The sequence below is a fragment of the Panthera onca genome, chromosome D3, assembly GCF_046562875.1.
Source record: "Panthera onca isolate mPanOnc1 chromosome D3, mPanOnc1 haplotype 2, whole genome shotgun sequence".
Classification (NCBI taxonomy): Eukaryota; Metazoa; Chordata; class Mammalia; order Carnivora; family Felidae; genus Panthera; species Panthera onca.
The window spans coordinates 37818815-38107172 of NC_138350.1; the positions used below are offsets into that span (position 1 = coordinate 37818815).

General features: G+C 42.6%; 2 protein-coding genes and 1 long non-coding RNA gene across 36 annotated transcripts; 1 reads left to right on the forward strand and 2 right to left on the reverse strand.

Annotated features, from left to right (window-relative positions):
* The first annotated feature begins 556 nt into the window (after positions 1-556).
* EPB41L3 (erythrocyte membrane protein band 4.1 like 3) lies at positions 557-232878 on the forward strand. 34 transcript variants are annotated; one of them, XM_060613308.3, is made up of 26 exons: positions 557-742; positions 140290-140468; positions 144890-145087; positions 181016-181120; positions 182302-182344; positions 190197-190272; positions 192599-192817; positions 193153-193240; positions 198311-198463; positions 202292-202389; positions 203266-203441; positions 206796-207016; positions 210421-210984; positions 215880-215933; positions 218906-218971; positions 219468-219659; positions 224223-224297; positions 224669-224758; positions 225708-226442; positions 226957-227079; positions 227704-228087; positions 228901-229032; positions 229532-229630; positions 230061-230141; positions 230412-230528; positions 231743-232878. In XM_060613308.3, exons 3-25 carry the CDS (start codon positions 145034-145036, stop codon positions 230520-230522), a joined length of 3939 nt encoding a protein of 1312 aa, XP_060469291.3. In that variant the 5' UTR covers positions 557-742; positions 140290-140468; positions 144890-145033; the 3' UTR covers positions 230523-230528; positions 231743-232878. The 34 variants fall into 34 exon arrangements, with proteins under 34 accessions (XP_060469291.3, XP_078291524.2, XP_060469284.3 ...); XM_078435398.2 differs by lacking the exon at positions 557-742 and adding an exon at positions 749-861; XM_060613301.3 differs by lacking the exon at positions 557-742 and adding an exon at positions 22572-22656 and having other exon boundaries at positions 140257-140468.
* Positions 73825-87739, reverse strand: LOC132665790 (uncharacterized). Its single transcript, XR_013551278.2, has 2 exons — positions 87637-87739; positions 73825-75142 (listed from the first exon to the last, which is right to left on the reverse strand). It is a non-coding gene; the product is annotated as an uncharacterized LOC132665790 (long non-coding RNA).
* A 12574-nt stretch (positions 232879-245452) lies between the features above and the next one.
* On the reverse strand, positions 245453-249005 carry LOC145712959 (translationally-controlled tumor protein-like). Its single transcript, XM_081790581.1, has 3 exons — positions 248971-249005; positions 248382-248465; positions 245453-245726 (listed from the first exon to the last, which is right to left on the reverse strand). Exons 1-3 carry the CDS (start codon positions 249003-249005, stop codon positions 245453-245455), a joined length of 393 nt encoding a protein of 130 aa, XP_081646707.1.
* Between the last annotated feature and the right edge of the window lie 39353 nt (positions 249006-288358).

Sequence of the window (288358 nt, forward strand, 5' to 3'; positions counted from 1 at the left end):
GATAGGTGGCTTTCTGGATGCTGGAACCCTAGGTTCCTCCAGGGCAGTCGCGCAAATTGGGTGAGAAAAGACAGGATCCCAGGACTTAAGTTCACATTTTGGCTACTTCGAGTGAACTTTAAGCAAACAACGCCCAAACCGCTTTCTAGCTCACATCGCAGCACACAGATTGCGCTGTGACGTTAACTCTTTTCAGAGATTGCATACCAGCAAAAACAAAAAACAAACAAACAAAAAACCCCCACAAGTATCCAGGTCCCCCTAACGCACACGGAGGGCATTTCTCATATCCTCTCTCTTTCCTCCAGTCCCCAACCTACAGAAAATTGGGTGTGTGCGTGTTCATGTGCGTGACGGATTCTTCCCCTGCTTGCAAAGCCGAAGCCTAACCTTCCAGACCTCGCGGCTTCTAAAGCCCAGGGAGGCCTAGAAGGAGACCCGCTCTCAGCGAACCGGCCGCACGGAGGCGGGGAGCGGGGCGGGGCCGAGCGCCGGGACCGCCCAGGCGCGGGGCACAGCCAACCAACGCGCGGGGAGGGCCGGCCGGCGCGGGCTGAGCGGCGCGGGCTGTCACAGGCGCCCGACGCGCGCTGCAGGTGGCAACTTGGAGGTGCCGCCGCCACCGCTGCAGGAGCAGCCCGGGTCTGGCGGCCCCTTCCAGCCTCCGACAGCCCTTTCCCGCCGCCGAGCCCGACACTGGACCCGGGAGAATCCGGAGGAAAAAGCCGCTGCGCAGGGACCTGTAAGCAGCCCTACCTCTCTTCTGCCCTTGCGCTACTTTTTTTCTTCGAGGAAGGTTGTGCCTGGGGGCTGCGAACAGGCTCCAGGAGAGGCTGGAGAGGAAGGCTTCGGGTGACTCAGGTGAGCGCTTCTTCTTTCCGGTGCCCCATCCCTGTTCGCAGCCGGGCGCTGGCCGGGACATCGGCTCGCCCAGTGGGCAGGAGCCGGGGCGCGGGCGCCTGCCCTTGGCTCGAGGTCGATGAGGGAGAAAGCGAGGAAGGGGCGAGGCTGGTCCGGCCGGGGGCTGTCTGCCCGGGCCCGCCCAGAATCGGCAGGGACTCTCGGGCGGGCACCCCAAGGCGGGTGGACAGGCAGAGAGATGCTCTGAGATGGCCAGAGGGCTTGCACCCTGGTTCAAGCTGGCGGGGATCGCCCCCGTGCGCGCCGTTCGGGAGCCGCAGCGGAGCCGGGCGCGGCGCCTTTGCGAAGCCCTGGAGAGAGCGCGTTGGGCCGGGCGAGCGCAGGAATCTTCAATCCCCGCGAGCCAGAGGCGCTGGAGGACGTCATCCCTCTCGGCCCCGGCAACTCCTCCTCCGCCCCTTTCGCCTCCACCCCTCCGCGCCGGCGGTTCAGCCTATTCGGAGATTCCGTGCCTTTGCCAACGCGCGAAGTGGCTGCTGCTGTCACTACCCTCCCTGCCCTCGCTGGAATTGGAACGCCCCGGGGTCCGGCTCTCCGGCCTTGGCCGCCTAGTTGTGCTCCAGAGACGAGTGGGGCTGGTCAGTTCTCCGCGCGGAGGGCGGAGGTGAGCGCGGACTCGCTTTCCAGTGCTCCCGCTAGCCATCCCGCCCCCCCCCCCCACTCCCCTGCAGCTTGAAGCGCTAGCTCAGGAAGCAGAATCTCAGAAGCAAGACCTTTCTTGCTCTGGGAAATTGGGGGGTGCCGGTGGTGAAGGTGGAGGGGAGCTCCTAGGATGGTGCAAGCTTGGAGGAGAGGCGAGAGCCTCTGCCTCCATCTGGGCGTTTCAGCCCCTGCCTTAAAGTGGCCAGGGGCTCCGACCTCCGCGTCCCGGCTCACGGGGTGAGGGTGCTGGTGGCAGTGTGTGTGTGTGTGTGTGTGTGTGTGCGCGCGCGCGCGCCAGGGTGAGCGTGTGCGATCCTCCGCGAGGCAGAGGCACAGGAGCCCGCTCCCCCTCCTCAGAGGAGCCGAGCCGCAGGGCCCTTCAGCCCCTCACCGCAAGTGGCGCGCAACTGCATCCCAGCAACTCAGCGCTGCTGCCTCCTTTCCTCCCGCTCCAGTTCCCAGGCCTCTCCACCTGGGCGCGTCCCAGGGTGGAAAACATCTGGCCAGAGGTTGCGGGTAGAGGATCGAGGCGTCCTCCCAGGCCAATGAAGCGGTTTCTCAAAACCCAGGGGAGCGCCCCGCGCAGGGCATTTCATTTTCCCGCGGCGGGGCTGTAAGGACCTCGCGTGGAGGCTGGTGGAGGCTGGCAGAGGCAGGCGCGCGCTCGAGGGAGGGCGTCGTGTCACTTGGGAAGCCGAAGTTGGGGCCGCTGAGCAGCCGAACGCCCCTGGGCGCATCTTGCTCCGAGGCCAGGGAGCTAGGCCCGCGCGGGCAGGCTGGAGGCGTGCTGCTCCGGAGGTGGGGTGGCCGGGGACCCGCTGCCGGAGGGCGCCACTGGGTCGCGTTGCCGGGGAGAAGGGGGCGGGGGGTGGGCGGGTCTGGGCAGGCCGGCGAGGGCTCGTCGGGGCTGCGGCAGTGTCGGCGGCACCGGAGTTGCGCTGAAAGTTGAGGACGGGGGTCTTCACTGTGTGGTTAACAGCCCTCGCGGCCACTGCGGATTCAGGAGCAGCAGCCGCGCGGCGTGTTGGGCCTCCCCTTTGGCCCGCGGGCCACGGCTTTCGCTTTTCTTTCTGTCTCTGAGCCGGGAAAGCCTGGGTGCAGGTGGCGAAATCCTCTCGGGAACGGGAGGCGGCGTCCAATAAACGCGGAAAGGGGAAACGCCGGGATCCGGCGCGTAGTGCAGTCTCTGTAGGACGGCGGTGAGCGCCAAAATCCCGGGGCAAGGCAAGGCTGACCCAGTCGAGAGGTCTCCGGAGGGGCCCCAGCGTTAGCGCCCCCTTCACCCCCACCCCCAGGCTCGGCGACAACTCCTGTGTAATTCCTTCCGAAGTGCATTGGATTAAGACTAGGCCGATAGAGAGAGCTGGAATCCACGAAATGAATGAAAATAGAAATGACTGTTAAGTCCCAAATCTAATTCCGGTTTAAACCTAAATTCCATTTGATTAGAAACAGACTCTAATCTGGTACAGCAGGGTCTAGGTGGAGGCCCCTATATTGCATTTCTCCGAATGACAGTTACTAAGGGGCCCAGCAAGGTTTGCTCTTCCCACGTTGCAATTGTGTTGCCTTTGGAGGTGGGAGTGGATGTGGGGTGAGGGTGAAGGTGTACACATCTCTACCCTTAATTTATAGCCAGGAGGGGTTCGAGTTCAGGTTGGTTTTGAAATGACCTTGCAGGCCTCCTTCTTCCCCTTCCTTTTTCTGCCATAGGCATTTCCCAGCTGGATCATTCACAGTAGAGACTTGAGTCACCTCAGGGGTTAAAGATCCTCTCTCCTAACGTTAGTTTCCGAAGAGGACTTTTAAACAGGCTTCTTTTAAAGGGAAGTAACCCAAAGAAAACATTCTCTGTGCTGAGGAGCAGAGGTACAAAATAAAATTATATAACTAGACTGTGACCTCTCAATCCCAATAATGGAGATAACCCTTCACTAGAATGTAAATGATTGAAGGCAGGGCTCCGTGTTTCTTATCCTTTTATCCCTAGGGTCTGAGATATATAGTAGGTGCGGTGTTCAATTAACATTTATACACCCGCGCTTGTGATTAAAAACTTTAGCCTGAAGACATTTAATAATTTCTATGATCCATCATTATTACAATCAGAATATTAAACTAATTGTAATAGTCACTTTGAGGACTAGTATGTATTATTTAGTTGTATATATTTGTAAACTTTAAACTTATTTTTACATATATTGTTAAATTTGGGGTTGGTGCCACCCCTTTAAATAAGAATGCTCTGGGTGCCTGGATGGCCTTGTCAGTTAAGCATCTTGATTTTGGCTCAGGTCATGATCTCATGATTCATGGGTTCCAGCCCCGAATTGGGCTCTGTGCTAACAGGGTGGAGCCTGCTTGGAATTCTCTCTCTCCCTCTCTCTCTTCCCCTTCCTCACTCGTGCACTCTCTCTCTGTCTCTCTCCCTCTCTCTCTCTCTCTGTCACACACACACACACACACACACACACACACACACACGAATGCCCTTAAGATATTAGGGATTTTATAAATGACAGAATGACAGCGGCATGGCTGAAGTCCCTCTATAATAGTCTGGTTGAATACTTCTAGAAACGGGGATCTCACTACTTTCACAAGTATTCTATTTTAGATATATTCATTATTCAAAGGCTAGGATGACAAAGGTAAGCATGACACGGCATCTGCCTCCATATTCTAGTTGGTGAGCTAAAAAGGAGTCATAATTTTGTTGCTATTGTATAGGCAGGTGAGAAAGGTAATAGGTCTTAGCAAAGTGAGCCCCAGCTTAGCGCAGCAACAGCAAAGGAAACTTCACTCAGGAGGGGTCTTGTGGTTTGGATTTGAAGAAGTTCACCCCTAGGACCGTATGTAAACAGACTAAAAAGAAGTTCCCTGAAGGTCAGCCTGCCTTGTTATTGATTCTTTCCTGCTCTCTCTTTTGACCTGTAACACTCCACGTCCTCTCTCCTCTGTGCCCACCATTTTATTCAAGAAGTCTCCATGTCTGTTTCTTCTCTTCTGGAGGCCGGGGCAGTTGACTGTGAACGGTTCATTAAAAAGACCCAGGGAGCCGAATGAGTCACAGTCCACTCCGAGCAGCCACTTCCTCCTCTAGAAGGAGAATAATAATTTTCACCTGCCACCCTGTGAGAATCCCTTTATGACTTCAGAGTTATCCGAGGTACAGGGAAGGAAAGTGTGAGACGTAGCACAGGGAACATAGAATTTTCTGATTCAGAGCAAGTTAACCAAGAATCACGAGACACACAACTGATTAGAAAATATAACTTTCAGTGTAGAGCTGGGGGCTAGAGATTTGAAAGCCGCTTTAGCATGACCTCTGTAGTACAGATGGAGAAATACAGAGAGCTGTTAGAAAGTTTAGGATTTGTCATTTCGCCAGGGCGAAAAAGAAATCAAAGGTAGCTACCAAGTTGCTGGGGAGAAGAAAATTATTTATATTTGGTTGAGTAGCATGTGAAACTTTCGATTGGGAGCAGCTGATGCCGTAATGACATGTCCCATTAAAAAAAAGCAGCTCTGAGGGATGTCTAGCATGTGTTCTGAAGTTCATGTGTTCTGGGAGGGGGCCCCTGGCTGGCTCAGCTGGTGGAGTGTCCGACTCTTGATCTCAGGGTCATGAGTTCAAGTCCCACGTTAGGTACAGAGATTAATAAAATCTTCAAAGAAAAAATAAGATCTTAAGAAAAAGAAAGAAAGAATGGACAGCAAACGTTGAGGAGCTGTGGGTTACATAGCCCAAAGTTTATCCAGGGGGTCGTACCCTGGTGGGAATGTGGACAGAGCTCAAGGCACAGGGGCCGAAAGTATAGTATCTTGGAATCCTCTATAATGAGCAAGTTTGAGCAGCTAACTAGGTTAAGAACAGTGATGGGATGGGGAGTGGCTCTGGATATAATTGGGGCTGATCAGGAGAGAGCAGGAAAATAGATATTAGTGGGCAAAGGAGTGCGTGCTAGTCCTTACATTGGGAGCCCTGAAATAAAAGGAGGAAGAGGCAATCATTTCTTAGTGTGGACGTGGAACTTGCAAACAAAGATGTGAATCAGAACTCGGCTCCCTTACTGCTGACTCCGGCACATGATGTAAAGTCTCTGAGCTGCAGCGTCCCCACCAGTAAAATGGAGTTAGGAATGCAACCTGGGGAGGGGTCCGGAACAGGTAAAACCCATGGCACCCATCTTGCATTATAGGTTAGCTGCCCTGGCAACCAGCTTCTGGTTTTCTAGAAGCAGGAGTGGAGGTTGGGTGGGCGGGGTATTTGCAGATTTTAAGTCTTCAGCCTCCATTAGAAACCTATGCATTTCTTGCATTTCCACCTGCCACGTGGATATCTTTACCCAGCTGTTCCATGGTCACCTCAATCTGACTATGTCTAAAACTCATTTGTCAGTTTTATGCTTTCCTTCTTTATCCCGGGGCAACGGTGAATCACCAGGGGGAAGCTAGTTTATGGTTTCCTCTTCGCACATGGCTCCCCCACAGACACACACCTCAGAAATGTCAGTGGCCATGTTGTGGTGGCTCCTGGACTTCTAACCCTTCAGATTTGCCACCTGTTCTGCCCCAGGCCCTTGTCACTTCCTGCTTGGATTTTTGTGCTAATAAGCTTAGCCCTGTCTCCTCCCTCCTCCCCTAACTTCTGCTTGCACTTCAATCCTTTCACAGTAGCATTTTATCTACATCACTCCCCAGCGCCAAACCTCAAGTCCCTCCTGTTTTCCTAAAATCCTTAGATCTGTATTCAGAACACTGTGTTCTGTCTCCTAGCTCTCCAACGTTATATCCCACTGGTCCCAACAGGAAACCTCGCACCTGTCACCACTTCTGATGCATCTTTTTAGCTGTGTGTGTGTGTGTGTGTGTGTGTGTGTGTGTGTGTGTGTGCGCGCGCGCGTGTATGTTTTATCACCCAATTCCTTCAACCGAAATGCGTCTCCTCACCCTAGATCTTGAAATCCTACCGATTTTTGAAGGCTCAGCCCAAACACTACCTTCCTCAGGAAGTTTTTCTTGGTCGCGCTCTGAAGGTCCCTCTCCCTGATCTTTTCTTCTGTAGCTCTTTGCTTTTTCTTCTCACATGGCACATCCCTTGTATTTATTCTCCAGTGTGCTCCTGTTGATTGAGAGCTCATTCATCTCTGAATTCACCACCAAGGGGTGCCCAGAGTGGGGACTCAAGGACTTTTCATTGTGTGAACAATCATACGGAGCCTGAGAAGGGGCGACACAGGAGAAAGATGTTCTAAACCCAAGGCAAAGGCAGTATGAGGAGGAAGCAGCCAATGCTTGATCAGGTCTTTATAGGCAAAGCGGAGAAGAGACAGACACCTGGAACCTTCACAAACCACCCTTTACCTCATTTGTGTTTCATTACGCAAATAGTTTAAGCTTTGGTAGCCGGAAGGATCCATATAATTTTTAATATCCTTCATAGTAGAGAGGCGAAAAAGCAGACTTGAATGTGGAGAGCCAAGCCGGTAGTAACCGGGCTGAAAGAAAAATGAGGCATGCTTGCTTGGCAAGATGCCTGCGAACTGCTGGAGCATCTGGAAATATGTGAGAGAGTTCTTGGTTTGGGGCTTATGACTTCATCTGCTCTAGAATCTCTTTTACAGAGCCTTTTGTCCGATTCCTAGCACGGCTCCCTGATTCACAAGATAGAATCATGGCGCGTTAATTAGCATGGGTAGTCGTTCCAATGTTTCTGATCCAGAAGAACGAAAAGACAGCCCTGCCTCTGGTGTATACGACATGTTTGAGGACAGGTGGAGAAACAAATTATCGTAAAAGGCTTGCCAGCTTCCAGATTCCGGGAATGGAAATGCTTCCAAACAGTCTTAAATATACCACCTTCACACTTGAGAGTATAAACCCGTCCTCATCAAATAGTTAGAAAGTGCCCATTGCTCAGGAAATGAGTCAGTAGAACAAAACAGGTCATGATCAGGTACTGAGGTTTTGAATAGTTGGGAATTACACACTTTGTCGTAATGTAAGAATTATATACTCAGATCTCTTCTGGAATATGAGGAAGTGGATGAGCTGTGTTATGTAGATTTTGACACATCGTGTTCATAAAGCTTACAGACATATGTTTCAAACTGGAAAATACGTTGGTCAGCCACTATATGAAAACATTTGGCCCATACATGTGATTTCTATCCGGACACTCTTCCAAACTTACTTCCTCTGACAGCTTGTTCAGCCTTTCTCTGCTGCAGCTTTCTCACTGGTAAGTGGAAATATTGGAGGATTAGTATCTCTACTTTCCACCGGGGATGAAAAAGAACTTAATGTGATAAAGTGAGATATAATATTTTAATTACTAGCCTGATAGTTTTTTAAAAATCGGCCAATCTCCCCAACTCTGTCACCTCTTCCATATAAAAGCAGATCGTGGAAAATTCACAAGAACAAGTTCAAATGCAAGCAAATATTTAACCAGAGACTCATATTCACCTTTACCTAGAGAACTTATTTTTTCCCCAATAGCCACAAAGCTCTGCAGAGCTGAATCATCAAACCAGGAGTCCCTGTAGCCAAAGACCATTTGGATAAGCTAGTGGTCTGATTTAAAACAGATTAAGATACAGGGTGCTGGGTGGCTCAGTCGGTTAAGCGTCCAACTTTGGCTCAGCTCATGATCTCACAGTTAGTGTGTTCGAGCCCTGAGTCGGGCTCTGTGCTGACAGCTCAGAGCCTGGAGCCTGCTTGGGATTGTGTGTCTCCCTCTCTCTCTGTTCCTCCCCTGATCTCTCTCTCTCTCTCTCTCAAAAATAAATAGAGATTTTAAAAAGTGTTTAAACAGATTAAGATACATTTGCATTCCACCTAAAATCATTGTGTCTTTGAATGCTGGGTGCCCTTTTTCATTTGCATTATAAATAAGAAAATATCAACACAATGTGAGAATGTTTAAAGAGATGTAGGGGTGGCTGGGTGGTTTAGTTGGTTAAGCTTTTGACTCTTGGTTTCCACTCAGGTGACGATCTCATGGTTTGTGAGATCGAGCCCCGCAACTGGCTCTCCCCTGACAGTTCAGAGCTTGCTGAGGTTTCTCTCTCTCTCTGCCCCAACCTCCCCCCGCCAAATAAATAAACAGACATTAAAAAAATTAAAAAGACGTAGCTACAAACCCTAAAAAATAGAATAAACATGGCGATCTGATACACAATGAGCAAATAGCCTGATATTATATTCAGAACCCATCCCAATGCGTAAGGAGTCGAAGTGAAGTATCTTTTTGAGTAAAGAGGAAGATGTTCATATGTGGGTGGATGCTGGGGTGGGAACAAAGAAAAGATGCCACCTTTTGCCTCTTTCTTTCTCTGTATCTCAGTGTTTTGCTTCCATGCCAATTTCACAAATTCCCTTTTATCATGGTCTTAACGATGACTTTTCGCATAGATCCTTAAGAATTGTTTAAATATGGTCGATTTTGGAGAATGTTCTCCCTTCCTTCACCTACGTTTACACTTCTGTGAGCTAAGCTTCTGTCCCCCAGACACGCACACACACACCTCAGTGTCTGTGTTGTTTTAGTCTGGATTCTCTTGGAAACAGACCTTGAGATAAAGATTTGGGTGCAGGAGTGAGACAGTCAAGCTGCCGTAATTACCCAACCGCTCCAGTACAAGTGGGTTCTAGCAGAGTGTCTGGGGACAGACAAATCACCTAAGTTTTCTGAGTCTTTGTTTCTTCTTCTGCGGAACTGGTTCAGTAATGCTCCCCTAGCAGAATTGTTATAAGAAATGGAAATAACAGTTATAAAATGTCTGGCACATGGTAAGTGCTCCAACAAATACACCCATTCGTTTGTGTCATATGATGCACGTTTTGTAACAGTTAATTCAAATGTGACAATTTATATTTTTTTTTTTTTAATTTTTTTCAACTTTTTTATTTATTTTTGGGACAGAGAGAGGCAGAGCATGAACGGGGGAGGGGCAGAGAGAGAGGGAGACACAGAATCGGAAACAGGCTCCAGGCTCCGAGCCGTCAGCCCAGAGCCTGACGCGGGGCTCGAACTCACGGACCACGAGATCGTGACCTGGCTGAAGTCGGACGCTCAACCGACTGCGCCACCCAGGCGCCCCGGCAATTTATATTTAAACAATCAACTTTTACTCTCAATATTTGTGTTTCAAGCTTTTGGTCCTGACGATGTTTGTTTATTTTTTAGTCATTTAAAAAAAAATAACCTTTAGGGGCGCCTGGGTGACTCAGTCAGTTAAGCCTCCGACTTCAGCTCAGGTCATGATCTCACGGTTCGTGGGTTCGAGCCCCATGTCGGGCTCTGGGCTGACCACTCAGAGCCTGGAGCCTGCTTCGGATTCTGTGTCTCCCTCTCTCTCTGCCCCTCCCCACTCACGCTCTGCCTCTCTCTGTCTCTCAAAAAATGTATACACATTAAAAAATAACCTTTAATCCTGAGTATATTTAAATGTAATCTCTTTGCCACTTTTCAAGTTTTTTTTTTTTTTTTAAATAGTAACCAAAGCAAAACGCAATTAGGAAGATAAACCTGATAATCCTACTGCAAAATGTTTCTGCATTTCAAAATCAAATAGAAATTATTATTTTTAGTCTACCCCCTCTGTATCTGCATCATGCGTGTTGGAAAAATAATGAGCATCAGGGACATTTATCTCTGCCTACACTAAAATAATATGTGGCAGATTTATTTAGGCTCCTTGATCTTGAAGGCATCTACACTGATGGTTTAATTACCAAGATAATTAGGTAAAACTGCTGTACCTCATTTTTTTTTTCAAGTGGACAGAGCTGATCTGTTTTTTTGTTTTGTTTTGTTTTGTTTTTGTTTTGAAAGAGCTCTCTAATTGATAGTGGATGTAAGAGTAACCCATGTTTCCAAGGCCAAACAGCTTAATAAACTGTGGCACAACCGTACTTCTTGGACTTTGTCACCACCTTGCAACAACGGTAATTCTAACCATAGTCCCCTTTCTCCCGACTGGCCTTTAGGAAGCCTGGAGGATCCCCTGCTTGCAAAACCAAGCCTTCTCTGTGCTGGGCGCCCCCCACCATTTTTATTTGTTCTTGTTCTGGCCACCATGCTGACATTTCACCTCAAAGATCCCCAAGGCACCACGGATGCTCCTAAACTCGCTGTGGCCCGAACCTAACACAGAGCCACCAGGACTGCCGGCATGTGATGCGTTCCTCGGCCCGCCTCGAGTCTGGACCGGGTGCAGGTCGTGGGTCACTGCTCAGGGCGCTGTTACCCCTGTGGCCCCGTGAGGTCCACTAGTCACCCCTTGCCTTGACGACACCACCACATAGCAATGCCATTCAGTGGACTCTGTGATCGCACAGACGCGGCTCTTACCCCTGGGATTCAGGCGCAAGCATCTGGGTTCTAGAATGGAGGACAGAGCAAGACATACTCTGTATCGCACTCCGAGTCTGTTACAACTTCTGTGTTTTCCTATACAATGCTTGGTACATGGTAAATCTGAGCAAGTATACCCAACTTGTAAGCTTATGAAATTGTGGAATTTATCAGATAGGCTTCCTGGGGAAACAAGGCAGGATTTTATGCCAAAGCGTAATATGAGGGGGTTAGATATAGAAAGATTACCACGACTGTGAGTGGGGAAGTCTAATGGCACAAGAGGACAGGAAGTTAGAGGGGCAGCTGGAAGGTTTTGCATTTCCTGTCGCGTCCACACTGGCCTCGGGCCGAGATTTGCCCCTTGGTTATTTTCTCCCTTGACCTGGGTCCTTTCTCAGGAGGCTCTTTGCTTTTTCTCTTATGGTTAGATATTGGAAACACATAAGATCTTATTTTTTTTTTCAACGTTTTTTATTTATTTTTGGGACAGAGAGAGACAGAGCATGAACGGGGGAGGGGCAGAGAGAGAGGGAGACACAGAATCGGAAACAGGCTCCAGGCTCCGAGCCATCAGCCCAGAGCCCGACGTGGGGCTCGAACTCACAGACCGCGAGATCGTGACCTGGCTGAAGTCGGACGCTTAACCGACTGCACCACCCAGGCGCCCCAAGATCTTATTTTTTAAAAGGCGGGATGACTTAGATACTTTTCTGCCACAAAATTTATGAATTCCGGGGAATATTATCATGTTGCAACATCGTCTGCATTGTATTTATAAGGGATGAGTAATTTGTGCTATTCTTAGCCATTTGAAAAGCATATGAAAGATGAAAATTAATTAGGTAATGCACCAATGAGTAATGCTGTACATGTGACCCGGTTGTCAGACCTTTTCCCTGAGTAAAAAACTATCATGATGTTTTGTTTTATGTCCTGTACTTTTAGCACACGAATACACTCTTGCATTTCAGCTGACTTCATGTCCTATTTTGCCTTAAGTGTAGCTTTGCTCTCCCTATGATACGGTTAGGAGATAACTAAATGTGTTTCAGGAAAAATAAACATTGGTGTAATTTTCCAGATTGTGGGTTCATCGTCACTTAATTTCCCTGGATGACAGTTTACTCATCTTTATGATGGAGTTACAGCTGCTTCAGCTTTCAAATCTACGATCCTAAAGCGTCATGATAGGTTAAAAACCTTTTGTTTTTTAAACCTGATAACACAGCACAAGTACCGTGACAGTTTTTACGGGTCAGTGTTACCGAGACAGTTTGACACAAGGAAATGGAAATAGCACTTTGCTATATAAAAGTCCTAAAGAATTCTTTAACAAGAATGGCATTATTGTTATCAGCCCAAGTAATCTCACTTTAAGTCTCTGGATAATTGGTAATGTTAGCCTGATGACAGTTAATCTACTGTTTTTCTGAACCAGCTCAGCATTTCCCCTGCTTGACCGTGTTACCCGGAATCTCATTTTATTTCCCTCTTCTTCTAACTCTCCTCACAAATTTAAAGATGTTCTGGGTAGGTTTTTGTCCCGCTATGCCAGAGAATCCCAGGGCTGGGAACACGAGGCCAAGGAGTGTGAGGTGGGCTGGAGGGAGGCTGTAATTTGGGGGGTCAAGAGCGGGCTGCGGGAAGCATCGATGGCCAAGGAATGAGAACAGGATCACTCCCTCCTTCCGGTTTTCTCCTCTGAACATTAGTTAGCCTCTGCCATTTGCTTGGCCACATTTTTCAGATAACTGGCTGTCAGCAGACAGAGCATGTGCAGAAAAGATAGAGCTCCCTGGGGGAGCCGCTCCAGGGGCGGGGGATCAACTCCAGGCATAGGAGGGGCTAGGCAGGTGGTTTTTAACTAAAGGAGTGAGCGAATGAATGAATAAATAAATTACTCTAAGTACAATCTTTCCAAAGCCTAGCAAGATGCTTTCTCCGTGTAGTTTCCATTGAAATCTACTGATAGGATAAATACAAGCTAACGTGTAGCCCATCTTTCAAAATGCTTTCTCCTGACTCCGTGGAAAGGCAGTGTCGGTTACATCTGACTAGCTGTTAGTCTAGTGGAAGATGAAAGTCCACCAGGCAGGGCTGGAAAGTAGCAAGTGGCCTTTACTGTGAGCTGCTCATATGATACTCTCTGGAACAGCTGGGCTGAACCCCCAGTGACTTTCCATGGGAATGCAGTTAACTTCCTACTTGGAAATGAGTTCATTTGAGAGAAAGTGCCTGACCCATCAAGTTATTCCTCCGACCGGAAGTATAATTTCAGCAAGATTGAGGAAAAAGAGTTGAGAATTGAAAAACACATGCCAGAGGGAAAAAGCATCATTTCCTCACGCTACACCTCACGGTGCTGGACGTGGAGGAGAGTGAATGCTGCGTATCCAATTGTGTTGCGTTCACAGAAAATTAACCCGAGTCAACCCCCGAACATCATCCTAGCGCTTCCCACCCCCCCCCCAAAACCCAAACTCTCTTAATAGCCAAGAGCCAGATTTTGTGACATAGGAGGTGTTCAATAAATGCAAATCGCTACAGTGCCTCAGCATTGTGAACTAGGACGAAAATTAAAGCACAGCGGTTCATGGATTTTCGGAAACAGTTGAGGTGTCAGAGTTAATCAGAGTAATATTTTAAAGACCTCTATTAAACCTTTCCCTGTAAGTTCAGCAAGCATTGGCTATCCCCTTGACACCAAATAGAGTGCGGTGAGCATGTGCATTCTACCAGGACTGAAAACACTGAGTTCTGTTCCAAATGCATTTCTTTTTTGATGGTTGGATGGTTTTGTTGTTGTAGAGACAGGCGGAATTGCGCCTGTGTGGGGTTGCTGGCTTGAGATTTATGGTGTAGTTCTTACCCACTTTTTATTGACTCGTCTCTGTTCACAAATAGACCTACTGAATTCAGGAATTTGTTTTTAGGCATTGACCTACTAAAGTATCAGTTTGCACATGATGTGAAAGCCAGCATCAAAGATGTGAGCAGGACAAGGTCAATGACCTCGGGATGTTTTGAAGCCTTTTATTGTCAATTGCCTTCACGTGGAGGTTTCAGGAGTATCTTATGCCCTTTAGACACAGGTTGAGTAATGCTGCTGACATAGTCTTCCTCTTTTTTGAGCCAGTGGCTTCTTTTCAATTTCTTACATTTCCCCCATAAGGAATGCCTGCCTATCTCCTACTTGCGGAGGTTTGGGTACTCCTTTTCTGAGTGATTTTTCAAAGCGGAAGACAAGCAGTGATCAAAGTGTAGTTTAATGGATGTTGTGCGTTTTGTTTTTAAGAGCACAGAAATGCTTCTTTTCTTTAGCCTCTGGCTTCTTTGGCCCTCGGGGTGAAGAGATTGGAGTGATAAAAGGCAGAGACCTACTTTCTGAATATAGGCATTCCCCATTTTACAGATGAGTCATTTTTCCAAAAGTGTGTTTGTCAGTAGTTGTTCAGAATTTTTGAGTTCTTTACCCTGAGAGAAAATGTTAAAAGTTATGGTTAGGTTTCCAGGCTAGCCCAGACGACCACATTCAATCTATATTATAAAAAAATTTTGAAGTTCAAGCCCTGCGCTGGGCTCTGTGCTGACAGCTCAGAGCCTGGAGCCTGCTTTGGATTCTGTGTCTCCCTCTCTCTCTGCCCCTCCCCTGCTCGTGCCCTGCCCCTCTCTGTCTCTTGAAATATAAAAACGTTAATTTTTTTTTTTTTTTTTTGGAAATATTAGCATCAGTTGTGAGAGTTTGGGTCAGGAAGCCACATGGAGAACCTCAGGTGAAAATCTTTGGCTGAGTATGAAGTGTTTTGTGATTCCCTTCCCGAACCCCTTATTTATCTCCTAGTGCTCATCTCTCTGGGCTCTAGTGTCCACATCCCGAGTCACACTCTTTAGGCTCTTCTTTCCAAAATGTATTTCTTGCTTCAAATGTAGTACCTTCTCTCTTTCTCAAACGAAACTATCATTTTCTTAGTTCTGCTGAGCTAATAGGAAAGCAATCTGATTGGATTAATCATTTTGTGCAAACGATTGATAATACCATAACCTTTCCATGGTGTTTGCATTAAGAAGCAGAAAGTCGGGGCACCCGGGTGGCTCAGTGGGTTAAGTGTACGACATTGATTTCAGCTCAGGTCGTGATCTCATGGTTCATGAGTGTGAGCCCCACGTCGGGCTCTGCTGGCAAAGATGCGAGGATTCTCTCTCTTCCTCTCTCTCTGTCCCCCCGCCCCCCGACTCATCCTTTCTCTCTCTCTCTCTCTCAAAATAAGTAAATATACTTAAAAAAAAAAAAAAGCAAAAGTCTTGTAACTCAAATCAAATACAGGTTGTTGTATTTATTCCAGTTTGGTATTCATTTATCATTTTTAGAAGTATTTTTTATAACTGATGCAGGCCATGGGGATAAACAAGAATAAAATATGATATTTATCATCTCATAGGGAGATGAGTATTTATATACCACCAAGCATGGTATAAAGTGTGATAGTGATGAGTTTCAAAAGACAATTTTATGAAAATATCAAATCTTATACATTGGGGGGAGTGGGTAATCTGACGCAACAATACGGGAAAACAATTATGCATTATGTTATAAAGATATATACACTGCCAACGTAGCATTTCTGCATATCATCTTATTAATTTAATATTGAGTGAATAAGATATTGACTATCTCAAGAAACCATTGAAAAATTGTCCCACATACACAGTATAAAATGTTTCAAAATATCCATATTAGCAAGAAATTGGAAACGACACAAATGTCTATGCACAGGAGACTGGATAAGTAAATTATGGCATAGTCACAAAATGAGATATTATACGGCCACAAAAGCGAATGAACTACAGGTGTCAACCAACCACGTGGAAGAATCTTTAACACAGTTGATGAAAAAAAAAGTTGCAGAAGGTTGAATGATATAATACCATTTTTCTAAGGCTCAAGTTTTCCATGGAAAACTGAACAGCATCCTTTAGGAAAACCTATGTGGGGGGGCGGGGGGCAGGAGGATTGAATTGTAGATGCAATGATATTGATAATATTCTTCTTATTTAAGATAGGTGCTAGGCTCACAGATGTGCATTTTATTATTATGCCTCATAGCTTACACTAGGTATGAAATTATTGCACAATAAAACATTTTATGTGCATTTTTAAGTGGCCACCCCGGTTATGGGGAAACACCAAAGAGGAGCGGTTAATTCTGACAGGGAGAGCAGGAAGGTTTCCCAGGAGAGGTGATGTTCACCTTGGACTTGAAGGGAAAGTAAGGCTTTGGGGGTCAGGCAAATGTTGAGCGGTGGAAAGTGATGAGAGAGAGGGAGGAGGAGACACATACACAGAGGACTTGAGGCAGAGCCGCATCGGCGGGCTGCACGGGAGCTGTAGGTATAAAAACTGACGTGAGGAGAGGATGGGGTGAGGAAAGGGATCTGTCATAGTATTTCTATGCAAGGCAACCAAGTGACCACGATGCCTATAACCCTCCTCAAAGACCTATAAGCTTACCCATGCCTGGAAGGAAAAAAGAAGCCACATATAGATCAGAGGATAGGGAAGGGTAGTGTGGGGAAGGCGAGAAACCCAGGTAAAGAAAACCAGAGGGACCCCCTCAAAGGAACGGGTGAGACGCTGGAGGAGAACTGGAGGTCAGAGAACCAGGACATCCCAGGCAGAAATGGATTTTGCCCCATGGAGGAAGGGATTCCGTAGCACAGAAAAGGGGTTGTCTTTGGCAAAAATGGAGTAAGGAGAAGCCTTCAGAAGAGGAGGGTAAATGAAATCTCAGCAAGATTCTAGACAAACGTTAATGTTAAAGAAGTTACAGGATCTACACCTATTCAGTTACCACATCCAGTGTCAGATATCCACGGATACAGGATTGTATTTTTAATATATTCATTACCAGCATCCGTCTTCACAATATATACACATTTGCTCTCTTTCTATTTTTTTGTCTGTTAAAAAACATCTATGTGTATACATATGCATCATAGCTATCTGGGATGCCAGCTGAGAAAATAAGAAAAAAGGGAAAGAGCCAGAGAAAAAAAGAGCTGCCCTTTGCTGAGCGCCTACTATGTGCCGAGCATTCTGCTCTAAGAGCTGGTGGTGTCTTCATTCCTGGCCTTTGCCACACCTCTGCGGTGTGTGATGTTAAGAGAGAGCAAAATCAAGGCTTACGCAGGCCGAGTGACTCACCCAAACCAAAGTCGATTCAAAAAAGACAGACTGTGTCTGTGAAATCACAGGTTCCCTCCTTCTTTACAACCCCTCCAAAAAAAGAAAAAAAAATGGAAACAAAAAAAAGAGGCACCTTTAAATATTTTTTGCAACTAGATACCCTGCAAAGTTGAATCCCATGCATGTTGTGCTTAGATGGCTAGCAATTTTAAAGATCTGCCCCCCGGTCTTGGTGCTTTACTGCCCCACTCTTCAAAAAAAAAAAAAAAAGTTTATTTATTTCTTTTGAGAGAGAGAAAAAGCATGGGTGGGGGAGGGGCAGAGAGAGAGAGAGAGAAAATGCCAAGCATGCCTGCACTGTCAGTGCCCAGAGCTTCATGCCAGGTTCGAACTCACAAACCATGAGATCATGACCTGAGCCAAAGTCAGACGCTCAACCCACTGAGCCAGTCAGGCACCCTTCTGTTGCCCTAGTCTCGATGGAGGTTCCAACGCCTTATCTGTTGCTCCCTTTAAGGTACAGGCTGTCTCCTTAGTCATGCTGTTCTAACAGACGTCCCTGGAGAATGTACTTTGATAACATTTTTTGCTGTAACAAGCCTTGTCTCCTGGCTACGTTCCATAGTCCCTCTTCATACACATTCCCTTGCCTTGACATGGCTTAGATCTGTCTTTTCTCACTGACTTCACTAATATACAATTATTTTCTTGTTATTGAAAATCAGAATCATGCTTTTAGTTGCTATTTATTCCTGGAAACTGCATGTTAAGATAATTATTTTTATCCTGCCGACACTCAAGTTACAACTCATAAATTTTATAGTCATGGCGCATGGCTAATGACTCCATAGCTTCCTGCCTGTAGCTTCTCAGTGAAGAGAGAAGGGAGGTTATTTCCTAAGAGTGGAGGGAATGCAGAAGGGACTTGACATGGATACAGTTCGCAACAGCTTCGGAGGGGAGAGGGGTAAAAGAGCCCAGGAGGCTGAGCAGAGATGGTTCCAAGTCGAACAAGAGGGCCTCCCCATGTGAGGAAGGGCCATTTCCTTCCACCCCAGGGCACATGGCCAGAATGGGAGTTCTGCCCCAGAGTCTGGCTCCACTGGAATGTGGGCTACCTACTGATTATTGGGAGATAAAAGTAAGCCCATCTATAAACATTTCCCGCTTCCAGATTAACCATACAGTTGGTTTTAAGTGGTGAGCATGGTGAAAACACTGCATCTGACCGTGTAGGGGAAGTTATTCTTTTAGAAAGCAGCCCCAGGCCGCCTGGGTGGCTCAGTGGGTTAAGCATCTGACTCTTGATTTCGGCTCAGGTCATGATCTCACTGTTCATGGGTTCAAGCCCTCCGTCGGGCTCCACACTAATAGCGTGTGGGGTCGGCTTGGGAACCTCTCTCTCTGCCCCTCCCCTGCTTGTACTCTCTCTCTCTCTCTGTCTCTCAAAATAAAGAAATAAACTTAAAGAAAGAAAAGACGTTAGAAAGCAACCTGGAGATTGATTATAGGGTGATGGAACTTTCTTTAAAAAAAATTTTTTTTTAACGTTTATTTACTTTTGAGAGAAAGAGAGAGAGAGAGAGACAGAGCACGAGTCAGAAAGGAGCAGAGAGAGAGGGAGCCACAGAATTGGAAGCAGGCTCCAGGCTCTGAGCTGTCAGCACAGAGCCCGACGTGGGGCCCGAACTCACGGGCAGTGAGATCCTGACCTGAGCCGACGCCCAACCTGCCGGACCGGACACCCAACCTACCAAGCCACCCAAGCGGCCCTAGGGTGATGTAGCTTTCTGATGGAGCTTTATGAATTCATTTTTTATAGCGAATCGTTATAGGGTGGAAAAGTAAATTGAACCATGAGTAACTCTGTACAACTATCACATACAGAGAAAGGGACATTAATTGCCACCTCCTACATGTATGGAATAGCCTGACATTGCTCTGACGTGAAGACTAGAATCCGTCACGTGGCCACTGGAGTATGTTCCTGCTTCTTGATCTGCTCCTGTATCCTTCTTCAGCCTGCCTTATATTATTCACCCTCCTGCTGTCTGCTCTAGACACAGCGGTTCTCAAATATTTCCATCTCAGGACCTCTGTACATCCTTTAAAGTAATTGACAAATGCAATGAACTTCTATTTATACGTGTTGTATCTATAGGCATGTATTGCATTAGAAATGAAAACTGAGGGGCACCTGGCTGGCTCAGTCAGAAGAGAATGCTACTCTTGATCTTAGGGTTGCGAGTTTGAGCCCCGTGTTAGGTGCAGAGATTACTGAACATGGATGAATGAATGAATAAATGGACTTTAAAAATAATAATGTGTGTAAGAAATGACAGCGAAGACATTTTTAAATACTTTTAATTCACTTAAAAATAACAATAAAAGTCCATTCCATGTTAACATAAATATTTTCATGACCGTTAACTATATTTTCCAAAACAAAAATAATTTAGGGTTAAGAGTGCCACGGCAATCTCTTTAATGTCTGGCTTAAGAAGAGAACGGATTCTTATGTTTGTTCCGGTATGAGAAACTGAGGGTGTGATATACATCATGTAGCTTCTGGAAACTTCCACTGTTCATTCCTGAGAGATTGAGAGTGAAAAGACCAATAATATCTTGGTATGAGTAGGAAAAAGGTTTTGATCTCATAAGCCTCCTAGAAAAGTCTCAGGGACCTCCCAGGGATCCCGGACTATAAGAACCATGACTCTAGACTCATGGGCCTTCGTTTGGTTGGAAATAAGTCAATAGGGTGACTGCCAGATAATGGAAAATAAGGTTGAAAAGTTAAGTTGAGACTGAAGCCTATACTGTCTTATATGGACATTCCTCACCTTCTGGGAAAGAACTGAGCCTTCCTGCCAAGAGGCAGACCACAAGTAGGGACATCCCAAAGCCTCCCCGCCCCCCACTCCCACCACTGCCAAATTTCCACAGATTTGTATTTCCCAAAGGTCTTTTTCAATCATCATTTTGTTTGATCTGTACCATAACTATGAGAAAATCATCACAACTGTGATTTCCACTCAAGGAGAAAGGTGTTTAGTGGCTTTCTCAAGATCATCCAGTTCCTTCAAAGACCGTACCGTACTTCGACTCCCTAAGGACTTCCCTATGCAAGTTGTCTTCCCTCATTGCAAGGTCAACCCATGTTCACAGAGGGCCAGTGACAGAAATCATGGGCAGAAAGTGATGCAAAACAGATATTTAAGCTTACTTCTGTTATAGTGACTCAGGGATGCACCATTATATTCTCTTTTCTGATTCTTTAGCAAACAAAAATGGTTTATGTATGCAAGAGGATCCGTTAGACCCTTTGGTCAGTACTATTAAAGTGCGCATGTCTACAACGAGAAGAAAATTCACCATTCATTACCAGGACCAGTGAGAGGAGATTAAACACACACTATCCATGAGCCAATTACTAAACTTTTAAAATATATTAAGAATGCTAGGAAGACCTTGCATGGACTCTTTTCAAAGTGTCTTAGACTTGCATAGGAAGGGAGGGGGCTATGTGCTGACGGGCTGGCTCATCTCTGTTCTTCGCAGGCCTATCTGTCATGATTTCTGCTATAACTCCGAGAAGACCACAGCCCTTTACGTGACAACTGTCATCCTATCATCTGCTGAGAGGAAGACCAAATTTCTTGAATTCATGCTAGGCCGCCTTTGTTCTATTACAGATTACAGTCTTTTTAACACTCTACACTGAGTGTTGACTTACACGCTTGTCTTCCTTCTTTCCTTTGGAGACTGGATCTAGGAAGAGCAGCCAAGTAGTTCCAAAGTACCATTCTAACACTGGCTTTTTTGTTTTGAATTGTAGTAAATTACGTATCACCTAAAATTGACCCTCTTAACCATTAAAATTTTTTTTTAATGTTTATTTTTGGGAGATAGTATGAGCAGGCGGTGGGGGGGGGCAGAGAAAGAGGGAGACCCAGAATCCGAAGCAGGCTCTAGGCCCTGAGCTCTCAGCACAGAGCCCTACGTGGTGAGGCTTGAACATCACGGACCGCGAGATCATGACCTGAGCTGATGTTGGCCGCTTAACCGACCAAACTTCCCAGGTGCTCCTGCCACCTTAACCATTTTTAAGTGTGCAATTCAGTAGTATTACACACATTCACATTGGCGTACAACCAACCTGCAAAACACTCTTTGTCTTCTCATTGAACAACAACTCTCAACTTCTCCATCACCCCCCGCCCCCCGTGCCTAGTACTTTCTTTCTGCCTCTACGAACTTCACTCCTCTAAGTACCTCGTGTAAGTGGAATCATGCAGTATTTGTCTTCTTCTGTCTGGCCTGTTTTATTTAGCATGATGTCCTCAGGGTTCTTCCAGGTTGTGACACGTGTTGGAATTTCCTTCTTTAAAGGTGAACAGCATTCCGTCACATGCGGTATATCGCGTCTTGTGTCTCCGTTCGTGCGCCAGTGCACATCTGGGTTGCTTCCACTCTTTGGCTATTGCGTACAGTATTTCTGTGAATGTGGGTGTACAAATAACGCTCTGAGTCCTTGCTTTCAATTCTTTTGAGTTAACGGTAGCTGGTGATGGAATGGATTAGTAGTGGAAGGCCCCAGCATACCCCAGGATCACAGAATTCCTCTAGCATGACCTTGGCCCGGCCTGGTTTTCCAAAGTGACTGCTCATGTGGAAAGCCTGTGACACATGAGCTGTTTTCAATGAAGACTCAGCATCGGGGGGCTCCATCTACTTGAAAATACGTTTTATGTGATTTAATACCGTAAATTTTCTTCCCTAATAAAGCAACCATCGTGGCTTGTAGGGTTGAAAAACAATGTGGACTAGAAGTTTTTATGCCACGTACAAATTTTTTCTGCGCCTTTATAAAAGGAAATAAATAACTTATTTCCTTGGTCCTTTCTTTGAAAAATCCAAATTCTATTCTCTGACTCCGACCTGTAGCACATCTGAAACGGGTTATAATTGATATTCCTTGAGAATATAGAATTAGAATGATTTTAGTCAAGGGCTTGTTGGGATGTGTAAATAATTTTACTGGGTTTTCTGATGGTGATTTTGAGTCTGCTGAGTCTTTGCCTTGCAGCCATCCTCCCCTCCCCCTCCTAGTTCAGGCTTGCTTTCATTATTTTTATGTCCCTATATGTTCATACAGCTCTTTTCATAGTCTCCTTCTGGAAACATCTATTACATATTCAAAAGTGGCTTGCATGTGTTTTCTCTTATTTGCAACTGCTAAATGAAAATGTTAATGAGAGATCCCTTTGGCTCTCTCATGAATTATCTACCTTGTTTTTCTACAGCAACTTTCCCCTTAATCCGCAGTATCTTGGCAGTGGGCAGTTTTCAGGAAAGGAGAGAACTCTAATTATCATGCTTAGTATGGGGGTAAGTTGCCGCCAGCTTTTGAATTATTCCTAATTTTTCTTCTCTTTTCTGCCCACCCTTCCTGTCTCGCTGCCTCTCGGAACGTGGAACGTGGATCTGCCCATCGTCTGGAAAAATGTCCTCTCTGCGCAATGGGACGTTGATTATGTGGGTGAGTCCCTGAAATTAATGTTTAAGTTGTTGGTTTTTCCCTTTGTGTGTGGAAGAAGAAAACTGCCAAATGAGATTGTTCGATGGGAAAATACCTCCAGCATCTCAGCGCCCATGTACGTGCACCCCATGTGCCTTCAGTTAGAGTTAATCTGCCTGCGGTAAAGATGGAGAAATCTTGATGTGTCTTATTAGGAGTACCCAAATTCAAATGAAACAAGGATGAATCATATTCAGTGACAAGAGTTGGTATTTAAAATTTTGCTCTTGGTATTCTGTTTGGGGAGGTTAATACAATCTTGAATAATAGTTTTTTATAACAAAGCAATTCAAAAATATCTCGTATAGTTTGAAATGGACTTTTCTAAGGCTCTTGTTCAGTCGTCTCTGTCAATCACACACCTCAAATATTCATTGGTACCAATTATGGCAGATACAAATGTATTTATTTTTGTGGTGCTGGCATCGTTTCCGATATAAATGCATTGGAAAACAACACAGTGGAAATTTTCATTGTCGATGTACTTACGTTAAATGAGTCATGAATCTTGACGTGAAAACTTGCCACTTCAGTTGGTCCTTAAGTAGATGGACAAAGTCAAAGTCGCCAAACTTAAATATCAAACTCTAATTTCGTTGTTCCAAAGCTGGGTGATAAGGATATATAACAGGCACTCAGCCATTCTGCGCGCAGGACCACGACTGGGGGAGAGGGTGTAAGTCTGTTGGTGGATTTCTTGCTATGGAATGGAGACTAGAAAGCAGTCAGATTTTAAATACAAAAAATAAACTTTTAAGTACATTTTTTTTTCTAGTTTTGAAGCCTGTGGGAAGCGGGATTCCGAGAAAAGTCTTTGATTAGCAAGATATTATAGAAGCGGCTGGTCTCATAGCTCCTATACCTTTCTTAAAGTGCTCGGCATGGCCGATTCCTGGGGAAAAAAAAGAAATCAGTTGAGGTATACCTCTGTAGGAAAATCATTGTCTTGCTTATCAATTCCACTTTAATCCTGAGTCTCCCACTAAGCAAATTTCAAACTGCCATGTCACTGTCTTAGCCAGTTGAGGTAACAGGATTTCACTTGCTGGGAGCGAACACGTTTGTTGTTGCAATCTGTTATTTCTGAAATTTCTAAAATTATATTGAGTGTGAGCATGAAATTTGGCATCAAGGTTTGTAAGATTTTCTATTCTGGTGTAAGCAATTTGTGAATCTTTCTCTTAGATGATTTAGTTGTCCATAAATAGCCTTAGGAATATGTGTCATTTGAGTTTAATCTGTGAGCTGTGAGTAGTTAATTTGACACAGTTAGCACCTAATCAGCTGTTTTGCCTGTTGGGTTATGTTATAACTCTTTGCTCCGTATTAAAATTTCCTTCTGGAATTCACATTGCTTGTTTTCCTCTTTGTATCTCTCCAGGTCTTTTCATCTCCCTCCTTCTCAGAAACAATAACCAGCTAGACAATCATCCTTAAAATCTCATTTTCTCTTCCAGTAATGATCAGTAGCCAGAACTTACTTATTCTAAATTGATCATGAGCTAAATCTTGTGAATTCTTTTGTCTGAGACCTTGAATGCCTTCTGAAGATAATGCTTTATTTGTGAGAGGCTCAGAAAATCTTCAGAAATCTCTGATCCTAAAAGTAGCAAAGTGTAAGCAAGGCTGTTTTCCTATTATTTTTCAACTGCCTCTGTAACCGTCCTTGCGTGTTCTCCCCACCAGCATCTCCCTCTCCTTTTCCTAAGGCCTTCTTCTACCGAGGGACTCTTTTGTTTTTGTTTTTGTTTTCGTTTTTTTTTCTTCAATATATGAAATTTGTTGTCAAATTGGTTTCCATACAACACCCAGTGCTCCTCCCAAAAGGTGCCCTCCTCAATACCCATCACCCACCCTCCCCTCCCTCCCACCCCCCGTCAACCTTCAGTCTGTTCTCAGTTTTTAAGAGTCTCTTATGCTTTGGCTCTCTTCTACTCTAACCTCTTTTTTTTCCTTCCCCTCCCCCATGGGTTTCTGTTAAGTTTCTCAGGATCCACATAAGAGTGAACACATATGGTATCTGTCCTTCTCCGAGGGACTCTTTTGAATTGGGGGTCGTTTGGGGTTTTTAATCTGTTTTTGGTGTACTTACTGGCAGGAAGATAGGCTAACTCTGCAGCCTAAAGAATTATTGGTTTGGCCAATTAGGGACCATTTTCTAAAACAAAACAAAACAAAAACAAAAACAAAACACACACACGAAGAAACAGGTGGTAGATTTGCACCCTGACCGTGATGTGCACGATCACCTGTCATTACCACCTTCACATTCAGCGGCACATCCTCACTTCCTCTCCCCCAGGCGCTGGGTTATGGATTTTACGTGAGTCCCGTTTCATTTCATAGCAACTTTATGATACAGGAACACTCTATCACCTAATTCTATGGGTTGCGCAAGCTGAGGTACTACATAACCTGCCCAGTGCCACGAGGGTCATTGATTCATAAAGTGTTTTCCCTAGACATGTTATCTTTTAACCAGTTTAATATACTGTTTGATTCTTCTGTGCCCCCAAAGATGGAATTTTGGTGCATCTCAGGCAATAATATGTCATGTACAACTAAATGTGTCTTTCATCTGGCAGTTCTATAAAGCTCGTTCGTGAGTCAAAAGTGACAATCCTGTGGTGGCAGGGCCTTGGGGCAAGAGCGATTATAGTAAAAGACATCTTAGGGTGATTTGCCTTGTGTAAGTGATTTCTGTTTCTAGAGAAGTTGATGTTTTTCCATCTGACAGTATGATCGTATTTTAATAGAACTAAGTAGTTTTGGTGGAAAATCAGAGGCTAACTTTTTTTCGAGTGCACATAAACCTCGTACCTACAAATTCCATTTGGATTTCCAATTCTTGTTTTTGAGGGTGATCGAACTCCTTAATCTAACTATGAGTACATCTTTTTTTTTTATTTTTTAAAAAAAAAAAAATTTTAACGTTTATTTATTTTTGAGACAGAGAGAGAGCATGAACGGGGGAGGGTCAGAGAGAGGGAGACACAGAATCTGAAACAGGCTCCAGGCTCTGAGCTGTCAGCACAGAGCCCGACGCGGGGCTCGAACTCACGGACCGCGAGATCATGACCTGAGCCGAAGTCGGCGGCTTAACCGACTGAGCCACCCAGGCGCCCCATGAGTACATCTTTAATAGCTGATTTTCTGCTTTATTAGGCGGGGTAATAAGGCCTTCTCAAAATCAGAGAGACATGAAAAGCAAAAAGTTATCTTGGTCAGCTAGCTCACCTTGCTTGAATCTTTCAAGGTACTCCATTGACAGTGTGGGGGTTAATGGAGCCAAACTATGGAAGGGTTTGGCCGGAATGCTCATACTTCTGTTGCTGAAGGTGTGCTAAAGGTGTGCATCCGCTATCTTGCTTGAGTTTTACAACAGCTCGCTCAGCCCTTCTTTGCACCTTTATTCTATCTTCCATCTGGCTTCAGAGAGACCTATCCAAACTGTAAACCTAATCGTGTTTCACCTTTGCTTTAACCACCCCACTGGTTCCATATTGCTTCTTGTGGTGCCTCTCCGTAGGATTACAGGGCCTGCTGGCTGTTGGTCACTTGTGTGGGTGACACAGGTCAGGCGTTACTCATAAATCAAGTATTAATGTTTAAAAGGCATGTATGTTCTAAAGCATTGTTTTAATGCTTATTTATTTATTTTGAGAGAGAAAGAGAGAGAGAGTGCATGGGACTGCACGAGCAGGGTAGGTTTGGGGTGGGGGGAGGGGGGGAGAATCCTAAGCAGGTTCTGTGTGGTCTGTGTGGAGCCCCAACACAGGCCTCAATCCCACCAACCACAAGATAATGACCTGAACCAAAATCAAGAGTCTGACACTCAACTGACTGAGCCTCCCAGATGCCCCTAAAAGGTATATATTTTTTTTAAAGGAAAATAGACTGGATTCAAGTTTACCTCTATGGAAAGATTGTTTATACTTGCTCTTATTCTGTATTATTTTTTTGTGGGGGAGAGAGAGAGAGAGAGAGAGAGAGAGAGAGAGGATGCCATGGCTGGCCAGGTACTAGGGGTTGTGTAAAATCATCAGCCTTGCTTATCGGTCCCATCACTCAATTGTACCCAGTGTCCAGGTAATCATTCTGTTTATCAAGAGTTTCAGTAGCACCTGTGAGTTGTGATTTTGTAGTTATGAACTTTGTCTATGTAATTTTGCTCATAGATGATTTGTAGGTAAGAAGGAAGGCAAGGGCAGATGACCAAAGCTCCAACAATTGCATTGGATGTAATGATGTTGTGAACATTCTCACCCCAAGAAACAATGGTTTATGATTACCAAATAAGCAGCAAAATGATGATAAATGTAAAACTTGCAATGGGATGTCATATAAATAAAAGGTTCATTTGTTTCAATAATAATAAATAACATTTATTCTCCAATAGCCCATATTTATTTGCCTTTTTAATATTAGCCATATAATGGAGGTCTGAAAAAAAAGTCTTTTTGCAAAATAAAGCAAGATATTTTGAAACATTTTATGCGTTGAACGTTTTTCTTATAAAATGACTGATTTTGCATATAACAGATAATGTCGTCACTTATGTGTTGACACCCGTGTTATTGGCACTGTGCTTAGTCACCCAAAGTGTCTCTTTGCTTTAGTAGAGGGCAAGAGTTGGAAAAATCTAGAAGTACAGGTTGTATGGAAATGTCCTCTGTCTTGTGTTTCAGTCTGAAAAGGGGAAGTCACAACAAAAGTTCATTAGGATTACTGGCAAGGTTTTCCCTGATCTGATTACGGCTGCATTTTGCCATTTCACTCGTGAGCCCCCCCTGGTCTCCCACTGCTATGTCTTTAGTATCCCAGAACCCTCATATGTCTGTGAGTTTTCTCGTATCTTCTTTCTGACTCCAACTCCTTGCCTCATCTTTCTCTAGCACATCTTGCTTCTCTTTTACATACAGCTCTTACAGGAAGTCTATCTTGATAACCTCCTCCCCGCTTCTCTGGGGTCTAAGAACCCTTTGGCCTCGTGTAGCAGCCTGCATGTGCCTCTGACACATCTTTGCGCGTTGGGCGGGAGTGAGGGACTTACCTGCAAATCTCCCCCCATGTTTTCTAAAATGAGAAAGAACTGGACTGCATTCTCTCAATATTTCTTTATGCCTAACACCTAAAATTTGGTAGGCTGTCACGGGTTGTGTCTCCTGAGAAGTAGGCTATGAAATGGCCATTGGTTGGCCAGTGCGTTTCTTAGGAAGTACTCCTGTGATCAACACCAAGCAAGAAAGCAGGGCGGGGCAGAGGGAGGAGTTGAGTTTACTTATGTTCCCCACAAAGGCATTACCCACCCCCCATGGGAGCTCTGGAGTTAGGGTGACCTTCGAGTTGTTTCTAGCTAGAGCAAGAGTGCCCCGGCATTTTTACTCGCGCATAGACTGGACATTTGGGGTATTGGCTGCTCTTGACAGGAGGTGTGACTGGAGCAAGGCAATTGTCTTCAGTCGAGACGGCCCACAAAGAGGACTGACAGCTGAGGGCTGCCCTCTGGCAGCACTTCCGGCGGCTGGAGGATTATAAACTCTTCCTTCCTGTCAGGGGATCTGGACCATACGTTATACCATAAGGTCCACCATAATGCAAAAAAAAAAAAAAAAGTCCTAATATTAGGTCCTAATAATAGGACACCGTACCTATTTTTGTGATATTAACTGAAGAACAGAATACCTATGAATTAGAGGAACTGGGAGAGCGAAGGAAATGAAACAGTGGACGACTCCTATCAGCTCTATTGATAGAAATGGTTTTAATCACATGGATTTCTTTCTGGATGGTAGTTAATAACAATGTATCATCATTAGTTCATTAATTATGACAATACTGTAATAATAAGAGATGGTATGAAGGTTGGAAACTGATCTGGTCTACTTGTGGAATCCTGTACCATCTTGGCAATTTACGAAACTTCTGGAGCTATTTCAAAAGAAAAATCTATGAAACCCCACTTTATATTTTTAATACATGTTATTTTTGAATTATTTTAAAATTATTTTAATACAAATTATTTTTAAAAATTTTTAATGTTTTTATTTATTTCTGAGACAGAGAGAGACAGAGCATAAGCAGGGGAGGGGCAGAGAGGGCGCGAGACACAGAATCCGAAGCAGGCTCCAGGCTCTGAGCTGCCAGCACAGAGCCCAACGCGGAGCTCGAACTTACAGACTGTGAGATCATGACCTGAGCCATAGTCGGACACTCAACTGACTGAGCCACCCAGGCGCCCCTATACAAATTATTTTTAAATTGTAGTATTATTTTTAAATACTAGATATTACTGTTAATTTCCCCACCACCTAGTTCTATTTCTGTTTTCAAGCTAGGATTTATGACCCGGAGAGGTAAATAACTCAGGATAATACGTAAGTTCCAATAACACCTACTCTATATATCTCATATAAAATTAATGCACATGCATATTTATCTATTACATATTATGTTTTTTGAGAGTATTTTTTGGTTGTTATCACTTTATTGATCTGGCTATGACCTGGGTTCACTCTCTAAAAAGTTTGTCACCATAGATGTAGGTCAAGATTAAGATTTTAGTGAGTCTATTATTTCACCCCATGGGTAAACATATTCAGAAGGTTGGTTTGTAAAAAAAAAATAATAATGATAAAAAGATGAATAATTCAAAACAATGGATTTCTTTCTGAATAAGGAGATACGATTTTCAAAGACCCCTTACGCTTTAAGCCTTCCAACTGTAAAAGCAGCAAATGCATTGTTTATGACGATTCCAAGTATTTAAACATCTGCTACTCTTTCCGTAAACATTTATTGACTGTCCCAAAGGCACATAGCACTGTAGTAGTTGGTGTGGGACCAGAATAAAAGAAGTCAGATATCAAGGAGATTTCAGACCATCGGTGGATGAGGACATTGAGACAAATTGATCAGAATACAGAGTAGAAGGAAACTTCGGAACGTGATGTCATATGAGCTAAACCTTGAAACCTCCGGAGACCTGAGTCTGATTCTTCCAGGAAACGTTAGCTTTTACTTTTCTGCCCGAAATAATATCTCATTCAACTTTTATCGCTCCCCGACTGCTGACCTCTATGTAGTGGAAGGAGGAACACTCTTACCAGAACCTACGGTGGCCACCGAAATGACTCATGGCTGTTCCTTCTCCATTTCACTCCCAGACTCCAAATAAAAAGACCCTCATGCCTCTCAGGTTTGGTTCCTGGAGGGGAACAAGGTCCCCAAACATGGAGCTGTATTTCAATTCCAAGATCGGGCCTGCAGTCTCACAGGTCTGCCTTCTGACATTATCTTGTAATCACTTCCCCAAGTCCACTGTGGCCCTTGTCCCCTGGGTGACTGGGAGCCCTGTGCAGGTCGGAGATGTGTCTCAGCTCATTTCCACTGTATCTGGAAGAAAGGGCCTTTGTTCACTCTCTTTTCCCTTAAGGAGGCCTCCTTCCTTTTCGTGGCTTCTGTGCATATGCAGTTCCTTTGTTTTCTCTACCTTATCTTTAATTGCCAGGATGATGAAGGTGCTGATGAATAAGACATTATATGTCTCTCTCCCATAGGTTTACTAAAAAGGGGAAAAAAGGAGACGCGTACGGAATTCCAATAGCAAAGTTCTAAATAATGCTTATGAGGCAGTGCTGATGATAAGGAAGTGGTTAAACATTACTTTGCTCAGGAAGAAATTGTTCTCAGGACCAATACTGAGTGTCAGCAAAATGAAAAACAATTGATTCATCAATTTCTTCCCTCCTTGGCATATAGAGAATGAGATTATTAGCTAGACAAAGTTATTCCTACATCTATTTTAGTCTGTAGCTTTCTTAATCATCCATTTTCCCTGTCAGTCCTGAAGTCCTATTTTTAAACATTTTAAAACATCACTTACCCATTCTGTTCTTCTAACCCTTCTGAAGATATTATTCTGGAGCTAAAGAGGGGAGGGCAGAAGGACTATAAATCTGTCAGGTCCGTACTGAACCTTCCCGCTAGTTTTGACATCACCTCTCTTGCATCATGCCGGGAGTAGATATGAGGCATCTGGCTCCCCTTTACCTTTTAGAGAACAATTTGAATACAAGCTTTACTCTGGAAGTCTCCATTCCCATATTATTGATGCTGGCTACAAGGCTGGCAGGAAAGATGGAGAGACAGTGCAGTGTTGGGGGGAAAACATGTAAGCGTGCGTTTTCTAGTCTCTGGGATAGGTGCCAGCCCCCACCACACCACCTCCCACCCACCTTCCTCCCCATTTGAGAAACGAATTGGAAGACTCCATTATATTGTAGCAGAAGGACAAACTGCTTTGCCATCAACATGACAACTTGGAATGAAAATATATTTAGTGACTAATTTTCTGTGGAGACCTCTGTCATTTTTAAAGGTATTGAATAAAGCTCTCTTTCAAATATAGTTTGTTCCAGGGGCGCCTGGGTGGCTCAGTCTGTTAAGCGTCCAACTTGGGCTCAGGTGACGATCTCACGGTTTGTGAGTTCGAGCCCCGCGTGGGGCTCTGCGCTGACAGCTCAGAGCCTGGAGCCCATCTCCCCCTCTCTCTGACTCTCCTCCACTCACGTTCTGTGTCTCTTTCCTTCAAAAATTAATAAACATTAAAAAATAAAAATGAAATAACCATAGTTTGTCCAATTCATCTCATCTTTATTTTAGCCAAATGGCTTGGGAACCCAAAGCTCACTTTCTTTTCTTTATTAAAAAAAAGCACCCCTGTCATCAAAGAAGATGATCCACTCCTAAGTGCTATTCTCTATTCCTACTAGTTTTGTTTCTATAAATCATTTCCGGTAGCAGAACAATAATTTGAATTTAGTAAAAAGCTCCCAAAGGGGGAAAAATCAGCTTGCCAATGGGAAATATGAGGCAAACATCAAAGAATACTTGTTTTTCGAAGTGTTCTGGTTAAACAGGTATAAATCCCACTATGTTAGGACTGGATTCTTGCCATAACGTTAACTGCCTCCGTGTCTATCTGACCCTGATTCAACCAGTTTCTTGGACTTTCTGGAGAAGAATTTATGTGCGGTCAATGATTTGTACTTGTTCAAAGGTTACTCTGCCACATTATTCAGCTGTCAGCAGAACTATGTCTTGCCTGCTCCAAGATTTTGTATAAATCTGAAGAGAAAAAAAAAAAAGAGTCCACAAAATTTATTGTCCAGGAAACTGACAGCTCCCCGTTGGCTATGTCAGCACAAGGGTTTGGGAATTGGGCAAGGGTTCTCCTTGCTGCTGATCTCAACTTTGCATTTCAAGCACGTTGGGTTGGAAGGCCAGCCCTGAGACAGCACAGAGGGAGCCAACCTAGCAACGGTGGACAGAGATAGCTGTAGGGAGATAGTGATGCTTTTATCCTGCAGCAATGAGCGATCACTAAGTTTGGCCGGTTATCTCACAAGGCTTATCTCCTCCAGCGAGAGTCCACTGTGAGGCCCCAGAGTCCTGTTAGAGACTATTTTTAACTGCAAGTCCTAGGAACCCATAATTAAACATTGGTTGGTTCAGTTCAGAAGCCCCTCCCTCCGCAGACACCCTGAGATATCTGATTAGGGCTTTCTGGATTTCTGCATCATGGAACACTGGAAGTATTTTGGATGTTCAGCCTTTTGCTTCGGGTCTGGCGTTTTCAAGTCTCTCGTTTGCTTTTAATGACAATGTATCTCTAATTGGAATGTCGTGAAGCGTCTGAGTACCATGCCGGCTCTAGACACAGGAGAACGTTAACCTTGTTAAAAATATCTTTACGAGCATCCAGAAAAGATTTGATGCCCCCATGCCCTGGATAGATACCTCCCTTCCAAATGAAATTTAATGGTTTCATTGAATTCAGAACCTTATGGCTGTTGACTCTGTGGCAGCTGCTTTGCAACTAACTAGTGCCTCTCTGTAGCAAATGTTAGCGGTCCTATCAGTGTCAAGGTCTTAATTATTAGAAAGCAAAATTCTTTTCTGGTGGTGCTGTAAGTTCTGAGGATACGTTTAATTTTTTTTTAATTTTTTAAGTTTTATGTAAGTAATCTCTATACCCAACATGGGGCTCAAACTCATGACCCAGAGTCACATGTTCTTCCGACTGAGTCGACCAGACACCCCAAATTTTGAGGAAACATTTTAAAAATGAAAGAATAAAAATGCTTTTTTGGTTTGGCTTCAGTTGTTAATTTTTTTCTTTCCTTTTTAAAAAAATCACTCCAAATCTTGGACAAGGGGCTCCACCTAGTGTAAGTTCAAGGATAAAAAAAAAAAAAAAAAAAAAAAAAACAAACCGAAAAACCAGTATAGACATAAAGAAAGGGCAAAACTTCCTCCTTTTAAAAAGAATATAGCCCTTTATGATAAGTATGCAAAACACAAGAGTGATATATTTCATAAAAAGCTTTTGGGGTTCAGATGCTTCCTGTAACTTAGCGAGATAGAAACATTCTTTCTCATTGCCTCATTTTCTGCAAATTCTTACTTTTATACTTATTTTTAAAAGGCAAAATTACATTATATATGTGTGTAAATGCAGTTTTAAATTATAAACATTTGCTTGGCCTACGGTAAATGGATTCAGATTCAACCGTCTTGTGGTGTAACAAAACAAGAATCTTAAATGAAAGTTTGGGATGTCTTCACGGTCAGTAAACTCAAGAGTTACTGCCCGAAATCACATTTTTTGGTTGTTTTCTTGTCTTTTTGTTTTGCTAAACAGGAGCTTGAATTTTCGGTTGACATTTTTATTTAATACTTTTCAGAACATCATCTACTTACATTTTTTTTTTTTAAATGTTTATATTGCTTCCAACTTGAAGGTTCGGATTTTCCACTCAGCAACCACTAAGTGGAGTTGTACTACTGTTGATAATGTAATCTTTTTATAACATTGAAAATAGCACCATAGTGTGGTATTCAGTGTCTTTTTTTTTTTTTCTCATAGAGGGGTATTTCCAGTTTTTATATCTATTGCCAGTGAGTTCCAAGAACAGAAAATATATGTATCTCTAAAGGAGTAAACCCTAGACTGAAGGGACACATACAGGAAAATGACCAAACTTAATGATGACATCAATAGCCAAGAAATGGAGAGAGTTGAGAAATTCACCTGAGAAAAATGTCCTCTCAAGCATTTGGACTTTTGGATACGCAGTCTTTGCCCTGGAACTGACCCATCATTTTCTAACTGGAGTAGTATTTCTTGTATGCCTACTGGATGACAGATGTTGTATGCATATGATACATTTACTCCTCCTAACACCCTGTGAATTAAGGACTGAGACAAGGAAACTGAGGCTCAGGGGAGCCTGGGTGGCCTAGTCGGTGGAGCATCCGACTTCTTCGGCTCAGGTCATGATCTCGCGGTTTGTGAGTTCAAGCCCCGCGTCGGGCTCTGTGCTGACAGCTCGGAGCCTGGAGCCTGCTTCTTGTTCTGTGTCTCCTTTGCCCCTCCCCTGCTCGTGCTCTGCCTCTCTCTCTCTCTCTCTCTCAAAAATAAATAAACATAAAAAAAAAAAAAAGGAAACTGAGGCTCAGAGAAATCCAATAGCTTCTCAAAAGTGTGTCTGGATTTGAACTAAATATGTCTCTCCATTGTATGTGCTTTTTGCTCTGCACCATATTACTCACGGACACAAGACTTACAAAGTCCTTCGTGATACCACCTCTTTATGTTTCCAATTAATCACTATCTTTTTAAGTTTATTTGTTTATTTTCGAGAGAAAGAGTGCAAAAGGGGGAGGGTGAGAGAGAGAGAGAGAGAGACAGACAGACAGAGAGACAGAGAATCCCAAGTAGGCTCCACACTGCCCACGCAGAGCTGGATATGGGTTCGAACTCACGACCCATGACATCGTGACCTGAGCCGAAAGCAAGAGGCCGACGTTTAACTGAGCCACCCAGGCGCCGCCGATTAATCATTATTTGTGTTCAAGACTCCATCTGTGTTAGACTCCAAGGGAGTTAATACTATTCATGTCCTCAGGAAGCGTTCAGTTTAACCGAAGAGACTGAGTATGAGTGTGTTTCCGAGGATTACATATTCGCTTGTACATTTAGCTAAGTGCCAGATGTATGGTATTAATAATGGGTGCAATAGGAGTTCTGATTTCTAAAAGCAGGGGTGTTTCTTTTCCACCTACCCATCCCCAGCAATGAGAACTTTTCTTCTGGAATGGAGGTGATACGATGAATGAAAGTTGTATTACCTGAGAACAGTGTTCTCAAACTTTTTGAAATCGATACCCCTTTGTGCTCTTAAAAATCATTGAGGATCTGCAAAAAGCTTTTGTTGAGATAAGCTATACTGTTGGTATTTACTATTTGAGAAATCAAAACCAGTAACATGTAAACATATGTGTTAATCCATTTAAAAATAACATTAGTAGTGGTGCCTGGGTGGCTCAGTCAGTTGGGCGTCTGACTTGGGGTCAGGTCATGATCTCGCGGTTTGTGGGTTCGAGCCCCGCGTCGGGCTCTGTGCTGACAGCTCAGAGCCTGGAGCCTGTTTCGCATCCTGTGCCTCCCTCTCAGTCTGCCCCTCCCCTGTTCATGCTATGTCTCTCTCTCTCAAAAATGAATAAACATTAAAAAAAATTTTTAATAACAACATTAGTCAACACGTTATATATTAACATAAGGGACGTATTTTTTAATGAAAAAAAAAAAACCCATATTTTCCAAAAGAAAAAAAATTTAGTGAGAAGCATACCATTGCTTTACATTTTTTTTTCAAACCTCCTTAATGTCTGATGGAATTGAAGACATTCTCATCTGTGTCTGCTTTCAGTTTGTGGCCATATGTTGTTTTGGTTGGAAGATAGTCAGAAAATCCAGCTCTATGCCAAAATATTGTTGGAAGCAGAGGGAGCCTTTCAGTAGCCTTTCCAGATAATTCTTTGACCTTGCTGACCCATGAAAGGGGGTTGAGGAATCTCAAGGGGTTCCTGGACCTCACTGTGAGAACTGCTGGACGAAGTCGTCTGAGACCTACTTTCAGATCTCAGCTCTTTCATATCCCACGTGTGAAGCCCTGGGGAGAACTGTTGCGAAAATTAGAAAGAATGCACGTACAGGATCTGGCGCACAGAAGGCCCTCAAAGAAATGTTTACGATGCCGATATGATATCGGTGGTAAGGTGCTGCTGTTCCGCTGGTCTGGGGTGGTGTTCAGGCCAAGTCAGAAAATGAAGCCCCACATCCAGTTGGGGGGTGTCTACGAGCAAAACCATGTACAAGTGACAGGGAAGGACTCATCTCCTTCCTAGGTATATGGCTTTAGTCTGTCCGATCTTCAAATGAGGCTGATAGGTAGCAGCTGCACGGCCTTCCTCTATTTTGAGTACACTACATTAGACAGCCAATTATGGTGGTGATTGTTGGAAGAAATGTAATGGGGTTTCTATGGGGTTCGGTATTATGTATTTCTATTTAATATGAAATGTGTCGTTTAATGCATAATTAATAACGGCAATGTTTCATTAAAGAAACGGTAGAAACTTATGTCCACGATATTGAAAGAGTAAAAAAACACACACACACACATTCTGGGATGTCTTTATAAATGCTTTTAAGTCGTTTAATGCAATGTGATGTTGGATAAAGCCCATGTCATCTATGACATGCATTGCGCTCACTTTTCCCATAACACTTTGGAAACCATTCGGTCACTCTGACATGTGACGTGAAAGGGCTGTCGTCAGGATGAAGTAGGAAAATGGCGGCCATTTCTAAGGGAGGGTCCTGAACCAAGTCATATTACAGGGGGATGGTTTTTTGTGCTCCGAGTCAGAAAGGGGGTTCTGAGACAAGTCCAGAATATAGGTCGGAGATCTGAGAAGCAGGGAAGACCAACACGTGAAAACCCGATGGGGCTTGGGGAGGGTCTGATGCCATTGGAGGGAAGGTCAGAAACAAATATGAGCCTGAAGCTAGAGACCGGAATAGTCTGGGATGGGGCAAGGCAAGAGTTTGAAAAGTTTTGGTTGAAACCAAATCTTGTAGAGTGTGCTTTTACCTAGGGTCTTGCTTAGTTGTGGAGCTAGCTGGGAGAGAGATTTCAAAATGCTGGAAAATATACTCTGTAAAGAGAACTTTTAAAAACTTACCAAAATATTTATGAAAGAATATGACATTATTAGAACACCACGGACATGACCCCCTGACAGGAATCTTGTTATTGCATTGTCAGAAGGATGACATAATGTTTTTGCTTCAAAAGAACATTTTAGGCACAACAATAAAACGGCCATAAGAGATTCATCATTTAGACGAAGGGAAAAAGGTCCTCTTTCTCAACTCTTGTCTTGGGATGAACAGAGAGATTCCTTTCTCTTCATATCCTCAGTGGTTTCGGGTAAAACGTATTGCTAAGTAGTTTGAATGTCTCTAACTGAGATACATTTTTGAGTCTGTTGTGGTCACCTACAAGGTTCGGAGACTCAAATGTGACTCCCTTTTGAGGACCCTGCTGATCATAGAGTGTGGTTAGAACCCAGGGCTCTGACTTAGCTATGTTGCTTTGGGTAGGCCACACCCAGCTGCTGAAGGTCTCAGTCTACTCACTTATCACATGAGGAAATAATATTAGAGCGGTGATTCTCAAAGTGTGGTCCGTGGATCAGCACCATCAACGTCACCTAGAATCGCTTCGGAATATGTTCCTAGGCCCCATCCCGGACCTACTGAAGCCTAAGCTGTAGGAGCGGGACCCAGCAGTCGGGGTCCTGACATGCTGTCCTCATGATTCTGTGCATTCCGCAGTCTGAGAGCCACTGGACGAGGTGATCTCTGATCACCCTCTCGTTCAAATGCTACCATATTCTAAGAGTCCTGTGGCTCAGTCTCCCCTTCAGGCACGTTGTTGTCTGGAGCAAAGAGAATCGTTCTTTTTTCAATACCCAGAGGATGGAGGCTGACTTAGGTGGCTCATTTCATTGTTCAATCATTGCAGGAAGCTCTCATACCTTATTGTTTATACAAAAACATATTCAGGGCAGTGGTGTTTTTCTTTTCTTTTCTTTTCTTTTTTAAGTTTTTATTTATTTTTGGGACAGAGAGAGACAGAGCATGAACGGGGGAGGGTCAGAGAGAGAAGGAGACACAGAATCTGAAACAGGCTCCAGGCTCCGAGCTGTCAGCACAGAGCCCGACGCGGGGCTCGAACTCACAGACCGCGAGATCATGACCTGAGCCGAAGTCGGCCGCTCAACCGACTGAGCCACCCAGGCGCCCCAGTGATGTTTTTCAAATTGAGTTTTGGATTACAGTTACCTTGAAGACTTAAAAAGAGCTGTAAAGATTCTCAAGGCTCTGTGTGGTAGCGGGTCGGGGGGACATACTTTATATATAATTTCAAGAGGTTCATAGATTCTGTAATGGTCCTTACGGGCTTGGTTAAGAAGAAGTAAGAAATTTGTTGGCGAATTGTTCAAATGAGCACATTTCCAGGGGTTCTAAAGCATCCTAAACATTTTCTCCAGTTTCCATTTGTTCAGACACTCAGTGTTGGGGCAAGTGCTGTTTTAGGCTCCTACTTCCTACGAGCGTTCACACAGTTATCTGCGAAAGTGGACCGAACAAGTACCAAACGAGCCAGAGGATTGCTTCTGCCAGAGAATATTTGGGGGAAAATTCTCAAAAGAGATGGCACCTGAGTTGGTCTTTGGGGATGAGCTAGAGGAGCATTTGAAGCTAAGAGGATGGTTGTGAGGAAAGGCCAGAGATGAAGAACTGTTCCGGAGGCCCAAGTGATGGAGGAGCTCCCCATGAGGAAGCTGTGTCTCCCTTCCAGAGCCACATAGAAGTCTTTAAAAGAAGGGGGGCCCAGGTGGCTCAGTGGGTTGAGCATCTGACTCTTGATTTGGCTCACGTCTTGATCCTGGGGTCATGGGATTGAGCCCAGCATCAGGCTCCACGCTCAGTGTGGAACCTGCTTAAGATTCTCTCTCCTCCTCCTCCTCCTCCTCCTCCTCCTCCTCCTCCTCCTCCTCTCCCCCACTTGTACTCTCCCTCTCTCTCTTAAAATAAAATAAATCTTAAAAAAAAGAATTTTGAAGGAGGTGAAGTGGGTCCCTTTCTTCCCACACATACAGAGCTCTCAGGTGTATGCTCTAACTCCAAGGATTCTCTTGGAAACAAAAAATTTCTGCCAACTAAGGGTATTGGATCTTAAACAATCAGGTCGTTCTTACAGAGAAGGTTATAATCTTATGCCCGCAAGATGTTTCCTAGTGTTCAAGCTAGTCCTTTTCTTCAACTGTAAAGAAGCCAAAAATGGGTCATTTTGGAGAGCTAGTAATGAGGCTGCTTGCTCTCAATGTGCCTAGCGTGAATTGATTAATTCCATACACTTAATAGGCGATCGTAAGACATTGCCTGTTAGTGTTTTAACAAGATTTTAATTAATTCTTATAGAAGAGATAATTTTCTACTTATTTTCTAGACCTTTCCAATTATAATTACAATAGTTCTGTCTTCACCTCATGTAGCCCAACATTTGGTCTTGGTTGTTTAATTTCAGAAGAAAGAAGGCGGTCTAAAGGCATTTTCTGATTCAGTAGAATCTTTTTTTTTTTTTTTTTTTTTTTTTTTTTGGTATTTAGGATGTCACTACTGATAGAGGCTGCCTCTGTTCACCAGGAGGGGAATCAGCAATTCACAGGCTGGCTTTCGAGGCTACCTCCTGGCAAGTTGGGTAAAGGAAAATGAAGCTACTGCCTAGTCTGAAGGTGAAAGATACAGAGTCCGCGGTCAGCATTTAGGATGTCATCATTAGAAGTTAAATAGCCCGTGTTAAAGTCATCTGTGAACTGAACTTTTACGAAAAACACAAATTATATCGTTTTGTACGTTTTGTGACAGTGTAAGGCCCCGAGACAAAGCCTTTTCCTCTCTGCTTGATAGTGATACTAGACCGGACAGAATGCACGCGGACGGTCCAACACCCTCACTCTGGGCGCATTGCAAGTAAGCAAAAGGTCTCCCCTGGTAAAGAGTTAGCACCGACTGGGAGAAGTGGGCACCAGATGTTGAGGGTGTAGTGGGGGTCAATGATGCATTGGAGCCATATCTATACAACGCTGAAACGTCGAACGGTATTGCTCCCCGACCCCCCCCCCTCACGAAGTCAGTACCCCTGGAGAATGGGCCCAGGTGTTGGTGTTTGAACGCTCCCAGGTGATTCTCGAGTGCAGTTAGCATCGAGGCGCCTTGGCCTTCATGACACCTGCGTGGTCGTGACATTTGGCAGCGATGTGATTGAGGAGAAGATGCCAACGGGTACAGCTAGAAAAATATACATACACTGTATCTTCCCAGAGACGTGGCTTTTCAGGCCCCCCGAGTTCCCCGTGGCGATTTACAGCTGTGGTTGATGAAGCCTGTGTGGAACGAGGGTCTCCCGGGGACGGGTAGCATCGCTGGCCACTCTGAGCTCTTGCCTCCCCATCCCTCTGGTGCCCCCCCTCTGCCTCTGTTCTGAGGAACCTGGTTACCTGTTTGCCACTTACAGGGTGCAAAGTAGCCTTTGTGACACCCACCCCCGGACATCCTGGAATATATAGTGCAAGATTGAGGGAAGGACTTCTGGAGGCATCCAGCCAGGACCCCCAACCGGCTAAGGACCATTTCCACAAAGGCCAGTTAGTGGTTAATCTAACTTCTATGCTAAGGATCGGGATCATTTTTCTAATTAGTTTTGCTGCGGCATGACTTTTGAGGTAATAGTTGATGAGCTCCTTGTTTCCTATTTTTCCGAAGATGAGAGACACTAAGAAAGTTCACCGTTGTCTAAAGCATTTGTGTTTAAGTCTAGAGCATGCTTAGCTCGGTATTCTTCCATAGGAAAGAAATCTGGAGCGCCCTCCAGACAGCAGGTGGCTCAGTGGTGACTTGGCAATTATTTCATTTTTCTGGGAACGGTGTGGCTGTAAAGGCTTACATCACACATCTATTTTGTGATGTTCTCCCTTTCCTGCAAACCATATATTGAAATACTTGGAGAGCTTTTGCTTGATTTCACTCTTCTTTCCCTCCTGACGTTTCTTTTTTTTTTTTTTTTACCCTATACTCAGGGGTCAGAATAAAGGTGACATTCCCACACATGTTCTACGAAAGAACGACGCACCCAAAATTTTGGCAGTCATTGCCATGCCATTGGAAATTTTATTTTCCTAATATTTTCCTGCCTTTCCTCCCTCCCAGGAAATGATATTTTCCCTTCCTAAGTCTGAAAAGTAAGGCATCAGAGTGTATAGATTCCATGAATATTTATGAAACAGTAAAGGAGAGAGAACATGATGGATGGACAGTGTTTTCACGTTTGATTTTTTGTTTACTGATTCCAGGCTTGGGATTCTGTGTGTGTGTGTGTGTGTGTGTGTGTGTGTGTGTGTCTGTCTGTCTTTAAAGCTTTATTTATTTATTTATTTATTTATTTATTTTAAATTGTCATACAACCAATTTGAATTTTGGTTTGTATCCGTTTCGTATGTTTACTCATGTAACCAACACCACAATCAGGAGATGGAACACTCCACCACCATAAAAAAAACTCCCTTGTGCTGCCCCTTGGAAATCACTTTCTTCCCCCACACATCACCCTGACAACCTCTGATCTTTTCCCCATCACTGTATTTTTTGTGTTTTCTAGAATGTCATATAAATGGAGTCATTTACATGACATCATACGTAACCATGCGGGAGTGGCTTCTTTCACTCAGCCTAATGCCTTTGAAATCCTTGCAAGTTGTTGCCTGCATTCATTATTTGTTCCCGTTTATTGCTGAGTGAATATTATTTCGTTGTATGGATACAACTCATACAATTTCACTGTACGGACAAACCACACTGTGTTTATCCATTTTCCCCTTAAAGGACATTTAAATTGTTTCTAGCTCTTGGTGATTATGAATAGAGCTGCTATAAACGTTTGTGTACAACTTTGTGTGTGTGTGTGAACATAAATTTTTCATCCCTGAGGGCAAACACCCAGGAGTATAAGATTGCTGGGTCATTTGGTAAGAACTTCATAAGGAACTGTCCGACTTCCCAGAGTGGCTCTCCCATTTTGCATCCCCACCAGCAATGCATGAGGCCGTCAGGTGCTCCGCATCCTTGTCAGCCTTGGTATGGTGGGTACTTTGGATTTAGCCATTCTAATAGACATGGGGTGGCCCAGCTGTGGATTTTATGGGAGAGGGGAGGAGCGGGCCCTTGGTACTCCCTGAGCTCTGCATCACTCTGCAGAATCAGAAGTGCACTGGTCTTGGGGAATTGCTCTGCTGGTCACTCCATCAGGGATGCCCGCCCTGGTCTCCTCCTGGCCAAGCTTTGTAAGCCCAGGAAGAATGGGAAAGGAAAAGGGAGGGACAGTGGGAGAGGCAACTTCAAAGGAATGGAGCAGTTGGTGTTAGCCCTCTTCCTTCTCTGTTCTTTGGTGCCTTCTTTCTGCCATGTCCCCACCCCCTTTCCCCCTGCCGTGGAAAATAAATGGGTGTTGCAAGTTGCTCCTTTTAATTCAAATTGATGCCTACCCTGAGGAAGACAAAACACATTTTACCTCAGTGAACAGCGACGGAAGAAAAAAAATTCTAGCAAAAATAAGTTGAAATAATCAAAGGATCTCTGTGTTTTCATCTTGCTCACGGTGCCACCAGCTGTGAATCTGATTAATGTCCTTGAAGCATCAGAGAGTGACTGTCCTGGCAGGAATCCTCATTTAGAACAGCAGCAGCCCCTCAAAAGCCCCCAAACCAAACAAAATGTGTATAGAATTGAGGAGAGATATACCTATTTTGGGAAACTTTTTTTTCCCCAAAGCATTGGAAGAAAACATTGGCAAAATTTAGGACTTGGGAAATCGGAAATTAAAACACAGAGAAACTGGGGAATATACAAACTATAGAAAGGTTTTTGTTCTCGTTCTTCAAATACAGTTCCTTTTTATAACGACTTTGGATGAGACTACGCAGAGCTAAGGAATCATCTAAACATAATTAAATGTGCCTAATGGAGCTCCGTGTCTTGGTATCTTTTACGGCCACATGATCCAAAAAGATATATTACATTACTTGCTATATAGCTATATTTTATACCATCAAGTCATGATCACCTTGAATAAAAGATAAAATAACAATATTATTATAAACCAAACACCGTCCTTACTAACCTTTTACAAGAGACTCAAGTATGTTTACAGTAAGTTTTTTTATGGGTGGGGTAGGCTGGGAGGGTCTGACAGGGAAGGAAGTCTGATGTGGATTGCTGAAGATTTTAATGGTTTCCCAGAATCATTAGCATTTATAAGAGTACAGTGTGTAATGAGTTGACACCATAAAATCAGCTTTGAATTCTCCTCAATGGATATAGGGATATATTCTTTTTATGTCTTTACCTATAGTAAATCCCTAGTATCACCTGTCTACTCATTTAATTATTTATGGGAACATAGTGTGTCTACATCCCTCTAAGTGCAATATAGGACAAGTATTTAAATACCCATCTCTCGGGGCGCCTGGGTGGCTCAGTCGGTTGGGCGGCCGACTTCGGCTCAGGTCATGATCTCGCGGTCCGTGAGTTCGAGCCCTGCGTCGGACTCTGTGCTGACAGCTCGGAGCCTGGAGCCTGTTTCGGATTCTGTGTCTCCCTCTCTCTGACCCTCCCCCATTCACACTCTGTCTCTCTCTGTCTCAAAAATAAATAAACGTTTAAAAAAAAGATTTAAATACCCATCTCTCAAATTAAATACACTTTCTCGTCTACAGAGTTAGAAACTTTTTATTGAACAAAGAAGCCATAAATACTTGGGTGCCTAGAAGCACATCTTGTAATGACTTTCCTACCCTTCATTTTCTTCAAAAAATAAAGTCAACAGATTTGTTGATGAATTCCACTTTGCAAGTTTCAAGATTTTATTCAGCTATCCATTCTTTTCCAACCCATCACAAAGCCTATGGAAATAGGAACCTATTGCTTTAATTCTAGTGCAGAGGTAATACTTTGCTGTAGGAAGCTGAGTATCAGTAACAGCCTCCTGACATTTGCTCACCCCTGAAACCTGTGTGACCTTGGCCAATGTGCTTAACTTGGAAATGTTCATGACACATGAACATGAGACGAGTACTTAAATCTCAGGGATGTGAGAAAGTAGTAGGCATTTAACAAATACTTATAGAATAAGTGAGTGGTTCTACTATCTTACTTCAACTGTTTGGACTCAAAACTGCTTTACAGATAATGTGTATAGTTACAGAGTATGTGTGTAGTTTGTGTATTTCAAATGTATAATTATTTGATCATAGCAACATATCATTCTTAACTTACTTATAACTGGGAAAAGGCCATTCCCACACTATTGAAGTCTTGTTAAAAACATACATACAATTCGCACATACAGCTTTTTGTCCTTTTGAGGTGCATCTTAGGGTACTGATTCTAAAGTTGGAGTTATTAGGTCCCAGGTCGTGGTCAGTGTTTGACCCTTGTTGACTGTGGTTGTTCTCCAAGTTCATTGCACTCGTTTGCAGGAATCTGTATGAATCCTTGTAACTCCTGCCAACATTAGATTTATTATTTTCATTTGTGTTTCTTAGTTCTGTAGGTATGAGATGGTACTTTGTATTTATTTAAACACGTGTTCCGTTCATTCTCTGTAAAGCTGAATATTATTTCAACGTGTGTTATGTTAGTGCTCCTTTGTGCGAACTGCATTTTACTCTTGTCAGGTTGAGGATGGGAATTACCTTATGGTATTTCTTAGGGGCAGGTATTTCTTTTTTAAATTTTTTTTTTAACATTTTATTTATTTTTGAGACGGAGAGAGACAGAGCATGAACGGGGGAGGGGCAGAGAGAGAGGGAGACACAGAATCGGAAGCAGGCTCCAGGCTCCGAGCCATCAGCCCAGAGCCCGACGCGGGGCTCGAACTCACGGACCGTGAGATCGTGACCTGAGCTGAAGTCGGCCGCCCAACCGACTGAGCCACCCAGGCGCCCCAGGGGCAGGTATTTCTAACAGGCTTGCATTCATAATATGGGAGGAATTACTGTGAGAATTGTAGCTATTTTTATTTTCATCTTTGTTGGCTGCTTTTACATCATATGGAGATTTCTATGGATGTCATGTGAGGAAACAGACGCAGAAAGGGAAAAAAGGAAGACTGTGGCTGTCTGGGTCTGCTTCACCAGTGCCCCTTCTCCAGGATAGTCTTTTTCCAATTATAAGGCCCACAGTCACGTAATTAATTTCTACCCTTCCCTGCTTCTTCCTGATTATCGCTGTTTCCTCAAAGTTGCATGAAATTATTCTCCTTGCTAATTAATTTCTGACAGGGATAGTGACTTACGTGGGTTAAATTTCATTTCCAAGATACATATCGAAACCTATTTTAATGAACTTTTAAGTGTTCTAAGCCAAAATATGTAATTCATTCATGTTTACTTGAGGATAGTTTGATGAGTTAAGGTCTTACTTCTGCTTCTCGTGCAGGTAAAGGACAAAATAATTGTGAGGGTTCTGAACAAATGAAGAAATGATGTCCAAAATGACCTGTGACACCAAAAGTTCGAATATCGGCTCTGTTTTTATAATGTGTCCTATAAATGTGTCCTGTTGTCAGGCTTCATGGAGCACATTGAACACACTGAATAGCCAAGCTGCCAAATAATTATCTTTGGAAATAAGTTAAATTACCATACACAGAACCCTATTTATCTTAAAGAGTGCCATGGCACCACACGCAGAAAAACATAATGCAATAAAATTCACTGATATTTTTAAAATATTTAGACTACTTGCCTGTACCATATGATCCCTCAATCTTTTAGCTTCTCTGTCTAGTGTGGCTTGGCCAAATAAATGAATCTTTTTTTTAAAAAAGGGCATATGCTAAAATACAGAATGTTGCTCTAACTGAATTATTGAGTGGAAGGAACAAATTTTGGTGTCCGTTAGCTTGATTTGTGGGCATATCAACCAGGAGCATCACAGGGAAGCAGGAGGCACAGCCAGCTGTGAGTTTTAGAGACTGTTAAGCAAGGAATTTTACAGAAACCAACAAGGGACGTTGAGTCACCAGGACCAGAATAGTGGGAAGCCATTACCACCCCTCGGCTGAAATGGTAAGGAGAGGAAAGTGTGAACAGAGCCCACTGGGAGCTGAAATTGTAAGAGGGAGACCATCTAACGAGAATTGTACTGGGGACAGACTCAGCCACTGGCAGCCACTGAAATAGAGAGGAAGCCTGGGGAAAATACCCCCATCTCTCTTTCCTCCCCTGCTTCCCTCCCGATGGCAAAAGCCAACCCAAGTAAGTGGGTCAGGCGGCCTGAATGATGCGGTTCATAGGGGTAGACCCCTCCTGACCAACTCCCTAGTACCGAGCAGAGCAAAAACCAAATGGAAAGTGGATCTGGGTCCTTAACAGAGAAGAGTTAGCATGGTAGAATTTTGAGGTCCCCTTTGAGGAAATCTATGGATGAACACAGTCAGAAGAGAGTGTACAGCAGAATCATTTATAATTTAAATAAATCTATGTGTGCAATCCCTTGTTTCAAGGATCTTGGTTCGAGATCTTTCTGTGTGGTTTGAGTAGCGGGGACAAGTAGTAGAGATACTTTCACCACAACTAACTGGCAGAGTCTACTCTCCGTAAATGACAGTTGCAGACTCCAATCGGGAGAAATTGCCAGCACCGGAAAAGAATAAAAGCTAAAATGTAACCGCTGCATCTAGCATATGTATTTATTTTCCTCGTTCAAATTTCCGTTCGTGAGTCTTCTTTCTTGAAAAGTTACACACAATTCCTGAAGGCATGAAAGGATCATTCTATTAATTTGGGGAAATCTCACCCTTCCCCACACAAGGCAACCATTGACTGGTACAGTAAGTCACACGGGCCTGGAGTCCAATTTTCTGAGTCATCGTCTCATGCTGGACTTAGTGTTACATTCATTTTTTTTTTTTTTTTTTTTTCATTCAAGTCAGCCTTGTCTTTGAAGCTGTATACCTTTTGTGTGGATTTGCTACAGATTTTCGCTTGACAGATTTCGAAGCAAATTGAAAGACTTTGATATTTCGGGGGTGTCTCACCATTGATGCTTGCAGGATATTTTCAGATGTTTGTCGATTTGGGTGGTGAGATTTTCCTCTTTGTGTTAGGAAGAAGCATAAAAGATTACTCGGGGAAGGCAGCTAACATTTATTGAACATCTATTACGTGCCACCATCTTTCTACTTTTTGTTCTTCATTTTATTTCACCAAGAGGTTTGGAATACTGTTTTATTAGCAGGCAACAATCTTTACAGTAGCTATTAATTCCACGTAACAGATGGGGAAAAGAAGATCAAGAGAGCTGAAGTAATTTTGTAAAACTATGAAGTGAACCAAATATTTAAGTTAGACTTTGATGTCTCCCTGGTGAAAAATTGGCTTATCTGCTAGTCTTAAATTCAATACCACTGACAACAAAGTATGCCTTACACCACATATTCAGTGCCTTCCGATCACGCCTGTATCAAATGCAGTGACATTGTCCTGTGGCAGAGCCACTAGAGGAACTTTGGGTTTGCCACACGTAGGCCCTAGCTGATCCTTAGTGACTGAATCTAGGTAATAAAGGCCCCAGAGCTTCACCACTTTCCGTCGTACTGTCATTTCCGGTTGCCTTATGGAGAGAAAGCCAATGTAGGAAAGGTCAGAAACATGTTAGGTAAGCATTTAAGAATTATGGTCCAGGACCCCATACTTTAAAATGGTTCATCTGAAATTTTCCAAGGCATTTATCGCTAACAACAAATAACACAGCTCTTTGAATTCTCAGTTGCTGTATGATCACCCCACCAATTTAAATGTTTTTTTGTTTATTTCGAGAGACAGGGAGAGAGCAGAGCCCTGCGCGGGGCTTGATCTCACAACCCTGCGATCATGACCTGAGATGAAATCAAGAGACAGTGGCTTAACCAACTGGACCACCCAGGCACCCCTACCCCACCCATTGAATAACACCTTTTCAGGGGAGAAAACACGATCACATCGAATATATGAATCAGTTTCACATCCTGATTTCAGAAATGTTGAAATGTTCAGAGAAAAGCACAGTTAGAAATGAAGGAAATAAGGAGCTACTTGGGACATAATTTTCTTAAAGTAAACTTTTTCTCCTATGGTCGGCTGTATCCAGATGATATTCTGAAAACAAGGAGGAAGGAAAATGCGTGTTGATTCTGAATTGTGCCATTCTGGATGACCCATTTAGATAGGGATTCGGGAAAGTGGGTCAGGACGGAGCAGTGCCCCTCCCCTCTAGGTGGCTCCTGAGTTAGTCGACTCAGGATAAAACTGTAACTCTGCCAAGAGTCTCAAAACTTCTCCAGGCTTCACTGATTCAGTGGGCAGTCGAAAGCCTGTCTGGTGAGGCTGGTGGAAGCCGGGCAGAGCTAATGTGTGCCGGCCACCTTGCTCAGCGTCAGGGGCGTGGTCGGAACTGTTGCTATGTGTTTGCCACGATGCTTCTGTCATCTGTTGGTGTCAGCCATCCTGCCTGGAGTGAAACAATAAACTAAAACACAGTCAGAAAGCATTACTCCCCTGAGCCTTCTCTCTGGCTGTATCTCAGGAATTGAGAAGCCTTTCAGGTTCTCCCCTCTCTGTTCACCAGCTTATGTCTGGAGTATGTCAGGTGCGGCTCATTGTCATGGCGTTCTTCGTTACCTTATGGTGTCTGCACCTTCCTCTCTGCTGCTCTCTCTCCCAGCCAGGGTGTCTGCAGGGGCTCCCCATTCCTGGGAGATGCCAGCAACTTCCCCAGCAAAGTCTTCACTGGCCCTGCTAAAATCCCAGCGTCAGTGCTGCTCAAGCTCATGTCCCTCGGAGATCCCTGGGAAATGCTTTTAGTTTGCACTTACACTTTCTTAACAGCTCCTGCAATGCCATGGGACATTTAAGTTTTTATGAGGTTAAAATATTTAAAGTGAAAATCTCCATCCAGGTCCTACTTCCCGCTCAGTTGCAGACTATTTGTGTCCAATCGATAAGTTGCTTACCTGTCTGGCACTCAGTTTCCTCTTTCCCAAAATGAGGGCTGGAAGAGCTCGTGTCTTTGGTCCTCTCCAGCACTAATACTCTGTTAGAACCGTGTTGGCCATTGTGAAAAAAAAATACCAAGTTGCACTTGTTGTGTTTAGAAAATGTTAGTTTTAGAATATATTCAAGCAAATACTGGGTAGCATCTAAAAAGTAAGCATCTGTTTAGCGTTGGGAGAAATTAAGTGGTGGGTTCCAGATGTGTTTCAGTTCTCTGTGGAAATATGTGCTTAAATCATAGCTCTCACAGCTGCCTGGAGGCAGCTGCCAAGACTTCCGTCCTCCCCACCTGTTTCCCTCTACCTGCCTTCGACTCTTTGTGGGATGAGGATCTGTGAAGCTCTGGCTCCGTTGGCTTCTCTGTCTCTTCTGTGTTTAACACTTTTTCTAGCCTGGTTTCGTATTACAGCCTCCCACTGCCTTCCCTCTCTGATGTCTGAGCAAAATGTAATGACTCTGGAGCCCCACTGCCTTGGGATTCAATTTGAGAGCCAACCCGGTGGCCCTTGGATTTGAAATCCCTGGGGGGGTTCGGGGGGGGGGGGGTTTCCACGGAGACACCAGAAAGCAAATTTTTCTAGTTTGATATAAAACCCAGCATTCTGAATCTTTATTCTCCTTTTCTTTTCCTTTTCTCCCTTTTGCGTAAAAGGTACAGGTGAAGCCGCAGTGTCTTAGTCTTTTCAAAAGTTAAATTTTTGTGCTTGGAAGACCTGAGTGGAGTTTGATGGAAGGTGGAGGAACTCAGTCAGGGAAAGTGGGTGCAAGTGGGGGAGAGGGAGCCTTGTTCGCTTTTCCCCTGGTAACAAGTATCCCCGGGTCTCACATATATGAGAGGTTCAGAGTTTATAGAGGGTGGGTTTTTTTTTTTTTTATTTCTGTATCCCACTTTCAACTCCTATACCCATTTCACTTACTTACATCAACAGAAAACACTGAAAGTTGGGACCCATTTACCGTTTCATAATTCTCCAGGGTCCCAAGCCTCTTAAAATGCAATTTGTGCTTGTAACTGAACTTAAAATCACTGAAGAACTTCATATCTAGACACTAGACAACCCCAGAATTCAGATATCAGAAACCAAACAAGGGAAACTGGATTCTTTGTAAGTAATAATAGCGAGTGTTATTTTTTTATGATGACAGTTGCTATCATTTGTTAAGCACTGGTAACTTTCCAGACTCCATCCTCTGAGATGTCAATCTAAGTAAAACTAGATTTATGTTCCATTGGGTTGTACCACACCAGGAAGGCTTGATGGATTTTCCCCAATTTTGAGGCACGGATTACAAATATTGATTAGTTCGCTCCCACTTGGTTTTCTCTGAGGTCAGTCATAGATATGGGCCTTTCCCTCCGGAGGAGCAGAGTGAGGTCCGACCCGAGACTCCTGTGCCCACTAACATGGAGGGAGAGACCATGCTGGGAAGCATATGCTGAAAATGTGAACGACGGCTACACCTAGGAGCCCCTGGATGAAAGTCACGAGACCAGGTGCCCCAAGGGAAATACATCTATGTTGAGTCAAGTCGCTTCTCACGTGGATGACTGTGTGTGATATGTGCTGGAGGGAGAAGGAACAGGGAGTCTTTAACATCAGTTCATCTTGCGAGCAGTGCAAGGAAGGCTAGGCAACATTGTGTGTGTGTGTGCACACATGTGTGTGCATGAGTGTGTGTCTACACATACGTGTGCATGAGTGTGTATATATTATGTGTGCACATACATATGTGCATCTGTACCTGTGTGTTGGAGTACGTATGTCTGTATAGAGCATGTATGTGTGTTTGACTGTGTGTCTATACTTACGTGTAAGGAATGTGTCTATACGTGTATGTTACATGTGTGTATACACGTATCTATGTACATGTGGGTCTATCCATATGAGTATGTATGTGTATTAAGCATACTTATTCATGTACGAGTGTTTGTGTTTATATATATGTGGTGTCTATACATATACATATGTGTGTATACACGTATCTATGTACATGTGGGTCTATCCATATGAGTATGTATGTGTATTAAGCATACTTATTCATGTACGAGTGTTTGTGTTTATATATATGTGGTGTCTATACATATACATATGTGTGTATACCTTAGCTGTTAGGAGCTGAGGCGACTGAACCGTCAGAGCTGGGTTCATTACTCTTGCATCATAGTTGCATGACCTTGGGGACATTTCTTATTTTTTTTTAGCTGAGATATAATGGCTGTATATATATATGAGGGAGTTTCTTAACCTCTTTTTCTTTCAATCACTTCATCACTATATTGGGAATAATAATTCATGCCTCGTAGACCATAGTGAGGGTCATAATAAACAATGTTGGCCAAACTGTGGCTTATAAGCAACAGAAAGGATTAGTCGCTATAATCATCACCTTTGCCGTCATCCCCAATCCTCATATCCCGAGGAAACTGAGGCTGGGCAAATGAAGCATTTCCCTCCGGTGACCCCGGCAGTACGAGTAGGTCCGGGATTCCAGCCGAGGAGAGTCTGTATATTGCCCAGAAGTATCTGGAAGACTGGTAATATCTTTCCTGCCTTTCTGTCCTGTCTGTTTCTATCCTGATCAGTTCTTGTTATGATCCGTAGACAAGGTCACTCCATCACTGTGGGCGAATGGGAGGAACTCACTCTATTTTTGTGCTTCTAGTTGAGAAAGAAAGAGTGGCCCCTTGGGGTGCCTGGGTGGCTCTCTCTCTGCCCCTCCCCTGCTCACCCTCTCTCTGTCTCTCTCTCAAAAATAAACATTAAAAAAAAATTAAAGAGTGGCCCCTTCCTGGTGGCAGCACAGGCTCTGGAGTCTGACAGACCTGAATTTGAGCCTTTCATAGATTCGCTGTATGATCTGGGCCTAGTGTTTGTTTATTTGTTGTTGTTTTTCTTGGTTCTTCGGGTGCTTCGGGAAGTCAGATATACAAAGCTGGACTACCAATAATCCTTAGCTAATGAGACATTCTCATCAGTGTTCCTTCTTTATTTATTTGGTTATTAGTCAGACACTTTAAATAATGCATTGAGTCCCCACGTGACCACCTCCCAAACCAAATCTAGGATTTTGGTAATCACTTGGGTCTTCCCTCATTTCATCCTGTCTCCACCTACATTGACCTCATCCTGAGTCTCGTGTTTGTTGTTCCTTTATCTTCCTTTATATGCTATCTTATTCCGCTCATTAGTATTCTGAAAAGGAAACTTTTGATGATAATTATTTTTCCTAAAAGGACCTAATGTTGCATGTACTCCTTTGAGACTTTTTACTGAGAAGATTCATCTCTGCTGTGATATGCTGCACTACATTTGTTCTGTTCTATCTAACATTCTAATGCGTAAAATATACTTTATGCGTATCCTCTCTTGTCGATGGGCATGTGGGTATTTTTTAGGATTTTACTGTTGCGGAAAGAGCTGTTTTGGCATTATTGAGCGTAACTCTTCATGTCCACGTGCAAGAATCTCTCTTGGGGTAGGAGCAGAACTACTGGACGAGTGTTCAATATTAGGAGATGGTTCCCAATTGTTCTCCAAAGTTGGTTGCACGCATTTTAACTCTCACCGGAATGTGGATTCACCGTCTTTCAACGCTTAGAGTTGTTTGATTTTTCATTTTTCCTAGTTGAATGGGCATGAAATGGTCATGTCCGTGGGGTTTTCATTTGCATTGCTCTGACCACTAATGATGCCGAACGCCAGTTCTCACGCCGATTGGCACACGCGTTGTCCGGCCATGGAATGTGTCTTCATGTCTTTCGGTCGGTTTTCCGTGAGGTCGCTTGTGATTTTCTTATGGGTTTTTAGGAGATGTCAGGCAAATTACTTGATCGTTTTGGGGACATTCCTGCATCTGTAAAAGTGGGGATGATAATACAGCGTTCATGGGGTCAGTGTGTTAATGGGGTTCTGTAAATATGGCACATGACGTGATAGATGATCCCAAAAATGTTAGTTCTCATTCCCTTCTCGGTCTCCCTTGCTCTGAAGCTTCCGTTTGGCTTTGTCAGACTTTGCCCGGTTTGCTCAGTGGAGAATCTTTGCTTATTGGTGTGGCCAGCGTGGTCCTGCTCATGCTGTACTCGAGGGAATAAAGCAAGTTAGATGAACTCAGAAAGTGGAAGGGAAGTGCTTCAGTGGGGCCCTCGGCAAAATGAAGGGGAACACGTCAGGATAATCATCACGTTCCTCTCAACAGCTCTGTCTGTAGGTGTTTGAAGTGTGTATTCGTAGGGCAATTGGGAAAACGAAGGATTTTAAAAATATCCACGTGCATCACTGAACTGAAAACTCTCACCAAGCAAAAGATCCTATGACGATGCTTGGGAGCCAGTGGTCAAGGAGCCCTATGCCGCTTTCTGCCTGCCTGCTGCTGGGAGCTGCTTCCATAGCACTTTCGAGACTGCTGCACAGTCATGCGGAGAAACCACGCTGGGAACCGGGGAAAATACCGGGAGAGGAATCTGAAGGGCAGCGTAAAATGCCGTGCAGTTACTGCTTCCTGTTCCCGGCTCGTCTTTCTGAGTGTTGAATTCAAGGAGAGTGCCTGGCTGTGATAGTAAAACAATTGCTTGTACCCCCGCCCTGGATCTTGGCGTGCCTCACGGGGAATATTCCTGGAGGCACAGAAGCCCGAATGTCAGCGCCCCGGTAACTTCGGAATTTGCTGCAATGCCATCTTTCATCTGTCTCTATCTGTGTTCAAAGTCCCTCCTAGGATTTGGAGGTAAAGTTTTTGTATTCCTAACATGAAGTATACTTAGGAGAAGTGACCGCTTTTAGTGGTTATAGCTCTGAATTTGATAAATATTTAAGCAATACCACGTGTAAATTCAACCAGGGAGACGTGGAAATTATTCTTTGTGCAGGAGGCTTCTTAAAATGTTTGCTCATTCAAGGCTATGCTAATGGTTCTCTGGGTTGTTTTTTTGTTTTGTTTTGTTTTGTTTTGTTTTGTTTTTTCCGGCTTGAATGCTCTGCTTTTCAGGGTTTAGTAGGAAAATCTGGAATTGAGAAGAGGTGGACGTTAGCTACAATGTCATCTCACCTTTCCCTGTGTCCTTGGTACACGCCAGTCTGACCGATTCATCTGAAATGCTTTGCTTTTTAAGGCCTCACACTTAAGAGTTTGGGAACACCGTTTAGCTTGATGACAACTTCAATTTAGGAAGTGGTTAAGGGAAAAGTTTGAATGCTCTCCAAAGACAAGAATGCCCTGTACTTATGCTTAGCCTTTGCAGTTCACAAATGATCACGTCTTTTCCTTTGTGCCAAAAATTACACAGAAGAATAATGAAATAGAATTTAAATTTCTTGGGGCGCCTGGGTGGCTCAGTAGGTTGAGTGTCCGACTCCGGCTCAGGTCACGATCTCACGGTCCGTGGGTTCGAGCCCCGTGTCGGGCTCTGTGCTGACAGCTCAGAGCCTGTAGCCTGTTTTGGATTCTGCATCTCCCTCTCTCTCTGACCCTCCCCTTTTCATGCTCTCTCTCTGTCTCAAAAATAAATAAATGTTAAAAAAATTAAAAATAAGAATTTAAATTTCTTTTGTAAGTAATTATCAAAACAACTTCAATAAAACATGAACAGGGAGCAGGGAGGATACCTCGGAAGGATGGAACCACTCATTTGACTAACCTAGGAACACATTTCAGGCTTCAGTTCTTTTTCAAGTTTTTTTTTTTTTTTTCGTGTTTTTATTTTTGAGAGAGACAGAGACAGAGACAGAGCATGAGTGGGGGAAGGGCAGAGAGAGAGGGAGACACAGAATCTGAAGCACGCCTCAGGCTCTGAGCTGTCAGCACAGAGCCTGATGCGGGGCTTGAACTCATGAATTAGGAGACCATGACCTGAGCTGAAGTCAGACACTTAACCGACTGAGCCACCCAGGCGCCCCGGACTTGAGATTCTTTTGTATGGTCCCCTCCGTGGCTTTTGTAAGCCGTTTGTTGATCACTGGGAAATAAATTTCAATAATTGGTATTAGAAGTGAGTAATGAGCAAGGGGTATATGCAAACATACCAGTTAATGCGGAGAGATTTTTCAGGGGGCTCTTGTTGAAGCCTTCTGATCTTGATGGTTTTCACAAAGGGAGTCCTTAATGTTTACGAAAGAGCTGTTTCTTATCTGTCGACTGCCTCAGCCTGAGGGACATGGGGCCCTGGCTGAACAGAAATCCGCCCCTTTCCTGCCAGCTACTGGCTTGCTAATTTCTCTTAATTCTTTTCTTTTCTGATAGTAACGTTCAAAAACAATACTATTACCCAGGAGATTATGGCCTGATATTTTGAGTATCATTCCTATTTTTGTAGTATGTTATATTTTCCTTTAAATGTCTAATTCTGAATTGTTACTCACATTTTTGCCGGTGCATCCAGAAATTTTTGCAGAACTGCACAAAAATGGCTTTGCATAGTGGACGGTACAGAGAAAATAGGCCTGCCTTCGCAGTGCAGTTTTGTTTTACAATACACTCTGATCGAATGTACCTTTAGCTGCAAATCAATAAGAAATCATTTATACAGAGAGCCAAAATCTTGCACCTGGATATTATATGTATCTGTAGTTTTATTCATATTGTATGTGTAAGGATATTAAGACCTAGAGAGGTTGTGAATTACTCCCAATTAAATAGGAAATAGTAGGACAAACTGAGAGAACTAAGAACGGAAACCAGGTGCCTTCACACCTGAGAACTTGCCTTACACACTTCCATCTCTCCTGCGCCGATGATGGTCTACCTGAAGTACAGGGTCCACCTTGGAATCTGGCGGAAGCTTCTGGAGAAGTAACGTCACGGCAGGTTCTGAAGGGCTCAGAAGAGGCTAGACGTGATGTAGCAGGCCATACGAGTTGTGTCGAGAGTCCTAGGTGCGGTGGTTTGCTAAGAGGACGCACAGGATTCAACCTACCATGGTACTCACAGCAAAGGTTTCTTGCACTGAAATGATACAAGGCCAAATCAGCAAAGGGAAAAGGCACAGGGGGCAAAGGCCAATGTAGGACCCGCGACACAACTCATATGGCTACGGAGGGAACTGCAAGCTTCCAAGAGTCCTTTCCCAGGACAGTCACCTAGGATGTGCTTCCTTCCTCCGGCAACAAACTGTGACAACACATAGAAAATACTGTCCACCCAGGAAGCTTATTATAGACTCAGTGCCCAGGATTTTTCCTGGGGGCTGGTCACATAGATAGCCTCTGCCTCGCACCTATCAAAATTCCAGACTTCCAGAGAAAAGCATGTGTTTGGCATAAACCGCATTGTTTTGTACTACTAGTTTGGGCACAGTGAGCCACCCTGATTAGTTGGGGAGTAAGTTTCCAGACTCCAGACGAGGGTCAACCTTGCAAGGAGGCCTTTCTAAGGACAGCATCTCAGGCTTGCTATGGTAACTCTGTCGCACAGGGTCTAGGGTGGTTTACTGAACAGCTACAGTAACATTGAAAACAATTATTTCAAAGATTTTATCAGATCCCATCAGAGAGAGCTGACAGGAAGAATAAACAGATTGGAAGTAAGTAATGAAGGAATAAGAAGATACTTTCAAGTCTGGGAGATGAAATACATGGAAAGGGTGTGTGTGTGTGTGTGTGTGTGTGTGTGTGTGTGCACGTGTGCACACATATGCATTTCCCCTGGCAGAAGAGGATTATTTAGGAGTGGCTGGATGGGAGAGGGAAACAGTCTACATTCTGGATATATTAACTTTGAGATGACAGGAATCAAATTAGAATTTTTTTTATTTTTACCACAAATGAAATACATTCAAGATATTGGTAGATTACTTTAAAAAAAAAAACTGATTCTAATATGAAGTTGATGTCCATGGTACGTTCCCATGTCATGTTTACAGACACATCCCACCATTAAAGAATTTGGGACTCCTGGGTGGCTCTGTTGGTTAAACATCCGACTTTGGGTCGGGTCATGATCTCATGGTTCGTGGGTTCAAGCCCTGCATCAGGCTTTGTGCTGGCAGCTCAGAGCCTGGAGCCTGCTTCAGATTCTGTACCTCCCTCTGTCTCGGCCCCTACCCTGCTTGTGCTCTGTCTCTTTGTCTGTCTCTCTCTCAAAGATAAATAAACATTAAAAAAAAATTGGTAATAAGAGGGAATTTTGACCTTGTATTACCTGTGAGGAACGCACTGTTAACAGACGTAATTTTAACATGAAAATACTATTTTTTTAAATTTTTTTTAACGTTTATTTATTTTTTTGAGACAGAGAGAGACAGAGCATGAACAGAGGAGGGTCAGAGAGAGGGAGACACAGAATCTGAAACAGGCTCCAGGCTCTGAGCTGTCAGCACAGAGCCCGACGTGGGGCTTGAACTCACTGACCGCGAGATCATGACCTGAGCCGAAGTCGGCCGCTTAACCGACTGAGCCACCCAGGCGCTCCAACATGAAAATACTATTAATGTTATTAAAAGTATGTATGTTAGGCATTTTTTTCTAAGGACCTGAATTAGCTTCCACTTACTACTCATTGAAATTAAGTAATTCTTTACCTGAGCTGTCTAACCTGACCTTGCTATAAAACAAAACAAAACAAAACACCACACAAGTAGCTAATTTTTCCTTATTTGTTTATGAGGACTATGTGAATAATAAGAATTATAATAAGAATTCCCTAGAGGGTTGTGTTTTTTTTTCCCCCTTGGAGAAAGGTCCTGATGGGTGTAGATTTAGCACAAGAACATAGGAACTGACACCCTGAAGGGTAATGTGAAATACTGTGGAACCTGCTAATTTGCACCAAACTGGTGAAACAGTGTGTGTGTACAGGCTTCTGAACATTCTAACATAAAATCTCTTTCTCGCTGATTCACCATACAATCTGGGCAAGTTTCAGCCCCGTAGGAGTATCCACGCCATACCCCATAGTGCCTTCCGAGACTCCCATCGTTATATTTCCTTCCTCTAGTTCTTCAATTAAGTATTCAAATCCTGTTTTTTTGCTCTTGATCAGAACTGGCACAGTTTTCTTTAGCCACGACAACTTCTCTACATACCTCTTATGTGTGTGTGTTTTAAATGAAGCTTGTCTCTTATTTGTGGGGGTGGACAAGCTCGTAACAGGTTTGGGGTAATTTTTAAAATTGCATATGCGTGTGGGACAAATCAGGATGTGATGGTTGTACAGCATAGGAACATAACCACTTCATAAATATGTATTGTGGAGATGACATTCTTATGTTATACAAATTGGATGCGTCAGGACTTTAAATGTCACCTTTGGATTTAATGCACCAAGTTCCTGACTGGCATTTTCTTGACTTTCCTCGGAAGGGACCCTGTAGCCACAGAAACTTCTTTTCGGTTCCTTGCTGCCAAAGAGGGAGGTTTCTCTCCCTCCCTCTTCTGTGCCCTCCCGGCTCCCACCTGCTCCTGTTCCCCTGAACTCACGCCTTCTCTCTGGATGTCAGGACTCACAACAAGCGGGGGGATGGCACGGGAGAAACCCTTCATTCTGCTTGGAGTCACAAAATGGAAGACCAAAGACATAGTAAGAGGATTGTCTTCTCTCTCTTCCATTGACTACCTTATTTGTGGTTAGTTTTTAAAAGTCGCACACTGCATTGCTCTAAAGGACACTTGAGGTAGGCATCCCCGTCTTTAAAATAGGATAAACGAGGGGCGCCTGGTGGCTCAGTCGGGTAAGCGTCCAACTCTTGATTTCTACCCAGGTCATGATCTCACGGTTCGTGAATTCGAGCCCTGTGTTGGGCTCTGCACTGATATCATGGAGTCTGCTTGGGATTCTTTCTCTCTCTCCCTCTCTCGCTGCCCCTCCCCTGCCCCTCTCTCTCTCAAAATAACCAAATAACTATTTTAAAAAAAAAAAAAAATAGAATAAACAGTTGGAGAAGTCAGAGTTAAAAGACAATATAAGAGAGGAAAATAAAGGCAGGGCAAGATGTGTGTGACAGATGCCTGCCTCCGTGCCTGGTGCAGTGGAGACAGGTGGGTTGCAGATTCGATTCTCAGGTCCTGAGCGGTGAAAGTGAAGAGGGAAACATGGTCAGTTACAGATCTGAAACATCTGTAAGATACAACCCAAGGTTTTCTTTTTTTTTTTTTTTTTTTAACATTTATTTATTTTTGAGACAGAGAGAGACAGAGCATGAACGGGGGAGGTGCAGAGAGAGAGGGAGACACAGAATCGGAAGCAGGCTCCAGGCTCCGAGCCATCAGCCCAGAGCCCGACATGGGGCTCGAACTCAGGGACCGCGAGATCGTGACCTGAGCCGAAGTCGGACGCTCAACCGACTGAGCCACCCAGGCGCCCCATAACCCAAGGTTTTCTAATGCTAAAACCTAAGCGGACCTTCTTCCGCGGGTACTCTCACAGGGTGACGGAAAGGACAAGGACTTCACCAACACCCTTTTAACAGAGATAGGGAGGCTCCCATGGCTATGACAATGATGCCACAAGCAGGGATAGAAATCTTCCTCCAGAAATAATTCTGGATCCACTTCAGACCAACATGGATTGTGATTCTGATTCAGGTTGTCTCACCTTTATAGCAGTAATTTGGAAAAAATTAAAAATTCAGGCTAGGAGTCATGGAACAACCACATTGCCTAGAAAGGAAATGTCATTAAAGCATATGTTAGGCCCACTGGAAAAGAAATCTTAAAATGCATCATGCTGAAATGTAATCAACTATCCGAGAGCTACGAATCCTTAGGGGCCTAGCATTTGGTACACAACGGACTGAAAAAAAATACACCCCAGAGATGATGCTTAAATTTTGATCACATTCTTTCTCATTTCAGAATAGACCAACGAACCTATAGAACATTTTGCATTCCATTCTCTAAAGAACAATTTTTTTGAGAGAGAGAGAGAGAACAAGCAGGGGAGAGGAGCAGGGGGAGAAAGAGAGAGAATCTTAATCAGGCTCCACACTCAGTGCAGAGCCTGATGTGGGGCTCAATCTCATGACCCTGGGATCACATCCTGAGCCGATCAGATACTCAGAGCCATCGAGGCGCTCCCAAAGAGTATTTTTTACTAGGCGGGCTAATGGGGTTGAAATGGCATATTATTTAACGTTAACTAGTGGTTCAAACTGAGTAAATGTAGAGCCTATTTATATTTCTCTTTTTTAATTTTTTTAATGTTTATTTATTTTTTGAGTGAGAGAGAGAGAGACAGAGAGAGACACAGCATTAGCAGGGAAGGGGCAGAGAGAGAGGGAGACATAGAATCCGGAGCAGGCTCCAGGCTCCAAGCTGTCAGTACAGAACCTGACACGAGGCTTGAACTCATGAACTGCAAGATCGCTACCTGCGCCAAAGTCGGACACTTAACCGACTGAGCCATCCACACACCCCGAGCCAATGTATATTTCTGATACCTCTTGGAATGCTTCCAAACGTGTCCGCAACCACTTTGCACACAGTACATGACTTCAGAAAGCCAGAAGTTTTTCACTTTAACCTTTGAAGTGTGCTAGGGTAATACAGAAGCCCATTACAGAGCAATGTGCATATTAAAATTCTGCCTGGGACTGGGCTTATATTCAGAAAGAAAAGTCTCTAAAAGACTTGGCATTTGATAAGAAACGAAATACAGACTACTCAATACAATGAAACCTATTGAATTTCAAGGGTTACAAAGCTAGATGGAAAAGGCTGATAAGGCTCGCTTTCCATAATGACTTTAGTCTGCTCTTTAACCTCTGACATCTTTTGCCACATCACTGTTGCCAGGCAACGGCACAGCAATAAAACCTGTGTGAGTAAAGAAAGTTCCCGACATAAGAATGAATTGTATTCTAGAAGCCGGTAAGCCACTTATTTAGAATTTTAAATATATTGTTTTCACGTTGAACATATCATACATGGTGGTTGAGTACCCAAAGCAGCCACTGGAAGCCTATCTAACTCCCAATGCTCTTGACGTATTGAAAGGCGGCACCTTTCCTATCCAGAATGAATCATTTTTTGATTCTCTTTCTCCAAAATGCCAAATTCCAGGAAATGAGAAAATGCCACTGAACAGCTAAAATAGATGTTACAAAGCCCTTGTATTAGAGCATATTCTTAGAGGAACATTTCGATGAATCTGTAGCCATGTACAAGAATGTCATGTATTCTTACTTCCAATATAATTTTAACAGATCTTTCTCTTTGATTTGAAGAGTGAAAAAGGATGGTATAAGGCAGAACAGAGACAAAATTAAGAAGCGATTGCTGGGGCGCCTGGGTGGCTCATTCAGTTGGGCGTTCGACTTCGGCTCAGGTCATGATCTCGTGGTTCGTGGGTTCGAGTCCCGCGTCGGGCTCTGTGCTGACAGCTCGGAGCCTGGAGCCTGCTTCAGATTCTGTCTCCATTGCTCTCTGCCCCTCCCTGTTCACTCTCTGTCTCTCTCTCTCCACTATAAATAAACATTAAAAAAAAAAAAAAAAAGAACCAATTGCCGACAACCTGAATGCAGAGGAAGATACAGAAAATCTTAGACAACTCAAAGCATAGCTTTCGACTGCCTTGCACAAGAAGGTGGCAAGCTTCATCTACCACCAGACATCTTGCACTGTTATACCTCCTTGTAAGAATTATAATAACCATCCCACAACCAACAAAATAATGCTCCTTTTAAAGAGGAATCTGTGCATTTTAGAAAGTTTGAATCATAAATAGCTAACGTTTGGAAGAAAGCACCACAGACTACAAGTTTTGAAGGGGTATGTCTTTAGCTCTTAAACAAAGCTCATTTAGAGTAACAAAAACCTGAGATTTCTGTACATCCGACTTTACTATAGAAATGCAGCAATATAATTAGACATCTGATTTATGAGATGTTGCCATGGGGAAACATATTGTGAATTCCAACTAGGGACACCAGATAAACATCCCCCATTCAGAGGCACTGCAATTTAGCTATAGAAAACTATCTGCTGTTGGGAAATACACAGAAAAGAGAAGAAATGTTCTCACCTTTCTGTAAGGGAAATACATGTCTCTAGGTTAGTCACCGGGGTGTTGTGAACTATGTAGAAAACACATTTGCCCCTGAAGACTCCAGGAGCCTGCTATCCCCGTCATCTCTCAGCTGGGCTGCTCATTCACAATGGGAATATCCCCAATCTGAGGACTAATTTATATATTACACCTCAGCGACGTTTTAATCTAATTGTTCAGGAGCCCTGCTGATTCTTAATTGTTGTTTTGGTCATGCACACAGCAGTGACAGTAATTCCGAATTAAAAGGTGAGTGATTGGTATTAAGCGTTGGGTTAACTTCCCAGAGTAAGCGCCGATACCTGCTAAACATATCTGGAGGCAGCCCACTACCTCTTTAAGATGCAACCATGTAACTAAAAATGTTCGGCTTACCAAAATGGAGCCCGCTGTTACTGTTCTGTTTCATTCTTGCTTCTTCTAGTGGACTGCTATAGCTGGAGGACTAATTTTGAGTTATTCCCATTCCAGATTACTGAAAATTGTTCCAAAATGCCGTGCAGCCTTGTTGAAAGGCAATGTTGCCCAATCAAATCTACAGATTATAATCAAGATACATTTTGTAAAACCGCATTTATGGAAATGTTCCCTTAGGAGATTCCATAGCCCGCGCTGAATTTAATCTTTACACAGTTCCTCCCGTTTTGATAACTGCACGTCTTGATTTCCTTTCCCGATTTTTCAGTTTGAGTTTCTTATAGAATTCCTTAAGTTCAAAGCATGTTGGGGCTACGCCAGGGCTCTTGGAAGTACCTGATAAGAAGTGGGCAGTGCACAACATTTTCAGTAACAACTTCTTAATTTGGAAATTCAGGGGTCTGAAAGTGTGGACACGGAGAGTAGAATGTTTACCATGCTTCCTCCATTGTGGAGCCAGGGAGTGGTTTGAATACGCGCGCGCGCACGGCCAGAGGATGCCTTGGGGGAAATTAACTGCAACTAAGTCAGCCCCTCCTGTTGTCAGTATCACCCAAGGATGTTTTGCCTTTAATCAAGGCTTGGGTGTGGGGGCAGCTCCAGTTGTGGCGATACCTCTGGGAAATCTGCATCCATATTTCACATTTAGTGTTTCAGAAACATTCTTTGATACCTCAACAAAGCCTTTCTTTTCTCATACCTGATTTTTTTTTTCTTTTTAACGATTCGGAGGAATTGATAGAAGCCATAGTGGAGACAGAAGGGAAGCTCCTGGATGTGGATTGGGATGGTGCTCCACTGAGGACCGGTGGCCTTCACACTTTTTGCTTCGTACCACTTAAAAAAGTGAAAAACTATGTATCTCTCGCACATTTTCAAGCTCGCATCTAAAATCGTTATCTTAAACTTAAATGGCTTCAGATAAAATTTCAGATCTCATGCACATATTGGGCTTTTTATAATCCAATAAATACATCACTTCTTCATAGATACCTTTCAAATATCACAGCAACTGGCTATCCATCATCATCTATTTCACAAGCACAGGAACAGACTTTTCTTTTACAGACATTTTGCATCATTTCTTTTCCTCCTTAAACTTTTATTTCCATTCTACTTCCTGCACAGAGTACTATCCTAATGTAATATTTTTACGCTTGGAAGTATCTTATTGATTACCTATCAAAATTCCCTGCAATAAAATGGGTGTACAAATTGAAATTTGAGCTTCATTTTTCATTTTATGTGGCCATGATGTTCTAAGTCTTAGAACTATTTTCTGGATTAAGTGATGATTATAATTATTAACAGTAGACACTTTAGGGCGAACAACACACATATATTACAAACTATGGTAAATATTACACATAAAAAGTAATCTGTTATTGGAAATTAATCTTAGTAAAACGAAGAGAGCATTTTTTCCATTAGTTCGTGCATTTGTGGGTAAATATTATGGGTCGCTAAAGTGAGCCATGGCTCAGCGTCCTCTTCTTTCCTTCCCCCTCCCTTCTTTCCTGCCTTCCTCCTTGCCTCCTTCCAACCCATGTTTGTTTCTTTCTTTCTCTCTCTCTTTCTTTTCTTGTCTTTCTTTCTTTCTTTCTTTCTTTCTTTCTTTCTTTCTTTCCTTTCTTCTTAGATAAGTACAAACAAAAGTATTGAGGCACAAAGGTAGATGCAAAAAGGGGCAACTGGGTGGCTCAGTCGGTTAAGTGTCCAACTTCGGCTCAGGACATGATCTCGCAGTCTGTGGGGTTGAGCCCTGCGTCAGGTTCTGTGCTGACAGCTCAGAGCCTGGAGCCTGCTTTGGATTCTGTGTCTCCCTCTGTTTCTCTCTGCCCCTTCCCTACTCATGCTCTGTCTCTCTCTGTCTCTCAAAAATAAAAAAATTTGAAAAAAAGGTGGATGCACAGGGAAGAAAAACCATATTACAGCAAATATCCCCTAATTCTTGGAGCTAATCTATTAGCTACTTCATTTTGTCCTTCAGTTTGGTTGAAAGGAAAAAAATAGAGTTTACTTGAGCTGGGAAATATGTGGGAATCAGTTACCGAAGCGATTCCAGTCCCAGAAGAAATTTTTATCCATCTTCTAGCTCTTCGTTTCTTGCCTTGCAAATGTTTGCTGTCCTGGGACAATGCATTGTGGAGATTGGGCCTGGGGATTGGTTTGCCTTTTGCGTTGCCTAGTGGGAGGAAGGGCGTGCTAAATGGGACGGAAGAAAGGAGAACCTCAGTTGACTGTTGCTTTCTCAGGCAGATCAGTTTTAGGATCTAGAAATTGAGAATCTGGAAACCGAGTCCCTTAACACTAGACAAGTGCCAGCATATTCCTTAAAAAAAAAAAAAAAAAAAAAAAAAAAAAAAAAAAAGTTGTGTGCTCCCAGAGGTAGCCATATTCCAGTCTGAACACCATTGTGGCAGATAATGAATATTTTGCTACGTGATGGTTGGTTTGAGGGAAAAGTTCGGATTCTCATTTTAGCTGCCCTGTAGATGTTACCATTATTGGGGAAAAAAAGAAAAGCCCTATGTCTGTGTCCCACCCCACATTGTCTGATGTCTCCCCTCTTCCCTTACGACACAAGCCCTGATAGAGGCTGTGGGTGGCTACAGGGGACGGGGCACCACTGGTGGCAGGAAATTCAGTAGGCGTGGAGCAGCTAAGGAAAGACGGGAGAATTTTTATTTCCTTGGGGACTTAGGTGAAGCACAGAGGTGATAAAGGTGAGCTAGCTCCACTTCCCGACCCATCGCTCCCAAGCTTATTTGTAACTAAGCTCATCTTCCGGTCCTTCCTTCTCGTTTCCGAGAGTGGGAGGTCCTTCCTGTGCCACTTGTGCTCACGACCCCACCTCTTCCAGTGCTTCGCCCAGAGACCCACCATCTGTTCCACATTCCCTCCTCCCCTCTTTCCCCTTTAGGTATGATTACACTCAAAACTAGATCCATTGCAGACCCTTTCATAGTGAGTTAATTCAGTCAAAATTTGGACGTTGCGTGCAAACTGGGTCAAGAAACGGGACATCAAGTCCTGCTGGGTTTTTCTCTGCCTCTTTCTAAATCCATCTCACTTTTTCCCACCCCTACTATTCGTGCCCTACTGACAACTTAATGTCCTGGTAATAATAATCATAACTGATTTGTTAGTATCAGTCATTATTTCTTGTTTAAAGGATAGCAGAAGTCTTCTACCTGGTGTCTTTCTAATCCATCCTGTGTCTTTCTAATCCTTTCTCCTGAATGCTGTCAGAACAATAGCCCTAAAATACAAATCTAACTGTGTTGCCCCCCTCGCTACAAACCATCGCCCACAGGTTAAAATTCAAGGAGTTACCTTGATATACATAGTCACCAATCAATGAGACCTTATCTACCTCTGTTCAATTTTTTCCCTTCTTCTGTTTTCACAGTGCTTCCCATTCCCTTGGCTATTTCAAGGATCCTGTGCCTTTTATGATTTAGCCGTTTCTTGTGCCTGGAATGCCCTTTCCCCACCCTCCTCTCCTCCTTCCTTGCTGTCGAAACTCCTGTTCATCCAGAAAGCCTCCACTCAGGCTGTGTAAGGTGCTCTTGCAATAGTACCTTGGCCCACCTCCAGCAGAACGCTCCCTGCATTCAGTGAAATGATTTGTTCACATCTGTTCTCCCATCAGACAAGTAGCATGTCAATTTTTTCCCTCCAAAGCAAGAGATCAGCTCTCTTTTATCTATTTCTGCTCTTCTAACGTAGTCCTAAGTCACACAGTGAGTGTTCAACAAACATCTGAACAAAACTGGGTAGGAACAGGGCCAGGACGGTTTCAGGGGGTCTCTGAGAGAATCCAAATTGGTGGTATCCAGACCAGAGCTTTGGCGACTTCTGTGGCTGAGGGGTGTGGATGGGAGATTCTCAGGGGCTTTACGGAGGGAGAAGATGTGTGCCAGTGGCCGGTCATGGGTGTTCATCCGATGTTGTTGCCATCATCTCCAGCAGTATGGCTAACACCGATTGGATTTATACAATGTGCTGGGGATGCTACTCTCCTTATATGGTGATTTCATTTAGTCATTATTTCTAGCTCCATGAGATAGGTATCCGGCCTTGTCCCTTACTTATTGATGAAGAAACTGAGCTTTAGAGAAATTGAGTAACTTGCCCAAGGTCACACAGCTCATAGTTGGTTGCATGAGAAGTGGAACCAGGTCATATGATTAATTCTTATCTTATCTAAGGTAGTTATGATTCCCATTTTAGTTACCGAACCCCAAGTTTGGCTGTCCATCACTTGAAAGGTCGATACTCAAGAGACGAGTGTTGACTGGAAAGGAATATAAGCTTTATTCAGGAGGCTGGTCACCTAGGGGGAAGGAGGACTCTTGTCTAAAAGCCAACTCCGTGGTTTCTGACTAGACAAGAGGACTTTAATAGGTCAGGGGGTCGTTGATCAGTAAGGGTATGTAGTGACCTACAACATCTCCAGATTCTGTGTAGATTTTGTGGTGCCTGTTTACAGCTTTCAGTGCTTGAGGGTTTTGCAAGAAGTCAAATTCCTGTTCTAATTCCTGCAGGGGCTTTCTATTCTCCTCCTAGAAAGGAATGTAAGATTTCTAGATATGCAAGGAGGGTTAGGAACTCAGTGAACTTAAGAACACCTATTAAAGATCACCATGCTAGTTAGGAAGATCAAGGTGGCCTCATTTTCATTGTTTAATTCCTGTTCATCCCTCAAGATACAACTCCGTTTAGATGCAGAGGAAGCAGTGAAGCAGTTTTTCAATCATTTATTTCAGTTTTAACTTTTTATTTTGAAATAACTTCCAACTTAACAGAGGAGTTGTAAAAGTAATAGAGTATAGCCCTCACCCAGCTACCCCTAGTTTTAACAACTTACAGAGACATAGGACAATGATCAAAACCAAGAAGTTGACATTGGCACAATACTATAAACTACAGACTTTGTTTATATTTAGCAATTTTTCCACTAATGTTGTTTTTCTGTTCCAAGATCTATTCCGGAATCGCTTGCATGTTAGTTGACTTCCTGGAATCTCCTTAGTGTCTTCTAATCTTGTTTATCATGGTGCCGACCCTCTGAAAGAGTAAGGCATCTAGGTATTATGCAGAATGTTCCTCGATTTGGATTTGTCTCATGTTTCTCTATGATTGGATTGAGGTGATGCGTGTTGGGGAGGAATCCACATAGGCGATGTGCCCTCTCTGTGTCCATCACGACAGCTAATGACTTGGTAGTGATGATATTAACTACCTTGGTTAATATCAAGGTATATTAACTACCTTGGTTAATATCAAAGTTAAGGTAGCAGAGAAGGGTTGCTAGAGGGTTCTCTAGAGGGTTCTCTGCTAGAGGGTTGACATTTTTTTGTTGTTGTAATTAAGAAATATTTGGGGGGAGATATTTTGAAACTGTGCAACTTAAACTTTCACTGACTAACTTGAACATTCTCCAGTGACTCTTGGCTGAAGCAATTATTCCTGCGGTTTCCTAATACTGATTTTTCCGTTTCCTTCATCCATCCTACAATCATTAGTTGGAATCCTTCTGTAAGGAACAGTTGTTCCTTTTCCTCCTTGTATTTATTTATTCAGTCATGTATTTATAGAATATGGTCTCATGGATATTTACTTTATTCTTTGGGTTATAATCCAATATTATCCTTATTGAATTTTTTGCTCAAATCGTTCCATCCCTGGCCATTAGGAGCTCTTTCAGATTGGCTCCTGTGTTCTTTCTATATGCCCTTCTGCCCTGTTTAGCACTTCTTTACGTTATGGTACCACAGGATGCACCGGGCTTACCAAATGGAGCAAAGTTTAAAAATTAATTACAACTGTATTTGAAAAATAGTATTTCTCATTGGACATTCCATTCGGTGTGTCACTGGGCTTTTAGAAGTTTGGCACTTCTCATGAAGGATTTGCCTTGTATGGCCATAAGAAAACCACAGAAGATAGTAAGCTCTTTGTTTTCCTTTTCCCCCAATGTAAAGTCTTGAAAATTACTATGTAAAGTATGGAATGTAACATTCAAGTCACATAACAACGCCTGCCATTTAATTTCCTTTCAATAAATGTGCAAATGTTCCTTTTCCTGATCAATGTACCCGAACAAATGTAGATTTTTGGAATGGTGCAGCGGGGCATCCTGCAGTGTTCTCTAGAACTTTTAGGATCTGTGTGCTTAATTCCCCTATTTAGATGAATTTGTACTTTACCTGAGGCTTTGCCTTAGTTCAGCAACTGGCTGTCTCTTCCTACAAAGTGAATTAAATTTGAAAAAGTTAAAATTACAAAGTTGCTCTTAGCAGGTAGATTGTGCTGCCGAAATTGTCTAGTCTTTCTAAATGTTTCTCTGGGGGAGCTTTTTCTGAGAAATTAATTTTAAGGTAGGGATGAGAATTCTTCACTCTCAAAGCTCCAGAAATCTAGATTGGTGTGGATTGGGACGTTCTCCACCTGTCACTCATCATCGTTGCTATGCCATTAATCAAGGGAACCCATCTAATTTTAAATTTAGCTTTAATCAGCTCTTGTGCTATTTCCATTTTTATATCACCCATTTATACAAACACCTTAGATTACTTTCAGCATCTCTGTAAATCAGAATTCCAGAAAAACCTAGTCCAGCACACAGATTCTGGGAGGATTTATAGGGAAAGGAGCATTTGGGGGAAGCTCAGTGGAGTTACATCTGTTTTTACACTGGGATGGAATCATAGTGTTTCAGCCAAAGATCACAATAAGATGAAAAGAAAAATCAATAAAAAGTTAGGCTAAATAACATATTCATGCTGTAGAACACATGAAGGCAAAATTTTATTTTATTTTTCTTTTTATTTTTTAGTTTTTGTAAGTAGGCTTCACGCCCGGCATGGAGCCTAACACAGGGCTTGAACACACAACCCTGAGATCAAGACTGGAGCTGCAATCAAGAGTTGGGTGCTTAACCAACTGAGCCACCCCCACACCCTGCCAAATTTTAAATATGATAACCATTGTCATGATAGAGATGCCATATAATGAATTTTCTCTGGTCTTAATAGAAAAATATGTCAATTATGTAGGCGAAAAACATTTTATTCAGATCGCATATAAAGAATCTGAGATAGTAATTAACTGTTAGGGATTCTGTTTAGTCTTCCCAGACTTTCCTAGTGAGGTAACCAAGTAAATGTTGCATGATTCGCATGAACCGCAAGAGGGTTTCAAATGAAACCCAGTAACTGTGAATTTATGAACATTTACATCCATGAGTTCATTTGCAGATTGATTATTTGGAACTCAGCAGACATTTTCCCACAGAAAGACTATCTTAGTTGGTTGTCTTCCCAGGTAATTGGACAAAAGCCTCTTTCGTCCACGATACATTTAACGTCTGGATGAACTGTAGTATGTTAATTATACCAAATTGCCATTTTTTGTATTGCCGCTATGAAGCTTTGCCGTTAGGGTCCTACCTCTGGTGACTGTTGAGTAAGCTAGGAGTTCACAGAAAGCCCCAATGTAACATTCTCTCTCGTTCTCATTGTAAGGTGGGGGAAAAGCAGGGCTCTGATGGCAAAAGTAGAGGCTTCCTATAGTTAGGGTACATAATCCAGAATACCCATCACTCCGTCTCTCTCATTTTGTATAAAATCGGCATTCTAAATTAGGAAACCAGGGAAAATTTCCCTCTGCATTACTTTGTAAATAGGGGGGTTAATACGTCCAGATCTAATGATATGAGAACATTCCATGGTAGAAAACACTATCTATCATCTACTCTATTGATCTGCAGCTTTAGACCGACTGTGGCTGCCTCCACTTCATAAAAATGAAACTGTAGTAGGCAAATATTTTGAAGACCACAAAGTTCTCTGCAGGGAAAAGAAAGTGTTTATTCATCTTCCTAAGGAGTATATGCCAAATTATTGTTTTTTTGAAGGATTCTACAGAAATGGTCCTGGAAACGTTCCACTTTAGCAACTATCATTTAATGAATTTCAGACACTATGTAATGTTGGCAGGGAAAATCCTCCTAAAGCTCAAAAAACTCATACCTGATGTAGGGTAATTGAATTAAAGCACTATTGTGAAAGACTAAGTACACTTATAGAATATGAATGTCTGTCCTGCTGTACCCTCTCCCAGATGATGATGCTTAGAAAATTAATGTATTTTTACATAAATATGAGTAATAATAGCCTACATTTATTATGTGCCGGGCACAACCGGAAGAGCTTAACGTGTTTGATTCTCATGCAACCCCACGAAAAGGGTGATGTGGTCATCCCCACTTTGCAACTAAGATACGGAAGCCCTGAAGAATAACTTACTCCAGAGCCAGCAGATTCCAGAGCCAGGTTTAAACTCAGCTCTTAAACACATCGGCTGTGCAGTTTCTATATAATTAAATATAATACATAATTATTCTATTTACTACCAGCTTAAAGTTTCCATATAAGCATAATGGTATCTGGATACGGATGTCGTTATTCGTTGCTCATTTCGAGGTTTTTATTAGGCTCATTTCTGCTTCCTCTTGGACAGGGTCTCATAATGGTTCCCCTAGGCATTGGGGATTTCTGTACATTTGCAAAGCCCTCTTCCCAGTGGTTTGGGCCCTAGGCTCCATTAATCTTGCATACTTGTTTGCGGTGTTTTTGTATCAATTAAAGGAAGCATGAACATTACATGATAAATTAAAAAAAAAAAAACAAATATATCAGAGTGCATTCATTCAAAGGATTGGTGACTTCTTGGAAAGGAGAGATATTCAAGTAAATACCTCTATGCAGGTCAGTACAGTTCTATTGTTTACCTGGTTATGACCATGAACAGTTACCTAACCTCTCATCTGTAAGATGGGTATAATAGACTTAAGGGTATTTTGTTTTTGTTTTTGTTTTTTGAATCTGGAGTGATAGAATGTGTGTAAAAGGGCTTAAGAGTGCCTGGCAGATAGTAAGCACCTAATAAATGATAGTTATTTTTGCAGGTGAAGATGACTGTGTTGTTCAAGATCTTTTTGGAACTACTCTTTGAACCTCCTTCCAAGTTGGCACGTTAAACTATTCCAAGAATTCTGTTGAGTGTGCTTACGGTTAAAACTCAGGGTTTTGGTTTCGTTTGGTTTGGGTCCGACGTCCGATGACCCTGACTCTAGCTGACCTCCCCATTCATTAGCTTGGTGCGAAATCATTTTGTCTCCCTCAAAAAAAAAAAAAAAAAAAAAAAAAAGCAAAAACAAACAAAAACAAAACAACAATAATCCATTTCACCAACATGAGTACTCGCAGTTTTTGAAGCGATTGCCCCATAATGAGGCATATGCTCTTAAAAGAACTTCTCAGATAAGTGCCTTAAAAATGCTTCTCACCATGGCTGCAAGACTGGAAAGAGAAAACAAGAGAGTAGGACCCGCACACGTGTTACTGTGTAAGTTCTTTATTTGGACCCATGAGTCTGTTCCCTGCGAGCAGGTGTGGTTTCCTGCACTTACCCCTTTTCCATCGGGCAGTGTGACCAAGTCAGCAGCCCCAGCGGATTAGCTATTAAGGGCTCTCGGCTGCTTCTTTCCCAGCTCATCTGTGAAGTGGAGTTACAGGTTCAACACCTGCTTCTCCCCACCACCCTGAGTGAGGGTTGAGGGCCATCCTCCTTCACTTTGTCAAGTGGGCTGGTTCTCCAAGGGCCCCGCTGCTCTGCTTCTGCATCCTGAAGTCCCCTGAGGTGCCACGAAGGGAGGCGGGGACCCCAGGGCCCTCTGGGCCTCGGGGGGGGGGGGTGCTGAGGAGGGTGGCCAACAGGTATTATTGTGAGCCGCCCTCATAACTGCAATACCATTGTATGACACTTCCGTTTACTAAGTGCTTTTTAAATCAATTAGTTCATTTAATCCTCTCAATAGTCCTTGAAGCGGGTTTAGTCATTCAGTTTAGAAATGAGAAAGGAGATACACGGAGATGAAACCACACGCTCCAAGCCGAGGTTAGGACGCTGGCGCGCGGGAGAGCCCGCAGGCTGACTCCAGGCCCCGTGCTCAGTCCCCCACGTGGGGCCACGGGCGGACGCAGAGACTCAGGGTCTGCCCGGCTTTCCCTCAGCCCATCCCTGAGGTCTGATGTATAAACGTCTCATTTTCCTGCCCTTCAGGTTAACAGGATTAATCGCTGACATCCAGAGAGCCAATGGGATTCAGTAGTGAAGTCCAGAGGCCGACGCTCTCCTCTGAGGGAGAGTTGGGTCACCCTCCCTCCTAGACTGGCAACATTTCAGGTGTCAAATGTTCCTACTTCAGCCACGCTGCTAGGTGTGTTTCTCCATGGCAAGGTTTTTGTTTCTCCTCAGTCCCTGTTTGGAAATGATACAGATGAATATTTGAGTGCCCCCTATGAACCTTACTGAAGTGCCCAAGATCTGAAAAGCCCTGTTGATTTGGGGTCTATGCTTCTCTTTTTCCTTTGTGTCACGCAGAAGTAGAGGGCCCCTCGCAACCACCTGCACAGGCAGCCACCTAAGTATATGGATTGAGGTGTTTCCAATAATGACAGTCCACTGGTGTTGATTTCTCATAGACGGTCGCTGACTGTCTCCTACGTGCCAGGAGGTGTGCTAGTTGGGGACATCCTGGTAAGCGGAAGCAATGCCGTCCTCAATCTCATGAAGGGAGACAGTGGTTCCTTCGGAAATCACACACATACACGCACACACATACACAAGCACAATGCATTGTTGCAGTGGAGGCAATGCTGGAAAACAGAGGGACTGGTGCTATCAGAGCCCCTAATGGGGATAGGTGACCTAGTTAGGGAATGGAAAAGGGGAATGGAAAAGTGGCCAGTCGGCTCAGAGCAGAGTTAGGGGTATGGTTCAGGAGCCTGGAGAGGGCTCAAGGCATTGAAGCTGCATTCATGGGTGTTGTCCTCACCCTGGAACAGTGGGATGGGAATGTTCAAAGCAGGGGGCCACAGCATCGGCCTTACATCTCTGAGAGTTTAAGCATGCTGGGGTGGGTGGGGGGAGGCTGGATTAGAAATCTGACAAGAGATTATTATAGAACGGAGGGCAAAGATGGGGCGACGTGGGCAGATCCAGGAGATGAAGGTAAAATGCAAAGGAGTTGGTAATAGATCTGATAAAGGGGTTGAAAGAGAGCAGGTGCCAGGAAGAGACCAGGGTTTCCAACTTTCGTGACTGAAGATTGGTGGTGTCATTCACTAAGCTCTCTACTACCTGGTGCTAGGAGTTTTTTCAGGTTTTTTTTTAAAGGGTTAATGTGTCATGCTGTGCATTCTGGAAAATACAAATATGAGTAAGAGATACTCGCTGCCCCCCCCCCCCCCCAGAGCTTGCAGTATAGCACTGGGGGGCAGGGAGAGTGGTTGAGATACTCTGTCTCCTAAAATTTATTTAAATTATGGCTGTTTCATAAAGTTGGCAATGGTCACACACACAGATCTTCCTTCCAGGGGGGTGGAGGCCTTAGAACTTGGGTGCCCTGGTAGACGAAGAGCCTGGGAATGAGGAGACATTCTTGGCAGAGGAAGGAATGGCCTGATGACCTTGGAAAGGCACCGTGAATCACTGAATAAAACCTTAATGCAGACCAAATGGAAAAACACAGTACAGGCTTCAAGCTTGAAATTACAGAATTGAGAACTCATCTTTCATGGGCATGCCAAGTACAATCAAAAGAAGTGAGCCATTTATTGGGCACAAGTGGGATGAGAGTGATTTGTGAAGACAGAGGGTACGTTGCAACTTCTTTTCCTCCAGCAGCCTTTTAAAAGTATTCACTGCCCGATCGTTGCTAAATCTTTATAAGTATCACCATGGCAACCATTGATATGAAAAATAATATTAGCCTGGACACTTCCGCTTCGGTTGATCTGACATTTTCCGCCACTGATGGTCAATTTCATTGTTTGTGCAGATGAGTAAGGAGGATCCTGCTTGGATCCTGTCAGATTTTCTTTTGTCCTGGGAAGATGAACGCTGGTTAAATCCACCCGGATGTTAAGTAATGACCCAGCGCCATTTTGGGGAGGTGTGGCTTTCCCATCTTTTCATCTCTGGGGACGTGGTGGGAGGTGCAGCCGACTGCTGTCATCTGTGTTGGTTCAGGGATGAGGATGGAGAGTGCTTTAGGGTGGTTGGGAGATTTTGCCGAAATCACTTCCACCAGTGGGCGTGGAGGAGGGACGCTGCGTAGAACGATGCACACACTTCTATCATAGGCCCACTGTTCTTTCTTGTATTTAGTTTCTTCCTTCTGAAGCTCTTCCTTCTAGTGTCTAAAACCAATCTGGGGCACCTGACTCCTCAATTCTATATTTTCTATTCCTCTAATCACTCTTCTCCCCAGAGTCTCACATTTTATAATCCCTACTGCTTTCTTCATTCCTTCATCCAACAAATGCACGTTGAATGCCTTCCCTACACCAGGCACTGTTCTAGGTAGCTGGGACACCAGTGAAAAGGGGCCCAGAACCCGTCTTTGTGGGACTTAAGCTGAATGGTGGGAGACAGGCAATAAATATAATAAGGAAATGGTGAGTATGTTCGGTGATAAGGGGAACCAAGTGGATAAGGGGTAGGAGTGCTGGGGTAGCCCAGGCCAAGATTTAATAAGCTTATCGGGGTAGGCCCTTTCGAGAAAGTGATACATGAGCAGGCACGAAGGAGGTGAGGATGTTAGCACAGGACGGAGAGAAGCCTGCTCATCTGAAGAGCTGCAAGGCCAGGGTGAGTGAGACAGGCAGTGTGGATGGGAGATGTGCTCAGACGGTAGTGTGAGATAGCATGCGGTGGGATGATGCAGGTCCGGGGGCCTTTGGGGCCTTTGTACGTACGTGTATGACTGACACGATCCGGTTTGTTCTACTGGGATCACAACACCTCTTTGGAGAATGACTAGAAAGGACCCAGGTGCAGAAGAGAGAAATGCGGCGAGGCTGTTGCAAGAACCAGGCGAGGGACAATGGTGGCTTGCGTCACAGTGCTAGTGGTGGGGGTGAAGAGAAGTGGTTAGATTATGGATAAATTTTGAAGGTAGGGCCACTAGGATTTACCGAGGGATCGGAGAATTCCCCTTTGGTCTTTTTCTCAAGCTGTAAGGAGTAGGACAATGCTCTTGCTTAGTAAAATCGATACAAATCTATATAGGAATTCCACTCATGCTGCCACTTTTTAAATTTAATATTTCCCTTCCTGTAGAGGAAATCCCAACTGAACATATATGGAATTCTGTAAGAACAATTTAGCATCATGGTTAAGAGCACAGTTTGCAGAATAAAATTGACTGGTCCCAGATGTGTGACTAAGGGCAAGTTAGTTAGCTGCTCAGTGGCCTCAGTTTTATCCTTCCTAAAATATGGACCATAAGAGCTCCTGCCTCATAAAACAGTGAGGAATGAAGAGAAAATACACATATGAAGTGCTTAAAATCATGTGGCGTATACTGTATTAAAGAAAAGTTAATAGTAATGGTTATTATTTTATTAGCATTTGCCTTATGTTCTTTCAGTAGCTTCTTAAACTATAAACGACCTGAGTATTTTTTTCTATATTAGCGTTCTTAGAGACCTTTCAGAGAACTTTTCTGTTCTCTAAAATGTCCCTGGTAGTAGAGAGTCATTCCTTAACTCAGTGCTTCTCTGCATTCACAGTGAATGCAATGTTTCTCATTGAAGTGCATTATTGTACTGTAAACTTCCCATTCTTGAAAGTCAAAAAGCACAGTTGAGTATTGGCGATTTCATGAAATCTAACTAAATATGTATGTATGTGTGTGTATTTGGTTCTCTAGTTAGAGACCTTACAGGTCCAGCTAAGGAGTCAGATCACCCAAGACCATCCTGGTCCTACTGGCCAGTGTGTAACCCTGGACACGTTGAACCTGCTTCTGCCTCATTTCCCCATTCTCTAAAATAGGGGGGATCAGAGAATCTAACTCCCAAGGTTCTTGTGATGGTGAAAGGTAGTCTCATAGAACAAGAGCTTGTAAAACAGCTCTCGCACATACACACAAAAAATGATCAAAACATTTTGACTCTTAGTACAAATAATGATCCCTGGGCTGGGTGCCATGATGTACTATCCAGTGCCTGCCTGAACCCTCCTGGGGAAAATGGCTAGCTCCCATTCATAAAACATTAGGATTATATTTATTTAGACATGATTTCCTATAGACCCCTGTAATTTTTTTTCAAATATTTTTCATGAGTTTCATCAAAAAGTACATGCTGGAAACGTCTATTAATTTATCACTTAAGATAATCATGAGTGCTCATGTGTATTTTCTCTGTCTCACACAAGAACTTGGAATAAAACCATGAATGATAATTTTTTTCTTTGGAGTGTTTGAAGAGCTGTTGAAATCTTCATCATGATATTTAGTGTGTTAGGCGTTCTTTATGCCTGTTGTTAAATATGCCATCACTTTACTGACACATTACAATGAAGTGGGCAGCCAGCTATAGTAATGGGTTTCCCCTGAAAAGTGTGAGTACCAACAAATCTGATGGTAGGCATGACCAGGAAACCAAATGTGTTCAAAAAACCAGCTAGTTTTATAGAGGATAATGGGGACATGCATGTGTAAGCCAATGGTTTTTATCAAGTACTTCAGGTAGTCTTTCAAAGGACATAAATAGGTAGCCAATATCTGCTAATTAATTATTAATAATCTATATTAATTCTATTAACATTTACTTTTATGGCACCTTTCTTTTGAAGAATTATGAATATTCAATTTTGTGATTTTTACTCCTGTTCTTCCACTCTGACTACACATAAAATTCATTTGGAAAAGGTTAAAAAAAATACTGATACCTGGGTGGTACTTTCTAAAGGTTCTGATCTAATTGGTTTAGGGTGGATCTCAGGCATCAGTATTTTAAAATTATACTTTTAATTTAAGCTTTTTATTATAAACTATGTCAAATGTACACAAAGTAAAGAGAATTGTAATAATAAGCCCATATGTATCTATCACCCAGGCATGATAGTGAACTTCGGTTGCTATCTTTTTTGGGTGCCTATGTGGCTCAGTTAGTTGAGCATGGAACTCTTGAATTTCAGCTTAGGTCATGATCCCAGGGTCGTGGGCTCAGGCCCCATGTCAGACTCTGCACTGAGTGTGGACAGTACTTGGGATTTCTCTCTCTCTCTCTCTCTCTCAGAAGATAAAGAAAGGAATACATGAAGCTTAGTTGCTGTTTTTTAAGTGTTCCTGTAAGTGATTCTTCTAATGTACAGGCCTGGTTGAGAACTATCACATGATTCTGTTTTTTTAATGTTTATTTATTTTGAGGGGGGATAGGGGCAGAGAGAGAGAGGGAGAGAGAGAATCCCAAGCAGGCTCTGCACTGTCAGTGCAGAACGCATGGCTCCATCTCCCAACCCCTGAGACCACGAACCGAGCTGACATCAAGAGTCGGTCACTTAAGTGACTGAGCCACCCAGGCGCCACCCCCCCCATCACATTCTTCTAATAAAATAGAAAATGGAAGGAATAATTTCAATGCATATTGATAACAAGAAAAGCTGAAATTTGCCCCAGGCCACATCATGATTTTAATGTATCATCTAGTACTCTGTTCATTGAGCCCTAATGGTGTTCATGGGCATATATGTAATATGGTAGGTGTATGCCTGATTTTGTTAAACAGTGGAATAATTTGGGAATGGGCATTGAAACACCTGGAAAAAATTCAGGAAAAGGCTTGAAATATAATGGTTTCCTAGGTAGAATTTTTATACCTTGACTCAGTATCATCCTCGGCCACCTAAGGTCACTCTGCAAAACCTGGCTCAGAGATAAGAAGGGTCTGATGAGTAAGGGTAGGACAAGTAGATTAAATTTATTAAGCAGAGAAAACATGTGGGAGGGGAATGGACGGTGATACTGTCATCAGATTCGCAGAGAAAAAGCCCTAAGCCAGTGGCAAATGAATCTCAACCTATAGCAAAGAAGTTTTGTCGGAAATGCCGTAACATGTAAATATATATCAATCTGTGTGTTTTAATGAAGTCAACGTTTGAGGTTCTACCTCAACAGTGAGGCATTGTGGACAATTCCTGGTTTCTGAGTGGCAAACACTTGGAAAACAATTTGATCTCAGAGTTGGACATAACTTTATTTTATTTTATTTTATTTTATTTTTTTTTAATTTTTTTTCAACGTTTTTTATTTATTTTTGGGACAGAGAGAGAGCATGAACGGGGGAGGGGCAGAGAGAGAGGGAGACACAGAATCGGAAACAGGCTCCAGGCTCCGAGCCATCAGCCCAGAGCCTGACGCGGGGCTCGAACTCACAGACCGCGAGATCGTGACCTGGCTGAAGTCGGACGCTTAACCGACTGCGCCACCCAGGCGCCCCCATAACTTTAAATATGACATTGCCAAAGTGCCCACCTGACGGAGGACTCTATTCTGGGGCAATACTGACATTATGGTATCTCTTTGAACATCCTAGGCGGAGAGCCTACTGCTCATAGGATAGCCTGATGCACATTTCAATAGCAACCCTCTTTTATTGAGCTGAAATCTCCTCATTCTTTAACATCTCTTTTCACGAAAGAAAATATTTCTGCTGCCCCCAATGCTGTCTAGTTACCTAAATATAGGTAGATGTAGTGCTAGAATACAATTTTTCATGCTTCTAAGTCTCATCGACTATAAAATTAAAAGAACCTTACGAAGCCAAATGAAAAATGTAAGACCCTTACAGTAAACCATTAATTTAATGGGATTAATGATACTGTTTTTCTGAAGCAAAATTCTTCAGGTTGTACTTAAGGGTAGAAAGATATAGCCTCTGGTCAATTTCTTTATTTATTGTTCATTAGTTTCCACTCATCAGTGCAGGGGGTGTCTGTTTGCATATGTATGTTAAACCAGAATGTATTCATAATTGAAAGTCTCCCTTTGCAGGGTTTGAGATCGTCAAGTCTCACACTTAACCAAAACTGCCAGCAATTAGTTCTCCATTTCCTGTTTTAATGAGACATCCCTTGGCAACTTTGTAAAGATGTTTTGTGCACTTGGAAATTAAGGTCAGAGTTGTAGTTTTACTGCAATCTTCAATAAATGGGCATCTAATCCAATTATTGCTGGAATTGGGTACAGAACAATCTTTCATTGTTATTTATTACTATACTTACTGCTAATGAACTGCTGTTGCAAATTGATGCATACGACAGGATCCAAGCAATAACTCTTGCAAAGTGCGTGCTGACTTGCAGTGTAGACTCCCTTTAGTTCTGCTCACCTCTATGCCTGACTGAGGCTAACCTCCCACCGCTTGTCTCTGTTCCAACTTCTAGGAAACATCTGGCCTAACACTACACTAACTTTGTCACCTGCGGGATTATTGTTGTGTGCTGGTCTCCTGGGTCCTGGGACCTTGTTAAAAGTGTCTGCTCTCTGGACTCCAGAGGTTCTTTTTTTTTTTTTTACTTTTATTTTTGAGAGAGAGAAAGAGACAGAGCACGAGGTGGGGAGGGGCTAGAGAGAGAGGAAGGAGACGGGAGACACAGATCCAAAGCAGGCTCCAGGCTCTGAGCTGTCAGCACAGAGCCCGACGCAGGGCTCGAACTCACGCACCCCAAGATCATGATCTGAGCCAAAGTTGGATGCTTAACTGATTAAGCCACTCAGGCACCTCCAAAGATTCCGCTTTGCTTAGTCTAAGGCTGGACCCAAGAATGGGTGGTATTAACAAGCACTCTGAGTGATTCTAATGTAATTAGTGTGAATACTTTTATGACTCTCCAAGATTATTGTTGACATGGAAAGTATAAAATTTCAGCTCTTTCCAAACAACCTGGATTCAGAAACTCTGGCATCCTTCTCAGATTTGCCATCAGCTGCAAATAAGCCCACCTTGCATGTTCCAAGTTCACCTTGAACAGGAAAGAGTCAATAGCAGAAACTTTTTAAAAAATGGCTTTGACCTATTAAACACCAGATTTATTTCAAGGGACACAGATATTCTAGATGATATTTTCCTTGATTCCCAGAATATTCTAGATGCTGTGGACTAGAGTGGAATCACATTTTCAGGTTGTACCCATGCAGTTAAAGTATGTAAGTACAATGAGGTAATTGGAAAAGGGGGAAAAAAAGTGCTGGAAAGCAGGAATCAAATTAAAAAGCACAGCTGACATTTTTCTTGGTGTAGTTCTAGCTGTGTACCTCTTAATTTATAAAGTTAATTATGGCATGTTTGCCTGAAGAGGGTAACATAAACCTGGAGACAAAGTTAAGTTAATAAACCAGACATATGAATGTGTCTTATTACCCGGTTTTTTTTCTTCTTCAGCTAATTCTTGTTGATTGCTGTTAGGAAAAAAATATAATAGCTGGTTAGGATTATTTACAACTTTATAGGAGACTGAGAGGCTTGCTGGCATTTATTTTACGTCCTTTGGGGCAAAGTGATTGAAATGTTAAGTGTCTTAGTATAACCCAATATCGATCATGTTTGATATATCACAGTAGTCTCAGATGGTGATAGTTTGGGAGTTGAATTTAGCAATTTTATAGGTTACCAACTTCCATTCTTTATATTTTGCCATTATATATAAACTGGCCAAATATAGTCTTAATGAATTTTTATTTTTACTTAAGGGGAGAAGAGAATTGAGCATTTAAACTTTATAAAGAACCAAGGATTAGAATAACCTTAAATTTTTAAAAAATTATTCTATTTAAAAGTGCTGAGATTTCTAAAATGTACTTGAAATGGAAAAAGTAAAAAAAAAAAAAACTTAGTAAGTTTTTGTATATTTTAATACAGTGGAATTTACACAATATGGATTGGCCCTACCTTTATGACTAATATTTTTACAAGAGGATAACATAAAGACAGAAAGGAGGCAAATACGAAATTCTGATGAATAGGAGTGATTTTTTAAAGTGATGTGTAGGCATGTCTAAACTTGCTTCTTCGCATGTGTACATATTTTTGTACATTTTATGCTGCATTTATAATTATTGGTGGTTTTTTTACTTCATTTTGCATCTGTGCTCTGCATGTATACAGACCCCAGAAATGATGTATACAAACCCTGAATGAAGACAGCATCTGGAAGCTTTAACGAGCTATAAACTTGACACTATTCTGAAACCCCAGAAATTCCTAAACAAATTTTTATTTCATTAGAATAAGCTTGTTGCTTTTGAATGAGGCATTAATCCCCATACTTCCCTCATTTGTTGTCCCTGGTAAGGCTGTGGCTGAAGACTTTGTATCCTGATTTCAAGGACTTGATATGCAATTCAGGCGCCTGACATTATCCTGAGCATACAACACGCCTTAACTAGTTACTGCAAATGTGGCTAACATTTTACTAAAGCATTCTAGCTTGAAAAACAGTCAACTTGAAGTGCTGGAGAATACGGAAATTTTAAAAAGTATCACAGTGCTTTATGTGATGGTAGTCTGAGGTTGTCAAAGAAGGCAGATGAGTGTTGTATGTCTATTAGAGTGGCCACATTCGTAGGGTTTGGTGGGTCTTTGATACTCTTCTAAGCCTCATGCTGGAGGGCAAAGTTCTGATGTATTCACTGGACAGATTCTTTGCCATTTCTTTCTGGGGTCTTGTTGATGAGGCTGACCGTAGGGCCGTGATACAATCTGCAAATTCTGCCCTTGCCGTGGCTATCGGGTTGGAGTTCTCTTTGCTCAACAGATAGCAGAGCAGAATACCGATACCAATGAGTCAGTATGCTGATGACACCCGTGGTTGGGTAGAGGTTTGGGGACATCCTGTTTCTATGGTTTGGGGTGAAGTTTCACACACATCTTTTACCAGAAGTTAGCTATACCCCTCTTCTCTGTACCATGGCTAGATATCTAGATGGCTTGTTGGCCTTCAGTAATATATTCCGTGTGGAGTAGAATAATTTATTCTACTAGATGGATGTGGCAGGGTAAGCCTTAGTATGGTGCTTGAGACCAGAACAGGCATCCTGAGACGTGGGCTGGAGTCGTTTGCCCACGTTTCTTGGATTATTTCGGTGGATAGAGTAAACTGGGAATCTGACGGACTGGGTTTGCAGGACAAATCTCTACTAACTCTAGAACTGTGTGAAAGGTATTCCCTCAACCTAAGAGCTGCATTTCTGTAACTTACTGGAAAAGCACCAGAAGGGGTTTCATACTGGTAAGAATAAGGGCTTCTCTAGGGTTACAGGTGGCTTCATTTTTGGTAGTAAGAGGGATGCAGGGAGAAGTTAGTCTTTACGAAAGAAAGCAAATCCAACTGTAATGGGATCATCACCCTGCTTTCTACTTAATTTTGTTACTTTCCTTCTCTTTTCCATGTAGAAAAGCGCATAATTAAGTTTCCCGATAAGAGTTAAAAAAGGTTTTTCGTGATTGCTTTTGCTCAGCAGGTATTGGCAAGTGATCGTGTCTTTTTATTTTATAGACCCCTAGTATTTTTGAAGCATAAGGAACGTTGGAGACAGGCTCTTATATCATACATAAGGAAACTCAGCCCTCAAATATAGTGACAGTTGAGCCCATTGGTCAACATCCATTTATTTAGCAAAAATGTTCAGGGCTTGGCTTGCAATGTGCTCAGTGAGGCACTGTGGGGAGACAGAGAGGACTATGAGGGGCTCCTGCATATTAGTAAGGTAGAAGTAAACATTTATTACAGAGATAGGAGCATGTTCCCGGTAGAGCTGAATGTTGTACATGAGTTTTTGTTTGGTATTTTTCGATCTGTGCTAGGAAAAACAAAAAAGACAAGCTGAGAGCCAAAGATTTGCATAGCAGTTGTTTCCCAGATTTACTGTTTAACTATGAAGCAGTATGGTTTTTACTCCAAAATTTGAATTCGTGGGATATTAGGATAATTAGCTAGGTACTTCTAACTTTTAAAAAAAATAGTATTTAGTATTCTCACGTTTTCTCCCAAGGAAATAGACATCTGTACGTTTTTGCTGATTTTCTCCATCACCAGAAAGAATACGATTTGTGAATCAGGGAGAAAACAGTTTGCTTTCGATTTAAAAAAAAAAAAAAAAAAAAAAAAAAAAACAGCAGAAATATGGCAATAAAGTGAATGAAAATATGAAGCCATCTGTGTCTGAAATGATAATGTCAACTTGGTTTTTGTTGTAAACAATACAATTTGTTCAAGTCCACTTCTAAAGGAGAGCGTTTCACACAAACATGGAAGAAAAGCCTTTCTTCATTCACAGATCTGACATGCCACAAAGCCATATACGTACAAATCTGGTATGTGTTCTCCTGTAGCCCAGACAGAAAATTAATACGGGTAGTCCCCAGATATATCTTCCAGCATTTGAACTATCACCTTTATCTGTCACTTGACACTTCAGGTCCTTGTTACCCGTGACACTTGAGGCAATGCCAACATGGCTTCCTATCAGCGTCTTGTATTTGCCTATGCATTCTCCAGGTCACCAGCTTCTTTTTCCTTTGCCAGAACTTAAGCCACATTCTCTTGCTTCGAATTTCCCAAAGCTGCACATCTCCCACAGGATGCAGGTTCGGAGACTCCATAGCAACATAGCAACCGTGATTTTCCAACCTTCTCTCCGATGCCACCTGAAAAAGGCCCCCCTCCCCCTTTCTAGTGCTTTTGCCCTGTCCTAGAAACCCAGGCCAAGTCTCCCCACCTCCAGAGCCTTCACTCACAGACCAAGCCTGTTAATCTCTGCCACAGGCTTTGATTCTGCACCACATCTTTGGCACCCAATAGTAAATGCCATAGTTTTGTGAATCCATCACCCCGCCTCTCTCCCCTTAAGTGAGAGGGTGCGTCCCAGAAAGGGTGACCAGGACTATTTAAAGAGGGCCTTAAACACTTTAGTAAATATGCCTTGGCTGCTTGGCTGGAGTTCAGGTGTTGTGACCCTACTCAGAATAATTTCTTTCACTTGTAAATCAGAGCATCCGCCCCCTCCTCTCCCTTGCTGCTGAAAGCCTGGCCGATAATGACTTGCTTCCCTGAACGACTTGGAAGCTTGGGAGACCACCTGTAACTTGTGGACTTCTATGGTGGGAGGTGGGAGTCGGGAGGCGGGAGCTACCAAAAGACAGAAAACCTCTTCCGTCCCCCTTTTAATTCAAGTGTTCCCTATTAGCTTAATATTTCTTGAACACCCACCTGAGCAAAGAGGCCACCAATTTGAATTTTATCTTTAAAAAAAAAAAAAAGGAACATTACTGCAGTCCCTGAGCCTATAAATTACTCACCTGCTGGTCGGGACACCCTCCCCCCGCTCTCACAGGGACTGTCTGGGAGGCGTGAGGAGGGGACAGAGAGCCGGGGCAGTAATCTCAAGTGGAGACCCAAAGGCTAACGCTATTGGCGACTGTCTCGAGGCGTTGTCCCCGCGTCTGCTACCCCTGCGCCAGGACGGAGGGGCCAGTTACAACCTAACTGTCCTAAAGTGCCGCGGTGGCCCCCGCCCCCGCCCCCGCAGCTGGGAGGCGAAGGCAGGACGCCGCCGGCTTGCTCTGCGCCGGCTCTGGGCGTGTGCCCCCGCCGCAGCTCCGCGGAGCCTCCGAGCCGCCTGCAAAGGGGGGCGGGGAGCGGCGGCGAGCAGCCCGCGTCTGCGGCTTCCTCCCCACGCCCGAGCCTCCTGCGCACAGCCGGGAGGACGCGAGCCCGAGCCTCGTCCCCACGCCGCGGCGCGCGGGCTCCCTGCCCAGCCGAGGTAACTTTTCTGGCCGCCGGAGCGGGGGGATCCGAGGGGGGTCTCCGGCTTGAGAGGCGCGGAGGACGAGCCGGAGGCCGGGGGCGAGGCGCGCGGGGTGCGCGGCTGACGCGTGGCTCCGGCGCCGCACGGCCGCCCGAACTGCGGGAGCCCGGCCCCGGAACCCGCCTGCCCTCCGGCCGGGACCCCCGCGGGGCCGGGCCGAGCCGGTGCGCTGCGCCCCGCGCCGGGGACGTGCCCGCTCCGCCCGCCGCTCTGCAGCATCGGCTGGGCCGGCGCGCGGAGCCTGAGCACCGGCCTCCGGCCTGGGGGCCTCCCCCGGAGCCCTGGCCGGGAGGGGCGCTCGGTCCCCGCGTCCCTTCTGCACCAATTTGCCCAGATCCCCCGTTTGGGGCGCCATGTTTTAAGTTACCCCTCGGGCCGGGGGCGAGGGAGAGGCGGGCTGCGCGGGGAGGGGCGGGGGACCGGGGGCGACACTGCGGCGCCGCCCGGGGCGGGCGGCCGGCCGGCGGGAGGGGCCCTGCGCTCAGCGCGCCGCGGTTTGCGGGCTCGTCCGGGTTGCCTGGCGCGGGCACGGCGCGGGGCCGGTAAGGTGCGCTCGCCACAAAGCATCCCCGCTCGGGAGCGGGCCGGCCGCTTTTATGTAACTTGTCGCCTTCCTGGAACTGGGGCGGCGTCCCCCGGACGGCGGCGGGGGCTGCAACCGGCCCCCTGGGGGAGGAGGAGGGAGCGTCCTAGAGAGGTTGCTTCTGGCCCGGCACCTGCGGCGCCCCAGCCCCGGCCTGAGCTCCCCTTGCCCCCTGCGTTGGAGCCGGAGCGCGGGGAGGCCGAGGGGCGGGGACCCGCACTGCTCACCTGGCGCTCGAGGGACTGCGAGCGGCCTCGGGAGGTGTCTGCGAGGGCGGCTTTGCGGCGCGTGGGGGTGGGGAGGCCGGGGCTTCGGACCGCGCGAGTCGTGGTCTCAGCCAGTTCCGGGCGGGTGTTTCCCGGCTCCTGCCGTGGGGGCTCGCTCTCTTGGCTTTCGCCTCTCATCTCGCCCTACTTCTTCCCCTCCCCCTTTTCCCTCTCGGCTCCATCCCCCGCCAAGTTCATGGCTTCTGCAATGCGGTGGGTGTGGTTACCTAGTAAATTGTAACTGGTCCTTTGCAGTGCGAGCAGCCTGTTCTTTCGGGGGGGTTTTATACCTACGAATCCAAAGTTTTCTAGGGTTTTCTCCTCCAGTTGCAGCCAGGGTTAAAGTTGGAAAGAGATTGTTGCAAACAGAATGATAAAGAAAACATGTGGTATTAATTACGTGTGGAGGCTGGGCTGGGAAATCCTGAGAGGGCCAGGCAGTCCAGCTAATGCACTGCTTCCATTACGTGTTTAAGTTGGTGTTTCAGTGTTTTTACATTAGTCTTGCAGTCCTGCAGAATTGCTTTTGCAGATATCCTGCCTGACCTTTTTGGGGGCTCCTTTCAGCCTCTCTGAGGTGGCTAGGTGTACTGGTGGTTCCCTTCGTTAACATTAACATCCCTGATGGCAGAGTCTTCACTCTTAGTCCTAAGAACATTCTTTTTAAGTTTTACTCTGATACTGAAAGTCTCAAGGGATCAAACATTATAAAATTACGCTTATACCTGGGAGCCCCGGACCCAGGGCCAATTGCTGCAAATTAAGCAGAGAAGCCCCATTAAGAAACGGGAGCACATCAAGCTTGAGTGAACTCTGGGGAATAGGAGGTGATTTATATCTTGACTCAGAGTTTTTAAGAAATGCATCTTAGTTTTGGTTTCAAACTTTAAAAAAAAACTTTAGTTGGCTTAACAAAGTTGTGAAAGGAAATAAAGGCTAGATTGAGAAACCCAACTGTAATTGGTTAATTTCACAAAGCACTGATAAAAATGTCTGAATACCAAAGACTTATTTGCATTATAATTTTCTGATGGTTTTGAAAAGCAAAATATATCAGATGCACAAGTTACTGCATCAAGTTTAGCTAATCCACTTCAGGCAAATAATTTTTTGCAAAAAAGGACGTTTTGTGAATGATTTATCAGTAACAAAAAAAGTAGCCACTTTAATTTGTAATACCCCTTTTAGGTGAAGGATTGAGAAGATACAGGTCAAAAATCAGTGTCTCAGCAAACTGTTTCCATTTAATTTTCAAGCCATTTCTTCGTGAATGTGATTTAGGCAGTTTTTGTCAATTCCTTACAGTGCTTGGACTTTGGCCAGCTTTGAATTGTGTTGAAACAGAAGACCAGGGAGATATATATATATATATATATATATATATATATATATATATATATATTTTATTTTTTTATTTTTATTTTTTACTTGATCAGAAGCTAGTTTATACATATGTTGGTTTTTTAAAATTGTTTGGTCAAATGCACTAGGGGCTGCCCAGATGGAAGAGGGGCAAGGCTTTGTATATCGAGAGATGTGATATTGTCATTATCTTGTGAATCTTTTCTGGATTTACTATATGTGGGATTAAAATATGGCAGGAACTTTTTGTCCAGGGTATTGTCTTACATGTTGTAATATACATATTCATCTTCTGCTTTAAAAAAGTCTTAAAATTCACAAATTAGAATTCATGTCCTCTCCATGAAGTAAAACTGCAAGAGAGGCTGAAAAATATACATGTTTCTCTTCTGTGAGAATTTGACTCTAATGAAGAGAGAGGATTCTGATTTACTGGACTGCCCTGATCCTCTTTAATTCCCATAGTGTCTTCCAAGTTTCCAACTACAGTTTCCCCCCCTGAATGTCAGCTTTATTATGGAAGATAGACTTACTATTGAAAACCACGAATCAAATTCATCTTTAGCACCACTTCCTTTTAGAGAGATCTTGGGTGGTACAGTTGCTACATCTTTCAAAAGGCGGGCTAGCTGCTAATTTGTTGGGAATTCATCAGACACTCCTGAGGGTTCTGCTGTCATTTGCCTTGGCTGCAAAGAATTGTGTGCTCAGAAGGGAGAACTGGAGCAGTGAAGTCATTGCCCTGCCTGGTGTTGTGACATCACTATGGCTCAAAGGAAACAAGGGTGGGGCAGGCAAAACCAGACGGTCTGAAGCATCTTGCTGCCTTTAACTTTGCCTGATAAATGAATGAGACTCCTTTCTCAAGTTGAACTGCGCCATAAGGTATTGTGAATTCAAGGCTGTGTAGGAAAGTATGTTCCATAGATCAAAGAAGAAGAGGTTTTTTTGTGAAATAGTAGAACCCATTGAATATTCCTTTTATGGGGGAAAATACTGTAATCTTTAAGAAGGGTCATTTCAAAAATTATCTAGAGAGCAAGAATAATGAGTCTATATAATTATGTTTATGCACAGAGCCAATGTATCTTTTTTTTTTTTTTTTTGCTATTCTTTGTACTAAAAGAGCATTCTTATTCTTGCTAAATTTTTGGTTTAGGTAATTAGCGTTGTGTTTTAAAAGTAGCTGTGGTCTATAAAGATAGTGTATTTTCTGGGTAGGCAGTATTCTGATTTATTTTTAAGTGATGTGATTGCAATTGGCAACTGGCAACGATGGAAAAAGCTAGAGATTTCACAAGCTTGCAAGATATCTGCAGTGATTTGGGGTAGTTGATTTCCATTTAAAGTTTTGTTTGGCAAATTATTTTATAATTTAACATTTTAATTCTAACTTAGATTTCTGGTGCACAGATGATCACAGACACATTTCCCCCAAATTAGTATCGAATAAATTATAAGCAGAAGTCTGAAATTCTGAAGCTGTAAAGTACATTTCGTGTTTTGATTGCTGAATGCAGTGTGCTGTGAGCATGAAGAAGTGAAGACCTATAGAATGGCTGCAGACCTTCATTGTCTTTTTTTCTGCCTCCCTGGTTAAGATGACTGTCGTGTTTTTCATGTGAGTGTATTATGCCTGTGGAGGCCCTGGGCAGTTCTTAACTGGGTAGCTATTCCAGAGCACATTTCCAAAGCAAGGGGTGGGCGGGTGGTGGGGGGGGGGAGGGAAGCTGGAAATGGGAAGAATAACACAAGTAGAGAAGTTGAAATTAGATACCAGGACTGCAGATCACTTGGTGGAAATGTCTTCGGTATTGCATTTTTAGACCCGGTGGTGATTGGTTAAATTGCACACTTTAGAATGGTAAGCTTCTATTAGCACCAAACCTCTAATTCTTTTGTAATTTGCAGTAGGGAGAAAAAGCTGACAACTTAATTTTTAGATTGCTGACATTTTGATACGCTGTTCTTGTAGCCCTTCCTTACAGACTTAAAACAAAAAAAGGAAAGAAGCGGAAAGGTCTGAATTGGACCTAGGAAAAAATGCAGTATGTAACCTGCTTCGCGCGTTTGTTTTTTCTCTCCAGTTTTACTTGAGTGAGCGAGTGCCTGATGTGAGTAGGATCTTCTTTTTCTTGGAGCTTCCTCCCCCGACCAAGTACAGGTCTAAACACTTATAGCGTTGAGTAAATACTCTTGGACTTGAATGAAAAATGAGGTCGCTTGTGACTTCTGCCTCCCTACAGAAAACATTTGAAAAGGCTTCAAAAGCACTGCTGCTTTATTTAAAAATGAGAATTATCGGGCCCGTGTGTGCAGTCATTATTTTTCGTGGCATGATCCTTTTCATAACAAGCTTGCTATTCTGCCCATAGCTTGAATGAGGTAGGATCTGGAGGTTTTCCCCTATCAGAGAAGAGAATACTGCAGGTACCAAGAGAAAAAAAGAATGGCTTCTTTAAACGGAAGATCTGCAGGCAGCCTGCTTCCTCTCCTGCCAGCTCTAATTGCTGTCATGCAGGACATCAGTATGGAGGGAATTCTCAGAAGACAAGGAGAGGGATCTCTCTGAGTGAAGTGTGGCAAAAGCTGAAAATGGATTAGGGCTGGGTGACGATCTTGATCCTGACGTCGGACTAAAACAGAAAAACGATTTTTCTGTTGTAGATCTCTCCTCTGCGGTCATTTTTGTACATAGCGTTTACATTGTCAAACAGGGAGTTTCTGTGTATTTCTGCGAGCCCCAAACTTCGTCATTTCTGGGACAAACTTCTATTTTGGCGTTTTGACGTGTCTGAAATGGGGATGTGACTTAACAGTTATCCTCAGCCATGTGGCAACTTATTTCAGTGATTGGAGCCTGCATCAGAAATTGGAGATTGGAGGTCAGCTGATTGGAAGAAAATCTCGGAGGAGTAATGGCCCTGGGAAGAAATAGTGCCTCACCAATGATATGTAGGAGATGGCTGTGGAAAAGCACAGACCACAGTAACTGAGCCGGCCTGCCATTCAAAGGAGTTGGAAATCTGACCCAGTAAAGAATTTGTAGGAATACCTTGGCCAGATGATTCTGTTTCTATGTATTTATTTATGCAAAGAATACCTAAATATTCTAAGAGTTCTTTAACTTAAATGAGAATTCCAACATATGAGTCACAGCTCGATTGGTGGAGTGCTGTATAATGTGATCTCTTGCAACGAAGGAGGTCCTGAATTTTACGGAAGCTGGTTTGTCACTTCGCTATGCAAAATTTTTTAAATGCTTTATAGTGCTCAGTGCTTATTGATGTGGCTCATTCTGTGTATTAGCATTATGTTTCTTACGTGTATCCCTTTATAGGAAACCTCTATCGAATGATCTTCATCTTCTGTTTTGGTCCTTGGAAGATGGTCGGACTTTGATTGAGATTTGTCATTGAGAAGACATTCCTGATTAGGACACTCCAGAAGTCAACAGGCCTAAATTTAGCTGGAGTGTGGCTTTTACACTAGGGAGTAGTGGGAGACAAGTTGAAGGAGGAAGAGTGGGGCCTGATCATGGAAGGTTTTTAGATACGAGGCTAAAGAATATTTTGGGCTTTACTGGATAGTGGGGAGCCCATGAGGGAAGTTGAGTAGGGAAGAAGAGTGTTTGGCTGGTGATGAATGTAAGGATATATTGGAAGAATAGGAGTCTGGAGATAAATGGTCTTGTGTTAATGGCCTAATCCAGAATTTTTCCGAAATGCATTGTAAGGATTTCTCTCCTCAGTGATTGATATTTTGGCAACTCCTTATATTTTTTGTGGTCACATTTAGTTGGAGATCAGTGGCCCACTTTGGGGCTGTTTAGAGTGGAAATTAGATCTATGGAAGATGGGAAGATTTTCATGCTGCTTATTTATCCTTCCAAATAAAATACCTTTGTTATTTGAGATTTTAAAAATAGTGCTTAAAATGGCTTCGAATATATTCTAAAATCCTGAAAAAGAGAAAAAAAAAACCTCGTCCTCTAAAGACAGCTGCTTTAATATTTTGGGCAAACACGCTTCTGAAGCTATCTCTTGGAATGTATAATATGCTGTAGCGGGTCCAGGAATCGGACAGACTTGAGTTGGGCTCCCAGTCTCGCCGTTGGATGGTTCTGTGACCCGGGTCAGGTCTCCCCTTGGAGTCTGTTTCCTAATTTCTAAAATGGTCTTAATGCTTACATCTCCAGGATATGAGTATTAACTGATAGAACACATGCTAAGCACGGCTCATAGTCACTGATACATAAGTGCTTAGTAAATAGCAGTAGCTTTATTTTGTGTATGTATGGATTCAGATGGGTACATAATATTTTACAAGAATAGATTTCTAGCTTACACATTAATATGTAACCATTTTCTTTTTTATGTAACAGTATGTCCTGGGAAGCTCTCTCCTGTATACAAATCTATATCTATGTCGTTATTTTTAATGGGAGATAATAATTTTCTTTGGGTCCTATGCAGTAAGGTGAAGGATCATTACCTTAATGATAGTGGTTATTTGAAGTCTTGTCATCCAGCCCCTCCTCCTCCTGCTACTTGCCTGTACTTTTCATCATTTGTCTTGTAGCACACACATCAGAGGGCTGCAGTAAAAACAGAACACTTAAGCAAAATTAAAATCTCGAATGGCAATTGTGTCCATCTCAGTGTTGTGTGTGCATATTTAGTTATACTTAAACAGTCGGACTTTAGCCATATGTTTCTTTGTCACAGACGAGGAGTCTGGAGTTCTCTCTTGTCCAGCAAGAGAGTGGATGCGGAAGTGAATACGAGAGAGGCAAATGTCCGGGAGGAGACAAGAGCCCCAGACGGGTTTCATTTCTGTATTTATTGACTACTCAAGATCTTACACACGTGGTGAACGTGAAGGAAACCATCAGACCGTAATCGTTCACTTGTGTATAAGAAGCGAAGGGTCTGGGGGGCAAATGGAGTTTGCGATCAAGGCACGTTGGCACCAGATGGAAAGTTAATTCCTGCAGGTGGTAGAACAAGTTAACTTGTGATCCCACTACAGTATCTCACTAGCTAACCGGGGGCCCTCTCGCCCTGTGGCGGCGGCTTTCCACCCTAAGCTTTTTTCTAACCCATCTATGTGAGCAGGGCCCGTTTCCCCACATTTCTTGATTTCTTTTCACCTGTAATGTGTAGTCTGTTCACAGTGATCTCCCACCAGCACAGCTTAACCTTTAGGTCCCGGGGACCCACGGTCTCCCCACATGCATTCTGGCACATTCCAACAGGCAGCAGACACCACAGCCTGTAACTGAACTAGACTCTGAGTTCAGAGTCTAGACGCTTGAGAGTCTGGGATAGTCTAGGAGGTGTGGTGGGGGCATCGGGCTTCCAGAGACAGCCTTGTTCTGACGTCTGAGCCCTCCCTTTGTCTTCAGCAGTGAGGGTTAACAAATGTCAGACTCGGTTCACGGATTTCATGCAGGTGCTCCAGGGATGTGGACCACTCTGTTGTTTTATAGACTAGCCCATGTTTTTGACCCATCTTAGGTTTACTTGAAATCCATCTGGTTTTCCCTACATTCATGTGGCTGAGGCAAATAGCTTTATGGTCTCAAGATGGCACTAACTGGAAGGGTGCACCTAGACTTCTGCTAGGTTGCCATTGTGGAGTCTGAGCTTGAGGATGGCCTGGAAGTTGCTTGGTGATTTGTATCTGGAGTTACATCGTGGGGAGAGAATTCTAGATTTTTGTTTACTTCATGCCATTATTTTGTGCTAATAGGTGCTGACTTTTATGAACTTGAGCTTAAAAGGAATACTGTTAGTGGACAAAGCATGGGGTTGGAAAAAGTATAGAACTGACTGGTTTGCTCAGGGCATTTGGAAAGCTCTTCCCCTTAAATCCTGAAGTCGAGGTAGCAGTAATTCACGGGGAGGAGCTATGTTGTAGAATAAAATACAGTGAGCTGGAGTAGATATGGGTCGAAACATCTGCTCACCTTCAGCTAAGTAACTTTGGGCAGGTTGCTTCATTTCTCCGGACAATGTTTCCCAGCTGTGAAATGGCGGTGATCATGCCAACCAGAAGGTTGAAATGAGACCTATATATCCCAAGACCTCTAGAGCCATGTGCAATGAGAGTAGGCACATAGTAAACATTTTGCCATTTAAGCTACTTTGTTGTTTGCCTACTTTGCTTGCTCCTAGAGACCTGTTAGGAATTGTGAGCCTCCAAAGCTAAATCTGCAAGAGGAGTATGGAATTTGGGGAACATTCCACCTCAAACTCCATAATCCTAAAAGATGACCCTCAATCAGGCTATAGACTTTTGTCAAATTTGCAACTCCAAATGACAGCTGTAGGCGTTTGCAAGGAATTAGCCACGGTGGCTTTCAAATTTTCATGTGTAACAACTAGTGGGGGATTTGTTAAAAAGCAACTTCTAGGGATCCGTCCATAGTTCTCACTCACTAGATCTGGAGCTGGGTCCAGGCATCTGTATGTCCCAACGGGTGCTTCAGTGGATATTAATTCTGTGACCCCCTGGACTGCATTTTGTGATTGCTATCTTACAGAATCTTTCTCGACAGCTTTCTAGTTTATTGGCTTTTTTTTCTAGTGAATATGTAATCTGGAAAGGTAATGCACTAAATAATACTAAGGTTTGAGAGAATGCTCTGCATAGAGAGCCCTGCCTCGTTTTCACTGTGGCTGGTCTACAGCTTAATCCCTCTTGTGGCCCTAGGAAATTAACTTACAAGACTAAGGAAGTTAGGATTAAAGGTTAGTTTTCTTATCTGTTCAAACAGGATGATGGTAGTTCTGTAGCATAAATGTCAGGAATATTAACTGAGTAAGTAAAACTGCGTGGCTCAGTATGTCTTCGGTTGGGTTAATTTTCTTTCTTTTAAAATAGAGTATAATCAGTGGAGAAGATATGCTTCCATGAGTAAAGGTGATTCTATTGATCAAAATCATACTTAGCTATTTGGGTTTTATAGATATTTTTAAGCTGCTATGAAGTTCTATATGTGAAAATTAAAAGCTTTGTGTGTGCAAATGTTACCATTTTTAGTGGTATCATATAAATGGTAAATGGCCCGATTACATAATGATGCATGTTAATTAGCACTATTTTTCTATATTCCTGTCCAAGAAGGACATACTTTTCACTTCTCTATGTACAGAGGCAACAAAAGTCAGTTGTGTTTCATACTTAAGTTACATCAGTTTCTCAGGATCTAAAGATGAATTCCAGAGGGAGTTTCCAGACCTTGGAGCTATAGTTACAGTGCAGCTTGAAGGGTCTTAAGGAGCTTTCCTGACAGCATGGCTCTTGGTATAGAGAGGCAGCAAGTGAGATGAGTTGTTTAACCATCTTCAGACAATGACTTTTCTCCCTCTCATCGCTATGTCTCCAGATGTCACCAAACTTGCATCTTGGAACCACCTGTAAGAGTGCCTGAACAATAAGATCATATATGGGAAGGGTAAAGGCTGGAATATACAGATATCAGTAAATTAAATTTCATAATCTCTTTTTCTACTTAATTTCCAATGAAATGTTCCTCTGAAACATTTACTAGTTTTACCGGCTCACCATCATACCTGTTATTTCCACATGCTCTTATTTAAGAGTTGGCTTTCAACCTAGTGATCTCCTTGCCCGCAACTTCCTCTGGCTAGAATCGTAAACCATCTTCTGTGGACTTCTACTGTACCAAAGAGTCCGTGTTGCTGGTCAGATCAAACACAGCCCCCTGAACGAGCCCCTCCACTCTGCCCTTGGCAGCTTTCCACACTCTCTGTCTCAGTGAATATTTTAACTGTCCTCCACGGTGAATCCAGGTCCTCTCCACCCGGGCCAGCTTCTGTCCCAACTATTCCTTCTCCAGATGACTCTGGTTCCAGTGTCTGGCAGCCTAAAGAAAGAAGCAAAACAAACCAACCCCGTCTTTTGACTCCGCTTCCTCCTCCAGCTTATTGCCCGTGTTTCTTTTCAGCTGCTTGGCGGTGAGCCAGACTTCTTTGAAATTATGATTTGTCCAAGCAGGATGCTCATTTGGCAACAGTGATAGTTAATTTTAGGACTCACTCTAATGTATACCAAAATACACATCTAGACTCTAAAGACCGGTGATATGCGCCAAAACATGGCACTTTGAGCCTTTGTAAAGTTTTGCTCCTTTATTCGTTTGTTTACTCCACAGATACTTACAGAAGGCTCCTTATGAACCTGGTACCTTGCCTGGTGCTAGGATTACAGTACTGAACAGGACAGAGCAGACCTATGCTTTCCTGTTTGCCCTGGATTTTAAGCAGGGGGACAGGCAATCAGCAAATAAGTGTGGTTACAGAGAATGATGAATGCACTGAAGCAGGACCAGATCACAGACGGTGGGTGTAGAGGACTACTTGAGATACTATCACGTGGGGACTTTTAACATTATACAAAGTCCTTTCTGTTTGTATCCCTTCTCTTTGGGTGCGACACCAATTCTCCGTTGTTAGTGGCCCGGGGGCAGGAACCGCATCTGTAATCATCCTGTGTCGTTTCATTCAGCCATGTCAGTGCTGAATTAATAGCTTTCACTCTTGTCACGCCTTTCCTGTGCGTACCTTTCCGGTGCCGTTATTTTGACTTTGAATACACATTCTCTTCTTTCTCGTTTAGTTTCTTCTCCTGTCCCACTCAGGTGTCGGCCAACTGTGAAACTAATGATGCTTGTTACTTAAGTTTGAGTTCGACATTTTATAATCTTAAAGAACGTCCCCCAAATCGTAAAAGCTTTTGCGCTTACAAAACCCACATCTGCCTCTGAGCCTAACCCACTTTCAGCTGCCCCTTTGCTGAGTTCGGACTGCAACTCTGGTTAACGGGATCCAGAACCTTGGCCGTGTCCCAACTCATTCATGTTCTGAAGTATCTCACGGGTATACACGGCAGACATTCCAAAGGCTTGTGTTTATGTGCAACTTGGCTAAAAGAAGCCCCTGAACCTCTCTGAGCAAGAGTTCTAAATTTACAGTAACCTCTTGCTTCTTCCCATAGAATTATGATGACGAGGTGTGTAATTGATGTGAAAGCACTTTTCCAGCTGCGAGGATGCATACGATAATAATCAACAGTCTTGGTAGGGAGTTAGGATGGCAAACGTTAGGGGAAGGAACATGTTTGACTTCTTTCCTGCTCTGCTCCCACAGTTCTGTGCCTTCACTTGCGCTGCTCACAGTGGAATGTGTGCTGAGTACTCACTAAAGGCCGGCACCATGCAGGTGTCAGCAATAGAGCAGGAGGGAAACGAACAGCAGTACTGACTCTCCTGGGGCTGCCTGTCCCCCAGGGCACAGAGATAAGTAATTGCCTGCTTGGCAGTTCCCATCCGCCATGACTGGTGCGTAGTAGGGGAATTGGGGCACTAAATGAGACAAAGGAACCTCACCTACGCAGACTTGGGTGTGTAGTCCTGGAAGGAGAGGACAAGATGTCAGACCTAAGACCTGAGCACCGTGACCTAGCATGGGCGTGTGATAGAAACAAGGGAGGGCTGTCAGGGTCTAGGGTAGGCTAGGAGGGGGTGTTTGAGGTGACTGGGAATCCTGTACCAAAGCCGAGAGGAAAGAGGGAGCTGAGTCACTTCAGGGAATCGAAGGAACTTGCCTCTGGCTAAGAAGCAGGATGGGATCCAAGGATAGTAGGGAGAAGATAAGATGAGCTTTGGAGGCCGCTAGGGTCAGCGTTCAGGGCCCCATGAGCCATCACCTGGTGGGTGGTACGGAGGCAGTTGCCCTGTTGGAGGATGTGGTCAAATGTGATTTTCAGAAAAGTTACTTTGGCTCTCGTAGTAACCTGGGGAATTTACTTTTTTAAGGGACGATGTATCAGGTGTAGTTAAAATTACTGTTTTTGAGTCATTTGAGTGAACAAATGAATCAATAAACTTAATAAGTCCTGACTGCACAGCAGTCTAGATTCATAACTTTGGGAAATACTTAGCCTTAAAAATTTCACTTTGGTTTTCTATAAACTAGGAATAATCACACTTCACAATAAATCAGCCCTTCCAGGAACCCTGTAAGTCCTTTACACGTAGTAAGTACTCACCGCCCAGGGAAGAGTTCAAGGTAGTTTGAAGTAAGGACATGGTCCTGGAAATGGAGGGAAGTGAGTCACTCGGGGAAAGTGTTGAGGAGGTGGGACTTAGGAGGTGGAATCGGGACGCTAGGTGATGCGTCAGGTTGGGGAGGTGGGGGAGAGGGGAGTGGCCCCACTTACTGCTCCTGAGCTTACATGCACCAGGGGGAGCCCTGGGGTGATGGTGGGGTTAGTGACGGTGGCACAGTCGTCAGGAGTTGGGCCCAAGGGTCCTGTGGGACCTCCAGGAAGAGATGTCCAGGAGCCTTTACACAGGAGTCTGCCCACTGGAGAGGTCCAGCTTCAGGGTCAAGACACGGAGTCATTAAAATAGGAAGGTCATTAAAGCCGGGGAAGATGAGTGCAGTATCCTACAGAGAGGACGTCGGGGAAATGGGTTTCAGGAAGGAGCGGTGTCCCGGGCTCCTGAGTACCCAGGAGATCCCGTTCCCGAAACAATTTTGCATTTAGTGGCCTCGAGGCTGGCCAGCTCTCAGTCAGGAGCCCAGAGAGGTGCCCATTTCCCTGCTCTCATTTCTCTCCCCGGCCCAGGGCGTCCAAGGGTGGGGTGGACTGCAGTGGGTTCAGGAGAAGAGGAAAGTAAGGAAGTAGGAGAAGCGCACACAGTTGCAGGGCTGGGTTAGCTGGGTGCTCATAGAAAGACTGGAAGCATGGGCTATGAGGTATGAGACACCCTATGAATTTCTGTCCACAGTGTTTTATTATTCTTTTTAAAGAAGTGTATTGAGAAGCAAAGGTGACATTGCTAAAAATACCACCCATGTAGAGAAGGGGCTGTATTTAAAATTGTGACAGGCAGCTTACTTTAAAGCACTGAGCATAGATTTGCCGTATTTTCTTTTATACAGCCCTGTTCTGTAGACCGTGAAAGGTTCTAATTTGAGAAAAGTGCCAGAAAAGTGATGACGGCCTTTTCATTCCCTTCATTCACCCCCTTTTCTCCTCGTGATAACAAATGATTCTACGAGGGGTAAAATATTCTTGATCATAGCTGAACACAAGTGCTGCCTTTTACTCCAAGGTGAATGTCAAGACGACCCACGGATGCTGAAGGAACCCAAGGATGCTGGGGTAGGGTTGAGGATTCTTTTCTGAAAACAGTGCAAAATATTTCGGATCCACAGAAAGGTTGAGGAATAATATGGTGACCCCCTGTGTACCCACCGTGCAGCTTAAGAAGTAGAACAGAAGTGCTGGATCTTGCCAAGCTCTCTTTCTCAGTTGTGCCTTCCTCCCTCCCCTGAGCGGCCATTTTTCTGGATTTGTGTTTAGCCTAATGATAACCGTTCTTTAGTCCTTTCCACTTATGATTTATAGTATCACCAAATTACTTGTGGTATTGTTTTTAATGTTTAAGAAACCAAATGATGTGCTGTATATATATCCTTTAGCAGCTTGCTTTTGTCAGTCAGCGTTACGTTGTGTTCGTGCACATTGACATCTGTCGTATTCTACGGTGTATTTCTTGGTGGGGATCAGATGCGTTAGCCAGTGTTCGTGGCTTCCTTACTCATCCTGGAACAGGGTCATGCTTCCACCTCAGAGATGTGGTACTTGCTGTCCCCTCAGCCTGGAACATTCTCCAGCAGCATAGTTACCCAGCTTGCTTCTGGCACGTAAGCCCCCCCACAACCTCGCATTCCATCCAACACTACCTGTTCCCTTCCTTGCTGACATTTCTTTATATTAAACATATTTTACTTATTTATGTTTCTCGTGCATCTGCCCCACCCAGAGAATATCAGCTTCGTGAGGACAGGCCTTCTAGCTGTTTTGTTCACTGACATAAACCCCAGTTCTTAGAACAGTGCTGAGCATATAACACGTGCCCAGGACGTATTTAAATGAAGGAGTTGTTTAAAATATAATGTGAGACCATCTCATGAATTTATGAAGGAGAAGCCTAAGTCAATCTTTAACATTTAGTGGCTCTGGTTTAGTTACAAGTGATTTTAACTTTAAATTGTAAGTATAACCTTAAAAAAGTGAGATCGTCTGATGAGAAAACATGCCCGTATGGCCTGCGGGATGATTCTTGGGATGTAAAAGAATTGGTATGTGTGCCAGATCAAGACATACGTCACTGAGCAGTGTCATGCTTCCAGAGTTACAGTTGGGTTCCAGTCATTTTCGATTAACTTGGACTTGGTATTCTTGATGGCTCGTTAGAATGTCGTAATTTACCCCCTCCTTAAGAATTAGCACTTGCGCGTTGTCAGTACCTTCCCAGACATACCATCTGGCCTGCCCCCTTTTTCCCCTTCCAATTTTAGCACAGTCTAAGGTAAACAGCTTTTTTTTTTTTCCTTGCCAATGAATATTCCATTGTCTTGTAATTTAGAAAATCATTTGTACATCTCTCGTGTTCCCTCTTTGTGCTGGGAAAATCAAGGTGCAGTTGGTTTTTAATTCTGAGCTCTTCCGGGAAATATCAAGTAGATAAGTGAGGTTTTGATTAGGCATGCATTCTAATGAAAGCAAACTGAATAATTTTTCATTTGGAATACAGTAGGAGGTGGAAAGGTATAAAGCTATTTGTATTTTCACAGCTGGCAAAATCAGCCACAACTTAAAGAATTTCTTATCCAAAAGAAAGTTCTCATTACTGCCTGATTTCTGTTTCTTTATAGGAAACTTAATTTTTCTCTAAATCTAAGTATCGTGTCTAGAGTACAGGAGGGCGGCAATCCAGAATTTCTTTCTGTCTACCTCCACATAGTCGGCATCAGTGAAGTGGAATGGGCTCTCTTCGTTCTTCAGTTTGTTTTCAATTACAGTTGACCTTTGAACAACACCGGTTTGAACGCAGGTCTACTTCATGTGGATTTTTTTCGGATAAATATAGTACAGTGTGTTCTGATTTTCTTAATATTTTCTTCTCTCTAGCTTTATTATAGGAATACAGTACGTAATATGTATTACAGAATCGTGTTAAATCACTGTTTGTTATTGGTAGGGCTTCAGTCAACAGTAGGCTATTAGAACCAAAAGTTATACACAGATATCCAGCTGTAGGGGGTGGATAACCCTCATGTTGTTCAAGGACAAACTGCATATTCCTTTTTTCTTGATGCCAAAAGTGACTTATTCCTTCATGAGGCTCTGAGATTAGTGTGAGTTGAGCATGTCCGGTTGATAAAGGACGGCTGACTGATAAGATGCCAAATTAGATATTCTGACAACTGACGATGTGGGAGTCCCACACCCCCCCATAGCCGTTCCTCATGAAGTTCTTCAGCTGATGGCCCACAGGATTAGGTTTGCCCAAGACATCTAAGTGTTCCACCCCTTAGGGTCCATCTGCGGTTGGCTTCACAGAGTCTAGGATGCCTGATGGCCACCGCGACTCCATTTGAAGCCATTATTCTTCAGCGTGGGCTTTAGTCAGGATTCCGTCTCAGGCCCGGGTCGGCAAAGCTGGTGTTTTGAAGTTCTCTTTAAAGAGACTGTGAGGACATAGATCATTGTTTTTCTGGCTTTCTCGTGAAATGGAATGGTCTGGTGAGACAGTCTTGTTTCTTGGTGTTCTTTTATCTGATACTGAAAGGAAGATGAAGTTGAAAACATTTTAGTAGAAATACTAGCATCATTATGATCCTCATAAGCCTTAAATATGCATCGACCATTTCTCCCATAGAAAGTATCTTTTTTGGAAGAGGTAACTAGAGACACTGACTGCAACGATTTTAATGCATCTGCCTGATAGAGAAGTTGATCGAGTGGTAAAGATGTCAATTTAGGTATTCCTTAATGCAAGATTTAGAAGGCCTGTGTGCTTGCAGATCATTCTCTTCATGTTTTGTATTGTACATGTAATACCTATATAATAATCGTACATATGTATTGTGGCTATAATATATTTATATGTGTTATAATTGTGGGAGTTTGGGATCAGATTTGTGACAGGCAGTTCATTGTCTGTATATATCATACAACGTGTATGTTTAGTCCCAGCTCAGTCACTTTTTTCTAACAGTGCAGTCATGAGCAAGTTCTTGAGTTTCTTTAACTATTTATTTATTTATTTATTTATTTATTTATTGAGAGAGAGAGAGAGAGAGAGAGAGAGAGAGCACATGATCAGGGGAGCGACAGAAGAGAGAAAGGGAAACAGGATCCGAAGTAGGCTCTGGCTGACAGCAGAGAGCCCGATGCGGGGCTTGAATTCACAAACAGTAAGATCATGACCTGAGCAGAAGTCGGATGCTCAACTGACTGAGCCGCCCAGGCGCCCTCTTGAGAGTTTCTTTACCACGGTTTCTTCACCTGCCAAGTGTGAATGGTAATACTAGCCTTGGGTTTATGTGACATTTATGCGCATGTGCATATCCAAAACGGGAATTGTAGTAAAGCTGGCCTGATTGTGTTGTTATATGGGTTATTAATAGTACTAATACTTCCTAGAGTTGGATTCAAAATGTGAGTTCACGGAACAGCGCTGATCCACGTGAAAGCTTTCCTAGGCCATGCTGTTGCTCTTGGACAGACTCCTCATTGCTTTGGTTGTCTGGCTCCTACACTGACCACCCAGGCCCCTGGGCTGTCCAGCCCTGCTCTCCTTGGGCCCAGCAAGGAGCAAATGTTGAAAGGGCATCAAAGAAGGGGAACTTATGTTACTTGGCTGCTCTCATTATTTCATTTCATTTTGAATGGAATACAATGAAGTGTGGCGTATCAGTGCTAAAACTGAGTTCCCTGCAATGCATGATTAAAAGTGAAGAATTGAAATAAACTAGACAGGTGATCTCACCGTGTTAACATTTGTCGTGTGCATCTTTCAGTCTGACCAGCACCTGCTCCCTTTTGCTCCAGAGAATTGCTCCTGACTCCTTTGTTGTGATTATCTGGGACTGCCAATCCAGGCTGCCTGCTCCCTGGCTACAGCGGTAGGCTGGGTACCCAGGCCTTGTCTGTCACGCTCCTCCGTTCCAGCCATGTGATCGGGCCAGCTCAGCAGATCCTCCCAGGACGTGTCCACAGATAGAGTGAAGGGGCCTTAATTTTCCGAGCGGTGGAGATAGAACAATGTGGCCTCCTTGCGTGGCCCAAAGGGCATCGAGTCAGAAGGAGACATGAGATTCTATTTTAGCAGCATAGAATCCCTGATCTGCCCTGTTTCCTGAAAATGACCAAAGGAAGTAGTTTGTTTATATTTGTTAATTAAGGATGGCAGGAAAGCAGCTGTCAGCAGTATAATATTGTAGTTAAGAGCCCAGCCAATTACTGTCTGTATGACCAGAGGAAAGTTAAATAACCTCTCTGTGCTTCAGTTTCTTCATTTGGGAATAGTGATAATACCCACTCCATAGGTTTGTTGTAAGAATTAAGTAAGCAAATATATTTAGAGATATCTGTATATATACACATACACATATGTATTTGTAGGGCATTATAAAAATATATACATATTTTTAAGATCCTTTTTATTTTAATCCAAAAGCTTTTAAAACAAAAAACCTAGTAAGGGCATGATCTTGGACAGCCTTTCTCAAAGAAGACAAACTGATAACCAACAGGTATTAAACTTTAAAAATTGAATATATCTTGAAAATTAAATGGGGAAGAATTGCATTTTATTTTGCAAAAAGATTGTACCTAACCCTTTTAGGCACAAATTTACATATACATTTATCTATAGCAGTTTGAGAGTATCAGTATGTTTGACTTGGAGTGTTGGTTTATTGTTTTGATTGACAAAAAACCCGACTCAAATAGTTTGAGGAAGGAAAAAGAGAATTCATCAGGAGGAGGCTGTGGTGGTCTAGAATCGGAGGAAGGCATGGGGGCAAAACGGAACTTGGAGAGATCCACTTTAAATAGCTTCTGTCCAGAAACCACTGTGGGTGATGTTTGGCCTAGTAGCCACATCCAGTGCCATTTCATGTTCTGTGATGTCCGTTTACCAGTTTGTGAAATCGGAATATATGGAAACCGTTGCCTTCGTGGTCATTGTGGCCCGTGTAGAACGTACACAGACCTGGCCTCGTGGAAATTTTAGTGGGTATCACTCCTTCTGTATATCCCTGCTGGCTTGACCTGTGATGCTTTTGAGATTGGGTCCTTGTTCTTTCAGTCTTGAAATACAGTCTGTGTAATGTGATTTGTGGTGCGCTGAAGTAAAATGGAAAACCTGTCTATTGTGTCTACGGCTTTGCTTTGTTATGTTTCATTGTTTACTATTTGGCTCCTCGTGGGATGACTTTTAGGAGCGATGTTAGTTTTTCATGGTTTCAAATCACTGAATGTAGACGTGGGTCAGAAACCAGGGGAATAGATGTGTTCTAAAGGCTTTGAACTCTAATGACATTTTATGGTGAGCAGGCTGATGAAAGCACTTACGTGTTTTTGAAGTCGAGCACAAAACAATGAAACCTACAGCCTCGAAAAGAGAGTCTATCGAGTATGACTTGCATGAAAAATACCTTTTATCCAGATCACCATTTACGTCCACAGATATTACATTGTTTGTGTTATTATACTGTAACTATAAACTTCTGTTTGGTATTGAAAGGAGTAAATGTTTCTGTTCTACAAAGATAACCCTTTTAGTTACGGTCAACAACCTCCTGAGATGCATTGTTGGATAATGTTTAATTGTGTTCTTGCTACAAGTTAAATTTTTGTTTATATTGTATATTATGTTTAAGGCTTTTAATGGCTGATGTTGAGACTAGGTGTCAATATTTCAACATCTTGTGACTAAGGTAATCACAGTGATATTGAGTGCCAGCTGAATTGTTTATACTCATCCACTTATTCACCATATTTTTTCATGAGAACCTATTATATGCCATGCACTTTAGTACCTAGTGGTGAGCGGAAACCAGAAAATTTCTGCCCACATGGAGCTTATATTCTAGTCAGATTTTCTGCTATCTCCTCTGAGCCTGCAAAATCCTTGTTAGGTAGGTATTATGCCCAGTCTCTAAGTTCTGAGTGCAGGTTTGAGCTTTAAACTCTTTGAACCTGGGAGGTGAGGGAGGGAGGCATGGGTGACATTACCTGGAAGAGAAATAATACAAAAGCTAATGAGTGTCGCATTTTCTAATTGTGTTCCCCTAAGTGATGAATGTCAATAAGGGTGTTATTCTGTGTAACACAGATGGGGAGACACTAGTTTAAAGTGTTACTGTTTTATTATTTAAAAAAATGTTTTAATGTTTATTTTTGAGAGAGCGAGAGAGAGAGAGAAGGAGGGAGGGAGGAAGAGGAAGAGAGGAGGGACAGAGAGAGAGGGAGACACAGAATCCAAAGCAGGCTGCAGACTCTGAGCTGTCAGCACAGAGCCTGCTACGGGGCTCGAACTCACAAACCGTGAGATCATGACCTGAGCTAAAGCCAGACGCTTAATCGGCTGAGCCACCCAGGCGTCCCTCTATTTTATTATTAATCAGATTTCACATATTAGTTTTTAGATATTTTTTCTTCAAATAGGATTTTTACCATGGAAACGTTGGGTTTAAATTCCTGGAAAATATTTGAAGTGAATTTATCTTTAATTTTTTTATTTGATTGGCAGTGACCTTCATAACTAATATTCATACGGAAGATAGATGATTATACTTTGGCCTTTCCTAGCCAGGAGATTTTTAACTCCTGGGGAGTTGCTTAACCATCCCGACCTCGCTCCCTTCCTTTCTCATAAGAGGCAGGCAGCTTAATTGTCTCTCCTAGATTAATAGTCTGTGACTCAGAAACATGTCCAACTGACACAACTCAGAGATAAATCTGTCAACCTAGTTGATTTGACCTTGATTATTCTTTCCATGACTTGAAGCCTGTTTCTTCTGGGGGCATGTCTGGTTTGACACCCTTGAAATGTTGTCAGTTACCGTGTCTTGCCGTTAGTTGGTATGTCGTGAAGCCCAAACAGTGAAGGCGGAGATGCGGCCACAGGTCGTGGCAAAGGCCCTTGACTCGCCTCGGAAGACCGAGAAGTCTCCTTGCGGAGCAGCACTCGCCGCTTTGATCCACGCGGATGTTCTGGGTTTTGGTTGTCCTCACCAGCGTTTGCATTGCTGTGGACAAGGAGGATATTCGTCATTCTAGTGATTTCCATTAAGATTGACCAGTGTACAGCTTGTGGGGTGACCAGCTACTGGAGGAAAAGTTATTCCTCAGCTAAATCCACCTCAAAGATGGAGGGAAGGCGTAAAGGCTTTCTATGGGGAAACAAAGCCTGTGTGTTGGATGGACCTCCCAGCTGAAAATGAAGAAGATCCTACCTTCACCTCTGGCAGAGGTCCTATGGTGACTCAGTGAGGAGACCTTGCAAAGGTGTCTTCAGAGCCCAGTTCATGACTCCAGGGGTGGGGGACACCGAGCTGGTGGCTTCAGCACTGTCTTTTAGGAAAGGCATCCAACAGTTCCATAGGAACCGACCTTTGCTATTAAAACCTACTTGGGGGCACCTGGGTGGCTCAGTGGGTTAAGCATCCGACTTTGGCTCAGGTCACGATCTCACAACAGTTCGTGAGTTCGAGCCCCGTGTCGGGCTCTGTGCCGACAGCTTGGAGCCTGGAGCCTGCTTCGGATTCTGTGTCTCCCTCTCTCCTGCCCCTCGTCTGCTTGCACGTGCTCTCTTTGTCTCGAAGATAAATAAATATTGGGAAAAGAAAAGCATAAAACCTATTTGGCACTTTGTTTGTTGAGGCCTAGCAGTTCTTGGTTACAGGCGATGGCTAAGTGACTATTTGCCTGAGGAGTTTGGAAAAGGAGAAAAATGAGAGACGAGATGAACACATCAGAAGTAATTGAGGGGTTGGGTGGGCAGAAAAACAAGAGGGTTTCGTCGTCATCGATCTCCCCCTTCCTTTACTGGAAGTGGTGAGGAGCAGTTTGACAGGCTGGGAGGACATCCTCGCACGTGTCTGCACCTGTACAGGGCGGAAGAGCGGGCCCACGCCACGTGGACCGTGTTCGCTGGGAACGTGATGTGTGCTTTCACCGCAGAACAACTGTTGAGGATTTGTTGTTGTTTCGGTCATGTTTTCTTCTCCTCAAAGCTTCGCGTGGGTCGTTTTCCCTGCAATTTTTCTCTCTTATCAACCCTATAATTTTATTGTAATAATTCACTGTGGGATGTCACTTGACACACAGCCGAGCCGACGTCTTTGCGGAGCATAACAGATTGCCTGCTAATTTGCCAAACAAACGGGTTCAGACACTTTTTCGTGAGCTGCCGCTTATTCTCTGAAACTTCTGAGATCCTCGTACCAAAAGAAAAAGTTGGAATCGTCCCATTCGGATACTCCTTTTTGTCTTCAAATACGTGTCCACGTAGAAGGACGTTTGTTGTGCCATCATCCCTCAGTTGAGAGCACAGGGAAACCCTAAATGACAGGGGGAAGCCAGTTGCCTGAGTGTTTACATCCCTACAGTGGCCACTGGTCACTGTTAAACATTAGGGGATAGTCTCATCCATCTAGTACAGAACCTGTTAAGAAATCGTATTCACGCTACGCTGCTTATTCGTTAGTTCATTCAGCAAATACTTTCCGAGTGCCCGCCGTTGAGCGCCAGGCATCATTCTGAGAACTGAAGGTAGAGCAGCGAACGAGCCAATGAAAGTCCTCACTGTCCGGTGGTTGCACTGTAGCGGCGAGAAACCAGAGAAACCATACGTAAACGATACATTAACACAGAATGTGCGAGGTCTGAGAAGTGTCACGGAGCCAACAAAGCCGGGAAGAGGAATTGGAAGGGCAGGTTGAAATTCTGGAGAGCTTTAGGGGAGGCGCTGCATGGGAGCCGAGCCCTGGAGGGGGCGGAGGGGAGGCCATGGGTGCCTGTCTGCGGGAGGAGCACTCCAGCCTAGGGTGTGAGGTGGAGATGGGCCTGGCGGCTTTAGTTGCTCCAAGGACGCAAATATGGCCGGAACAGAGAGAGGGAGAGTAATAAGGTGGGAGGTCAGGGAAGAAATGGGGCCACGCGCGGCACAGCTTTGGCTTCCCCCTAGTGCGATGAGAAATGTTTGGGGGCTTCTGAGCAGAGCGGTCCCCTGACCTGAGCTTCGACCCAACCTTCTGTCTTAAGACACGAGCTCTAGGGGCGCCTGGGTGGCTCAGTCGGTTAAGCGTCCGACTTCGGCTTGGGTCATGATCTCACAGTTCGTGGGTTCGAGCCCCGCATCAGGCTCTGTGCTGACAGCTCAGAGCCTGGAGCCTGTTTCATATTCTGTGTCTCCCTCTCTCTCTCTCTCTGACCCACCCCTGTTCTTGCTCTGTCTCTCTCTGTCTCAAAAATCAATAAACGTTAAAAAAAAAAAAATTTAAAGACATGAACTCTAGAAGATGTGTAAAGAATCGATTCTGTGGGGAGGAGAAAGGAAGGCCAGAGAGAACAGTTAGTTCAGTACAGTGATCCAGGAGAAGGAGACGCTGTCTAGAGCCATGAGACTGGTTAAGCTCTTCGAAGACTGAGTGTAGGTAGAGAAGAGCAGAGCTCTAAGGACTGAGCCCTGTCGTACTCCGGTGTCTACAGACCCAAGAGCAGTTGGGTAGGGGGAAAACCAGGAGCCTGGTGTCGGGAGTCCTAAAGGAGAAAGCGTTTGAAGGGGGAGATGGTGCCTGTGCCCTGTGTTGCTGATAGAAAAAGCAGGGTGTGGAGCCGTGTCTAGAAGATGTTTGCCTTTTGTTTAAAACGGGGGAGCTGGGAGACATCTTTGTGCTTGACAACTGAGTATCTGGTGGGGGGGCGGTACTCAAAAACCTTGACCTTGTGTCCTCCTTAGAGGCACAGTGGGGCTCCAGTAAGGTGAGAGGGAGACTTTGAGTTTAAAAATCACAGGAGCGGCGCCTGGGTAGCTCAGTCGGTTAAGCCTCCGACTTCAGCTCAGGTCACGATCTCACGGTCCGTGAGTTCGAGCCCTGCTTCGGGCTCTGTGCTGACAGCTCAGAGCCTGGGGCCTGTTTCAGATTCTGTGTCTCCCTCTCTCTGACCCTCCCCCATTCATGGTCTGTCTCTCTGTCTCAAAAATAAATAAACGTTAAAAAAAAATTTTTTTAAATCACAGGAAAGTGGGTGATGGGCATTGAGGAGGGCACCTGCTGGGATGAGCACTGGGTGTTGTACGGAGACTAATTTGACAATACATTTCCTATTAAAGAAAGAAAAATCAGTTAATTTGGGGGTGCATATAAGCTGTTTCTAATTTCTAATTCTTCAAAACATTTAAGCTGAGAGCAACTACCACGTGTCCCTTCTTTTTTCTTCCCTTGGCACTTTGAGTAGATCTTCCTGTGGGACCATGACAGGCTCTCACCCGGTCAGACTTTCAGATCGTACTTGGTGCATGCTCTTCATCCATTCACGCGCTCACAAACATTGAGCGCATAATTGTGCCAGGGATTGCTTGAAATGTTGGGCGACGGAACCGTGAACCAAACAGACAAAATGATACTGCTGGTCTTTGATACCCAGCCCTCTTCCCTCACAACTAATCCCTGCTTGATTTATGGAGCCGTATGGATCTTAGAGATTCTAGTAAAATATTGTTCATACGCATCTGGCTTAAGACTCTTCCAGCTTAAGGCTTCCTTGAAGCCTAACTCTAATTTATGACACTGTTTCTGTGAAAAACAGGATTGTTGGCTCTCGACAACCATTTTACAAGTAGCATTTTAGAAATAATTAATTGGCAAGTGGGACCTCCCCTTACCCTACTTTAGCCATTCTGATCAGCAGCTTTTGTGCAATAATCAACCCTTGGTTACCTCTGCTGATAGAAATATGTAGCAAATAGTATACATCTTACTGCTGAGTTAAAAGAAATCAAATCTGTCTCACTAATTGTTTTGCTTAGGTCAGTCTTAAAATGAGTTTACGTTCGTCAAATCAGCTGATACCCAGGACAATAATCTAGCTACGCGCAGTGAAGTGGAAACTTTGGAAGTTCATGGTGTTGAGCGTTTTTGTTTTAAGGAGTCCCGGGGGGGGTGAAAGGAACAGTGACCCATTATTTCCATCAGAGATGGTTTTAAAGCCCTATTTTGATTCTGGAAGAAATAAGCCAGTTTATTGGGAAATTCACCGGGGAAATAACTGACAGTGTCAGGAACCAGCATGGACATGCTAGTCCCCTGTTGACCATGTGATTTCTGGCTGGAGAAATTCTCTCTCTCGTCAATAGAATGAGTAAGAGGAACAAGAATTCCCAGATGCTTGCTTCATATAACAGAGGGCGCAGGGAGTCCTCGGGCGGGAGAGCTGGTCTTCACATCCATTCCTTAAATATTTCCCTAAAGTATCCTCTTAATTTTGTATTAACCGTGGCATTTCAAAACCCACAAAACAGATGAGCCCTTGGTCTTCGTCACTATCCTGTGCTTTCAAGTAGCAGAACGTGTTAGTTCCCAGAGGAGGCCCGGTGTCCGTTGTGTGGGAGGAACACATGCGTAGGTTGTGTGAGCATCCACCCCGGACTGGGGCGCTGAGTGTGGTCCGCAGACCAAAGGCATCTGTAGCTTCTGGAACGTTTGTCAGTAAACACCATCTTACCATCCCAAGGAGCCTGTTCCAGTTATTAGCTCCGGAGGGATCTGACTTCTTATGGGCCCTTGAGGGTTGGTTGATTATAACAGTCATTGTTTTGGTCCGAGAAATGGGTTTCCTGAGGTTGAGGACGACCACTCCCTGCAAAGGCAGCAGGTCCTTCTCTGTAGAGAAAATCTGCTTCTGTACATTTGTTTCTTGTGAGTACCGAGACGAGAATCAGAGGGGCGGAGGACGAGGCTGTGTGTTTTGAAAATGGTTTCATTTTCTTAAAAATCAGACTCCTTTTTGTCTCACAGACTGACTCCAATTTGAAGCGTGCTTCCTCTTTGACTTTTTCACTTGCCCCTGTCTCGGACTTGTACTCTCTTTGCGGGCACTGTTGGCCTTAAGGATTTTTGAAATGGTGAGATTTTTGATGCTCTCTCCTAGTTCCTTCTTGCCACACCGTTTTGGTTAATCCTGCTGATGGTGCCTGGAAAGGAGAATTACGTAAAAAGCTGGGCGAGCTGCTGTAACTGGTTCAGTACTGATGTTCTCTGCAGCTTTGAATTAGGAAGTTTCTAGTATCATTTTGAACTTCCCATTTTTTTATGCTTAGTCTCAATTTTCCTACTCATGTAGTTGGCTCAAGAGTTCATTCTAAAGCAAACCTCGCCTGTAGAACAGACCTATTCGTTGCAAACAATTCACATTTGCTCCCCAAGCTGAATGCTGAACAGTGGTATTCCAGTGGTACCATCTCGAAGAGGACTTTTTAGGGAATGCTGTAAAGCAAAACATTCTCAGTTCCACCCAGCAGTGTATGCTGCGGCAGCTGGAAAGTCTAATTATAGGCTGGGAAGTCCCTTAGGAATTACAGAAAGTGTTAGCAGAAGGACTGCGTGTAAATGACAGCTGTTTGCCTTGGGCACCCGGGAGCCAGAGTGCATATAGACTAGATACAGTGTCCTGTCCAGCATCTGTTGGCTTTAGACACTTGCAAAAATCACCCTACTTAGTGTTAGTAATAATAAATTGATGGTCAATCACTGTAATCGTGTTGGCTTAAAAAGCCCTGTGAGGAAGAGAACGCACACCTTCCTTGTGTAGGTCAGAATTGTGTGTCTGAGAATCTGACTCTTCGGTTCATGTAGACTTAAAGATAGCACAGAAATTAAATGTGATATACCTGTAATTTGGAATAGCAGACTATGTATGGGTGCAGCTGGGCCCTGTCTACACTAATGGACGCTAGGACCAAGGAAATCCCACCTCCCTGTCAGAAACATATGGCATGAGAAATATTCCATCTGTTTAAAAAAAAAAAAAAAAACAAACCCTCAAGCACCAAAGTAATACCAAGAAAGTGCTAATGATTCCTCTGAATATACTTCTCAGATAGCATTTTTTGTAAGTTCATTTGAAAATCTATGCTTTCAAACTGAGGGTTGATGGGGGGATGGGGGGAGGGGAAAGTGGGTGATGGGCATCGAGGAGGGCACCTGTTGGGATGAGCACTGGCTGTTGTATGGAAACCAGTTTGATAATACATTTCATATAAAAAATGAAAATATATGGTTTCTTTATAACTTTCATTAATGTTTTGACATTTCTTGATAAAATACATTATGTATTTTATTACCACATACATTAATAGTATTCAATGCAAATAAACTAGCTTTGTGTACTTGTCTTTGAAAGAGAAGAAAATGACACTGAAAATGAAAAATAATTATTTACAGGTGGGCGGTAATGCTTATGTGTAAATGGAGGAAGAAAATGTATTTCAAGAGTAATCATATTACCTGTATTTTCACCACTCACATAGTACAATGTCTTATTTTGGTTGTATTTTCAAATTTTTTTTTTAACGTTTATTTATTTTTGAGACAGAGAGAGACAAAGCATGAACAGGGGAGGGTCAGAGAGAGGGAGACACAGAATCTGAAACAGGCTCCAGGCTCTGAGCTGTCAGCACAGAGCCTGACGCGGGGCTCGAACTCACGGACCGCGAGATCATGACCTGAGCCGAAGTCGGCTGCTTAACCGACTGAGCCACCCAGGCACCCCCTTTTTGGTTGTATTTTCAAATTCCTCTTCTAAAGAGTGCAAGAACGTGTATGCTATTTGTGATTGGCATCAGATACAAAAATGTATGTCAACTTTTTTTGTTGTTGCTCTATCCTGTAAAGGGAAAATGAACCTCACACCATAATCAATGGTGAGGATTATACTATATTAACAGCTGTTCTGGCATTCTGTTTCAGTTAGGTTGGGGCCGGAAGGAAGAATTGCTCCATACTGAAATAATCATTGCATAAGGGTTGATGTCAGCTATGTTGCTGTTGAGAGTTGTAATTTAATACAGAAGATATACTAAGGAAAATGCTCATTTTCTTCTACTTTTGTAACCTTATAATTATGCTTTTGCCTCTGTATTAACCAAGCCAAAGTCTTACTGAAGTGAATTTCAAGTTGAAAATGCAACTTTAGCGTTATCATTTTAATCATCAGCTTTCTGTTAGGAAATACATTTGACATGATTTTCTACACTGGATAAGCCGTTATTCCTGTAAGTCACTATATCCTGTACACTTTGGGTTTAGGAATCTGAATATATGGTAAATAATGGCTAATGTTTGAGTACTTAATAAGTATTTATATGTGTCAGACTGTAAATTAAACGAATTCTCTCATTTGATCTTCAACCTGGTAACAGGCCTCGGAAGTTAAGTAACTTACACAAAGTTACACAGCTCATTAACTGTGGAGCCAGTTGAACTCAAGCTCTGATTCCTACGTAGGGTTTATGCTCTTACTGTCTCTGTTGTACCATGTCTCTAGTAGAGGGAGACCAGTGAATGGTGTGAGCAGTTTCCTGACATGGCCACAGAAGAGATACCCCGTAAATATTTAAATGAGAGAAAAGTCTGTCCGGTTTTTAGGTTGCCACCTTCAATTTAATCTGGTCATCCTCCCCTTTTCTTTTTTCTAGGTCTTTCAAATGCAGCACAGACTTACTGGGGTCTCTCTTCTCATTAAATTAGATATGTGGCCTTCTCCAGTTCAGCCCATTAGGATAGGTGAGATGATGCTGCCATAACCACCCCAGATCTCTGTGGCTTAAAATAGCAGAGATTCACTTCTTGCTTGAGCTTTATGTGCCTAGGACAAGGAGAACCCAGAAATACTTGGGAGAGACCGCTGTTAACTACCTCAATCACTAGGCATGTTTCCTGACCAGGAGAACTTCCTACACCATCCTGCAATGCCCAGGCACCCTGCTTAGTGCCCTTTACCCTGACCCACTGCCTTCAGTGGATCCCCTCTCTGTGGAATGCACTCTTGTCCCCTTGCTGGTGGCTCCAGCATTCTTATATAGATGGGACTTAGCCAGGTAGGCTATTGGGAATGGGAACCTGGAGGATCTGTCTGGCACCTGCATTTGCCCTTTTTAACTATGTTTTTGGCATGGGGGGAGGTGGTTTATGGTTTAATTTATAACTGATGGAGATAATGGGGAGCGCTACAGTCCCCATTCTCCCTGTCTTTCAGCCCCAGGTCTGCTCTCTAACTCATTGTCTCCCTTGTAGCCAGCCCCATGTGTATAAACTACCAGTCCGACCTCACCACTCCAAGTCCTAACCCCCCTGAATTGTCCTCCAGTGTTCCCACTGTGCATGGGGTTCCTTTTGTGATTAGATTCCTGCTTGCCTCATGAGCCTCAGCTCTATCTTACCATCCCCAGCCCCCTCCCCAAACTCAGACACTCTCTCTCTCCACCTTGCTATCTTCTTTGGGCCTCACATCTTTCTTTCTCTTGAAAGGAATTCCTGGTCTGCCAAGTCGAGGCTGAGTGCCCGGTCCCTATGTCTCCTAGCATCCAGGGCTTCCCCATGCCGTGGCATTTCTCAACTCTGTTTCAGAACTGTTTGCTTGTCTGTGTTCTCTCTAGATTATGAGATCTTTGAGGGTGGGAATGCATATTCATGTCTTTTTGTGCATCTTTCCATCCCTAGCATTAACACGCGGTGCTGTGTTGGTTGAAGGAACAACCAACATGGCTGTTCATAATAAAATCCACACTAATGGCTGTCTCATTCTTCTTCCAACCTGTACCTATTTTCTTATGTTGCTGAATTTGGCCATAAAGGAAGTTCGAACTCTACCTGACCTTGTCTTCTTGAAAGCTATTCTCATATATTGCTTTGTTCCTAAAACTTTCGGAATGATGTGGGTACAGATTATTGTTTATACATTTTTAATCTCTAGCAACGTGACCCTCCTGTGATTTTTCAGCCCCATCCCTGGCCTACATTTCTAGCCAGGAGGTGTTGTGTGTGTGTCTGGAAGGTCAGGATGTTGAGGACCCTTGGAAACCAAGCACTGGGAATCACCACTTTGATGATTAATCACATTCTAAAACATTACTCTCAATGTTTTATATGATAAATGTAGAAAAGAAACCAAAAAAAAAAAAAAAAAAAACCCCTGCCATTTAGCATCATGAAATAGAGATTACATATTTGACCAAAACTTCTCTTGTTTGAATCACTGTGGAGAAAACAAAACAAAACACGTAAATCTGGGCCAAAGCCTAGTCTCCTCTCTTCCCATCTTTGAAGGAGCCTTTGACCACCTTTGCAAATAAGCGAACGTTGTGTATATAGACAAAAAGCCATAGCTATTGAAAGAATGGGATTCAGATCCTTTTAACGTCTCTTTGTATCTTTTCTTCAGCTCTATTTTTCTAAGGAGATATTGGAAGGAAGTCAAAGTGATTCACTTGAATTCCACATATTCTTTTTCTCCTTCCTTACAATGGAAGTTCTAAAGCGTATCAAACTCAACAGTAGGTCCACGGCAGGCAAGATGGAGGCACATGGTTAATAATCCATTGTCGGCCTCTCTGGGTTTATTGGGAATGTAGGTCTTTTTTTTTTTTTTTATTTTTCTTTTTTTTTTTTTTTTTCAACTTTTTTTATTTTTTTATTTTTGGGGCAGAGAGAGACAGAGCATGAACGGGGGAGGGGCAGAGAGAGAGGGAGACACAGAATCGGAAACAGGCTCCAGGCTCCGAGCCATCAGCCCAGAGCCTGACGCGGGGCTCGAACTCACGGACCGCGAGATCGTGACCTGGCTGAAGTCGGACGCTTAACCGACTGCGCCACCCAGGCGCCCCGGGAATGTAGGTCTTTGATCAACATAGATTATTTCCATTCTTTGTACTTTCCTTGTGGGACAGGTACCCCAAAACTTCTGGAATGCTGACTGGTTTTTCTTGACTAAAGGGACAACACACAAGTATGGTTACTTCAGACACTCTTTCTTTTTTGGGAAATTGATGCCTCCAATGAACTTTTGATTCCTCATGCATTTCTCTCCTAAATTAACAGGCAAATGGAACTAGCATTTAAGTAAAAAAAAAATATATATATATATACTGTTATAAATTTAATAATTCTTAGATAAAACTTGAGGGTGATGGGGTAGACTTTAAATGAATCTAGTAGTTCTCTCTTATTCAGTATACATCTGTTGAAAAAATATGTGATCTATGTGCTAGGCACTGAAAAAGCTGAAAAAACGGCTTGCTCCCTGCTGAAGGAGACCCTGTTGTCCGTTTGGGTCCTAGGTATCACCGGGGCAGCGTGGCCTGTGTCCAAGAATGTGAGCACTGCCCCTGAGCACAGATGCTCTGTTGGAGCTCCCCAAATGCCGGGCGTTTGGTCTTGGCTTTAGTAAGGGATGCTCCACCTGGGTCCTTAAGAGAATTGCCACCTCTGGGCCCTCTTGTCCCCACGACTAAGTACGGTGTGTTGGACTACAAGACATAAGGCAGGTTAGTAGACCAGCTATCCTACGGATGATAGAAGTTCTCTGGGTCCTCAATCCCAGCTTCATAACAAAATTATTCAGTACAGATGTAGTCCTATCACATTAATGGCTTTCCGGATGTGCAGAGGAGTTCTTTTTCAGAACTACAAGCCCTCAGGTATTATTTTAAAACTGATATTGCAATACTAGTTTTCCCTTTCTATGTCAAAATAACGCATCTGCAGAGTGGGGCGAATACTTGTGTTCTAGGAGTACACGTGCCTTCCGACCTGGGGCTAGGCTGGTGTTAGCTGTAAGTCACTCATTCCTGTGTACGCATTTATTTATTTTAAAGTTTTTATTCATTTTGAGAGAGTGTGCACACCCATGCACAAGCAGGGGGAGGGGCAGAGAGAGAGGGAGAGAGAGACTCTCGAGCAGGATCTGCGCTGTTAGCACAGAGCCAGATGCAGGGCTCCATCCCATGAACCATGAGATCATGACCTGAGCCAAAATCAAGATCGGATGCCCAATCAACTGAACCACCCAGATAGCTTTGTGTTTAGGTATTTTAATAATTACAGTGTACAGCACGTTCAGTGGTTAAAAAAAAAAGAAAGCCAAGTCAAAAGTGAAATATTAGAGCCTCACATCCTTAGGACTCAGCATATAGCATATAAATCTTATTGAATGATGGGTTAAATAAGTGAATGTTTATGAATCAAGGGTGATTATAAAGAGAAAGATCGAACAATTATCTTACGTAACAAAACAGAATAATAGAAAACAACAAAAATCCTACAGGAGAAATTTACTTACAGTGCTTTGGAAAAGAAGGCAAAGCAGAACAATTTGAGGATGATTCCAATGTTTTTATGTGAGCTGGTATCTTGGGCTTAAGCATATCCAGTCAGAGGCCTACAGACTTAACTTTTTGATCTCTTTCGATTTAACCTTTTAGATTAGTGTGATTCTAAGGTAGCAAACCGTGAAATAGAAAGATTAATGTCTTCACTCTGGTTTAAATTTCCAACCGTTTCTTTCTTCCTACCACAGTTAAGTCTCTCCCCTCAGATCCCTGTTGTCCAAGGCAGCTGTCCCTGACTGATGGAGTCACCAGGAATGGGTGCTTTGGTGTGGCCCTTTAAGACTCAGTCCTGAACTCAAGGAAGTGTCACCAGGGGGCTGGTTTGGACCAGAAGAGGAGCTGAGCCCACCAGTGCTGCGGAGGCCAGCCTCTTTGGGGGATGGTCCTAATTGCCCTCCGGTTTATCTTCTCCTCTCAGAGTTAAAGCATCCTCTCAGGCAAATGCAAAACCAGTTTAAGTGTTCCTGAAGAGTTTCTCAGCATTACACAGCGTCTGATTATGAAAACTGTTGCTTTTATTACCTTCAAGTGCGTTTGCCTGACTGGCTCTGAAGTCTGGCCTCTTCTAGGTTGGTCTTTGTGACTCTCACAGGAGGGACTGCTCAGCACTCCAAGGCTGAGGGCATTGAGGAGAAGTCTCTAAATATCGTCTTTGTTCTCACAAGTAAACGCAGTATGCTTTTCTGTGTTCACATGTAATCTGTGCTTAACTGCCCTGGGTGTTGGCATCACAATTAAGTAATAAACAGATCAAGTAGCTCTGATTCGGATTAGATGCTGTTATGTATAAGAAGCAGATACATGGTGATGGGGAATAAACGGATATGCGGAGAAAACAGAAAAATGGAAACAGAAATGAATACTTTGCAAAAGTTTCAGAAGAAATGGAAGATAGTCCAGCGGGAGGTAGATCTTCTGTGTTGGATAATGTTAATATAAAAATTATACTGCGGTTTTAATTGTGGTCTTTTTTCCCCCATCACCAGGGAGAACATAATTTAGAAAGTGGAGTATGTTGGGTTCTTTTTTTTTTTTTTTTCCATTCCTTTGTTTTAGCATGCCTTTTGGAAGCTAAATGAAGAAGAGGAAATATTTATAGGATCAGATAAGGATTCAGCTGTAGTAATTATGACTTTATAGTTGTGGCTCCTTGATGCCCAGAAAATTTATTTTCATCATCTTCCTGGCTAACCAAGGGCGTCATTGTTCCATGTAACCTTTGTCTGAACTCTTTTTCCTTATCTCCCTCTTGAGAGAGCCCTGGAATAAGATCATTATCACACAAGCTCTGATTTTCAACAGAGTTCACGGAAGCACGTTACTGGTAAGCAGCAAGTCCATGGACTTGATGGATGCTGCTGTGAGTTTTCTGACAGAGTGGCAGGAGGGTTCAACCTTCCCTTTAATTTGCTTTATTAAATGTGATTATATTCACACTGGCAGCCCTTAAGGCCTATAGAGCTCTAAAGGAGGCGATAATATTTCATAAGCTTTAGGAACTTGGCCCAAGTCATCATTGGATTTTCACATAACGTTCATTTTTCCCCCTCACTAACATTAGAATAAATTCTAGCCCGGAGATAGGAGAGGACTTGCTCCACTGGTTTAAAATTAATCCCGGTCCATTTCTTGAAGGCCTCCGATGCGTGTTGTACTCTATTAAATGCTACCCTACGTGCGTGATTTTACTTAATTCTCAGCTATTGTAAGAGGTATTTTATCTGCACTTTACCCTTGATAAAAATCTATTTTCAGAGAGTTTGAGTAACTTCAATTCACAAAGCTGCTAAGTGGCAGTGAAAGTTTGAACATGGCCTGTTAGATTTTAACACTTTGTGGGAGATTGGTGACTTACCAGCTGGCAAAAGTGGTTGGTTAATGGCTCTTCTTAATGTCTCTTATAACGTCTTTTAAAAAAATGTCCTTTTGCCATTTACTGTTAATCCCCTTTGAAAGAGAACAGTCTTGGGCCAAACTGTCAATGCTAAATATTAGCTAGATAGGTTATCTTAGGCCGCTTGGAGCTTCCACTGATGTTTTCCATGTCCCTTGGTTGCTCTGTTACTTGACAAGCTTGGACAGGCCTTAGCAGAGCCTCCTCATACGGGGGACACTGTAAGGGACGTCAGGGTCAGGACAGGGCATGGATGGGGCATTCTTTGAAGTGCCTTTCTGAGTTTGACTTGACGCGGAATGGAGTCCTCCTCTTTTAGGTAAATGTGGAGCAGGTGCGTTGTACGCGAAATCAGGGGTAAGTTATTAGTGTATAAGTACTTCTAATTCTGGCCACTCCCAAGGTGTGCTTGAGGCTTGGCTTTATTCAGCCCACCAGCCAAACTGCCCTGCAGATCCCATGCATTTGAGGGCCAGCCGTAGCCGTGGTTGTGAGGAGAATGGATTCCAGAAGTTCTTAAGGCCCAGGATCTGGAGACCCTAATGCTGTCCGCTTCATTCTGGAGAAGCCCTAAAGGAATCCACCCCAGTCAAGGAAACGTCTGTGACTGCAGTGTGTCTGGATGATCGGGCACTAATGGGCTGATTTCCCAGGTATCAGCACTAGAGATCACAGCGACTGCTTTCCCTGGTCAAGGACCTGCATGTGCCTTTCTCTCCTAGTGGACCGAGCCCTCTGGACTTTTGTCCTGTCTGCTGTCCTGTTGAAGAATAGTCCACATTGGGCAATGTCTCCAGAGCATTCCAGGGAATTAATAAGGGAAACAATAATAACAGTAATAATTAAGAGCTGTAGTCTATCAGGGGTCTGCTACGTGCCAGATGTTTTATATACATCATCTCCAGTCCTCAAAGCAGCCTTCTGGGGTAAGATGTTAACTCATTTAAAGACCAAAAAAAAAAAAAAAGCTTAGATTTGCAAGGTCGCACTGTTCATTTACTAGGCCGTCCAGCTAGAATTCCAGCCCATGCTTGTCTGACATCAGAACCCAAGCTCCTTTCACTAGGCCACAGTGTCTTTGTGTTAAAAATGATTCTAAGAATTTGAACAAACATGTTGATTGTAGTGCCATTTTGCCTGGAATAACTAACAGCACAATTTCAAATAGCGTTTCAGGAATTCAGCAGATGGGTGTCCTAATTCAGTAAGCATCATCTAACGAGTGCCCGTTAAGTGCCTGACATTCACTGTTCAAGGGCCTGCACACCCGAAGCTGAGTCCATACGTTCGACAAATATGCACTGAGCACCTACTGTGTGCCAGCCACTCTTCTACACGATGGGGTTGCTGGGGCTTGGAGCTTCCAAGGAGGAGGCAGAGAAAAACAAATAAGTGAAATAGTTCATAGGTTAGAGATGTGTTGTAGGAGAAGAGCAGGGAAGGAGGGTAGGTAGTGGAGGAGGTTACCAGGGATGCCTCACTGAGGTGGTGAATTTGAGCAAAGACTTTGATGAGGTGGGGGAATGAGCCAGGGGAGGACATTCCAGCTGGAATCGCAGGTCCTAGAGGGGAGGGTCCCGCTATTTCAGAGATGTGATGGAGAGGTATACCCGCTCAGAGCAGGTAAGTGGGAGAGAAGTAGAAGATGAGTAAGCATTTGTGGATCATTTTTTAGGTGGGATAAAATGACTCTACATGAAATGGGGAGTCATGGAAGGATTTGGGGTGGAGAAGTGACACGATTTGCTTTATATTCCACAAGGATCAGCCTGGCTATTGTATGGAAAACACTACAGAGAGTGCAAGGGCAGCGGTAGGGAGACTAGTTAGGAGGATAATGGAGTAACTGGCAAACCAAGATGGTGGGCTGGATGGAGCGCCAGTGGTGGAGGTGAAGGTGAGGTGTGCCAGGAGGGGTGCAGTGGCCACACTTGGATCTGTTTTGAAGGTAGAGCCACGTGATCTACTGAAAGGACTGAATGTGGGCATTTTTGTTGGTTTTTTTGTGATTGTATTTTCTTTGGCCTGAGACTTCTTGAAAGATGGTGGACTGGCCCATGGGGTAAGAACAGGGGGATGACATGATTTGGGGGAGAAAACTCAGGAGTTTACTCCTGGGCACCTTAGGTTTGAGAGAGACTTCTAGTACAGAGAGTAAAAACCATTCCTTGCCTTAAAAAAAATGTGTCTAGTAGCAGACTCTCAGAAGAAGCAAATGTTGCTACAAATACGGTGAGATCCACATAATGGTAGGAACGTGCACAAGCGCAGTGGTCGCCCCGCCGAGACCGTTTCCAGGGAGGCGGCAACTCAGCATCCGAACTGGAGGTGGGGTCAGGGCCAAGTTTTGAAGCATAAGGTTCAGCAGTGCTCGGGGAAAGTGGGTGGGCTGGAAGCTTCTAGGGGGGCAACACATTCGGCCTGGAGCTCTTGAAGAACGACATGCTATTTAGTAGGTCACGATTACTAAAGCTCATGTTGTGAGGATAAAAGTAAAGCTTGAGGGTCAGGAAGGCTTAGGATGTGGCTGCCCTTAGTGTTGAGTCAGGGAGAAGAAAGGGATGGGGAGCTATTGAAAATATTGCATAGAAAGAAATAGCTTCTCAATTCCAAACTTGTCAAGAATCCAGCTAGGGACAAATATCGGTAGAAAACAATAGCAAGTAGGTTATAATTTGCCTTTATTTTGTTACTCTGTTATACTTTTTTTCTTTTCATAACTAGTGTTTCTCAAGCTATAAAAATGCTAGGTTCCTAGTTCTTAGTTGGGGTAACAGACTGAATTTGGTGAGAAGTGCTTGAAATGTCCTTGGACCCCCTGGCCGCTCCACTCCCACGCTGATACTCAGGGGAAAGCTCAACAGGGCTGCTAGGATGAAAAGAACATAATCAAGATGTTATCAGAAAAGGGTATGACAGGGGCGCCTGGGTGGCTCAGTCACGTAGTTAAGCGTCTGACTTTGGCTCAGGGCACGATCTCATCATGGTTCATGAGTTCGAGCCCTGCGTTGGGCTCTGTGCTGACCGCTCAGAGCCTGGAGCCTGCTTCAGATTCTGTGTCTCCCTCTCTCTCTACCCCTCCCCTACCTACGCATGCGTGTGCTATCTCTCTCTCTCTGTTATTACTAAATATTCTGTTGGGAAAGAGACTGAGCATGACTGAGACACAAGAATATATCTATTTTGGAGTGTAGCTTATAATGAGTGTTACAGATTATTAAAATGAAGTTCTTAAAATGCAAAAACATACACTCTGCATGCACCTTTTGCATAAACCAAAAAAAAAAAATGATGTATACATCTGTGAAAGGCACAAAGCAGCAAGACTGCTGACTCGATTTGGTGGCAATAATCAGAAGAAGGACAGACAAATTGATATAGCCTTGACTGGGGCCAGTGATTTGTTATCTACTTGTCATTTCTGTCTCCAAATGCAGTGGATCCAAACAAAGCTTTGGGACTTGTAATTTCCTTATAGAGCAGTGGTTAGCAAACTTTAGTGTAAGAATCCCCTGGGTGTTCATTAAAAGTGTAGAAATGCTGTCCTGCTGTTCTCCATCCAGCCTGTATTCTAGAATCCCAGCGTAGCTTTTAAAAATTACCTACGCCTGCGACCTGCCACCTGGTTGAATTGGTGGGGGTGGAGCCCAAGGCATCTGAGGCCAGAGGTTCCCCACACCTGCAGCTAGGTCAGGAGACTATGCAGTTTTTCCAGAGCCCCAGGGGATCCGATCCGAGTGGCCTATGACTGGCCTATGACTATCGGTCTCTGTAACCTTAAAGCTTCAACTGGTTTGCTCTATCTGCTGAATGGTGGCACCAAGTTATATGTAGAGGAATAATAGGTGTATTTCAGAAGTATGAAAACATTTTATTAGAATCCTTCCCCCCCCCCCCCCCCCCGTAAACAAATTAAGTTAAAACGTGGGAAATTCACCTAGCTGAAAGAGTATTTTAAAGAAGTGATAAATAGGTCTAGGTGCGCCCAGGTGGCTCAGTTGGTTGAGCATCTGACTTCAGCTCAGGTCATGATCCCACAATCTGTGAGTTCAAGCCCCTTTTCGGGCCCTGTGCTGACAGCTCAGAGCCTGGAACCTGCTTCAGAGTCTGTGTTTCTCTTTCTCTCTGCCCCTCCCCACCTGTGCTCTGTCTGTCTGTCTCTCTCTCAAAAAATAAACTTTAAAAAATTTCTTAAAAAATAAAGAAGTGACAAATATGTCTTTATGAAGAGAGATTTGGTAGATTTGTTTTCTTCTGCGTATGAAAGTCCTACTTTTATAGAAAATCTGAAAAAGACAGGGATTCAACCCTCCATAAATGATCACTCTTATTATTTTGGTCTATCACGTAAATTTTGTCTTCTCGTGGGGAGTCTGGATGTTGAATCCACAGCCTCTCCAGAGTCCTTCCCTCTCCAACTGTACAGCCACGATTGGTTGTCACCCACCTCCTCCGTGAGGAAGAATGGCCTCCCTGCTCTCAGGGAGTAGTTTAATCTGTCCTCCTCTGTCCCTCCTAGATTAGAAACGCCAGTGGGAGTCCAAGAGACTCCTTTGCCCTGAATGTGTAGGACCCTTCCCATTAAGGATAGAGTTCCCCTGGGGCACCTGGGTGGCTTGGTCGGTTAAGTGTCTGACTTCAGCTCAGGTCATGATCTCATGGTCCGTGAGTTCGAGCCCCGCGTCGGGCTCTGTGCTGACAGCTCAGAGCCTGGAGCCTGTTTCAGATTCTGTGTCTCCCTCTCTCTGACCCTCCCCCGTTCATGCTCTGTCTCTCTCTGTCTCAAAAATAAATAAACGTTAAAAAAAAAAAAAAAAAAAGATAGAGTTCCCCTGGTAAACGTGTCAGGACCTACATTTATCCTCTCTTCTTATTGGTCCCAGTTTTGCTTTGCAACTTTTCCTTCTCTTCTGCAACTGACAAGTTTGAGGGAGCAGACCCTCTTTCCCTGGCCGTTTGAAGACCCCTCTCAACAAAAGAGTTTGAAGCAAGGAATCTTTACAGATAAAGTTTTCACCTAGACAGATTTATTTTGCTTCCATTTTAAATGGACAGGTTGAAGGGTTTAAAATGAATTTCATTGTGAAAAGTTTAGTAATTAAAAAAAAATTATCAACATAGGAAGTGAAGCAGGTGTTACTGTAATTAAACCTTAAAAAAAAAAAAAACCTAGACCATGAAGAACCTATAAAACATTTCTTAAGATGAACTGCCTTTCAGCCTTTCAGTTTTTCTTCAAATTTATTTTTGTCTGTAGGGTTTTAAGTTAATCCCCACTGAGCTGGAAATATGTGGATTTAAAAATTGAAAGAGCTGTTTATTGGCTTAGTTGCCCATTAGAGGAAAAGAATATAAATGTATAAATGGAACATCACACCTGTAGCCGTTCAGTCATTTTTAGTACATTGTGTGGGAAATTCAATCTCGGTAATCAGAATATCCGAAGGCGGCTCCAACCATGGCTGCGTTTTTATCTCCTGAGTCACCTCGGAGGCAGGAGGCAAGATGGTGGCTGAGCTGGGCCCCCGAAAGCTTTAATTACAAAGAATTGGAGCAGCCAACGAGGAACCCTTTCAGTGCTTCAGGCCCTGAGTGAACAGCCCTGGAATAAGGAGTCCTGTCTTCTCAGCACCTTCAGAGAACTCGGTGGGGCACTGTTCTCAGGCAGCTCACTCGTGTGCCAGGGAGATCTTTTAAGAACATTCTTTGTAGTCTTCATCCCTTACCAGCAGAGAGATAAAAGCTGAGGCATTACAGTAAAAACAGAATAATTAAGTCCTTGGCCTCGCGTTTGAATTGAAGGATGAAAACATTCAACATTCTGTCAAAACCCCCAAAGTACAGAGGAGGATCCGGACTGCCGGAGGGGCTCCTGTTTCCTCTCTCTGTGTGACTTGCGATAAGAGTCAGCGAATGCTTGGTTAATTAATTGTGGGATGGCAGAGGCACCCTGCTGTCTAACTTTGGGGAAAACCAGGTTCTGTTAATTTGGCTTTGGAGTACAGACAGGCCCTAGAAAATATCGGGGTTAAAAAAGGAAACTGATCAAATTGAGCGTCGTCTCTGAGGAGAAGCTGAGAGGTAATAACTTCTATTCATTTCTGTCCGGTGCGGTATTCTAGGGTACCACAAAACAGCCAAGGGCTTTGGGGGTGAGAGTGAATCGGGTGTGATTTTGCAAGACTTCATTCGTAGACTTGTGACTCGGCGCGTTTATGTTAAATGAGGCTGATGTATTCAACCATTCATTCGTTTATACATTTATACATTTAATGACCACTAGGCTGGCAATAATGGTGACTCTGTATGACTTGATAAGTATTAAATGGAAACTATAATAGAATGGCTAGAATTTCCCCGTGTAATTGGTTTCTTTTTCTTAGCAATGGAAATGCCCTCCCTCCCCCATATTTCTCTATCGATTCGATCAAATGTTACTCCTGCTGTGTGACTCTCGTCTGGACTCCTCCGAAAGACTCGGATTTGTAAAGATGCAAACACTTACAGGCAGCCCACCTTTCTGGGGTTTTCTCTTTCTTGTTTTCATCACATATCCTTCTGGTGACTAGTTTTGGGTGCATGCAGGCAGCTTGCCGTGAGGAGCGAACCACAGAGATAAAAGCCTTGAGACATGCATGCAGTGACCGAAAATGGGACAGGCCAGCTCGTGCACCTGAATTTACTGGGCTCCGGGATGGAAGTGAGACCTGCTGTTCTGTCTCGTATTCGTGAAACTCAGAAACGCAAACTGTTTGTTCCTTCACGATTTATTCACCGTCTGTTTGTATGCAGCATTTCTCTGGACAGACAGGGACTTCGAGGACAGGTTATTTGTTCTTCGGTCATTTTGAGACAGCCATTCTTCTTGCTCTGGCTGTCCCCGACACCCATAAAAAGAATCCTGAAGTGTGGATTCTCGGCCAGCTAGCCCCAGATGTCAGAGGGTATATTGCCCCTCACTAGGGTGCAAAGGTTGGAGGTTTTTGCCATAACCTTTCCCTTATTTTTAAAATGAATGGTTCCGTGGGAGAGAGACCCATTTCAGAAAAGAGTTGGAGAGCTGTTTGCTGGTAGATGACTGTATGGAATCTGACTCTGTTTTAATTTATTCACTGTCTATATGGTTCACACCTCATTTCTCACAGATGCAGAGTCAGATGTTGGGTAATAGAAAAATATGCTCCTGCATTAAGGTGCCAAAGATACTTTTTGCTAATACGTTCTTCCCGGAGATAGTGCATTTCTTCTGCACTGTTGGCCAATTCTATCTCCTTTTCTCTCCTCTTTTCATTTTAGCTGTGAAATTCTTGAAAATCTTAAACAGTGGCATTGGACGCTTATACACTTGAAACGTGTGTTCCTGGCTTCTTGTCAGTTTGAGGCCTTCCACCCACACACTTACAAAGTGGAAACTGATTAAAACTTAGGTGTGTCCGTTGGAAGCTTAAAATTAGCCACTTATCAGTGAAAAGTTGTAAATAGGAATCTAGAAGCAGAGTGGGTATCGTTCACGTTTTCTCTAAGCATGACAGTGGTCATTTTTTTTTGGTTTTCCAGGAATAACATGGCAACCTGGGACAGAATCCTGAAGGGTCATACGAGATTAGAAACCTTTTTCATGAAGGAAGAAACTAGTATTGTCATTTTATATTATGTATATGTTATATATATTGTATATTATATATAATGTATGTACAATATATATATAAATACATAATTTAAAATAGGGAAAAGAGTAGAATTTTATACTTTATTATTGTTTGGCTTACGTTAAGTAGAAGAGTAAAATAGCATATTAGCAATATGGAATCATAGATGATCATATAAAACAATAACTTTGAGGGGTGCCTGGGTGGCTCAGTCGGTTGAGCGTCCAGCTTCAGCTCAGGTCATGATCTCACGGTCCGTGAGTTTGAGCCCCGCGTCGGGCTCTGTGCTGACAGTTCAGAGCCTGGCTCCTGCTTCAGATTCTGTGTCTCCCTCTCTCTCTGCCGCTCTCCTGCTCATGCTGTCTCTCTCTGTCTCAAAAAAAAAAAAAAAAAAATTTAAAACAATAACTTTGAAAAGTTGTCCACTTCTATAAGAGCAGATTTTATTGGTGTACCCAATAAACTTGTGTGGAAGAAAGCTTTGCTCTTGGAGGCAGAAAGTAGATTTAATGCTTGGCTCTGTGTTTATTGTTACATGACTTTGGGCAAGGTCTGCGCTAACATCACTGTGCCCACCTGTCCTGTGGGTGTAACGTCGCTTCCGGGTGGTCAGGGGTGAGCTTGTAGGGGAGAGCGGAAGGGAGGAGCTTAGCACCATGCACCTGTGGGTGACCTGAGACCAACCTCCCTTACTTTTTCTAATACCATACCCTATTAATTAAAAAAGTAAATGAGGGGTGCCTGGGTGGCTCAGTTGGTTGAGTGCCGACTTCGGCTCAGGTGATGATCTCACGGTCCGTGAGTTCGAGCCCCGCGTCAGGCTCTGTGCTGTCAGCTCGGAGCCTGGAGCCTGTTTCAGATTCTGTGTCTCCCTCTCTCTCTGCCCCTCCCCCACTCATGCTCTGTCTCTCTCTCTCTCTCTCTCTCTCTCTCTCTCTCTCTCTGTCAAAAATAAACATTTAAAAAAAAAGTAAATGAAAGTACAAAAGGGTTATGAGAAATTATTTCAGCTGTTAATTCAACTCATGAAGGTCCTCCGTGTTTGAGAAAGTGAACTTTGCTTTTAGGAAGCCATATAAAGCAGCACTTTATAATATTTGTAGAGTGTTTAGAAGCAAAAATGCTGTTTGAATTATGATATACGTGTTGAGGACTTAATGACAGTTTCTGCCTAAGAAAGATTTATTTTTAACAGAAAGTGGAGAGAATAGTTGCTATGATTAGCATATTCTCTCCCACTTTCTAGGATTCACTTTGCCATAAGGGCTACACACTCTGCTCTTTCTTTTGTATTTTTTTGGTGGCCTGAAATTTCCGTTATGATTTAATTTTTTGCTTAAAAGCTCAAGAATAGTATGGGAATGCCTTTGGCTAAGGGAAATGAAGTCCTCATCCAGTCTGAACTCTATTTCAGAGATAGGGAACGCTAATGAACTGCTATAAACATAGCTATCAGGGAACTAAATTCAAATATTCATGTTAACTCCTGAAAATAGATAGATATGTGGCAATTTCCTATCCCTGGGAAAGCTCTGTAGAGTGTTTTTGCTGTATATCGAATACTACATTCAAATGCTTGTCAAAGTGACAAACATATAAACATGTTGTGGGGGAAAGCACTGCCCTGTGTTTTGAAAGGTGTTTTTTCTGTTTTGTTTTGTTTTGTTTTGTTTTTCTGTGTCCGACCCAGAGCAAGATACAGTTCATATACGGACAGTTAAGGAATTTAAATAAAACCCTTTAATAGCGCCAGCAGGGCTCTTGTGTAAAGCTCATAGACTAGAAACTCTACTGACAGTTCCTGATAATGACAGCATCTTGGTGGTAATCACATTAAAGCTTCACGGGGACTAAGATTCTCTGCCAGATTATGTGTGAAACAAGCATATAGGTACAAATGCCATTTAGCCATTAGCTAGGTTCTCAGATGAAGTCTACAAAAGCATTCTATACCCAAAGGGCCAAAGCTTTTCAAGTTAATGCCTTTTTTTTTTTTTTTTTTTTTGAAACAGGAGCTGTCCCCTAGCCCATCAGAATACTTGCATTGTAAATAAAGGGAGGCATTGTTTCTCACCTGAATGAGATGTTTTTATTTTTTAACGTTTATTTATTTTTGAGACAGAGAGAGACAGAGCATGAACGGGGGAGGGTCAGAGAGAGGGAGACACAGAATCTGAAACAGGCTCCAGGCTCTGAGCCATCAGCATAGAGCCCAACGCGGGGCTCGAACTCATGGACCACGAGATCATGACCTGAGCCGAAGTCGGCCACATAACCGACTGAGCCACCCAGGCGCCCCGAGATGTTTTTAAAAATGGTGTAGGGCTCACTAATGAATTCCCTTGCTGAAGGTGATGGAGTGCCGCCTAGAAGAGTCCTGGCTGACCCCTGACCTGTGACGGTTGGGGGCTCCCTCCCTACCGGAGAATGCATTCTTTGCCACCTTCTCATCTTGAGGGACCCCTGTGTTTCTGGGAGACCTAACGCTTGTAAGGGAGTTTGCCTGACAGCGTAATCCATTCCCCCTCTCATCTCACAGCCCCAGAGTTTCAGCTGGCACTGGCAAGGTGCCCCTCCTCTCCGTCTCCTCTTCTACTGCCCTGCTCCTTGTCTGGACTGTTGCCACAGCTGCTAACTGCTCTCCCTGCTCTCACCCTTGCTCCTTCACTTGGAGGCCAGACTGTCTTCTTAAAGTATCAGACTGTCTTCTTAAAGTGTCTTGAAATGTTCCATTGTGTTTAAAATAATACCCACCTACATAAAGTGGCTTACCAAGACCCTTACCGTCTGGCCCCGGGTCACGTTTTCTACTACGTTGGGTACCATTCTTCCCCGCACCTGCTGGGTCCCCGCTACCTCTGCCTTCTTTTCATTTCTTGACCACCCCAAGCTCATTTTGTCCTTAAGGGCCCCAGACACTAGTCTTTTCTGGAAGGTATTATCCCAGCCCCTGTATCCTCACAGGGCAGATTATTCTCGATATTGGAATACTGACTTAAATATCTTTTTCTTGGGGCACCTGGATGGCTCAATCGGTTAAGTGTCCAACTTTGGCTCGGGTCATGGTCTCATGGGTCATGGGTCTGAGCCCTACATCAGGCTCTGTGCTGACAGTTCAGAGCCTGGAGCCTGCTTTGGATTCTGTGTCTCCTTCTCTCTCTGCCCCTCCCTAGCTCATGCTCTCTCAATAAATAAATGTTAAAAAATATATATATCCTCTCCTTGGAGAAGCCTCCCTTACTGCCAATGTAAGCAGCCATCCATCTGCTTTTTTTTTTCTTTTTTCTTTTCTTTTTTTTTTTTTAAGTTTATGTATTTTGAGATAGAAAAAGAGTGCTGGGTAGAGGGAAGAGAGCGTGAATCTCAAGCAAACTCTGAACTGTCAGTGCAGAGCCTGACTCGGGACTCAAACTCACGAACCACGAACCCAGTGATCATGACCTAAGTAGAAGTCTGGAGTCAAGAGTCAGATGCTTAACGGACTGAGCCACTCAGGCGCCCCACCCGTCTACCCTAGATTGGATTATCTAATAACATCTATCTGACTCTGACAGTTTTTCTTTTTTCCAGTCAGTTAGAACAAAGGCTCCACTAAAGCAGAGACCCATTTGTCTTTATCTGATGTATCCTCAGGCCCCAGAACAGCTATTCAGGAAATGTTTGTTGAGAGAGTGTATTAATGGATGAAGAAATGATGCAGCCAGTATTTCTAACCTTAACTGATACATTTCCAACCACAAGTAAAGAAACTTGGTTCGCGTGAGCAGCTCTGTCATTGCCATGAATGTACACTTTCCTTTGGAATCTCAGAACAACCTCTCAGACCGAAGGTTCTCTTTCCCCGTCTCTAGGGTTCAGGAATCCCCATTTGGGAACTTTATTTCGTTTATCAGAGTGGTCATAATGCAAGCGTCCTAGAACGGAGCCTGAACCGGCTCTTCTACCTGTGTCCCTGTTGATTTTATTCGCAAGGGGCTTGTCCCCTCAGGAATCTGTGTCTCCTGTCTGTGCTGTCACTGAACTCTGTTCAAGGCTCTTCACTAACACGAGCCGCCATATAAATAGCAGTCAGCTGTTTCCTTGGCTTGTTGAAATGTATTCAGGCACTTCTGGGAACAATCAAATATTCTTGACACGTCAAAGATATGTGGGGTTTTGTACCCCGGCGTGTGGCACCAGTCGGATTAGCAAATATGAACCCATATCGATAAGGTGGTCACTTACATAATCATAACCATCATCTCTGTCTGTCTGCATTGGTTAATTTTTCTGCTCACACCTAGCGCTGAACGTTTTTGAGCTTTTGAAAAGCTAAAAGCCTACCAAAAACGAACCGGGTTTTCCAACGTATTACGTAAACTCTGAGTAAGTTTCCTTCAGCTTTTCCAGATTATCTGGGTAAAGCGTTGCTTCGGTGAAATGAGACCTTAATTGCCTCAGTTAACGAAGCCTTCAGCTGACCGTGCGGTGGTGGGGAGGTGGGAGGTTGGCTTTCTCGCCAGTGCCTGAGATTACCTTGCCCTGTTTGCGTTCTGGCCTTTGGGGCCAGTCGGTAAGCACCGTATCTGTCTTCTTTTATCTTGAAGGACAACGTTTCCTTAGATTTCATGCTGTTAATACAACAGCATCTCCGGCCCTCGGGAATCCTAGAATTTCAGAATTTTGGAACACAAGAGAAGACACATTCCATCAAGGTCAAGAGCCTGTGGCGGACTTGAAGATGGTTTGTGCCCTTCTGCCCTGGCAGGGTGCCTCTCCTGCCCTTTGGTTTATCGCTAATTTCCCTTTTATCTTCCTGAAGTAGCCTGTGATTTTTACAAAGCTTAAAACTAGTCCTTTCACTTGGGACAGGAGGTTAGTGATTATTTTTCCATCAAACTAGGGTTATTTCCTGTGTAAACCCTCTCTGCCCCCTCAGACTTGTTGAAAGCCCTCTTACTGCATCCTGGGCGCTGTGGTTGGTTTGCTTCATAGGGTCACCGTCAGAATGTACACTCCTTGAAATGGGACTGTGGCCTTATGGGCGGCGGGGTCAGGGTGGGGGTGGTCATGTTTTTTAAATTCCCAACTCTGAATTGTAGATGTACAGTCCTGTCAAAAATCGGTCTCCATATTGATGGATCTGGGTAATCCTCTGCAGGCTTACACTGGTCATCGTGAAGTTAATTTTTGAACGATTGTGTCATCTTCATTAAAAAAAAAAAAAAAAATCCAGCTTTCTGCTTCTTTGATCTTAAAGTCAGCCATTGCCATAGGAATTTCCATATCGGCTTATAAGAGTTGAGGTTCGTATGGCCAAAAAGCTTGTTTAAAGAAAAAATATATATATCCATCGCCCCTGCTGCGAGTCAGAAACACGTAGCATCTCAGTTCTCTGTTGTCAAGTTGTTGAAGATCTTTTGTAACGACCAGTCCTTGAATTCCACTGTTTGGTGCTTTGAGGAGTAACTGGTCCTGGTCCACTGCTGCCCCATCAAGGCCTCCTTGCTTTGTTAATTTGGTCTGATTTTGAGCTGAAATAATGAAAAAGTCCGGCTGGCCCCTTCTGCTGTTAGTTGTCCTTGTGGCTGCCAGAGTGGTCTCTGTGTGATGCCACAAGTCTCCTTAGCGGGATCCGACAGCCTCGCAGGACCTGACTTCCTCCCCGCGTGTCTCCTCACCCCTCGCCACTCCCCACACACCCCTTATGTTCCAGCTGCAGCAGACTGCACACTCTCACACAAGTAAATGCACTTGACTTTTCACGCTGCTCTGCCCTCGACTGATGACCTCTGCATAGAACTCTCTGCTGTTTTCCTTCTTTGCACACGACTCAAGAGGTGCAGTAGCCTGCCGTGAAGCGGATTGCGTGGGGGGGCAAGGAGAGGGGTGCTGGTCCAGTCCCTGGCTTGAGCAGCTGGATAGATGGAAGCCCACCTACTACTGAGATGGGGAAGACTGCTGTGGAAGAGATGGGGGGTTGGGTGGGAATGTGGGGGCATCAGGGGTTTGGAGGGAGAAGTGCTCAGTTGGGCTGCCTCTGAGATATCCAGGGAAGGGAGGTGGGAAGTCAAGTTGCATATATGGATCTGTAGCTCAGAGAGGTCCCAAACTGATGAACTTCTATTTGGGAGTTATCATTACATTTGAAATGAAGTAGACGAGCTTTCCAAGGAAGAGGGTTGGGAGAGTGTGGCGGACTCCTAGAGAGCTATCAAGCTGAGAAAGAGAAAATCAGAAACAGGCCGTGAAGAGGCAAAGGGAGATGAGAAAGAGTAGCCAGAACAGGCAGAAGGAAAATCAAGAGAGTGTCCAAAACACAGAGAATTCAACGAGAAGGGATGTCCCCTTTACCTGGGGTCTATTGGCTTGCGGGGAGGTCATTGGTAAGGTGTGATAGAATAGCGGGGGACTCTCTGAAGACTGGGTGGGAGGGAGGCTTTGGTGACAACACGAGAGGCCAGTTCCTTCCATAAGCATGGCTCTAAAGAATGAGGAGGAGCTGGGACAATGCTGGAGGGGGAAGATGAGGCCGTAGTGGGGTGGAGTGCGCGTGAGCCCAAGAGCAGGCTGATTTGCTTTCCTTGCTGTCTTGGGTTTGTTTTTTGTTTCTGAAGATGGATGGTACTAGGGCTTTTTTTTTTTTTTTTTTCTTTCTCCTTTTCTAATGCAAATAGGCAGGATCCAGGAGAAGGGCCTGGAGATATTACTGTCTTGTAGTCTGCTCACAGTTGATGGTGAATACTATTCCGTCATCACAAATGTTAACTTTTATACAGTTCTACTAGCTTCTCTTCTCCTATGAATTGATACTTGAAATGTAAGAGGAAAAAAACCTTGCTTTTTAAAAAAACAGTTTGTCCATTTTAGTCTTGTATCCCCGATAACAAGTAAATGGTCTGAAGGGTGGTTGTTGTTGTTGTTGTTGTTTTGGGTTTTTTTGTTTTTGTTTTGTTAACAAAGCGCTTGGTTATTCAGTAGGAATCCTGCTTTGTGCAGGTAAATGACACTGCACATTTTCCTGTCCTAAGTCCTAGCTAGGTTGCTGTCTTTTAACATGATTGAATTTTCATATCAGCAAGAGGGGGAGGTAAATTTGAATAGAGAAGCTAATTAAGCAGTCAGGAGATGGAGATTTTAAAATGCTCCTTCTAAAAGTGGGAAAGATGAGGACAGACTGGCTTTTTTTTCTCCCCACAAATAGAAAATTAGAGCTGCGGAGGGAAGCCATGACCATTTTTTATAGGTGAAATGGAACCATGACTTCATTTATACCTGCACGCCGTCTTCTTTGAAACTCCTCACCATTTCCTTTGGTAGTCATTTCCTAAATCTGTCCCTGAGAGAGGCATAACGAATACAATTCATGTTTTCATGAAAAGATAGAGGACCCTTCTTGCCATCCCACGGGAATACTTAATGAAAGTCCTTCCCCAACTTTTAGGATGCAGAGTTTCTAGCGATCCAAGCCTTTTTTTTTTTCCTTAGCTTAAGTAAAACACAGCAGATCAGGTAAATTTGGTTTAAAGAAAGGGCGGAGTGTGTCCACCAAAGAATTTTGTATCTCTTTCAATTTGGAATTACAAGTGCTGGTGTTTACTTCCAGTAACTGAAATAATTGACAGCTACATTTACCCCCAAGTGAATGTATCAGAAGGGAAGGGGACATTGGAAAATAGTGGCCTTTAGTGAGTTGGAAAGGGAAATGTTCAATTTTAAGTGGAAAGGGGCATCCAAGAAAGCAAGGAGTGCGTATAAGAAACATCGAAGCAATGCAAATACCCTACAAATCTGCTTTAAGAAAATGCTTTGGCATTTTGGTACAAGACTAGAAGTGCACGCTGTAAAGTTACAAAAACAATGAGTTAAAGTTAAAGGGGCGCCTGGGTGGCTCGGTCAGTTGAGCATCCAACTTCGGCTCAGGTCATGATCTCACGGTCCGTGAGTTCGAGCCCCACATCGGGCTCTGTGCTGACAGCTCAGAGCCTGGAGCCTGTTTCAGATTCTGTATCTCCCCCTCTCTCTGCCCCTCCCCCGTTCATGCTCTGTCTCTCTCTCTCTCTGTCTGTCTCTCTCTCTCTCTGTCAAAAATAAACATTAAAAAAAATTTTTAAGTACTGTATTTAGATGCTTATGTTTTTAATTGTTTGCAATTTAAAAAGCAGTTTATCATTTGCTCATATGGGCAGGCGGGTAGGGAAGAAGACTTAAAAGTTTTGAAGCCGAATTGATTGATGTAGGGTGCCGATACTGTTTACTCCTATATACGGTACGAACTTACGCCCTTTCAGATATGTGGAATTACATACTGACTCTAGTGAGATTCCAGAACTAAAATGCCTTGCATTTTTAAGGTTTATTACTTTACTATCTCTCAGTAGCAATGAAAATTTTATTACAATTAGTCAAGAAACAGCAATGATTTTCATTCATTATATTATGCATATAGTGCTGGCGAAAATCTTATACTTAAGAAATATTTGACAAGTGCCTAGAAGTTTATTCAAGGTTTGAGTTTCTGTGATTTGTGTGATATATGGCAGGTAAAGTATTACATGGTAGGTAGGTAGAAAATAATGGTAGATTATTTTATAATTGAAATAGTTGATAAGTGGTTGCTGGGTTCTATCCATTTTGTATTTTTATTCAGCTTCTGTATAGCTGGCTCTCTGCCTTGGGGACAAGTCATGAAATCACAGAGAAAAGCAGGTCGCAAAATGGTTTCATGACCAGAATAATAAAACTGAAACTCAAAATTGGGATGTTTCTGTACTAATTTTTCTCTTTTAGTTCACGTATAGCAAGGAGCGAAGGCCATGCATTTGGAAAGATTCCTATTTTAACATCTATTAGACAACTTTAAAAAAAATGCTTTTTAATATTTATTTATTGAGAGAGAGCACGAGTGGGGGAGGGGCAGGGAGAGAGGGAGACACAGAATCCGAAGCAGGCTCCGGACTCCGAGCTGGCAGCACAGAGCCCCACGTGGGGCCAGAGCTCACGAACCGCGAGATCATGACCTGAGCCGAAGTCAGACGCTCAACTGACTGAGCCATCCAGGTGCCCCGTGGACAACTTTTTAAAGTTGAGAGTGCACTGATACATCCACCCCAATGGAGGCTATACTACCAATACATTTTTGTAAAAACTCCTTACGTTTATAAAGACAAGGAAGCTGAAGGAAGAGATGGTGATAGAGGTGATAGACTTGTTGGCTTAAACTGTAAGAAGATCTGACGTTTGGGGCCTTTCCCTTCCCTCCACTGCCCCTTCCCCACGCCCAGCGTCCTTGGTCATCACTAATTTCTAGGCTGAACCCTTTGTTTTATGGAAGAGGAAGCAGGAGACTAAAGACATTAAGTCAGTCACCCAGCCTCCCCACATGAAAACTTACTTGCTCCTAATTATTTTCATGTATTAGATCTATAGATTATACATAGATTTATGAAATTAGCATAGTTCATGAAATGAACTAAAATGTTTATATTTTGAGATACGATTCTGGTTCTACTTCTGTAATCATTTTGACTTTTGATTATTAAGTTGTAGTTATTATCTGCTAAAACACACATAATAACAGAATCTGAAATATAATACTCATAGAAAATAGAAGAAGATACTGAAGGTATCTTTTTTTTTTTTTAACACGCGAGTTGGGGAGAGGGGCAGAGAGAGAGAGAGAGAATATTAAGCAGACTTTACGCTCAGCGTGGAGCCCAACTCTGGGATTGATCCCGTGACCCTCAGATCGTGACCTGAGCTGAAATCAAGAGTCAGACGCTCAACCAACGGAGCTACCCAGGCACCCCTCAACATATGATTTATGCGCAAAAACGCCCTGTCGAGGAAGAAAATTAGGCATCTTTTTAAATGTACTTTTTTTAGTAGTTGTTTGCATGTTTTTAAAATTTTTATGATCTAGTGACTCTTTGGTTACTCTTCTAGAGATTTTCTAAGCCACCTAAACATTTTCTGTTTGAGTTTTTGAAAAACCCTTTGGTCTCCTGGTAAAAGCATTAGCGTGTGATCAGACCAATAGTGTCTATTACCTTGTAGGGAGATTTCAGTTCTGAAAGTTGTAACTGAGTTCTGTTTTCCATTAAACCTTGAAATACCTACTTTTTCATCACTTGAGAGATTTTACAATGGTTCAAGACTGTAAGGAAGAGTTATTACACATTTACATAGGTAGGTAGATATGATAATGGGGTTGGTTTTATTGTTCTCCAAAAAAGTATTGAAATACCTACTCTGTCCTAAGGTACTATGTTGGAACTGGGTATATTGGGGTATAAATACACCTGTTTGCCACTCATGAGGATGTTGGAAGGAGGTCAGGGGAGGGTTTGAATAACCATTAAGTTTGATAGATAATAGGTAAGAAACCATGAGCACACGTAGAGTAACTGTGTAAAAAGGGAATGCCTCTCTCAGCTGACACTTGGGGAATGGGGAAGTTGGTCACTTGAAGGACAGGAAAGAACATTCTTGCAGGGAACAGCATACCTAAAAAATCTGGAGGCAAAAAACTTTGCTGGGCTTTGCAAATCAAAAGGCAGTCACTTGGCTGGATCATAGTGGGGGAGAGGGGTAGGCAGTGCCTCTGGGCAGGGATAGGGTGTTGAGGCCGAGGCTTGTGCTTGAAACCCATGGCAATTACGAGTTTGGATTTTTCTTTGTGCACATCGGGAAGCTATTAACAGGAGTGATATGAGTACATTTATGTTTTATGAAGATTAGAATTAGAGGTGGGTAGGAATCGGCAGGGAAGAAGAGGTTATTAAGGAGTTCAGGAAAGAAATGATAGCTTGCATGGTGGCAGGGGGCCAACTCAAGATATATTTTGGAAACATGTTTTTATGTAGCTATTTGAATATGTGCAAAATTACATATTTTGCCAAAGATGGGGAAGGTAAGGAAAAGGAAATGTCAAGGCTGACTTGTGGAATTGTGGCTTGAAGGAATGGCATTGCCATTTATTGGGGTGAGGAAGAAGAGTGAGGGGAGGAACAGATTTGGAAGAGGAAAATCGATAGATACTTGTGAACTGTTCGCAATGTCAAGTGGGCAGCTGGGTTTGAAACCTCAGAGGTTCAGACCAGAGTTACAAATGCACGAGCAGTTGGCTTCTAGGAAGTATTTAAAGCCCCGGGAAAGCGTATCATTAGCTGGGGAGCAAGCGTAAAGTGAGGAGAGAGCCAGACGGAGTTTTCCAGGAGATTCCCACATGTAGAGGTTGGATAAGAAGTTGCCCATAAAAGAGAATGAGAGGGTGTAGCCTGAGAGACTGGAGAAAGGCAGGAGGGTGTGGTGCGTTCTGAATCCCAAGAGAAGGAAACGTGCTGACAAGAAAAGTCTTACCACCCTTGCCGGGGCTGCTAAGAGATCAAATGTGAGGAGGATGACAAGAGTGGGTTGTCCATGGCATCGTCCACCCCGGTGGAGTCAGACTGCTGTGGTTGTAGGGAGAGGGGAAGGGAGGAAGTAGACGACGATAAGGGTCAACGATATTTTTTTGAGAAGCTAGGAGTGGAAAGCAGAGAAATCCGGTCGTAGCCGATGGAGGACGTGAGATTGAGGGAAAGCTACTTTGTTTTACTGAGATGGGAACCACTGGAGTATGACTGTATTTTAGTAGAATTTTAGTCTGAAGAATATGTATTAGATTGGCTCTGAGCTAGCAAACTCACGTTCAAAGAAGACAGAAATGGATTTCTGCCTCGTGGCACAATACAGAGCAACTGAGCTGTGCTCCATGGGTTCATCCAGGGGCCCAGGTTGGAAGGGACAGCTCTGGCATCCTTCTGAATTTGAGGTCTCCATGACTGAGTGTGTGGCAGTCATGTCCACCATTTTTTTCTAGCCAATGAGAAAAGGAAACCTAGGGCAAGGGCCCTTGCCTTTAGGAAAATGACCTAAACATTTTGAATACATATGCTCTCTTTTCTCATTGGTCCACACTTCATCACATGGCCTCAATTAATTGTGGTCTGAAGCTGGGGGGAGGAATACCAGTTAAAACAAAGTATTTATTTATTTATTTATTTATTTTAACGTTTATTTATTTTTGAGACAGAGAGACAGAGCGTGAACGGGGGAGGGTCCGAGAGAGAGGGAGACACAGAATCTGAAACAGGCTCCAGGCTCTGAGCTGTCAGCACAGAGCCCGACGCGGGGCTCGAACTCACGGCCGCGAGATCATGACCTGAGCCGAAGTCAGACACTTAACCGACTGAGCCACCCAGGCGCCCCCAAAGTTTAATTACTAAAAGATGGAGAACATGGATTCTGAGAAGAAGTCATTTGTGCCACTCCTTGGGGTGAGGAGGGGAGTTAAAAACATGTTTATTTCTAAACCATGGACAGTACTTGGCTTCTATTTGGTACTTAATAAGAGTTCAGTGAATTGAATTGACTGTTAAAATTAATCTTCCCCTTCTAAAAGGTAGACTTTGATCGTAGGCTCTGAATTACACAATACCATCACCTTTCTTCCTCCTCCACTGTCTTTTCTGTAGACTTGATGCTTTCTAGTGAAAGCACACAACAGAGAATATACTGTTTACTCTCAGATTTGCTTAAAAATCTAAAAGGTAATGTTAGAGGCAGGAAGGAAATCCGATAGTTTTATTTGGATCACTATCTTGTTCTGTGTTTGGTCTTGATCTTTACATATGCTTTGGGCAACTGCACGCTGCCAGGTTGACGTCTTTTGTGCAAGAGGGAGAATAGCTGCTGATTGTTAAAAATAAGTAAATAAATAAACAAATGAACGAACGAACCCTAAATGGAAAGCATGGATGTTGAATTCCATTTATAACATAGACTGGCATTTGTGTGCTCCCTCTTCTTCTAATTATTAAACCTATTCCAGCGCATATTGTGAAGATCGGAACTCCATGGTGATTTTACTGTGGAGTAGTATTTTGTGTAATTCTGTATTTCACTAATGGCTGTGTCATTTGCTAACAGTGTTATACTAGCCCTTTGTTCCTGATATATTTTTTTTACCATGAAATTAGAATTAGGAAAGGAGATTGCAGGGTAGGCTGGGGTATTTGTTTTTGAGTTATTAACCACATGCTCAAGAAATCACCTAAAACCACATGGTAGCCACTGGCATAGCACCTCTCTTGCTCTTGAAAGCAGAAAACTGCTTTAAACACAGTGGTGTGCCCCTTAGTTAGGGGGAAGAAGTAACCACAGAAAATTAAGTTCTCTGGATACGGTCACGTTCCCTTCCCTCATTTGGTAGATGTAGAAACGAAGGCACAAAATGCTTGACTCGCAAGCCATTACGAGATGGTGGTTATATACTTTTTAACGTTTTTATTTATTTTGAGAGAGAGAACACGGACAAGCAGGGGAGGGGCAAAGAGAGAGCAGGACAGAAGATCTGAAGCCGGCTCTGTGCTGACAGCAGAGAGCCCGACGCGGGGCTCAAATACACGAACTGTGAGATCATGAACTGAGTTGAAGTTGGGTGCTTAACCCACTGAGCCACCCAAGCGCCCTGATGGTGGTTATATTTTAGTAGGGGTCTTTAGACGTAAGAGCAGATTACGATATGATAAGATCTGTTGTTTGAGTCCCCTAAAGAGCTGAGACAGACTCCTTTTTCAACGCTCAGGGGAAGGAGGAAGCCAGGAAGAAGCAGTGAATTTTCACTCATGAAGGAGGGAGAGGTGAGACTGCTCAGCCTCCCTCCAGCCCCAATCAGGGCTGGTGCAGGGTGGGACACCTTCCACGTCACCGAGGAAGCCTCTGGTGTAGTTGTCATTGTTCATTCACACGGGGATAACAGGGTTCTGAGAAATCGGAGAAAAGGCATTTGCTCATGGAAGTAATGGATAGTTTCAGGGGTTCCGGAGGCAGAGCAAGGGGCCCTGTGTAGGGACAGAAAGGGAGAGGGAATGAGAAAGGATATCCACTTCCATTATTAGATCATCCTTCCCAGAGATTAAAATATAGACCCAGCTGATGGGGCAGATTCATTTTCTGAAATTAAATGTATCTCAGTTATGTAATTATTGTGACGTTACCTTAATGACATTGTACGGCCATCTGTGGCAAAAATCTAATAGGAATAAAACCTGTGATCATTACAAATAAATTTTGACTTCTAGTTAAGTGTTAATTCTGAACCATTCACAGGCACCCATCTTTGCGGTGCATTTAGGTCGTCTGCTAGGTGCGTGCAATAGGATTGCGTTCCGATTGCAGGCCTGTTTCGCTCCTTTTGCAAAAGTGGCTCCGCGCAGCCCCTCAAGGGAGCATCCTGGCTCTCTTGCCTAGGGAAGGTAATCGCACCAAGTGATGGGACCGTGCCATTTTCTGTTTGCAGAACAATCAACCATGACGACCGAATCCGGCTCAGACTCAGAATCCAAGCCAGAGCAGGAGGCCGAGCCCCAGGAGGCAGCGGGGGCGCAGGGGCAAGCCGGGGCGCAGCGGCAAGCCGGGGCGCAGCAGGGGCCTGAGCCCAGCGGTGAGGACCAGCAGCAGGCTCTGGAACAGTTCGAGGGCGCGGCACACAGCACCCCCGTGAGGAAGGAGGTGAGCCCCGGGGCACAGGACGCAGGCGGCCACCGGCTCCCCCGCACCTGCTAGCATCACCCGGAAAGCCAATTAAGGAATGTTTACTGACCTTTTCTGGGGTCTGGGGGCCGACCTTGGTCTCTTAGCACTAGAGGCAATTATGAGGGGTCATCTGTTTCCCCCTTCTGGTCCCAGGCAGATGGAAAGTTTTTGCTATTTTGAGACTTTCAATGAATGACATTCCTCAGTCTTGCTTGGTAACTCCTTCATTTGATTAAAGCGCTTCAACCCACTGAAATCTGCACTGGAAGTTATTGGTCTTATCTGGATTTCCAGGAAGGACAGACCCCACACCTTCTGATTTGGCTCCTGAGTTTTATTCAGGCCTATGGGTTAGAGCTAATTTGATTCTTCCCAGGGGTCACTCTGAACCTAATGTTGCCAGCTACTTTTAATGGGTGTTCAGGTGGATCTCTTTCCCTCTCCTATGTGCACGTATGTTCAATTCTGTTACCAAAATAGACACACTTAAGTTGCCACATGTGGTGTGAATATTTCTTTTAAAAGCTTTCATACAAAATATAAAGCATGGTTTATACTGGGCTTTGAATGAATCCATTTTTAAGTTATTTTGGCTTAAAACTTCAAACCTGAAATCAGCATGTGTTAGAATACTGTCTCGTGTGGTAAGCAAACCCAGGAGTTCCTGCAAACAGTTGGCCTTTTCTAGGTTGGAAGTATATGTATCAAGCTAGAAACTCGAGATATTGAGGGAAGAGACACGAAATTCTTTGCAAGGTGCAACACATTATTATTACCTTAAACTGTGTTTGCATCCTGATTATGTTTTTTCCCATGCTATTTAAGTTCTGCCTTTAAACAGTATTAAAAATAACATTTATTGGAGCACCGGGGTGGCTCAGCCGGTTGAGTGTCTGACTTCAGCTCAGGTCGTGATCTCACAGTTCGTGGGTTCAAGCCCCACATTGGGCTCTGTGCTAACAGCTTAGAGCCTGGAGCCTGCTTCAGATTCTGTGTCTCCCTCCCTCTCTGCCCCTCCTCAGCTCACACTCTGTCTCTATCTGTCTCAAAAATAAATAAACATTAAAAAGAAATTTAAAAAACATTTATTTTCATGCTCTGTAAATAGATGCTGTGTCTAATCTAAGCTGTTTCATGATGGGGAGCTGAGGGATATCCTTCCAACTTAAGGAGCTGTGCTTGCCCTCATGTTTTTTCTTTAATGTCTCTCTCTCTCTCTCTCTCTCTCTCTCTCTCTCTTTTGGAGATGTGATGGTGTTTTGCTTGTTTTTAAAACTTCAGAAATGTCAAATTATTAAGACTGGATTTTTTTTTCCCATTCTTTTCCTCCTAACTCTGAAACGAAATAAACGTGAGAGTGGGAAATAATTGTAGAGAAGGAAGAGTTTCTGTGCCAGAACGTGATACATGTACTTGATCTTCTGGAAGTCAGATGTTGGAAACAAACTCAGAGAGATGATACTAAGCCCTTCGAGGGAAAGGTAGCTGGCGGTGGAGTCCAGAGAACTAGTAAACTCCTGCCTCTTCCCTATTTGAGTCATCTCCGAGAACTTGTCTAGCCTCTGCCCCTCGGCTTCCTCGTTCACAAAGTGAAGAGATGAGAAAAGATGGTTTCCTTGGGTTCTTCTCCCCTCGGTTTCTGTGATTCATACTAGGAGCCCAGTACACTAGAGGTGAAATGAAGCACATTTTGGTTATCAGTGATGATTAAATCATGGGCTTGGCGGGATTTGAATTCCAGGCTATTAGTTTTATGACCTGGAGGAAGTTTGTTGAGGTTGTGCCCTGCACCCCTTTCTGTCCTCAAGTGTAAATGAGGGTAAGGATACCTAGATACCTACCTCCCAGAGCTGTCATGAGAATTAAGTGAAACAGGATTTGCCTAAAGGGTTTTACTGATATTTTTAAATCGTAATGAATTATATGTGACTACAGTGGACGTTTCATTTGAGGTCCTTGGTCTGCTCGTCTGAAGTTAACGTTGTTGAAAAAATGGGCGTGAGAGACTCAATGATGGGTGCGTGGAAACGACCCCTGGAAACACCTCCCTTTGCACACTGGTGGTTTCAGGTGCGTCTGGCGTTGACTGATGAATAGCCCAGAAAGCTTTTTCTCACACAGATACTTTTATTTTATTAGAGGAAAAATGAAATTTCACCTTCCCTAATACATCGAAAAAGTTGATTCCAGGTAGTAAAATTTAAATAAAAATGTAGCTTCTGGTGACTTTGCCTGCGATGAGATGAAAATGTAAATTAAAAGTGCAAAAGTCTCACGGAAGTTATACGGGCACTTAGCAAATGTGCGGTATAATATTCCAAGGTTACCAGACTTCTTCAGCTGGCCTAAGCCAAAATTAATGTTTGACTTTTCTGTGGCACTATTTTAATGCTTTGATACGGAAAGACTAACAGTCAAAAAAAAAAAAAAAAAAAAGTTGGACAAAGTCACCAGACCTGCAGGTTTTCTAATATTTACTTGTTTTAGCTACGGCTAGCCTTCTCAACTCTTTGGGCCTTTGAAGTTGGTGTTTCCATTTTTCTTGGTTTCTTCACTCAGCAAATGGGTGTCTTTTTATCCTGAAGAACTTCTCACAACTTTGCCCTGACTTCCTGTGCAAGGTAGTGGAGGAAAAGACTGTATTTACAATATTCTGGATGGAAAACCAGATGGAAGATGCCACTTTAAAAGCAGAAATCCGGGGGTGCCTGGGTAGCTCAGTCGGTTAAGCGTCGGACTCTTGATTTCAGCTCGGGTCATGAACTCATGGTTCGTGAGTTCGAGTCCCACATCAGGCTCTGCACTGACAGTGTGGAGCCTGCTTGGGATTCTCACTCCCCCCTCTCTCTCTGCCCCACTCCCTGTGCTCTCTCTCTCTCTCAAAAAATAAACTAAAAAAAAAATTTTTTAAGCAGAAATCCATACCTAAAATCCAAAATAAATACATTGAAAGAGAACTTTGTGATTAGAGTGTCGCAAAATGGTAGCCACTGAATAAAAAGACAAGTTGAAGTGATAAGCTGTCAAGACTGCCTTCCTGCCAAGGCCATGTGCTTTCAGCTACTAGTATAATAGTATGTTCATGAGAAAAGAAATTTCATGCTTACTCAAGGGGCCTAACCTGAACTTTGGAACACGTCTTTCTTTGCGTTGTCAGTGTGTATTTGCAGACTAGTGGAAATGATAGTCTGGCCCGTGAGTTGGATCAGCACTAATACCATTGGTAGTTTTTTCATAGATAGAAGAGGGCATTGGAGGGTGACAGACGGCAGCTATCCTGTGAGCACAGCATAACGTATAGAAGTGTTTAATCACTGTTGTGTGCACGTAAAACTATTGTAGCGTTGTATGTCAACTATACTTCAGTAAAACATAAGTATATAAACACACGCCCACACACATCAAGAAGAAGGCCGTAACTAGAAGAGTCGCACAGAAAGATTTCCACGGGGATTCACGGGAGAATTTCACTGTTCCATAGGATGTCCTCTGCAGTTTTGAGTCTAGCCTGGGCTACACTGTTGTGCTTTGAAAGCAGATTAAAGCTTTTGAACAGATTTGATCTGCTCTTACAGTGGCTCATTACAGTGGGGGGGAGGGGGGCTGGAACAGACTAAGGGGATTACTTTGTGATGAATTTCAGTGCCGCTGGCTGCATTGAATTGATTTAGAGCTAAATCAAATATTTTAACAATTGTAAAATTACTGAGAAGGTTAACACTTGAAGCTCTCTAGGCCTTACCTTGTATGCATATGAGGTGTCGTGGGTCGTGGAATATAGAAGGACCCAGTGAATGAAGACAATAGAGTACAGTTAGATAAACTCTAAATGACTTAATTTTTTAATGTTTATTTTATTTTTGAGAGACAGAGACAAAGTGTGAATGGGGGAGGGGCAGAGAGGGAGACACAGAATCCGAAGCAGACTCCATCCAGGCTGTCGGCACAGAGCCCAACACAGGGCCCGAACTCACGAACCGTGAGACGAAGCCGGACGCTTAATGGGTTGAGTCACCCAAGCACCCTTAAAGGATTTATTTTAAAGACCGGTACTATCTAATGCGTTTTGAAAAAGTCAGGAGTCCATTTGTATCGTCCTTTACTTAGTGAAGTCTTGATGCCATTTGCAAACTCAGTGTTTCTAAACTAAATCCTCGAGTCAAACTGAAATGAAGCCTTATTGGTACATTTAAATGGCAAAGTTATGTAGGTGAAACTGTTAGCAGTTTAAGCATCTGTATACGTATATGTGTCCATTCACAATATCCTCATCCAGACATCTCTCCTGCTCTTGGAAATAGGAAAACCAATGTCTGAAGGGTTCTGCTATTGCCTGAGCAATGCAATATTTATTCCCTGTCTTGCAGTGAAAACTGTTCATTGTTTGCTCTTCACAGGTCACTGACAAGGAACAGGAGTTCGCTGCTGGGGCTGCAAAACAGCTCGAATATCAGCAATTGGAAGACGATAAACTTTCTCAGAAATCATCTAGCAGTAAACTATCTCGATCTCCATTAAAGATTGTCAAAAAGCCTAAAAGCATGCAGTGCAAAGTGATACTTCTGGATGGATCAGAATATATCTGTGACGTGGAGGTGAGTGCACGTTTTAAAACTTTTGTTGTCCCAGATATTGAGAACTGGAGAATGTTGGTGTAAAGCATCCAAGGCACTTTCTTGTTTTCAGAACTCTGGAAAATTATTCAGACCTGGTTTCTAAATACAAAATTATTTCCAAAGTCCTTAACAGATCATATTACTAAAAATACTTATAATGTCTCCAAAATGTTACAATCAAGAGAAAAATGTGATCTTAATTAAAAAAATATATATTTTTCTAACACTTCCCATGGTAGGAAAAAAAAATGGGGGCCTTAAATCAAGTTTTCATTAATATCTTGTGAGTTATCATTTAAATGAATTTACTTTTTCTGTTTGAATAGTTATACTTTTTAATTTGAATGATTTTATTTTTTTCTATTTTAAATTATTTAATATTTTTTGTATTTGAATAATTTCAACCGTTCATCGGTATAAACTTGTAAATTTCTGTACACAGCACTGTAGGATAGTGTGAACTGAATATGTCCTCTTAGAGTAACTTTTTTTAATGTACATCGTGGTGGGCATTGCAGTTTGAGTGTAAAAAGGTATAGTGGCTTTTGTTTGTAAAGAAAAAAAGTAAAATTCCTCTCAGAGAAGGAGCAGTGAGATGACTTTTGTCAGAGATATTTAGCAAGATCGAGTTAACAGATGGGGACAACACTACCTGTCCATAGCGGTGGAGACGGATGATTTGTTGCATTCTCCGTGTAGCACAGAAGACACACAGAGGGTGTGAACTCAGGCCACGGGAGCGGGAGTGCGTGTGCACCGGCCACAATGCCTTCCCCCCACAGCTGGGAGGGAGCAGCTTGTTCTTTCCGCAGGTGATTCAATTTCAGATTTAACATTTTCTTTCGTTTGCTTATTTATTTATTATTTTTTTAAGTTTACTTATATTGAGATAGCGTGAGTGGGGGAGGGGCAGAACAAGAGGGAAAGAGAGAGAATCTTAGGCCAGGCACTGACAGTGTGGGCAGTGACGACGTGGGGCTCGAACTCATGAACTGTGAGATCGTGACCTGAACTGCAATCAAGAGTCGGACGCCCCACCGACTGAGCCACCCAGGCGCCCCAGATTTAACATTTTCATTCAAAGAGCTTATTCCTCCCACCTCAGCCCCCTGCCCTTGGTCATACAAGGACCTCGCACATCCGTCTACACCAGCTCCTCCCACCGCATGCTCATGGAGTTCACGTCTTCTGCTGGGTGTGCTATAAGTCTGCCCCGAGGTCCCCTTAAGACACAGCCGGTACCAACCCCACCTGATTTGCTGTGTCCCTCATTCACTCCTCTCTGCTTCCTCTGTCCACAATGCCACATCATTCCTACTTTATTTTGCATACTGCACTGCTGTACCCAGTCCTTTTCTTGGATCAGAAGATTCAAATCCATTTCATGTTGATAATGTCATTTGTGGTGGGGATGGGGTTGGGTTACTTTGTAGGAACGTAGAGGAAAAAAGATCTTTTGAAAATAAACTCTTAGATCAAAAGTTACTTGATCACATATTAACTGATAGAATTTTTGTCATCCTGTGACCTCATAAATATTGATGGGTTGCTGGAGGGAGTGAAATACATGCTCCAAGGATCCTGCCTAAAGTTTGCCATGCACAGACCCTTTTTTTTTTTTTTTACATTTTTATGGCTTTCATTTTGGCTAATGTCTTAGTTCGAAGTGTCCCATTATTGAGTTAGATGTTTATTCTGGGAATTGGGAGATTCAATAATGTACTCCTCCCTGGGTTTTACTCTGAAGTGTAAAGGACTTCTGTAACCATGAGAGAGATTGTGTTTTTCCAGTGTGGATCCACTTTCTGGAAAAATTGACCGAAGAGAAACTTTTTTCTTAGTTTTGAGGAGAGTCTTTCTATTGACTGTATTATTAATGGAATAAATAGGGTTACCCTGCAGCCCTCTCGTCCTACCTACCAGAGCTTTCTAAAGAAGAGTCTAGGAGGAAGTTTACTGAGTTTTGTGTGGGGGTGGCGGATAAATGCTGCAGGGCTGACTGAGGTGCATGTAAGTGTTAACCATTCTGCTAAACTTAATTTATATCCCATGCTTCCAATGTGTTACAGGTAACCTGTGGTTTTGAGTTCAAAATTTTTATTTTGTGATTAACTTTGGATACAATTCAGCGTTACTGTTAATGCCCCTGTGAGCATTTTGAGTGACGTGGTCTTGTTGGTCAGTTATTTCTCTTTTATAATTCTTTTTATCAATTTGACAGCTTCTTAAGAATAATTCTTTTTTTCTGGGGCACAAAATCCTTTGCCAACAGGATATTTTCAGTTTTTCCATGGACGTTGGTAGTAGAGAAGGATGTGGCCACTATGGACTGACAGCCTTGTCGAGATAATAGAGAGATTTGGGCATATGGCAGAGTGAAGTGGACTTATTTGTAGCTGACTGGTTGAAGGAGAAAAACGGATTGTGAATCAGTGATGTGGTTCTCAAGGTGGCAACAGGATTCTAGTTGAAAAAGCACATTCAAAATGCCTCCTGGTTTTAGATACGACGGCACATAAAACTTGGCTGGCAAGGTGCGTGGGATATAATAGGTAAACGGTGCTGAAAAACCTTGCCCTAAGGAAGTGTCCTTCAGTCTTGCTCTCCTCTAAACTGAGTTTTTATCCATGTATTGGTTCAAGACACTCACACACACACACACACACACACACACACACACAAAGCTGAACTATTCCTTTCCTTTTTTTTAAATTTTTTTTTTAACGTTTATTTATTTTTGAGACAGAGAGAGACACAGCATGAACGGGGGAGGGTCAGAGAGAGAGGGAGACACGGAATCGGAAACAGGCTCTAGGCTCTGAGCGGTCAGCCCAGAGCCCGACGCGGGGCTCGAACCCTCGGACCGCGAGATCATGACCTGAGCCGAAGTCGGACATGTAACCGACTGAGCCACCCAGGCGCCCCTGAACTATTCTTTTCAAGGGACACAGGCCTTTAAAAGTGACTAGTGGCCTGTGTGTCAGAATGCAGGCATCTCATGAAGCAGACAGTGTGTGACACTAAAGCAAAGTAACAGGTCAAACTTTGCTCTGTTTTGAGGGATCAGATGCAAAATGGAAATGTGTTGGAGGAAGGGGGTGGTCAGACTTCGTAACAGTTTGGGTGAAACTTATCTTTGGGTTTAAGTCGATTACAAACTCGGCATTAACCAGTTGCGTGGTGTAGCTGTCAGAAACATCCGTGCGGTCATGGTTGTTTCTGTTTAAGTGCAGCGTGTGGTTTGCCAAATGTGGCTGGCAGCCCCCTCTTCCTGGGCGGGAGAGATCCCGTCCGCAGTGTCTTGTCGATTAGCTCGTGCAGGATAGCACTTGTTGGAGCCACCAGACCCGGGTGTGAAAATAGATTTGTCTACTTGTAACCTGTGTGATTTCAGGGAACTCAAGCTTTCTGCGCGTCAGTTGACCGGAAAAAAAGGAGGTGAAAATACTTGCCTCAAAAAGCCATTATTGAGAAGATTAAGGTAGATATTTAGTTTGAACACTTTCTGCAACATGGCATATTCTTGAGAGAAACCGTGAACTCTGAACTGAGCTTATTCAGCAGAGAGTTACAGGATGGTGAGGGATCTGGAAACCTCTTCTCATGAAGAATGATTAGAGAAATAGAATGCGTTGAAGAAACAAAACATTTCCACGTGTCTCCTTCTAGATTTGGAGGGGACAGGATAGCGACTTACAGTTACTCGGAAAAGTTGGCATTGAGTGTCTGTCATAACACACAGATATTTTTTAAAGTATAGAGAGCAGAACTAAATTAGAAGTTACAGGAAGTCCAGTTTTTCAGTAAACAGAAAACGCATGTTTTAAATTATTGTTGTCAACCTGTGATCTATGTTCTGCAGTAGGATTCCAGCAGAAACTGTAGGTGCATTTATGGAAACCATCAGCTCCTCAGATGTGGTCTCAGACCAGATAACTCCCAGTACCTCTTACTACTCTCAGACTCCTGGAGAGAAGAGACACACAAAAATCTGAATTGAAAAAGCAGAATTGTTGGGGCGCCTGGGTGGCTCAGTCGGTTGAGCGTCTGACTTTGGCTCAGGTCATGATCCCGCGGTCCGTGAGTTCGAGCCCCGCGTCAGGCTCTGTGCTGACCGCTCAGAGACTGGAGACTGGTTCAGATTCTGTGTCTCCCTCTCTCTGACCCTCCCCCCATTCATGCTCTGTCTCTCTCTGTCTCAAAATAAATAAACGTTAAAGAAAAAATAAAAAAAAAAAAAAGCAGAATTGCTTCCCTAAATCCCTGTACCTAACACATAGAGTTTCAGGTGAATTAAGAACAGGACGCAGGATGGGGCACCTGGGTGGCTCAGTCAGTTAAGCGTCCGACATCAGCTCAGGTCATGATCTCACAGCTTGTGAGTTCGAGCCCCACGTCGGGCTCTGTGCGGACAGCTCAGAGCCTGGAGCCTGCTTCAGATTTTGTGTCTCCCTCTCTCTCTGCCCCTCCCCTGCTCATGCTCTGTCTCTGTCTCTTTCAAAAATAAATAAATGTTAAAAAAAAAAAAAATTTAAAAGAACAGGACGCAGGAGACAATAACAGGCATAACTTTTTTTTTTTTTTTTTTGCATTTAATACTGCATCAAGAAAAGCATTTTATTTTACTGAAATCTCGATGCCTAAGTGTTTTCCCCCATGGCTTATTTAAAGCCTTCATTACTTTACCATCAAACTCAACAAGGCTCACCTCTGCCATGACTTTATCACTAGACTATATAGTCACATATAAAGGACCCCCGTGAGTACACTCACATCCACACACATACACACTCCCATCTTAGAATACCCTGGCCCTGTTCTCTTTTCCTTCGAAACCACAAGGTAGCATTTCCCCTCTCCCCCCAGTGCTGTAGTGGTCTTCAACTCCTGCCTCCTTGTGGTCAGATGGAAACCTTTTTCGGTTGTGCTGGCTTTCTCCTATTTTCCTCAAGAGTAGTCTTAGGTCGGGGCGCCTGGGTGGCTCAGTCACATAAGCGGCCGACTTTAGCTCAGGTCATGATCTCGCGGTCCGTGAGTTCGAGCCCTGCCTCGGGCTCTGTGCTGACAGCTCAGAGCCTGGAGCTTGTTTCGGATTCTGTGTCTCCCTCTCTCTCTGACCCTCCCCTGTTCATGCTCTGTCTCTCTCTGTCTCAAAAATAAATAAACGTTAAAAAAAAGTTTAAAAAAAAAAAGAGTAGTCTTAGGTCATTGCAGCATTTGGTGTTTTTCCATTTGACTATTAATAATTTTTTCAAACTCTTAAATCTTCATTATCTAAAATATATAAAAAAATTACTCCTAGTAAAATATAAAAACAGATCTTATCATAATAAAAGGCCTTTTAAACAACTTGGTATATATGTTGGGAAATGTTTGCATGCTAACCCTATTTTCTTGTACGCCGACAGAATAAGTACTAATAGCCATTCCCTTCCCATTTTTCTTGGACCATCAGAGAACACAAGCAACTTCCTGTAGCCAGTTTACTCTCACAACGGCTGTTTACTTCCCAGACATAAATTTTAAAAGAGAAAATAAAAATACCCCCGTCACATGCGATGAAGGAAATAGCGCTCCACCCCGCTTTCGTCCCATTGCTTCTGTGTCGTGCGGACTCATGTGAGTCTGACTGACGGGCGCGCGATGTATTTCCCAGTGACCATCCGGTTAGAAATGTTTTCTCTTGTTTGGGCGCCATTCTGATCGAGTCTGACTTGGTTTTAGGAAAGTCAGACATGATCTGAAATTTGAGTCCGTATTTCATAATACGAGTTTGCCTCCGCATGTGTAAGACGTTGACGCCATTTTATGGTGTAGTTTGGTTCTCTACAAGAAAGCCGATGGCTGGAGGAGTCTAGTGCGTCACTGCAGAAGCTCCACGGGGTTTACCTTGCAGGTGTGACTTACAAGGACCCTGCTGTCTATGCATGGGAAACCGCAGCTTAGTCCACTTCAGCCGTAAACGCTGCTGGCCCGACGGTAAGGGGACACCTAGTGCTTCTGGGCCCAGTTAAATTCACACGGGGCTGGCACCTCCAGGGGTAAATGCCAGGGAATCAGCCACACTGGAGGGAGAGATTTCTATCCAGATTGGGGCAGATCAAAGAGAGCTACTTAGGCGCAACGCTGAAACTGTAAAAGCCTGCCCCCCAGGTTTGACCCTGTCTAGAGGGCCACTGGTTGAATGGGCTCCATGCCTGAGTATCACTCGGGTCACGCCAGGATGGTTCAGAATCACAAGCAAACACAGAAATGGGGCAGTTTGCTCCAACAAGCATTTCTTGCTGCCATCCAGAGATGCTTCTAAGGAGCCAGAGAGGGTAAGAATATTTATGGCTCCATATCCTAAATGTGCTTTCTGTTACCTTCTAACTATTGGTCAGGAAAGGAATGTGTGAAAAACTTTCAAATGCTCTGTCTTGCCCATGATTCAGTTAACTGTCCAAGCCATTCTTCTGTTTCGTATTTTCACTTACTGGGATTTGGTTGGAAAAACAATCAGTGTCTGAATCTTCCAGTTGCTGTAGGTTATGCGACTAAAATACCTGACAGTACCTTTGGGGGTCCTCGACTGGAGGGCACATAGAATTGTCATAATCCAAAAGAGTCTATTAGGGCACCTGTTGCTTTTCATGGATTGTAAGAAGTAATTAACTGTAAAAAGTAGAAAATAAGGATGTTTGCCAAACCAGTGCGAGTACTGTTCATTCGATGCTGCGTAAGTCACAGGGTGTTTGAGTCTGTGAAGTTGCATAAATTCCGATTTAACCTCTCAGTGGGTCTCTGCTCAGCTGAATGCCTGACCACATCGTGCCATCTGTCATGTGCTGTCACTGTGTCCTGTACAGCACGGCAGCTCCCCTGCTTGAAGATCGATGCCCCTGGGGACTCCCAGGGATGGAAGGACTTTAATTAACTTGGTTTTCTCATGTGACGACTCTTTGGTGCAGCTATGGGAACACTTACCTACAAGGCTCGTTACCACACACCCTCTCGTTCACCGGACAGAGCCAGTACTGAGTGTTTCCAAGGTGTTCAGATTTGTCCTCATTAAGGCTTGGCTAAGAAAAATGAACACTTTTTACTCAAGTTGTTAAATCTTTTCTCCTGGTTTTCATTAAAAAAAAATAAACTCTCATAGTCTGTCATGAGTGTAGACAGTGATCTGTTCAACACTTTATTAAGTTTAAAATTAGGAGTATAGGGGCGCCTGGGTGGCTCAGTCGGTTAAGCGTCTGACTTCAGCTCAGGTCATGATCTCACAGTTCGTGGGTCCAAACTGCACATCGGACTCTGTGCTGATGGCTCAGAGCCTGGAGCCTGCCTCGGATTCTGTGTCTCCCTCTCTCTGTTCCTCCCCTGCTTGAGCTCTGTCTCTCTTTCTCTCTAAACAAGTAAATAAAAGCATTAAAAAAAATAAGGAGATAAATGTGAAAACATAGAACTGGTCCCCGGGCCAGGTGGTGGTGGTTTGGAAGCTGTGTGAATTTTGGAACCTGAGCGTCTGTGCACGTTGGGTGGTCGAAGCCATAGCAAAGGTACAATCACTGAGGATTCTTGTTGCTTTGCTGCCGATGGTCACGTGGAGTTAAGGCCTGGCAGGCGATTTGTTCTGCGGATGTCAGGAGTCTGACCATGTGCTGCGGGAACACTAGGTTTGCTCTTTCCCCTTACCGTCCCCCGCGCCCTTCATGTCCCCACGGTGTTGTCCGACTGCTTCCTGTTGCTGAGTTGTTGATGTGAACTTGCCCGTTCTGCTGGCAGGCAGGTGGGAGTCGCACTTTTCACGGGCATGTGGTCCCCTGCTCCGGAGAGCGGTCTTGTTTATTTCGTGCTGCTTACTTACCATAGGGTGCTTGATTTTCAGAGATGGTCATTACCCGATTGCTTAGTGAAGGGCGTGCGTGATCTTTCAGGTTGAAAACTAATCCTGGGTTTTCTACCTCTCACAGTCCTGTGATTCAAACTTCAGGTTATATTTCATGCTGTTTGTATCTGGTTTACTTGCTTAGATGTCACCTCCTTCAGAATCTTCCCCACTTTTATCTCTGAGAGTTGTCATGTGTGCTCTGGACAAAATCTTTTAAATTCCTTTACTCTTTGTGTGACCTTCTTGTCGCAGACCCTTCTGAGATGGCGGGTTGGCCACGGACCCCTTTCTTTGGGCTCAGGGGAGGGGTTGCTCTCTCTGCTGCTGCTTCAGAAATAATTCCCCATAGCACCCTGGCCTTTAGGCTTAACTTGAGGTTTAGGGAAAGACCACATAAAAGAAGGAATACCTGTTAGTGTAAGTGTCATTCTTGGGTGTGACAGACCCGCAGCCATCCCACCTGGCACCCATTCTGCTTCCACCTATTAGGTGCCAGTTTAGGCCCCCCATAACTCAGTCCTGGCCCTGAAAGCCAAGGAATTGCTTCCCTATATTAGACCAAGACAGTCCCCATTTCCCTCCTCAGGAAGAGTCTCCCAGCATGGCGGTAGCTTGTGTGGTGACCACAGCCTCCCATTCATACGGGCTGAGCTGGCGCTGTGGCCCCAGCGCATCAGGCTCCTTCCTAGCAGTGGACCTATGTCACAGCTTCAAAACATCGCTTAAGACATTGTCTCCACCAGACACCCTGTTAAAATCCTTGCATTTTCCAGAATACATTGATCAGATTGTACAGAGTAGGCCCAACGAGAAAGTTAATCATTTGAGTTTTAATTAGCATTTGCCTTAATGCAAATTCTTTTTTGGTGTTTACAACGATTTCAATCTGTAGAACTAACGTCACACTGTGTGCACAATCTTCCCCAGGGAGTTTTACTAAGTTTGTAGAGGCTTTCCTATGAAGTATTTCTTGAGGACCTATTATGTTCTAGGCACTGAAAACTAAGTGAGTAAGACTTCAGGCTTCGACAGAGGACTGTCTTACTCATAGAGTCCCACAGTCTTAAGTCTGGAAGGGACATTGGAAATGACATTGTCTTCTGTCTCGTCTCACTGATGAGGAAATAGACCCAGAGCAGTTAATGTGAGGAAACACAGCCTGGAACCAATAGGGAAGGACTAGAACCCAGATCTCCTGCCCTCTGCTTCAGAGGTCTCATTACTATACCTCCAGAAACATCCCAAGTCTTTGCAGAAGGAGCAAACCGAAACAGAGTATTTATGTCCAGCTTGGGTTTGTGAAATAGTGGGATGAAAAGAGAAGGAGGAGGAAGATCCACTTTTCAAATTAATAATATATTAGATTCTTGAATATCTCCTTTACTGGTGATTCTGTATGCCTTTGACATCAAAATTGATCACTTTTTCTAAATTTTGTAGTTAATGGATGTAATTTGGGGGTAAGTAAGACCACCAGAGTCGCTCTTCCTTCTCTCTCTCCTTCCCTCCCCTCTGCTGGTGGCTGGAGAGCTTTGAAACCTCCTTGAAGCACATCTGCCATAGACGCTCTAAAAAGTGTCTCCTTTTAATAAACCGGCATGACTCTAAGCCTGGGGTGGCTTAATCAGGCCTCCCTGGGAACAAAAGGGCTCTGAGGTTGTAAGCAGATCCTGTCCAAGAGAGACAGGTTAAGCCAATGGAAAGAATGCCATTCTTTTAAAACTTCTTAAACCTAATTTCTAAAAGTGGTTGTCAAGTCTTTGCTTCTGGTTATACTAATCTGGTCATAGGGATCACAAGATAAGATACTATGTGAAGAGTAGAACTTAAGAAGCAACACTGTTTCATTTTGAATAAGAAGAGGAACCTAATACAGAAGCTCTTGAAACTGGTACGTGGAACAGGGTTCAGGCTTGGCTCAGCTCTTTGCCTTCATACAGAATAATTTTAGGCAAGTTCTACAGCTACCATGGTCCAGCTCCAAGTGGAAAGGCCAGTTTAAACTGAAGACCCTAGCCATCCCCCAGAGAGCAGCAGTTTTCATTATCCTGTGATTTTTTTTTTGTTGTTTCAACTTTCCTGATCAATTGCCAGTTCATTTTATAATTACAGCATTTCCCCCATGAAAGACAGGTTATAATTTTCAAGATTATAGCTCATCTCCCCTTAGTTAGCACTTAAATTGATGCCTTTCTTTTCATAGAAATACTCTCGGCCCTAAAGGAAGTTTAGGAGGGAGACTCCTGGTATCAGCCATAAGATTAGAAAATCTTTTCATTAGATGGGTAATAACCTGGGACCGTTTCTGTGTGGGGTGATAGTCTCTTGATTTTGATATCACTTTTTTTTCATTAGCTTGTTTCAGCAGGTGTCTTTTGACTTTGTCTCCAAGGTCAGACATCTAAGAACAGCACCTGTGACCTCTTTTTCAATCCAGAAGTGAAGTCCAGTAGAATCCCAGTTTCTTCTAGTAGGAGGAGAACGTGAACTCTAGTTCAGTCCCCGCCTCCAGTATGGATGGATGGGTGTGTGTGTGTGTGTGTGTGTGTGTACGTGCGCACCCATGCAGATGTCCAGCAAAATATAGAAGTGGGGTCAGGGAAGACTGGAGTACAGTATGATAATGAAGGCCTTACTGTAGGGACAGGATAAAATATTCACGAAGAAGTAGTTTTCACTTGACTCCTGGCATCTACTCACTGATCCAGTCAGTATGACATATAGTTGAAAAAGGAAGCACCTGCTCAGGCAGTACTTGGTTTCAGGGTTTGGCTGGCACACAGGCGTTGTGGTCCTGTGTCCAATTTGCATGTGAAGGGAGGTCGACATGCTTCCATGTTACTTTAAAGAATATTTATAACCCAAAAGGAACATTAAGTTGTATTTGTAAGTAAACGCCTTTTTGTCATTTATTATGTCTATGATCTTGTTAATTTTTATAGCAGAGGGAAAGGGGAGAAATCGCATTGTATGTCAGCTCATTCACATTTGCTGTTTGGGTATGGCGATTAAATAATTCAGCAGGAGACAGGAAGCATGATGAAAGAGGGGCGAAAGCTCTGCTAAAACGTTTCATAGTGATATTGAACAACTGCATATTTTTGTTAGTGACATATCCTGTGGCTAATATTTATGGCAGCCACAATTAATAAATTACAGCAGCCAAGCTTGGCACCTCTTTCAAGGCCAGTAGTGCATTCAGCTTTGAGTGTGAGCCTCATTTGGGGCTATCGTACATGAAAAATAAATTGTTCATCATTCTTGCCAGAGTTTTATATTTTTTCTTACATTTACGCCTTCTCTCAAGTTTTCCAGATCAGATAGACACGCTCAGAGAGTCCAGTGCAAGTTGCACCAGTAATAAATAGGGGGGCCATTTTAAAATTCTTATGTGAATTGAAAACTTAGATTCAGCTTTGACCTATTTTTTATTTTTTTTAAATAGCCAGAGACTTTGGCTAAGAAACTTGGCCTCTCAGTGTTGATGCTGTGCTACTCAAAATATTCAGGTTCTTTACAGACAGCCTAGTAGAAATGTTGAACTGTAGTTGTACTTTCAATGCATGCACTGAGTAGCAGAACTAGCATTTAATACTTCAGTTAAAAGGATCACTTGCAGGCAGGCTTTTAAAAGTGCGTTTATGGGGGCGCCTGGCTGGCTCACTCAGTTGAGCAACTGACTTCGGCTCAGGTCGTGATCTGATGGCTCGTGATTTCAAGCCCCACATCGGGCTCTGTGCTGACAGCTCAGAGCCTGGAGCCTGCTTCGGATTCTGTGTCTCCCTCTCTGTCTCTGCCCGTCCCCTGCTCGTGCTCTGTCTCTCTCTCTCAAATAAACATTACATTAAAAAAAATTTTTTTTAATAAAAATAAAAAATAGAAGTGTGTTTCTGAAACTCATAATATGGAGGCACCTGGGTGGCTCATTCGGTTAAGCATCTGACTTTGGCTCAGGTCATGATCTCATGGTTTGAGAGTTCAAGTCCCACATCGGGCTTTGGACTGACAGTGCAGAGCCTGCTTGGGATTCTCTCTCCTTCTCTCTCTGCCTCTTTCCCACTTGTGCATGGTCTCTCCCTCTGTCCCTCTCTCTCTCTCTCTCTCTCTCTCTCTCTCTCTCTCTCTCTCTCTCTCTGAATAAACACACTTAAAAATTAAAAAAAAAAAACTCATAATGTGTAGATGTCCTAAAAATTGCACACATGAATATCTGTGGAAGTACCATGAAACAGTCAAATCAGACCTCAGGATTGTTGTACAGTAGGATAAGCTTTCACAATTGATTCTGTAAAGAATTGAATTTGAAGCCTAAGGGGATTAAACTTTGGGAAGCAACCTGTAATAGTGACAGCCTGTGACATCTTGGCTTCACCATTTGTTTGCACATCCCCTAAGTGTTCTCAGTTTTCTCATTTGCAAACCAGAGCTCAGGGGGTGACTGCGAATGGCCAGGGGTGGATGTTAAATGCTTACAGGTGCCAGGGACCCTGTTGGACCTATAGTGGCTAGCAGATTTGAAAGCTTCCCTAACTTGATACACTTCCACCCCATAAAGTATAAAGTGTATACTTCTAGGCTTTGCCTAGAAGAATTTAAATAAAAACACTCTGTAGAGTGGAGACTTTTTAATATAAAAATGGGATCATAGCCTTTACACTGCTTAGAGATTTGCTTTTATCCTTCAGTAGGTGAATGGGTAAGTAAACTGTGTTGTAATCTAGACAATGGAATCTTACTCAGTGCTATGGAAAGAGCCATGAAGAGACATGGAGACTTGGAGAAGCCTCAAATGCATGTTTCTAAGTGAAAGGAGCCAGTCTGAAGGGCTACATACAGTATGGTTCTGATGATAGGAGATTCTGGAAAAGGCAAAATTATGGGATAATAAAAGACTAGTGGTTGCCAGAGGATGGGGTGGGGTGAGGGGCACATAGAGATGAACAGGCAGAGAGCACACAGGATTTTTAGGGCAGTGAAAGTACTCTGCAGGGCACCGTAATGATGGATACATGTCACTACACATTTGTCCAAACCCATAGGAAGTACAACACCAAGAGTGAAACCCAATGTAATCTACGGACTGGGTGATAATAACGATACATACGATAATAACGATAATAACGATAATAACAATGAATCCGTGTAGGTTCATTGATTGTAACAACCCTGCCATTCTTGTGGGGGCTATTGATAGTGGGGGCGGCTGTGCGTGTGTGGGGCAGGAAGGACATGGGAAAACATTTCCCTCGACTTTGCTGTGTACCTAAAACCGCCCTAAAACAAAGTTCAGTCTTAAATAACAACAACGACAAAACCACTCACCTAGAAGCTTGTCAGGATTGAGAAATGACCTGGAAAACAGGAAATTTGCTTTTGCTCATACTGCACAGCTTGAACCTGCCGAGAGGAGACAGAAGATGTAGCTAAGGTGCTATTACTATGGTGTCAGAAATCAGGAGGTGTTTAACAAGCCTGAGTGTGTTCTAAAATAATTATACGCACTCCATTTCTGGCTTTCGGTGCCAGTCTCTTATCCTGCACTGACTCACATTTTACGGCAAGCAAGGAGGTAGTGTTCCTTGGCCTCAGTAATGAACTCTCTCAAATCATGCAGGAGAGTCCATTATGGAAGGGGCCTGATGACATCACTCTGTTCTTCCTTCATGTCTAGTCCCTTTGGAAGTTGGCGTGAAACATTCTTTCTAGTTCTACTGAGCCTCGACTCACTGTGTTTTCTGATTTCTTTTTTTTTTTTTTTAACATTTATTTATTTTTGAGACAGAGAGAGAGCATGAACAGGGAAGGGTCAGAGAAAGAGGGAGACACAGAATCTGAAACAGGCTCCAGGCTCTGACCTGTCAGCACAGAGCCCGACGCGGGGCTCGAACCCACGGACCGCGAGATCAGGACCCGAGCCGAAGTCGGACGCTTAACTGACTGAGCCACCCAGGCGCCCCTGTGTTTTCTGATTTCTTACCTGGCGACTCTGAGCGATGTATTTGAAGAGGCTTCTTTATGTTCAGTTTTATTTTAAGTGTCCTTACAAATTCAGATCATCCTTTATTTGTCCTTCGGTAGCAAGTATAGGCTATGGGACGGGGTTGCTCTGTTTTGTTTTTTTTTGGTTTTTTGTTGTTTTGTTGTTTTTTTGTGTGTGTGTTTTGGTTTCGTTGCCCCTTACCATATTAGGAATTCTGTGTGGTGTGCTGGGTGTTCATGAAATAGCTAGGGACACAAGAGAAGTAGCCAGGAAAAAGGAGAGAAATGGGAACCTACCCAGCTCACTTCATTTTCGTGTTGGGGCAGGTCCTCTACTATCGGTGAGAACTTCTCTCTTGCCTAAAGAAATTCGGAGCGGCTCTTTGAGGTGTGTTTCCTGGACTTTTCTTTCTCTTTTCGGACCTAGGTTTTGAAACCAGGCTATTGACAGAAAAGCAAAAGTGCACATCTTCAGCTGGTTGTAAATACCTTCTTTGGAGCAGAGGTGTTCTCAGCCCCGGTTCATCGTGTTAAAAATGGTACACGTCTGTGTCACTATTTGTCAGGTAGACACAAATTACTCGAAAATGTCAGCTGACTCCCTGAGGTGGTGTGTAAGGCCCCCTAACGTCCAGCGGCATTCATGTATTCTATTTTACTTTGTTTTTGAATTTCCAGAGTGATTCTGCTTAGGCTCGGGATATTTACATCATTCTGCTTAGAGCTTGGGCAGGGAAGGAGACATGAAGAGCAGGCATCGAACACATTTGAAACATCAGGGGTACTTGAGGCAGACGAGGCTGGAAAGGAAGGCCAAGGACCCATCCGAGGGGATAGGTTTGATGTGCTAACAAGGTTGGGTATCGTTTAGATACTTTGACTTTCTATCGCTGAGTCCGTTACAAACTACTATAAACTTAGCAACGTGAAACCACATGTTTGTCATCACATTTTTCGGCCGGTCCTCTGCATGGGTCTCCTACAGCAGAAATCAGATTATTCACTGATTGAATCTTCATCTGGAGGCCGAATGAGGGAAAGAGCCACCTTCATGCTCCTTTGAGCTCTTGGCAAAATTCGTGTTCTCCTGGTTGTAAGCCTGGGGACCTGGCTGTCGGCTGGGGACCAGTCTTTGCTACAGTCTGCTCTCGGGGCCTTGCCACGAGGCCCCCCTCTGTCTCAGCAGCACAGAACCTCCCTCACTTTGAGTCTGGTTACCTTCAAATCTTTCTGCCTCCCCTGATGTTACCAGCCTGAAAAAACTCTGCCTTTAAGGGCTCACACAGTCAGGTCAGGCCCACCCAGATTATGTCCCGATTTTAAGGTCACCTGTGCCATCAGAACATAATCTGACCATTGGAGTGAGATCCATTCTATTCACAGCTCCAGGGATGGGGATTATGCAGGAAATCTTAGGGCCGTCTTAGAATTCCACCCCTCACAAGAGGTGATGGGGTTTCTGGGGGTTTCTGGGGCTTTACCTTGGGGAGCTCTTGGGCCATTTGTGTTTTTAAAACATACTTCTATTAAATAGTCATCGAAGAGGAAGAGACTCGAAACAGGGACGTTAGTCAGCTCTGGCAGTGAATGCGGCAAGACATGCTAAGGACCAGAACTGAGGCAGCAGCAGTGGCATAGAGGGGAGAGAATGGGTTTTCAAGAACTGTCCTGAAAAGGAGCAGAGTTGATTAATTAGATGTAGGGTGGGGATATGGGTAAGTGATAACAGACAGTAACTTATAATGGCTTCCTAATTTCTGGATCAAGTGGAGTGGCTGCATAGACAGATGTAGACTACAAGGAGAAAAGTTGATAGGGGAAGATAATGAATTTAATTCAGAACGATCGAGTTTAAAGTGCCCGGAATATGAAAGTAGCAATCTGCTACTGTAAATGGATGTGTCGTTCAGCATTTGGTAGAGAGGCCGGATTGGCAGGCTTCGTGGGAGCCATTATCTTCTATACTAATTCACACTTGGGAGTGGAGGAGATTGCGAGGATAGTCAATGAATGAATAAGAAGAAGGAGGCTAGCAGAGCCCTGGGGGAACATTAGCATTTAAAGTTGGGAATGGAGCGAGCTTGGTCAAAGCTCCTCCCCACGCCTCCTGTTCTTCCCTGCACCCAATCCCCCGTCCCTTTTTGCCATTAGCTTGTGCGCTGGGTGTGCATGACCCCATGGGGACATTATAAGAGTGACTGTGGTTGGCTGAGTATCCTTCAAATAGTTCAGAGAGAGCCTATGTAGAAAAGCATCCCGGATATCATTTTATAAATGCCATTAAAGCATTGGTTACACTATTGGGTGTAGAAGGCAGGAAGCCGGAGATTGTGTAAGGTACCATCCCCTGAGAAAAAATGAAGTGTTGGGCACAAGTCTTGTGCCCCCCTCCAGTTTGTTGTCTGTTCTCCTTTTATTTCTGTAATTTGGTTTTTTGCCATCCTTTGGGCTTTAGGCTTTCCATTACACAAAGTGGTAAGAACCGTAACATTACGCTCCTTACAAGGAATGACTGATCGCTGATTTCTTTGAACTACTTAACAACTATTAGGAGTAGTTTCACCTCAGCATACTGTATAGTTGTGATTTTTAAGGCACCATAATTATACTTTAAGCTGTGAAGGAGTGGTCTCGTTCAGAAAGCTTTCTTAAAATGTTTATCTCAAAGTTGAAAAACTTAAACTCTTTATGCGTAGCGTCCCGGAGCTTTCCAGTTTGGACTATGGTGAGGACCTGCTTCTCTTTCAGGTATTACCCCCTGCCCCACCCCTGTCTCACCTTCTCCCTGGTCCAGGGAAGAAGGCATCTCATACTGAACTCTTGGTTTGCTTCCCTCTCTCTACAGCAAAGAAGCAAAGGACTCTTTTTCTCTCCAATCTCTGAGCTGTGTGGACCAGCCAATGCACTTTAGGCTTTTTATTTGTTTTTCCTAGAAGAGGTCATGGATTCCAAGCTGTGGGAGCTCTCTTTTGGAACGCATAACATTTCCATCCATAAAGCTAGCTTCCTATAGCTTGTTGGTATGGTCTCCCTTACGTGACGACTATTAGGGATATCGTATTTCTAGATAAGTGAAATTTAGGTCTTTGTCTTGCTTCTCCTGCCAAGGCGGCTCTGTTTTGTTGGCGTTGCCTGGTGACTGTTTCCTGCGGTCTTGGTCCAGGATATCTCTACAAATGGCAAATTAAAATGGCCAGATTAGATATTAATTCATGAATTGCTTTGATCAGTGGAGGTTTCCTTCTTGTCAACAAGTAACACCTCCTTGCTGTGTGGGAATGTATTGTTTTCAGTGTGACAGACAGCTGTGTTTAACTGGTATGTACATTTGGTGTCATTTTCTAGCAGGAGTGAAAGAAAATCCTATCTCTAAGTCCCGTTCCCACTTCGGAATGCCCCGCATTTTCCCTGCTGCTGCTTATGGGAATGAGTGATGGTGTCCAGATGGACACAGCCAGTACAAGGAACTGGTTCTTATGATGGTGTTTGGAAAACTGGAAAGAATAGAGACTTGTTATTTCTTATGGAATGCCATGGTGACAGCAAATAAAGTCACTAAAGAGCCACCACATTCTTCAGGGAAATGCCATTAGACTGAGCATGTCAAGCTCATGAATGGTTTTAGATGGTTACCCCAAGCAAAATGCTTCAGTCTAATGTGCCCAGTTATTCCTTTGGGGGAAAAAAAAAGGTATCTAAAATGCCATGATCTGCAGACCTTCTTTAATAGTACACTGGCCAAGAATTGATCAGGAGAAAGAAGCCCACCAAAATCACATTTGGAAATGCGATGCATTTCAGAAATACATATTATTTAACTTGGGGCTTCTATTCATCCCCTGCCATGTTCTAACAAGGACTTCGGGTGTTTTTATGTAAGTGCACATAATGGCATGAGAAGAAAATAAATTGATAGAGAACAGCACCAAAAGAAAATGGAAGAAGCCAGGAAGGAGGTCAGTCCCAAAACACACGTCCTGAGCTCTTTACCAGACCCTGGGGAGGAAACCTTGACTCTCAGTGTCTGCACTATAAAAACACATCAGTTTCAAAAGCTTCCAAAGAAGCACGTTTTTTCCAAGTCCAGTTGTTTGAGAAAACACTCCACTGCAGCTCTCTGCTAGCTGCTGCTTCTTTCCTGAATAGCCATCAGGAAAGTCTCCATGGCTGTTACTTCTCAGTCTAACCTTCAGTAAGCAGTAAGTAATGATCTGTCAGTTGGAGATTACATTCCTCGTTAATTATCTGAGATGCAATGCCTTTTATGTTGTCCCGTTTATTGCAGAACTGTGTTTTTTAATAGCAGAACCAGAGGGGATATAGACATCTCTCAGGAGAGGTGAGAGCTTCACAGAGACATGTTCCCAAAGACATGTTCCTTCTGGAAGGACTTGGGCCAGGACGTACTTGAGGTCAAGCAAATAGTTGGGGTTAATATTTGGATCTAGGCCATTGTAGAGACAAAAAGATGCTCCAGGTCCCAACTCTGTACTCTATAGAGCATGACTTCAATGATTTCAGCTCAGAGAAACCTGAAAGCTTCAGGAGTTTCTTGTACACTCTTCAGGATAACCTCAAAGCAAACTCTCTGCCCAGGTGTGTAAATATAAACCATCTCCTTTATACAGGATTATTAAAACTATAAGCCCATTAAATGTTGGGATTGCCACAAAAATGCTGAGTTCAGTTTTAGGACAGCTTTCAGGGGGCGGGCCGGTTGCATATTTGAGGGTGAACTCCCCAATCTGCTGTTGACATTGATTTTGTATTGTCCTCAATTAGATGAGGGAAAAGAGACCGTTCTTCCTACTTTGCCAGAGAATCCAGAGAACTTCCCTGTCCTGTGTGTGGGTTGCCATCCACTCTCGTCGCAAGACCCTACCTACACTGTGTGGTGTGAAAGTGCGGGTCTGTTGATCCTGGAAGATCAGGCTGATCTCATACAGTGGAGTCCAGAGAGGTCCCTGGAAACCATGATCCTCCTTACATTTTTCTGTTTCAGAGTGAGGGGTAAAGGGTGTATCAGATGGTAGTAATGGAGTGGAACCATAGCTCCTGGAGGAAAACTTGAGAAATTTATTAACAAGTTAACCTGCAACATTGGAACGAGAATTTTATTTTATTTTATTTTATTTTATTTTATTTTATTTTATTTTATTTTATTTTATTTTATTTTATTTTATTTTACTTTACTTTATTTTACTTTACTTTACTTTACTTTACTTTACTTCACTTCACTTCACTTCACTTCATTTTTTGTTAAATAGAATTTATTGTCAAATTGGTTTCCATACAACACCCAGTGCTCATCCCAACAGGTGTCCTCCTCAATGCCCATCACCCACCCTCCCCTCCCTCCTACCCCCCATCAACCCTCAGTTTGTTTTCAGTTTTTAAGAGTCTCTTATGTTTTGGCTCCCTCCCTCTCTAACTTACTTATTTATTTTTCCTTCCCCTCCACCATGGTCTTCTATTAAGTTTCTCAGGATCCACATATGAGTGAAAACATATGGTATCTCTCTTTCTCTGCCTGACTTATTTCACTCAGCATAATATCTTCCAGTTCCATACACGTTGCTGCAAATGGTCAGATTTCATTCTTTCTCATTGCCAAGTAGTATTCCATTGTATATATAAACCACATCTTCTTTATCCATTCATCAGTTGATGGACATTTTGGCTCTTTCCATAATTTGGCTATTGTTGAGAGTGCTGCTATAAACATTGGGGTACAAGTGCCCCTATGCATCAGCACTCCTGTGTCCCTTGGGTAAATTCCTAGCAGTGCTATTGCTAGGTCATAGGGTAGGTCTATTTTTAATCTTTTGAGGAACCTCCACACTGTTTTCCAGAGTGGCTGCACCAGTTTGCATTCCCACCAACGGTGCAAGAGGTGAACAGGAATTTTAAAAACTAGCAGGTTTTTCATTTGTGGGAATACGGTGTTGCCTTCATGCAAAACATGGGAGGGAAAAAAAATTTGCAACATTCTAAGATCTGGCTAGAGCAGATGATACCCACGTGGTAGGAAAATACAAGTAAATTGGTCATGAACAAATCACAAAGATCAGAGCAGTTTTTAAAGAGTTTTGAAACAAGACATCAACCCCAGATGCATGCATTTATTTAGCTTGATTTTCTTTACTAAAAAAAATCATAATTCTGCTCTATGCCAGGCCCTGTGCTAGGTGTGGGAATCCAGTCATGAGTAAAAGCTGCTTTCCTGAGCCTCAGCTGTTAGTAACACTATAGAGATCATATAGAAACCAGTGTAAAAGTGCCACCCTGACCAGTGCAGTGCAGGGGCTGTGTAAGCATGTCCTCTGGGATTTGAGCCGAGTCCTGGTGCTGGAGGAGAGATCTGAAAGATGGGCAAGTAGAACGTTCCAGGATGCAAAGATGGCTTGTGCAGATTTTTTTTTTTTTTTTTTTTTTTTTTGGCAGGGGGAAGGCTGGGAGGAGAAGGGGCTGAGAGAAGGCTGTCTATAGAATGTAGAAACAGGGGAGGGGCTTTGTGGTAGAAAAGCCAGAGAGGCAGGCAGGGCCTCCCAGGCTGCAGTGGTCCAACCTTCACACTTGGGCTAGCTGTGTCCCAGAGCGTCTCTTGCTACTGAATCTGACAGTGAAACACTGGTCTTCCCACATGGACCTATTCTCCCTGAGGTTTTTAATGTAAAAACAGAAGTTAAAAGAAATGTGGTAACATCCCAGAGGGGACCTCCCTGGAGTTTGACTTCACATCCCACAGTGCATCCAGGATCACAGGCATTTTGCTGCCTGGCCATCCTTGGGAGACGTGGATGGGGCTAGTTTATAGAACCAACAGTAAAAGAAAGGGAAAAGGCATCGCCTGAGCCCCTGGGAACATCTGTAAGTCTCTCAGGCCCAGACCTCCCAGTTTAACCGTGAGTGCAGGTAAGCTCCAGAAAAGATAGTTGCTTTCTCTTGAGTGCAAGATAAAGCAGACTGATCTGGACGAGCGTGTGATACTTTGCTCTTTGCTTGAAGAGAATATTTTTAATTTTCTTGTCATAAAAAAAAGTCAGGGTTGTTTCTTCAGACAAAAGCCTGGGCCTGCTTGAAAAGCAAGTTTTCTTGATTTAATTTGCTGGATCAGTTTTTATGTGATTGTTATTTACTACCATTTGCTAATGCTACTTACCGCTTTTTTTTTTTTTAACCACAAAACTTAAATAATCATCTTAGATTCAGTTAAGAGCAGTGACTAACATTCTTTTCAGGTTAAATGAGTACTTAGAACTGTTGGAGTAAGGGCGACCTTCTGCCCTTCTAACTTTTCCTAACGCTGCAGACCTGAGGAAGAGACGGGGCCTGTCTGGTCTGATTCTAGAATTAGGACCAGGCCTCCCTTTTCCTTAGCTGGGATGAGCAGCCTCCTCCCCATCCCCATTCACAGGAGTGGGGACTGACAAGCAAAGAGGATTAGTGCTGGCTTTCCAGGATTGTGAGCTCAGGCAGCATTAAGGCTGGATGCCCCCAATACAGCGGTGAAGAAAACAACACTGACCTTTGACACGTAGAGCCAACTGTACCCCAGAGTGGCCCATATGAGGCCTTAAACACGCCAGAAAAAGTTGAAGTGTATATCAAATCAAGATATTTAATGATCGAAAAGGCTTTTTCTCTCTCTCTCTACTGGATTTTAAATACTAATCTAAATTATAATATGCTCACATGAAGGCTGATAGAAGTAACACATAGAGTCAGATCATCTATCCTACTTTTTCCAGAGGTTTGTGTTTCATTCTAGGTCTTTCGTACACTATAATATCATTTAAATTTAAAATGGTAAAATGATACAATTACGTCTTAAAATTATGTGAGTTGTTGATACCATACCCCTGATATCCTTCCTCTTCCTGCTCTCAGCCTTGCCCTATGAATAGGCTAACATAGTTGATGGAAAGAACACAGGTTCGCTTGTTACCTATTTGTTTAAAGCAATGACAATGTTATTCTTACATTTTTTGATCATCGATGCCTTATAGACTTGAAAAGTGACCATGCTGCAAATTGATACTCATGAAATTGATATTAACAGAACTCATGTTTTCATTGTCAACATTTACATTGCCCACAGCTCTTTATTTGACCAGATGAATTATACATCACGATTTGAGTTTGTGTGTGCGTGTGTGCGTGCGTGCGTGCGTGCGTGTGTGTGTTTGAGAATTGTCTTAAGAAAGAGATTAAGTACTTCCTCTGACAGGAAAGAATTCTCAAAGTTCCACGTCATTCAGAATTAGACCCTGTGCGGGGCGCCTGGGTGGCGCAGTCGGTTAAGCGGCCGACTTCAGCCAGGTCACGATCTCGCGGTCCGTGGGTTCGAGCCCCGCGTCAGGCTCTGGGCTGATGGCTCGGAGCCTGGAGCCTGTTTCCGATTCTGTGTCTCCCTCTCTCTCTGCCCCTCCCCCGTTCATGCTCTGTCTCTCTCTGTCCCAAAAATAAATAAAAAAAAAAAAAAAAAATGTTAAAAAAAAAAAAAAAAAAAAAAAAAAAAAAAAAAGAATTAGACCCTGTGGTTATTTTACATTATTCAAGTTTGTTTCTCTTGCAAACATTCTGCTTCCCTAGGCCTCCTTTTCTGCATTCATTTTGCACACTTTGGCTTAGTGACCTGAATCCTTAGCAGATTAACAACAGGAAATGTTGTCTGATAGTTCACTGCCAACATCTCATATGTGTGATGTGAAACTCCTTGTAAAAAAACCGAGCCCAATGTTTTTGCTGTCCAAGAAGAAGCATGCTTCACTGGAAAGCTATTATCTACCACAGTGCATGTCTCTGAGCACAAAAGTCTGATTTCAAATAGAGACTGAAATTGCTTCAACAAATGAAGGCAGAAACAGATTGTGGCTGAGTGAAAAAGGCCTCTTTTTAAAAAAAGTGGAGGGGCTTCCCGTTCAGGAAGGGACTCTTGTCGCCAATGTGCTAAAAGTAACTGTGCACTGAGTCTGAGTCAAAACATAGGACAACTCCATTGCGTTCGAACAATTCATTCTTGTTTTGCCAGGACTATATGCCATATGGATGATTCTGTAACCATCTTCTGTTTTGGCCTGGAATGTACCAAAACAAGCCAGTGCACCCAATATATATTAACCAGTGTGTGTGTGTGTGTGTGTGTGTGTGTGTGTGTGTGTGTGTGTGTGTTTGTAAATGATAATTGAATGTACCCTCGACTTATGGATATAATACTATTTTTCAGCAATTTCCCAGCTTTACCTACACGGTGATATTTGTTTTTCACAAGAGAAATGGGATGATTCCATTGCTGCACTATATGCTAACTAACTTGGATATAAATTAAAAAAAAATAATTTTTAAAAAGAAAGAAATGGGATGATTTCACTGCAGAAGGAATAGGCTTCCCACAGTATGCTGTTCTCTGCACCGAATTTCAGCATTAGAAACCCCAAATTTATTGGGCTCCCTATTGAAAGGGCCTACCCAGAGTCAGCAGCATTGATTGCCTGTGTCTTTCCATGAGCTAGGCAGTGTGCCTTCCTGTTTTATCTCAAGTATTGGTATTCTTTCCATTTGATAATGAAGGCAGTGAAGCTCAGAAAGGTTGAATAACTAGTCCAACCTCACAGAGCCAGCTAGTTATAGAACCAGGGTCCATCCTCAGGGCTGTCTTCTATTCCTCAAATAGAGCATGGAATGTTGAGAAAACAAACTTGAGTAGGTAATGATGCCCATTTTAAAGATGTTTCAGTAATGCTAGATGAATCATAATCTCTGGGTAACTGAGACATGGACGGGAATCACTATTTTGTTTAAAAACTTACCAAGACCAGGGTCGCCTGGGTGGCTCAGTTGGTTAAGCATCTGACTTTGGCTCAGGTCACGATCTCGTGTTCCATAGGTTCGAGCCCCGTGTCGGGCTCTGTGCGGACGGCTCAGAACCTGGAGCCTGCTTCGGATTCTGTGTCTCCCTCTCACTGCCCCTCCCCTGCTCGCGCTCTGTCTCTGTCTCTTTCAAATGTTTTAAAATAAACATTTAAAAATTAAAAAAAAAAAACTTACCAAGACCAGAAAAGAGTTTCATATTCATATTTTAACAGAACACGCCAGATCATCACTGCTAACTTTACTGAGCACGAAGTGTGGCAGAATAATTACTAATGGGCTGATTGTGGTAGAGTCGTTCAGAAACATTGATTTGAAAGAGGTAACCAACCGAGACTTTCTGAAAAGCTGATGGCTCATGGATTTAAAGAAAGGGCTGCAAGTATATGGGACATGTAGACAGAGGAAATTTCATGTCTGCCTCTCTTGTCAGCCCTGTCTAAATATACTGTCTGGATTACATGTGGGATCAGCACAAAGGCTGGAAGGTCCCATTAAATCCCGTCCCTGCAGGAATGGATTCTAGCAGTGGCAATGTGGATGATGCTGTACTGATTACTGAACTGGGTGTTGAGCTACATGTCAGCCAGGAAACCCAAAACGGAGGTAGGTCCACATAAGGCAGCTGGAGCCATTTCTTGCTTCTTAGACCTTTCCAGGCCTCAGATCTCTCAAAAGGGTTTTGTGGACTGCTGTCTCCGATCAGACACCATAAGCTTTTGTTCCTGGGTTGACCAAGGCCCCTTGGTATTTTCCAGATGTGGATTAAAAAAAACCAAAAAAATCCACTTCAATCTTAGGGCAGACAGTAGAATGTTTTTCTATCATGAGTCCAAAAGAGAAAATGGTAAACCTGGGAAAAGCTGACTGACATAGAGTCAGGGTGTCTGATTTGGGCTCAAGATCTGGCCTAGTTAGCCAAGCGTTTCAGATGTTCCTAAACTCCAGGTACGCCGTGATGCAATCATTTAGAAATAGAATTCTGATTGACCTTTGGAAATAAGGAAAATAGAAAAAGCATTCAGTGCAGACAAATGCTATCAGGGCAGGAAGCATGAAGAAAAATGATAGCATTTTGCTTGAAGGTAATGTGAGGGAAAATGATTCAGATTCATGCCATTAGTATTTATTAGGCACATATGTTGAATGCCTGCTGTATCAGGGAACACTCTATCAGGAGCATTAAAAAGATGGACAGATGGGGCGCCTGGATGGCTCCGTTGGCTAAGCGTCTGACTTTGGCTCAGGTCACGATCTCCCGATTTGTGAGTTCAAGTCCCACCTCAGGCTCTGTTGAGCACAGAGCCCACTTTGGGTCCTCTGTCCCTTGCCCCCCCCCCCACCGCCCCTCCCCCACTTGCTCACGCGCGCTCTCTCTCTCTCTCAAATATTTTAAAAAAAATTTTTTTTAGACTTTATTATTTTTTTAACATTTATTTATTTTTGAGACAGAGCATGAATAGGGGAGGGTCAGAGAGAGAGGGAGACACAGAATCTGAAACAGGCTCCAGGCTCTGAGCTGTCAGCACAGAGCCCGACGTGGGGCTCGAACTCATGGACCGCAAGATCATGACCTGAGCCAAAGTTTGGACACTTAACCGACTGAGCCACCCAGCTGCCACTAAAAAAATTTTTTTTAAAAAAATAGACAGTTTTCTGTCTTTGGGAAACAGAAATACAAGTTCACAACAAACAGCAGTACGTAGAAGAATTTAATCTCCGGAAGAAAATCCGTGGTCTGTTCAAGGAAGATACAGGACAGAATAAACTACCTATATTGACACACCCTCAGATTTCAAAATAGCTAAAATAAGGTACAAAAGTGTCAGTTTTCCTAAAATGTCATACATTTTCCCTTGTATTAACACAAGTGGTTTTAAATCGAAGCCAGTGTCACAAGAGGGTTTTTTCCCCCCATTTTTCAGTATGATAGTTAAAAGAAATGCATATGTGAATAGCGAGACTTGAAACACACACATACCCGGTGCCGGTTTGCTCCCCGTGCCCTTCCTGAGAGAGCGAGAACTGACGGTTAGCTCCTGTTCTCAGGCAAAGCAGCTTGCTCTGCCTCATTTTCCTCGTGATTGTGAAGCTTCAGGTAGATAGGAACCATAACCAGCTTCCAGAGCTAGGAGATGATATTTGGCTTTTGCAGATTTCTCTAATTTCTCCTCTTCTTTGGAGGAGAGCTTCGCTCTGGCCAAGTTCTAGCTCCGTGAGCCTGAAGAAAAAAAAAAAACACAATCTACGGTTAAGTCTTGTGTCGAGACTTAGGACAGTCTGTGCTCCCTGCTTGGGCACACGTGGTCTTAAGCACAGGTTAAGAACTGATTTCCGGAGACGTGAGCATCAGGGCAGTGCACCTTTGGGGGACCCCATGCAGGGGTAATTGTTTCCAGGTCAGCTGAAGGCCATGTACAACCAGCCCCTCACTGGGCCCTTCTCTGTGTTTGCTCCTCCCAGTCACCACCTTAACCTGCTAAGGAAGCCGTTAATGCTTCTGTGCTATTACAAAAGGGGAAGCCAGGACATTTATTAACCTACCCGGGCTTATTCTTTAGTAATGTAGCAGGTTGTAGAGGACAAGTCCATATTTAGCTCTGCAAAGGCAAAACGTCATCCCTTGGAAAAGAAAAATCTCAAACTCACAAACATTTGTTTTGCATATCTGTGGCTTAAAATTTAGCAAGTTTTTTTTTTTTTTTTTTTAATCATGGTTTATCATTTCTCATTTGTACCATTTTATTCCGGCACTGGGCTTGTTTGTCGTTTCTTGAGAACTTATATTTCTTAAGAAAACTTGTTGGATTAGAGGCCCCTGGGTGGCTCAGACGGTTAAGAATCCGACTTTGGCTCAGGTCATGATTTCATGGTTTTTGGGTCTTGAGTCCCGTATCGGGCTCTGTGCTGACAGCTCGGAGCCTGGATCCTGTTCAGATTCTGTGTCTCCCTCTCTCTCTGCCCCTCCCCTGCTCATGCTCTGTCCCTCTCAAAAATGTATAAACATTAAATATTTTAAAAGCTCGTTGGATTACATTTTAATTATGTGTGTGCATGTACATAAATTTTATCATAATGTAGCTATGAGTGTGGGTACAAGAGTCTTAAAGGAAACTAGGTCTAAACTCATTCTGAAAAGTTACACATTTTCTTTAAAAAATGGCTTTAGAGTCCTCATATTTAAGATTTTAAGTCATAAACATAATTTAAAGTGACCCTTTCAACCGTGCCTACGTGAATCACCTAGGAATCTTGAAAAACGTGTAAACACCTTGGGGCCAGCTTCAGAAATTCTGGTTCAATGAGATGGGTTTCTGGGCATTGGCATTTTTAAAATATGCCCAGGATCCATGGTTGCAAACCATGGCTTTAAAATAGTGCTTTTACAACATTGGTTATGATAGGCTAATGAGTAAAATTTTACGTGAAGTTTTATCACGTCACCTCTTTGATCTCTTAACGGTGTTTGACCGAAACGAGATTCCATAAAAGATGAATGTAGGATGCTGCTGCCGGTAGGCTTATCTCTGTGGTCAGTAGGGATATAAGTTGCGTACACAGATAGGCAGCTGTGATACAAGGCAGAATATGGCAGGTGCCTTCTTGGTGCTATATAGTGCCATAATATCCAGAGGAGAGAGAGAGAATGGCTGGGAGGACAGGAAATGCTTTAACGAAGTGCAGTAGAGAAGCGTCATGACAATGAGAGAGACTTGACATGCAGTGGGCAGAGTAAGTGGGGGACATTTAGAACGTCAGTATGGATAGTGCCTGATACGATTGAGACACATCAAACCCGATTCAATCCATGAGTTCATAGTGGTCATTTAATTGATGGTTTGGGATGATGCAGCAAGGAGCTCATTATCTTGAAACTGGATAACGGAGCAAAGGAGCGAGCATTGATCCTAACCTACCTTTCATCATGAAACTGTGTTTATGCAGCAAATAATACTGACAGAGAAGTAGCTCCTCATAGACGTACTCCAACTAATAAATGCAGGAGGAATCATTAGGATTCATATATGCTCATCTTGCAACTTCAAATTAATGGATCTAGGGCAGTGATCATCAGGGACTGCTAATATCACAAAAAAGGCAAGTGTCACTTTTTGCCTCCTGATGAAATTGCATAGCATCACTCGATGGAAAATAGTCAAACCAGAATCAGATCAAGCTTCTCGATTTAACTGCCAAGTTACAGGAAATACAGGAGACAGAGGAACACGTGAAGTTATACCATGGAGATGCAAACAGTAAGGTCTAGACTGAGGGAACTCTACGACCTGGTCTCTTACATTAATTCCAAGGGTGAAGCCAAGATAAATGGAGAACTTGCAGATTGAGGCTAAAGAGATACGTCAGCCAATTGCAGTGTATAGACTTCTCAAACTGAAAAAGAAATAAAAATGTTTGAAACAATAGGGGAAATTAAAACACAGGCAGTCTCTGACTTACGGTGGTTAATGTAACTGGCTGTTTTTTGACTTTATGATGGTGTGAAAGTGACGCTCATTCAGTAGAAACAGCATTTCAAATTTTGAATGTGGATCTTCTTCTAGGCTAGTGATATGTGGTAGATAACAGGCTATAGTAGCCGCTCCCAGGCAGCTGGGCCACCAACGGGGATAAATAACCCATACACTTTACACCCATTCTCTGCCCTTGCAGCCCTTCTGTTGTTCCCTAAACCACCTGAGATACTCGATGCTTGATTACAGAATGGACTTTGTGTCAGATGACGTTGCCCAACGATAGACCATTGTAAGCGTTCTGAGCACGTTTGAGTGAGACTAGGCTGAGCTATGATGTTTGGTAGGTTAGGTACATTAAATGCATTTTTAAACTTAGGGTATTTTTAACTTACCATCAGTTTGTGGAGCATAACCCATTGTAAACTGAGAAAGAAAGGTCTGTACTGACTACATATTTGATGATACCCATGACTGCTAATTTTGTTTAAATATGACAAAGGTATTGAGATTACTTTTTTACAAAGAATAGAGGTGCCTGGGTGGCTCAGTTGGGCATCTGACTCTTGGTTTCGGTTCAGGTCATGATCTCATGGTTTGTGAATTCAAGCCCTATGCCAGGCTCTGGACTGACAGTGTGGAACCTGCTTGGGATTCTTTGTCTCCCTCTGTCACTCTACCCCTCCCCTGCTTGCTCCCTCTCCCTCTCTCTCTCTCTCTCTCTCTCTCTCTCTCTCTCTAAAAATAAATTTTTAAAAATAAATAAAAGAATAGGGTTACATACTAAGACATAGAGATAAAATTATTTGCTGACATGCTTCAGAATAACCAGGGGAAGGATGAAGTGAGTGGAACTCAAGGTGACCCAAGCTCGTGGTCCTCAGAAGGCATTTGTTGAGGTTGGGTGACAAGTTTACAGGGCTTCATTATATGTCCGCTCTACTTCTGTATGTGTTTGAAATTCCCCACACTAAAACATTTGCAAGTAATTTTTAAAAATTACTCTTCTAGGGGCACCTGGGTGGCTCAGTCGGTTAAGCGGCCGTCTTTGGCTCAGGTCCTGATCTCACGCTTCATGAGTTCCAGCCCTGCATAGGGCTCTCTATCAGCACAGAGCCCACTTTGGATCCTCTGTCCCCCCTTCTGTCTGCTTCTCCCTCTCCCCCTCCCCATGCACGTGTGCGCACACACTTTCTGTCTCAAAAATACTTAAATTGCTCTTCAAATGGACAAATAAAAATAATAAATTTTATCACGGACTTGCCAGAGGATGCTGGTTGATGAGCAGTACAATTGAAAACTAATGTTTTACAGGCACTATTGTTAAAGATACTGAATGACCTTTGACTTGGGGGAAGTTTCATTGATGCTGCCGAAAATCTTATTTTGTTTGCTTGTATTTGAGTAGTGATGGCAGCTGTGTCCTCTCGAATTTAGCGCTCAAAGAAAGCAAAGCCTCTGAACCTCAGCTAATCTGCCGTTTTGTTGTTTGTAGTTTGGATTTCCTAGTTGTGCAGGGTAGCTCCTGAGCAATCACTTCGTTCCATCGCCCAGCCTGTGTTTGTTACCAGATCACGGTGGGTTTTCTTGCAGGCATTTTATTTAGACTCGGGGTTCCTGTGTGTGTGCACAGAATACAAGGAGCATGGCAGCTTTTCCTAGGATGATTTAATTTTACCATTGGCATGTGTTGTGTTTAAAGTTTTTGATTTCTCTAAAATGTTTAGTCTTAATAAAAATTTCAAGTTTTCCAGTATGGAGTTTCATCAAAAACTTAAAAACAGGGGCGCCTGGGTGGCTCAGTCGGTTAAGCGTCCGACTTCAGCTCAGGTCACGATCTCGCGGTCCGTGAGTTCGAGCCCCGCGTCGGGCTCTGTGCTGACAGCTCAGAGCCTGGAGCCTGCTTCCGATTCTGTGTCTCCCTCTCTCTCTCTGCCCCTCCCCCGTTCATGCTCTGTCTCTCTCTGTCTCAAAAATAAATAAACGTTAAAAAAAATTAAAAAAAAAAAAACTTAAAAACAGAACTACACTACGACCCAGCAGTTGCACTACTAGGTATTTATCCAGGGGATGCAGGCGTGCCATTTCAAAGGGACACATGCACCCCAACAGCAATGCTATCGACAAAAGCCAAAATGTGGAGAGAGCCCAAATGTCCATCCACAGGTGAATGGATAAAGAAGATGTGGCGTATATATGCATATACACACACATACACAACGGGGTATTACTCGGCAATCCAAAAGAATGAAATCTTGCCATTTGCAACTACATGGATGGAACTGGAGGGTATTATGCTAAGTGAAATTAGAGAAAGACAAATATATGACTTTACTCACACGAGGACTTACAGACACAGAACAGATGAACATAAGGGAAGGGAAGCAAACATAATATAAAAACAGGGAGAGGGACAAAACATAAGAGACTTTTAAATATAGAGAACAAACAGGGTTACTGGAGAGGTTGTCGGAGGGGGATGGTCTAAATGGGTAGGGGGCATTAAGGAATCAGCTCCTGAAATCATTGTTGCACTCTATGCTAACTAACTTGGATGTAAATTTAAAAATAAAAGTAAAAAAATTAAGTTTTCATTTACTCGTGATAAAAATAAAATCATTTGGAGCTCAACTTTGTTAACCTTAAGTGTTTAATGAATTATTAACCATTTAAAATAAGGCATTAAGTATTTTTGTCCTTGTTCTTCTCCTTTTAATGAATAGAACTTTTTTGAGCAGTTTTATGTTTACAGAAAAATGAAGCAGAAAGTACAGAGACTTTTCATATAACCCCCTCAAACTCTCTTCTCCCTGTTCCCCTCTTTCCCTGGTTTTAACATTTTGTATTAGTGTGCTACATCTGTTGTAATTGATGAACCAACGTTGATACACAATTATAACTAAAGTCCATAGTTTACATTAAGGTTCACTCTGTGTGGTATAGCCTATGGGTTTGGACAAATGGGTAATGACATGTAGCCACCAACATAGTATCTATCATCCAGTGTAGTTTTACTGCCCTGACGATCCTCTGTGTTCCACCCATTCACCCCTCCCTCCTCCCTAACCCCTGGCAACTGCTGATCTTTTTATGGTCTCCATAGTTTTGCGTTTTCCAAAATGTCATATAGCTGGAATCATACATACAACCATTTCAGATTGGTGTCTTTCACTTAGTAGTAGGCATTCGCGGTTCCTCCGTGTCTTTTCATGGCTTGATTGCTCGTTTCTTTTTAGTGCTGAATAATATTCCGATGTCTGGATTGTAACAGAATTTATCCACTCGCCCGCTGAAGGACATCTTGGTTGCTTCCAAGTTTTGACGGTTTTAAATAAAGCTTCTATAAGAATTGATGTGCAGCCTTCTGTATATACATAAATACATGAGTATGACAGCTGGATCATATATTAAGAGTCTGTTTAGTTTTGTGCAAACTGCTAGACTGTCTTCCAAAGTGGCTGTGCCATTTTGCATTCCCACCAGCAAGGAATAAGAATTGCCGTTGCCCCACACCCTTGAAAACATTTAACGTTGTCTGTGTTTTGAATTTTAGCCATTCTCATAGGCGTGTAGGGGTATCTTGTTTTAATCTGCAATTCTCTAATGGCATATGATGATGAACATTTCTCCACATGCTTTTCTTGACATCTGGATACCTTTGGTGAAGCATCTGTTCAGATCTTTTGCCCGGCTTTTAATTTAGTTGTTTTCTTATTGTTGAATTTTACGAGTTCTTTGTGTCTTTTGGATACCAGTCCTTTATGAGATATGACTTTGCAAATATGTTCCCCCAGTCTTTGGCTTGTCTTCATTCTCTTAAAGTTTTTCTCTTTTGACACGTTTCTCCTAATGTTCAACACTTTCATGAGTCAATTTAGAAAAAATTTAAATTAAAATAGTTAAGGGGCGCCTGGGTGGCTCAGTCGGTTAAGCATCCGACTTCAGCTCAGGTCACGATCTCACCGTCCGTGAGTTCGAGCCCCGCGTCGGGCTCTGATGGCTCAGAGCCTGGAGCCTGCTTCCAGTTCTGTGTCTCCCTCTCTCTCTGCCCCTCCCCCATTCATGCTCTGTCTCTCTCTGTCTCAAAAATAAATAAAAACATTAAAAAAAATTTAAAAAAAAATAAATTAAAATAGTTAAGAAGGAAAACTGTTCATATTGCTTGGGGAATTTACCATTCTTTAGATATTTAAAGTCTTTGACTCCTGGGGTGTAATATCCCCATTTACTTTATCAGAAACAGAAACCTCACTTTTTAGTGGTGAAAAGAGGACAGAAAGAAGGCAATCCACCATTGGTTTGTTACTCTAGGAGAGCAAAATCAACTTTCCTGGATGTTCAGGGGTTAATACTCAACGGTCTGAGCTATGAATGCCCTTGAGTCAGAGACATGACTTAACTCATAGGAAACAGCAAACAAGACTAAAAACTATTATCTTCTCTGGTTAGGTAAATTATCCATTAATTTAGAAAAACCTCTGTCAACATTTATTTAACCTACTCAATTCTGACTCATTATGGCTATATATAAACACACCTAATGACAGCAAAGTACCTAGATTAGATTTGATCACTTAATGAATATCATGTCTTCAGTAACTAAATATTTAATGTAAATCATTTAAAAGTTTCAGTCTGATTGTTGAGCTTTAGTTGTATTTTAGGTGTTATTACCTAAAGATACACACAAGTATCGTTAAGTAGAAATAACTGCCTTGCAAAGTTGAACAGTGTACAAAAATAATAATAATCTGAATTAGAAGAGTCAAGAATTTGGGAGAGTTGGGCGTAATCCTATCGAGGGCTGGAAAATAATCCAACTCCGTCCACTGGCAGTCTTTCTCCTCACACATGCAGGAGGGTGCTGAAGCCACATCTGGGCTCCGTGGGAAAGAGCCTCGTACCCCTTAGTAATGTTTGCCACGACACAGGGGACCCAGTCATAGCCTCGAGCCCATGGCACCCTTGCTTCACAGACTCTTGTATTCTCACTCAGGGATGAGGAAATGAGGACCCAAGTAACTTAAAATACTCTTCCAGTGTCATCTAGCTAGCTGGTGGGTTGTGGTGATAGTTAGGAGGTAGGAATTTTAGGGTTTACGATAGCCATCTCCAGTAGACCCCAGACAACTAATCTTGCTTCTTAGGGGGGACAGACAAACAAACGCCAGCGTAAAGAATGGGCCACTAGGTAATTGTCTTAAGAACTGTTTGTAATGTTCAAAATAGGCTCAAAATATTCGGTGAGAAAAAAATCCAGTCGATTCAAGAGAGAGCTATGAATCATTAATAGAAAGCAAATTGTGAGGAGCCAGAAAAGTAAGATCTAGTTAGTACAGTGGTCTGTCCTTCGGCTAATCCCCGCCACCTGCTAGACAAAGGGAAGACCACAGCAGCCAGAAGACCGCTAACTAAGACAATGCCCAAGGCAGCCTGCGGCATATCCAGAAATGATTCCACCATTGAAGGGCTGCTGGGTCAGAGAATATAGGAGGCTCTGTAGAGAAGAGTTTCTTTATTTGTTTTTGCTTTGTTTTATTTCTACTTATTGAGAAAGTAGTTGGGCCAGACTCTGGTGTATTGGGTGGTCGGGGGAGAGCACGTGTGTGTAAATATTGTGGTCTGGGTAGTAAGCAGGCAGTTAACTATCTAAAGAAAGCGCGGGACACGTTAATACTGAACTGCCTATTGGCACCACAAGGAGCTGTCTATGTGCTCCGTCAGCAAAAATGCATACACAGTAAGTTCCACGTTCTGTACCCTGCCCCGTGTCAGTCACTTGGGCTGGAAGAGCTAATGTTTATGGAATGCTTGATACGTGCCATCACTGGCCCAAGTTTGAATTCTTTGTGTTATTTGAATGTCAGCCATCCCGAAGAAGAGGGTGGTACCACACACATTTGACAGAGGGAAAAACAGAGAGGCTCACATAGCTGCAAAGGGCCTGATGAGGAGTCAAACCCAGGTTGATCTGCTAAAGCCACCGCTCGGCCATTACATAATGCTGCCTCTCTCATCTGCCTTTCCTGAACTTGGGTTCTTGTCTGTAAACTGAAGATAATACCAGTAGAGGCATTGGAAGAAACAAATTTTTATGAAAACATTATAATTTGTTCGACGTTCAGAGATGATATGCTGTTTATTAAATAAAAGATTCAAACCAGTGAACAGCATTTCATTGTCATACCATTTATTCATATCCATGCAACAATGTAGTTTTGCTATTTTCATGCATTATTAAACTTTTTTCAAATACATCATTGAGTATTTAGCTAGATACAATTTAGGCTTTACTTTTGTATCATAGATTTATCTTTTTTTTCCTAAATAGTCCTGCTTCAGGGAGCTGAGCAGTTTACTTCCAACATAATTATAGTTGCTTAGTAATAAACAGCACTTACAGGTTTCTGAATTTTTACTATTTTGGCATACACAGTGTTTATCAATTTTCCTATCTCTCATTGTTACTGTATTAAATCTTAGAGGTAAATGTGCTTAATGTATTGGCGTGACATGTTGGCACTGTCCAAACGAAACATAATTTAATTGTTGCCAGTTAATCCATCTCTGTCTCCAAGACCAGGTTGAGAGACCTTTGAAAGATCCCATGAAAATATGATACTGGGTATCACAGTAAATTAAGCTAATAGTTTTGGGTTTTTTACCCCTCAGATGACTACCTTTTTCTCTTCTCCAAATGACTGTGTTATGGTTAAAATATATATGTATAAGTGTATAAGTGATAACTAATATATATGTATAAATGATACACATTTATCATGTATATGGTAATGTACATGATTATATGTATAAATGATATGTATATGTATAAATGATAACTATATAGATGTATAACATATACACATGTATATATGTATAAATGATAACTAAAATAGTTATGTGTATGTATGTATAAATGATATGTATATGTACCTTATATGTATAATGATACCTTATATGTATAAATATATACATTTATATCTTATATGTATAAATGATCTATGTACATCATTTATACCTTATATGTATAAACGATAACTAAAATGTTTAAACTTCATGAACATTTAATGTTTAATAGGAAGGATTTCTCAGAAAGAAATTCAGAGAAAATTGAACACTGTAATACAAAACTGAAATTTGTGGCCAAAAAAAAAAAAAAAAAAAAAAAAAAAAAAACTGTAAAAATAAACCGATGAAGTTAATGGGCTTAGAAAGCAATCGGTAGCTAGAATTTCTAAGTAAGCATTGGAATAGGAAGTCTTAAGGGGAAGTCTGTCTAAGATGAGGGATGGGTTCGATTCTTCAAATCTGGTCGTGTGGGGACTGAGTTAGGGCATTCTGAAACACGGCTTTTGCTGGTCCTTTGTACTCTTTCACTCTCAAGATTTTTCTATTTCACAAGATAGTTGAGGCTTCTAAGCCCCACGTCATTTCCCCAGCTACTTCTATTTCGAAATCATCAGCGGGTTGCCTGAACTCACTCAGCGGTACCAGTGAGTTTTGGTTTCATTAGTTGGTTGTCAGGGCAGAGTTTTGTAGGCGTGGGCCCACGTTATTGAACCTTTTCACTAGTTAGGAGATGGTGAAGTGGTCATACTTGAGTGTCACGTACTGAACAGTTACAGCAAGCAATATTTCAAATTTTATTGATTCTTACCCATGGCAATTGAGAGAACTTTGTGTGTTGACTTGTTTTTGTTTTGTTTTCCACAGAAACGCTCCAGAGGCCAAGTGCTCTTTGATAAAGTATGTGAACATCTGAACTTGCTAGAAAAGGACTATTTTGGGCTTACGTATAGAGATGCTGAAAACCAGAAGGTGAGTCATTAAAAGCAATACAAAACGTATGTCTTGAGTATTGCTGCAAGAAAGGGGATGAAAACTGAACTGGTAGATCATTTTCTCCATCTCCCTCATCCTCCCACATCCTCCCACATTTACACCTTTGAGTCCCAAAATGCTGTTAATCACCTCATTTCTTTATTAAAGATATTATTGATAACTTCCTTTAATCTTGACTATTCCAGAAACAGTAAGTCAGTATTTCACACATGAGTTATTTATGGTTCCAGGAAAGCATCTTATGTGGTTCTTTTCTTGGATGATGTTTTTCAGTGGATTTGAGCCCATGAAAATCAAATACGTTGATACTAACTAACATAGAAAACGTATTCCCTGACTGATGTCCTGTACTTAATTCATCTTTGTATGCTTTCATAGCCTTACAAAACCAAACTGTGACACGGGTCGTTTGCTGACCAGACCCCTGTCTAGTGTATTCAGCAGGTATTTAACATAATACTTCTATAGACTCTTACACCTGAGTAATACAGTCTATTCAGGGCTTTGTCTCACTGATTCCCACAACTACCTGAAAAATAAAGAAGAAGAAATTGTTTCTGTTGTATTCGTGCTTGAAACTAAGTCACAGAAATTTTGCTCATAGATGTTACTTTGTTTTGACGTTGTGCATTGAATCATACTTAATACCTACCCAATTCACTGAACAATGTCTAACTTCGTTACTAAACAGCTGAGTTTTCTGATGGAGGAAAATAATAAATCTCAAGTGAGTGTTCATTTGTTAGAACACTGGCTAAGAATCTGTAACCACAGAAGTCACTCTGTGGGCAAAGGCATCAGTATGTCAACCTACATGTGTCTTTAATTTATTCTAGTAACTTCTTTGAACATAGAATCCACTATTATATTTCTCCTCTGTTTCTGCACTGGCTCGAATCTTTGAACGTAGTGTTGTAAAAGAAAATTATCTTGTCATGCACGAATTGTGCATACACACACATTGTCTCGTCACACTGGTGCCTGAGCCCTCGCAGGGCCTGGGGAAGGGGCACCGGAGGTGGGGGAAGGTCGTAAGTCCAAGGGCCTGCCAGCAACGGTTCCCTCTCAGATAGGCTTAGTGCATGTCTCTACCTGAGCATTGTGAAGTTATTTTTATTTTTCTCTGGTTCAAATTCAAACTGTCATTTCCTTTTCAGAATTGGCTGGACCCTGCTAAGGAAATAAAAAAACAGATTCGAAGTAAGTTCTTTTGGATTATTTTACATGGAGATGCGAAATGAGATGTTCAGAGAGCATGGTTGTCTGACTTGGTGGCCCATACCCACATAGCTAGTGAGAACACTGATTTTTTTAAAAGATTAAGATCTCAAATTTTATCTTTGACAGGTTGGCCTGGCTTAAATACCCATTTTTAATCATCACAGCTCAGGAATAAAATGACTATGACATTTGACCTATTTCCCTGCTTGTGCACAGAGTGTGAAATGTGATTTAATCAGGTGATGCTGCAGTTGACAATTAACCATTTAAAAGTTCCAAACTTGATTAATGTTAATTAAGCCTAACTGCCACAAAAGTATAAAAGTCAAGTTAAAGGTAATAGTCACTGACTAGTTGAGAAGTAGAGTAACAAGTCAGACTGAAGTTTACTATCTGGTAACGGCCTCTATTCTTTTTTTTTTAATGTTTGTTTATTTTTGAGAGAGAGAGAGAGAGAGAGAGTGTGTGTGTGTGTGTGTGTGTGTGTGTGTGTGTGTGAGCAGAGGAGGGGCAGAGATTAAGGGAGGCACAGAATCCAAAACCGGCTCCAGGCTCTGAGCTGTCAGCACAGAGCCCGATGCGGGGCTCGAACCCACAGATTGAGATCATGACCTGAGCCGAAGTCGAACGTTCAACCAACTGAGCCACCCAGGTGCCCCAACAACCTCTGTTCTTGGTCCCTAAAGGCAAGTTAAGAAATGCATATTTCCTAACAGACAAAACAATTGCAGGAACAGCCCACGAAACTGAAATACAGGTAGCTAGAAAGTATGAGACAAGTTGCTACATCTTACTAATAGTTAAATGCAAATTAGACATCCTTTTTCACTTACGCAAATTAACAAAGATTGTGCAAGTTTACTAACGCACTGCACTAGCAGCTACGTGCACAGCTAGTAGAGTGTGAATCGGTACAACCCTTTAAAGAGGGTACTGGGTCAGTATTGATTAAAATTTAAAATGCGCTTGTTCTTTGACCCCGAATTTTACTTGTAGAAATTTATCAAGGATTTCCGGTGCCTTTGAATGTGCTGAGATATCAGAACACACCATGGTCTAATAAAAAGTAATGAGTAGTGAGCCGTGTGAAATGGCTTAATAGTAGATATCTCAAAAAAGTCACTCTAATGTAGATACTAGAGAGACTAATGATTATGTATATAGCTAAACATGTTTATCATATTTTTAGGAGAAATTTGATATATTTGCTAATAAGAAACTTGGTAATCAAGTTTTTCATGGAGTTTTTTCATGAAGTTACTAAAAGCAGATGTGTTGAATGTGTATCCTAATATGTTGCCCATAAGGTTTTCTGTATTCATCTAAATAATGAAATGCTATTTCTTTCTTGGGTGATTTGTAATCACAAAAAGCCCTTTGAAAATATTTGGTAGAAATAAATTGGGATTGGGGTGCCTGGGTGGCTTAGGTGGTTAAAGTGTCCAACTCTTGATCCCAACTCGGGTCATCATCTCACAGTTTGAGTTTGAGCCCCGCGTCGGCTCTGTGCTGACAGCCTGGAGCCTGCTTAGGATTCTGTCTTTCCCTCTCGGGGCCCCTTCACTGCTTGCTCTCTCTCAAAATAAATAAACTTTAAAAAAAAAGGAACAAGAAGAAGAAATCGGGATTGAAACCAGGGATAGCTTCAGTTGTGAAAACACTCCTTTTCATTCCGAGTCCTAATAAAAAATGTGTGATGGTGAGTGTGTCCTAGGAATTTTTTCATGAAGTTTCTAAAAGCAGATGTGTTGAATATGTATCCTAATATGTTGTGCATAAAGTCTTCTATATTCATCTAATTAATGAAATGCTATTTCTTTCTTAGGTGATTTGTAATCACAAAAAAGCCCTTTGAAAATATATTAAATGTCAGGGATAAGTCACAATATTGGTAGAAGAAAAGCTGTATAAACATCTATTTTCTTCTCTCTTGCTAATGGAATTCTTTTCTTTTTCCTTAACTTCCCATTTATCCTGTCCTCCTACCTTTCTTTCTGAGAGAAGAAACAGGGCAATAAGAACTGAGATTTAAAGGATATTTTCATCATGCAGCTTAGGCGATACTTGTGACTGCAACATAAAGAAAACTAAGTGATAATCCTGCAGATAGAGGAGGAAACAAGGAAAATTGGAATTTTTTTAAATTGAATCTGGTATTTTTATCTGTATTCCTTTTGGTTCCCATGCACCAACGTGCCCTCTTTCCACAAAATTTACATCCTATCAACGCAAAGAACTGTTAAATCAAATGGAATTATTGTACCATCATCTCCTTTTCATAAATATAAATGAAAGCCAGGAAATACAGATCAAAACCACGAGGAGATATGTATCACCTGTCAGAAAGGCTAATACCGGGGCACCTGGGTGGCTCAGTTGGTTGAGCATCTGACTCTTGATTTCGGCTCTGGTCATGATCTCATGGTTGTGAGATCGAGCCCTGTGTTGGGCTCTGTGCTGAGCACGGAGCCTGCTTAGGAGTCTCTCTCCTCCCCGGGTCCTCTCCCCTGCTCACGCCCTCATGCTTGCTTGCCAGCTCACTCGCTCTCGAAAATAAAAAAAAAAACAATAAAATTTTAAAAAGGATAACGTCAGAAAGACAAACAAGTGTTGGCGAGGATGCAGAGAAAAGACACCTGTGTGCACTGTTGATGGGAATGTAAATCAGTGCAGCCGCTGTGGAAAACAGTACGGAGGTTCCTCAAAAAACTAAAAATAGGACTAACATATAACGCAACAATTTTACTTCGGGGCATTTAGCCAAAGAAAACCAAAACACTAATTTAAAAAGATATACTCACCCCTGCGTTTTATCACAGCATTATTTATTTTTTTATTTATTTCTTTTAAATTTTTTTTAATGTTTATTATTTTTGAGAGAGAGAGAGAGTGTGAGGGGGACAAGGGCAGAGGGAGAGGGAGACACAGAATCTGAAGCAGGCTTCAGGCTCTGAGCTATGATCACAGAGCCTGACGCAGGGCTTGAACTCCTGAGCCACGAGGTCATGACCTAAGCTGAAGTCGGACGCTCAACCGACTGAGCCACCCAGGTGCCCCTATTGCAGCATTATTTATAATAGCCAAGATATGGAAGCAGCCCAAGTGTCCATGGACTAATGAATGAATAAAGAAGAGGTGGGGTGTGTGTGTGTGTGTGTGTGTGTGTGTGTGTGTGTGTGTGTGTGTGTAAAATATTACTCAGCCGTAAAAAAGAATGAGATTTGCTATTTGCAACAGCATGGATGGACCTCGAGTATGTTATGCTAAGTGAAGTAAGTCAGAAAAAGACAAATATCGTATGGTTTCACTTCTGTGTGGAATCTGAAAAACAAAATAAACAAAGCAGAAACAGATCTACAAATACAGAGAACTGATGGTGGCCAGAGGGGAGGTGGGGGGCGGGGCGGGTGGGGGGGTCACGGGCAAAAATGGGTGAAGGGGAGTGGGAGATAGGGGCTTCCGGGTGTGGAATGAATAAGTCACAGGGATGAAAGATACTACGTAAGGAATATAGTCAGTGGATTGTGATGATGATGTGTGGTGATAGATGGTAGCTGCATTTGTGAGCACAGCATAGCGTAATGTCTAGAGTTGTCCAAGCACCATGTTATACATCTGAAACTAATGTAACATTGAGTGTCAAATATACTTGAGTTAAAATGCATATACATGCATATTTTAGAATACATACACATTTATGTATGTATGTATGTATTTATTTATTTATTTAAATGATTGAAGGAAGTTTTCTTTTCATGCTGTAGCTCCACAGTATGTCTGTAGAATTAGGTCTTCTCAGAGAAGGGCAGTCAACCTGATATGTTAAGTTACTTAAGAATTTAAGTTACAGGGGTGCCTGGGTGGCCCAGTTTGTTGGGGGACCAACTTCAGCTCCGGTCATGATCTCAAGGTCTGTGGGTTCAAGCCCCGCGTCAGGCTCTGTGCTGACAGCTCAGAGCCCGGAGCCTCCTCCAGATGCTGGGTCTCCTCTCTGTCTTCTCTTCCCCCCCTCCCTTGTGTTCTCTCTATGAAAAATAAACATTTAAACATTTTTTTAAAAAGACTTTAAGTTACTAATTGATGAGAAATAGAAAATTCTGAAACTGAAGAGTTTATTCTTATCAAAAAATGATAATTCTAGTCATTTTAATGCAGACCAGATGTTTAAATTTCTAAAAATACTGTATTTTGTGATGTAAATATATTTATAATATAATCATTTCATACTATACAGTATATGATCTATGTAGTGTATATAGTAATTTATAGTAATTTTATGCCATGAATGCAGCATACTTAAAAATTCAAGATTTGGCAGCCATACAATACTAAGTTAGAATTTTCAATAAGAATGAACTCTTCAGTTTCATAGTTTTCTATCATAAATTTGTGATGAAATCCTGTGTCAACATTTTAGGAATATCATTTTAACACATTCAAGTGGTTTCTTGTTTCTAACCAGGGCCATCATCTGAGCAGATTCAGGCTTGTGAGCCCATCATTACATAATCATAGTTTCCCAGTTGATTGGTTTCTATAAGATTCTTTTTTTTTTTTTTTTTAACGTTTATTTATTTTTGGGACAGAGAGAGACAGAGCATGAACGGGGGAGGGGCAGAGAGAGAGGGAGACACAGAATCCGAAGCAGGCTCCAGGCTCTGAGCCATCAGCCCAGAGCCTGACGCGGGGCTCGAACTCACGCTCCGCGAGATCGTGACCTGAGCTGAAGTCGGACGCTTAACCGACTGAGCCACCCAGGCGCCCCATCTATAAGATTCTTTATGGGAATATATATTCAAGCCGTAATCTGCCTCTCTTGTTAATTTCAAATCTTACGCCTCATTTAACTAGATTTTTTTTTCTTGATGGGAGATAGATTGTAGTTTCCTTAAACATCCCACTTCAAAGTATGGTCCCCAAGCCCACCTGTCTTGAAACCACAAGGGGGTTTATTAAAACCACAAGTTCTGGAACACCTGGGTGGCTCAGCTGGTTAAGCGTCCAACTCTTGATTTAGGTTTGGGTCATGATCTCACCGTTTCATGAGTTTAGGCCCCATGTCAGGCTCTGTGCTGACAGTGTGGGGCCGGCTTGGGATTCTCTCTCCCCCTCTCCTCATGCTGTCTCTCACTCTCTCTCAAGATAACTAAACATTAAAAAAAAGAAGAAGAAGAAGAAGAAGAAGAAGAAAAAACCACACACACACAAGTTCCTGGGCCCGTACACCAAATCTCTTGAATAAAAATCTCTGGGTAGACGAGGGATACAGGAGTACTGATGCATCGGGGCACTTGTACCCCAATGTTTATAGCAGCACTCTCAACAATAACCAAATTATGGAAAGAGTCTAACTGTCCATCAACTGATGAATGGATAAAGAAATTGTGGTTTATACACAATGGAGTACTACATGGCAATGAGAAAGAATGAAATATGGCCCTTTGTAGCAACGTGGATGGAACTGGAGAGTGTGATGCTAAGTGAAATAAGCCATACAGAGAAAGACAGATACCATATGGTTTCACTCTTATGTGGATCCTGAGAAACTTAACAGAAACCCATGGGGGAGAGGAAGAAAGAAAACAAAGAGGTTAGAGTGGGAGAGAGCCAAAGCATAAGAGACTCTTAAAAACTGAGAACAAACTGAGGGTTGATGGGGGGTGGGAGGGAGGGGAGGGTGGGGGATGGGTAGTGAGGAGGGCACCTTTTGGGATAAGCACTGGGTGTTGTATGGAAACCAATTTGACAATAAACTTCATATATTGAAAAAGAAATAATAAAGGCACATTTAAAAAAAAAATCTCTGGGTAGAGCCTAGGAATTGCCATTTTTAGCAAGCACCTCAGGCCAACTATAGTTTGAAATTTATTTTCCCGCTGTGAGGATTTTTGCATTGAAATATCTTTCTTCTACTTTTATTATGCCTTAGTTTCCAACCTAGAATGTTTATCTTAAATTTATTATGAGGAGATTGTTTAGTTACATTGCTAAACTATTCATTGGATTTGAGGCATACTTTGAAATGGATAAAAATTATAAAAGAGCAATAAATCCATTTCTCATAACTAATCCGTTAAGTTTCCTTCCAGTTGCTTGGGGGGAAGCCAGCTCTCATTTATGAACCTCACCATTGGCAAGCAGTGAGGAGATCCATCATAGCAGAAAATGAATAGGAATCAATAGGAAAGTAAAACCAGATCAGACCATTTTTCAAGTAACAAAAGGACTTGGAAGAATAATCACTAGAAATATATTGGATTGACCAATAGCTTATAATTCTTACTGCCCATGTTTCAGTAATATTTTCTGAGTGATTTAAAAATGATATTAAGCAGCCAGCGATACCTGGCCTTATGCCACTTCTTTAAAAGACAACTCGGGGAGTGATCCTGCCGTGTGGAATTTTAAGTATAATATGAATGGTAGCATCAAGAATATGCTAGAGCTAATAAATGTACCTGTGCCGTTAAGATAGAATATAGGTATCCTCTGCAGCTAAGAGTGTTTGCCTCCTTCGCAAGAGAGTGGCCCAAAGAAAGCAGCTAGCACTTAAAATGCTACCCCTTTCTTCTGAATGTTTGCAAAGGACTTGTGGAGAAAATGGAAGTTTCCAGAAGTCAATTAATGGGGAGAAGAGGGTGTTAGGGCATCTTTGGGGAATATCTGAAACATAAGGGCTGGACTGTGAGGTCACAGAATCACAGAGTGAAAAGAGTGGCTACAGCTTGTGGTGTAGAGGAAAGGCTTCCAGCATGGAAGCCAGGGAGACTGGGAGGAATTTTTCAGGAGCACAGTCAGAATATAAGCAAGGTCTACACTGTGGCACTTCTGTGGTTACTACATGGAGGGAGCAAATGTCTGGTGAAGGAACAGCCAGACTTTAATAAGGTCCTGCCTTAAAAGCCCAGAAGAGAAAAACGAAGTGAATGTGAATTAAAGGAGTGATCCGTTAGAGAGAAAGTACATGGAGAAAAGAAAAGGCTGTTTTTCCTTGTTTATAATGATAAACCACACACAGTTAGAGACAGTATTAATAAAACGGAGAGTTGAGTAGAGCTTAATAACGTTTCAAGCAGAAGTGTGGACAGTACAGAGAGTACGTGACTGTAAGCTGACACCTGGTTGATTCTTTTCCTTGCCGGAGAGGCCAAAAGTCGATGCCATAGGATAAAGACAGGCAAGACGTTAAGAGCATCAGCCCAAGTCGTGGCCTCATAAGGAGGTGTGGAACTTAGTAAAGTACAGTTAATACATTCAGGCCTCTCTTGAACCAGACATTTCCCCAAGTGAGAAAAGAATTTTCAGCAGCCTAGAGAGCAGCTCACAGAAATATTGACTACCAGAAACCTTCCATTAAAAAATATCTTGAACGGTTCCTTGCCGTGTATTGTAATGGGATTTGACCTGCAATGGCAAAGCAAGAAGGACAAAGGAAATGGGATTGTGCCTGTACTCTTGGTCTGTGAGCTATCCAGAATGTCATAGCAAAAGAACCAGTCAATTCCGGACTTGTCTGATTGAGGATTATCCGTACCACTCCTGTTTTGTCCCTCTTCCAAAGGCTTACCCTTGTCCCTGAGAAAGGGAGGAAGCCTAGTCAATTTCCAAGCTAGTTAGAAGCACCAGTACAGGATTTGGGCAAAAGACTAAAAACTAGATGAAGTTTCAGACCTATCTGGACTTCATTTGATGGAGGCTTTCCGGTTTTCCACTTGGGAGCAAATGTTGCCTGGGTGTTAGTGCTTGGAGTTGAGTGAGGCAGTTCTAACTATCAGAATAAGAAATACAAAGGGCTTTTCTAAGGTTCCATTCTAATGTCTCCTCTCTGCAGGTGGTGCTTGGCACTTTTCATTTAATGTGAAATTTTACCCACCAGACCCCGCCCAGCTCTCTGAAGACATCACCAGGTATTTGAAACTTGGCTCTGAAAAAAGGCAGGCATGTCGGGAAAGCTGCTTCTCTTTATTCTCCGGAGAAAAGCGTGCTTACGTCTGGTAACCTCACAGTCATCCCCACAGAAATGGCAAACCAAAGGCAACAGAGTGAGAACAAACATCTGATGAGAAGATTTGCCAAATCCTGTCTGTTCACAGTGAATCTTTGGTGCTAAGCTGATAGTTCCCTCTGCCTGACCGTGGCGGGAAAACACACAGCCCTGAGAAACTGTCATCCACCTGCCACGATCACAGTGGATGGGATTCAGCATTAAATGAAACAGCAATTCCTAGCAGTCCTGCTCTCAAACTCCGAGTAAAAAAGTGGGCACGTGTGTATCATTTTTTAAATAGCTGCCGTGTATCTGATTGGTTATATAAAAGGCATAAGCATCTAAGCAGCGATTTAAAAAATGATACATACATGCACACATATGATACACATAAACGTGTACATTTAAGAGTTTATTTTCCATGACCTGTCTAGACAAAATGATTAATTCATTTTGGCGAAAGAAGACCCAGAGAAAGGAATCGAATGTAAAACTATTCTTGTGCGATGACTGAGCTCCGGGTGTGAGAGGAGTTTCCTTTATGAGGCTGGCCTGGGTTTGCTGTGTGTTCTGGGCTTTTCCGCATCCTGCCTTGGAACCCCTGGCTCTCGCACCCTGGTTGGCAGTCAGTTTGCAGCCAGTCAGGGTGATGTTGTGCCATGTGTGCTGGGTTTTCTGTGTAAGCCTCACATCCTCCTTGGAGGGCTTTTCAGAAAAGGGAAAGGACTCAAAACTCTGGTGCCTTGCTATGAGTAAAAATAATTTCAGCAGGCATGTTAGGAGAAGGGCAAAAAATAGTTACAGAGGATTTCTTTTACATGTGCATGAAATCGAAGAAAATGTAGGATTTTTTATTTAAAGATAACTTTTTTTTTTTAATTTTTTTTTCAACGTTTTTTATTTATTTTTGGGACAGAGAGAGACAGAGCATGAACGGGGGAGGGGCAGAGAGAGAGGGAGACACAGAATCTGAAACAGGCTCCAGGCTCCAAGCCATCAGCCCAGAGCCCGACGCGGGGCTCAAACTCACGGACCGCGAGATCGTGACCTGGCTGAAGTCGGACGCTTAACCGACTGCGCCACCCAGGCGCCCCTAAAAATAACTTTTTAATAATATTGAGGAACCACTTAATTGTGGCTGATTGATTGGTTATAGAGCCAAATACACCTGGATTTGAAATGCAGTGCACGCACGGTTCCCATCTATTTGTGCAATGTTTACAGAGCCTGTGAGTCTGTATTACATGGAGTTTCCTTCACATTTAGAGGGGACCTTAAGACTTTAATCATAGTCTTCAGCTTCAACCGATTAACAGTTTATCTCTTATATGAAAGGTATTTGTATATTTTATTATACCTCCATGCTGGGCCTTGAAGAGTATTTTTAAACGTCATCGATGTTAACACTTACCTTGGGGTCTTCTGCAGTTAGTATTAGATCTATAGATCTTGAAAAGCAGAGTAACAGGGGAGATAAGTCTGCTATGAATGGAGATACTTGCATGATTTCTCGGCCAAATTAGGTGGAACATGTTTTGTATTCCTTGAATAGAAAGCTGTTTACTTTTAATGAGGAGGTTCTCAGATTTTAAAGTAGTAAGTCTTCAGAGTTAATCTTCCTATCAATTGGATTCTAGAAAGTCCGCTAAATAAAAAAAAAAAAAAAAAGAGAGAGAGAGAGAGAGAACTTGAAACAGGAGAAATTGTTCTCATAAAGAGACCACTGCATGAGGAATGCAGGAGGTTGAGAGCAGAGTTTATGATGGTGTAGCTGTTGAGTTACCTGAAATCTGGTCGTACGGCAGGACCTTTAACCGAGACTTTAAAATGATACTTCCTTAAGGCTGGTAGAGACCTAATAACTGCATTTAACAGCACCATTTTTGTATGATAATTCCCCCAACCAGAGATTGCAGTGAGTGTGTTGAGGGCTCATTTATTTGATTTTAAATGTTAGTTCTTGTAAAAGATGTTAAAGGAACAGGTCTTGAGGTTTCTTTTACTCTGTGCTTTAGTTATAAAAGCTTGTTTTATTATGAACATTGGCTTGCCTCTAGATGCCCTTAAATATTGTATTTTGTAGCCAAGCATTTTCCCCTGACATCCCAATCAAAATACAGATGAAGGAAAATTCTAGTGAGATTTTTCAACAGGAAGAACTCGCTTACAGTACAGTATATATCAAGTGGCCTGCTTTTCACATGTCCTAACGCTGGCTCTTTGCCTTGTCTTTTGGTTCCTGGAAGGTACTACCTCTGCCTACAGTTGCGAGATGACATCGTGTCCGGAAGGCTGCCCTGCTCCTTTGTCACCCTGGCCCTGTTGGGCTCCTACACTGTCCAGTCAGAACTTGGAGACTATGACCCAGATGAATGCGGGAATGATTACATTAGTGAGTTCCGCTTCGCCCCAAACCACACGAAAGAACTGGAAGACAAAGTGATCGAGCTGCACAAGAGCCACAGGTCAGTGCAGAAACCCTGAAGACATGCGACTTAGCGTGTGCCTCGGTGGGTGAGCCTCACTGGCACTACCTGCTTTTCCCAGGACTGATGTCAGTGGCATGCAGGTTGGGACTGCAGCAGAGTGAAGTTCTGTACTTGGTGCAATTCTGGGTAGTTACATTGTGGCTCCGATGCTCTTTGAGAGCCTTTTGTCTTGTTATTCTCCCCCAGCCCCTGCCGACCACAAACCTGCTAGTGCCTCTTCGGGGACTTGCTTAGTATATAGCCGGGGGCTACGTGGGAAATATTACAGAGAGCAAAGCAGCATTGTAACACATTTTTTTTTTTCTTATCAGAGGAATGACGCCAGCAGAAGCAGAGATGCATTTCTTGGAAAATGCCAAAAAGCTGTCCATGTATGGGGTCGATTTACATCATGCCAAGGTACGCATTTTTCAAACCCCAACCTTCCTATTCAGTTGTATTAAATTCAAGGTTATTATTAATACAGGCCGGTGATTTTTACTACAGGCATTATAAACAGAAACTGGGGGATTCCAATCCGTGCTTGCTTTTAAGGCCTGCTCAATGATAAAGCACATTCAGCTCTCTGATACTTGGACTGAAGGGTTTGCTCTGCATGGCTCAAACTCCCATTGCTCCTGGCCTCGGCTCCTGAAAGGTCACAGTAGGCAAAGCCTCCGATTGCCTGTTGGTTCAGTTATAAATGTATCTTCACGTCGCAAGCTCCTAACTCAGCCCCCTTCCCTGTCACAGTTTTATCTCCCACTTTGTGCCAACACGTGCCCTTTGCTTCTGCCAGATCCTGTCTCTGCCTTTTCCCTGAATATGCCTATCTTTCTCTGGGCTGTCCTCCTTCCTGTCTACCTGTCCAACCTTGGCCAACTGTCCAAGACCCAATCGTCACATCTCTTATGTGCCAAGTGCTCTTTATGCCTCTGTCCTGGATGATGACCCGGCACACAGCAAATACCCATTAAATTGAAATAACTCTCTAGAACTTGGGTTCTCTGACAGACAATCAGTGCTTTGATATAAGGTTATGATTTTGAAGTTCCACTAAAATGAACCCCCCAGGCTAAGGCTTGCCTCGTTGATTGGTGGCCGGCGAAATGTTAAAATTCTATCTTGGCTACGGAGTCTTTTGAAGAAGTTGGGACCGGGCTGTAGGAGGGTTGAGGTGGCGAAGTTGCTGCGTAAAGCTGTTTACTTTGGGTCACACTTTTCCCAGAATCTCTGTATTTTTCAGCAGTGAGAGAATGGCTGTAGGGGCTATTAGTCTATTATTTGAGCAGCTATGAACAAAGGTACTGGAGAAGAAGCACGGGAAGCCTTACGAAAACTTTCATCCAAAACATAGGAAGTTTGTTAGGATCGTGGGGGTCGATGCTGGAACTTTTAATAGCCTTAAAAAGATGAGTGTTTGAAGTTCAGAGGCAGTTTCTTCTGACTTGGGCTGTCAGGAGACCATCACTCCCGTATGGGAGCGTGCCTTTAGTACTAACGGACTGCATAGTCACCAGTTTTGGGACCCAAGGAACACGCAGTTAACGGGCTTCCAGGCATGCAAGTATCTTACACCGTCAAGGTTGGGGCCAAGAAACGAAGAGAGTTTCAGCTGGCTCGCGACAACCCAGGGGACCCGTCTATGATCTGCAGGCTCTGTTGATGCTGGAAGTAGGGCCCCTCCCTGCTTGGCTCTCAGTGAGCAGACTGATCCCCACTGAGTTTGGACAAGGAAATGGTGGCCATCCGATAAACACAGGTTTGATTGCTTCTGCCTGCAGACCATGCTGTAGATCATACAGGACAGGCACTTCCAAGGCCTGAAGGCCTGAACACTAGCAAAATCTCATAGACTCGGCTGGGGCATACCTACCTGAGGGATGTGTCGGTACATGGAATGCCGAGCTCTTTGACATTGGTGTGTAATTACAACAGCAGGTATAGCTCTGTTTACTTGCCAGTTTGTTATTCTGTTTTTTCACTTCTTTCTCACTCAGATAAGAAAATGTTGTGTATTTTATGCTATAGAAGGCAGGATGAGGATTCAAAAAAAGGGACATACGCTAAGATTGCTTTTCTCTTCGAGCTTTTCCCTAGGTGGCTAACAGATAAGGAAACAAGAAAGAAATGAAGGTAGCCTGAAAATTCGAGCAAATTGAAAGCTTGTTTTTTGAGTTACATTACTCACGATGGTTCACTTACTGCCCAGGAAAAATAAATAAGTAAAAGATTAGGGCATACATTTGGGGCAGTACAGCTCTAGATTTATCAGTGGTCCTATCAGTACAAATAAAAATCACTTAACATCGCTATAGCTACTAAATTAAAATAGATCACTGCTTTTTCATTCACTAATATGATATGAAATCACTCCAATTAAAAAGAAAGAGTTAAGGAAGCACCATTGCAGCCTATTACAGGATTTCATCTGAATATTAAGTATAACGAATGTTCAGCTGCGGACTCCCATTTTCTGGCACAGCCACACTCCATCATTTCAAGGAGGAAATTTACTGAATTAAATTAGAACTGATTTCCGGTTATAAGTGAGATGCTTCTCTTCTGTGGATGGTATAAAGCCCTGGGCTTTAGGGCCTATTTAGAATTTCTGAATTGTGATTTTGGACTCCATGGCTCTGTATAAAGAATACATAACATATTATTAGATGCGGGTCTCTAGTTTTGGAAAACCTATTCTAAATGCTTTGTCTTTTTGTCTTAGGAAGACTGCCTCTGCTTGTTTGTCATTTAATGTCAGTCTGAGTAGGTGCTGTCAGAGTCATTTATTCCACATAAGATTCTGAAATACAGATAAAACTCCTTATTGGGTAGCCCATGGACCGAGTGATAAGTGAAGGATGCAGAGTTTGAGCAGTGATTTTAAATTAAGGGAAGAGTACGCTCATTTGTTTTATTATTTTTTTTTTTAATTTTTTTTTTTCAACGTTTTTTATTTATTTTTGGGACAGAGAGAGACAGAGCATGAACGGGGGAGGGGCAGAGAGAGAGGGAGACACAGAATCGGAAACAGGCTCCAGGCTCCGAGCCATCAGCCCAGAGCCTGACGCGGGGCTCGAACTCACGGACCGCGAGATCGTGACCTGGCCGAAGTCGGACGCTTAACCGACTGCGCCACCCAGGCGCCCCTCATTTGTTTTAATTATGATAAACTGAGACCATCCAGATCTCCCTTCAGTGCTCCCTGCTAAAGGGAGCATCTAATGTGTTTATTGGTAGGGAAACACCCACGTCCCCAGTAAAGACTGCTGTGACAGCTTTCGGTACAAAAAAATTACCACGCTGACGTCAGGACTACGGGCTGTGGCAGAACACTTGATAATCAAACGTGTTCCTCTGTTGTTACTTCGGAGTAACGACATGGAAACGTTGGTTCAGTTTAAAACCCCACCTATTCCTGACGTTTTCTTTCTTCCCTTGCCCTCTCTTTCAACAAACCTGTGATGGCTTAATGCCTGCTAGGGAGGTGCTGTATGACCGCTGATTGGGCAAAGGTAAAACAGAGCTCCTGCCCTCAAGCAGCTTCCAGTCTTGAGGAGAGCACGGTGTGGGAGGGAGCTGATTGGAGCGCCACTTGCTTGGGGTGTGCTGGCAACGACAGCATGATACAGGGACGCGGGAGGCCTGTGTGGTGGAGAGGAGGGGTCAGAGGAGGCTTCTTCCCCCGGAAGGATTCTGGCTTCTCGTTACTCAAAGACACTAATGGGCGATTTAAAAATAATAATAACAACGAAAGAGCTTTTAAGTGTCCTTTCTTCCATAGGTCAAAGGCCTAGTTCCCCAACTAAGCTCTGTATTTATCACCCAGAAAGCGAATCAAGGACCTTTAATCAAACAGTCCTCCCCTCTGCCTGCATTTCTGCTCCCGCATGAGGAGTCACCTCTGAGCGGCCCTGTGAGCACATTGGCTGGTTCTGAAGGATCAATAGTGCCAGCTATTTGTCAGTATCAGGCTCTAGCTCTTCCAATTGCTCGTTCAGATGAAAGCCCCTGATAAATGGTGGACAGCTTCTGATCTTTGAGCTTCTCCTCAGAATTTAATTATGTTGTAATATCCTGCCATCAAGTATTTCCACTTCTGTAGAGTAATTTTGTACCTTAATGGAGCGATCTGTTTCCAGGGTAAAATATTTCATTTTAATCCAGTTAGATGGTATTTGTAGACTTAAGTTTCCTAGAGATGGACCGAAATATTTATTTTTGATTCTGGAAATGTTCATTTTCTGCCTTGCACTGGCAAGATTGAGGAAGTAAATGCCCACAGTGGGGATGAGTCAGACTCTCCTGTTTGGATTCTTCCATATCCCCCTCCCCTCTTCACCGCTGCAGAGTGACTCAGTTCCAGGGACAGTCCTGCTGATTAATACGTGGCAGAAGACCTCAGCTTCACCTCCTATGTGCCCCCTGCTTCCGACATCCAGTGTGACAAGGAGATGGGGACGGAGCCTCACACACAGTCCTGCCTTCTGTCCTTTGTGTCTCCCCCACTCAGGGCCACCACATGTGTTGATTTTACCCCGTTTCACCCAAATACAACATGTAGGGGGCATAGGCTGTACACATTCGGTCTCCTGAGCTTTATATGACCTCCCTGATGACCTCCGATCTCTGAGACTTCTCATCCCACATCCCTAGGAAGTGACCTAAAGGTGAAGTAAATGTGCCAAGTAGCAGGACAACAAGCTATAAATATAGCATGCTCCCACTTAAAAAAACTATATACCTATAGAAAATGTGCTGATATTCATGTATGTGAACCGGTTTTCAAATGTGACTGCAACTGGGCAGTGTGTGTGTTCCAGGCACGTTGGGGAAGTACGCTCATAATTTAAAAAATGATTTTATATTTAAATTTCACTCTGACACTAATGGTATGTAAAAAAGATTTTTTCCTAAGGCTCTCTTTTAGTGGAACAAACTCCAAAACACTCTTTAGAAGGGGCAGAGCCTCTCTGTTAGTATACATAACAGCTGAACGTTCTATCTCTGCAGCCAGGCTGCTCATACTCAACTGGGAAGGACCCTTCACCTCTCCATGCCTGAAAAGTGTCCTCCTCTGTAAACTAGGAACAGTCATAGCAACTCTCTCAAAATATCACCGTGAAAATGAAAGGAGTTAATACACATTAGACGGCTGTAACCATTTTAGAAGGGCAGCGATGATTTCTTCCTGCTATTAACACATCATCTGGTCGACCTTCTCTGTGTGCGGTATTTACGTTGTAAGATACCTGAGCGTGAGCCAGTTTTATTCTGACGTATCTCCATGATGATTAATATCTTCATTAGGAGCCTATTACTTTAGTGGCAGTGTTTAAAAAAAAAAAATGGCTGCAGTGTTCTTCGTATTTAAATTAGAGCTATAGGTAGTCAATTATAGGTTCTTTCATGGAAGCTTAAATCCCCTACCTAGCTGTCAGTGGAAAAAAGTGAAATACCGATCCATTGTTTCTTGGTGCTCTTTTCCAGGATTCTGAAGGAGTAGAAATTATGCTAGGAGTTTGTGCGAGTGGTCTGTTGATATATCGTGACCGACTGAGAATAAACAGATTTGCCTGGCCTAAGGTTCTAAAAATTTCATACAAACGGAACAACTTTTACATTAAGATCCGGCCAGGAGAGGTAAGTAGCCCCGCATTTGCATGTACCTTGAACAAAAAGGTACCTGATGGCAAACAAAAATTTAAATTGCCTGCGCCCAAGTTCTGAACATCATAGGACATGGTGATTTCTGTCTCAGTGCCGAGGAGAATTTATCGTAGACTTGTCCGATAAACAGCAATAAATAAAACATTTTCTTCTTTTCAGTGGTTTGATTCTAATTTTGTCCCAGTGCATAGATTGAAAAAGTTTTACTTTTGAAGCTTTTAATGTAAAATCGGGATTTGTGAACAATGTTTTGTATATTTCCAACTGCGGTATAAAAGAAACTCTTAGGTGCTAAACCTTTTGTGAATAAAAAAATAGATTTCTTCCTGTTTGTCTCTGTTTTACATGTCCATGACCTGTCTTTGTACTCCAAATCTGTTGGCACCCTAACATGTATAGCTTAGTGATAATGTGATCAAAGCACAAGAAAGATTATAGCAAGAGACACCAAGGGTAAATTACATAAGTGTCTCATAGCCTCGTACATTTCTGCCTTTTTCTTTCAATCAGGTAGACTGATGAGAAAATCAAAATCGTAAACTTATCGTTGCTCCTCGGGTACAACCATCCTGAACTACTTATATCCTCCAAAGTGGTTTACACATAACAGGAGATATTTACCACCTATGATCTGTTTAATAGATGATGAATAAACATCCAGTTTCTAACGAGCATGCATAATCTAATGGAGGCAGGCAGAGTTCTAAGATGGCAGCTCATCCGTGTCTCTGAACTTTTTCTGGTACGATCCAGAATGATCTCCTGTCTTCCAAGTCAGCCTCTCCATTGGTGGAAAATGTAATTTAAAAATCAGGTTATATGTGATGTAATGTGATGCATGGTGACTCCAGTTATAATGCTGTACAGTATATGTGAAAGTTGCTAGGAAAACAGATCTTAAAAGTTCTCATCACAAGAAAAAAGATCTGTAACTATGTGTGGTGATAATACACATAAACACTGAATCATGTTATACACCCAAAACTAATATAATGTTATATGTCCGTTGTACCTCACTTTAAACATTTTTTTAAATCATTCTATAAAGCAAGGAATCCTGTTTAAATATAAAGTCAAACTTGTCTGTGAAGACTGAAATAATCCGGAAGCTTTTCATGTAAATACCTGAAATTATTTTTTTTTTTATTCCCTAAAATTGCATATTAAACTTATAACCGATAATATATTTGGTTCATCCAACATTTACTAAGTGAGCACCTGTTTATCATTAAGCACGATGTTGGTCCCTATCCTTAAGGGACTTTCTGTTTGGCAAAGAATCAGTCTCGTGCACTTAGAATTCTGTCGTCATGATACGTATCGCACATAGGATAAAATTCTACATACGTGGAACAAACAGGCTGGGGTGAGGGCCCAGATGGGAACGCTGGAGAAATGCATCAGGAGACAGTAGTGAGCCATGGGAGGTTTGCAAGAGGACGTGATACGCTAGACGAATAATTTGGAATGAAACTCTGCAGGTTAGCAATGAGATGTGGTAAGACCTAAACTAGGGCAGAGGCTGTGGGAATAGAACAGAAGGAGCAGCTGTGAGGGAGGTTTCAGAAACAGAACCAGTAGGTCTTGAACACAGGGTGGAGGAAGGTGCTAAAGAGGGGAAGGAGTCCATGATGATCAGAGGCCTTCCCTCGGCATGCGTGCAGTTGATGGACGTGATATTAGACAAGAGGGGAAAACGGAGAATTTCAGAAAAAAAAAAAAAATTCCTCCGAGACATTTTCAGGGGGTGATTCTTGCATAGTAAGAAATACAGGTTTGAAGGAGTCATCCACTGCATCCATTCTATTCGAGGCCTCAGGCAGGAAATAAGTTGCCCAGAGAACAAGGGAAGTTAGGGAAGAAGAGACCCTCAAACAGAAACCCTGGGTGACACCACTTTTTGAGAGGGAAGAGTAGGCAGAAGAGGACCGTAGGGGGATGAAGAAAAGCAACCAGAGAAAGAAAGGGGCAGGAAACAGTCCCAAGTGACAAGGAGACGAGATTCTGGGCACATGATGAACCAGCGGGGCCAGATGCTATTGACAAGACGTGTGGGCTAAGAACTAAGAAAAGTGCGTCGACTTGACAAAGCCCGGTGTGACACTGAAGAGTTGGAGAAGATGGTGGGAGGACCCTGCAGGTGGCAGTGAGGTAAGGGGTGCAGTAGCCAAGGCTTCTCCTTCTTGACCTTTGTCAAGGAGCGAGATGGGGTTGTGTTTCAGGCAGAAGCAGGCTCCAAGAAAGTTGCGCCCCCCCCCCCCCCCCCGCCGCCACTTTTTTACAATCATGTAAATAGGCTGAGAAGAAGGAGTGAGGGAGAAAATGAGTGGTGGCACAAAGGCTCTGAAGAGGTTGAGAAATTGGTACAAAGCACAGAGAGAGAAAGAAGCATTCAAACAGCGTGAGGATAGCAGGAAAGAAAACCTTCCCGGCTTCTTGGCAGCCGCGAGCACGAGTATGGTGCCTATTAGATGCGGGATGAATAACTGAAGGATGGTTTAGTCACGATCCAGAATGCTCTGGTCTGCTGATTGGCTGCAGCTGTTGGCCAATAGCGGTTTTTACAACTTACCCCTCCGTGTGAACGTCCAGAGCGAGTGAAAAATTGGGAAAGGCAGTTGTAGTTGGAATAGCTTGTGATGTATTTCCCAGCCTCCCCACCCCCAACCCCAGCTCGTCCCTCTCAAATAAGAAATCGGGGCGCCTGGGTGGCTCAGTCGGTTAAGCGTCCAACTTCAGCTCAGGTCACGATCTCGCGGTCTGCGAGTTCGAGCCCCGCGTCGGGCTCTGGGCTGATGGCTCAGAGCCTGGAGCCTGCTTCCGATTCTGTGTCTCCCTCTCTCTCTGCCCCTCCCCCATTCATGCTGTGTCTCTCTCTGTCTCAAAAATAAATAAACGTTAAAAAAAAAAAATTAAAAAAAAAAAAAAGAAATCGAAGTCAAGCATAGTTATATCTCCTATGCCACACATAAGGCCCCTCTTCTTGGTTCTTTGCTATATAAATTACTTTTTTTCTGTTGACTATGTCAACAGTCCAGTTGTTCAATGCTCTTTTGGAAAGCTTTTACTGTTTAAAATGATTGCCCTCTGGTGGCCTGATGCATACTGTCGGCAGCAAATAAAAAAATACTGAACATTTGCAATAATAATATTAAAATACATTAGGAAGTCGGATATTTTGCCTTGAGAAATCAAATGGCTGATAGATTATCATCTGAACTATACATGCTGAAAGATAGGAAATCGTGTTCTCCCGATCTATGTTCCTATATATAATATCAAATAATCCATAGATTAGAATTCATAAACAAACTCAGCAATATCTGATACCAAGTCATCAAATACCTAGGACATATGCATATATTCCGACCAGATCCTGGGAGAAAATGTCATCCTGAAAATGCTGTAGACTCTAAACATTGTGTTTATTCCTGTATGTATATTCCAGTTGAAGTCATGGTGTCATAGAGACACCATGAAAATAAGGCTTAACAATGAGATCAGGACAAATTGGCCTCTGGAAGAAATCCAGATGCTGTCTTTTTTTGCATTCCGTTTTCATAAAATCCATACTTGGACATAAAACACGCATAATGCGATTATCTATGTCTGCAGCATTTTAAGGAGAATACAAGATTGTTTTTTTAATGAATAATATGTATAGCATGAATTCTGCAAATAGCGCTTGATTTTGTGAGTAAAGGAAAAAACTTGTGGGGGGCATGATTTGTAAATGATTTTCTTTGTAATTGCAAACCTGACTTTACTCCTCAATATGTGTTTGGTTTTTTTTTAATTTAGTTTGAACAATTTGAAAGCACCATCGGGTTTAAGCTGCCAAACCATCGAGCTGCCAAACGTTTATGGAAAGTATGTGTTGAACATCACACATTTTTCAGGTAGGTCAAGATGATTTCATTTCTTCCTCAGGAAGAATTAGAACAATTAATTGGAATCACTTCTGAAAAAGTTTGTTGGGAAGAATGTGGAAGAATATCCTTTCTGTTCCTTCAAGTTCACTGTCACCAGGTTTCTTGACAAGACATCTTGATCTGCCCTGCTTCCCCTTTCTTTATTACCTTTAGTAATAATGAAAGGTCCTTTCATTATTTTTATAAGATGCCCACTTCAAGGATTCAATCCCTTCCTTAACATTTCAGTCATTTCTTAATACGCTGGGCTCCTTTGTTTACTCAGACTATCAGATTTGTTTCTACAAAATAGCAAATTTTATCACCGTCTTCTTCACCAAGATCACCTATTTAATTGTTCTTTGGGTTTATAGAACCATAAACTCTTCAGTTGCACGAGATGTTAAAGTTCATGGAGTCCAGGCCAACTGCCATTGTATTTATAGCCTCTCTACAACTCCCTGGTTGACATGTACTGCGGCAGTTGATTTTTTTTTCCTATAAAATCACATTTGGGGCGCCTGGGTGGTTCCGTCAGTTAAGCACCCGACTCCGGCTCAGGTCATGATCTCACGGCTAGTGGGTTCGAGCCCCACATCGGGCTCTGTGCTGACAGCTCAGAGCCTGGAGCCTGCTTCGGATTCTGTGTCTCCCTCTCTGTCTGCCCCTCCCCGTTCGTGCTTTGTCTGTCTGTCTGTCTCTGTCTCTCAAAAATAAATACTTAAAAAATTTTTAAACCACATTCATTTAACATGTTATATGTTAAACGCACAAAGCACTTTACCTTTGACTGAAAAAGTTGAGATAGCATTCTTAATGTTTGACTCAACAGTCTCTCTGGCATTTTTTCTTTAATATCTTTAGACTGTTGTTACCAGAAGCACCTCCAAAGAAATTCCTTACCTTGGGCTCCAAGTTTCGTTACAGTGGCAGGACGCAAGCCCAAACGAGAAGAGCCAGCGCGTTGATAGATCGTCCTGCCCCTTACTTCGAACGCTCATCCAGCAAACGCTACACCATGTCTCGCAGCTTGGATGGAGGTAGGCATCACTTCCTAACCTTTAGTAATAATAATCACGAATGGCCACCCAGAAATAGTATGAAATCATCCCAAGCTTTCAGTGAACGTAGGTCCTCTTGAGAAGAGAGTGAAATAAAAAGCACTCGGTCCGTGGCCCAGTGACAAGTTGTAACCCCCACCCTCGGGGACAAAAAAAAAGAAAAAAAAAAAAAAAGGTGCCTCGGTGAGTGTAAGGTCTGTTATTGGTAGATGTATATAAAATTACTCCATAAAAGAATGATGCTTAGGGAATGAAGAGCATAGCTTTCATCAGCCAGCACCCCAAATTTGGAGAAAGATTATCTCATTCTAAATACAGTTGTCACGTACTCTGTAAGTAACTTGGTTCTCTTATTGGCAGATCTTAAATGATTACCGGGTTTGTTTCAGACAGTTTGTTTCAGAAGGAAGACCATAAGTTAAATTTATCTCTGTTTCTGCAAAATTTTCAGGGATAAATTGTGACTGTTTCCAGTCAGTGCATGATAGCTGATAGAAAGGACGACATTTAAATGGTAGAGCCAGAGGCTGCAAGTTAAATCCTCCTGTTAATATTAATTACTGCACCAGATGGACTGGGGGAGCATTACCGTGTAAATGTTCTCCACCGTTAAGTCAAATGCGGAAGCTAAACAGGGAGAGGATCACGTAAATAACATTTCTAAGGAATGACATAGTAGTGAGTTTTTAGCAGGTTTTTGTCTTGTGTGACGGTTTTGTGTTGCCGTCCATAGTTACACACAAATGTGCTTCCTTCAACAACACATGGCAGCTGGAATAATACTTAGAAAGTGATTCATGGCTAGGGTGCCTGGGTGGCTCAGTTGGGTAAGCCTCTGACTTCGACTCAGGTCATGATCTCGTGGTTCACGAGTTTAAGCCCCGCATGGGGCTCTGTGCTGACAGCTCAGAGCCTGGAGCCTGCTTCAGATTCTGTCTCCCTCTCTCTTTGCTCCTCCCCCACTTTCTCTCTCTGTCTCTCTCTCTCTCTCTCTCTCTCTCAAAAATAAGTAAACATTTAAAAAAATTAAAAAAAGAAAGTGACGCATGGCCAAGTCTCTGCTTCTAATTCCACCTGGAGATTAGTTGTTTTATAGAAAACGTATCTGTGTATATAAAAAGAGTAAGTTTCTAGCATGTGTGTACAACTTTAATAATAAGCAAAAACATAAAATTAAAATAGTAAAAATAGAGTAAAAACAAGTAAAAATAACGAAGTTCCAAGTGCCTGGGCTCCCCTTCCTCCTTACATTTTTGGCCACCACTCACCACAGTCCCGGCTCTCTCTTCCCTTTCCCTGTAGCCCAATGTGGCTGGTTGGGTGGCCACCTGAATCCTCTGATTTAGAGGATTGTATTTTGCTAATGGAATACTTTATAAACAGTTGGTAGAGGAAGTCAAAATTGTGTCAGTTGTGCTATATTATGTATGTTACTGGTGAAGAAGAAAAGCACTCACCTGGTAGGTAAACCCAGACTGAAGTCTATCCGAGTAGCACCTGGCAAGTGATTTAAATTTGCCAGGTCTCAGTTTTTGTCACCATCTGTAAAATGGGGGTAAGGCTATTTGCAAAGAAAGAGTGAATGAGACGTGCGAAAGCGTTCTTCTTTCAGGTGTGATAATAATTACATTCATGATTATTCTTACAGGCTTTTGTGAGCTGGCCTATGATGTTAATTAACCATTCTGTATTTTCTAATAGTTGCCTGTTTTTCAAATCTCTAACGTGGAGCTAAACCTTGGGAATAAAGCGTTTATTGGGGCCATTTCGGGTTGAACTCAGATACTGAAATATTCACGTTAACACTGAAGCTTTTCTTACTGCTTTGTTCCATTTATCCTTTCTCCTTTAGAGAATCTCTGTAAACTCTTTGTGTATTCCATAAGTCAGTGTCGAAGGGACTTTCGTAGAATCACACCTTTTTTCCCAGGCTCTCATCCACTTTGTTCAGTGATGTGTACCCAAGGGAACACATTTGTTGTGTACGTGGTTTTCCTCATGGCCTTTCGTGTGATAATGATTGTTGACAAGCAAAAGACAATTGTGAAACAAATGTACTAATAGCATACTGTCTCTTCCTCCCTGCCCAAAAGTGATGTTAGTATGTGTTGTCTCTCACTCTTTGGGGTCCTGCCAATTCCCGTATGTTTCCTGTGCTGTTGAGCGGGGTGCCGTGGCTGCATGTTGGAACACAAGTGGCTTTTTGCAAGTTTGCATCCTATGTACAACAGCCTAACTGACCCATTGGGAAATTGCGTCTCGTATGAGCTTTCTCTCATCAGTATGAGGAAATATAAAATATCTTAGTGAAGATACCTTAACGAAATGGTTTAGCTTTTATGAAAGGATTTCGGAATATTTTCTTATGTTTACATTTTAAACTTCCTAAACTATGAAGCTGGTTACATTTTTCCCACGATCAGCTACTGTGTATTGAAAAGCATCATTTGTAAGTTTAAATAAGTTATATACACCTACAACCTAAACTAATGAGTACCAGACTTTAAAAATGGCACTGAATTAAGCATCTTTCACTAAGACATTTCAGCAGGGCTGAAAGGCTGTGTCTTCTACCTTTTATGTTTGCATGTCTTACATCTGCATGGATTTCATTAGCAACATTTGTCTTGTCTTCCCAAAATATCCGAGATGAAGGAGTGTATGCACATCACGGTAATCTTTTTAACGTGCGGTAGAAATTAAAACGTTTCTGCACTCCAGCTGAACAGAGTTGCCGTCCAGATTCTATAATCTCTCCAAATTTTATAATCCCACGAAGATAGTTAATTTCCATTATCAGCCATGGGACTTTTGATACAGTAGGAGTGATGGGCTCTTGTAACCATTGCTAACGACTAATTAAAGCACCCAATTCGGTGCTCCTTGTCGAATGGCACTTCCCAAGATGCGTTCAGAGTCAAGTGTATGAGACCAGTTGTCCGCTGCAGATACCGCTTTTAGCTGTGGGACTCACCACCGGCACCTGGTGCTAGAGCCAGCCAGTTACTCTGTGGGGTAACAGGCTCGCAGCAGCCCAGCCTCCCGCCCCTCCGCTGCTGCTACGCTCGCGCTTGTCCTCACCGCAGAGCCTGAGACTCACTCCGGTGGCTTCGCGACATGAGCGTTTAAGTCATTTGAAAACACTGGTATAGAAGACACACAAAGCTGTGTCTCGGAGAGCGCTTAGGTGCGGGTGCCCGCAGCGCTGACTGGAGTTTTCAGACAGACGTGGGGAGGGGTACTTTTCGCCATAACGGGACAATCGGTGGTGCTCTTCAGCCTTCTGACTTAACTATTTCAGACTTTTTTTTCTTCGGTTGTATTTGCTTTTAGCGTCAGTGAATGAAAACCATGAAATATACATGAAGGATTCTGTGTCTGCTGCAGAGGTTGGTACTGGCCAGTACGCCACAACAAAGGGCATCTCTCAGACCAACTTGATCACCACTGTGACTCCGGAGAAAAAGGCCGAGGAGGAACGGGACGAGGAAGAGGAGAGACGGAAGAAGGCAGAGGAAGCCACGCCGGTGGCCGCAGTACGGCACGAGGGAAAGGTACATCTCCCAAGCTCCCTCCGAGAGCTTGCTTAGACTTTCACGAGCTACTTAATAATTCTGAGGCTAGAAACCAGGAATGTGTTAATCAGTCAGACTTAGGGTAGTTCCAATTCCAGCAGTAGTCACGTTCATAGGGTCAATTTCTAAATTATGGTTTCCTCTGTCGACATTTGCCTTCTGGAAGATTCCTTCTTAACGTTTTGAAAATTTTTATTTGAACTGATATGCTATGTAAGACTTTCAACAGCCGTCCTGTCTGTGTATCTTAAAAATACATTTAGGGCCATATGACACTTTTCTGTTTGGGCTCACGTTTCAGAACTGTCACTAAAATTATTTTCTTTGTTTCTGGCCCCATTCTCCTACCCAAGTACTGTATATTTTTCTAGATATACAGTAATCACATTGCCATTCTTCTGAGCGCAAGTTACTGAGTGACCGTAGCCTGTGTATTTATACACTATTTCCCCTCTTACCTTGTGACCATAATCTAATCATCAGAGCAGCGAGCAGACACGTTTTGAAAAGAGCTATTAAGGCAGAACTTTGCAAGGGAACATGGAAGGTGAATTTGGCAGCAATTTCTCCAAGGTGTTCTATTCATCAGATTTTTAAACTTCATTTCATCCAGTATTTCTTACGGTATGTTTATTTTTGGTCATCTGGCATTATAAAGCAACTTTTCAGAAAAATAAAAGTCAGGAAACCTGTAGACAATCTGCTTCTGGTACAGGATCCTGTAGGTAGCAGAGCAGCTCTCTAAAAGTAGAAGAAGAAGAAACTATATTGGGAGGTTTGTGGGTAATGATGATGGTAAAACAGAGTGGCTCCTGGAATGTACAGAGTGAAAAGAAATAGAATAAAAATGTTGTGCAACTCACAAGAATAAAAATGTTGTGCAACTCACAGGTATGCTAAAACTTGCCCAGATGTGACTCAAAAGTGTTCGTTTGAACTGGGGGTCTTCAAATATAGATTTCTGTCGCTGGGACTCACCTGGGTCTCTAAAGAAAAATGCTTCTTTGGACAAGAGTTACACAGGGATGGGTAGATCCACAACATATTGTAGTTATGTCAGAATATTCCACGTGAAACCCTATCCATTTTTTTTCAAGGTAAGATCATTTATTTACCAAACACAAAGATAAAAACAGGATAGGAGATGATGGCAAGGATATTGGATCACTCTTGCTGTTAAAACAGGCATGCTTTGTTCTGAGTTTTGTTTCTACACTCTCATCCTCCAATTAAGTCAAGGCAGCTTGTAAATAGGACGTGAGAAAAAGGTAGTATGCCTGAAAAGCAAACGATTTCCATGATTTCCTGAAATCACCCACACCAGCCGACAATTCTCGTGGATGTATAACCGTGATTAAGTGGCACATTAAAGGAAATGACTTTTAATTTGCTCCCAAAACAGACCCAGGCCGTGTCTCTTTATCGAATTTGAAAAGACCACCAATTTGTTTATATAAAATACAGCACTGAACTATCCTCCCTCTTGCCATTTATGCTAAGGGGAAACAAAAAGACAAAAAATTGTGACTCTCCTAGTCTGAATCTCTGAGAAGCCAGCACTTTGACCCAAATGCCTTCAGAAAGGCAGTGGCCCCAACCTTGTGCTTAGGTAGGCAGATGGCAGTCTTCATTTTCCACAGTGCAAAGCTGTCCTTGAAAAACCACTTAAATAAGTGGCATGGAAAATTAAACCTTCATTTTATTCTTCTCCCTCCTCAAAAAGTAACAAAGAGGGAACTCATTTTTTAACCAAAATGACAGTATATTACTGAAAACAGTTCTTAAAAGACTGGTCCCCTAGATTGCTTTGAGAGGAGGGATGTTTCCCAGGCTAATGATCACCCCAGGTGACTGGGCAGCTGTCCACCACCAGGGGAACAATGGTCTGCAGGCAGAAGTCAGCTTGTATCTTTTATACATTGTTCTCGCTTGAATGAGATGCGCAGGGTCGTGTTTATTTCAAACACAGCGCTTCACGTCAAATGTGAGTTTTGAGAAAAGACCTACTTGTCTACTACCTAAAAGGAGACGCTTCTAATAGATCTGTGATACGATTTTATTTGTGCACGTTCTTACCCTCTTTTTATTTACCAAGTCAGGATTGGGAGTTACAACCCAGGGTGACTAATTTCCATGCTCTCAAGTCTCTAGGCAAAACACACGTGTACATGCACACACACGTGCACACTCACACAGAGTGTCACAGAGAGCAGTGGAAGTCTAGCTTCAGGCTCTGCGTGACCTTGAATTGAACTCCTGGGGCCCAGCAGCTTCTGAGCTGTGCCAGGTCCTGTGTGGAGCTTGCTGGCTTCCCTCCACGCACACCCACCCCCACCCGGCTCGGCAGCCCTCCACCACCTGCAGAGGAAGCCGGCTGTGGTCCTAGAGGCTGCCGGGGCCAAAGAGAGTGGAAAGGGCCTCTCTTTGCCCTGCAGAAGCCTGAACTCCCTGGGGACACTTTTGTGGGGATGCCTGCCTTTATCATTCATTCTGTTAAGGACTCAAACCAGGGGAGTTACATACATCTAGTGATCACTCGCTTAAGAAAACCCTGAAGGCTGGGACATTGTACCTTTCTGTTATTTACGGACCACAGATAATACAAAGGGAAAGGCTGATGGGCCACATCACGTGAAAACACATTGTTTTTGCTAGTTAGCTTATTGAAACCCTCCTTTGAGTTTTAAGTTCTGTTTACATCCTGGAGAAAGGAGCCCAAATAGAAGTTTTCAAAGGAACCTCAATTCTGCATGGAGCATGAGCTCCTTAAAATGCTAATTGTCGAGCTCCCTGAGTGGCACTCCTGATCAGATGGGAGTGGGGCCAGAAACTTCTTGATTTGGAAACCCACCTGTTTGGGATGGAATTGACTCAGTGAGGAAAGGTAACGCTAAAGATTTTTTTCTTTAAATAATCAAATCTTGGATTCATTTTCATTTCTTAATTCAACCAAACTTTTAGTAACAGATCTATTAGCTGGAGATCAGGAGACGTTATTGAAAGTCTTGATTTTAAGTTATCTGAGAGTTATGTTTGCTTTCAAAACCCTAAAACTTTCTAGAATTGTTAGTCTAAACAGACTTTGTGGATGGTGTGAAACATGTAGACTTTGAGATTACCCACCAATATCTTCGGTGCTGACTTAAAAAAAAAAAAAAAACGCAGCCTGTAATCGACAGTCTGATGGGGGAACAGTAGCCATTCGTGGTATCTTTGGCATGTGGCTTGAATACTTTAAGTACATGAACAACCATAGTGCTAAAATTCTTGTTTTACAATTTTATATCGATACCCGTAAGAAAAGTAACTAATTGCAGTTTTCTTTTTGTCCTTTTGCACCTCTGTTTGCTGCTTTCTGTCTCTCTCTGTCTCTTTCACATCAGTCACCTGGGCTTGGCACTGACTCATGCCTTCCGTCCCCCCCATCAGCCCATCGTCCCCCTGCACCCCCCCCAGAGCTCCGTAGGAGGTGTAAGGAGAATGACCGCCAACCCCCGGGTGTCGAGCCGGCCCAAGGCGCCGTGCCTGTGCGCGGAGAGCCCGCCCTGGACTCTGACCACAAAGGGAGGCCGTCCTTAGGGGACCAAGATGTGGCTTTTAGCTACAAACAGCAAACCGGCAAAGGGACCACCCTGTTTTCCTTCTCCTTGCAGCTCCCAGAGTCGTTCCCTTCTCTTCTAGATGACGATGGGTACCTCTCTTTCCCCAACCTGTCGGAAACCAACCTCCTCCCCCAGAGCCTGCAGCATTACCTCCCGATTCGCTCGCCCTCCCTTGTGCCCTGTTTCCTCTTCATCTTTTTCTTTCTGCTCTCCGCCTCCTTCTCAGTGCCATATGCCCTCACTCTCTCCTTCCCTCTGGCTATGTGCCTCTGCTACCTGGAGCCCAAGGCGGCCTCCTTGAGTGCCTCACTAGACAATGACCCGAGTGACAGTTCAGAGGAAGAGGTGTGTACCTCGGCACAGAGCACACTTCCCTGTCGTGGTCGGGGCTTCGGGCCGAAACAGTGTTAGGCGTCGACCGCACTAGCGGCCCTACTTTCAGAGCCTCATTTATTGTCTGTGCCGACACGTGAGAGGTTTTTGTGTGTCGGGGCGTGCGACCCGGCCCCAGGGTTAGGCACAACGCCATGTGGATGGAGCAGCCTGCACCCAGCCCGGATTCGTTCCGCTACCCGCTGGCTTCTCCGGATGCTGAAGGACTCAGACGTCCGTTTCAAATAACCTGTCAGCTATGTTAAACAATCAGGGTTAGGTTCAAGTTCTGGTCAGTTCCCGTGTCGTAAAGGAAACGAGCCAGGAGACCGAGAGATAGGTTTAACCCAGGTTTACGGAGTGTTACCAGAATGCGTCCTGGGATAATCACACATAGTGGTGATACCAGGAGGTACGTGATACTCAAGGTGAGGTGGCAACGAACCCCATCGGAGGTGTGCCATCCTCATCTGGGTGGGTGGCTTCCCCAAACTGGCAGTGCCTCTCCTCCCTGGGGATTCTGAAGTGTCCCCACTCTGCCCTTCTGTGGTCATTGCCAGGCTGTCACTGTGACTCACGGAGGTGAGCCAGACCCCAAGGGTGTGTTGGGCCAGAGAAAATGCTTGGGTAGTTTCAAAGGCCCACGTGACCTCCGTGGCCGGTAGGAACGCAAAGAGGACCGGAAGTAACTGCGGTTTTCACACTTAGGAAGAGATTCCTTTAAGATGTCCGCCTGCCGTAAAAATGGGCTGAAACTTCATCAGCACTAACAGTGCCAATGGATAGATTGGGTAGCTGGGGTTCTTTCAACCCCAGCAGAGGCCAAAAGATCCACACACACCGGACAGTCCGGGAAGGTCAGGGAGGCTGGATAGGCCCCTGTGGCTCTCAGCCCGGCGTGTGCTCAGTGGAGAAAGGACGGGGCCTGCAGCCTCTGTCTGAGAAAACATGCCGCCTGTCTGTCTCCTGTCCCTTATCCGAGCCAGTGGGTGAGTTGACATGGCAGCCATTAGCTTTGCCTCTTAACTGCTCTCCTGTCTCACGACTCCGCAGCTGTATGAACAGCCCAGCAGTTCCCTTCAAACAGAGCGCAGGGGAAAAGAACAGAAGTTGCCAACAGAGGGCCTGGCTGCCACCCACCCCCCTGCCCACACCTTCCCCAGGCCCCTCCAGCTCTTCTGTTCTCACAAAGCAAGCCTTTTTGTGGCAGGAGACAAGCCCAGCACTCCCAGCATTTAAAAAAAAAAAAAAAAAAAAAAAAAAAAAAAGTCACAAAGTCAAAGCAACACAAAAAAAAAAAAAAAATCTGTTCAGTTTTCAGCTCAGCTAGAAATCATAATTTGAGGTACACCTGTGAGTATATAGAATTGCGAGGTATCTATATTTAGTGATATTATGACCATTTCTTAGCAGCAGAAGGGAAAAAATGGAAATGGCCTCATAGATGTTGAAATAAAAGTTTGGCCTTTTCAACCATTTTCAAGGTTCTTAGGTCGTATGGCTCCAAATCTATTTAATACAGAATTAAATTTTCGTGCGTGGAAAATATTCCAAGAGAATGAATCCTAGCTTTCAATATCGCTATTTCTCAGAGTGGCAATATTATCAAATAATGGAGGACTAGAACAGACAACATTGAGAACGCAAGATTGTCTCCAAAGACTATAATGTTAGCTGGATTCCAACCGGCACATGTATTTTTCCTTTAGCAATGGAGTTAGTCGTCAAGCTAACACAAAACAAAAAAGATGGCCATTTTGTGCTTTTCTGAATTCTCAAGAACTGAACTTTCCCGTAGCAAACCACACAGATCTTGTGCCTAATCCAGGGTGTACATCTTGTTGTAATCAGTGCATGAAAATTAATGTTAAATTTGGGCATGTCTGCATTACATCAGCAAAACAAATCACAGCAGTTACCCGGCGCGAGCCAGCGACCACGTGACTGGAGCCTTCCAGCAGATAACTGTCCCTGTTCTTGCAAATCTCTGAGACTGCGAGCCAGCTCTGGCTGGTGCAGTCCTTGTAGCCCTCCTCTCCGGCCTGGGTCAACCATTACAGCCCTCCTGACACAAGACTTCGCGTGTGGCCATCTGTTCAATGTCGTCTCTTAACCCTAAGTGTTAAGAGCTGTGCCCTCCGGGTCGGGCTGAGCCGGAGGGCTCCTATGTAGGTCATTCCATTTAAGAAGAAGAAAAAAAAAAAATTTGTTTACATGGCCTGTTTTAGTCGCTAGGCCTCAAGCACTTTGGCAACTAAACGATGATTTCGTGTAGCATACGGTTCAGCTATGTCACGTTCATTTTGCAAAATCACTAATGACTATAATTCTTTTCAAACATTTTATCATCCCTGCTTCAAGTTTTCACGTCTTGCAGTGTGGCTTACTTAGTTCCAGCCTTTCTCAAGAGTGAAACCCAGTGGAGAAAGGCATAATCATTTCAACTATAACGCTTGTTGACCAATCATTTTTTTCTTTTGTACTTTCGAGAATGGTCACAGAAGAAAGGGAACAGAATATTAAATCATCGGTCAAGAAACACGAGCTGAATTTAGCTCACTATACTGTAGATTGTAATTATGTGTTAATTTGTGAGGAATTTTTTTCATAATATAAAAAAGATTCAAATTTGGAGGAAAAATTAATAGATCAGCTGATTTTTAACATTTTAAGTTATGTAAACAGAATTATATGATAGTTTGCAATATGTTATACATTTCATAGTTTTGTTCAGTCATATAAAGAACGGTTGCTGTAAAAGCTGCTTTATTCAGCCTTCTTTTATGAACTATTTATTGATCATGCACTGTATTTGTTGAACAACCGATTACGTGCTCAGTAAGAATTTAAGGGACTTTAGATATGGCCTAAGCTATTTTTTTTTTTTTTGGTATAGCTAGAAAAAATGGTTGTAATAATTATGTAATATCATAACGTAACTAACATTATATTAATATCATTACAATTAGCATAGGCACTTTTACGTCTGTGTATGTCAGACATTATATAAGGCACTTAGTCTCCATTACCTGATACAGTTAGGGCTGTTACTTTCTTCACTTTACCGGAAGGAAATTGGGATTAAAATGTGAAACATGCCCAGTGTGTCACAAATTTAAATGGCAAGGATTTGAACCTATGTCAGTCTGACATCAGAGCCCCCGCTCTTGACCATGACTGTAGTCTAAAGCCAAGATGCTTTAGTAAATTTTAAAGCCACGAGGGAAAGTATGTAGGAGGAGAAATACTTTCAAGCCCTTTGGAAGCGGTTCACAAAACTGGGCAGCGCAGGAAGCACAGGTCATGCTTATTTGTCCTTGAAAGCCTAAGGTTTCTTTGAGCTACTCTGTGCACTTGTGCAATAACCCGTGTCTCTCCCCCTAAGTCAAATCGGCCTTTCCCTAGGCTGGCAGTTGGTGATGCCATGCTACTGCCATAGCAGTGATCACCCTTAAGAGAAGACCAATAGTCCCCCCTCCCCCCTGCCACCAGGTGTTGCCAAGGCAGTCAGGTCATGAAAACTTGTCTGCACACATTCTTTACCAAACTCCTGGAAACTGCCTTCCACTGAAGTCATGGTAGCTGGCCGCCTCGGGCGCACGTGCCAAACATGAATTTTTAACGTATTTTCTTTTAGGAATATATCCAACGAAAGCTTGGGATAGTGCCAAGAAGCCAGCCTAGCCAGAGTCAGGTTGGTGTGAACATCGCACTGCCCCTGTCGTCTTTCTTGCCAGTCCTTATCGTCAGGATTGAAAGATTACTTGAAGAGGCAGGTTCACAGGTGTACAGCCCCCCAGTTTTGATTTTTGTTTTCAAAATATTAATCGTTCATCTTTGCTGAAGGGAATTTTATTAACGATCAGTTGACATTAGTGGAGGGAAAGCCGGCTAATATTGTATTATGGCATTTAGGCGTCCCATTTTCAATGGCGATGGTTCTTCTATACTCCAGAGAAAATAGTTTGTTTTCGATCATAAACCTCTCTGAAGCAGCTTCAAAACCGATCCTGAAATGGCTATTCTCATTCTCCCTTAAAAACTTAGGCTCTGTCAAATGCTGTGCTTTGTTTTATTTGTTTACAAGTAGATGTCTCTCTTTCTCTGTTTTTTTTTTAATTATTATAATTTGCTTCATTTGAATGGTTGTTTTGGAAAGAGATGTTTACATATCTCGATACACATCTTTATATTGGAGGGTGGGGCAAAATAAACACCACATTTAGTCTATGAAAAAAAAAGCGAACACTGCTACTTGAAAATTGAGTTCTATTTTTCACGTATAAAACATATGCCTGTGAGTCACTGGCATGTGCTTTTTATAATTAATAGGTAATGCAGACAGCCTGATGGTCATAAGTGGGCGTAAATTATCAACATGATATAAATGAGGGGCTGAAAGTCCAGTGACTGTTATAGTAGCTTTTTATTTAAATTTACATCGTAATTTATCATTGAAATGTGACCCATTACAAGAATAGGAAAATATATATAAACGTCAATTTTATTTGCATTAAACATTTTTAAGAGATCTTTCTCGGGGGTTTAGTTGAAAGGGGGGGGAAAGAATGACAACTTGGTCTTCCTGAGACATGAAACCAGACAAGTCAGCTTGGCTAATGCAGTTCCTGCGGCTCCCGCAGGCTGTGCGCCTCTGGTCTTCCTCTGAGTGGCTCTGCTGAGAAAACCTAGCTCTGGCCTTTCTTTTGCTTTTGCTTGAACCTGCATCCTTGTGGGAAGGTAGTAGGATACTGATCACGTAGAAAGAGAGTGAACTGTTTGACCCGTGCCATACCTTATTTGACCAAACGGGTTTGTTTTCTATTCCCGCCTTCCCCCCGGACCCTGGTCACTTCTGTGATCAATAGACCGACAGTGAGCGCACGGACACCGCGGCCGATGGGGAAACCACCGCCACTGAGGTTGGTATCATCACTGCAGGTGTCTGATAGTCGCCTAACGAAAGTGCCTTGTGAAGGGGTCTCTGCAATCGGGAACTCGGCATATTAGCTTTTTGAGTGGAGCTAAGTTCTAACTTGGAAAGTAGGAGTTAAAGATACTCTACTGCCTAGACCAGTGGTACTCAGACTCTGGCCTGCATCGGGATAGTCCTCTGCAGGGCCCCATCTTCACATTTCTCAGTCAAGGAGAAGGTCTAGGGTGGGACTCGAGAATTTGCATTTCAGACAAGTTCCCGGGGATGTTGACTCTGCCCATTTTAGAATCACATTTTGAGAACCCTTGGATAAACCAATAATACTTAAAAAAAAAAAAAAAAAAAAAAAAAATATATATATATATATATATATATATATATATATATATATATATTCCCCTGTCCCAAAGGCTGTTTATGTGTGATAGCCATGATGAGGGAGGAGGAGAGTTCACAATTAATTAGCTTATTTACTAGCTACAGTCCTATTTTTGAAATCCCTTAAATCCCAGATGGTCAAATAATAATTATTAAAATACGCAATTTTGTAGATTGGATGGATACAACCTAGGTCACTTAAAAGAAATGGATTCTCAAAGAAAAAATTGGCAAATTACTGTTTGTATTTTATTTAAAAAAGTGATCACATCGAACAGTGATAGGAAGATACCGTGCTATCCTTTATCCATTATAAATTCTTTAGGATACATTTAATATGTGCACTTGTGTTTTTTAAATTTTCTCTACCAGTAATGAAAATTTCCATAAAAACAGTATCTATGGTAATGGAAGCCAAGACATTCCTTTCCTAAAGTGCTAGCAGATTTTTTTTTTTTTTTTTACTTTGTCATATGTTCACTCTGTTTTGGTTTTTTTTTTGTTTTTTTTCCCATTATCCAGGTAGAAAGGTCTTTTCTAGTTAGATATTCAGGAACTAAAAATGTGAATAGCATTTGTATAGTACTTAATTGAAAATATCTTCAGAAAAACTTTTTAAAAAGGAGTTTTGTTAAATTGCATCTTTGGGAAATGCCAGAGTTCAATTCAAAGTTTGGAAATCATAATTTTTTAAGTTAAAAAAACAGCACTGGCCTTGAAAAAAAAAAAATCATCATCATCACCATATTGTAGGGGCACCTAGCTGGTAAAGCATGTGACTCTTGATCTTGAGGTCATGAGTTCGAGCCCTGCTTAGTCATAGAGCCTGCTTAAAAAAAAAAAATTTTTTTTTTAAATAATACTGTAAAACCACTATCCAGATTCTTTTAAGCAATCACATATAAATTTATTACAAGTTAATAATTTTCGGTGCTGAACATAGCAAAATTACATCTTGATTTTATAAGAATTATTAGTTACATGTTAATACATTCAGTAAACTTCACTGTAATCTTAATGTGTGCCCTAAATGGAAAATATTTTGATAATACTCTTTTATAGCCGTTTTGTAGGTTGTTAGGTAATAAATATTTCAAGCATGCAAACCCTTGCCTGCGACATAGGTGACTGTGAAGCGTAAAGATAATATAAAGATCTGTGAATGCAGGATACCCTCAAGAATTAGTGTGTTGCCAGCACCGTGTTGGTTACCTGTGCACTCTCGTGCTTTTTAAACACTTTCCCCTCCGTCCTCTCCGGAGCCAGGACAACAGTAGTGCAGGCAGTTTTATTTCCTTAGAAACAAAACTGCCAGGCAGGCAGTCTTGCCCCACTAGGAGCTAAGAAGATGGAGACCATGATGGACCGATTTGTGGCAGGGGTCTACCTCTTCTCACCTGTAATTACACTGTGGACAACTCCCGTAGCACAGAGCCCAGGCCCTGGGTCAGGTGCGCGCCCCCCCCCCACCCCCCCCACCCCGGGGAGAGACGCAGGCTTACTACTGCCTGCCCTTGCGGTGAGGCCTAGTTACCGGCACTCAGACGCCAGTTCGAGGATTAAGCAGGTCCTTGAGATGAGAAATATAAGGATAACGAAGTGGCTTTTAGACAAATGTTGTATTTTTTAGGAACATTTTAAATGATGGTAATGTTGATGGTAGATGATTTTTTTTTTAACTTGTTGACTTACACCGTATCAGTTTTCTCCCTTCCCAAATGTGTTTTTTAAGTACATGGGTTTAAGAAATTCAAGGTTCCAAGAAATTCTTTTTTATTGTGTTTTATTTTTTAGTATCATTTTTTATTTTTTTAATTTAAAAAAATTTATTTTTTAATTTTTTTTTAGGGTTCCAAGAAGCTCTTAAGTGTGGGGACCTCTGTGTTAAAGTCTTTGAGCTTCTGTTCTCTGGCCTACAAGTTGGGGAAAATAATAGCTAACCCCATGGGATTATAAAGATTCATACATTCCCAGGGAGCTCTCATTACTGGGTGATCATAACCATTCTTGTGAATTTTAGTTGTAGTGTGGCTCCCCACACTTCCTGAACCATTTCCTAGTGTTCATTAAGGGTAACAGGGCAGGCCCTAGCTGTCAACCTCCCACTTACGTGTGTGTGCTGATCTCACTTAAAAGTCTCCGGGTTAAAGTGTCAAAGACCCACTAGGCAAGGAATCTTTTGCTCCTGTCTTCCATTACATGTGAGAACGTCGTGGCTTGCGTATAAGAAATAACTCTCTGTATACAAGAACAAACTAGTGCCCCCTTCTAGCAAGTTGATATAGACCATAGTTCTGCAATCCTAGAGTCAATTACATGGTAAGACTTTATTTCCCACTCTTTCTTGATGCTGGCAGTCGGACCAGGAGGAAGATGCAGAGCTCAAGGCACAGGTAGAAAATTAAAAAGAAAACAAAAGCAAAAATCAGTGTGTGATAAGTCATTGTCTGTCTACGGTGTTCCAGTCTTCCAGCATGCTCCGTAGCCGGTTACCGTGTTGTCGGTGCAATGTGGAGGACGGCATTGGTTCCCGTGACTACCGTGTCCCTTACTTTTCCCTTTCTTCTCCACTTTTTTCAGAATAGTCTGATTAAGCGAATAAAGGGTGAAAATGTGTATGTCAAACATAGTAATCTTATGTTAGAGGTTGGTATTGGTATATACCAGTGCATGTTTGTGCGTGTTGACATTTCTTTTAGTGGCATACCTGTGGGCTCATACAATGATGCATGAACTGTGTGCTCTCACCTGTGAATAAGTGGGGATACCTTCTCAGCCTACTCTGATTCCTTCCTCTCTCCTAGATATAGATCCCTTTTTCTGTGTGTATTCATTTTAATTTTTTCTGGTTACATGTGAATTATACTCTATGGTTTGCCTTTCAAAAACGCTTTTGATTTTTATGCTTGCGTGAACTGGATTTTTTTTTCTTCTCTTTTCCTTAGAAATATCACATTTTCACCAAAGTGCTTGTGGTAGTGTCATGAGCCCTGATCGGAATTCTTTTATTTTGACTACTAATGAGATTGACATTACTTAAAACACACACACACACACACACACACACACACACACACACACACACAGATAGGAAGGCAAATGTAAAACGTTGACTGTTGGATTCTTTATGTTCTGAATATAGGAGCTAGATAAAACTCAAGATGACCTGATGAAACATCAAACCAATATTAGTGAGCTGAAAAGAACCTTTTTAGAAACCTCCACAGACACTGCCATCACAAACGAATGGGAGAAGAGACTCTCCACCTCCCCAGTGAGACTAGCCGCCAGGCAGGAGGACGCGCCCATGATCGAACCGCTTGTACCCGAAGAGGTCGGTATTCAGGCGCTGCGTCGCCATTGTCTTCTGTTCACTCACTAGCCTTGCCTCTCTGCAGGGTGTGCGCCTGGGGACCCGAGTTGGCAGGCTTCTGAGTAGACAGTCTCACCACCTGTCTGTGTATACCCTGAACTGACATAGTCAGGGCTGCAAAAGTAAAAGGATGTGGTGGCTGAGGAGTGAGTAGTCACGCCACAAGGTGCTTGGAGTGAACAGGGAGGCTCCGGGGAACCACGGTGCATGCAAATGGGTTTATTCTGACTGTAAACCTAGATTTCACAGCTGGGAGAAATTGAGATACTGTCTTAATGAGCTGACGCTTTTTCTGAAAATGCTTTTTCTGCTGCACTAAGAAATGCCCCGAAACCTCACGAATGTTTCTCGTCAGTTGCAAGACGAGGTGTTACGGAGATTGTCTAATGTTTGAACGCTCATCTGAAGTTGACCGAATCTCAGGACCTCTTTTACTCTGGGGAATACCACGCCAGGCTTTTACTGATGCAGTCGGTGTTCGATTGGATTTTGATTCTTAACTGATTTTTAAAAAATATGCCTGATTGGTTATTTTAACTGAGTTATAGTCAGTTTGCATTTGGCTTGAGAGCATAGAGCCCACAATGTGTTTTCATGTAACAGCCTTCCATATTGGAAAGCTGTCTTTAAATGTGCAGCCAGCCTGGGAGGATCCAGCCGACACTATGTCTCGGCCTCCTCCGTGGGACCCACACATGACAGTGGTGCCACTGTCAGCTGTTAGACGTCATCGTGCTTGTCTTTCAAAAGAAGTCGTTTTGTAAAACTACCTTTCTAGCATTGTATCGATTACCTTCTTTCTTCTCAAGACTCCTTGACTGTAAGAGACTTGTCCAGAAGCCTGAGACAGAAGAAGAGGAAAACTTAGGCCTTTAGGGGAGAAAAATTCCTTAAATGGTAGTCTGTATGCAACGCTCAGGTCCTTGCAGTGAGAAGAGGAATACCATTACACTCATTTTCATCAATTTCCAAGCTTCCCTTGAAAGCTGTTTATCAAAAGTGACCACAGTCACCATGTTCACGACAATTCCAATCCCAGCTAAAAAGTGACAAGGTATATATCCATTTGAATTACGTTGAAAAGGGCCCTTTTACGCAGAATAAATGAACTGTTGCCGGAGTATTCCTGTAGCGTTACACATCAGTTTCCTTCAGATTACTTGAGTAATCTAGAGTGAGCTAGTAGTGGTGATTATATTCTAAGAATATTATGTATGTTTGCTATAAAATGGGAATGTTATTGCCAGTGGCTTCAACTTTCCAGTATTGAGTTAATAGCAGAGAAGTAGCAAGGATGCCCCAAAGCAGCTTCTCATTAACGCTGGAAAGTAGACAAGCCCATATACAGGGCCCAGCACACGTAGGAAAGATAGAGGTGTGGTACGTGAGGGATTCCAGGTATGTCTTCTGTCCTCGGATCTCTCCCTTTACAGCCTTTTATGATGCCCCTAGGCTTCGTCCCTGCTACAGGTTCATTTCATTTAATCCAGCACCAACATGTAGACTGATCCCAGTCACTTGAATACTAAACGTTTCCAAATCCCAACCAAAATGCAATACCCGTTAGCACCTATGCAGCATCAGTGCGTTTTTTAGTGTAGGTGGTAGTTTTATCAGTATTTCAGCTTAGCGCGGCCGATCCTCCTTATTCACGGATTCCATATTTGCACGTTCGCCTACTTGCTGAAATTCATCGTAACCCTAAAATCAGTGTTAATGGCGCTTTCACAGCCCTCGGCAGACAGCCACAGAGTAGTGAAAACTTTGAGTCGCTCACCGTGCGCATTCCCAGCGTGGGTTGAACAAGGCAGTGTTCTGCCTTCTTGTTTCCATTCTCATACTGTAAACAAATGTGCTTTTTACGGCCTATTTAGTGCTGCATTTTCGAGGGTGATTTTGCTGTGTAATATGACCCCCACACCTAGTGCTGAAGTGCTAGCAGGTGTTCCTAAGCACAAGAAGGCTGTGATGTGCCTGTTTGGAAAATACATGTGTTAGAGAAGTTTCATTCAGGAATGTGCTATAGTGCTGTTGACGGTGAGTTCAACGTTAATGGATCAGTAATAAGCATTAAATAACGAGTCTTGAAACAAAAGCACATATAAGGCGAGGTTATATATGGAGCAGTCGATGACAGTATCGTGACCAGAGGCTCACAGAAGTCTTAACCGTGTATTTCCCACAAAATCAGTGGTTCACTAATTCACTGTTCATGGTGATTTCATTGAACATGATTACCGGGAATAACTAGAATCGGCTCTATTTGTGCATTTGCTTGCTTTCTAGTCTACCCTTGCTACTCAGGTCTTGCATGGGCTTCGATTTGGGCCAAAAAAACAACCATACACCATGACCATCTATTTACAGATAGGGGAGAGTTCTCTTCATTCTCTGAATCTGACTTCAGTGACCCAGGCCTTGGGGGTAACTCGAAGTGCATATTAAAATTGCCCACAGGAAAATTTTAAAATACTGATGCCCAGGATCTATGAAAGAAATCAGAGTCTGGGGGCACCTGGTTGGCTCAGTTGGTGGAGCATCCTACTCTTGATCTCGAGGTCATGAGTTCAAACCCTGCTCGGGGCGTGGAGCCTACTTTAAAACAAAGGGAGGCGGGATCAGAGTCTGATTTAGTCTGAGCTGCACCCTTTATCATTTGAAACCTCTCCACGTAATTCTAACGGAAAGCCCCGTTTGAACAACTCTGGCCCAGGGAGAAATGAGGGTTACGGCTCTACAGAAATCCCTAATCCCCTCAAAGTGAGTAGCACCTCTGTACGTTTTGCACGCCAGTAAACGCCTTATTTCCCAATTATGATGTAGCGATGAATGTTTAAGTAACGAAACAAAACGTTTGGGGTACACAGCTGTGACTCTGTTCTCACCCATATTAAAAGTAAACATTTTGATTCTTTTTTTATGGGCATCTCTTCACTTGTCTTTAGCCGAACTAACTGAATTGGGGTTGACCGTATATATAGGATTTTATTTTAAGATTTATCCCCTTCATGTTACCCTTTTCTCTCAGTGGACATACACAGTCCCGAACACAGATAGTGTTGATACATTCAATTAAAGACAAAGACATTTTTGAAATTAGGTGATGTCAGATAACAGGATATGCTGAAAACCACTGTTTTCCTGCTATTATTGGGTTTTTTCAGGCTTTCATCTTAGGAAAATAATCTTTAGTTCAGTGACTATAATTAGAGGCCTAGCAGTGGTATTCTGAAAAGTACCTATAATTTTGACCTTTCCTTCCTGTTTCTTATTTCTCTATGAAAAAGAGGCTACAATTGAAAGTGAAACAAACCAGAAATCCATATTTTATGATTCCACAGAGTACATTTTGTCTTTTCCAATACCTTTCTCCAAAATGGGACAGGATAGGGACTTTTTTTCCCTTTGAAAAATCTCTTACTTGTTCCTCATCGAAAAAGGAGCATAGGAGAACGGTGCTGTCAAAATCTGTCAGTAGGTCCTCCAGGAGAATATTCCAGAGGCTCCCTTACAATCTCTTATAGGCAAACTTAAATGCAGTACTGACAGATTTGTACAGACGTGGACATATTAAATAGCACTCACTAAATTATATTGTTTACGACAATAGGATTTACTTTAAAAGTTCCGTTCTCCTAAAAACTTTGAGCTTTCTGTTATTATTTGTTATATTACTCTTACTAAATACCTTTCTCTCACTGCTGCATGGGGTAGTATACGCTATGCATAGAGATAGGCTCAGTGGCTAATACATTGCCACTTGAATTATTCCTATCTAATACTAAAGAAAGGAACAAAACGTAGATGAAAGGAAAAAGCTAGTGGCTAACATAGCCTATCACTTCAGCGTTTCTTAATGTTGTTATAGGTTAAAGAAAGCAAGATCTAAAGTACTTACTTTTTACTGAGATCTTTTGAAGTGGACTATTTAAAGTCATTCACCACCTTATAGAAGTTCCAGTCAACTTTTGAGTTCACTTTGTTTATTCGTGGAATAGTAAAGAAAGCCATGTAGGTCTGACAGGGTTTGCTCAGAGTAGTCGCTGATGCGGTGACCCATGTGCATTATTTTGCCTGGGATTAAGCAGCACTTAAATGGGGAAGACAGTCCAGGATTTGTCCGATGTAAGAGTGAGGATTTTTGTTCCTCACTTAATTTTTTTTTTTAATCTTAATACTTCCTCTCACTCCTCGCTGGTGCAGTTTTGCAGAGGACTGACCTAGACACTGTTCAGATGCCAAGGAGCTCTTTCTATTGCTTGCGCGTGTTTTGTGTTTCTAGAACTAGAAAACGTGTGAGCCCTACGCTAGTGTTTCAGAAAAGAATCTGTTACTTTTTGGAAATAATTCTTAAACTTGGAGATGGTTTCAGACCGTTTTTCAAATTCGTAAACAATGATTCGCTTCTTCAGAAAGAGATGAATATTATATGTACAACACAATCAAAGAACTCTCTTCCTAACTTGCCTTTTTTGGAAACTGTCTACTTCCTCTTCTCCAACCCAACCCCCTTTATTCAAACAGACCGAAGAAGAAAGAGAAATTTCTGAGAAAGTTATATTTTTGCAGCAAGAAAGCTCTCCATTCCTTGAGTCTCAGGTAAAAAAACAAACATAAAGGGATTTCCCAGGAGGGAATTGCTCTTCAGATTTCAGTGTCATTAAAGTGTTTTTAGTTTTTATTTTCCTTTTTAAATTGACCTTAAAACTAAGGTAGGTATATCATTTTTGCTTAGATTCTGGGGAGGGGACAAAGGAATTTTCTTACCATTTTCGTTACCAGCCATCATTTCTTTATGGCTTTTGTGCCTAGGTGATTATATCTGTGTATGGCCAGTGAAGCATTATAATTCTGCTTTCTAATGATATTATTGGGGCTTCTTACTGTCTGCTTTACCCGTAGAGTGATACTAATTTAGATGACCTTGACTGATTTTGAAAGTTCTGAACTTTTATTGGTTTTCCCACTAGCCGAGTATGATAAAGAAAATGCAGGAAGGAGACGCCGCGGTTACCTCTCGTCAAATCATTTTCCAGAAAACTGTCCCATCGACCCTAGAGGTTATTTTTCAATTCATTTCATTTAATCCAGCACCAACATGTAGACTGATCTGTAATTGTTTTTTTCCTAAGGCACACACATTTCCAGATTCAAGTTTTCAGAGTAAGACAGACCAGAAAGTAGAAAACACTGTAGTTTAAAATGTAAACCAAGGCGCTCAGCTGCCCCTGGTGTGATTTTGCTTCCCTCTGTGATCTGTAAGACTAGTCAACTGCCCGGCCTCATCCTTGTAGCCTTCTCTCTTAATTTTCACTTCTTCTGTCGTATTGGAACTAAGACTAAGGAGAGTGGCAAAGAAACTATTCACACCATGAGCTTCAGTTGTAGATAAGATTGGACCACCATGACCTATTTATAAGAGGCTCCAACAATGCCCCCAACTATAGTCCCTTGACGACCGGCGCACTCAGTATTTATCGGATAGTAAGTGCTATGGTAGATTTGATCTCCTGTATATATAAGGAACTATAATTTACAAACATGAAAAATGATAATCACAGAAATTTGTGGAATGCTGGCAAGTTCTTTGTGAAAACAGCAGATACGACGCACAGTGTTCTAGTTACCATGGAAAACTGTCTTTTTGTGTCCACACAAGCTAAATAACCTGTACAACACCTTCAGTAACGTCATTCAATTTTGAAATCTAAAATGATGAGACGCTTAGCATAAGGCCCGGTATATTCTTGCAAAAATTTACCACCAAGTTATGTTCCTATTTAAAGAAACCTGAAATTGCAACTCTACGTGCAGACTCTATTCCAAGCTGAAGGTTAGAGTTTGTAAGTTTCAGATAAGAAGAGATTTGCAACCAGAATTATTAGATAATAACACCAGCCCTGTGCAGTCACATCACAATGTAGCTTTTGCCCTGGTTTCTTAAAGAATTCTTATTTTAGAAATGAGACCATCAGCATTTCTAATTTAGCTTTTATATTTCAAATATAGGGCACAGAGGATTGGGTTATTGTAGACAAAGTACCCACTGAGGTAGTTGATGGTGATTCGAAAAAGATTGTGACTTACAAGGTGGTGACCGTGAGCAGTAGAACCGGAGACATCCCAGCCGATCTGTTGAGATCTGGTGCCATTGAAATGCAGAGCTTCGAGGACTTGGCCCGGGAAATGCAATTGAAAGGAGAAAGCAAACAGAAAATATACACTCTAGGAAAATCCTACGACACCGTATCCGGCAAGATCGTAACCATGACTGGAAAGGCCAAGGAGGGGGAGAAGGCAGTACAGCCCTGCAGTCTGGAAGCCCTTCAGAAAGCGGACAGAGCGTTGTCGGAGTCGGTGAAGATCATCCCGGTCACGGCCGATTACGAGGTCCTGGACGTCGCCCCCGATGAGAAATCCAGGCGAGGACCCGAGGTGCACACCCCCAAGCGGAAACTGTCCGAATCGCTGGCTCCCATCAAGGAAGCCGATTCCCGGCGGCCGAGCCCCGAAGAGGACGAGCTCCAGAGAGCCCCGGGGCCGGGCCGGGACGCAGCGCCCCACGCCGGCCCGGAGGGCGCGCGCCCGGGCAGGACGGAGCCAGCGATGGAGGGCGAGGTCTTGAAAGTGGGGCTCTTTGGTCCCAGGAGGAAGAGCCTGTCCGAGTGGAGATACTCACAGGAACCGGCCTTCACCATGGCCACTGCTCATTACGTTACCGAGTCCTCCTCATCTCGAGTTGTGGTAACCAGTGCCTTTCCCTTGGACCACCGTTTCAGATTCCAGCATGACGTTTTTTTTTTGAGGCACTGCCCTTCCACCCTAAACTTTTCTGTTCTTCTTGCTGTTTGGCTTTTTGTTGAGAGCAGCCAACCCAAGCTTTTTAAGTTTTGTCATGGTTAGATCAACACTGCAGTCCAACGTAGGCGTTAAAACACTTGCCGTTTTATTTCCAGCTCCCCGATCCCGAGATGTGATAGTGCTGCTGTGGCTTGCAATGAAGGGAAAATGGTCTGCTTAAACCAGCACCGCCCATGTCCTAATAACTCTCTCTGCTTTACCAAACAAGAGCTCATGGTCACCTCAATTTGCTATTTTATTTCCCATTCTTTTCTGTTTCCCAACTTTGTCTGGTAGATTCCCTCCTCCCCCCTCCCCCCTTCCTCCCTTACAGTTTTGTCTAACCGGCTGTGAATGTGAATGTGCCCGCCTATGTTCCTGTCTCTGTGCTTGACTGTCCGTTTCTTTGTTCACCCAGACTAAACAGTCTTCTGCCGAAAAGCTCATGGATGGCTCTGAAATCTTCAGTTTATTAGACTCTGCGAGAAAACCAACGGAATTCATAGGAGGGGTTACTTCTACTTCTCAAAGCTGGGTTCAGGTGGCCAGTTGCTTCCTCCTTGGTGTTCCTGACTCTGCCCATTTGCCTTTCTTTGTGCCTCTTGGCTGTGTGCGTGCAGTGTGTGTGTTTTGCATCCCAGGGGCTTTGCCTTAAACGCCTCAGAGGTGTCGTCGGTTATTTTCCTTTGTGTCTGTCTGGCATAGCTGTCGTGGGCCTTTAGCCCCACCAGTAGAACATGCTTCAGGTATTCCAAAGGCAATCGTGTTGAGAAATTGTAATTTGCATTTAACTTTTTAAGCATTTTATGCTCTCTGTTAGGCCTAAGAAAGCTGCCAGAGTCCATGGGAGTGTGCTGCGATGCTTTCATTTTGTTTTATTTTAATTGCATTCTATACTGCGTCCCGTTTCTTTTGCGGCTATCCGGACATAGCACAGGCTTGAGGGCGTGTGTGTGTGTGTATGTGTCGGGGGCAGGGGGCACGCATCAAAGATTCTGGCAGGAGGAATGAAAGCTAATTTATGTTTTGTATAAGCGTTTCTGGTCATAAGCACTTGACACTGGCTTTAGGCGTCCTGGCGAGTGGCTGTGTTTGTTTTTATTCTGGTTTTTTGACCCTCGGTTTATGGAAAGTCACACTGACCCTGCAATCTTTTCCCGTGCAGAAAACGGAAACCAAGACGGGGCCCAGCAAAACAGAGCCGGAAACAAGCCAGCACCCCCAGTCACTTAGCACCGAGAAGGTTGTGCAGGAAACCGTGTTGGTGGAGGAAAGACATGTCATGAATGTGCATGCGAGTGGGGATGCTTCTTACGCAGCTGGAGAGGATGTGGATGCTGCGGCACAGGCAGCATCTGCTGATGCTTCTGGCTTGAAAGGGAAGGAGGGCTCTGCCCTGACAGAGGAGGCTAAAGAGGAAAAGGGGGAGGTGGCTGGCAAAGCTGTCCTCGAACAGGAAGGAACGGCCACTGCTTCCCATGAGTCAGAGGAGGAGCAGAGTGCAGCAACCCACGTTTCTGAAACTTGGGAACAAAAACCTCATTTCGAGGTAACTAGTAGTTGATGTTCCTTTCAGCACTAACATAAAACTGATAGGTGTGGGAGTCCCCGAAATTTAGTTAAGCATCAAGATGGAGCTAAGTTGAATTTTCGACCTTTTCCAAATGCAGTTTGTTTCTCCTCTTATATCCCTCTTGCATGGCAATCTCAGGAGTCTCCATGCTGGTTTCCATCTTTGGGGTCACGTGCATACACATTTAATGATTATTCATAACGTGTAGTTCCAGGAAATGGTTTCTACCTTTGCTGTAATTACTGTAATGGGCAGTAAACCTGGGGACTGCGTGGCCAACAAGAGCATAGAACATTTGATCAATCTTCTTTTTTTGGTCAGTGTACTTACCCAGAAACTGTGCTTGCCCAGGTGCCAAATGCCAGAACTTTGTTCTTTATCTCTCCCGAGATTCCTGCATTCTATGCTGTTGGAGGTTCTTAATGTCTTAGCATCCATTCCTTTTTTCTAAGACGTTATTAAACAGAGGCTGATTGATTATTTTTGATCTATCTATGCAGTAGAGGAGGGGGAACACAAAAACAGTTTTTTAAACATTTCCTTCAAAATGCCTTCCTTTACCTGGAACATCCCATGTTTAAAAAAAAAAAGAAAACTAATCCTAAAAGACTGACATCTATTTGGTGTCTGCCTCATTCCTCAACTTTCTCTCCCCATGTAATACATAAACATTTATTTCATACTAACCTGTGCTTATACATATCCACTGGGGGGCAGGGAGGGGAAAAAACCCAAAAGCGTGCCTTTGTGCAAACTGTAATAGCCACTGCCTACTTCTCATTGGTACAGTCATCGACTGTGAAGACAGAAACCATCAGCTTTGGCAGCATTTCACCAGCAGGAGTAAAGCTAGAAATTTCTACCAAGGAAGTGCCGGTAGTTCACACAGAAACGAAAACCATAACGTATGAATCCTCACAGGTAAGACCGTCTGTCGAGGCCGGAGCCCTCCTTGTTTTGCCGCATTTACTGGCTTGCTGCGTTTAAGTATAAGTACGTGATGCTTAATGTGCCGGACTTAGAGGGCCCAGTAGCCAAGCTGTGTCTATCAGGAGCGATCATGGTGCTAAGCATAACTTTATTACCGAGCAAAAAAAACATCAGGTGACTTTAAGCAGGTCTTCCTGTATCTCACAATGTAGAACAAGGCTCAGGAGCCTATCGCCTTAGCCACAGGTCAGGGAAAATAGCAGCAGCTCAGGCAGACACGACTCACCTTTCTGAAGTCCCGGTGTTTTAAGGATGGTTCCCTCTGGCTGCCTTGGGTTGCGTCGTACCCATAGCCAGAGCTCCTGTGTGCTGACTGAACAGCGCGGTGGTCGTGAGAGAGAACTCGGTCATCCTAATGCCCTGAGCTAACACAGCAGACCTCTGGAGAGGTCAGCGTTTGAGTGCGGTGTCTGTTCCTCTGCTCGCACAGGTCGATCCGGGTGCCGATTTGGAGCCGGGTGTGCTGATGAGCGCACAGACGATCACATCTGAAACCACCAGTACCACAACCACCACCCACATCACCAAAGTAAGTGGGGCGGGAACAGGTAAAAGGAAGGCATTCACACGGAACTTCTTCCCGGTTGAGCTGCACAGGCCCGGGGTTCTGTGAACATCAGGAGCCCGCGTTGCGCTCTCTTCACCCAGTCTCTGGGGCATTTATTTGTCCTTAGGTGCTAGTTTCTGTTGAGGAATATGCATCCCAGTACCTTTTGCTTAACACAGAACTCCAGCGCTTAGCACGTGGTAGGTGTTCCAGAAGCACCGGCCAGCCTCACCCCCAGAACTGCTTTCCAGGCTCACGTCTGAAATTAACCATTTTAAGTAATTGCCAAAGAATCGTTTCCGTCCTTAATGATGTTACTGAAAACCCTGTTAGCGTTTTCTCCCAATTCCCCCATTGAACAATGACTGTTCCTCCAGTGAGTGAATTTCTGACACTTGCCTGTCCCTTGCAGACTGTGAAAGGAGGCATTTCAGAGACGAGGATTGAGAAGCGCATAGTCATCACAGGAGATGCGGACATTGACCACGATCAGGTAGTGTGGGCGAGATGGCAGAGCCCCTGGCAGAGAAACAGAGGGGGGTCAGCCTCACTCTTCCCAGCGTTGTTCTTTTAGTCCGTCAGGCGGTCTAAACCGTTTTCGGAATTAACTTTCCAGTGTGCAGCCTACAATTCCTTTTGCAGTCATCGTACCTCATTTGTAAATGACGTATGTAGATCTAGCTCCTCAGCCTCCACCTTGCTACTGATCATGCATGTTCCACCTCCTTTTTGTCTTTGCCCTTCTGTGATTTCCTGGGGATAGGCTCTGGCTCAGGCAATTAAAGAGGCCAAAGAGCAGCACCCTGACATGTCAGTGACCAAAGTAGTGGTCCATAAAGAGACCGAGATCACACCGGAAGACGGAGAGGATTGACCCCAGGTAAGAGGCGACGCTGATTTTCTAGACTTGGCCTTGGCTGGCATGTAGCATGGGACACTTCCCTCTCTCCTTCCCCTGCCTCCTCCTCTCTCTTTCTTCTCTCACTGGCATTTTGCAGGGCTGCTCACCAAGGGGATGGAGAACTGGTTTACAGGCGCTGGTTTGTTTCACATTTGGGGGCTCCATACTGTGGACATTTTGCATATTCTGCCAGTTAGAGGATCAAGAAAGAAGCAGTCTTTGCGTGCATGTCCTCGACTGGTGTTTCCTTTTCATCCATGCCCTGGACTCTTCATTATCCAAATTCGAAAGGTCAAATTTGATTTCACTTGCCATGTGGCCTAAGTAGAACTAAGGCCATTTTGTTCTGAGACGTATAATTTGTGTATTAATTTCCAAATACTCGGAAAATGTACCCCTTTCTCCTTTGGACAGAAAACTTATCCCACTTATTGTAAGCTTTCTCTGCAGCTATGTTTGCTTATGCTCCTATTTATGCTCTCGTTTTTGCTTTGTTTCTTACTTTGAAACCCAGGCATTCACTTCCATGTTGGATGTCTTGTGTTTTCTGTATTCTTTGGGATGCCTTTTTTGCTTCTTAGTATAGCATCGTGCCTCGGGAGGAGGCAAAAATGCAGTCTTGTTTCCTGCTTTTCTGCAGAGACCGTGTGCATGCCTTTTCAATGGCCGTTTGGCTCGTATCGTGAGCAGATAGCATCTTGTGCTTGCGCACAGACGTGTTAGACACACTAACCCGCCGTGCAAGGACTCCCAGGCCCCGACCATCCCCAGAGGGCTTGGAATGCCGAATGCAACAGTTGCGCTACTTGCACACTTGCTTACGTGATAGAAGTCTCTTGAACACTTCACGTGTATAAAGGAAATAAGGAGGTTCTCTACCACTGCTTTAGGGCATAGAGGTTGATGAGTGGCCTCTCAAAGAAGATAATGCAAAGGTCACTCATTACGTTCAAACGAGTCCTATGACCTGGAAGACAGAGAGCAGAAAAAGGTTTCTTCAGTGAGCTTCCGCCACGTGGGTGATGTAGTTATTTCAGAGAATGCGGGTCCGTGACTTAGGCTGGTATTTTACAGTATCTTGACAAAAAGTGCATTTAATAACCTGCCTGCACAATAGGTGTTTTGTGGCCTTCATCTGAGGAAGACTCTCGGGTGTTTTCCAGGGAGTAACTGATCAAATCTCTTTCCTACAGGAATAACTTAGCCTGCACATGAATCCAGTCATGCAAACCATTAGGAAAACCAGAGCCTATATGGAGTCCCCTCTTCTAACCCAACTGACTTGTATCTGCCCATGGAAAATTTCAATCTGGAAGAACTGACCTTGACCGTTAACAAAGACACTGGCAGAGAGATCTTCCCATAATAAAGCAATCCGAATCAGCATCACGAAACTGATATTGCATGAAGCAACGATAAAATTACAAAAAGAGTAGCATTTTTAATTTCCACCAAGTGTCTAAGTTTTCAGCTATACCTGCACGTTCATAACCAACAATATAAACCGTGATCTCATGTAACACATAAACAATCCATGCCTTTCATAGTTTATCCAAGTCTAAACAAAACTGCAGTTTCTTAGGTGACAGATCTTTTGTTTACAGACAGACGAAGATGACCCTAAAATGCTAGAAGCTGTCTAGGTCCGATGTGTCAGGTTTATCCCAGATTAGATGTGCCAATAACCGAGTTTATTCAGTAAACAACTTGGATCTTGTACTTGTTTCACCTGGTTTTATTACTCCGCCCGTAAACAGCAACGACTCCCGATCGTCTGGAAATATTTAATGCTTACAATCCTGCTTTGTGTATCTGACTTAATCCGTTACCGGGTAGTACTGATTTTAGCATATTAATGTGAAATTTCTTCCTCGTTCGCTTTGGTCTGCGTCCAATCCAGAAAGCTTCCAAGAGTTCCCTGACAAGTCCTAAATATATGTGAATTGTCACTATTTGGGGAAGAAAATCTGTATTTTTGTTAGTTTACAATATTACGAAATTTCACCCCAGAAAAACCTGTTGGGCTTCTGATGCTTCGTTTTCTTTCTTCGTTCCTTCTTCCTTTTGTTTTTTTAAGTTGATTTTTTTTTTCTTTTACTTGAAAAACAGCGTTTTATTTCCAAATCTGGTCCATATTTACAATCTAGTTCAGAGCCAAGCCTTAAATTGTACAGAATTTCCACTGTAATTAAAGTATTTAGTGTTTAGTTATAAATAGCCTTCAAAAAGATATATTCTCCATTACACTGTCAACTGCATCACACAGCCCATGGTGAATGTATGTTTCTGCATAGCAAAATAAAAATGGTAAATGCATTTAAAGCTCTAATTCTCTGTGTGTAATACTTTCAGTACTGTATATATCTAGCCAAGAGGCAGCATTCGCATGACCTCAAAGGCTACTTCATCTGCATGATAGAGAGCTTGTCTTTTTACAGGACAAAAGGTGTACAGGGTGACACGAGGACGTGTGGACCCCTCCAGGTGTCAGAGATGGGAAACAAGAAACATACACATAAATGTTTGGTTGCCTACGAAGGCCTTAACGAGTACAACCGGTTACCACAGAATCTCATTTTCAAAGTTTTAGGTTTTTTATAAGAGGTTCTCCTATAAACCCCAGTGTTTCTGGGTGCCGTTAATCTACCAGAGAGAGCGAGACCTCCCTCACGCCTGCGCCATAGCTGAACAGATGAGCTGGTGCGTTCTACAAGGGCCCACGCAGCGTGTTCCCAGAGTTCATCCACATCAAACTCCTTCATGCCAGGGCCTGAGAGTAAGACTTTTATCACCAACTGCCAATCTAACGCCTGAATGCACTCGCTGGCTATACGCCATCGGGTCACACTTTACCTAACTTGCTGATTTTTTAAAAAACTTCAATTAAAAAGATTTTCTGCCCCTGAAAATTGTTAGATGTGACCACGCACCTTAGTCTTCGTGAGGGGGTCAAATTCTTGTCATTTATCTATGAAGAAGTTACCATTTGTCCTTATTGTCAATACTACCTACTCATTTTAGGAACTGAAGCATCATTTTATGTTTGAAGCTAATCAAAAAATGTGTTGAGGACCATACACAACAATACAGTGGAATGAAGACCTAAATGTGAGACCTGAAACCATAAAAGTCCAAAAGAGAACACAGGCAGTAATTTCCCTGACATGGGCTGTAGCAACATTTTTCTAGACACACCTCCAAAGGCAAGGGAAACAAAAGCAAAAATGAACATTGGAACTACATCAAAATGCTTCTGCACATCAACAAAACTAAAAGCCTACTGAATGGGAGAAGATATTTGCAAATGATGTATCTGATAAAGGGTTAGTATCCAAAATATATAAAGAACTTACACAAATCAACAGAAAAAAAAAATCAGATAATCCAATTAAAAAATGGGCAGAAAACATGAACAGACATTTCTCCAGAGACATACAGATGGCCAAAGACACGTGAAAAGTTCAACATCACTCCATCGGGGAAATGCAAATCAAAATTACAATGAAATATCACCTTACACCTGTCAGAATGGCTAAACACAAGAAACAGGTGTCGGCGACAATGTGGAAAAAAAGGAACCCTCACGCACTGTTGGTGGGAATGCAAATGGGTGCAGCCATTGTGGAAGACAATATGGAGGTTCCTCCAAAAATTAAAAATAGAATTGCCCTGTGATCCAGTAATCACACTGCTGGATATTTACCCGAAGAATACAGAAACACTAATTTGAAAGTATCTATGCACCCTTATGATTATTGCCGGATTATTTAAAATAGCCACATTATGGAAGCAGCCCAAGTACCCAGCAAGAGATGAATGGGTAAAAATGTGTGTGTGTTCATGCATGTATGTATATATACATACATACATGACATCCATGCACACACACACACACACACACACACACACACACACACACAGTGGAATATTACTCAGCCACACACAAAAAAATGAAATCTTGTCATTTGCAACATGGTTGGAGCTAGAGGGCATAATGCTAAGTGAAATGAGTCAGAGAAAAACACCACATGATTTCACCCGTACGTGGAATTTAAGAAACAAAACAAATGAACAAAGGAAAAGGCAAAACCCCCAAACAGACTCTTAACTGTAGAAAACCAGCAGAGCGTTGACAGAGGGAGTGTGGGGGTGGGTGGGTGAAAGAGGCGAAGGAGAGTAAAAGTACACTTACCACGATGAGCCCTGAGTAATGTATAGATTTGTTGAATCACTACTCTATACACCTGAAACTAATGCGACACTGTGCGTTAATTATACTGGAATTAAATTGTTTTAAAAATTATAGGAAGTTGAAATTTTTGGAGAAAAATTAATACTTTTTTGATAGGAGAATGGTCCATAGCCTCCCAAAGATGACTGCACCCAGTCTGCTTAGTTTATATCCATCAAGCTGTACCCGTGTTAGCAGTTTGAATCTTAATTTTTTTACTCAAGTGCAAATGACATAACGTTGTGTTAGTTTCAGGTGAACAACATAATCATTTGACATTTGTATATATTGTGAAGTGATCGTAATAAGTCTCGTCAACATGCATCACCATACATAGTTACAGAATGTTTTTCCTGGTGATGAGACCTTTTAAGATTTACCGTCTTGGCCACTTTCAGAGAGTCAGTACAGTTTTAACAATAGTCGCCGTGCCGTCCGTGTTCACTGTTTAAAACCACACCTAGTGTTTTCGTGTTCCTCTGTCCCCAGCAATAAGTGCTTATCCATTTTCGTAAGATTATACATTATTAAGGTTTCTTTTCCTTTATTATGCTCATAGTTTTTCTAGCCTGCACCCACTATTATGTGGGGGTTCCAAAAACACTCCCACATTCTGGGATATTTATGACAGCAGTGCCCCACGGCCAGTACCAAAATCAGTACCTGCTTATATTGCTTGATAACAAATCACCACACAATGAGCAGCCTAAATTAATGCGAGTTTATCATCTCTCGGTTTCTGTGGTTCAGGGGTCTGGGCATGGTTTTACTGGCTCCTCTAAAAGGCTGCAGTCGAGGTGTCAGCCAGGGCCGGGGTCTTATCTGCTAGCTCAACTGGGGAAGGATCCACTTGCAAGCTCTCTGTAGTTGTTTGCAGAATTCATTTTCCTGTGGTTGTAGGACCCTCGGAAGCTTACTTTTTTCAAAGCCAGCAAAGAAGGAGGAGGCTCTCGAGTGTATGCTAGGAAGACAAATCTTCTATAACATAACATAATCAAGGGAGTGGTTTTTCATTACTTCTGCCGTATTCTGTTGATCAGAAGCAAATCGTGATGTTCTGTCGGCAGCACCAACAAATTTAGATTCAGAGATTATTAATGACTCACATTCCTTAACTCAACAGTTTTAAAGGTAGATCGCAACTAAAATTGGCCTGTGCTCATTGCTCAACTCTCAGGTAATCTCAGAACATTTCTTAAACCATTACCTCCAATACAGAAAAATGCAGCATCGCATTGGGTGCGGAAAAGACCCTGGAGATTGCCCTTCCTGAAACTGAAGAATTCCACCTGGTTAGCAATTTCCCCCACAAAAAAAGAAACACTTTGCTTCTCAGTTTGCTCTCAGATTCAGTTTGTAAGAAAACGAGCATCTGTGGTTCTCTCAAATGAGCGGAAAAACAAATCGCAAACCTAAAAGCAATATGGTGTCGCCATTGGTAACCTGTGTTCCCAGGCTGATCACACAGGGATCTGAAGAAACTTCACTTACAGAATTGCCAACCTTAGAACAACGTGTAGGATCCTTTCTCTGGAGTCATGGAGCGAATTGGGCCTAGTGAGTTAGATCACACACCTTGTAGAACTAGTCAGCCTTTTGTTTGTTTGCTTGTTTTACAATTACTGTAATCCATTTCCTCCATTTTGCTGACTTCTTGCCAGCACATCTCTTAATTTAAAAACACTAACATGGACTCTGGAACATGGATCTGCGATTGCTGCTGAATTACAATGAGGGTTATACGTACCTTCCATTAAAAGCTTTTTTATTGGTCTCACTCCTGTAGATTAACCAGTGTCAGAAGCCTCTGTCTTGGATTGCCATAGAGGTGGTCTTATGTTTTAATGAGCATTTACTCTTTGAGTGAAATTGGATTACTCCATTTTTTAAAAAAAACTAGATTTTGTGGCAGGCCATTGGTGCATGTAAAACTGTATTCTCAAAATGACATTTCATTTCAACAAGTAGTTTTTATCAGAGCCGATTAACTCTAAGGAAGGGTAAGAAAAAGAGCTAATGCTTCCCGAGTGTGGTTATGAACACACGCACGCACAGTGGCTTGTCATGTTTCTTTGAGATAACTGTAATCTTTTAAGAGATTGAGCAGGTTCTTGTAGCACAAGCTTAAAGAAGAGCTTATCAGCCAAGATAATATATGGATTTTTTTTTTTAACGTTTTATTTATTTTTGAGACAGGGAGAGACAGAGCATGAACGGGGGAGGGTCAGAGAGAGGGAGACACAGAATCTGAAACAGGCTCCAGGCTCTGAGCTGTCAGCACAGAGCCCGACGCGGGGCACTAACTCACGGACTTCGAGATCATGACCCGAGCTGAAGGCGGCCGCTTAACCGACTGAGCCACCCAGGCGCCCCCTGGATTTTGTTTTTGTTTTTTTTTTTTTTGAGACAGAGAGTGTGAGCAAGCAGGGGAGGAGCAGACAGTGAAGGGGGGAGAGAATCTTACCCAGGCTCCACGCCCAGATAGAGCTCCGACACGATCCTGAGATCATGACCTGAGCCGAAATCAAGGGTCAGACACTTAACCAACTGAGCCACCCAGGCACCCCTATGTGGATTTTCGTAAGTGCCCTGTGCAACAGGAAGGAGCTAGAATGTTTTTTTGGCTGACTTTCAGGCTTACTCATTCCCCTTGAATAATACTGAAGTCAAAATGATCTCTAAAGACCAGCAATGACAAAGAAATGCACATTTTAACACAATATAATTTTCCAACGATCGATTGGCCAAAGCATCCTTTTAATTCCATGCCTGGTGAGGATGCAAAGCAAAAACCATTTCTGGTGGGAGTGTAAGTTGGTAATTTGTCTGGAGTAGGATCAATAAAACATATTCTTAAATTTTTTACAAAGATTTTGACCCAGCAAATCCACTTGTGGGGATTTTTCCTAAATAAGACACAAGAGTTGTACAGGATTTAATGTACGAGGATGTTTATTTAGCTCAGTGTTGCTTCTAAACACGAAAAAGGTTTAACAGTAAATAGGAGGAAATTTGTAAGGAAATAATGGAAACGACATGAGATAGAATACTGTGGAACCACCCAAAATTGTAAAATACTGACCTTATAGAGGAAATAATCCTAACATATTAATTAGTGTAAAACCAGATAAAACAGCTTACATGTTATGGTGTTAAGCAGGTAAAAATGTTTACTCACAAAAAAATGCATAGACCTATACCAAAATGATGGCAGTGACTTCCTGTCTCTGAGGGCAGAGTATGTAATGATTTTCTTTCTTCCCTGTGCTGTTCTATTTTTCTAGTCATTGAGAGTGTCTGTAACCATTATTATATATAGATTTTTAAGTTTATGAAAGAATACCAATAACTTTATTTAGAGCCTGAGAATAATGGAGAGTGAGAGATATGTAAATGAGAAGGAGGCTGGAAAAGTGACTTGTCCTTGGAACTTCAAAGCCATTATTACAGTCACCAAATGCTACAGATGCCTTTGTGAACTACTTACTTCTTTAGTCACGTACTAATTAGAATGGTGATAGATGAGTTTCTGTTATAGAGAATGAAGTTATTTATAGTAACACCCTATGCTGGATCTTTTCAAATGAATAAGCCTTGCCTTGAATGCACGTTAGCAGTTTAGGCAGCATATTTGCTTTTGAAGGGTAGTAGTTAGTAAACCATAAAAGCAATTTTCAGTGTTTCCACAGTGTAATCGAAAGATCATGCTTCTTTGGGTTTGCTTAACTTTTGCTTCCCTCTGCATAGAGCCGCCTATCACTAGCCCCATATTTAACTAAGTATGGTCTCAAAAAAAAAAAAAAAAAAAAAGACGACTCTGGGCTCAGCAATCCTGTGCCGTGTCACTAATTTTGTCACCATCAGCCAGTGACTTAGACACTTTGAGCTGAGTTTACTCATAGTTAAATAGGGAATGATAGCCAGCTGTAAAGACTGTAAAGGTGAAAAGCCTTTAGACCCATGACAAAGTACATGACCAAGTAGGAATGTAGGAGAACATTCTTCGTAGAATATAAAATGGAGTTTTATCCCATCTTTTCTCCCCTCAACACCGTGCATCACTTATTCTGTGCACGAGAACCCAAACTAGTTTATCGCAGAAATAGCTAATTGCCTCTGTTGGAGAAAAAAAAACATCCCTCAGCTTGGGGAAAGAAGTCAGAAGCTACAAAATCCCCTTTTCTTGTTACGATTCCTTGTGATGTCGGTGACCACAGCTAGGGTCCTTCCTGTATCGGGGCCAATTTTCACTTTGTTCCGAGGCAGAACAACAACAACAAAAAGCATGTGTATGATGACCCTTATGTAGGTGGTTCGTGCTTTTCTATGGGGGAGGCTCTAGCTAATATTGTCAGCAATACAGTGAATATAGAGCAGCTAGCTCGCCTGATATCAAGCATAGAAGTGTGCATCGAATCCAGAACCTAAGCAGGCCGCTTCCTATGATCATTGCACTGCTTGTTGGGTAAGGTGTGTATCTGTACAGGCATGTACATATTTGTGGATTAGCTATATTTACTGTATTTGCTGGGACACTTACTGTCTGAATACAAAGAATTAACAGGTTGATAGCATTGCACAATTCGAAAAACCATTTGTGTGCTTGACTATGTTCATGTCATACCTTTCCTATGAATGCTTCTTTATATATATTTTTAGGCATATATATATGTATATGTATGTATATATACACACATATACATATATATGTATATATACGTATATATACACACATATACGTATATATTTATATATATACACCCATATACATATATATATGTATTTATATATACACCCATATACATACATATGTATTTATATATATACACCCATATACATATGTATATATGTATGTATATACACCCATATACATATATATGTATGTATGTATGTATATACACCCATATACATATATATGTATGTATATATATATACACCCATATACATATATATGTATTTATATATATACACCCATATACATATATATGTATTTATATATATACACCCATATACATATATATGTATGTATTTATATATATACACACATATACATATGTATGTATATATTTAGGCAACCCTTTCTTTTTAATACTTATTTTTGAAGAAGAGAGAGAGAGACCGAGCATGAGTGGGGGAGGGGCAGAGAGAGAGGGAGACACAGAATCCAAAGCAGGCTCCAGGCTCTGAACTGTCAGCACAGAGCCCGATGTGGGACTGGAACCCACAAACCACAAGATCATGACCTGAGCTGAAGTTGGATGCTAAACCGACTGAGCCACCCAGGCGCCCCACCTGGGGATGCTTCTTGAGGACCAAAGGAATTCGCAGTCAACATAGACTCTGCATCATCCAGAGCCAAGGATCTTACATCTAGTGGCACGTTACACTTGGAGATTTTTTTTTTTTTTTTTATTAATGATACTGAAGTCCGAGCCTCTAAAGATTCTGAGCTAATTGGTCTGGAGGTGGGGCCCTGGCATTAAAGTTGTTGTTGTTGTTGTTGTTGTTGTTGTTTAACACTTCCCAGATGAATCTAATGTACAGCCAGTGTGGAGAATCACTGGTCTTGTGAAGTGACTCTCAGACCTAAGCTTGCTTCAGAATACATGGAGGACACATTGAAACCCTGGGCCCATGGGACACCTGAGTGGCTCAGTTGGTTAAGCATCTGACTTCGGCTCGGGTCATGATCTCACAGTTTGTGAGTTTGAGCCCCGTGTTGGGCTCTGTGCAGACAGCTTAGAGCCTGGAGCCTGCTTTGGACAGTCTGTCTCTCAAAAATAAATAAACATTAAAAAAAAAATGAAACCCTGGGTCCCACTGCCAGTGTTTCTGATTCAGTAGGTCTGGGGCAAGGTCTGAGCATTAGCATTTCTGGCAAGTTCTCAGGTGCTGCTGCTGTCAAAGTGTGCAAACCGCACTTTGAGAACTACTGGCCCGGTAGAAAGAGCAATGACTTAGGATTGAGGATTGCCGGGCGGCAAGTCTCTTAACCTGTGATTCATCGTTGATAAAAGGAAATTAACTTATCCCTGGACAAATTATTGTGGGGATTTATTGAGACCATATTCTGAACGTCACACATGGAATGTTTCTAGTGCTAAATGTGCCCAGGGCAATACTGTTATCTGCCTTGCGTTGGGAGGCTGTGAGATAGAGTGGAGTGATTCCCAGGAACATTGAGAGAGACCAAGGATGGCAAAATGACAAAAGCAGCAACTGGCAATGCCACTGGTCAAGATGAAAATAAGGGCGCCGGGACAAGAGTTGTGTCTTTTTTTTTTTTTTTAATTTTTTAAATGTTTTTTTTATTTTTGAGAGAGAGACAGAACATGATCAAGGGAGGGGCAGAGAGAAGGAGGCACAGAATCCGAAGCAGGCTCCAGGCTCTGAGCCGTCAGCACAGAGCCCGACACAGGGCTCGAACCCACAAACCATGACCTAAGCCAAAGTCAGAGGGCTTAACCGACTGAGCCACCCAGGCGCCCCAGGAGCTGCGTCGTAAAGGCACAGCTGGAATGGCCTTGCAAACACCAATAAGAATAACCAAAATGGCAGAAAGTCACAAGTTTCCAAGGAGGCACCAATAATAAAAATTATTGCAGTGAGGCCCTCAAAGTGCTTCAGCGTTTGTTTGTTGTAATCACACAAGACTGGCCTTGCACGCAGGCCCTTCAAAAAGCCTCCAAAAAGCACTGGAGAAGAAGCAATCGTGGCCACACAAAGCTGTTCATAAAGAGGCGTGCAGGCAGACAAAAGCAGCAACAACAACAGCATGCAATAGAATGTGAGGGGAGATGTAATAGTGGTGGAGGGAAATTAGAAACCCAGATGAGAAAAATCTCCTAGGTGAGATATAGGAAGTGACCCTGGAATCGATCCTTGAAAAATGTATACTGTCCAGCAAACACCAGATAAAGAAGGTGGTGGGGGACGAGGAGCAGGACTCTGAGAAAACGGAAGCCTGTCCCCCAGGAATGCTTCATAGATCTGGCACCTTATGACTCCAAACAGCTGCCATCTGCCAGTGCCACCCCCTGCTCTGGTAACTGTGGGAGCGTTAACCTAACTGACAATTTAACGGAGACAAGCAGAGGTATAAGGGGGAAGGTCCCAAGAGAAACACTCCGGTGTTCATGACTGAGGTCACCAAAGGGCGCCACCTGCCGGTTCTGGTTGCAAATCCTGCTACCCGAGGAGCCGAGCCGAAGTCTCAAGACAGGACTGGGGGGGGGGGGCGGGGGGGGGGGGGCGGGATGAGGGAAGGATGGGGGTGACTTGGAGCAGGGGATGTGGGTGGTGGGGAATCTCCTGTCTAGAGATGGTAAAGGAAAAACAAGATGGAGAGCGCATGTCTGCTTTCAGAACGGGCTTATGATATCCTGCAAGCGGTGGGGAAATGGGCTGGAGTTCTTATCAAGCGGTTCTTCCAGTTTTACGATTCCTGGTTTGTATCGTATAAGTGACACGTAAGGGAAGGTTAAAAATAGAGCAGGTGCTTCGAGCACGAGGATAACCTGAACCATTGGAAAAGATAGAACTAAGAATTCAATGGAATTTCTTTTGTATGAAACCTGTCAATTCTCAGAAATAGTTGAGGAAAACTGGTCTGATCAGTTCATACTCTGTAGTTCATACGTGACTTGACGATGTTTAAAGACTGACAATACCAGGTAATATGCTAATGCCGATGACGCTATGAATTTCTGATTTGATGATTCAGAACACCCTTCCAGGATTTCTCCATGTATCAGAGTCTTCGTATTAATATTTCTTCTCACTATACACTGTTGTGGATACAGGGGGGGAGGGAAATGGACAGGAATGTGTACTGACCTCAGGACAGAGCCTGAAAGTTGCTTTTCGGAGTAAATTCCTTGTAAAAGTCTGTTTGTTATGGGCCTTTCGCATCAAAATGTGATATAAAACTCACTTCACGTGCAAACATTAGGTGCTTTGAACTTTTAAAAACTTAGACTTAAGGTGAAGAGGAGTTTCCTGTGACCAGAAATACGGACGATCCACTGGAAGCATGAAGCATGACATCACCTCTGACATTTAGCGATTGGAGAGCCCCAGATAGATTGCCAAATAGATTATGCAAATCTGACCAACTTGGATATTTTGGGTACGATTGGGATGTTCTGACATTTCATTATTTTTTTAATGTTTATTTTCGAGAGAGAGAGAGAGCATGAGCAGGGGAGGGTAGGGAGAGAGGGGGACAGAGGATCTGAAGCAGGCTCCACGCCAACAGCAGATAGCCCGACGGGGGGCTGGAACTCACGAACCGAGGTCATGACCTGAGCCGAAGTCAAACGTTCAACCAACTGAGCCACTCGGGCACCCCTCTGACATTTTTAAAATAGAAGGAATTATCCCTAAGATTGAAGACTTCCTCACACAGCCTGGCTTCCTTCTGGGAGAATAATTTCTCATGTTCCAGCTATTGCTGAGAAAGGCCAAGTTTCCCACATATCACTATCAGCAGATGGGAGTCGGTGGAGGATGGGGGCACATTGGGATCCGAGGGCCATTGGGAACAGGAGGGACCAGCCGGCACATCCACGAGTTACCTGGGCCTGAACTTCCCTGAATCACAGAGGCCAGAGTCAGGGGACAGTCACAGGTCGGAGCACATGAAGACTACAGGTCAGAACAGCAGCAAAGGTTGGCAACAGACAGGTAAGAAGACAGAGGATTGAGAGAGGAGTCGAGCATGGCTGGCAGAGTCCAGAAGCTTACCAAGGGCTTGCTCCTCTGGGCACAGATGGCTTTTTAAAACTCTCATATTAGCGTGTTGGCTTGTCATTGCCCCTTCCTCCTAAATGTGAGCTGGCAGGGAGCAGAAGATGAAGGGGACACAGAAGTCTAGTTGAGTGTCCTGGCCAGTTGGATACCTATTAATTAAGGCTTGACAATAAATGGATGTCTTTTAAGAACTAATGACTAATTTCTAGCTGTCGTTCCGTTGCCATGGCCGATGAAATGCCCCTGCTGTGCCCAGAATGGCGCCTACGGAATTTTTTGACAGGGACTGCGTATTAAAAAGAATAAACACCTGACTCCAGACCTTTTAGATACGAAAAAAGAAAAATGCTAACGCCATCTATAAGGCCATGCATGAGTCATGGTGACTTACAGCCCTTCCCTCCACACACACACACACACACACACACACACGCACATCCCTTCGGTATTTTGTTCAACTCGACCCTTCTTCCAGCTCCAGCCGTCTCCCAGTGCCCACGCTGTCCTGAGGTCCGTACCCATTCATGTCCGTTTCCTTTACCTCTCTAGGGTGGCTTTTCCAGGAGGTTCCCCCTCCTTCTTGATTTCTCTTAACCCCATTTGTAATCAATCTCTCATTACATTTCTTCCATCATCCCCTTTCGAGTGTACCATTTGTCCCTGCAAGAACACTTGATCTGTAGCTACTCACTAGCTTTGTGACATTGGGCGAGTTTTCAGCAAGTCTTTCAAATCTGTCAGGTGGGAGAATGTGTGAAGCGATAGTTTAAAACCACGTCAAAATGGCGATATTTGACCAGCCCGGACCGACAGAAATGGCAAGTTCACGTGCGCCGTGAGAACCAGTTAAGCGTTAAGCGCTTCAGGTAGCGCCCAGCGTCTTGTAAGCGATGACTTCTTTCTGCTTGCGACACTCAGACCTGATGAATTCCGTGTTTGGCCAAGGAGAGCAACTCTATGCCGCCTTCTCTCCCCTCTCCCAAGTAGGTGATGCTCATTTATCGTACGTCCGACTCCTCACCGAGCCCAGAGGCAAATTCAAACCCTTTGAAGGTAAGAGGCACTGCTTCCCAACCCCTCCTCGGCTGGTCTCGCCCCACAAAGGGATTTTCACTCCCACCGGCCGGCTCGTGTAGCTCCAGAACTCTCCGCTGCCATTCCCATGGGCACGGCCCACTCCTGGCATCTCTCAGCGGGATTTTTTTCACAGAAACGTCCTTCCGTGCGATGGTTTGCTCTGCCTGGCCCTGTTAATACTTGATCCCACAGCAGTTACCTTCAAGCTTCTGTGGGCTCACCTACTTGCTCCAGAACTTCTGTGTAATTTTGTTTTTCTGGAACAGGTGTGTTCTGGATTTCAGACGTTTTATAAATAAGCGTGACTTGCGGGGCTCCGGGTGGGAGGCGGGGTGATGAGAAGCCACCTGATCGGCTGAATATGTCCCAAACAGGGCTGAAGCAGAGCTCAGGTTGTCTCTGGGCGTGTCTGGGGGTAATTTGCCGCAGGTAAGAATATCCCAAATAAATCAGAACACACGTATGTGCCTATTTGCACGCCGCTGTCCCCGTACTAATGGCAGCCTTGTCTTTTCAGCTCAATTGAGCTTTACAGCTCAATTATCCCAGCTCTGGGCTCACCCTGTAATCTGTCCCTTCTAAATGATACCACAACATCTCAAAGGTCCTTCTTTACCTTGACGGTAAAGAGGTTTTTTGAGTTTAAATGCATTTTATTTTTAAACAACCTGCATGGCACGTTTTCTTAGAAACGATGCCTCCGCTCCAGATAAAGCAAAGTCAGAATAAATGAAGAGCTCAAGATGACGTCAGTCCCATCCGTCTTCAGTCCTGGTGTTGTGTGAATGAGCAGCGGCCAGCTGTGACGACAGGTGATAACGTCCAAAGTTAATAGCCAAATTCGTCAACATTTTTCCATTTCTAAACCATCCTTAAAGAAGATCATGTATGGGGTCACACCCTCCTCGCAGTAGGCCAGCGGGGCAGCCATGCCTCCCGGATTCATGTTTTCACCAATAAAGGACTGGTAGTTTTTAAAAATAGCAAGGATGTGCTCAATTTGTCCTGCAGCCCCTGTCATAGAAGGTTTCACCCTTTCTGGCCTCTGTTCTTCAAGTCTGCCTTTGACTGATTTCACGTTATCTTTGATGTACTTCTCGTAGGCTTCCTTTGTGAAGCTGGTTTCCCGCAAGTGATGGTTTATGACAATACCCACGCCAGTGAGGACTCAAACTTTCTGAAATCCTGCTTCTCGGTCCTAGGTCCCAGCCAGGTCCAAGGTTCCTTCACCTTTGGATTGAATTTAGAACATGTTCATGCAAATAAAATACGAAGGAACCAAAGCATGCACAGAGATTTAAAGAATCAAAACAAGATAACAGGGGTAAAACATCTCCCTCCCTTCTGAAATAATATGCTCGAATACAAAGGAGGTACTAACGAGGCCAGACTTTCCTTACTTTTGTTAGGTGGATTGCCAAAGAAACCGTCCCCACCATGAACACCGTGCAGCCTTTGGTGTGTATGCGGCAAACGTCGCTCAGAGGTCCTGCTGTTTCGGTGGAGTCAGTGGTTTCCCTGCCGCATCAGCAAACTCTATTTGACATTAACTCATACCAAGAGCAGCACCGGATTGATGTAGCATATTAATTAATTTAAAGTGGAAACACTCTTCCTGCGCTGTTGCTAAGAGATGTAAAACCCACCCACTGCTGGGTGGAGTGGAAGGAGGTGGGAACAGGCACATACTTCAGACTGCAGACCAGGATTATCCGGCTGGTTCCGGGAATGAGATCAGGGCGGATAAGACCGCTCACCCAAATGCAGTGGGGTTTTTTCCCCCCTTGTCTACTAAAATTTAAAAATTTAGTTGTCCTACTATCAACGTCTTCATTTTGCATGCGGTTATTGTGTATGTACAATTGTGATTCCTTTTTACACCGAGAGAGTCCGTGTGCATTTCCACACTATATCCTGAATGCATACACTTAGCATACTAGTACATTTTAAGGATATATAACTTTGCCTATGAAGAGTAATCCAAATAATGTTGTAATTCCTTTTCCTAACTCAGAGAAGAGAAAATACTAGTACTAGATTTTAGAGCCTCCTTAGGGTGTCTTCTGTCTGAGCCAGGTTTAGCCCATGCAAATATCACATGCGTTCTATATTTAAATGTTGTCAGAATCGTATTTCACTTTCCAGTGTATTCGCTGCAATGTTGCAAGACATTGCTATATTTCAGGGATCATTTTGCTCTGCTTTCAACGGTTTTGTCAGGCTTGAATTTATTTGGGGGAATGCTACCTAGTTTGATTTCAGAGGAGTTGTCCTTGAGGATGGAGAAGCCAACGGCCCAAGGCGGTTTTGGACACCAAGCTTGCTGCCTCCTGACTAGACGTCAGGTGCTGCCCAACTTCTCATCCACGTCTGGCCTTCCATAGAGCTCAGACTTTCAGAGTACCTCATGGTGACTTTAAGGTGAATTTTTTCATTAGCCTCAGCTATTGGGCTATATTTAAATAATTATCTCTGGAATACTACTCAGCAAGTGTGGCTCAACTCTGATGACATCTTGAAGAGCACAAATGGAAAGAATCTATTGATCAGCAAACCTCACGGTTCCAGTTGCCAGGGTTCAGCTTAAGTCTGCGGCCCTCAGCCTGGATATGAACAGTGACCATGGCTGTGCTTATAGGAAGCCTCAAATCCACATCTTGGCAAGCTCACCCAAGTTAAGGTGGCCAAGATCCTGCTCAGAATACCTCTCTTCAAAGTGAAGCCCGAGTGAATTCCTTCCCAGGACTCCCCCCACTGCTACAACTCCCCTGGTGGGATCCACCATGGTTCCCTGTCAGCAATCTATAATCCATAATCTATAATCCCAGCAATCTATAATCCCAGCAGCCGGTGACTTTTCAAGCAAAGACAAACTACATTATGTTTTGTATTCCCAGCAGCTAGTACAATACCTGATACATATATGTTTAGCAAACCACTGAAATGAGTGCAGAAGTTGGATAAGATCTGATCCTGATTCCTAGACAGAAATAAGGGCCCACCTGAGCTGAATCAAGGGCATGGGGGCACTGTGGGGAGAATCCAACCAGCTCTACACCTGGTGGGACCCAGAGAACCATCACCCTCCTTCCAGATCTTTCTGTATGACCCGGGACCTGAATCTTCAGATCCATTTTCCAGGTCATTGTATGCTCTATCTACTCGAAATTGAGGTTTTGACTTAGATTTTATATATGCTCTGAGACCACCCTCCATGTTTCAGGGTTACTGTCAGCCAGCTTTTAATCAGCTTGATCACATGACCGCCAGCACCCCTGTGGGGCGTGCTGTCCGTCATCAGGAGTGCTCAGCCTAAACATCACCAGCTCCTACTCTTTTCTGGAAACTTTTCAAGTCTTTTATTTTATTTTTTTTTTTTTTCAACGTTTTTTTTTTTTTTTTTATTTATTTTTGGGACAGAGAGAGACAGAGCATGAACGGGGGAGGGGCAGAGAGAGAGGGAGACACAGAATCGGAAACAGGCTCCAGGCTCCGAGCCATCAGCCCAGAGCCTGACGCGGGGCTCGAACTCACGGACCGCGAGATCGTGACCTGGCTGAAGTCGGATGCTTAACCGACTGCGCCACCCAGGCGCCCCTTTTCAAGTCTTTTAGATGGACAACAGGTCTGGTCATCCTCTATAGTAGGCCCTCGACAGTATGATGCCTGCAGACTCTTTGCACCCAGGGGTGATAACTCAAATCACCCACAAGTGTTGGGAATCACAGAATGTCTTCAGTGCTGCTGAGATTTATATAACTCTTTCTCTTCACCTCCTTTCCTTCGCCGTGACTGGAACACCAACTAATGTCCTGACCACGAAGGCATGGGCTCCACTCAGAAGAACCTCTTCTTTTCTGAAACAAAATAATCAGGAACGTTGACAGTCACAGCAGAATTTATATGAACAGCTTCCTCCCCCAACCGGATCTTCTCATACTCTTCTCAAGAAGAGCAAGTAGCTTTGGCCTTCTGTATACCTGCCCCTCCAAATTAAAACAGGCTGTGATCAAGGCCTGCTTGACAAATTAAGGAGACAGTTATCTCTAGCAAGTTGATTTTGGTGCAGGAGGTGATGCAGTATAGAAAAGGGCAGAGGGTGGATCAGGGCTTGCATATGAAAGGGTGAGACCCATGAGTAAAAACTCGTATTCTAGCAAATCATGACCACTGTGAGTATGTGGCTGTATCATTTGGCCTGTGAAATGCCATAGATGTGGTCTAATATTTCATGAACAAATTTGCCACTATTTGCTCCGTCCCTATAAATTAAAGGCCATACGTCATTGTGACATTCAAGGCAACTCACGCTGAGAACCTACCCACCTTTTCAGCATCAACAGTAGAGACTTCACAACTCACCCATAGCCTAGAGTGTAGACACAGCGGGTCCCCATCCCTCAAGCCCACATTCACACTTTGGAATATTGGTTCATGGTGAGCCCTCTAGACCAGAACTTGCCACCCTTATTTACTTAATAACATACATAGTAAGTCATAATTTTGCATGGCAAATGGGGTAAAGTGGGAGGATTTGGGGGTGTATGTTAGGCTGTGTGAGAAAAAGAATGGTTTTCCCTTATATAATTATGAGTAAATATACAGACAGTACCTTAAGATAAATGTGATTTTTAAATAATATTTTTAATATATTTTCAATGTTTATGATAAGTTTCCCATAGTCTTTACATGAGCATATGTTTTTAGTATCTGCTTTTAATGCCTGAAATGTTTCCATATGATTCCTCCACAAGAAATTTTGATGATGACTTATTCAAATTCTGATGGTCTCTCTTGGTGTTATTTTTAAATAACAAGGTAATAAAAATATAGAAGCCATTGACTTTATAATCATTCTAAATTTATAAGGCCTTGTTATATTTAAATACCACAACAGCTCTCCTACTGACAAATGTAATTTTTTTTTTTTTTTTTTTACAAATGTAATTTTTAAATTCTTCTGATAATGGATTTTAAATCCAGTTGAAGTTTTTATTCCATTATGTCAAAATTTATTTGCGTATTCATTCATACAAAAACACTGTTATCGAGCTCTTATTCTTTATCAAGTTCTCTAGGTAGTAGTGATTCAGCAATGAATAATAACAACAACAACAACAACAACAACAAAACATCCCTGCCACCGTGGAGTTCACATTCTGGTCAGGGGAGACAAACTATAAACAAACTAAAGTAAACATTAGGGTTGTCTTTAGCAATGGTAGTGCTGGCCAATTTTGAATAGCGTGGTCAGGGAAGACCTCACCAAAAATATGATATCTGAACAAAGACCTGGAGGAGATGAGGGAATGAGTCAGGTGGCTCTGTGGGAGAAGAGCACTCCAGGCGGGAGTCAGAAGCATATGCAAAGTGGAGATAAAGAATGTCACCAGCTGGTTTAAGAAACAACATGGTGGCCGTGGTGCACTGAGCAAAATAACCACGGCAGGCAATCGTGTGATATGAAACGGGACAGGTAACAGAGGTCAGATGATAGGGAGCTCTACTGGCCACTGTGAGGACTTCCTCTAAGTGAGATTGAGAAGGCAGGTTTGATAGCACAGGAGGGATAAAACATATATGATTGAAAAGATGACTTTATCCTCTGTGTTGAGGATAGACTCTGTAATAGGGTTCCCCAGAGAACCAGAACCAATAAGACATATGGAGATAGATATAGATATATATAGATATAGATATATAGATATAGATATATAGATAGATAGATATAGATATATATATATACACATACATATATGCTCATATATGTATATGAGGAAATTTATGGGAATTGGCTCACACAGTTATGGAGGCCTAGAAGTCCCACAACAGCCTGCCACCTGCAAGCTGAAAAACCAAAAAAGCTGTGGTGTCCTTCTCTAAGTACCAAGGCCTGACAACTAGGGGAGTTGATGGTATAACTGAGCTCTGAGGTCAAAAGACTGAGAACCAGGAGCTCTGATGTCCAAAGGCAGGAGACGGTGGATGTTTCAGCTCAAGAAAAGAGGGAAGTCACCTTTCCTTCACCTTTTTTTCTGTTCGGGACCCCCCTGCACTAGGGGATGCCCACCCCATCGGTGAGGGCAGACCTCCTCACTCAGTCCACTAAATCAGACGCTAATCTCTTCCAGAAGCACCTGTATAGACACACCAGAAACTAATATTTTACAAGCTATCTGGGCATCCCTTGGCCAGTCGAGATGACACAACGTTAATTGTCATAGACTACAGAGGGGCAAGGATCGCAACAGAGAGGACAGTTAGGGGGTCTTTGCAATAATGCAGGCCACAGATGATAGATGAGAAGAATCAGCATTTCACAACGCTCCTTTTGGCCCGTTTGTATTATTCCTCGGTGCCACAGTTCACCAACTGGGAAGCTGTGCTCTGCAGAATCCATAGACGGAGCCAAAGGAAGGTACGTAGGGACCTTAAGTGTTTCCGTTCCAGATTTTAATTTTACATATATCCCAGGAACATTGAATCTGAGGTTAAACAACCCTAAGCCCTGAACCCAAGTTTAAACAATCAAACCATAATTCTTGAGCCTTGACGTTATTGAAATGAGATAATTTTCCTATGCCACAGCCTTAGCTTGCTCTGTTAATTCTCAAGTACGGGTGAGAGCATTAGGCTCTGACATGGGTTCAGCCATATCCTCATCCTGGGGACACACAGACTCAGGCAGTGCTCTCTGCATTTGCACTTATCCCACCTGCAGAAATCACTCCTGGGTCCTCCTCCATGTGGTCCTTTCTGTGCATACCAGCAAGACCTTTAGTCTGCCTGGAGATGTGTGCCTAGGAGAAGGAGAGGTTAGGAGACCAAGAGCCCCTGTCATCCTCCAAAGGCTTGCTTCTCTGGCCCTGCCCCAGATCCATGTCCAGTTCGACCCCAGTTCCTCACTGACCCACTGCCCATGACCACCTATCTGCACAACAAGATTCAGACCTGGCCCCGCCTTTTGCCTACCTTTATTCCAGAGTAAATAATTTATGTTCTCCACAGACTGATTGCCACCTCACAGCTCTATGACTTTCTTCTCGTTACTCCCTCTGCATGGAGCCTCTGCCCACTTTCTTTATCAGGTTAACTTTTACTCATTCTTCAGAGCTTCATCCAGGCATCGTGGCCAACTGTTCGTGGCTAACACTCCAAACAAAGTGCTCCTTTGCATTCCCCTGCTGTTAGAGGCACAGCATCGTATCGAAGGCATTGCTTTGTACCTTTCTTTCCTACCAGACTCTTTAAGTTTTCAGGGGCCGGAGATGATATCCTATCTACTTCCACATTGCCATGAATTTCCACATTGTTTGTGAAACTCAGACTCTCCTGTCTGTCAAGTTTACCCAACAATTTCAGTAGTCCAAACTGATTTCTTCCTTGTCTGAATTCTCACCAGAACCAAGTGACTTTGTAAGTTGTCTGTATTCTGTGATGCTGTGTTTTTCACCCACTGCTCAGCTCGATCCAGGTTTCATGCAGATTAGGATCATGTATTCAATACATACTCTAATGGCCAGCAAGACTTAGCACAGTGATACACACAGACCACAGATGCAAAATCCTTACAGACTGTTCCACAAACTCTAGTTTCTAGTTCCACAAACTATGATTTAGGGAGTGATTGTGAACATTATTTAGTAAACATTCAAGGTGAGATTTGATTCTTTCGGTGAAATGTGGTTAAAAAACAGGTGAAGGAGATGAAGAGGCACAAACTTCCAAATGAAATAAATGCATCAGAGGAATGAAAGGGAAGTATAGGAAATACAGTCAAGAATATTATAATAACTTTATATGGCAAAAGGGGGTAACTACATTTGGAGTGAGCATTTTGTAATGTGTGCAATTGTCAAATCGTTAAACTGTATACCTGAAACTAATTATAATGTTGCATGTTAACGATACATCAATTAAAAATAAGAATTTTTTAACTATAAAATCTAGGGGCGCCTGGGTGGTTCAGTCGGTTGGGCGGCCGACTTCGGCTCAGGTCATGATCTCGCGGTCCGTGAGTTCGAGCCCCGCGTCGGGTTCTGTGCTGACAGCTCAGAGCCTGGAGCCTGTTTCAGATTCTGTGTCTCCCTCTCTCTGACCCTCCCCAGTTCATGCTCTGTCTCTCTCTGTCTCAAAAATAAATAAACGTTGGGGCGCCTGGGTGGCTCAGTCGGTTAAGCGGCCGACTTCGGCTCAGGTCATGATCTCGCGGTCCGTGAGTTCGAGCCCCGCGTCAGGCTCTGTGCTGACAGCTCAGAGCCTGGAGCCTGTTTCCGATTCTGTGTCTCCCTCTCTCTCTGACCCTCCCCCGTTCATGCTCTGTCTCTCTCTGTCTCAAAAGTAAATAAACTGTAAAAAAAAAAAAAAAAATTAAAATTAAATAAATAAATAAATAAATAAACGTTAAAAAAATTTAAATATAAAATCTAATTATGACAACCCTTTTTCCCTATTATATTCATGTCTTTCCAAAGACTAAAGAGAAACCCTCAAAAAAACATAGAGAAAATCCCAAAGGAAATGACATCAGTATAGTTGGTCATTCCTCTCCAAAGTCTGTGTCTCTTTGAAGCTTCCACGTTAGAATTGTCGTAAAAGCCGATATTTAGATATTTACACGTTCCATGTTGACATCATTCTGCTCACTCACGTGTAAATATAATTTGATGGCTATTACAGTCTCCCAAAGTTAACAGTTATCAACATAGGAAAACATCTTTTATAATAAAATTGATCAATCAGATCCATATTTCATTTTTTATCTTTCTGGTCTGGGGTACCAAAGATTAGTTTCATTAGTAATTCAAAGAACAGACATAGATGTAACTTGGGGTTGTAATTACATAGTGACATTTGGAAATTTCCAATATACATCTTATCTAACAGTATTGGGTAATCCTTAAAATATTGTATAGTAAATTCAATGAAGTAGAATATTATTACTTAAAAAAAAAGAGAGGAGGGGCGCCTGGGTGGCGCAGTCGGTTAAGCGTCCGACTTCAGCCAGGTCACGATCTCACGGTCCGTGAGTTCGAGCCCCGCGTCAGGCTCTGGGCTGATGGCTCGGAGCCTGGAGCCTGTTTCCGATTCTGTGTCTCCCTCTCTCTCTGCCCCTCCCCCGTTCATGCCCTGTCTCTCTCTGTCCCAAAAATAAATAAAAAACGTTGAAAAAAAATTAAAAAAAAATAAAATAAAAAAATAAAAAAATAAAAAAAAAAAGAGAGGATGCTCACAAACCATTTGTAATCTGGGAGTAACTGCATACTCTTAGCAGCCTGCAGAGTTTGGAAGAAAGCTTACTGATGTAGTTCTTTTTAGATGCTTTGATTATCGTGCCTGACTTTATATTTAGCAACTGTCCTGTCAAATCGCTGTGCGTGTTGTTTCATGTCACATACTTACAAAGTGACAGGGACTTTAAGTTTATTAAACTAAGCACCTACTATAAGTGATAGAATACACTTATATATCTATCACTATATATAGATATAGATATACTATATATATACTATATATATATAGTATATACATATATATACTATATGTATAGTATATCTATATATATATACTATATAGTATATCTATATCTATATAGTATATATATAGTATATATATAAGAATACACTTATATATCTATCACTATATATATATAGATATACACTCTCTATATATAGATAGAAAACACTTATAGAGTTTATACAACAAGAAAACTTACCCTTGAAACACTTTTGTAGCAGCTAAAGAGCAATTAATGCCTCTGCTCATATAATTCCTTTCTGGTGTGTAAAAATTGTTCTTCTAAATGACTCAGCCTTTTAAACAAGACGTTCTTATGTTTTATTCATATTTATGAGGAATAAAACCCTATCATGTAATACGTGTCCTTCTGGCAGTTTATTTCAGATCGTTTTAATGAGATATTTTAAATTTCAAAAATGTAATGTACTTTTAAGGAAGAGATCAAGAACAATAAATATTGCCTACGTTCAGCTCTGAAAGATTTCTCTAAAACTCTCTGAAAAAAAATTCGTGGCCTGCAGTGACTTAAGGTGTATAGAGTGAATACGTGGAATTCTGCAATTCTGTGTACTTGGACTTAGACCTTGGGTGCTTCTAGTGCTATTGGAATTGTCCATGGTGTTCAGTCAAATTCAAAGTTAGTCCTAAGCAAGTGGTTCTCAAATGTTTTGCTTTTATGACTTCTTCATACTCTTCAAACTATTTAAGAACCCAACAAGAGATGTTTTCTCAATTATATCTACCAGTATTTATGTTATTATATATTTAAAAGAAGTGTTAAAATATTTCATTTAAAAATGATAAACATATGTCAGCATAAATAGCATATTTTTTACTAAAAATAGCTCTATTTTCCAAAACCAGAAAAATTCAGTAAGAATAGTGGGATTGTTTTACATTTTTAAAGCTGTCCTTAATGTCTAGATTAATGGGAAAACAGGTGAATTTTCTTATCTGCTTTTGCATTCAATCTGTCGCAGTATATTACTTTGGTTGAAGAATACGAAGAAAATCAAGCCTCACACAGATGTATTTTTGTGGTATTCTTATAAAATTTTGGACATTCTTTTTTTAACGTTTATTTATTTATTTTGAAAGAGAGCATGTACATGAGCAAGAGAGGGGTAGAGAGAGAGGGAGGGAGAGAGTCCCAAGTAGGCTCCATGCTGTCAGGGCAGAGCCCAACATGGGGCTCAACCCCATGAACCATGAAATCATGACCTGAGCCAAAATCGAGAGTTGGACATTTTAACCGACTGAGCCACCCAGGTACCCCTGGACATTCTTAATACGACACCAAAACTCCACAAGCGATATATGTAGAATCTAAAGCCGTATCATCATACTTCTTATGTTCTTTTATATCATAGTACATTGGCTTGTATCTTCCACTTCTGACTTAATTTATGATTTTAATATTATGCATTGGTCATTTGGAAAATATTGGTTCACTGGGTTATGCAGATCTTTTAAGTGGATATATTTCATTATACAATACCAAAAAATCTCTTTCATTAGTATATTCACTAATATTATAATACTCGAAATCTTTAAGCTACAGAGCTGAAAAGTTTACAGTGGCAAAGACAAGTTTTCTATGACTCTCATTTTAACTCGAAAGCCTAAATTTCATCACTGGCAAAAACAATTTCACTTGAAGTCGTTTTCCTTGAAGTGGCCAGCTCTTTTCATTTGTCTTTGGGAAAATGTCTGCCAAAACCCAAGTCTGAGTAAGTGTGGTTTGTCTCTTGATGAATCATATCCCAAAGCATAAACCAGTTAGTTTGCTTTGCAACTCAAATGGCCACACAGGTGCTTTTCCTCAGGGCAAATATCATATATTGGTAGGCAGCAAAAATGCTCTTAGGTACTTCCAATCTCACCATCAAACTACTAAAAGACGTATTAAGGGTTGAGATCAAATAAAATTAATGATTTTTATTGCTCTATAAAAGGCATCTTTCTTCATTACTCTATCTCTCTTCCCTTCCTCCCTTCTTCCTTCCTCCCTTCTTCTCTTTCTTTCTTTCTTTCTTTCTTTCTTTCTTTCACTACAAGTGCATTGTGTTGAATAACATGACTGCTGGGAGAGTTTTCCCCCACTACCTGGGCTTGCTCTAAACGGCCAGCAGTTTCAGCCACCATTGTTTTTGCACCTTCAGTGCAAATGTCCACACTGTAAAAAGGGTAAATAACATCTCAGTATTATTAGGAGAACAGTTTGACTGAAAGTTCGTTGAGAATCATTGTCCTAAGAAATCACAAACTCATAGGCCACTGGATATGCAACGGACACCCCAATAGAATCACAATCTTAGAAGAGGCATTGAGAGACCATGTAGTGAAATTTTACATCTGTCCGACATTTTCAAGTATTACAGAGCACGGAGTACTAATACGGAGTATAGCAGTCTGCTTTCTATAAAAATAGAATACAGCTTCCATTTTACCATACTATAGATGAGTATTTTCAACTAGGGACTTTTCATTCCTGAAACATCCTACCCTATGCATAAATGAAATTCCTCATTCGTAAATTTAATCCCATCACTTATTCTATTTTCAGTAGAGATGGAGGTTACTCTGCACAAGACTATTTCTAAAAGCATGTGAAGTCAGTCCTCCCTGCCTTCTCAGCTTATTCAATCCTAATACGATCCTTACACGTTTGCCTTTACAACCAGTTGATATTCCCTTTTTGACGCACCAGTCTTTCCCGGGATGCTTTTTCACGCACACCTATTCTTTCCCGGTCCATCCCTTTATCACTGGCTTTGCTGATCTGAAATATAGCCCACATCTTCCTCCAGCACCATTCCTACGTGCTCTGCCGTAAGAATGTCTAGCTTGCAAACGCCCTTCCTCATGGAAAGCTTCGGAACAATGGCTGGCACCATTGTCAGAGCATTTCTCTGCACGCAGAGGCTGAAGGGAGGGGTATAAGGCTAGAATTTGGGCACACAAGGGAAAGGAGATCAACCGTATACTGGACCAGCCTGGTCCAATAGAGCTCTCTGCGGTGATGGAAATCTTTCACACCTTGGCTGTCCCACTGAGGAGCCACGAACAGCATGTGGCTTCAGACCTTTGAAGTATGGCTTCTATGGCCGACTTCAATTTTATTTTGTTCTAACGAATTTAAATTTAAAGGGCCCTATATGTGCAGTAGTTACCCTATTATGCAGGAAAGTAAAGACTCTGCTGTGGTAATGGGAGTGTTCCAGACAATGGAGCCCATGTGATCCTGAGGCCTGAACGACTGTGAAGCAGAGACCCTCTCTCCATTACAACCCACACGGGACACGTAACGTGAGGAAGAAATACACTTTTATGTGTTAAGATGTACGAAATTCGGAATCCTCTCGCTGCTGCAGCAGAACTTTGGCCTCCCTGACTGAAAAGAGTCCATATCACAACCACCTGAGCACCAAGGCCCCCTCCCAAGTTGGGACCTGGGCACCTGGGTTTTGGGTTCAAAACCTAAACTGAAGACCCCTCCGGGTGAGCTGGATGCATGCTCGTCTGATGGAGAACAAGTGTGAAAGGCAACATCGTTGTTACTCTGGATACTACAGAAGGGAGGCTTGGAAACACAAAGGTAAGTTTTGCAAGGTCACTTGGCTATTAAGTGAAGGAAATACAATCTGAACTTGCCCTTTGCCTGCACCCTGCTTCCTTTCCTCTTGTTAGAACTGGTGGGAATGGTGGAAGAGAGCAGAGGGATAAGTCCTGGCTTCCAAACTGAATTTGTTAATGCTTTCATCCTTATTCTAATACTTTAAAAAAAATTAATGTTTATTTATTTTTAGGAGAGAGAGAGAGGGCGGGGAGAGAATCCCAAGCAGGCTCTGCACTGCTAGCATTGAGCCCGATGCAGGGCTTGAACCCCCCAACCATGAGATCATGACCTGGGCTGAAACCAAGAGTAGGTTGCTTAACCCACTGAGCCACTGAGGTGCCCCCCAAACCTATTATTTTTATGGAGATAATTCTGTAATACTATATACTAATAATGTTTACCTGGAAGAATAAAAGACGAATGCTAGCCAAGAGAAGGCGATGGGGTTGCAGCTGCGGATAAGGAGAATCAGCCTTAGGTGTCAGCGCGAGTCCTTGAAAAGCAGCCGCAGAGCCAGAGCTAAGAGTTGAAGAGGTTAATTTGAGGAGGGGGAGGACGGCCTCTGAAGGGTAGGAAGCAGGACTGGACAGGAGAAGACTCAGGCGCCCGGTCAGATCTGACACCCGTGAAAGGCAAGAGCCAGGAGGAGCCACCCCTGCCATGCAGCCGTGACAGAGGCCCGGCCAACCCAGTGGAGAGCTCTTGAGCAAAAAACGATGCCATTGGTCGAGTCCCTCCCCTGGGCAGAAAGGGCCGGGCCCTAGCAGTGCCTTCCGGTCAGCTCCTCACAGCTGAATGGCAAGCTCTCCGTGAGGAAGGCCTGAGGAGGCACCTGCCGGCTGCACCGGACCAGGTATTCGCACACACAGTAAAGCTACTGCCACCGGGACAAGAGGGCGTTGGTGTAAGGAGGGAAAGGGGGTCAGTGCGATAGAGCGAGGAGGAAAAATTGCATCAGCAAATGAGAATCACTATGTGCGAAAAGTTTAATTGAGTGGGAGAAATCGATTATTAACAAATGGCGTTGGCATACGTGGCTAGAAAATAAAAGTGTGCTAACTTAGGCATAGACAAAAATTCATGCCAGAGGCATACAAGATGTACCTATAATTAATAAAATAATTAAAATACTGCAGGAAATTCCATGAAGTTGTACCCATACAATCCAGCAGTGAGGACGAACTTATTATTCAAGGCTGGAAACCTAGAAGGTAATACCAAAAAAAAATATAGGGATATATAAAACCTCTGTTGGGAAAAGATACTACAAACAAAGTCACTAGATCGATGATAGAACAGGAAAATCATTTTTAACTCAGATAAGAGAGCTGGCTTCTTATATGGTACAGCCGTAAGTGAAGAGGCTGATTTCTTTAAGCTAGGAATGAAAATCAGTTATGTGTCTTGTAGCCAAAAGATATGCCTGCTGTTTACGGTTTCCGTGAGAGTTCAGTGAAGAAATACAGAAGTAGGCACAAATTCTGTGACCTGAAACTCTTAAGTGATGCCTAAGGAAGAGCCATGGTGACTTCCTCCAGTTCCCGATCCTGCTGAACAAATGGAAGTTGCGAGAAAATCTGACCCTCCTTGTAGGGAAAGGCACTCCCCACCACAGGCATGCCTGGCTGTGTGACTCGTTTATGTAATTGTGGGGGGTTTGCACCCGTATCCCTGTAGAATATAACGAATGCCCCTGCCTAGGAATATCCCCTAGCCCTGTGGGGAAGTCCTAATTCACCCTAGAAGGTATAGTCATGTCCTACATGTGGAACACATGAAAGAGGTTAGTCTTCAGGAAACGGAGTCTAGAAAGGTAGGTCTCAAGGGTGTAGATACCTTTGAAGTGACCCACACCTCGTAGAGGTAAAGATAGACTCAGTTGTCAGACCGGAGAGGGTCTCAACTCCTAAGCCACCTGTAACAGAAGACGCATGAGGTAGATTAAGTGAGATATTTAAGCACCGAGGTTCCCTGCAGCAACTTCCCATTTGTTTTCCCAAGCCTCTGGTAAGCATCTCAGCCCTGTCCCTGCTTTACAAAGTTACTGGTGGACCACAGCATGAAAAGCCCAAGGATTTGGTGACACCATCATAACCTTCGCCACCTGGGACAATGCAACCATAAGCTTACTATTCCTATGCGAAGTAGAATTATTTGCTTTCGTTCTTTGTTTCTTCAAGCTTCAAACTATACCCCTTTATCCTAGGATGACAATATTTGTCGAATAATTCAAAGTTCTTCTCAATCTCTATAAATTGTATTTTTATGTACAAGCTCCAAGACCATCAATACGCATTTGAACTAAATTTGTTTGGAAATATTCACGGGAATAAATCAACTTGGTATCACAACCACCGCACATCAATGTATAACAATAATTTTCATTAGATTTCCCTCCCTCTAAAATGTGAAAGAGAAATAAATCTTATCCATATCTGTGATGATTGCAATCACAATAGAAATGGTAATTTAATTTCAATATTTACACGAATGCATGAATATTCCTGCATGTATCATTCACGTGATTTATGCACAGCACATTCTATTGAAGCTAAAAGTATGTGAGGCCTAAAGGCACAATTATATTTTTAATCCTGACCTCTTTCCAGTAGTTTTCATTTACATTACAGGGAACTGTCTGGCTTTAATGTGACATTGTATAAATTATTGTAAGCCAACGTGGGACGGTGGAGAGAGAACGAGATCTGGAATTTCTAAAAACCTGTGCAATTGTCGCACAGGACAGGGACCTGAGGCTCTGAAGCCAGCTCTGATCCAAGGTCGGCCATTTAATAGACAATCCACTTTACTCTGGCCGGTCACCTTACATCTCTGCACCTTACGATTCCTTGTTTGTAAAAGGAGGTCTGAGGTGAGGAATAAGGGAGTCAGTGCAGGGAAAGCACTTGCCCTGTGCATGGCCCACAGTAATACTGGTCCTGGCCTGGCCCCTGGCTGTGTGATGCGACACCAATCACAACCTGTAAGGGCCTCGGTTTCGTTATGTAGAGCTAACAGGTTAGACAGAATAACCTGCAAATTCCCTTTCAACGTTGCATTCTATATTCTTATATCTGGAAATGGGGTTTTTGTTTTGTTTTGGGTTTTGTTTTTGTTTTGTTTTTGCCCAGAATCATCTACTCCCTCTTCAAGTTTCTTTCCTGCTAAGACTCCCATGACCAGCACCCTGCCATCTGCACGTGCCACGGAGAGAGAGTCCCTCCCCTCTGCGTCCCCCAAGTTTCTTGTCTCCTGGGATTAAAAGCTCTTAGAACCAGAGATGGTTTCCTTCTCATCTTTGTTCCCTCGAAACTCCTGTGCAGTATACAGCGCCTAGTACACAGCAAGTGCTACATAAATGTTGTTTGAATGAATAGGTCGATGAATGGATGGATGGAGGCAGGGATGAATGGATAGATGGGTGGTTTGTTAATTTCCTAGGGCTGCGTTAACAAGGACCACAAACTGCGTTGCTTAAAACAGCAGAAACGTACTATCTCACAGTTCTGGAGTCTGGACGTCGGACATTAAGGTGTTGGCAGGACCAGCTTGCAGCAGAGAATCTTTCATTTCTTCTAGCCTCTGGTGGTTTGCTGGCCACCCTTGGCATTCCTTGGCTAGCAGCCGCATGCTTCAATCTCTGCCTCGTATGGCGTTCTTCCCTTGTGTGGCTGTGTCTGTGTCTCTTTTCTTCTTACAAGGACACCAGCTTGCCCTGGGGTGGTATTACCTCACCTTAACTAATTACATCCCGTAACAGCCCTATTTCCAAATAAGGTCCCATCCATAGGTGCTGGCGGTTAGGATTTCAACATATCCTTTTTGAGGATACGATTTAATCCATACCAGATCGTTAGAGAGCAGAGAGGTGAATCCCCTTTAAAAGCAGCCTAAGTAGGATCTAATGGTCAAATATATTTAGTCTTCTTTGTAAGCAAAGAATAAAAACTAAGTGAGGGGAAAGAAAGAGGAGTGAGGTAAAAGCCACATTCCTAAATCTTAAAGATAGAGTATAATCAGGGAAAAAGAAAGTCGAAAATGCAATTGTAGACTATCCCTGTGATATGGATCTCTAGCAAAGCCTTCTGTGGAATGAGCTTCTAGCAAGAGTTGGAGGGTTCAATTACAAGCTTTCTCTCTGTCCCACCACTAGAACCTTAGAGTTGCAGATCTTGCTTCTGTTGTGTCTTTGAAACTTCACCCCCCTCCATGAGACGTCACTGAAGTTATTGCCACTAGCATTTCCTACGTCCTATGTAAGTACTATGCATACACATGAATATTATAAAATATAAAGTTGCCCTTGTTTTTAATTGCTGCATTGTTTTATACGCAGTAGGAACGATGCTAGGAATTTTTTTCTTCTTCTTGAGTATCTTGCTCTTAAAACACACACACATACAATAGTAATTTTACTCACTTTACTTCGGTTTACCCTTGACCTTTATATCCATTCATAATCTAGGTCAACATACAATAGGAGAGTGTGTGATGCAAGAGAAAGGAACAAAGGCATACACAGCTTGTGATGCAGGTAAAACCCTCAAGGCATTTGCCTTCTCTACCTTTTATAATAATAGTTCAAAGACCTTCCAGTTTTAATTAAAACCTCCAGTGTGAAGTTTGCTGTTATTTTTTCTGTTAGCCCTTTGGAGAATATAAAAAAAAAGATGGATTGAGAATCTACAGCACAATGAGAATTTGCCTATGGATCCATTCAGAAGTTTCTCCAGCTCAGCCCTGATCACCACAGCATGTCATGTCACACACAAACGACAGATTTGGGAGGGCAGGTGTCTTCCCCTAACTTCTCAATGGCCCCTGAAACCAGGCCCTTCTAGAAACAGCATACCTTTATCATTTTATGCCAATCTGAAACTGGAAACTCTGGCACTAGGAAGTCCATTATTTAAAAATGAATTAATTAAATGTATAATATCTTCAGAAATATAGGAACCTTACTATTTCTGCCAACCCGAATAAACTTTAAGTCAAATATATGTTTTAAGACATAATGGAATGTTTCCTCACGTGTGCTATTGTTTAAACTTAGAATCAGAGGCATGTATCACTATCAGTCTTTGCCAAACGATTTTAAAGGATGGTTGGAAACAGTTTAATGCATCACTAAATCCTATCCATGTTGCCACTACAGTATCTCCTGAATCTGTGTACTCCTTCCCAATCCACCCATCCTAGTCCAAGTTACCAGTATGGCTAACTGGGAAGTCCGCAGTAGCCCCCTGGCTGGGGCTCTGTGTCCTCTTTGGGACCCACCTGTCACTGCATACAAGGTGATCTTTAGAAGATAAATTTGATCAATATTCCTGCCAGTATCCCTTTATCCTTCCCTTCTCCTGTTTCTTCCTGTTTCCTTCTCACAATAAGAACGTGTGCTTGGAATCTGACCTTCTGCCTCAGCTCAAATGCTCCTTAAGCATAACTGGGTTTGTATGGACCTTGATTTCATCCCCATCATTCTATAAGTACGTATTTGCCTTAGTACGTATGAAAATTTAGACTAATGCCTGTTAAGGTCCTTTTCAGTTCAAGATTACCATGGAAAAACAACACATTAAAACAAGACTTTGGAAAAAGTCTGTGTTATATACTATATTTTTTACATTTTGAGAAGCACATTTTTCACATTCTTAAAATCTCCGTAATCAAGGTGTATATATCACAATTAATGGTGGGTCACAACTTAATCAGCAAAATGTTTTCTTTCTTAAAACTTCCTAAACTAATTACTTATCTCACAATCACTGGTGTCCTAAGTAAAAAACAATACCTATTCCTTGAGGTCCCGGTGGGTTTTATTGTGCCATCCTAAACTTCTACCTCAACTAACGTCTGGTTTTTTGCATACGTAATCCGATCAACAACTACTGATTATTATTATCTACCACGCATAAGGTACTGTGTTAGGTACTGTTAGATGTAAAACTCAATTATTCATTCAGCAAGTATATATAGATACTTTATGCTAGATTTTGTTGTATACACAGTGATGCATGGTGATTTTGGTAAGATCTGTATCTTCATGGAGCTCGTATTCTGGTGTGACAGTAAAGAGGTAAACAAAACATAACAATAGTAATGACAAATTGTAAATATTGCCATGAAGGAATTCTGTGTTACTTTTTAAAAAATTGTTTTAATGTTTATTTTTATTTTTGAGAGAGAGAGACAGAGCGAGCAAGCACAAGCTGGAGAGGGGCAGAGAGAGGGGGAGACAGGGAATCTGAAACAGGCTGTGTGTTGAGAGCAGAGAGCCTGATACGCGGGGCTCGAATTCATGAACCATGAGATCATGACCCGAGTGGCTCAACCTACTGAGCCACCCAGGTGCCCCCTATGTTACTTTTTGAGAAAAGTTTTATTGATCAATTATCTGTCTGCCTTTTCTGTCCCTGAACACATTTCCTCACCGGCCCAGAGGCCTTTCCGGATAAATCTTTGAAGGCAACATTCCCAGAAATAGTTCAATACAATCTGAAGCTTAGAAATGTTTCTGAGAATTCTCTCTGGAAACAAATGTACTTCTTCCTGTTAATACATTTTCTTCTAGCTACTGATTATTCTGGAAAAATATGTTTAATTCTGGGTATTTTGCCTTCATGTTTCTAATGCTTTCACAATATAAGTATGGGAATCAATAAGTCAATATTTTTTTTAAATGTTTATTTATTTTTGAGAGAAGGAGAGAGAGAGAGAGAGGGAGAGAAAGAGAGGCGGGGGGGGGTTGGTTAGTACAGAGGATCCAAGGCAGGCTCCGCATGCCGAGAGCAGCGAACCCGATATGGGGCTCAAACTCACAAACCACAAAACCATGTATGACCTGCGCCAAAGCCCTACGCTTAACCAACTGAGCCCCCCAGCCGCCACAATGAATCAATAATTTTTAAGTTTCTGTTTTTATTGCCCTAGGTTGCAATGTAGAAATCAGAACATATTTAGATTATATAATACCTCTCTCTGCATCTAACGTCAATGTGATACATGTCATACTTACAGAGAACTTTTTGTGTTACTTTATCAGACAGGATACACAACAACCTCTGCTCTTTAAATGACTGTATCCGAAACCCTTATTATAAGATTACCTGCAATTTTTTTGTGCTGCAATAAACATAATAGAAGATATACCATTGTTAAATGTGTATTTCAGTGGCATTAAGTACATTCCCATTGTGCACAACCATCACTAGTATTTATCTCCAGAACTTTTACATCATTCCAGAGAGAAACACTTCCCATTAAGCAATAATTTCGCATTCCCTCCGCTGCCCTCCAGCCCCTGGCAGCCACCATTATCCTTTCTTCTTTATAAATTTGACTTCTACTATTTCAGATTCTGTCTCTCTCTCTCTCTCTCTCTCTCTGTCCCACTCATACTCTGTCTCTCTCTCTCTCAAAAATAAATAAACATTAAAAAAATTTTTCAAAAAGGGGAGCCTGGGTGGCTCAATCGGTTAAATGTCCAACTTGGGCTCGGGTCATGATCTCGTGGTTCGTGAGTTCGAGTCCCACATCGGGCTCTGTGCTGACAGCTCGGAGCCTGGAGCCTGGAGCCTGTTTCAGATTCTGTGTCTCCCTCTCTCTCTCTCTCTCTCTCTGCCCCTCTCCTACTCATACTCTGTCTCTCTCTCTCAAAAATAAATACACATTAAAACAAAAATTTATAAATTTGACTTCTGTAGGTACTCATGTAAGTGCAATCAGTGCTTACCCTTTTGTGACTGGCTTCTTACACTTAGCATAGTATCTTTAAGGTTCACCCATGTTGTAGCATGGGTTAAAATTTGCTTCCCTTATGGGGCATCTGGGTGGCTCAGTCGGTTAAACGTCCAACTTCGGCTCAGATCACGATCTCGCAGTTTGTGAGTTCGAGCCCCGCGTCGGGCTCTGTGCTGACAGCTCAGAGCCTGGAGCCTGCTTTGGATTCTGTGTCTCCTTCTCTCTCTGCCCCTCCCTGACTTCTGTCTCTCTCTATCAAAAATAAATAAATGTAAAAAAAATTTTTTTTTTAATTTGCTTCCCTTTAAAGACTGAATAATATTCCATCATACCATATTTTTGTTTATCTGGTCATCTATTTTTTTTTAAACGTTTATTTATTTTTGAGACAGAGAGAGACAGAGCATGAACAGGGGAGGGGCAGAGAGAGAGGGAAACACAGAATCTGAGATGGGCTCCAGGCTCTGAGCTGTCAACACAGAGCCCAACGCGGGGCTCGAACTCACGGATCGTGAGATCATGCCCTGAGCCGAAGTCGGACACTTAACTGACTGAGCCACCCAGGCGCCCCTATCTGGTCATCTGTTGATGTGCACTTGGGTTACTTTTGCCTTTTGGCTATTGTGAATAATGTCATTGTGAACCTCATTATGCATATATCTCTTTGAGAGCCTGCTTTCAATTCTTTTGGGTCTATAACCGGAAATGGAAGTGTGGGGTCATATGATAATTTTGTTTTTAATTTTTTGAGGAACCACTATACTGTTTGCCATAGTAGAGACACCATTTTACGTTCCCACCAGTAATGCACATGAGTTCCAGTTTTTCCACATGCTCAACCACACTTGTTATTTTCTGTTTTTGTTGTTGTTGTCTTACATAATAGTCATCCAAATGGGTGTAAAGTTATATCTGATTGTAGTTTTGGCTTGCAAAAGATTCCCTAAAGATTCCCTAAAGATTAGTGAAGTGGAACATCTTTTCATGTGCTTATTGGCCACTTGTCTGCGTTTGGGAAAATGTCTATTCAAATCCTTTCTCCATTTTTTTTAAATCTGGTTGTTTGGTTTTCTGTTGTTGAGTTATATCCATTCTTTATATATGCTGGGTATTAACTCCTTATAAGATATGTGACTTGTAAATATTCTCTCCCATTCTGTGGGTTGCCTTTTCTCTGTGTTAATAGTATCCTTGAAAGCACAAAAGTTTTTGGTTTTGATGAATTCCCACTTACCTACTTTTTCTTTTGGTATTCATGCTTTTGATATTGTATATCCAAGAATTCACGGCTAAATCCAGTGTCATGTGACTTTTCCTTATGTCTTTTTTTCTAAGAGTTTTATAGTTACAGATCTTACAGTTAGGTCTTTAATCTGTTTTGAGTTAATGTTTGCATATGTTATAAAATGAGAGACCACCTTGTTCTATTAAATATGGCTACCGTTTTCCCAACGACATTTGTTTAGAAGACTGTCTTTTCCCCATTGAATGGTCTTGACACCTGTGTGGAAAATCATTTGACCAAATATGTGAGGGTTTATTTCTGGACTCTCCAATCTATTCCATTACATCTGTCTTTATGCCAGTGCTACACTGTTTTGATTACTGTAGTTTTGTGATAAGTTTTGAAATTAGGAAGGCTGGGACCTCCACCTGTTATTTTTCAAGACTATTTGGCCTATTCAGAGTCCTTTGAGATTTCATACAAATGTGAGGACAGATTTTTCTCTTTCTGCAAAGAACATTAATGGGTTTTTGATAGGGATGACATTGGATCCACAGATCACTTTGGGTAGTAGTAACACCTTAACAATAATTAAGTTTCCAATTCATGAGTACAGATGTCCATCCATTTCTTTGTGTTTTGTTTAACTTATGTCAACAATGTTTCATGTTTTTTCCGGGCATAGCACTTCTGCCTCCCTATTCCTAAGTGGTTTTTTGTTTTTTTTTTTTTTTTTTGATGGACTATAAATGGAATTATTTTCTTACTTTTCTTTTTTCTCATTGTCAGTATTTACAGATGCAACCAATTTGCCTGAAATGTTTTAAGGGATTTTATTCAATAGGTTAGTTCACCCTCTCCCCCTTGCCTTCTAAGCTGTCTGCCCTGCTATGCCATAGAGAGACCACACAGTTGAAAGCACCCTTACTATGGAAGCGGTTTCTAATGGGATCATGTCATGTTTCACAGACTGTTTCATTTTATCGCCCCATACTTCATGTTATGTTTTACTTTTATCCTATTGGAAGAAATGAAGACAAAGATGAAAATGTACCTCTGAGCCTCTGCGACCTCGTCATTGGACTACAGACAAATGACTATGTAACAGTATTTCTTATACGAATTTGGCCTCCACTAAATCATTTTGACTCCCTGTGTTGCGTTTTTTATCAGTCGTATTCTTACGCCTTTGGGTGAAGGGCAGGGGTCAAGGTGAGTGTAGTTTTTCACTTAACCAGAAACTTTAATGTGACATGACGTTTTTCATTTACATCTGTCATTGGAAACTACACATTGTTCTTCCAGCCGATACTTGAATGGAGTGCATCAGTCTGGCATGAAGCCAGAAGATATCATCTAGGAATGCTAACCTGAGTATCAAAAGCAGTTTGCCATTTTCAAGGGTCCAGAAAGACCCTCCAGCACCTTTGTTATTGCTTTAATATGGTTTACTTTTCAGCTTGACATATGTGCTACAGATAAAATCTTGCATAACCTGATATTTTCCTTTGAACTATAACATCTCGGTGACAGTCGGTAGTACTGAATAAATGATTCAATACAGGAATATTGCCCAACTCGTCTTGTGACATTTTGAGCATGAGTTGTCATTTTTCTGGGACAATTTGTTATTGAACAAATTAGATTTCCTGAGACCATGGCCATTCTTTTTTTTTTGCTGAAGTGGTAATACACTTGCTTAACGTGCTTTAGGTAGCTTTGCCAATCTCTACTATGTTCTGAGAGCTTGAATGAGAATTGTCCAAAGTAAACATAAAGCTCCAAGGTCCTAAAGCAGTATTTCTCCAAGAGACCATAGGCCACATCTGCAGATGGCCCAGGTCCCTGCTGAGTGTCACAGTTCTTAAGACCTCCTGTGTCCTTTCCGCCATGGGAGGGGGGCTTGTAGGAGCTCCTGAGAAGTACATGGATTTTGGAAGTCACGTCTTTTACGTCAAGGTGCACGGCTGCCTCTCAGGAAGGAGTATAACTAACAAAAGTCATCTAGAAGCTACCGAATAATTCAGTAAATCACAACTTTGACCTGGCACCATGACTCTGCCAGAATCAGACTGGAATGTAGGTGAGAAGGGAGTGACAAGGCAGACTTATAGACAGGTAAATAGCAATTCACTCTGAGCCCTGCACTACACATGGGGTGAAATCGGCCAGGAAAATCAGCAGGTTGCCACCTTCCTTACATCATCAGAGTTTGAGTCTCCTGCCATGTTTCTAATCTTCAACTACCACAGAAGGACAACCTCAGTTGCTAGGCGCAGTGGGATGGAGAAGTAGACTCCATTCTGGCTATTAGAGGAGAAGGGGTCTGGCCTTGGATGATTGTCCCCTCCCCGTCATTGGTGGCTGTTTGGGTTCTCCTACCCTCTTCTTCTAGGGTCTCATCTGTCTTCAAGGAGGAGAGGCACAGGGATATGAAGAAGTATGCAACCCGTGGACCCATGTACATGGTTCTGCCTTATTCAAAAAGTGCAATTTTGAAAAACCCACATCAAGGTGAAGGTAATTTGAGCCATTTTATAAGGCAAGTTATTGTCTTTGAAATAACTGATCTAGAGAAATGATCAAATTAGACCCTGTCAGATTAGTCCTTAAAATACATTTAAGAATTAAGTACTGTATTAATGGAGTGGAAAACCCTTTATAACAAGAACAATTGTCACATGCTAGCCTGTTCAGAATGGTCTTCAGTGACTCATATTGGGACAAGTGAGTCAACGGGAATTCATCCATGCCTAACTTATCAAAAGGAGGATGCTTGCCTGGACTTATTTTCTTCTTTGCTATCAGAATTCAAGAATTAAAGTACAATAGCAAGAAATGGGGGCACTTTTAAGGCAACTGAGACCAGTTAAAACAGTGATGTATTTGATGTTGTGGCCAAGAAAGAAAGTAAGTTTGTACCAGCTGTAAATCTGTCTAAAGCAAGTATGTACCGGATAGAAGCAAAAGAAGAATAATCAGATCGAAGAAAGAATGAAATATAGGTAAATTTGGAATAATTCTTGTTTTTGAGTTTTCGCTTGACTGGCCTTATTGGTGCTACAGAGATTTTGTTATTTCTAGCTTTTCATATTTCCCAGATGCAATTATCTCATTTAGCCACTGAGTCCACAATAGGGAGATGAATCAGGCAGTAGCAGCCTGGCGTCCCCTTCACACCGACCCCATGGGTCTCCTTCTGTGTCTCTGGGGCAGAATGTTCAGGAAGCTGATGGGACCGAAAAGCCATGTAGTGTGGGCCAGTCTGCTTTGCAGTAAAGACTATATTCCTCAGGGAAATTTTGGTTGAGAATAGAACTACAGAGTCTTTATAATGGGAAGACGGGTATTTGAAATCCTGGGTGGACTTGAACAGAAGGACTGCTGCGGAAGGGGTCTGGAGTCAGCTGACAACACAGACTCCATCTTTGCCCTCCCTCTTGGTCATGCCCGCACCATGACCTCCCTCAGGGCTCTGTGTTCCAGGCCCTTTGGAGGTCCATGAGTGCCCTGGCTGGATGCGGAAAGGCTTGTTCTGATATTCCCTAAAGTGGTGACCAAAGGCACTACTTTAGATAACTAGTAGAGGTGACTGGCACACAGATGACACCACTTTAGGTAGCTACCCTCTGACCTCACCACTGTGCCCCTCGCTCTATTCCAGATGTGGATTAAAGTCCAGACCAGGTGGAGAATAGCTACCCAGCGCTCGGATCACCTGCCAGCCAGCCGGCCGGCCAACCCAGCCTGCCAGATGCCTCTTGCCAGTAAGTTACCCTGAATAAAACTGTGTAGATGGTGTGGAGGGGCTTGCTTTGTTTTTCGGTTTTAAAGTGTCTTCTCGGTCTGGAGGATACTTACTGTCCCTCCTCCAGCTTCGAACAGGGTCCTTGCTGCCTGGAGCCTGGTCTACCCGGGGACTTAATGCGACCCCAGAGGTCTGTGTCCTTCCGCCTTTGATACTTACTGGTAAAGCAGTAACGCTGGTGTCAGAAATATCTGTAATCCTCCCCAAATTGCCACAGCAGCTTCAGATTCCCTCACCATGCCACGCGCTGTCATAAATATTAGAAATACAAAGATTAATGTCATATTGCTTGTGTTCCAGAAAGTCACAGTCTTCTGGAGAGCTAAGCACACAATACAATAAAGGATGTATTGGATGAAGGGTAAAATTAAGGAGGACACCTGTCGGGTGAGCCCTGGGTGTTATATTTAAGTGATGAATCACTAAATTACTCCTGAAACATTACTGAAATACTCCTGAAACGTTACAAAACAGAACAAAGAGAGAAATAAGTGAGAATGAAGGACAAGAGTGATCATGGGGTAGACGCGAAGAGGAGGACGTGGAAGATTTGCTTGAGGTAGCTCTGGAAAGAGAACTAGAAACTATTCCAAACTCCTGGAAAAAGAAAAGCCACCACAGAGCATGGCTAGTGTGAAAAGGTCCGAGGAGCTATATGTTGGCAGGCACAAAAGCTTGATTGGCCAAGAGGCGAGGGAGGGGCAGGAACCAGAACTTGGACAGCCTCGTAGATTGCGCTGGGCAAGTCGCATGCACTTACCTTGCATGCACTGGAGTGGCCTCAAAGGGTTTTAAGCAGGGGGGAATAAGCATACGTGCCTTTTATTTTGTTATTTTCTTTCATATGCGCATTTTGAAACCTGCCCGTGATGGGGTGTGTGAAAGAAAAATTGGAAACACACCAGACCGGCATTAAGGGGACCGGCTGGGAGACCAGGGGCAATGACCCATTTGAGCCACCGGGAGGCTTAGGAATGCAGGGGTGCGAGTGAGGGGATACATGAGGAAAGAGATCTACGCAGTATAAACACCAAATGCCAGGATGTAAGAGGCCGTTGCCACCGATCATACTTCAGTGGAATGTATGAACGTGCGTAGGGGGCGGAGGGGTTGGAAGGCAGTGGGTAGAGGAAGAACCCCAGTGTTAACTCAGGGGATTGGCCTTGACGTTCGCACTTCCTCCTTTCACCCCAGCTACTCCATTACTTCCTCTCCTCTCCCGTCTCAGCCCACTGTCCCCCTGTGGGTCTCCACCCTCAGCGTTCCGCCAAACTGCTTTTGCCAAGGTCATCGAATGCCTCCCTCGTGCTAAAGCAATCTCACTCACTCTCTATCGAGTGCCTCTCAGCAGCATTTCACACCACTGAAATCTCCCTCCGACTACAGCTCAGGTCACGATCTCACGGTTTGTGAGTTCGAGCCCCGCATCAGGCTCTGTGCAGACAGCTTACGGCCGGGAGCCTGCTTTGGATTCTGTGTCTGCCTCTCTCTTTGCCCCTCCACTACTCACGCTCTCTCTCTCTCTCTCAAAAATAAATAAACGTTAAAAAATTCAAAAAAACTAAAGTACACGGGGTGATTTGACACACATGTGTTTTGTGAAATGATGACCCCAAGGTGAGTTAACATCTCCATCATTGCACATAATTACCGTGTTGTGTGTGTGCTGAGAACATTTAAGATCTACTCTCTGTGCAACTGTCTAGGATGCAATACAGTATTAACTGTTCTCACCGTGCTGTACCTTCCATCCCCAGAACTGATTCATCTTGTAACTGGATGTTGGCACAGTGTGATCACTACCTCCCCATTTCTCCCAGTCCCCAACCACTGGTAACCACCAGTCTACCCTCTGCTTCTCTGAGTTCTGCTTTTGTTAGATTCCCCAGATAGGCGAAATCACGTGATACTTGTCTTTTTCTGTTTCGCTTACATCACTTAGCATAATGCTTTCAAGGCCCATCCACACTGTTACAAAGAGCAGGATTTCCTTGTTTCTATGTCTGAGAGCCATCCCATTGCATATACACTTAGCCCATTTTCTTCACCCGTCCATCGACACTTAGATTGTTTCCATGTGTTGGCTCTTGTAAATAATCCTGCGAGAAACATGGGAGAGAAGGTATCGCTTTGGTATCTTTACATTTCATTTCCTTTCATTTCCTTCATTACGTACAAATGGGATTGCTGGATTTTCTGATGGTTCTATTTTGAAATTTTTGAAGCAACTTCATACTGTTTTCCATAGTGAGTGCACCAATTTAAATCCCCACAAGGAAATTCCTGATGGTTCCTTTTTTCCCCCCACAACCTCACCACCATTTGTTAGCTGTTATCTTTTTTTATAATATCCATTCTAACAGGTGTAAGGGAATATTTCATTGTGGCTTTAATTTGTATTTCTCTGGAAATTAGTGATGTTGAGCATTTGTTCATGTACCTTCTGGTCACTTGGATGTCTTCTTTGGAAAAAAATGTCTGTTCGGTTCCTCTGCCCTTTTCTAAATCAGATTGTTTGGTTTTTTTTGCTACGGAGATGTAGAAGTTCTCTCTGTATGTTGGATATTTAACTCCTTATGAGATAAATGGTTTGCAAATATTTTCTCCATTCTGTAGGCTGGCTTTACATTTGGTAGAACCTGTGCAGAAGTTTTAGTTTGATGTAGCCCCACTTAACAACTTTTGCTTTTTATTGCCTTTGTTTTTGGTGTCACATCCAAAAAATCATTGTCAATACCCTTGACAAGAGCTTTTTCCCTATGTTTTCTTCTAGGAGATTTTTTATTTATTTTATTTCATTTATTTTTTATGAATATAATTTATTGTCAAATTGGCTTACCTATGACACCCAGTGCTCATCCCAACAAGTGCCCTCCTCGATGTCCGTCACCCATTTTCGCTCTCCACCCCCCCCCCATTCACTCTCAGTCTGTTCTCTGTACTTCATAGTCTCTTGTGGTTTGCCTCCCTCCCTCTCTGTTTGTATCTATTTTTTCCCCATCCCTTCCCCCATGGTCTTCTCTTCAGTTTCTCAAGATCCACATATGAGTGAAGACATATGATATCTGTCCGTCTCTGACTTATTTCACTCAGCATAATACCTTCCAGTTCCATCCACGTTGCTGCAAATGGCATGATTTCATTCTTTCTCATTGCCAACTAGTATTCCATTATATATATAAACCACAATTTATTTATCTATTCATCAGTTGACGGACATTTAGGCTCTGTCCGTAATTTGGCTATTGTTGAAAGTGCTGATAAACATTGGGGTACAAGTGCCCCTTATGCATCAGCCTTCCTGTATCCCTTGGGTAAATTCCTAGCAGTGCTACTGATGGGTCATAGGGTAGATCTATTTTTAGTTTTTTGAGGAACCTCCACACTGTTTTCCAGAATGGCTGCGCCAGTTTGCATTCCAACCAACAGTGCCAGTGGGTTCCTGTTTCTCCACATCCTCACCAGCATCTGTTGTTTCCTGACTTATTATTAATTGTAGCCAGTCTGACTGGTGTGAGGTGGTATCTCAGTGTGGCTTTTATTTGTATGTCCCTGATGATGAGTGACGTTGAACATTTTTTCATGTGTCTGTTGCCCATTTGGATGTCTACTTTGGAAAAGTGTCTTTTGATGCCTTCTGCCCATTTCTTCACTGGATTATTTGTTTTTGGGGTGTTGAGTTTGGTAAGTTCTTCATAGATTTTGAATACTAACCCTTGGTCAGATATGGAGCAAATATCTTTTCCCATTCCATCGGTTACCTTTTAGTTTTGTTGATTGTTTCCTTTGCAGGGCAGAAGCTTTTTATCTTGATGAGGTCCCCAATAGTTCTTTTTGCTTTTAATTTCCTTGCATCTCCTTTGGAGATGTATTGAATAAGAAATTGCTGTGGCTGAGGTCAAAGAGGTTGTTGCCTGCTTTCTCTTCTAGGGTTTTGATGGGCTCCTGTCTCACATTTAGCTCTTTCATCCATTTTGAGTTTATTTTTGTGTATTGTGTAAGAAGGGGTCTAGTTTCATCCTTCTGCATGTTGCTGCCCAGTTCTCCCAGCACCATTTGCTAAAGAGATTGTCTTTTTTTCAGTGGATGCTCTTTCCTGCTTTGTCAAAGATTAGTTGGCCATACATTTGTGGGTCTAGTTCTGGGGTTTCCATTCATTCCATTGGTCTATGTGTCTGTTTTTGTGCCAATACCATGCTGTCTTGATAATTACAGCTTTGTAGTAGAGGCTAAAGTCTGGGATTGTGATGCCTCCCACTTTGGTTTTCTTCTTCAATATTACTTCGGCTATTCAGGGTCTTTTGTGGTTCCATACAAATTTTAGGATTGTTTGTTCTAGCTTCAAGAAGAATGCTGGTACAATTTTGATTGGGATTGCATTGAATGTGTAGATTGCTTTGGTAGTATTGATATTTTAACAATATTTTTCTTCCAATCCATGAGCATGGAATGTTTTTCCATTTCTTTGTGACTTCTTCAATTTCCTTCATAAGCTTTCTATAGTTTTCAGCATACATATCTTTTACATCTTTGGTTAGGTTTATTCCTAGGTATTTTATGGTTCTTGGTGCAATTGTAAATGGGATAAATTTCTTTATTTCTCTTTCTGTTGCTTCATTATTGGTGTATGAAAATGCAACTGATTTCTGTACATTGATTTTGTACCCTTGCAACTTTACTGAATGCATGTATCAGTTCTAAGAGTCTTTTGGTGGATTCTTTCGGGTTTTCCATGTAGAATATCATGTTACCTGCAAAAGTGAAAGTTTGACTTCTTCTTTGCCAGTTTTGATGCCTTTTATTTCATTTTGTTGTCTGATTGCTGCTGCTAGGACTTCCATCATTATGTTAAACAACAGTGGTGAGAGTGGACATCCCTGTCGTGTTCCTGATTTCAGGGGGAAGCTCTCAGTTTTTCCCCATTGAGGATGATGGCTCACATATCATATGATCACATATGGCTTTTATGATGTTTAAGTATGATCCTTTTATCCTGACTTTCTTGAGGGTTTTTATTAAGAAAGGATGTTGTATTTTGTCAAATCTTTTTTTTCTAAGAGTTTTATAATGTTTAAGTCTTGAATCCATTTGAACATTTTTATTTATTTTTGAGAGATAGATACAGAGTGTGAGTGGGGGAGGGTCAGAGAGAGAGACACACACAGAATCCGAAAACAGGCTCCAGGCTCTAAGCTGTCAGCACAGAGGCGACCTGGGACTTGAACTCACAAACCGTGAGATCATGACCTGAGCCAAAGTCAGATGCTCAACCAACAGAGCCACCCAGGTGCCCCAGAGTCTTGAATCCATTTTGAATCAATTTATGTAAGTGGTGTAAAATAGGGGTCCAGTTTTATTCTTTTGCATATAATCATCCAACTCTTCCATTATCATTCATTGGAGAGACTATCCTTTCTCCACTGAATATTCTTCGCTCCCTTGTAAATATTATTTGACCATATATACAAGGGTTTATTTCTGGATTCTTGATTCTGTTTCCTTAGTCTATGTGTCTGTTTTTATGCCAATACCATACTGTTTTGATTATTATAGATTTGTAATATATTTTAAAAGCAGACAGTGTGATGCTTTTGTTCTTCTTGCTTAAAATTCCTTTGGCTAGTCTGGGTCTTTTGTGGTCCCATACAAATTTTAGGATTGTTTTCTCTACTTCTATGAAAAATGCCATTGGAATTTTAATAGAAATTACATTGAATCTGTATATGGCTTTGTGTGGTACAATAGGCCCCTCTTACCCATGATTTCACATTCTGCAGTTTCCGTTACCTACAGTCAACCATGGTCTGGAAACAGACAATCTTCCTGACACATCATCAGATGATCAATAGTAACCAAACGCTACATCACAATGCCTATGTCAGTCATCTCACTTCATCTCGTCATACAGGCATTGTTTTATCTCACAGCATCACAAGAAGGATGAGTTACAGTACAATCAGATATTTTGAAAAAGAGAGACCACATTCACATGGCTTATATTACAGTATATTGTTAAAACTGTTCTATGCTGTGACTAGTTATCATTGTTAATCTCTTACTGTGCTTAATTTATAAATTAAACTTTATCATAGGTTTGTATATACAGGAAAAACACAGCATATTTAGGGTTTGGTGCTATCCACAATTTCAGGCATCTACTAGGGGGGTCTTGGAACATATTCCCCACAGATAAGGGGGTAATACCCATTCTACTGTACTGTTATTTAACACTATTTTTCTGATCCATGAACATGAGATGTATTTTCCTTTATTTTATATTTCTTTGATTTCTTTCATCAAAGTCATACAGTTTCAGTGTACAGATTTTTCACCCTTTGGTTAGATTTATTCCTAGGTATTTTAGGTCTTCTTTCTTTTTCAGATAGTTTGTCATTAGTATATAGAAATGCAATTGATTTTTTTATGTTGATTTTGTATCTTTCATGCTTACTGAATTAGTTTAATAGTTCTACTAGGTTTTTGTTGTTGTTGGTGGTGGTGGTGGTTTGGTGGGGCCCTTAGGATTTTCTATATATAAGATCATACCGTCTGAAAACGGAGACAATTTTACTTCTTCCTTTCTGGTTTGGATACTTTTTTCTTTTCTTTTCTTTTTTTTTTTTTTTTTTGCCTAATTTTTTCGGGTTAGGACTAGCATCCTTGTCTTGTTCCTGATCTTAGAGGAAAACTTTTTTTAAGTGTTTATTTATTTTGAGAGAGGTAGAGAGGGAGCACGAGTGGGGGAGAGGCAGAGAAAGGAGAGAGAATCACGGGCAGGCTCCACACTGTCAGCACAAAGCCCGATGCAGGGCATGAGATCACAACCATGAGATCTTGACCTGACCCAAAATCAAGAGTAGGACGTTTAACTGACTGAGCCACCCAGACACCCCGAAACTTTTTAACCTTTCACCACTATGTATGATTTTGTTGTTGGCTTGTCCTATGTGGCCTTTATTATGTTGAGGTGTTTCCTTCTATAGCAATTTGTTAAGAATTTTCATTATGAAAATATGTTGAATTTTATCAAATGCTTTTTCTACATCCGTTGAGATGATCATGATTTTTGTCTTTCAGTCTAGTAATGTGGAGTATCACACTAATTGATTTGCAGATGTTGAATCATCCTTGCATCTAATGGATAAATCCCACTTGACCATGGTCTGTGATCCTTTTATTGTGCTGTCGAATTCTGTTTGTTAATATTTTGTTGAGAATTTTTACAGGGATATTGGCTTATAGTTTTCTTTTCTTGCAGTATCCTTGTCTGGATATCAGTGTAATGCTGGCCTTGCAAAATGAGTTTGGTAATGTTTCCTTCTGTTCTATTTTTGGAAAGAGTTTGGAAAGGATTGGTGTTAATTTTTTAAATGTTCGGTAGAATTCACCAATGAAAAAATATGGTCCTGGGTTTTCTTTTTTGGGACGTTTTTGATTATGGATTTAATCTCCTTGTTATTGGTCTGTTCAGATTTTCCATTTCTTCATGACTCAGTCTCAGTAGGTAGTATATTTCTAGGAATTTATTCATTTCCTCAAGGTTATTCTTTAAGGTTATCCAAGTCATTGGTGTGGAATTGTTCATAGTCTGTTGTGATCCTTTGTATTTCTCTGATATCACTTTAATGTCTCTTCTTTCATTTCTGATATTACTTATTTTCTCAGTCTTTAAAAGTTTGTCAATTTTGTTTATCTTTTCTTTTTAAACAACCAACTCTTACTTTCACTGATCCTTTCCATTTTTTCTCTGGTCTCTATTTCCTTTCTTTCTGCTCTGATCCTTATTTGCTTCCTTTTGCTAGCTTTGGGCTTTGTTTGTTCTTTTTCTACTTTCCTGAGGGGTGCATTTACGTTGTTCATTTTTTCTTAATGTAGGCATTTATCACTACAAATTTCCCTCTTGTAGCTGCTTTTGCTGCATCCCAAAAGTTTTGGTGTGCTGGATTTCCATTTTCATTCCTTTCAAGATATTTTCAATTTCCCTTTTGATTACTTCTTTGACCCACTGGTTGATCAGGACTGTGTTGTTTTATTTTCATATATTTGTATCGCTTCTCGGCCTTTTGGCTAAGATCAAGTGTATTTTCATATATTTGTGAATTTTCCAGTTTTCTTTTCATTATTGATTTCTAGTTTCATACCATTATGGGAAGAAAAGATACTTAGTATAATTTTGATCTTCATATATCTGCTAAGACTGGTTTTAGACCTAACATATGGTCTATCCTCAAGAATGTTGTGTGTGCGCTGTTTTGCTGGTGGTGGTGAAATGTTTTGTAAATGTCTATTATATCCATTGGTCTAAAGTATAGTTCAAATCTACCATTTCCCTTAATGATTTCCTGTCTGAATGATCTATCCATTGTGAAAGTAGGGTCTTAAAGTCCCCTACTATCGTAATGTCTATTTCTCCCTTAAAGATTTTCAGTATTTGCTTAATATATTTAGATGCTCCCATGTTGAATACATATATATTTTCAATTGTTACATCCTCTTGATGAATTGACCCCTTTAGCATTAATTATCTTCTTTATGTACATACATATAATTTTTTCAAGTCATTTCTATGTCCAGTGTGGGGCCTGAACTCATAATCCCGAGATCAGTAGTCATATATTCTAAAACGGAGCTAGCCAGGTGCCCCTTTGCTGTCTTTTATTACAGCTTTTTTAGTTCAAATATATTTGCCTGGGAAAACTATACCAGCCCTAATCTCTTTGTTTCCACTTGCATGGATTATCTTTTTTCAAACCCTTACTGTTAGCCTTTGTGTATTCCTTAAAGCTGATATGAGTCTCTTGTAGGCATCACATAGTTGAGTCTTGTTTTTTTAAATCTATTCAGGCACTTATGCCTTTTGATGGGAGAGTTTAAAATACTTACATTTAGGGTAATTCTTTTACTTTTATTTATTTATTTTTTTAACATTTATTCATTTTCGAGAGACAGAGAGAGAGACAGGGCATGAGCAGGGGAGTGGCGGAGAGGGAGGAAGACACAGAATCCAAAGCAGCTCCAGGCTCTGAGCTGTCACCACAGAGCCTGATACGGGGCTTGAACCCATGAACCATGAGATCATGACCTAAGCCAAAGTCAGTCACTTAACTGACGGAGCCACCCAGATGCCCTTGGATTAATTATTGATAGGTAGGACTTACTAATGCTTTCTTATTGATTATGTTCTGGATGTTTTATAGTTTTCTTGTTCCATTTGTCCTCCTCCTGTCACTACCTTCTTTATGAAAGAATTGACAATTCTGTGAATGCCATAGTGGTATACTTTAATTCCATCCTTTTTATCTTTTATGTATCTCCTGTTGGTGTTCGCTTTGTCATTACCAGGACGCTTACACAAAACATCTTAAAACAGGCTATTTTATGCTGATAACTCAAATTTGATTACATACAGAAACTGTGTTCTTTTACTCCACCCCCACCCATATTTTATATTTTTGGCATAACAATTTACCTCTTTTTAGATTGTGTATTCATTAACAAATTCTTGTTGCTATAGTTATTTTTAATACTTTTGTTTTTTAACTTTCTGCTAGAGTTAAGTGGTTAACATACCATCATGTTACAGTGTTAAAGTATTCTGAACTTGACTTTATACTTACCTTTGCCAGTGTGTGGTATATTTTTATATGTTTTCATGTTACTAATTAGTATCCTTTCACTTCTGCTTCAAGAATTCCTTTCAGCATTTCTTGTAGGGTGAATCTAGTGGTAATGAACTCCCTCAGCTTTTGTTTCTCTAGGAATGTCTTTTTCTCTCCTTTATTTGTGAAAGACAAATTTGCCAGATAAAGTATTCTTGGTTGGCAAGGATTTTATTTTCATTCAGCACTTTGAATATATTATCTCACTTTCTTTAGCCTCTAAGATTTTCTGCTGAGAAATCCAGTGATAGACTTATGGGGAGTTTTTTGGTAAGTGACAAGATTCTTTTTTTAAAAAAATGTTTATTGGGGCACCTGGGTGGCTCAGTTGAGCATCCAACTTCAGCTCAGGTCATGATCTCATGGTTCATGAGTTTGAGCCCCACCTTGGACTCATTGCTATCAGCTTGTCAGCACAGAGCCCACTTCAGATCCTCTGTCCCCCTTTCTCTGTTCCTCTCCCACTTGCACTCTCCCAAATAACAATAATAATAATAATAATAATAAATTATTTATAATGAGAGAGAGAGAGAGAGCATGCATGAGCAGTGGCAGAGAGAGAGGGAGAGAGAGAATCCCAAACAGGTTCCGCATTGTCAGCTCAAATCCCAATGTGGGGCTCAAACTCACGAACTGTGAGATCATGACCTGAGCGTAAATCAAGAGTTGGATGCTTAATCAGCTGAGCCACCCAGGTGCCCTGGTGAGTGACAAAATTCTTTTCTCTTACTGTGTTTAAGATTGATTTTCTCTTTGTTTTGATTTCTGACAGATCTATTATAATTTCTCTTCAAGAAGATCTTTTGGAGTTGAATTATTTGGGGATCTGTGAACTTCTGTAACTGGGATAACCAAATCTCTTTCTATATTTGGAAAGTTTTCAGCCATTATTTCTTTAGATGAGCTTGCTGCCCCCTTTCCGTCTCTTCTACTTCGAGGACTTCAGTAATTCACAGATGACATCCCTTGATGCTATCCTGTAGTTTACATAGGATTTCTTCATTCTTTTTCATTTTTTTCCCCTCTGACTGAATAATTTCAAATATGCTGTCTTCAACTTCACTAATTCTTTCTTCTGCTTGCTCTGTTGTGATAGTGATGCTCACTATTGCATTTTTCTTTTCATTCATTGTATTCTTCAGCTCCAGAATTTGTTTGGCTCTTTTATGATTTCTGTTTGCTAAACTTTTTATTTTCTATATTCTGAATTTCATTGAATTGCTCTTCTGTGTTTTCTTACAACTCATCGGGCTTCTTTAAAACAGCTATTTTGAGTTCTCTATTGAGTAAATCACAGATCCTATGTCTTTGGGTTGTCTACTGGAAATTTATTATGGTCCTTTAGTGGTGCCACATTATGTAGATTTGTCATGTTCCTTGAAGTCTTGCATTGCTGTCCTTGCATTTGAAATAGTAGTCACCCCTTCCAGTCTCCACTGACTGCCCTCACTGCCCACAGTATTTTTTATGGAAATAAGAAACCCCTTATTCATCATCAAAGAATCCCACAAAACATGGCTTCTGGTCAGGAAAAGCAATTTGCAGCATGAGAAGAGAATGATGGAATTCAATGGTCTTACAATGTACCCTATTACCGAGAAGCTTCTAGTCTGACAGAGCCATTGTATAGCTTCCTGAAGATTCACTATAGTGCAGTGAAAAGACAACATTCTATGAGATGGAACATTATCATAGGGAATATGCTTTGAAATAACACCCAATATACAATGCCATTTCTCTAATTGCCATAATATATGGGTCTGGAGATAAAGAGGTAGATGTGGGAGTGGCTTCTGTCATTATTAAAGGTTATTAAATCCTCACTCCCAGGATTTTTGTTTCTATTTCTATGTATTTGACTCTGATTTAAAGGTTTCACTTCCCAAACAAGGAATGCTTCCACCGGAAGACATAATCAAGAATACAATGGATAAGAAGTAGAAACTGCTATTTGTCCATTTCAGGGTCCTCATGTCTCTGAACTAACAGAAACCAGTTGGGGGAAATTGATTCTGATAACCATGCATGTGAAAAGTTGACTTCTAATATACAATGGTGTCAGAAAATAATATATGGGGAGTGAGATTTTTCTGGAGCATCTCTTACTATTTCCCTGTCTGTAAATAAAAGTTAACACAAAACTGCAACCGAGCAAAGACAAAACCATTAAGAGCTAAGGCCCTTCAGTTATGAAATATCAGATTACTCTGTAAAATAAAAATTCCTGACTTGGTGGCTGAGGTCCCAGAAACCATGAGGTTGGAAGTAGGAAAATGAAGTTACGAGTTACCGACTGCAGCCTTGCAACCAATAATAGAAATGAAGATTATAGCAGCTATGCATATTTTTTCCTTGCTTGTTATCTGTGAGTCTGCATATTTTAAGTATTTTTTCCATCATCCTTCTTTTCTGTATTACTTGGTATAAAGGATTTTCATGGTTGTTAACTTTACAATTTAGTCTTTGTGTGATAGAATATTCAGGTGGGGTTGTAAATGAGCTAGGAAAGCAATTAACAACACTTAGAAATGCATATGCAGCTGGTGGGATTTTATGTCTCTCTTTTGGGGATACAGGTGATGTCATAGTCTGTTCACATTGCTATAACAAAATACCACATAGACTGAGTGATTTAAATAGGATATATTAATTTTCTCACAGTTCTGAAGGCTAGAAGTTTATTATCAAGATGTCAGAAAATTCAGTTTATGGTTAATGTTCTTTTTCTGGGCTGTAGATGGCTGCCTTTTACATGTCCTCACATGGCCTTTCCCTGGTGCATGCATGGTGACAAAGAGAGAATCTCTTTCTCTTCTCCCATCAGATTAAGGCCTCACTCTTATGACTTCATTTAACCTTAATTACCTCCTAAAGATCCTATCTCCACACACAATTGCACTAGGGACTAGAGTTTTAATATATGAATTTTGAGGGGACACAATTAAGTTCATAGAAAGTATTGCATTTGTACACAGGGCATCTTGTGGGGAAGAAGCATGAAATTGTTGTTATTGGGAAGTTTAAATAAAATTAAATAATGTTGCATTGTCAATACCTCTTATAAACTTAGAGGTAAAATCCTTAAAAATTAGTAAATCAAATTCAAGTTAAATGAAAATGATAATTTATCACAAACAATTAAGTTTATTCCAAGGATATGGGTTGTTTTAACATTTGAGAAGTAATGATTTCAATTTATTTCATTATTATTATAAAGAAAAAATATATATATATGGTCATAAGGAACAATACCAATTAATGCATTTGATAAAACTCAATATCTAAGGTCAATACTTTTTGCAAACTAGTAATAGATGGGAACTTCCTAAATCTAATGAAGGCTACCAAAAAACTCTACGGTCAACACCATACTTCAAGGTAAAAGAAAGCTTTTCCTGTGAGATTGGGAACTTTGTCTAGTTCTCTTACTACTCTTACTACTTAAACTCAACATTGTAACGTGTCCTAGCCAACACAGTAAGGCAATAAATAAGCAAGCAAATAAATGAAATAAAGAAAAATTATAACAATTACAATAAAAGATAGAAGTGTTGCTTGCAGATGACACAATCATGCACGTTGAAAATTTAAAATAATACACAGATAAACAAATTGCAACCTAAATATAGCAAAATCATGAGGTACCCAAGTGTATTCCTTCATACCTGCAATAAACAATTACAAAATATAATTTTAAGTGATTTCGTTCAAAATGGCATCAAGTATATCCAATTTTTAGGAATGAAAAATGCGCAAAACCGTTTCATCAAAAACTAAAGAAAAGTTAGTAAAATTTAAAAACCTAAGTAAATGGAAGGATGTAAGATGTTAAATGGATTAAAAAGTTGGATTAATAAAGGATCCTGGCTGGCTCAGTCTGTAGAGTGTGCAACTCTTGATCTCTGGGTCATGAGTTCAAGCCCCACATTGGATGTAGATATTACTTCAAAATAAATCTTTAAAAATAAAATAAAAATAAAAACTTGGATTAACGGATTTAATACTTGTAATTCTGACTGTTAGATTAAAGTTAAGGACATCAGTTCTCCCCAAATTGATCTATAGATTCAAAATGATCCCAATAAAAAATTCTACCAGCTTTCCTCTATATAAAATTTTACAAGCTAATTCTAAATTTTACTTGGAAATGCAAAGGGCCAGTAATATTGAAGAAAATGTTGAAAAAGGGGGGAAAAACACAGGAGGATTCATTCTAGTGGATAACAAGATTTTTTGTAAAGCTACAGTAATTAAGAGAGCATTGTTTTTCTGCAAAGGTAGCTAGATATACCAGAAGATTAGAGCAGAGTCTGTACAACAGCCTGTATACACTTAAATGGATGACTGATTTATGATAAAGGTCACGTAGGTCAGCACTATGAGAACAATGACCTGTTCAGTAAAATATGTTGGGACAATTGGATATCCAAATATACAAAATGAATCTTGACCCCTATACCATACCATACACACAAAAAAATCAATTCCAGGTGAGTTGTGGAGATAAATATGAAAGAAAAATATAACACAAATTTATAATATGACATAGGAAAGGCTTCCTCAATGAGACAAAAGAACACATACAGAAAAAAATGGATAAATGGGGGCTGCATTTAAATGAAGAAATTTTATTTATTGGAAGGCACCGGTGATGAGCGCTGGGTATTGTATGTAAGTGTTGAGTTGCTAAATTCTACACCTGAAACTAATATTACACTATATGTTAACTAACTGGAATTTAAATAAGAACTTGGGGAAAAAAAGAAATTTTATTCATCAAGATACACCATTGTGGAAAAAAAAAATACACCACTGTGTATTCATCAAAATACAGCCAAAAAGTAGGACTGTATGTGGGTAAACATGGGCTTAATTTTAGAATATATCTTTTTTTATTTTTTTATTATTTTTAAACAAATTTTTTTTAATGTTTATTTATTTTTGAGACAGAGAGAGACAGAGCATGAACAGGGGAGGGTCAGAGAGAGAGGGAGACACAGAATCCGAAACAGGCTCCGGGCTCCGAGCTGTCAGCACAGAGCCCGATGCGGGGCTCGAACCCACGGACCGTGAGATCATGACTTGGGCTGAAGTCAGACTCTCAACCGACTGAGCCACCCAGGTGCCCCGAATATATCTTTTTTTTTTAACTCCCACAAATCCAAAAAAAGAGAAAGAAAGAAAGAAAGAAGAAAGAAAGAAAGAAAGAAAGAAGAAAGAAAGAAGAAGAAAGAAAGAAAGAAAGAAAGAAAGAAAGAAGAAAAGAAAGAAAGAAAGAACCTAGAAGAAAAATGGAGAAGGGCATTTAGGCATTTGTATGGGAACTCCACAGCTAACCAAATGTCCAGTAAACACATGAAGATATTTAACACCATTAGTAAACAGAAAAATGCAAATTAAAACTATAATGCACTATAGGTTATACTGCACATCAGAAGGGCTAATTTTCTAAACTTAGGAAAAAAAAAAAAACAGGAGAAAGTGTTCACAAGAATGTGGATTAATAGGTACTCTCATTAAGTCCTAGAAGTAGTGTAAAATGGTATAACACTGAAAATCTGTTTAGCTTTTCCTATTAAATTTTGAAATTCACATTCACTGTGTACTGCTAATTTACTATTAGGTATATATGTACAAAATATACATACATATGTAGAAATGCAGAAATATATACAGTATACTAAAAAGAACATACATACCAATGTCATTCATAATAGTCTCAAATTGAAAACCTTATTGACCATTAACAGAATGGATAAACAAATTTTGGTATATTCATATAATGGTAAACTAAAACAATGATAAAAATGAAAGAACTGTTATACTCAGCAACATGGTTAAATCTCAGCAACATTGCATTGAATGGAAAAATTCATATACAAAAGAGTACATACTAGATAGATAGATAGATTTAGATAGATTGATTTCAAAAACATGCAAAAGTTATCTATGATGCTAAAAGTCAGGATAGAGGTGAGCTTTGGACACACTCGTGAGTTTACTTTCTGTCTTTATATGTCTGTGTCTCTCTTTCTCCGTCTCTCTCTCTCTCTATACATATATTAATTACATTGGCTTCTGGACATATATCCAAAAGAAATGAAATCACTATATATATTCTGTTGGGTCTGTTTCTGAACAGTTTTCAGAGTTTGTCCTGGGTTTCTGAAATTGGTTCTCCAATCTGATTACATTTCAAGTCACTAATGACTCTCTTTCCAGTAGTAAAACATCACTGATAGTCCAAGGCATGATGTTGCAATAGAGATACACAAAATACCAGCATGGGATACTTATTATCAAATACTTAACAAGAGGTAAGGTTCTGGATAACCATGTGCTTGATACATTTTTTGTCAAACTAACCATTATAATGAGATTGGCTGGTTGTTCCAGTTGCACTGGTCAAATGGGGAAAGGAAACGATGAGGTCAGGGATTTGATTTCTCAGCTCACCGGCCACCTATAGGACCAGAAAGTCTCTGCCCTGAAAGAATCTCTTATCTCGTGTAGCTGCAGAGGTGAGGCTGCTGAAAATGAAATCCAGCCTCTCATCCTTTGAGTAGCTGAATTAACAACACAAATTGAATTCCCAAATGTGCACAGTATCTGCTAGTAAAGTGAGGACATTGACCAGGAAGAAATGGAATCCTGGAAATTGGAATGGAGATATATGGGATGATCTTAATGAAGTTTGGAACACTGAAACCCCTACATTCTGACGAGCCTTCTTAGGACTCTTAACAGTTTGGTTAAGAAATGAAATGAGGGGCGCCTGGGTGGCTCAGTCGGTTAAGTGGCCGACTTCAGCTCAGGTCACGATCTCGCCGTCCGTGAGTTCGAGCCCCGCATCGGGCTCTGGGCTGATGGCTCAGAGCCTGGAGCCTGCTTCCGATTCTGTGTCTCCCTCTCTCTCTGCCCCTCCCCCATTCATGCTCTGTCTCTCTTTGTCTCAAAAATAAATAAAACGTAAAAAAAAAAATTTTTTTTTTAAATAAAAAAAAAAAAAAAAAAAAAAGAAATGAAATGAAATATAGTCTACTCTAAATGAAGTGGATATACCAGGACTGTCTTGGTATAGGGTAGTAGAAGAAATCCAAAGGCTTAGAGATATTGGGATGTTAAAGTGGTTTTATCACCTGAAACATACTCGCTCACCCTGGGAGGGTCCAGAAGATACATCTTGCCCCACAGCTGTGAGAAATAAATTTGTGAAGGGAGTCCCAGCATCCCTGAAGAGCTCTGTGATCACTCTTCTCTGTAGGTCAGAGTTACAGTGGCTTCTGGGAAATGAAATCATAATCTCAAAGAGATATTTGAGATGTTTATTGCAGTGTTATTTACAATAATAATGTAATACAACACAATTATACAATTATATAATAATGTAATTATATATTATATATTATAATTATATATATATATAATATACATATAACATATATATAATAATGTAATTACAATCAGCCATAAAAGAGAAGAAAATCCTGCCATTTGTGACAACATGGGTGGACCTTAAGGGCAGTATGCTAAGTCGAATAAGCTAGACAGATAAAGACAAACACTGTATCATCTCATTTATATGTGGAAGAAAACAGACTGGCTGCCAGGGACTCGTGGCGGGGAATGGCGAGGACGGATGAAATGGGTGAAGGTGGTCAAAGGATACAAACTTCCAACTGTAAGATAAAAAAGTTCTGGGGATGTAATATACAACCATGGTAACTATGGTTAACAATACTATATTGCATATTTTGAAAGTTGCTAAGGGAATAGATCTGAAATGTTGTCTCTACCAAAAAAATTATTGTAACTGTGAGGCGATAGATGTGTTAACCAACCTTACTGTGGTAATCATTTCACAATATATACACATATCAAATCATCGCATTGTCTGTCTTACACAATGTGGAGGTCAATTACATCTCAATAAAACTAGGATGGGAAAAGAAGTTACCGTGGGCACTGCTGCTATTGAATTATGAAACCTAAATGGAATGGGGATAATTGGATCCCAGGGTGGCAGGAGCCACGTGGTGCACTTAGCTGCCAAAGGCAAGGTGGGCATGGTTACCATAATGGACAACAAAGTAGAATCAGAATAATTTGGTTCACAGAGACCTATGGCATTGGCCAGTTGATCATGCTAGCCCTAGAAGTGAAATAGATGGGGAATCTAC

Excerpts from the sequence above, each read along its gene's own strand:
- EPB41L3 (XM_060613294.3), top strand. The coding sequence starts at position 53,439 with ATGCCATCTTTCATCTGTCTCTATCTGTGTTCAAAGTCCCTCCTAGGA. Across the intron at positions 193,241-198,310 it reads TCGATTTACATCATGCCAAG|GATTCTGAAGGAGTAGAAAT; the intron begins GTACGCATTTTT and ends GCTCTTTTCCAG. Across the intron at positions 218,972-219,467 it reads ATAGTAATCTTATGTTAGAG|GAGCTAGATAAAACTCAAGA; the intron begins GTTGGTATTGGT and ends TTCTGAATATAG.
- LOC145712959 (XM_081790581.1), bottom strand. The coding sequence starts at position 249,005 with ATGGGGACCCGCTGTGTCTACACTCTAGGCTATGG. Across the intron at positions 248,466-248,970 it reads GTCTACACTCTAGGCTATGG|AAAAGAAGAGGTTCTTCTGA; the intron begins GTGAGTTGTGAA and ends ATTTTGTTTCAG. Across the intron at positions 245,727-248,381 it reads GTCACGGCGAAGGAAAGGAG|CTTCACAAAGGAAGCCTACG; the intron begins GTGAAGAGAAAG and ends GCGGGAAACCAG.